General features: G+C 45.0%; 3 protein-coding genes across 4 annotated transcripts in view; all 3 read left to right on the plus strand.

The window, feature by feature from the left end:
- Positions 1–12,874: 12,874 nt before the first annotated feature.
- RPGR (retinitis pigmentosa GTPase regulator) lies at positions 12,875–163,423 on the plus strand. The gene is made up of 17 exons (XM_040338120.1): positions 12,875–13,032; positions 45,784–45,909; positions 47,023–47,115; positions 50,834–50,896; positions 60,000–60,158; positions 66,074–66,223; positions 69,344–69,499; positions 87,409–87,564; positions 95,588–95,712; positions 113,736–113,906; positions 120,352–120,526; positions 124,078–124,178; positions 128,754–128,813; positions 148,746–148,943; positions 152,646–152,694; positions 159,813–159,898; positions 162,645–163,423. Exons 1-17 carry the CDS (start codon positions 12,999–13,001, stop codon positions 162,897–162,899), a joined length of 2,157 nt encoding a protein of 718 aa, XP_040194054.1. The 5' UTR covers positions 12,875–12,998; the 3' UTR covers positions 162,900–163,423.
- Positions 128,839–132,696, plus strand: LOC120927443 (spore wall protein 2-like). Its single transcript, XM_040338121.1, has one exon. The coding sequence runs from the start codon at positions 129,672–129,674 to the stop codon at positions 131,535–131,537; it is 1,866 nt and encodes a 621-aa protein (XP_040194055.1). The 5' UTR covers positions 128,839–129,671; the 3' UTR covers positions 131,538–132,696.
- A 41,876-nt stretch (positions 163,424–205,299) lies between the features above and the next one.
- SRPX (sushi repeat containing protein X-linked) overlaps positions 205,300–288,358 on the plus strand; it is a 138,807-nt gene continuing 55,748 nt past the window's right edge. Inside the window, exons 1-3 of one of the 2 annotated variants that reach the window (XM_040338122.1) lie at positions 205,300–205,480; positions 273,822–273,890; positions 284,038–284,229. In XM_040338122.1, coding sequence (XP_040194056.1) covers positions 205,408–205,480; positions 273,822–273,890; positions 284,038–284,229 — 334 coding nt within the window. In that variant the 5' untranslated portion in view covers positions 205,300–205,407. The remainder of the gene's footprint in view (positions 205,481–273,821; positions 273,891–284,037; positions 284,230–288,358) is intronic. The other variant, XM_040338123.1, reaches the window with a different exon arrangement.

A 288,358-nucleotide genomic window follows, 5' to 3' on the forward strand; every position in this document is an offset into this window, starting at 1 on the left:
TTTTTAAAATGAAGTTTGAAAAACATTGTTTTTTTTCATGCTCAAAAACAAGTTTTTTTTTCATCACAAAAAAACGTGTGTACAGGGCATCAGATCCGACAGGCAACACTGTCAGGCCTCTCGGTGTAAGGTGCATCCTTTGAAGGCCTTTGATGAAGTTTCCAGGCCTTCTCCCAAGGTACCAGCCTCTTGCATGGTCCTTACCATAATAGGTCCTCCCCTGGTCTCCTTCATCAAGTGTCTTCCTCCCGCGGGATGGACAGCAAAGGATCACCTCTTCAGTACAGGCCCCAGACAGACAACTGGGCCCAGCAAACGAAGCCGCAGCCCCAGGCCAATTAAAGTAGTAGGATCCCAAATTTTCTGGTGGCGTTATCGGAACATGTTTTCCATTGATGGCACCTCCACAATTTTGGGAATTCCACACATCCTGGAATTCATTGGCACTGTCTTGCCATTCCTCAGAATTGATGGGAAACTGGGGTAAAATATAGAAAATATTATTGATATTCAGTGATAACTCAGTTTTTTTCCCTAGGAAACTCAAAACCCTGAGACACAGCAGCCAGGTGTACCAGGTGTGACTAAACGTAGAAGGAAAAAAAGAAATCGAATGATTACAATACAGCTAGTTTTTTGAGAAATGCTTCAGCTGTCATAAGACAACAAGAAGGTGAATGTGATGCTGCTGGTACCCTTATTGCACACAATCTGCGCAGGCTGTCTATTCAACGTGACATATTTTAATCTTTATTCCATAAACTGCATGCCATTGGACTAAGGCTAGGTTCACAATTATGCAAATGGGATGTGGGTTTCTCCGCATCCGATTCGCATGGCAGGAGAGTGTGACCGGCTCTCAATGGAGCCAGTTTACACACCTCTGGGGCAGCCACGCTCTGCACTTAAAAAGGGTCCTGTGCATATTTGGCTCTGAATCAGGTGCAAATTCAGACCTGATTCGCACCTGAATCGGTGTACAGGGATGCATCGCATAAACCTGTTGTTAACCCCAGCCGCAGCAAGTGTGAACCCAGCCTAAGAGAACAACTAACACTAAGCATGGATATTGTAAGGTACTATGGATGTATATCTTATCCTTCAGTACCACCTGCTCATAACTGGAAGATGAACATGCCCCCACCCCAAAAAAAAGCACCTACAAACTGGCCAATAAATATATTCAACAATGAGCCCTATAAAAGTTACAAGATTCACAATACACAAAGGGGTAGATCCACATAGCGCGGCGCATATTCCCATCGGGCATAGCGTATCTAAGATACACTACGCCGCCGTAACTTTTTTTTTTTTTTTAAATCCTCAAAGAATGCGCACTGTAAGTTACGGTGGCGTAGTGTATCTTTGGCGGCGTAAGGGCGCGCGTAATGGGGGCGTGTTTTATGCAAATACGTTGTGACCCGACATAAACAACGTTTTTTTTTAACGGCGCATGCGCCGTCCGTGGGGGTATCCCAGTGCGCATGCTCGAAATAAACCGGAACAAGCCAATGCTTACGACAGTGACGTCATTCTACGCAAATCCCTAACGACTTACGCAAACGACGTAAATAATTCAAATTTCGACGCGGGAACGACGGCCATACTTAACATTGAGTACGCCACCATGTAGCAGCTTTAACTATATGCCGGAAAAAGCCGAACGCAAACAATGTAAAAAAATGCGCCATCCGGACGTATGTTCCTGGATCGCCGTAACTAGCTAATTTGCATACTCGACGCGGAATTCGACGGAAACGCCGGCGGAAAAATGCACCTAAGATCCGACGGCGTACTAAGACGTACGCCTGTTGGATCGATCCCTGATGCAGTCGTATCTTGTTTTGTAGATACAAAACAAAGATACGACGCGGGAACTTTAAAATTACGCGGTGTATCAATAGTTCGCCGGCGTAATTCGTTTGTGGATCTGCCCCAAAGTCTGTAGTGCACTATATTTTTGAATGGTTTGAAACATTTTTGTTAATTTGCACCATGTTTTCAAGTAAAACAGTTTTTTGTTTAATAAAGAAAGTGTTAATTTTTTTACGTATTTCTGTTATTGTTTTTCTTTTCTGTTATGCATTATGCATTTCCTCTATGCTTTAGGTCCCTTTCACACATGCGGACGGTACGTCCGCTTTTTCATCCATCCGTTTACGGATGAAAAAAGGACATACATTGATCCCTATGAGATAGTGGGTGTCAGTGGATAAACATCCGCTGACACCCGATCTCAACAGTCTCCGCAATCCTCCGATTCTGCAGACGGAGGAAAATCCTATTTTTCCATTTGTCTGCAGAGCTTATCGGGTGAACACGGACCGTGTTCCGATCCCCCCATCCAATCCCCCCCATAGGGGAGAGCGTAGATCTGACAGGTCGGTCCCTACACAGTGTGCAGGGACTGTCCTGTCATCAACCGGCTCAGCGGAGATCAGCGGAGCGATCCCCGCTGAGCAAGCTGAGGTTAACCGGGCGGATCATCGCGGATCCGTCCCGTGTGAAAGGGTCCTTACGTTGTAAATATAAGGAAATACACTCTATCGATAAAAATTAATAACACTTCCTTACAAGGAATATGAAACAATTTGATAAATAGTAACATGCAGCCTATTTTCTTACCTTTTTACACTCCCTTTTACTATGCACACTGTGAAGGACTTTTTGCCTATATGCTTCAGTTTAATTCTCCCTGCTAGTTTAATGCTGTGTGTGTTAGAGGTAAAAGGTGATTTCATGTGTGACTCATTCCTCTGCCTAACAGACTGTTGAAATGTTAATGTCCCATCCCCAGCCAGCTCTCTATTTTAAAGGGTAATTGATCTATTGTGTGTGTGTGAAGAAGACCTGTGTTTACCCTTAAGAAATGTGTCTACAGGGTCGGCTCCAAAGTGTCTGCCTATAATCTGTATGGGAGCCCCCAGTGTGTGAGGGGGGGCGGAGATTGTCATTGTAACAGTTTGTAACTACATATAAGCTAGGTGTTGTACCATTAAAGTGTCTCTTGTTCCAGCAGTAAGCTTTGGCTCATGTGTGGCTTATTGGGCGATCCCAGGAATTGTCATGAATTACCTCGGCCACCAGAGGGCGCTAGCGGCGCATCGGTACGCGCAATGCGCGCGCAATCGCGGCATCGCGCTCGTGCACGCGCGCACCGGCGGTAACGGCGCACGGGAGCGCGCATCGGCGGTAACGGCGCGCGGGCACGTGCAGGCGTCCATTTGGCGCCAAAACAAACCTACTTAAAGTGTCCTGGGAGCCTGGCCCCTTGCTGTCCGGTCTGCAGCGTTTCCTGAGACCACCTGTACCTGTACCTGTACCAACTACTCCTGCTTGATCCAGATCCTGATACCCGGCTTGTCTTCGTTGTTCCTGTCTTCCGCCTGCCCTGACCTTGGCTTGCTCTGACCATCCTTCTGCCTGATCCCTGGTACTCCGCTGACCGCCTGTTGCCGACCCGGCTAGTCGACCTCTCTGTTACCTGGGCCTCTCCTGTTACCAGTCCGGCTGCTCCTGCTTCTCCGGTCTTCTGGGACCCTGTTCAGTCTTCTGGGACCTGCTGCGGCCAGACTCTCTGAATACCTTCGTTTCCGGCTTACCTGCTGTTCCAGTGTTCCTGCATCCAGGCTGCTACTTACCGGCCTGCACCTGCCTTTCAGAGACTTCCTCGGACTCCGCAGAAGCTCCATCCGGCCCCTGCACCAGAGTCATCCCTGGCGCTTGTGCGACTCTGCATTCCCGCTCCCCCTGTCTACTCTACCAGGGGTCCGGGATCAGAGGAGCAACAGCAGCCACTTCCTGCACGTCGGGCTCACCCTTAAGGTACGTGACAGTACCGGACAGCCATGTCCGAGCCCGCGCAGGGAGTGGATCCGATGCAGGAACTCTGCCGCCATTTGGAAGGACTAACCCAGGCCGTCCGAACCCTGCAAGAAGGTTATACACGTCTGGAAAATCGGGTCCAAGCCTTGTCCACTCCTGCCACAGCCTCTGCGACTTCAGGGGCATCCGCTTCGCCATCAGTAATAATGCTGCCACCTGAACCTAAAGTTCCCATGCCCGAGAGGTTTGCAGGAGAACGTAACAAATTCCGAGCCTTCCGCAACGCTTGCGAATTATACTTCGCTCTCCAACCCCGGACTTTCTCTCTGGAAGCTACTAAGGTGGGCTTCGTCGTTTCGCTACTGTCTGGCGAACCGCAAACCTGGGCTCATCGCCTCATGGAGATCAAGGATGAATCACTTGACAACTTAACCGCCTTTTTCCAGGCTATGTCTCTGCTTTATGAGGACCCGCATCAGACCGCCACTGCAGAAGCTGCATTACATGCTCTACAACAGGGTCGCAGACCCGCAGAAGACTATGTGTCCGAATTCCGCAAATGGTGTTCTGACACAACCTGGAATGACTCGGCTCTCTGCTACCAGTTTCGCCTTGGCCTGTCCGAACCGCTAAAGGATGAGCTGGCCCGGGTAGGAGTTCCTGGGACCCTGGATGCTTTAATCAACTTGACCATCCAGATCGATCGGCGCCTGAGGGAGCGCAGGACTGAAAGGACCACTGCCCCATCCCGTCCGGTCTGGATGATGCCACGGGTACCTTCCACGTTCAATCCACCTCCACCTGCGCCCACAGCCTCTTCTATCCCTGATAATTCAGAGCCTATGCAGCTAGGCCTCCTTCGCCCTTCACTTACGCCGGAGGAACGACAACGCCGTAGGGCCAACAACCTGTGCCTGTATTGCGGGGAGTCCGGACACTACGTGAGGACCTGTCCTGCCAAGCTGCGTAAGTGTCAATCCTTGTCGTCTGTATCCCTACCTGTCCGTCCAAGCAATTCCACTCATCTGGCTATCCTTGTTTTATTCCAGCTTCCAGGAAGAACTATACAAACCAGCGCCATTATTGATTCAGGAGCCTGTAGCTGCTTTTTGGATCAATCATTTGCCTTCAGATATCAGATTCCCCTCCGCCCCAGGTCTACTGGACTCTCTGTGTACTTAGCAGACGGCTCGGTGTTAAAATCTGGTCCCGTCACCCAGGAGACCCAGCCTCTTGCCACCACCATTGCCGATAACCACCACGAACTCTTATGCTTGGATGTGATCAACTCCCCCCTGTTCCCTGTCATACTGGGAGTACCATTGCTCCAAGTCCACAACCCCCAGATTGACTGGGCCACTGGTAAAATTGACTTCAACTCTCCATTCTGCCGACAGCATTGTCTGCAACTACCGTCTCCACCCCTGCCATTACTCTGTTCGGACTCTGACATTGAGACTCGTCAATCCGTCCCAGAAATTTATCATGACTATCTGGATGTTTTCAGCAAAAAGGGGGCCGAGACCCTCCCACCTCACAGGGCCTATGACTGCCCCATCGAACTCCTTCCTGGTGCCGAAGTCCCCTTCGGAAGGATCTTCCCCTTAACCGGACTTGAACTTGAGACCCTGAAAACCTATATCGATGACAGCTTGAGGAGGGGGTTCATCCGTGCCTCCACGTCACCCGCGGGTGCAGGCATCTTTTTTGTTGAAAAGAAAGACCATTCCCTTCGCCCCTGTGTGGACTACCGGGAACTCAACAAAATAACTATTAAAAACAGATACCCTCTTCCCTTGGTACCCGAACTATTTCAGCGTCTGGGGTCCGCGGTCATTTTTACTAAATTGGACCTCCGAGGGGCCTACAACCTTGTCCGCATACGCAAAGGGGATGAGTGGAAGACCGCCTTCCGTACCCGTTTCGGGCACTTTGAATATCTAGTCATGCCCTTTGGGCTCTGTAATGCTCCGGCAACATTCCAACACTTTGTCAATGACATTTTTAGAGATTATCTGGACCTCTTTGTGATCGTCTATCTGGATGATATCCTAATCTTCTCCCCTTCCCTAGAGAAACACCGGGTACATGTGAGGAAGGTGCTTGAACGTCTCCGTATCCACGGACTGTACGCAAAACCCAGCAAATGCGAGTTCGAGCGCCCCAGTATACAGTTTCTGGGACTTATCATCTCTGTAAGGGGCGTTGAGATGGATCCTCAGAAAGTTTCCGCAATACTTGACTGGCCAGCTCCGACTGACAGAAAGAGTGTTCAGCGATTCGTCGGGTTTTGCGAATTTTTATAGGAAGTTCATCAAAGCCTTTTCCAACATCATTTCTCCTATAACGGACTTGACTAAACTGTCTGCTCGGTTTCGCTGGACACCAGAGGCCCAAACAGCCTTCGAAACCCTGAAAGGCTTGTTCACCTCGGCATCCATTCTGAGACATCCCGACACAAGCCTACCCTACATTCTTGAAGTGGATGCATCTGAAACCGCGGTTGGAGCAGTCCTCTCTCAGAGGCAGGGTCCCAAGGCACTGCTATATCCCGTCGCATACTTTTCCCGTAAACTATCTGAAGCAGAAAAAAATTACGATGTTGGAGACCGAGAGCTGTTGGCGATAAAAGCCGCCTTGGAGGAGTGGCGGTATCTCCTGGAAGGCGCAGCGCACCCGATTTTGATTTTTACAGATCACAAAAACCTGGAGTACCTAAAGGTAGCCAAGAGACTTAGACCACGCCAGGCCAGGTGGGCACTTTTTTTTACGAGATTTTCATTCCACATCACGTACAGGCCAGGGTCGAAAAATGTCAAGCCGGATGCTCTTTCCCGCATGTACGCCAGTTCGGAGCCTCCCAATCCTCCGGATACTATTCTGTCATCAGGGAACTTTTTGCTACTACAAAGAGACTTGGTACCCCAGATAAGGCAGGCATCCGCTGGCATTTCTTCTCCACCTGATCCGGAGCTACAATCCAGGGATGGTCTGCTATGGTACCGGGATAAGATCTTCGTACCCGAGGGGCTGCGAGTTAATGTTCTGGGCTCCTGCCATGACCACAAGCTGGCTGGGCACTTTGGGATACAAAAGACCGCTGAACTTCTGCAACGCACCTTTTGGTGGCCCCAACTCCTGAAGGACTGCAAAGATTATGTGGAATCGTGCACTACGTGCATTCGAAACAAAGGTAGTAAACTCAGAGCCTGGGGGCTCCTTAAACCATTACCCGTACCGGAAAGACCTTGGAGAAGGATCTCCATGGACTTCATCGTGGAACTTCCCCCATCAGAGGGCTTCACCACTATCTTTGTGGTAGTGGACAGGCTGTCTAAGATGGCACACTTTGTCCCCTTAAAGGGCACACCCTCGGCTCCAGAGACGGCTAAAGTCTTCATCAGAGAAATTGTCAGACTCCACGGCGTTCCTGCGGATATTGTGTCCGATCGTGGAGTACAGTTCACCTCTAGGTTTTGGAGGGCACTTTGCAGTAGTCTCGAGATCGGCCTATCGTTTTCCTCAGCATACCACCCACAGTCAAATGGGCAGACGGAGAGAACGAATCAGACCCTTGAACAGTATCTCCGCTGCTTCTCGTCCTTTTCGCAAGAAGACTGGGTTTCTCTGCTGCCCTTGGCGGAGTTCGCCTATAATAATTCTATCCATTCGGCCACCAAACAGTCTCCTTTTTTTGCCAACTATGGGTTCCACCCACTGTTCCTCTCCAATTCTGTTCCAGAAAGTACGGTACCCGCCGTTCAAGACACCTTGGATTTCTTTAACTCAAATAACAGGATCCTGCAGGAAACAATGACCCAAACACAGGAACGTAATAAGGAAATCTTTGACAGGAGAAGAAGGGGGGAACTCAACCTAGTACCCGGAACTAAAGTTTACTTGTCCACTTTGAACTTAAGGCTCGCATGCCCTATGAAGAAACTGGGTCCTAAATTTGTGGGTCCCTTTGCTGTCAAGAGAAGGATAAACGAGGTGGCCTACGAACTTGACTTACCAGAGTCCTTTCGAATCCACCCTGTGTTTCATGTGGCCCTGCTCAAACCGGACGTCCCCAGCTCCTTCCCTGGACGGGATACCGATCCCCCAGAACCAGTATTAGTCGACGGTGAGGAGGAATTTGAGGTGGAATCTATCCTGGATTGCAGGAAAAGACGCAACCAAATTCAGTTCCTCGTTAAATGGAAGGGGTATGGGCCAGAGGAAAATTCATGGGAACCGGAGGACAACATACACGCCGAAAGACTAATTCAGTTGTTTAAAGACTCTCACCCGCTGAAGATGACTCAGTTGGGCATCCGGAGGCTGCCCCTTGGGGGGGGGGCAATGTCATGAATTACCTCGGCCACCAGAGGGCGCTAGCGGCGCATCGGTACGCGCAATGCGCGCGCAATCGCGGCATCGCGCTCGTGCACGCGCTCACCGGCGGTAACGGCGCACGGGAGCGCGCATCGGCGGTAACGGCGCGCGGGCACGTGCAGGCGTCCATTTGGCGCCAAAACAAACCTACTTAAAGTGTCCTGGGAGCCTGGCCCCTTGCTGTCCGGTCTGCAGCGTTTCCTGAGACCACCTGTACCTGTACCTGTACCAACTACTCCTGCTTGATCCAGATCCTGATACCCGGCTTGTCTTCGTTGTTCCTGTCTTCCGCCTGCCCTGACCTTGGCTTGCTCTGACCATCCTTCTGCCTGATCCCTGGTACTCCGCTGACCGCCTGTTGCCGACCCGGCTAGTCGACCTCTCTGTTACCTGGGCCTCTCCTGTTACCAGTCCGGCTGCTCCTGCTTCTCCGGTCTTCTGGGACCCTGTTCAGTCTTCTGGGACCTGCTGCGGCCAGACTCTCCGAATACCTTCCTTTCCGGCTTACCTGCTGTTCCAGTGTTCCTGCATCCAGGCTGCTACTTACCGGCCTGCACCTGCCTTTCAGAGACTTCCTCGGACTCCGCAGAAGCTCCATCCGGCCCCTGCACCAGCGTCATCCCTGACGCTTGTGCGACTCTGCATTCCCGCTCCCCCTGTCTACTCTACCAGGGGTCCGGGATCAGAGGAGCAACAGCAGCCACTTCCTGCACGTCGGGCTCACCCTTAAGGTACGTGACAGGAATATTCCTCCTCGTGGAATATTGGGTGATTTTCTTTATGGGAAGAAGGGAATGTTTGACGGGGATATCTTCCACTACCGTCACACACACGTTTCAGAAATATTTGGTTCAACTGACTGTGCGGAAATTCCTGTTGAGAACTTCAGGTCTTCAAAAGATCAGCTTGCTGCTAAAAGCCATAGTGGTGCAATACGCCTCTCCCCTGCTCTGATTGCTTTGCGCATGCAAGAATCTTGCTTGGTTATATATGGCTCCACAAGACTTATTAGCATCTCAAATGACTGCTGTGTCATCCACAAATAATTTTGGAAATTTTCTGGATTATTCTCCTTGAAGTTAGACAGCAGACTGACATGTGAGAATTCTGCAGTCTTTTGCCTAAACTCTGCTATTCCTTCTTTTTCTCCTCTTCTTCTGCTCACATACTACAAATCCCAGCATGTTTTATGCTTATATAGTATATATAGTTATGCCCTACCTTTCCTTAAACTTTTTATAGGCAGATTTGTAGTTCCACCCCTAAAAGAAAGGGACTAATTTCTGACATTTATAGCTTAATAGTTGGCACTATAACTCAAGTCCCTTTCTTATAAACACAAATGGGAAGAGGATTAAACTTTACAATGTACTCCACAAGATTGGGATACAATGATAGACAATCTTTGAGCCTGTACACAATCCCCCACTGTTAGGGAGATGGCAATCAAGCTTTTAACCAGATGGTATTATACCTCGGTTCATATCCATGCGACTGTATCTTCCCTAACTCCTCACTGTTATGCTTTTAAGCTGCCCAGCCCGAGGGACATTGTTTCAAATGTTTTGGTCCTGTCAAGTGTGGCATAGGATAGCTACCAAGATTTTGGATAGCCTGCTCCAATTACCTTCTTTCTATGTGTTTGCTTTTTAACTCTATGCCACACACCAAGAGGAACGCCTTATTCACTGTTTGTGTTGCAACGATTTGGGCAATTGCCCTTTAATAGAAATCCATGGTGTGACTGGAGTAAATTTTGGCCGCAGGGTGACCAAGAAAATAATGAACACTGATATATGATTGGATAACTTCAAATGGGACAGTAATATTCATTAACAATATCTCTCAAGAAATATGAAGATTTTATCCCCATGTACACTGTGAGGTCTATAACCAGGAAGTATAAAGCCTCGTACACACGATCGGTCCATCCGATGAGAACGGTCTGAAGGACCGTTTTCATAGGTTAACTGATGAAGCTGACTGATGGTCAGTCGTGCCTACACACCATCGGTTAAAAAAACGTTTGTGTCAGAACGCCGTGACGTAAAACACAACGACGTGCTGAAAAAAATGAAGTTCAATGCTTCCAAGCATGCGTCCACTTGATTCTGAGCATGCGTGGATTTTTAACCGATGGTTGTGCCTACTAACGATTGTTTTTTAACTATCGGTTAGGAATCCATAGGTTAAATTTAAAACAAGTTGGCTTTTTTTTAACCAATGGATAAATAAACGATTGCGCCCACACACGATCGGTTTGGACCGATGAAAACAGTCCATCAGACCGTTCTCATCGGTTTAACCGATCGTGTGTACGCGGCCTAACTCCTAATATGGGCATTCCAGGAAGTTGTGTTTATCTTGTCTGAGGCAGTTTTCCATTCACCTATTATTAAAGGGGTTGTAAAGGTAAAAAAAAAAAAAAATCCCCTAAATAGTTTCTTTATAGTCCTCCTTCACTTACCTCATCCTTCCATTTTGCTTTTAAATGTCCTTATTTCTTCTGAGAAATCCTCACTTCCTGTTCTTCTGTCTGTAACTCCACACAGTAATGCAAGGCTTTCTCCCTGGTGTGGAGTGTCGTGCTCGACCCCTCCCCACTAACACACAGCTCCTTTCTCTATCTGCAACGTAGGGACCGTCCTGACTCTCCTGCTTGCCCCCTCAAGGGAGGGGGCGAGCACGACACTCCACACCAGGGAGAAAGCCTTACATTACTGTGTGGAGTTACAGACAGAAGAACAGGAAGTGAGGATTTCTCAGAAGAAATAAGGACATTTAAACGCAAAATTAGGAGTCGATGGCTCTTCCTCACTCGTGTCTGACAGACGCGAGTACAGGAGAGCCGATCGCCAGCTCTCCTGACAGGGGGGGTTTGCGCTGATTGTTTATCAGCGCAGCCCCCCCTTGGATGCCCACACTGGACCACCAGGAAAGCCCACACTGGACCACCAGGGAAGGGCAAAAAAAAATAAGGGGCAATAGAAAAAAAAAAGTCAGTAAAAAAAGGGCAGTAAAAAAAAAGAGATGCCAATCAGTGCCCACAAATGGGCACTGACTGGCAACATGGTTCCAACAATGCCACCCCTTAGTGTCCATCAGTGCCACCCCACAGTGTCCATCAGTGCCACCCCTCAGTGCCCATCCATGCCCAGTGCCCACCTATCAGTGCCCATCTGTGCCACCCATCAGTGCCACCAATCTGTGCCGCCCATGAGTGCCCATCTGTGCCGCCTATAAGTGCCCATCAGTGCCGCCCATGAGTGCCCATCAGTGCCGCCTATGAGTGCCCATCAGTGCCGCCTATGAGTACTCATCAGTTCCGCCTATGAGTGCCCATCAGTGCCGCATACCAGCGCTGCCTATCAGTGCCACCTCATCGGTGCCCATCAGTACTACCTTATCGGTGTCCATCAGTGCCACCTCATCAGTGCCCATCAGTGCCGCCATATCAGTGCCCGTAATTAAAAGAGATACCTTACTTATTTACAAAAAAATTAACAGAAAAAATAAAAAACCTAATTTTTTTCAAAATTTTCAGTCTTTTTTTAGTTGTTGCGCAAAAAAAAATCGCAGAGGTGATCAAATACCACCAAAAGAAAGCTCTATTTGTGGGAAAAAAAGGACGCCAATTTTGTTTGGGTACAGTGTAGCATGACCGCGCAATTGTCATTCAAAGTGCGACAGCGCTGAAAGTTGAAAATTGGCTTGGGCGGGAAGGTGCGTAAGTGCCCGGTATGGAAGTGGTTAATTACCACCTTAGTCAGCCATAGAACCTGTGTCATTCATATGTGTTCGGTTTTAAAGGGATGAGGTGGCAACCCTAGCTTAAAGGGGTTGTAAAGGTACAATTTTTTTCCAATTAATGTGAGGCTTTCTCCCTGGTGTGGAGTGTCGTGCTCGCCCCCTCCCTTGGACTACAGGAGAGTCAGGACGCCGACTAACACACAGCTCCTTCCTCTATCTGCAACGTAGAGAGCGTCCTGACTCCAAGGGAGGGGGCGAGCAGGACACTTCACACCAGGGAGAAAGCCTCACATTACTGTGTGGAGTTACAGACATAACAGGAAGTGAGGATTTCTCAGAAGAAATAAGGACATTTAAAAGCAAAATCGAAGGATGAGGTAAGTGAAGGAGGACTGCACGAATGTAATGGAAGCTAGGAAAAATAAATTGTACCTTTACAACCACTTTAAAGCGGAAGTTCCACTTTTGGGTGGGACTCCGCTTTAATATGTGTTCAGTTTTAAAAGGATGAGGTGGCAACTCTAGTCAGCGGATACGTGTCAGCTGACACCCGCAGCTCCATAGAGGACAATGCAGTGTCCTGAAAAACTAACCGGTGGACTTGATTGGACAGCCCGTGTGAAAGGGCCCTATTGGGAACACAGACATCAATAAAAAGCCGACAGGCGTTGAAAGTTCAAACCCCTCTACACTCTTTCCAAAACTGTAACAAAAATGCTGCCTTTATATAAATATAAAACGACCCATGACTTTCTGCTGCAAATAAGAGGTTCCCCCCCCTTGAGCAATGTCCCTGCCAATGAGGCCAATCATTCCTAGCAATGTCAATGTTTGGTCTGTTGAACGAAGTTCTGTCCTCCAACCACACAGTGGCAGTGTCGGACCGCAGGACAGGATGACGGCTCCCGCCCCCGTTGCTATAGACTTACAGTTTGTTTACTTCCGCTCTCGGATTCCTGGCGGAGAAAACGGTTGTGGACGGGTAATGGCTGAATGAGAGGACTGGAGGGGGGAGCAGCTGAGCTCCAGGCACCGGGATCCCGGGCATGGCCGCCGAGGAAGAGGAGAATCTAGTGCCTGGTAAGTTCAGGCAGCAGCATCATCATCATCTCACCATGCATTCATCTCATGGGACACTCGCTGGCTGTATCTGCATCGTACTGTATGCCAGTCATCAGTCTGATGTGATATGATATACATCTTCCTGATAGTGGATTATGACAAGCACTGATGCGATCCATGGCCTCTCTGTATGGGAGGCAGTGACATGGTCTATGGAGGCTTTGTATTTTGTTATTGTCACTGACATGTTCTATCACCCAGGAGAATGGGATAGTCACAGATAACTCAACACTCACCGCCATTGTCTGCAGTACTTATGTATTACAGTAAGTGATATGATTTACCAGCCAGGGATGAGCGCAGACACGTCCAGACTAGGATCTGAATCCACGCGTGTGTGCCCACCAGGAGGCTGTCATCTGTATGGGTAGGGCAGCAAAAAATATAAACACCGGACAACTAAGGATGAGCTCTGGCGTGTTCGCATGCTACACGTGCAGAGCCCGCCAGGAAGTGTGCACGGCGCTGCGCTAATCACAGCCAGGGAGACATTTCCCGATCTCTGCAGCCGAGCATCGGGACAATGTCTCCCTGGCTGTGATTAGCGCAGCGCCGTGCACACTTCCTGGCGGAATCTGCATGTGTAGCATGCGAACACGCCAGAGCTCATCCTTACGGACAACAAACGGTTACAAAAGTTTTGCTTCCTGAGAAAATGCTGAACTCAAATATCATTTCGGAATAACTGTCACGTAGGAATCTTGAGAATTATAAAATGTAATCTTCAACAAATATACAAATTTTAATTGGATAATGTTTCCGACATGCAGCACATGATTGGTCCTTGCAGGTGGGCTCACACACATGGATTTGAATCCTTCATCCGAACATGGCTGAGCTCATCACGAGTGCCGACCTGTATTCCCCTTTGCTTCCAGGCCATGTTTTATTTTTTAGTGCTGTAATAGTTAGAGTGACAATTACTCAGTCATCCAGCACTGTACCCAAATTAATTGTGAGTGTATACAAAAAAAAATTATACACACACAGGGAGTGCAGAATTATTAGGCAAGTTGTATTTTTGAGGATTAATTTTATTATTGAACAACAACCATGTTCTCAATGAACCCAAAAAACTCATTAATATCAAAGCTGAATATTTTTGGAAGTAGTTTTTAGTTTGTTTTTAGTTTTAGCTATTTTAGAGGGATATCTGTGTGTGCAGGTGACTATTACTGTGCATAATTATTAGGCAACTTAACAAAAAAAATATATATACCCATTTCAATTATTTATTTTTACCAGTGAAACCAATATAACATCTCAACATTCACAAATATACATTTCTGACATTCAAAAACAAAACAAAAACAAATCAGTGACCAATATAGCCACCTTTCTTTGCAAGGACACTCAAAAGCCTGCCATCCATGGATTCTGTCAGTGTTTTGATCTGTTCACCATCAATATTGCGTGCAGCAGCAACCACAGCCTCACAGACACTGTTCAGAGAGGTGTACTGTTTTCCCTCCTTGTAAATCTCACATTTGATGATGGACCACAGGTTCTCAATGGGGTTCAGATCAGGTGAACAAGGAGGCCATGTCATTAGTTTTTCTTCTTTTATACCCTTTCTTGCCAGCCACGCTGTGGAGTACTTGGACGCGTGTGATGGAGCATTGTCCTGCATGAAAATCATGTTTTTCTTGAAGGATGCAGACTTCTTCCTGTACCACTGCTTGAAGAAGGTGTCTTCCAGAAACTGGCAGTAGGACTGGGAGTTGAGCTTGACTCCATCCTCAACCCGAAAAGGCCCCACAAGCTCATCTTTGATGATACCAGCCCAAACCAGTACTCCACCTCCACCTTGCTGGCGTCTGAGTCGGACTGGAGCTCTCTGCCCTTTACCAATCCAGCCACATGGCCCATCCATCTGGCCCATCAAGACTCACTCTCATTTCATCAGTCCATAAAACCTTAGAAAAATCAGTCTTGAGATATTTCTTGGCCCAGTCTTGACGTTTCAGCTTGTGATTGATTGTTCGATGATCACGCTTCAGAAGCTTTGCAATTTTAAGATTGCTGCATCCCTCTGCAAGATATCTCACTATTTGTGACTTTTCTGAGCCTGTCAAGTCCTTCTTTTGACCCATTTTGCCAAAGGAAAGGAAGTTGACTAATAATTATGCACACCTGATATAGGGTGTTGATGTCATTAGACCACACACCTTCTCATTACAGAGATGTACATTACCTAATATGCTTAATTGGTAGTAGGCTTTCGAGCCTATACAGCTTGGAGTAAGACAACATGCATAAAGAGGATGATGTGGTCAAAATACTCATTTGCCTAATAATTCTGCACTCCATATATATATATATATATATATATATATATATATTATATATATATATATATATATATATATGTGTGTGTGTGTGTGTGTGTGTGTGTGTGTATATATATATATATATATGTATATATATGTATTTATTTATTTTTAGACAGAACTTTCTTTTAATGGTATTTAACCGCTTGCCCCACCCAGCCGTATATGTACATTGGTCAAGTGTCATTCTGGAAGGACATACAGGTACGTCCTCCTAGAAGCGTGTCTCGTGCACAATAGCGCGTTGGAGCTGTGTTGGACCCAGCGGATAACCAATCGGTGTACTGGACCGCTGTGCTGTGCCGTGCCTTGGTACACTTTGATCACATATCCAGTAGTAAACTGGCTCTCATTTATGATGCCATTGCTTACTTCTGTGATTGGTCACAGTGATCACATTGTACAGGGTAATCACAGCTATCACAGTATTAAACAATGACATTATGCATGGATGTAATTACACAATGATTGCTTATACAGTGATCATTACTGTAATAAGCATTCAGAGTGTAAAAAATAAATAAAAAAAATCCAATCAATTTGGGGTGTAATTGTAAGTATGTCCATGCTGTGTTTGAGAAATAACTTGTTAAAATTAAAACTTTGTGAAAAAAAAAAAATTATTTTTAATTTTCCAAAATAACTTGCAGGGGTGACTTATCAGAATCTTGAAGCCCCCCGCCTGGTAAGTGGGTATAGGGTACATGGTACTGTAATGGCACTGCCTACTGGGCACACGGAAAGCTGTCTGTGGTGGCCATGTTGTTCAGATCCCTGGGTCCCCCATGCCATTTTTGTAGAATAGGGACACGTAGCAGTGAATTTCTTTCTATAATTCCAGGAGTGCACATCCATAGCCTAGTGTTACTAAACCCATAACCGTAAAATCTGTCTGTATACGCAGAATAGCATGCTTGTTATACTCACTGTGGAACCTAAGGGGTTAGTCCTCTGCATTGTGTAAAAAAGCTGTTTGATCTTGGATCCTCACTTTTTTTTTCAGTGTCCCCAATTAATCTCCTGATAGAACAGAGGGTAGGGGAAAGGCTGCACATGCTCAGTTTGGTGTGTATTGCTAGAGAGTGTTTTTTTTTTCTTGGGAGAGTGCATGTGATCAACACAGGGCCAATCGGCACTGTCCAGACAGAGTGTCAGGAGTCCTGCATCCTCATAGGATAGCCAGAGCAGTATGAAAACTCCTCCTACAAGCTTTAACCAGACACTGATAGAAGTCACAGGACTGATCTAACTGCTGATGAGAAAAGGTATTTAGCAGTTAATATTTACTAAAACCAGGGTTTGACAAATTTTCTTGGAATCTAGGAGCCAGCTAAAAAAGTTAGGAGCCAGAAAACACACCCCGTCCTGCCAAGCTCGCGTGTAGAAGCGAACACATACCTGAGTAGCGCCCGCATATGTAAACGGTATTCAAACCACACATGTGAGGTATCGCCGTGTTCCTTAGAGCGAGAGCAATAATTCTAGCCCTAGACCTCCTCTGTAACTCAAAACATGCAAACTGTAGAATTTTGTAAACGTCGCCTATGGAGACTTTAAAGGGAAACATTTATTTAGCCATTCCACGAGCGGACGCAATTTTGAAGCGTGACATGTTGGGTATCAATTTACTCGGCGTAACATTATCTTTCACAATAGAAAAAAAAATTGGGCTAACTTTACTGTTGTCTTATTTTCTCTAGTCGTCTTCCAGGACAGCCTCTTGAGACCTTGGGCTCCTCCCTCCGGGACAGGAAACACGTACACCCTTTTCTTTAAAGGGCAGTCCTCCAGGTCTCCTCCTCAGTTATTTGTGTTTCCTGCCAGAAGGGAAGGAGCACGTCAAGGGACTAAGAAAATGCTGAACTTCCCTCTCTGCCTTGGTACCCCTCTGTTCCTGGTCGGAAGAGGAGGTCACCAAGTTCCTGCTGCTGTCCTTACGCTCGGGGAGAGCGGGGACCCTTGGGGCTTAAAATCCTCCCCCCTATCCCCAGTACCTGGCCTCAGTAGCGTGGATTTCCACAGCAGGGGACTCAGCATGGCGGCGGTGAGTGACGCTGGCTTAGCCATGCCGCCCGGCACTTACTTCCTCTTCCGGAGCGGCGCTGAGGGGCGGGGCGGATTCGTTCCTCGGGCGGAAGTGCGTCAGAGGAACGAGTCATCAAGGGGCGCCGACGGATGTGGTCCCGTCCGTCAACAGGCGCAGCAGAGGAACGAAGGCTCCGGAGCGGCGTGTTTCACGGCAGCAGCGCTGTTTACAACACAGGGACTGATGGATGAAGCAAGGGCTACAGACTCCGGGTCCACCGTCTCCGGCATCTCCCAGGTAAGGGGGCGAGGCCGTTCTGCCTTACTCTGGGGGATTAGGTCTGGAAACAGACCACTATCACTTCTCCCTCCCTGGGTGGGGAACTTGGTGGAGGGACTCCCCCGCACTTATTTTCTGACCTATCTCACAGTGGTGTGTGGTCATAGGGGCTGTTTTCTGACGATTATGCTTGGCTATGTGTTTGCTTGCAGGTCAAAGCTCAGGACAAGACAGCAGTCCAGGCCCCAAAAAGAAAGTGCGCTGTGTGTGGGGAGAAGTTAGGCTCTAGCTGGAAAAAGCCTCTATGTGCTGAGTGCATCGCCAGTTTAGTTAAAGACGACTCCACTGCGGAATGTCATAAAGTTTTGACATCTGTCAGGGACGAATTGGCATCCACCTTCAGCTCCTTTAGGGGGATGATGGATAGGGTGCAAATGCCATCCCCAATTTATAAAGCCTCTAGTGCACCATCCTTGGTGGCCACTCCCGGAGTGTTTGAGCAGGAGGAAGAGGAGGCTGGTGGGTCCACACAGTCCCAAGCCTCTTCCCAGATGGACTCAGCATCGGGCTCAGAGGTAGAGGAAGATTCCTCCAGGGGGACAAGATACAAGTTATCTCTAGAGGACGTAGGAGAATTGCTTAATGCTATCTACGAAACCTTAGAGATTCGAGAGGAACCGGTCCAGCTATCAAAGCACGACCAGTTATACCAAGGGTGCAGTGCTCAAAAGACCAAGGTCTTCCCTGTCCACAAGTCGCTAATAGAAGCTATCTTGCAGGAGTGGGAGCAGCCTGAAAAAAGGCCCTTTTTTGCGGGGAATTTAAAAAGGAGATTCCCTTTTGAGGATAATGCATCACAGCCCTGGAACAAAAACCCCAAGCTTGATGCACCCCTAGCCAAGGTCTCTAAAAGAACCGACCTGGCCTTTGACGACCTTGGATGTCTTAAGGATCCCATGGACAAAAGGGGTGAAATACTACTCAAAAGAGCATGGGATGCCTCCACCATTGCACTAAAACCTGCTCTGGCAGCTACGTGCGTGGCTAGAAATCTAGAATGTTGGCTCAATCAGCTTCAAGCCCACATTACAGCGGGTACTTCTAGGCAACAGATTCTGAAATCTTTCCCGTTGCTTATGAAAGCTGTAGGCTTTCTAGCTGATGCTTCTTCTGAATCAGTGAAGCTGGCAGCTAGATCAGCTGCCCTGGTTAATGCGGCCAGAAGGTCAGTCTGGTTAAAGACGTGGACCGGAGATGCAGCGTCAAAACTAAAACTCTGCGGCTTGCCTTTTTCGGGGGACCATTTGTTTGGTCCAGGCCTCCAAGAGGCTCTGGAAAGGACGCAGGATAAAAAGAAAGCTTTTCCCGAGAGAAAGAAAAAAGATGGGAATAGAAAGTTTTTTCGAGGGTTCAAGCAGAACCAAAAAGACGATAACCGTCCTAAAAAACACTGGGCTAACCAGAAAGGACGAGGTCGAGGGGGTATCTTGTTCAACCCTCCTCAGGCTACCCCCAAAACCCAGTGACATTCAGGTCCCCGTGGGAGGAAGACTGGGGGAGTTCCTCCTGCAATGGACAAAGTCTACAGTCAGTCCGTTTGTTTTGGATATAATAAAAAACGGTTACAGACTAGAATTCCTGTCCCCTCCCCCTCCATTACTTCTAATCACCCAACTACCAAAAGATCGGGAGAAAGCGGAAGCCTTGAGCCTCCTCATAGGAGACTTATTAGACCAGAGAGTCTTGGTGGAGGTTCCCCTAGCGGAAAAGGGTCTAGGAGTGTATTCACACGTGTTTGTGGTGAAAAAACCCTCAGGAAAATACAGACTGATATTGAATTTGCGCCCCCTGAACAAGTTTGTCAGGTACAAGCGCTTCAGAATGGAGTCAATTTTTTCAGTGACCAATCTTATCTTTCCAAATTGCTTTATGGCCACGGTGGATCTGAGGGATGCATACCTGCATATCCCAATTCGCCCGGAAAGTCAGAAATTTCTGAGGTTGGCAGTGAAGATGGGGACGACAATCAAACACTTCCAGTTCAGGGCTCTCCCCTTTGGACTGTCGTCCTCCCCAAGAATCTTCACCAAAGTGCTGGCAGAAGCCTTGGCGCACCTGAGAACACGGAATATCACAGTAATTCCATACTTGGACGACCTCTTATTCTTAGCCCCATCAGGTCCCCAACTAGAGAGCGACCTAAGGGTGGCCCTGTCCTTCCTGAACTCCTTAGGGTGGTTGGTCAACAAGGACAAATCACAACTGGTACCTTCCCAAGAAGTCATGTATTTGGGATACAGAATTTCCTCGGTGGAAAGAAAGACCTTTCTCCCACTGGAAAAATTCCACAAATTGGAACAAGCAATTGCACAGCTTCAAACAAATTTAGAAGCCAGTATCAGGGAGGTGATGAGGGTCTTGGGACTCATGTCAGCATGTTTCCCAGCGGTGCCCTGGGCCCGGTTCCACCTACGCCCCCTACAGGGGCTTATGCTCAAACATTGGAATGGCAGGAAGGAAGGGTTGGACCTTCCAATGCCTATCCCAGACAGAATCAAAAGAGATCTGTGGTGGTGGCGGTCCAAAAAGAACCTAGTGGGAGGGCTCTCATGGCAACCCCCAACTGCCCTGGTGCTGACCACCGACGCCAGCGGAAAGGGTTGGGGAGCCCACTTAGAGGAGACTTGGACCCAGGGGCAATGGTCCTCTTCAGAAGTCCTAAAGTCATCAAACCAAAGGGAGCTGTTGGCCGTCCTAAGAGCCATACAGACTTTCGGGAGTCGCCTAGTAGGACAACACCTACAAGTAAGAACAGACAATGCGTCTACGGTAGCCTACCTAAACAAACAAGGGGGCACAAGAAGTCCAGCCCTTCAGGCCACGGCGACACAAATTCTAAGCTGGGCAGAGAAGAATTTGATATACCTTTCGGCAGTCCACTTGAAGGGATCTCTATACCTTTCGGCAGTCCACTTGAAGGGATCTCTAAACACCCTGGCCGACTTTCTCAGCAGACAGTCGATAAATCAGGACGAGTGGTGTCTGAACCAGGTTGTGTTCGAGCAAATAGTATCTCTCTGGGGATTACCAGAAGTGGACCTATTCGCTGCAGAAGGGAACAAGAAAGTTCCAGTGTTCTTCTCTATCCACCATCAGGACAGGTCGAAGGGTATAGATGCCTTCGCCCATCCCTGGCATTTCAACCTAGCATATGCCTTTCCCCCAGTGAGATTAATTCCCAGGGTAATTCAGAAGTTTATCAGGGAATGCACGGACCTAATTCTGGTCACGCCGTTTTGGCCGAAGCGGCCTTGGTTCACCAGCCTAAAGAAACTGGCTCTATATCCACCTTGGTCACTTCCGGAGAGAGAGGACCTACTGTCCATAGGTCCGGTTCTTCACCCTCGGATAAAGAGCATGAAATTAACTGTTTGGTTTCTGAGGAACAACTCTTAAAAGCCCGTGGTTTTTCAGATAGGGTAGTGAAAACCCTGCTGGAATGTCGCAAGCCAGTGACAAGGGCTATCTACTCCAAGATCTGGAAAAAGTTCAATTCCTGGAGGTTGGAGCAAGGGTCTTTCCAAACTAATATTCCAGCAGTGCTGGATTTTCTGCAAGCTGGGGTAGAACTGGGCTTATCCATAAGCACCCTCAAGGTACAGGCTGCGGCCTTAAGCATTTTTCTGGAGACTCCCCTTCAGCAAGATCGCTTTGTTAGGAACTTTTTCAAAAGCCTGGCAAGATCCAAGCCCGTTAGGGTTAAAGCATGTCCTACATGGGATCTCTCGCTGGTACTAAAAGCTCTTACCAACAAACCTTTTGAGCTGCTGGAGGAATCTTCTCTGAAGCATGTGACGTTGAAGACAGCATTCCTAGTCGCCATAACCTCGGCTAGGAGGGTTAGTGACCTTCAGGCCCTCTCTATTAGAGAGCCCTTCCTGAAGGTTTTAGATGATAGGGTCATTCTTAGGACGGACCCAAATTATTTGCCAAAAGTGGCATCGACATTCCACAGAACTCAGGATATTATCCTACCAACTCTGCATTCCTCGTCAGAGAGTGATGAGGGGGAATTGTCGTCCCTACTGGACGTTAAAAGAAATATTTTATTTTATTTAGAGGCCACTAAGCAGTTTAGACTTAGTGATTCCCTTTTTGTTAATTTTTCTGGTACCCGTAAAGGTTACGGGACGTCTAAATCATCTATAGCAAGATGGCTAAGGATGTTAATTACTGAGGCTTATCAGATAGGGGGTAAAGAACCACCAATTGTCAAAGCACACTCTACCCGGGCAGTTGCAGTTTCTTGGGCAGAGAGAGCCGGAGCTTCCCCGGAAGAGATCTGTAAGGCGGCAGCCTGGACATCCTATTCAACCTTTGCAAGGCATTATCGGTTGGACCTTATGTCAGATAAAGATCAGGCCTTCGGACGAAGGGTCCTACAGACAGTGGTCCCACCCTAAAAAAGAGTAAGTTTCTTGCTTATCATCTCAAGAGGCTGTCCTGGAAGACGACTAGAGAAAAACCGGAGTTAGGCTTACCGGTAACTCTGTTTCTAGGAGTCTTCCAGGACAGCCGGAGTTTTTCCCACCCGGTGTCAATCTAGGAACTGGTAGTGTGGTAATGATCTAACGATGTGTAGATTGTGTCTTTCAGAGTCTTCTGTTATTTCTCGGGCAAACTGAGGAGGAGACCTGGAGGACTGCCCTTTAAAGAAAAGGGTGTACGTGTTTCCTGTCCCGGAGGGAGGAGCCCAAGGTCTCAAGAGGCTGTCCTGGAAGACTCCTAGAAACAGAGTTACCGGTAAGCCTAACTCCGGTTTTTTTTGTCCCCAAAAAAGTGTGCTTGTAAGACCACTGCGCAAATACGGTGTGACAGAAAGTATTGCAACCACCGCCATTTTATTCTCTAGGTTGTTGGAATAAAAAAATCTATATAATGTTTGAGGGCTCTAATTAGAGGGAAGGAGATGGCCGTGAAAAACACATTAGAATTGCTGTTTTACTTGTAATGCCAACGGCCACCACAAGATAGCGCCAGATCACAGAAGGAAGCTTAGGCCTGCAAAAGGCCCCAAAGCCGCGGCCTCAATTACCGGCCGGTGCCACTTAGCGGCTGTCCTTCATTATGATTGACGTTGACCTAAATTTTTTGGATGTGATACAAGATGGATGTACACTCAGAATTTTTTTTTTTTATATATATATATAAAAGACTTGTCAAAAACTTTGTTGTGGGTTTATTTTACTTGATTTTCCTTGGTGAATGAGTAGGAGTAGTATGTACCCCCTACTAATTCACATGGGGGATCTGGGGGGCTTGCAGATTCGCGTAAGTACCCCCTGCACCCCCACAACCACAGAGCTAGGGTGGTGAGAAGAGGCTCTTGTCCTCATTAACATGGAGATAAGGGTCTTTGCTGGGAAGGGGGAGTTTCCCCACATGTTGAGGGCATGTGGCCTGGTATGGGCCAGATGAGGAGTGGGGCACACTAGTTCCCTCCTTTCCTGATCTGCCAGGCTGTTTCCCCATCTAAGGATCTGATATGGATTTTGGGGGGAGACCGCACACCAATTTTTTTATTTTTTATGGCCTGCGGGTCTCCCCCCAGCCACACCAGACCTCAAGTGGGGGTCAGCAACTTAACCAACCAATGACTAATTCCTGCAGCTGACAGCAGGGATGCGTCCCTAGTTTTTAGGACGCTAGCCGGTGCTGGCTCCTATCAACCAATGCAAAAACGTCCGTTGTTTACATCCATTTTGGTCCATTTCAACAGACCTGGACTTAGCCTTGTTCCATTTAAAAAAACTGACCCGAACAGATGCGTACACAGATGATCATCTGTAATATGCCCTGTGCTTGTAGAGTGACGTAATTAAAATTTGTGTCCTGTGTATGTCCCCTGTGCTTGTGCAGTGACCTTTAATGAAACTATGTGTCCTCTTTGCTAATGGGATGACCTGCAATGAAAAAGTGTGCTTTCTCAGGTCGTCTTCCAGGACGGCACCCTGAGAGATGACTGGCTCCACCTGACAGGAAACGCAATCAATCAAGAGGTTAAAAACCCCGCCCCTCCCTGTGCTCCTCAGGTTTTGATTGTGTTTTCCCACAGCAAAACGTTTGTTATTTTTCTTATAGACCGAAGGCCTGTGGCTGGATGTCCCCCCCTGGGAGCTGGGCCGCAGGCATTGGGTAGCCTCTGGGCCCAGTAGGATGATCTTGTCCCTCCTGGGGGGTATCCCCTTTTTTTTTCTCCCTCTTGAGTACTGAAGGACCCTGGATACAGTGGTGTACCCAGAACTTCAGGGGCCGTTGTTCCTTCTTTTCCCGCCTTCCTGTCTGGGTGTCCATTCCGGAGGCGGGCTGGCTTGTTCATCTGCTGGGAGGATCGCTCCTCTGATAGTTGCTTCACAGGCGCGGCTCGCTGGTGAACTCCGCTCGCGCGTCTATCTGACTGCACTACAGATTGTCTTGTGTTCCATATTATTTTACTGTGTGGCACAGCAGAAGATGCACAACAGGGGAGTTGGTGTATTTCTGTGTTCATATTGGTCTTATAACCGTATTTGGTGGTTCGTCAGAAATATGCAACAAAGAGGTTGAGTTTTTCTGTGTTATATTTTTAGGCCTACGGCCTCATCACCCAGAAAACGCCCAATCTCGTCTGATCTCGGAGGCTCAGGCCTGGTTAGTACCTGGATGGGAGACCGCCTGGGAATACCAGGTGCTGTAGGCTACCGTGTTCTGCTGTACATCCGTAAAACACCACAGTAAAGAGTCCCGTCCTTTCTGTTTTTTTTTTTATCAGTTATGACCTAGCTAGCTGCACTCCAGAAACACACAGCAGTTATGCTCTGCATGTGCCTTAATGTTTTTACATATTGGCTGCACATCTGTAGGCCAGACTGTGAATACTCTCTGTCTACATTGAAGTTCAGATTTGTTTTTTTTCCCATATTTGATAGGTTGGTTTATTTAGTTAGCCACACTCGGATACACATCATTATTGTCTATGCGTGTGTCCTTTCTGTCCAAATCTATTGTGCTGTGCCCACTATATATGACCTTTATTATTGGTGATATTAATAATGCATTTATCACCATCTTTGTATTTTGGCCCTTTTTTTTCCATGGAAGGACCAGGCGTTCTGGGCGCAGATGTCGCATGTCAGAAATCCTCAGCCCCTTACATTCAGGAATGACAGAGCCATTTCCTAGGATTAAAGCCCAGTAGGGTTAAAGCACTCTGGAGGAAGGCGATAAAGAATCACCTTGTTTAGTAGGAACTTGGGAAGTTCTAATTAAAGGAGTACTATGGCCTAAAGATGAAGTATAAAGAGGTTTTCCCAACCAAATAGGTTACGGCTTGGTGCATGGACTTAATTTCGCCCTTCTAGCAGAACTAGATGTACCAGTATGAGTGTTCTACTCCTGCTATGGACTTTAATTTCCTGAGTAGGCACTCAGGCCTAAGTAGAGCCACAGAGTGGGCATATCTTAAAAACTCAGGGTTCAAGCTTCTGTTGATCTATTGGGCTTCCCTTTAGTCTTGCTGATGCAACAAAATGAACAAAAAAGGGTTGTCTGTCAGGGGCCCTCTTTTTTTGCAGTTTTAATTCCATGAACAGTGTAGTAAGACAGACCCTCCTACTGTTCGATCTAGTCTCTTGTATTACAACACAGGTCTCCGATTAATCTTTTTAGTGGCTCTAAGTAACATCTACAGGCTCAACAGCCCGCGGTTGTTAGATGTGGGAGGCAGGCAACATTGCTAGCCTACACATGTTTCATGTTTTTATGATTTCATCTGGAATGGCCCACTAGTCCCGGCATCTGAAGCGAAGAAGGCAGGGACATTGGTGTAGTAGACCTGCAGATCAGCTGCATGATCCAGCTGAGATACCTTCATCAAACATATGGAGGTTAAAAGTTCACTGCTGAGCCGAGGTTCGCCAAGAGGTTCTTGAAGTGGTCCCGCCCTATGGTAGGCCTGAAGCTACTTGCTTCTCTCTCAGGGTGCCGTCCTGGAAGACGACTTGAGAAAGTACCAGTTACACTTACCGGTAGCTGGATTTCTGGGAAGTCTTACAGGACGGCAGGCCTACTTCCCACTGCTCTTGTTTTAAATATATTGGTTGTATTGGGTTGTTGTGGTATGTTTTCACTCCCGTGCACTGGTGTGGCTCTATACTTTGACACAAACTGAGGAGCACAGGGAGGGGCAGGGTTTTTAACCTCTTGATTGACTGTGTTTCCTGTCAGGTGGAGCCAGTCATCTCTCAGGGTGCCGTCCTGTAAGGCCTCGTACAGACGGATGGACTGTCCGCTAAAAAAGGTCCGCCGGACCGTTTTCAGCGGACATGTCCGCCCGGAGATTTCTGTCTGATGGTTGTACACACCATCGGACAGAAATCCGCGCATACACGATACGCAGTGATGTGGCCGCGGCGTCGGCGCGACGATTACGCGGCGACGTGCGCGGCCCTGGAAGGTCAATGCTTCCACGCATGCGTCAAATCACTTCGACGCATGCGAGGGATGGCGGCCGAGCGGACATGTACGGTGAGTCTGTACAGACGACCGAACATGTCCGACGGACAGGCTTCCAGCGGACATGTTTCTTAGCATGCTAAGAAATTTTTGTCCGCTGGAAAGCGGTCGGCTGGACAAATGTCCGCTGGAAACCTGTCCGGTCGGCCGTACACACGACCGAACATGTCTGCTGAAACTGGTCCGCGGACCAGTTTCAGCAGACATGTTCGGTCGTGTGTACGGGGCCTAAGACTTCCCAGAAATCCAGCTACCGGTAAGTGTAACTGGTACTTTATGCTTGCAGTGCTTATTGGGGTTACCTGTTACAAGAACATGTATTCTCTATGCTTGTAGGGTGACCTGCAACAAGAACGTGTCCTCTATGCCTTTCCCCTGTGCTTGTAGGGCAACCTGCAACAAGAACATGTATACTCTATGCCCATCCCCTGTACTTATGGGGTCACCTGTAGCAAGAATGTGTGTCCTCTGTGCTTATGGGATAACCTGGGCTCGACAAATCCCGGTCGCCATGGCGACCGGAAATAGGGTCCTGGCGACTTGGCTTGGAAGGGGGGGCAAAAAAAAAAAAAATTATTTATATATATATATATATATATATATATATATATATATATATATATATATATATATATATATATATGTATATATAAATATAAAAAATTTTTTGTGTGAGCTGGCGCTATCTGGTGGTGAGCCGTTGGTATTACAAGTTATTACCACCAGATGTGTAAGCTGGCACTATCTGGTGGTGGTCGTTGGTATTACAAGTTAAAGGGTCACTAAAGGAAAAAAAATTTTTTGCTGAAATTACTGTTTACAGGGTAGAGAGACATAAAAGTTAACTGATTCCGATTAAAAATAGATTAAATTCAATCATATAATGTGCCTCTAGTTTCACTTTCGGGTTTAAACTGGTTTCATGTTTTTGTGAAGTAAAGAGACACACAGAACAAAAACAAACAAATCCAGGGCAGTGTTTTGTTTTTAAAATGAATATGATTGGTTCTGAGGAGTTTTAGACACACAGTAATGACAGCTTAGAACACCGTGAAAAGCTACCAGTACCATGGTTATAAGGAGCCAGACAAGCAGGAAGTGTGGAGATCACAGCAGAATTACAGCAACTTCAAAGCAAAAACGAACAATAAGGACATGAAACCAGTACTGCAGTAAGGTAAAGGAAGCTATTTAGTTAAAAAAAAAAAATTGTTTAGTGATCCTTTAAGCGTTACAAGTTAAACAGCAATTCTAATGTAATTTTTCACTATTTTCACTGCCATTTTCTTCCCTCTAATTAGAACCCCCAAACATTATATATATTTTTTATCCTAACACCCTAGAGAATAAAATGGCGATCGCTGCAATACTTTCTGTCACGCCGTATTTGCGCAGCGGTTTTACAAGCGCACTTTTTTGGAAAAAAATTACACTTTTTTAAATAAAAAAATAAGACAACAGTAAAGTTATCCCCATTTTTTCTAATATTACGAAAGATAATGTTATGCCGAGTAAATTGATACCCAACATGTCACGCTTCAAAATTGCATCCGCTCGTGGAATGGCGACAAACTTTTACCCTTTAAAATCTCCATAGGCGTTGTTTAAAAAAATCTACAGGTTGCATGTTTTGAGTTACAGGGGAGGTCTAGGGCTAGAATTATTGCTTTCGCTCTACCAATCGCGGCGATACCTCACGTGTGGTTTTAACACCGTTTACATATGCGGGCGCTGCTCACGTATGTGTTCGCTTCTGCGCGCAAGCTCGTCGGGACGGGGCGCGTTTTCTGGCTCCTAACTTTTTTAGCTGGCTCCTAGATTCCAAGCAAATTTGTCAACCCCTGCTGTAATAAGAATGTGTCATATATGCATGTCTCCAGTGCTTATAGGGTTATCTGTAATGAGAACATGTGTCCTCCATACTTGCCCATTGTGCTTGAAGAGGGGGCCTGTAAAGGACACCTCAAAATAAGCAAAGAACGGGGTGCTGTGCTGAGTTTTTTTTGCCTGCATTTTTTAAAACCTTGGAGTCTGTTATTAATTTTGCAGATATAATCCCCTGACTAAATGTGACTGACGATGTTTCAGAACTCTTCAGGCATGATGAAAGCTATTTTTGTAGGGCGTCTTTCATGGGACAATCTTTCAATCCTGAAGCACGCATTACAATTTATTTATTGCATCTTAGAGAAACCTATAAATTTTGAACTGCTTCAGTGTGTCTGGAGTATTCATAATTCACTCCGCTAACATTTGCATGAATACATATATATGCTTAACTGAGTACAGAGGGTTATGCAAAGATGCAGGTGCAAGAATTTTTTTTTCTGGTGTACTCTCACCATGCTGTTCCTGATGCTGTCTGGTAAAAAAACAGAAGAAAAAATAGAGATGTGGAATACTTTCTCATAGGGGCTTTTCACACAGGCGGATCCATTTTTAGACATCCGCTTGCTCAGCGGGGATCACTAGTGCAGAAATGGACCTGTCGGATCTCCGCTTTCCTCTATGGGGGGAATCGGATAAAAACGGACCGCCTGTCCGTTTTTATCCGATCCGCCAGACGGATGGAAAGTAGGGCTTCCATCTGTCTGGATTTAGGGGGGAAGTTCGGATGTCAGCGGACATGTCACCGCTGACATTCGTTGCTCCATAGAGTAGGGATGTCCCGATACCACTTTTTTAAGACCGAGTACAAGTACCGATACTTTTTTTTTTCAAGTACTCGCCGAATACCGATACTTTTTTTTAATGTCATGTGACAATTTGAATAATGGGCACTGACGGATGGATGGCACTGACAGGGACCGCTGACAGATGGATGGCACTGACAGATGGATGGCACTGACAGGGACCGCTGACGGATGGATGGCACTGACAGGGACCGCTGACGGATGGATGGCACTGACAGGGACCGCTGACGGATGGATGGCACTGACAGGGACCGCTGACAGACGGATGGATGGCACTGACAGGAAGCACTGACGGATGGATGGCACTGACAGGGGGAACCTTCACTTTATTCTGCTGTAGCCAATGACAGATTGACTTGGCCTTATGTTTTGATTTATTGTCATGTTGGATTGTCCATGTATGTCCCATGTCCCGCTTCCTGGCTGATGAATGCAAATGTTCCTCCAGTATTTTTGATATCATACTGCATTCATCTTGCCATCAATTTTGACCTAATTTCCTGTGCCTTTGTAGCTCACACATCCTCAAAACATCAGCGATCCACCTCCGTGTTTCACAGTAGAAATGGTGTACCCTTCATCATAGGCCTTCTTGACTCCTCCTCTCCAAGTGTAGCGTTTATTGTTGTGGCCAAAAAGCTTAATTTTGGTCTCATCACTTTATTTGAGGCTAGGATACTTAAGTGGGATGCTTTGTGGCATTTGTGTAGTAATGGCTTTTTTCTGGGGACTCGACCATGCAGCCCATCTTTCTTCAAGTGCCTCCTTATTGTGCATTTTAAAACAGCCACACCACATGCAATTTAGAGAGTCCTGTATTTCACCTGAAGTTATTTGTGGGTTTTTCTTTGCACCCTGAACAATTTTCCTGGCAGTTGTGATTGAAATTTTAGTTGGTCTACCTGACCATGATTTGGTTTTAACAGAACCCTTCGATTTCCACTTCTTGATTAGAGTTTGAACACTGCTGATTGGCATTCTCAATTCCCCCAAAAATAATAAAAAAGGCAATGAGAATACCGAGCCGGCCGGCTCTCGTTTGCTGCCCATGAAACACGTAGGGAGGAGCGACGTGCTGACGTCACTGTGTTCACGCAGGTCCCGGAGTGACGGCCTGCAAACGAGAGCAATAAAGAGTTCCAGTTTGCATCTAAGCTAGTGTCGTTTAGTTCTTGGGTGCAATTCTCGGCTATAGTTCCTGGTTCCAAAGTGGAAGAAGCTGTATCTTGGTAGAGGCACCCGAATGGTGTACCAGGTGGTCCCTCACACCCTAATCATCAGCAGTGCTGCCATGTACAACAGGAGGGGATCTTGCTAAGCCCAGTACAGATTTTGATATTCATAAATTGGAAATTTACCTAGAAATTTCAGAGATCTCTGGCATCTGCTGAGTAGATGCGTTAAACCTGACTGTAGTTCTTCTAAGGCAACGAGGTGGAGATCTACCTGAACAATGAGAGAAGTCAAAGATCACTGGGCGCGGTGTCGCCTCCTCACATCTGATTCAAACCTCTAATTGCCACACTATCGTGTCTCAATAGCATGCATTGCAGGGCAGACATGGGTTTAAATCGGATGGGGAGGAGGCAACATAGTGCCTCCTCCCCACCTGCCAAGTACACGTGGACCACTTTTCAGAAGAGCAGCAGTGCCTGCTTCATAAATCCTTAGTTGCATTCCGCAGCGGCACCCTTAGGGCTCATTCACATCTAAAGTTGGGGGTTGGTAAAATCCTGTGGTTAAGTTTACCATCCCCAATCCCCTACCCCCTTTTAACTTCTGAGGAAGGAGCCAAAGGTGTACACATGCTGCAACAGGAACAAACCCCCTTGTTGCTTTTGGTGGGTACTACCACTTGCCATTTGAGACTTATTCAAGTAAATGGGACCACTCTGCAAGCGGCCATTGATGCTTCTGCGGGGTCCAAGGGGTTAAAGCAGGTGGTGAGAAAGCAACACAATGCTACCTGCTTTAACCCCTTTATTTGCTATACTGCACAAGGTTGTAGAGTGGCCTCATTCACTTGAATGAGTCCTGCTTTGCAGGTGCTACATCCACCAACCATGACAGGGCATATAACACTTTCTGCAACATGTGTACACCCCTGGCTACTGCAGCTAAAAGGGGGTGTGGTGGGAACGGAGCTGGTAAAAACATGTCTTAACTTAACTATGGGGTTTTACCCCCAAACTGCAAATGAACCCTATGCTGAGCCTAAGGCTGCTTTCACACTGAGGTGCTTTGGTTTACCTGCACCGCGGGTGCAGCGCAGTGCATCTGCGACTTTGCTGGGTTAGCTGCGCTTAGACATGGCTTGCTATTCTGCATTCAGGAGATTTGGCGCTCTTTCAGAAAGTGCACCAAACCTATACGATATAATAGAAGTCTATGGCTAATCTCAGCAAACCTGCAGGAAAGCTGCTGGTACCCTGAACTGCAATTCGTGGTGTGGGTAAACTGCAGCACATCGGTAAGAAAGGCAGCCCTATACTAGTGCCCAGTGTATTGCTTTACACTGACCTGAAGATCTCCTCTTTTCTCCTGCTGGCACCACTCTGGAGACTGGATAAGAGGCGGAGTACAGTTATGCCTTGTACACACGGTCAGACTTTTGACCGTGCAGAATTCCGACGGAAAGAAAGAGAACAGGTTCTCTATCTAAGGTCCGTTGGACTTTTTTTCTCGGAAAGTCCGGACGTGTGTACGAGCCATTAGTATCACTCTGCATGGGACAGGAAACAGCTCATGAGGCTCTTGCTACCTACTACAGCTCCAACTTTACAAGTAGTCCCTCTGCCTTGCAGTGTGATGTCCTGGAATAGCGGGTCAGCAAGCTCAGACCTTAATCTACTAGTCACCTGGCCGGAATCTACTAGTTGATCGCGATCTACAGGTTGCTGACCCCGGTTCTAAAACCAACCTGTTACTTTGCTCAATGTAAGAATTCAAGATATGTACAGCATACAGTGCATCTGAAAAGTATTCACAGCGCTTGAGTTTTTCCACATTTTATGTTAAAGCCTTATTCCAAAATGTATTTAATTATTTTCCTCAAAATTCAAACAATAGCCCATAATGACAACGTGAAAGAAGTTTGTTGGAAATCTTCGCAAATTTATTACAAATAAACGGAAAAAATCACATGTACATAAGTATTCACAGCCTTTGCCATGACACTCAAAACTGAGCTCGGGTGCATCCTGTTTCCACTGATCATCCTTGAGATCTTTCTACAACTTGATTGGAGTCCACTTGTGGTAAATTCAGTTGATTGGACATGATTTGGAAAGGTGCCTATACAAGGTCCCACAGTTAGCAGTGCATGTCAGAGAACAAACCAAGCATTGAAGGTCCCAATGTCCTCCATCCCCTGTATATGGAAGACATTTGGAACCACTAGGACTCTTCCTAGAGCTGTCTGCCCGGCCAAACTGAGCAATCGGGGGAGAAAAGTCTTAGTGAGGAAGGTGACCAAGAATCGGATGGCAGAGCTCCAGCATTTCTCTGTGGAGAGAGGAGAGCCTTCCAGAAGAACAACCATCTCTGCAGCACTCCACCAATCAGGCCTTTATGGTGAAGTGACCAGACGCAAGCCACTCCTCAGTAAAAGGTACAAGACAGCCCGCCTGGAGTTTGCCAAAAGGCACCTGAAGGACTTTCGAATCATGGAAAACAAATTTCTCTAGTCTGATGAAACAAAGATTGAACGCTTTAGCCTGAATGGCAAACATTATGTCTGGAGGAAACCCGGCACCACTCATCACCTTGCCAATACTATCCCTACAGAGAAGCATGGTAGGGGTCGACTGATTATTGGTGCTGCCGATATTCACTTTTTTTTTTTTTTTTTTTAACTTATCGATTATTGCTTCGAGGGGTTGTACCAGGATGATACCTGCAGCCGCAGGCATCACCCTGGTACTATTCTTTAAAGCAGACGGTCTGCTTTCTTGTAGTAACAACCGATGTGGCTCGGCTAGCCGCTAGGCTGTTATTACAAACAGCGAGAAAGAGACACACCGTTCTTTAAAGCGGACAGTCGGCTTTTTTGTAGTAACAACAGATGCTGTTTTTACAAGCAATGGGAAGGGACGTCCCATTTCCCCCCCCCCCCCCCCCCCCCGTGCCGCTCTGCCGGGAGCCCAGAGCGACCAGCTGGTACGTCTGCCGGCTGGCTGTAGAATCAACATTGTTCAGGTCTCGGATCTAGTAACCCAGAAGCGATGTTATGACATTACTTCCAGATTGCTTGCATCCTAAAGGCACCAGTTTTAAAAAATAGAAAGTATTTCAAAATGCTGATCTTCTTATAGACCCTAGATCCCTCCATAAAGAGTACCTGTCACTGTCTATTACTGTCAAGAGATGTTTACATTCCTTGTGACAGCAATAAATGCAAGTAAAATTTTTTTAAAAGGACAGTATAAATTTTAAAACTTAAATTCTAAAGAATATTGGCACCTGCTATCGGCCTGAAAAGCAGCAGAAAAATCGGTACCAGCCCTAAAAATAACTATATCGGTTGTCCTCTAAAGCATGGTGGGGGCAGCATTGTGCTGTTGGGAGGTTTTTCAGCAGCAGGAACTGGAAGACTAGTCAGGATCGAGGGGAAAAATAAATGCAGCAATGTTCAGAGACATCCTTGATGAAAACCTGCTCCAGATCGCTCTGGACCTCAGACTGTGGTGAAGGGTCATCTTCCAACAGGACAACGACCCTAAGCACACAGCCAAGATAACAAAGAAGTGGCCCAGCCAGAGCCCTGACTTGAACCCAATTGAACATCTCTGGAGAGATCTGAAAATGGCTGTGCACAATGCTACCCATCCAGCCTGATGGCGCTTGAGAGATTCTGCAAAGAATAATCAGAGAAACTGGCCAAAAATAGATGTGCCAAGCTTGTAGCATCATACTCCAAAAGACCTGAGGCTGTAATTGGTGCCAAAGGTGCGTCAACAAAGGATTGCGCGGGGGGGGCGTGACCGGAAGCCAGCCTGGAAGGAAGCATCCCCTGAGAGCTCCTCTCCAGCCCGCAGCAATTAGGCAACAAAACGGGGGTAATTCCTGCCATCCATGGGCGGATCGCGGACCACCAGGTCCACTAAGGCTCGGGGAACATCCCAACCCCCGCCAGGCTCATCCTCGACCCTGAAGCACTATTTTCGGCCATCCGACATGCCGCCGGGCGGAGGAGACAAGATGGCGCCGGACGCTGCCGCCTTCAGCACAGGGACGTCTCCCCCTCACTCACCTCACCATCCGGAGCCATCCCCGACCCGATCGAGGACATCCGATTCGCCGTCGAGCCCGGATGGCTCCCAGCAGCCGGTGAGTGGATCCCCGCATCCGCATCTCCCTGCCGCAGACCACGCGGCACAGGCCGCGGCTTTCTATGGCCCCCAGGACACTCAATGTACGGGGGCCTTCCCCCGCCTGCTCCGCTCTGCCCCAGACCCTGAGCTGCAAAGCGGGGACCAGCTCTCCTCACCCACATTTAATCGGGAGGATTTCCCGGCCCTGCAAGCCACCAGCACCTCCCAGGCCTCCATAGGCTCTCCACAGCAAGGCAGCTCCCCGGCCAGTGCTAGGCCGCAATCCACCTCTCCCGCAGCACAGGGGCTTATTCACCCGGCCATCCATCTCGGGGCCGGGGATAGGAGAGGGATCTCTCCCCCCTCATATGCCTCAATGGCAAGCACTTGTGCCCCATGGCACGGAGGGGCCCCCACTTCTATGGAGGTACAGGCTCGGGCCTGGTCCGCATCATGGGACGCATCTCAGCAACCCCCCCCGAGGCCAGAAAACATGGGGACTTAGGTCCCAGCCACCAGCCATCCCCCATCAACCCACTCCATCCCACGCATGACACCGGGGGACCCTCTCATTATCCCCCTCCGCCATGGCAGTCCTATATGCAGGCCTTTCCCACGAAAGACGACTTTAAACAGTTAATTGAAGACGTCAAGGCGACCTGCCGCGCTGAAATTCAAGTTCTCCATACGGGTCTCAAACACTTAGCTGACAGAGTGGAGATGGCAGAGGAGGAGATCCAAGAGACTAAAATGGCAGTGCACCGCACACAAATCCAGGCATCAGATCATCATCTTATGCTCAGAGACATGCAGCGGCACATCGAAGACCTGGACAACAGGGGGCGCCGCAACAATGTCCGCATACGCGGCCTCCCCGAAGCGGAGGGGGCCGAGGACCTGCAGCTCACCCTCCAGAAACTATTCAATGGCATTCTGGGCGAACCAGCAGACAAGACCATCGAGATGGATAGGGCTCATCGAGCCCTCAAGCCAAAGGGCCCTGCCTCCAAACCGCGGGACGTCATATGCCGTGTAAACTCCTACCCGCTGAAGGAAGCCATAATGCGCAAAGCCCGCCCCATTCGTAACCTAGTCTTCAACAATAATCCACTACAGCTCTACCCGGACCTTTCCTGGATTACCCTCCAGAAACGGCGTCTTCTTCAACCCCTGCTCCGCACCTTACAGGACAAAGACATAGTGTACCGATGGGGCTTTCCCTTTAGCCTCTCCGCCAGCCACCAGGGAACTTCTGCCACCTTACGCTACCCAGAGGACCTGGACACCTTCTGCAACACACTGGACATCCCTGTCCCCCAGCTGCCAGATTGGGACCTTGTGGCTACACCACCCCCACCACCGGTGGTCTGGCAGAAAGTCCCGCCGCTTAGGCGCCCCAGAGGCCGCGACCCTGGCCGCAACTCCCCCAGGCACAGGCCTACATGAGATGGTCATCCTGGCCACAAGAGCCGCCCTGAGCACTACATGAAGCTTTCAAGTTTTGTTTTTACCCATTGTTTACATTTTTTTGGTTTTACCCCCGGTTGCCCTAGCCTTACCCCTGAGCTACATATCGGGCCAGCCTCGGACGAGACCCCGTAGAGGCTACCCTTCTGATTACGGACCCCCCCATGGCTAATAGCCTGAAAGTTCCTTCTTCCCCAACCCCCACGGTGGAATTTATCCACACCACCCCCCTGCCCCCCCGACCCACATTTTTGGACTCTTTGGTCGGGAGGTCCTCAAGGAACTGTTGGGTCCCGGGGGCCCTCGGGCCACCTGGACCCCTATTGTTGAATAATGTTGTGTTCTTCCTCTGTTTATTTGCTTACACCTCTCCTTTTCTTTCCAGATCTCTCTCTCTCCTCTTTCGAGCAGGCAAGACCCGAAGGCACGCCTCGGTGGCTGCCGGCCCGGCGGCCCCTCCACCCACCCTCCCAGAACCAGACGTAGCGCACCTGACTCCAGCTAAGTATGACTCACGACCACACCACCCACAACATGGCTAAGTTGCTATCCCTGAACGTACACGGGCTCAACTCTAATAAGAAACGACATTTAGCACTAAGGGAATTCAGGCAGTCGGGGGCGGAGATCATAATGGTACAGGAGTCGCACTTCTCCAAGGGCGACTCCTTTACGTTCGCAGCTAGATATTTCCCCTTAATATACCAGGCCTTTAGTTCGCGCAAACGGGCAGGAGTTGCAATCCTGGTCAAACGGGGCACCCCCTTTACCTGCACCGACACCTACATTGATCCCCTGGGCCACTTTATCATCCTGAGGGGAACGTGGCATTCGAGAGACATAACCCTGTGTACCTTATACGCCCCCAACGCCCATCAGCACAGATTTTTGGGCCGGGTTCTCGCCCGCCTAGCCCGCTCCCCCCACGGTTTATTGGTGGTGGGAGGGGACTTCAACCTACCCCACTCAGCAACCTGGGATCGCCTGGTAGTGAACCCCCGGGCCTCTCAGACTAGGGCCCTGCGGGACTCCAAGCTCTTCCGCCAGCTTACGAGGAAACATGCTCTATTTGACGCATGGCGGGCGCTTCACCCAGGGGATCGCCAGTTTACCTTTTACTCATCCCCCCATCACACACACTCACGCATAGATTACTTTCTAGTTAATAATACCACGCTACGCGCTACTAGCTCCGCACAGATACTACCCATCTCCTGGTCTGACCACGCTCCCATTACGTTGACCCTCGACCTGACCGCTCCCAACCGCAGGCCTTGTAACTGGCGACTGAATGATTTCCTCCTGAAGCACATCCCCTCCAAAATGGAGATAGAAACTGCCCTACAATTGTATTTTAGCGAAAACGATACGCAGGACATATCCACCACCACACTGTGGGCCGCTCATAAAGCGGTAATCAGGGGACGCTGTATGGCCATCTCATCGGCCCTTAAGAGGAACGCTGAGTCAGCTAAAAAACAGGCGGAAGCGCAGCTTCAAGCCCTAGAATCCCGTCTCCAGACCTCACCCTCCCTGACGCTTCTTAAACGCATTACCCTACTGCGGTCGACACTCCGGGACCTCGCGCTGGGTCGAGTCGAGAAGGCCCTTGTCCGCCTCCGTCAGGTATACTATGATAAGGGCAATAAGGCGCAAGCTCTATTAGCAAGGAAGCTAGCCGATCGCTCCCTCGCTTCCACCCCGCACCAGGTCCAGGACAGATCGGGCAACACCATATCCCACCCGCAAAGTATTGCGGACGCATTCGCAGCATTTTACGCGGACCTGTACAACAGGCCTGAAATTCCCCATAACCCACCCACCCCCGACCTACTTGATAGGATGACACAATACCTGACACAGGCGGGCATCCCTCGGCTACAACCGGAGGACCTGATCCCCCTTAATGCTCCCATCACGGATGAGGAGCTAACCCGGGCCATTAAGGCCCTGCCCGCCCACAAGTCCCCAGGTCCAGACGGGTTTCCATACGAATATTATAAGACCTTTCTCCCCACACTTCTCCCACACATGACTAAACTCTTCAACGCCTTTCTACAACAGACCCCCATCCCGCAGGATATGCAGCGATCATTTATCACCCTCATTCCTAAACCTGACAAGGACCCTTCATTATGCGCAAGCTACAGGCCAATAGCCCTATTAAACTCAGACCTCAAAATATTTACGAAGGTCCTCTCCCTCCGTTTAAATGTAGTCTTGCCCTCCCTGGTCCATAAAGACCAGGTGGGCTTTGTCCCCCTCCGCCAAGCGGGGGACAATACGAGAAAGGTGATTGACCTAATTGACGTGGCGGGCAGGGAGGGCTCGGAATCTTTGCTCCTAAGCCTAGACGCAGAAAAGGCGTTCGACCGCCTTGGCTGGCCCTTCATGCTCGCCACGTTGAAACACATGGGGTTTAGGGGACCTTTTCTTCAGGCGGTCCGACACCTCTATACCAACCCGTTATCACAGGTAAAAACTCCCTTTGCCACTTCGTCCACCTTCCCTGTCACCAATGGAACCCGCCAAGGGTGCCCACTCTCCCCCCTGCTCTTCGCTCTGTGCGTCGAGCCCCTAGCAGCGACGATCCGCGGTAACCCGGACATTCGGGGTATTCCAGTAAGGGGGAGGGAATTTAAGATCTCCCTCTTTGCTGACGATATTATTCTAACATTGACGCGCCCCCGCATCTCCCTGCCCAATCTTCACGTTGAACTTGAACGATACGGGGCCCTCTCGGGATACAAAACCAACACCTCCAAGTCGATGGCCATGCCGATAAACATGCCCGAACCAGAGACCCTACACATGCAGTCAGTCTTCCCATATCACTGGGAGCGAACCTCCCTGAAATACCTGGGGGTCCATCTGACCCCGGACTTTGCATCCCTGTACCAGGCCAATTTCCCCCCCCTTTATAGCTCGATCAGGGCGCTGATCCATAAATGGAAGCCCCATCTGATATCCCTTCTGGGCCGGATAGCGGCCATAAAAATGGTGATCCTTCCAAAACTGCTGTATCTGTTCCAGACCCTTCCCATCCCAGTCCCATGCGCCCATTTGCGAGCCCTACAAGCAGACCTCCTCCGATATGTGTGGAACTACAAGCGCCACAGGATCCCACGTTCGGTCATGACGGCGGCGCGAACCGAGGGAGGCCTGGCCTTCCCAGACCTGGTGAAATACTACCAGGCCTCACAGCTACGAGCGGTGGCATCATGGTTTCCCCAGAAGTCCTACAATAGGTGGACGGAGGTGGAAAAGATTTGGCTGGCACCAATTCACCCCAATAACCTCCTCTGGAACGCGAACGCGTCAGTGGAGCCAGGACGTTTGCTAGGCTCCATGCGGCAGCTTCAAAGCATATGGAGGAGGCTAGCCCAAGGCTGCCGACTGAAATCTGATAGCTCCCTGCTGACTTCCTTTCTCTATAACCCTAAAGTACCGACAAGCCTCACCCACCCGATGTCATGGCCCTGGGCCTCGCGAAACCTATTTCATTTTGGCCATTTAGTAGATCCCAGGTCCCGCACCCTACACTCCTTCGCTGATCTTCAAGCCAAACATGACATTCCACGACAAGCTTTCTTCAGCTACCTACAGATCCGCCACTACGCCCACACAGTAGCCCCTCGGCTCCTCTTCTCGAAGCCAACCCCATTTGAGCGCATTATACTAGAGGGCACAGCTCGAAGGGGCCTTATATCAGACATATACCAAATCTTAAACGAACACTCCTTCCAACAAAACGGTAAACACGCCTATATGCTTCGATGGGAGAGGGAGCTTGGGGAGGTGCTCTCGGAGGAGGAGTGGGGAGCGGTTTGGAGACAGGCGGCCAAAAGCTCTATCTGTACCCTTTATAAGGAGAATGCATACAAAGTGCTGTTTTTTTGGTACCTGACCCCGGACGTTCTCCACAAGATCTACCCTTCCACCTCTGACCGGTGCTGGCGATGTAACCAAGCGAGGGGCACATTGTTTCACATATATTGGGCCTGCCCCTTGATTGTCCCGTTCTGGACTCAGACACGAGAGCTCCTGACCCGCCTCCTGGAGGTGCCCATACCCCTCTCCCCGAAGCTATTCCTTTTGGGCCTGTCCCAACCTCGCATAGCCAAACCTTATAAAAAGCTGTTAAGACACATTATCACGGCGGCAAAGTGCTTGATAGCACTAAACTGGAAGAAACCGATACCCCCAACCCAAGAGGCCCTCTACGTTAGGGTCAAGGATGTAGAACTCATGGAAAAAATGACGGCTAGGATCCGGGACAGACTAGAGGATCATGACCTTGTCTGGGAGAGGTGGCATGTGAGGGAGGACCCGCCGTGAGCCGACGACAGACCACCGAGGTATGCTACAACACCCACCCCTCTTGCCTGCTTCCCCCTCTCCTCTCTCCCTTTTTCTATCCTCTCCTTTTTCTTTTTCTCTCTTCCTTTTCTCTCCCTCTCCACTTGCCTCTCCCACTCACCCATCCCCCCCTTCCCGCCCCACCTCCTCTTTCCTTTCTCTCTTTTGTTTGAATCCTGTTATTTTATAAGCTACTGATAGTACAAATAACTATGAAACCACTGTGTAAGCACATTAAGCTGGAATTGTGTACCTCTTCTCTTCTCTTACACCAGATATGTTGCCATATTTTGTACTGCCCTTTTTTCAAAAATAAAAAACTGTTATTGAAAAAAAAACAAAGGATTGCGCATAGGCTGTGAATTCTTATTATGTACATGTGATTTATTAAATTTTATTTATTTTTAATAAATTTGCAGATTACAAACAAACCTCTTTCACGTTGTCATTATGGGGGTAAATAACTGTGTTGAAATGTAGAGCACTATGTAGTCTGCCTTTCTGATTACATGTGGTTCTCTGAGCAAAGAGATGTGTTAACAGAGCTGGATCCCAGGAGGGGAGGAAGGAGACCACAGCAAGGTATATCACAGGAGTGATTGTATACAGTGCCTATTGAACTCTTCTTTGAGGTGAGCAGGTCTTTCAGCCGGTGGGGGTGTACACTTATTGGTGGCATTAGTTAATTGGGGATTAAAGAGCACAACGGCGGATCGGATACATTTTATAAACTTTGTTTTGTGTTTGTTTTTTTTTTTTTTTTTTTGTAGATTTAGATTTTTATACAAAGGGCCAGATTCACATAGATCTGCGGCGGCGTAACGTATCACATTTACGTTACGCCGCCGCAAGTTTTATTGGTAAGTGCTTGATTCACAAAGCACTTGCCTGTAAAGTTGCGGCGGCGTAGCGTAAATCCCCCGGCGCAAGCCCGCATAATTCAAATCAGCCGGGTAGGGGGCGTAGAGCATTTAAATTAGGCGCGTTCCCGCGCCGAACCTAATGCGCATGCGCCGTCCCTAAAATTTCCCGACGTGCATTGCGCTAAATGACGTCGCAAGGACGTCATTGGTTTTGACCTGAACGGAATTGACGTCCAGCCCTATTCACAGACGAGTTACGCAAACTACGTTTAAATTTCAAAATTTCGACGCGGGTACGACGGCCATACTTAACATAGGATACGCCACCTAGGGGGCATGTTTATCTTTACGCGCGTATCTCTTACGGAAATGAGGTATCTTTACTGCGACGGGCAAGTGTACGTTTGTGAATCGGCGTAACTACTCATTAGCATATTCTACGCCGACCTCAATGGAAGCGCCACCTAGCGGCCAGTGTAAATATTGCACCCTAAGATACGACGGCGCAGGCCGTCGTATCTTAGGCATGTTTAAGTGTATCTCAGTTTGAGAATACATTTAGACATACGACTGGCTTAGATTCGGAGTTACGTCGTCGTATCTACTGATACGCCGGCGTAACTCTTTGTGAATCTGGCCCACAGGGTTTATACAAAGCACATAATTTCTAAGAACTCAGTGGTGCTGTACTATATGGGTTATTTTATGTATCAAGTCTACATCAGCAACTGAATATATTTGCACATTATCAACTCTAACACTGGATTTATTTTTATATACCGTATTATTTAGAAAGTTTATAGGTAGCACTGATTTGTATTGTATACACTCATTATGGGGCATTGTCTGTAGAATTTTGAGGAAAATAATAAATTTAATCCATTTTGGAATAAGGCTGTACCATAACAAAATGTGGAAAAGTGCTGTTAATACTTTCCGGATGCAGTGTACCGTATTTATCGGCGTATAACACGCACCCTAATTTTAAGAGGGAAGTTTCAGGAAAAAAACTTTCAATAGCCCCTTTTATATTCCAAAGCCCCCCTGCACATTACACAGACCAAAGCCCCCCCCCCTGCAGATTGCACAGATCCCGGCACGTTACACAGATCCCGGCACGTTACACAGATCCCGGCGCGTTACACAGATCCCGGCGCGTTACACAGATCCCGGCACGTTACACAGATCCCGGCGCGTTACACAGATCCCGGCGCGTTACACAGATCCCGGCGCGTTACACAGATCCCGGCACGTTACACACAGATCTCGGCACGTTACACACAGATCTCGGCACATTACACACAGATCTCGGCACATTACACACAGATCTCGGCACATTACACACAGATCTCGGCACATTACGTAGCCCCCCCCCATACACTACACAGCATTGTCTCCCTGCACAGTTCACAGCTCCTTTACATTACACATCCCCCTTGCACCCCCAGGAGACTGCCAGCGTACTGTAAAGTTTTAAGAAAAATGCACTGCCAGTCTCTTTTAATACATACAGTACTGTGTTAAAACACTGACAGTCCCTTCTCATTCATACTGTGTTTCCTCGGCTGGTCACATGATCGCTCTCCTCTCATGTGACCGTTCTCCTCCTCCAATCTGAAGCTACACTCGGAGGGGGAGGAGGAGCAAGAAGAGGAAGAAGGGACGATTCGATTCTTTCAATCTCTTTAGTTTGCCGGCGGGCTGTCCTAGGACCAGGAGAGGTAGGACGGCTGGCACGACACCCCAGCCCAATCCCCGCTCCCCCCCCCATTGGTAAAAAAAAATGACAATGGCGTATAACGCGCACCCCCGATTTCCCCCTGATTTTAGGGGGAAAAAAGTGCGCGTTATACCCCGATAAATACGGTATTTGCAATTTTGACACGCTTACCTGTCAGTGTTCCACTTCTTCAGCGACAGCTTACAATTCCAGTCTCTGCATCTTCTGATTCTGCCACCATCTCCATTGCCGCTCTTTCAGGTACTGCTGCCCTCCTCGTCGGTCATTCGATTGTCACTGACCGTGTAACAGCAGCACAAGTTACATCTTACCTGACACCCAACTCTGTTCCCAGCATGGCATAACTGAGTAATGCTCCATGCACACAGAAGCTGATAAACTGTAGTTTATTGGCGTTTTGGCTTTAAAAAAAAAAAAGCCCATAAACTGCACTCTGTTAGCCTATGTGTCCATGCACACATGGACGTGCTTTAGTGTTAATGAGCAGTGGAGTTCATGGGCTTTTTTCTGAACGCCAGAAATTTGCGTTCAAAGTGCAGTTTTTCGGCGGGAAAAAACGCTTAAAACACAAACCCCGAAAAACGCTGCTCACCAGCGCATTTTAGCTACACTGAAAAACGCTAATAAAAGCTGTTGCAAAAACGCTAAAAAACATTGAAAGGCTCCCTGCAAAGCTACTGGCGTTTTTTTATAGCTTTTTTTTTTTTAGCTTCCAGTGTGCATGGAGCCTAAGGGTGTACAGTGCATGCTCTTTGAAATGGATGTTGTAAAGTAAAAAATGGCAAGAAGCATGTGGAAATGTTTGTTTTATTTGAACAACAGAGGATTGATTTAAATCTCAGTGTCTAAAATCACTATTGAAAAAAAAACAAATAAAAGCAAATTTTTTCCTGCAAAAATATGTATGCATTTTTTTCCAGAGGAGCCTGCAGTGCAATGTCGGGGTCTTGCAGACACATCCTTTGTCTTTGTACCTCCATATGGGCTTTCAGTTACAAATCTGGAAGAAGCATGAACAAACTACAAGGGTGCTCATCAGCGCATATGCAGTTCATTGAAAACTGCAAGCTGTCTCCTGAGGTGGCAGATGGGATTGTAGTTTCTTCATTCACAGTTTTTGACAGCTCATGACATGGATATGTAGGTAAAACCAATTTTGAAATGTGACAGCGGGTGCAGGGAGGAGATCCTACGCTTGCTATCAGGGGTTGGTGTGGGGACAAGAGCTGAAGCATGTTGCATACTAAATGTGAGTTTAACCACTTCAATATCGGGCTTTAAAACCCACCTCGGTCCTTCCCGGGCCTATTCTGGCACTTCTTTCCTACATGTACAAATCATCATTCTTTTGCTAGAAAATTACTCAGAACCCCCAAACATTATATATGTTTTTTTAGCAGACACCCTAGGGAATAAAATGGCGGTCATTGCAACTTTTTATCTTGCACCGTATTTGCGCAATAATTTTTCAAACGTTTTTTTTTTGTAAAAAAATGGTTTAATAAATTAAAAAATAACAAAACAGTAACGTTAGCCCAATTTTTTGGTAAAATATGAAAGATGAGGTTACGCCGAGTAAATAGATACCTAACATGTCATGCTTTAAAATTGCGTACACTCATGGAATGGCGTCAAACTTTGTTACTTAAAAATCTCCATAGGCGACACGTTAACATTTTTACAGGTTACCAGTTTAGAGTTACAGAAAAGGTCTAGTGCTAGAATTGTTGCACACGCTCTAACGCACGCGGCGACACCTCACATGTGTGGTTTGAATGACGTTTACATACGTGGGCGGGACTTACTTGTGCGTACGCTTCTGAGCGTGAGCTACCGGGGACAGGAGCATTTTAATTTTTTTATTATTATTTATTTTTTATTTTACTTATTTATTTATTTTTTACTTTTTTTTTACAATGTAAACATCCCTTGTAATAGGAAATGTGTGTGATAGGTCTTCTTTAAGGAGAGATGCGGGGTCAATAAGACCCCACATCTCTCCTCCAGGCTGGAAAGAATGAGATCGTGAAAAAAAATTCACAGATCTCATTCAAACTAGCCGCAATTGCGGTTTGTTTACTTACGGGGACCCGGGCGTGACGTCATCACATCGCGCCCGGGCCTCCGACGGTCATAGAGCTGACTGGTGACCATCTGGTCACCAGTCATCTCTATGGCAAACATCCGGCGGACGGCGATCATCTCTCCGGGCCCCCGATGGCACGGGAGAGCCCCCGAAAAAAGCACCGGATGGCGGTGGGAGGGGGGGGGATGTCCCCTCCCGCCGCCTGTAAGAACGATCTAGCGGCGGAACCGCCGCTATGATCGTTCTTACGGTGCGCAGGATCTCCGCCGCGAAAAAATGATATCTCAATGATCCCTGCCCAGGACGTCATATGACATCCACCCAGAATAACAGGTCCCCGTTTTGAACGTCATATGACGGCGTGCTGGTATTAAGTGGTTAATGTGTAGCATGCTTCCAAAGTTTTACTTTTAGCCACAATAATTGCCCTGCGGCGGGGTGACACACGGAGGCATAATCGGGTAAATTTACGTTATTGTGCCTGCTCCAGGTTAAGAGCACGTAGTGCACCCCTCTGGTGGACACAGTGGATTACAGTTACTAGTAATTGGTAACCGGGTTTGATTGGGAAAAGCGATCACATGGTAACCATGAAAACAACCTGTCATGAATGGGTTTTCCATTCAGCTTGCTTACTGTTGTGATCTGTGATTGGCCCACAGTAATCACATGGTACCTGGCTACCTGTAGCATGTGACTAGCTGTAGCGAATCACAGATCACAACCAAGAGAAAGCTTTTCATGAATGAATGGTTAACCCATTCATGATAGCTAAAACTATTGCTTATGCAGTGATCTTCACTGTATAAGCAATAACAGTGTAAAGAAAAAAGTCCACATCTAATGTTTGGTAACTTGCAATATATGACATATATTTTGGGTTTAATACCGCATCTTTCAAAAACGAATATACAATTTTTGGGTAGACTGATCCTTACAAGTATACTTATGTAAATAAGAATCAAACCTATCTTTATAACCCTCTCTTTACGTTTGATAGATTCTGGTGCGATATTTACATTTGGAAAAAGTAAATTTGCGGAGAACTGTCCCAGCAAGTTTTGGTTAAAAAACAACAAGCCTGCAAACATATCATGTGGAGATGAACACTCCGTTTTGGTTACAGGTAAGCCTTAAAAGGAAGGAATTTTTTTTTTTTAGGAGATTAATTTTATGTGACCTCACTGGTAATCATTCTACAGTGTATATAAAAAGTATAAATAAAAGAGAACTCCGCGCTGGGACTCTGTAAACCAATAAGCTGCTCCCCCTCAAAGTGCAATGTGCTAACTTTGTGACATGTGGGTTGTATATGGGGGCGCTAGATAAATCTAAAAAAAATAATGCACCTATAGGATACAATAGGTGATTCAAATTCAGTAGTAAACAATAATAAAGTGCATACGACAACAGTGACTTGAATAGGATGCAAATTGTTCCAATATCCGCACCCTGACTTTAATAAGCAAGTGAAATTGTGTTGGCACTTTATTTCATTTGCTTATTGAAGTCGGGGTGCGGATATTGGAACCATTTGCATCCTATTCAAGTCACTGTTGTCGTATGCACTTTAATATTGTTTACTACTGAATTTGAATTGCCTATTGTATCCTATAGGTGCATTATTATTTTTAGATTTATCTAGCGCCCCCATATTTATATACAACCCACATATATAAAAAGTATACACGCCTGAGACAAAGCTACCGTATACACTCGAGTATAGACCAAGTTTTTCAGCCCCCCTTTTTTTTTTTTGGACTAAAAATAACCCACTTGGCTTATCCCTGAGTCTGTGACATGCATATTCAGATGGCGGCCGTGCAGTGTTAATAAGTCACGCTCCTCCTTGTCCTGTTCTGTGAGAGGCGGAACACTCAGTTTCCCAGCAGACACTGTGTTCAGTGTTTCGCCTATCACGGACGCCCTCTCGTCCATGATAGACGAGAGGATTAGAGGGCGTCCATGATAGGCGTCCATAAGTGAATGGGACGGTCGGTGAGTCAATAGCGGGTCAGAGGAGAAGCCGCTGTGATACAGATATGACTGTTGCTCTTTAAAAATTAAGATTTACATCAATATATTTTACTAGTTATTTAAATAAAATCCAGCCTGATGTTTAATTTGCAGTTGCAAAAATAATGGCAGGTAACTTTACAGTTTCTAAATACTTTTCAGCTTTCCTTTTGTGCATTAATGGGTTTTGTACATTATTTAACCTGACCTTATTTTTCATCAGAAAATGGCAAGCTGTATGTGTTTGGCAGTAACATGTATGGACAGCTGGGTATCGGCTCTGAAAATGTCATCAGCACACCAAGATGTGTCAAAGGTTTGTTCCAATCTTTGCCATATGTATTAGAAATTACAGGTGTTATTTTTTTCATTATTTTGTTTCTCACAAAATATATCAAACCTCCTTCTTCTTTTTTTTTTTTCTCTCCCTAATTTTGTCATTTTGGGATGCCCACTATTTTCTCTGTTCAGTTCTTCCAGCCTTAATGAAACTTCAGCAATACTTTTTCTGCCAAGAAGAACAGTCAGAAATTATTCTATTATTCATATAATACCATGTTGGCCAGTGATAAATGCTTAGCTAAAAAAGCAAATGTTTTGTTATAATGATAGCTTTTAATGGATAACTAAAAACATCTTTAAAAGCAAACTTTTAGATTTTATAAAGTCTTTGTGTGTAAATATGCCTGGCAAAGGCACTTTGGTACTGTAAAAGCTGGCTTTATATAGCATTTATTGTTTTTTGTTTTATTGGCCATGCCTTCATGTCCATGACTGCACATTCCATTTTTTGGATGGATGTCATAGGGGAAAATCTCACCTGTGGGGTCACAGACAAAAATCAATACCTATAGAAATTTTTAACTCTCATTTCAAACTACCGTATTTTCCGGCGTATAAGACGACACCCTAATTTTCCAGCCAAAATGTTGGTTTTGGGATATACTCACCATATAAGACTACCCCCTTTCATGCCTCGCCTCACGGTGCCACCATTACATGCCAGACTGTGCCCCATTACATGCCAGACTGTGCCCCATTACATGCCAGACTGTGCCCCATTACATGCCAGACTGTGCCCCATTACATGCCAGACTGTGCCCCATTACATGGCCAGACTGTGCCCCATTACATGGCCAGACTGTGCCCCATTACATGGCCAGACTGTGCCCCATTACATGGCCAGACTGTGCCCCATTACATGGCCAGACTGTGCCCCATTACATGACCAGACTGTGCCCCATTACATGACCAGACTGTGCCCTTACCTTATCCCATGCGAATCGCGGCCGTGTAACCTAACATCTTACCTTACCAGAATCGCGGCCGTACGATTTTTCAAAAGCCGCGCCTCCGACGTCTTCTGTTCCGTGATAGGCGGAACGTTCAGCTTCCCAGGAGGCACTGTGTTCAGTGTTCGCCTATCACGGAGGCCCTCTCGTCCGAGGATGAGAGGGCCTCCGTGATAGGCGGACACTGAACACAGTGCCTCCTGGGAAGCTGATTGTTTCCGCCTATCACGGAACAGAAGACGTCGGAGGCGCGGCTTTTGAAAAATCGTACGGCCGCGATTCTGGTAAGGTAAGATGTTAGGTTAGCGGCGTATAAGACGACCCCCGAATTTTAAGAAGATTTTAAGGGGTTAGAAAGTCGTCTTATACGGTATTTAAAACAAAAATAGCTGACGTTGGCAATTAGTTTATAGTAGATAATGGTAACAAACAGTTTGCACAGGGAAAAGTGATGATAATATCAGATGACTGCAAAAAAATGTCAGCATTTGTAGGAGGTAAAATACAGCATGCGATAACAATTGTGCAAGTGTTTAATTCAGTTTAATAATTTTGCTTTAAATACTGAATGTGGTATTTGTTTGATTTGGCAGTAATTATTGCGTTATTTGATGCAGTATTTACCGCATTAAGCTGTTTGGTAGGAAGCTGGCCGTCGTGTTCTAAACGGATGACTCCTCAGCCGAATGTAAAAAAAAAAAAATGTGGACAATAAAAGATAATGGGGTGGGGGAAAAAAAAGCAAGTAGCGCAGATCTATAATCCCATAATCTTGTAATTTGAACCCACTACAGCAGAAATACCTTCCATATGACCCCTTTTTTTGGAAAATGGACAGTCCAAGGTAGACCTGGGATTAGCACTTCATACTTAGGAATTTATTATCTGGGAGAGAATTGGGAATTCTCCATTGGAGGGGTGAACCAGTTGCCCAAAAAAATCAGATAAAGGCTTATCCAAGGTCTACATTAAAGCACTAAATGACCCCCTTAACTAAGGGGCCACATTAATTGTGGTGAGTGAATTGGTGCATCACACGTGATGGACCACAGGAGTGGATAATTAACAACTTGCCGACTGCCCCACATTTACTTTACTAAAGCGGAGGTTTACCCAAAAGTGAACCTCCACTTTTCGGAACCCACCCCCCCTTCGGTGTCACATTTGACACCTTTCAGGGGGGAGGGGGGGGCAGATACCTGTATAAAACAGGTATTTGCACCACTTCCGGGTATAGATTCTCGCGGGAGTCCGGACCCTCCGCGTCACACCCCCCCCCCCCCGTTGTGTTCTGGGAAACACTCAGCTCCCAGAACACAACAGGGACCAGTGGGAACTGCACAGCGCGACTCGCGCATTCGCAGTAGGGAACGGGCAGTGAAGCCGCAGCGCTTCACTTCCCGAGGATGGCGGATGTTTTTTTCCCCCCCTTAATGCATTCTCTGCATTAAGGTAAAAAACCTCCAGTGTGCTGCTCCCTCCAACCCACCCTTGTATTTGCCTTAGCCTGATCTCAATCCGGCAATATGCACAAGAGCAGAGGCTCTCTCGGCTCTCTTCCTCATTTGCTCAGATACAGCAATGGAAGCCATTGGCTCTTGCATCTGCCAGTCACAGCCAGTGAGGAGGGGGTGGAACCAAGCTGCATTCTGTGGCACTGCCGGCTTGGGAGTGAGCATGCACACATGCCCCCATAGCAAGCCACTCGGGGGGGGGGGGGGGGGAATCCCTGAGGAGAATCTGAGCTGCTCTGTGAAAAAGCATTACGCAGAGCAGGTAACGATAACATGTTTGTTATTTAAAAAAATAAATCTTAATGTGTACAATCACTAACTTTTTGATTCTCCCAGGCAGCAGAGTTTTTCCTGTCACCTCTCCTGTTCTTCTTTTCTCCTTCCCTAATCTGTAAGAAATCAACAGGAATGTCACAGACTGCTGAGGAAGGACTTCCTCAGCACAGTCTGACATTCCTGTTGCTTTCGCAACAGTAAAGCCTGGTACACACGCACCTGCTCTCTAATTTCCTCGTCGTGATTCTCGGCAGTGTTTTCCTGTCGGGAAACCAGAGCGTCTGTATACTTGCCTGTCGTCGTGAAAACCTGCGTATGCTCGAAATGACTTTAATGCATGCACGGTAGCTTCCAAGGGAAGTGTAGGATACAGCAAGATGGCGGCGACAGCATCGAATGTGACGAGCGCATGCTCGTCGTACGCGATGAAGTCACTGCGTTCTTGCCTTTCAAAAGAACGGCGGTTCTTTTGAATGGAGTGTCTGTACACTCGGGCGGTAAGTGATTCTTGCCAAGAATCTCGTCAGGAAAAACAACGTTTTTTTTTCCTGACGAGATTCTGGCCCGTGACCAGGGCTTAACTCTTAAAGCTGTCAGTTGATCGGCCTCCAGTGGCTCTGATTTTAGGCACAGTGCAGAGAATGGAGAATTGAGCATGTGCAGAGCAGGGTCAGACTCTGTATTACTGGATCTTAAACATTAAAGGCACTTATTTTTTATAATTTACATAGGCTGCTCCTTTTGCAGGTATAGCTATCAGAACTTAATTTTCTGACTAAAGTTCCACTTTAAGTATTTTTATGGGCAAAAATGCAGATTTTTGCATGTGTGCAAAAATTTAAAAAAAATTGCTAGTGTGGAAGTGGTTAAAATATTTTACAATTGCAGCTCAGTATATTTTTATATTTTTTATTTTGCTAATAAGGGCTAATGAATTATTTTCTGTTTGCAGCTTTAAGATCGGAAAAAGTAAAACTTACTGCTTGTGGGAGAAATCACACCTTGATCTGTACAGGTAATATTTGTGTTCTAATGCTTTTTTCTATGTGAATTTTTTTTTGTAATGTAAAGCACTTTAACCACTTGACACCCGCACGCCGTCATATGACGTCCAAAACGGGGACCTGTTATCCTGGGTGGACGTCATATGACGTGATGGGCTTTGCGGGGGGGATATCTCAATGATGCCTGCACCCGGAGGCATCATTGAGATATCATTTTTTAGCGGCGGCGATCCTGCGCACCGTAAGAACGATCATAGCGGCGGTTCCGCCGCTAGATCGTTCTTACAGGCGGCGGGAGGGGACATCCCCCCCCTCCCGCCGCCATCCGGTGCTTCTCCGGGCTCTCCCGTCCCACCGGGGGCCCGGAGAGATGATCGCCGTCCGCCGGATGTTTGCCATAGAGAAGACTGGTGACCATCTGGTCACCAGTCATCTCTATGACCGTCGGAGGCCCGGGCGCGATGTGATGACGTCACGCCCGGGTCCCCGTAAGTAAACAAACCGCAATTGCGGCTAGTTTGAATGAGATCTGTGAATTTTTTTTCACGATCTCATTCTTTCCAGCCTGCAGGAGAGATGTGGGGTCTTATTGACCCCGCATCTCTCCTTAAAAAGGACCTGTCACACACATTCCTATTACAAGGGATGTTTACATTCCTTGTAATAGGAATAAAAGCGATTGAAAAAAAAAAAAAGTGTAAAAAAAAAGTGTAAAAAATAAAGAAATAAGTAAAATAAAAAAAAAAAAATAATAATAAAAAAATTAAAATGCCCCTGTCCCCGGTAGCTCGCGCTCAGAAGCGTACGCACACGTAAGTCCCGCCCACGTATGTAAACGTCGTTCAAACCACACATGTGAGGTGTCGCCGCGTGCGTTAGAGCGTGTGCAACAATTCTAGCACTAGACCTCCTCTGTAACTCTAAACTGGCAACCTGTAAAAATTTTAAAGTGTCGCCTATGGAGATTTTAAAGTAACGAAGTTTGGCGCCATTCCATGAGTGTACGCAATTTTAAAGCGTGACATGTTAGGTATCTAGTTACTCGGCGTAACATCATCTTTCATATTTTACCAAAAAATTGGGCTAACGTTACTGTTTTGTTATTTTTTAATTTATGAAACCATTTTTTTTACAAAAAAAAGCAGTTTAAAAAATTATTGCGCAAATACGGTGCAAGATAAAAAGTTGCAATGACCGCCATTTTATTCCCTAGGGTGTCTGCTAAAAAAACATATATAATGTTTGGGGGTTCTGAGTAATTTTCTAGCAAAAGAATGATGATTTGTACATGTAGGAAAGAAGTGCCAGAATAGGCCCGGGAAGGAGGTGGGTTTTAAAGCCCGGTATTGAAGTGGTTAAACTCCCAATATCCGCACAATCCAATGGTGCATAATCATTTGAAAATGTATAAGGGTTTGTTAACCTGAGCAACAGTGAGACAGTAAAAGCAGTCATTCAAGTAGCTGTTTTAATATATGGCAGTTAAGCTGCCATATAGTAAATGTTTGGTCTTGGGCTTTAGATATAAAACGTGAAGTACGGTATATCTAAACTCTCGCCTTGTAAAATAAAAAATACTCTTTCGTACAAGTACATGGTACAGCATGAAAGGTGGTATGAATCCGTGCTACGGAACTGTGTTTAAAAAATATGTATGCTGCAAGAAGTAGATGCTGGAAGTATGAAATGGTGATCTGCAGTGGCTGCCCCTACATATGTACCCTACCTGGGTGGAGTATGAAATGGATAGAAGGATATTAGTAGGTGGTGGCGCCTTCTGGTGAAATGTGGTAAAAATAAAAATAAAAAATGTATATACTTGAAAAAAAATTAAGAATAGAGAATAAAAATGTGATTTAACTGCACTGCTGTGTGCGCACAACCAATGTTAATCATCAGAATATGCAGTGCAATAATGTGCAAATAAATTAACTGAAATAGATGTCCAATGATCTAAAAACGGTGATGTGATCAGTCATAAAAATAAATTCATTTACATACAGTGCTAATCCTCAAATACAGTGCATAAATAAATACATATAAGTTGGACCTGATATATAAACTCAAATGATCCAAAACGGTGTTATAATTAAATGTATAAATTCTTATTGCTAAAAACTGCTGGAGTAATAATTAATGATAACTAGAAAAGATACAATTTCTGGGGAAATTGTACAACGTGGTCTTGCCTCCACCAATACTCCTGACTGGAGACGGTGCCCCTGGAGATGTAAATGTGATCCAACAGTGTGTCGATCCAGTTCGGTCCATTGCCCCATCAAAAACTGCCCCATCAAAAACTACCCCATCAAAACTGCACCATCAAAACTGCACCATCATATTTGCCCCATCAAAAACTGGTTGCTATGGAGTGGTTGCTATGGAGTGGTTGCTATGTATGGTATGCAGAAGTTACGCAGAGCCAAAAAAACTGAGCCATATCACCTCACAGTGTATGGGAGGAGCTATAGAAAGCCCTCACAGATGTGTGTATGAAGGTTTTTACCTCAGCGTCTCCTAGGAAACCAATGTAAACATATGCAAACACACTCTAGCAGAGGAAAGTTCCCTCAGCCTTGTGTGGGAGGAGCCAACTCACCTCACAGGCGTCTCCTAGGAAACCAATTGTTTGGTTTGCAGGCTCTCTGTAAATTTTTTTTGAATACTTGTCCTTCAAATGAAGGTATTTACCTCACAGAAAACACCTCACAGAAAACACCTCACAACTGTGTGTATGAAGGTATTTACCTCACAGAAAACACCTCATAACTACCTCCACAACTGTGTGGGAGGAGCTATAGAATCCCCTTACAGCTGTGCGTGAGGAGTTTTAATTACCTCAGCGTCTCCTAGGAAACCAATGTAAACATAAGCACGCAGCCTCTAAGCAGAGACTCGGATCCTGGATTTTTTTCAAATACTTGTCCTATTCAAATGGTTGTATTTTAACAACTATAAATCGTACAGCGAATATCTTTATATTTTACGAATCACAAGACCCAGACCTACATTTTGATGTATAGTATGTCTCTGAAATAATAAAATTTAAGGCACAGTCGCAGTTTACAAATTCCCCAGCAGATTTTAGTTTTCTAAACTTTGCCCTCCATTGACTTCCATTGAAATAATGGATGGCGTAGGTTGCAAACAAATTATCATATTGTGAAAACTGTTTGATCAATCACTTAGCCGTGAACACGTGTGGTGGCAGCAGGGATAGCTGAACGTTTTGATATAAGATTTGTGTAGGTCGGCATGAAAATTAGGGAGTGGTCGCAGTTTACAAATCATGTGCTGATTTTTCAGTTTTTGACATTTCACACTCTAGCTCTCCCCATTCATTCCTATGGGAAAATTTCACCGCAAAAATATTTTGCGAAACGATTCGGCGAAACGTTCCACAATGTAATAGCCCACCGATCGGGAACAATCTGCACGATTCGATATATTACTCGTCTATTTAGTGTAAAAACTGTTGGAGGAATTTGGCGGGGCAAATTTGGCTATAAGAATAATAATATATATGTGAGAGAACAATAAGTGATCTTGCTATGCAAGACCACTTAATAATAGTCCATGCAAGAAAGTGCTGCGTGCTTCGTGCCAATTATAATAAGTTACTCTGGTGTTTCACTCAGTGCTCCCTTCCTCCGTGCTTTGGTGTGTCCCGCACTCACCAGATCCACACCCCCTCCTGGGGTAACAGGCATCCACAGTATATGCTCTGTGCAGCGCTTTGGCGATTCCTATTGTTCCCCTATGGTCCTTTCCAATGTCCACTCAGAAAGAAAAAAGGTCCCAATAGTGTGATACCGTATGAAACTCAAAATGTATTGATTAAAACAATAGGTACTCACATTCAGGTAAAATCAAACAGGCGTTGTATGAATGTTTGGAAGTGTTGTGAACGCCTGTTTGATTTTACCTGAATGTGAGTACCTAGTGTTTTTATCAATAAAAAGACCTCTGGAAAATGTACCCTTCTTCATGACCAAGCAATTTTTTGCAATACGGCACTGCGTTACTTTAAATGACAATTGCGCAGTCCTGCAGCGCTGTACATAAATTAAACTTATGTCATTTTTTTCCCCTACAAATAGTTTTCTTTTGGTGGTATTTGATCACCACTGGTTTTTTTTTTTGCTATAAACCAAAAGTTTTGACAATTAAAAAAAAAATGTATTTTTACTTTTCTGCTATAAAACATATTCAATAAAAATGTAATTTCTTTATAAATTTAGGCCAACATGCATTCTGCTACATATTTTTGGTAAAAAAAAATCCCAGTAAGCATATATTGATTGGTTTGCGCAAAAGTTATAGTGTCTACAAACTATGGGATATATACTGGAATTTTAATTTTATTTTATACTAGTAATGGCGGCGATCAGTGACTTAGTGGCACTGTGATATTGGGGCAGACAATCTGACATTTTTGACACTTTGTGGGAACCATTTAGGGCCCTTTCACACGGGGGGGATCAGTAATGATCCGATCTGTGTGTCCGCATTTGCTCAGCGGGGATCCTCCGTAAAATCCCCGCTGAGCTGGCAGCTGACAGGGCGGTCCCCGCACACTGTGCAGGGACCGCCCTGTCTTTCCTTCGCTCTCCCCTATGGGGGATCGGATAAACACGGACCGTATGTCCGTGTTCATCCGATCCGGCAGACAGAAGAAAAATAGGATTTTCTTCCGTCCGCAAATGCGGATCTTCGCGGAGGCGGACAATTACGGGTGTCAGCGGATGGTCATCCGCTGACACCCGTAATCGCATAGGGATCCATGTATGTCCCGTCTTCATCCGCAACGAACGGATGAAAATGCGGACATACGGTCCGTACGTGTGAAAGGGCCCTTACAGTGATCGGTGCTAAAAATATGCACTTTCACTGTACTAATGGCACCGTCTGGGAAGAGGTTAAAAATCTAGAGCAATCAAAAGGTTTCATGCCTAACCAGTGTTTCTTGTGTACTACAATACCTGTCCCGGAGAATGTGTTTCCAGCACGACGGCATCGCACTGATTCTCGGCGACATGGTGCCGACATCTCGCACTCGCTGGAATAGAAAAAGCACATTCCAGCAAGCGCGTCATAGAAGCAACGGGGATCCAACTTGGATTCCTGCCAATTCTAGCCGCGGCGTTTGGTATGAATCATGAGGGGGAACTACACGCCAAATTTTAAATAAAAAAACGGCATGGGTTCCCCTCAGGGGCATTCCAAGCCCTTAGGTCTGGTATGGATTGCAAGGAGAACCCCCTACGCCAAAAAAACGGCGTGCGGGTCCCCCCACAATCCATACCAGACCCATATCCAAGCACACCGCCCAGCCGGTAAGGAAAGGAAAGGAGGGGGGACGAGAGAGTGCCTCCCCTCCTGAGCCGTACCAGGCTGCATGCCCTCAACTTGGGGGGGGGGGTTGGGTGCTCTGGGGCAGGGGGCGCCCTGCAGCCCCCCCCACCCCAAAGTACCCTGTCCCCATGTTGAATAGGACAGGGCCTCTTCCCAACAACCCTGGCCGTTGGTTGTCGGGGTCTGCGGGCAGGGGGCTTATCGGAATCTGGGAGTCCCCGTGGGTCCCGGAGCATGATGGGACTGTGACGCCATAAGAGGCCTATATAAATCGGTGTGAGCCGCACACCCGGCATTACAGCGGGAAGAAACGTTGCGTCAACATCGGAAGAAAGGAAAAAGGCAGAAGACGGCAAAGAAGAGCGGGCTGCGCCGCCGCTAGTAATAGAGCTAAAAAGAAGATATCGGCAGCCAGCCCCTAACAAGGCACCGAAGAGCGAGCAGGAGAAGAACCGGGGAGCGCCGAGATGACAGCTGAGAGCAAAGAAGATGGAAGAAGACCCCCTCCCCCGGAGAGTGGAGAAGACCCCCCCCCCCCCCCTGGAGCTGACTAATAAATTAATAAATTATTTTAAAACCATGTGTTGTGTGTTTATTTTCTTTTACACTTTTCCTCCAGGTGAATGGGTAGGGGTACGATGTACCCCATATTCATTCACCTAGGGTGGGGGGCCAGTATCTGGGGGCCCCCTTATCAAAGGGGGCTCCCAGATTCCGATAAGCCCCCCGCCCGCAGACCCCGACAACCAACGGCCAGGGTCAGGTCACAGGAGCTGAAGAACGGGGAGAGGTGTGTGTGTGTAAACACACCTTCCCCGTTTTTCCCTGTGGCAGTGTCACTGATCGTCTGTTCCCTGTTATAGGGAACAACGATCAGTGACATCACACCTACAGTCACGCCCCCCCTACAGTAAGAATTACTCTTAGGGCACACTTAACCCCTTAGCGCCCCCTAGTGGTTAACCCCTTACTGCATTTTTATAGCACTTTTCACTGTGAAAATGACAATGGTCCCAAAAATGTGTCAAAAGTATCCGATTGGGGATATTTATTATAGCAATAAGTAAAAAATATTGCATTTTTTTTCAAAATTGTCGCTCTATTTTTGTTTGTATTGTTTGTATAGCGCAAAAAATAATCAAATGCCACCAAAAGAAAGCTCTATTTGTGGGGGACAAAAAGGACGCCAATTTTGTTTGGGAGCCACGTCGCACCACCGCGCAATTGCATTAAATCGACGCAGTGCGAAATCGCAAAAAGGGGCAAGGTCCTTAACCACTAGTCCACCGGGCCTATTTTAGCACTTCTCTCCTTCATGTAAAAATCACAATTTTTTTGCTAGAAAATTAATCAGAACCCCCAAACATATTATATATATATTTGCAGACACCCTAGGGAATAAAATGGCAGTCATTGCAACTTTTTTTTCTCGCACGGTATTTGAGCAATAATTTTTCAAACGCCTTTTTTTGGGGGAAAAAAAACAGTTTCATGAATTAAAAAATAACAAAACAGTAAAGTTAGCCTAATTATTTTTGTATAATATGAAAGATGATGTTCACGCTTTAAAATTGCGCACACTCATGGAATGTCGCCAAACTTCGGTATTTTTATTTTTATTTTTTGGTCACTTTTATTCTTATTACAAGGAATGTAAACATCCCTTGTAATAGGAATCCGTGTGACAGGTCCTCTTTATAGAGAGATGTGGGGTCAGTATGACCCCACATCTCTCCTCCAGGCTTACAAGCATGAAATCGGTGAAAAAATTATCACCGATCACATGCCGACAGTCGCGATTGTGGCTTTGTTTACTTCCGGGTAACGGGCGTGACGTCATAACCAGGGCTGTGGAGTTGGAGTCGAGGAGTCGGAGTCGGGGGAAATTTTGGGTACCTGGAGTCGGAGTCGGCAAACAATGCACCGACTCCGATTTCGACTCCTACTAAATTTAGATTGGAATAAAAAAAGAAAAAAAGCAAGTTTAAATGTCCCAATTCACAAAAAGTTATAATTAATGACTTCTCTACTGTAAGAATAAAGACCAATGCATGCAGTGCCTCACGTAACCGCAAAACGAACACGTTAAGTGACCGTGAAGAAGCATGCTTTTCATGTGCTTCACTATATGGCACGCAACGCACAATTAGGAGCTGCAATACTTATACTTTCCATAGTGTTGTGTTCTGCTTTTACAGGGAACGCATGTTAGAGAACCAGTAAGTGTCCAAATAAAAAAATTCCAACAGGAGTTTTATAAAGCACTAAAAGAAGTTGAAAAGTATGATCGCTCATCAAAACTTACTGTTGAAGAAGCCATCCTTGTTTATCCAGAGATCGTTGGTGATGTGGTCAGAATAGTTACTGCAATGCCACCCACCCAAGTCAGTGTCGAAAGATTATTTTCAGCCCTAAAAATAATAAAGTCTGACTTAAGAGCTTCTATGAAAGAGGATCTGGCAGAGGCAATTCTCTTCCTTAGAACTCTACATTGAATTGATTTGCATTTGCTAAGCCTATAACTACATTTCAAGATTAATATAAACCATTTCTAGGTTTTACAGATTTTGTTTTTGGTTCATTATAGATAAGCTTTGTTTTTGTTCTAAAACAACCAAATAATGTGGTTTGTATTTTTGAACTGGTAAAGATCCTGTTCCTGATGTTTATGCCTGCTGCTACTATCCAGCCACTTGATTGTTTTCATTGTGTTTGTCTTTTGCTTAAACTGTGCAATACAGTAGACTGTTGGCTTCCCAGCCAGTAGTCCTGTGGTAGGCTGCGTTTCTTTCCCTCAAGGAATGTATAAAATACATTTGCATATTAATACAGAGTCGGAGTCGGAAGTACATAAAACTGAGGAGTCGGAGTCGGATCATTTATCTACCGACTCCACAGCCCTGGTCATAACGTCGCGCCCGGGCCTCCGACGGTCATAGAGATGACTGGTGACCATCTGGTCACCAGTCATCTCTATGCTTTCCAGGCAGCGCCGACCGATTCGCTCTCCGGGCCCCCGATGGCACGGGAGAACCCGGGGGAAGCGATCTATAAGAACGATCAAGCAGCGGAACCGCCGATTTGATCGTTCTTATCATGCACTGAATCGGTGGCTGAAGACGGCGATATCTGAATGATGCCTGTAGCTGCAGGCATCATTCAGATATCACCGCACAAATTGGAGGACGCCAAATGACGTCCTCCCATGGACAAGTGGTTAACCTGCATAATGGTCCGGGTCTTAAGTGGTTAAGATTTCACTTTGATTGCAATATAATTGTAAATAGTTTTCTTTTTGTTTTAAAAACAAATGAAAACAACAATTTTAGTCAATGTTCACTTATTTTTAGTTGCTCAATGTCTCGTATTGCTTCTAAAGTTAAATGTTAAGTGTACGATTTTTTTCTTGTTGAGAAATAATTGGAAGTCCCGCTGCTTTGCCAAGTAATTGTGGGTTATGGTTCCGTCTTTGTTGTGTGACTTTTTGTTCATGGAGTTGTTAAAGCAGGAGACTATATATCGATATTGGCCAACAACTAATATCTAACAATTTGGCCTTTCTTGTGTTGTAAATATCCTGAAGCAGCTAGCTCATGTTCTTGTTAGCCAAACAAATACATCACAACAGGTGAGAAATTTGTCAGCGAAGTCTCGAGGTTGTCATGCTATGTGATGAGATGCAGAAGCCTGTGTGGTTCACTGACGGAGAGCTGTCTGCAGAAAATGAAAATGTGCGCCTGTGTGTTTTATCTTTTGTAGTACAAGGAAAGGTCTACTCCTCTGGATGGAACAGCGAAGGACAGCTGGGACTTGGTGACACGACGGAAAGGGCGAGCTTTCATGAAATCTCCTTCTTCAACTCTCAGTATAAAATCAAACAGCTGTCGGCTGGATCCAATACATCAGCTGCCTTAACTGGTAGGTGCCCCCTATTAACGCTTATTGCCTACTGCCACATCCAGTGATCTGAAAGGTTCAGAAATGTTTTTCTTGTCATCGTTTTACAGAGTAATATGTATGTGTGAATGGAAAAGACCGATGTTATGACAAGCTAGAAATTAGAAATGATATCCTCGGGATGTCTACTTTTCCGTTGTAGCCAAGTAGCAGAAAGGAAAGATCCTTTCTTAACCACTTCAATACCGGGCTTTTATACCTACCTCAATACCAGGCCTATTCTGGCACTTCTGTCCTACATTGTACAAATCATCATTCTTTTGCTAGAAAATTACTCAGAACCCCCAAACATTATATATGTTTTTTTTAGCAGACACCCTAGGGAATAAAATGACCGTCATTGCAACTTTTTATCTTGCACGGTATTTGCGCAATAATTTTTCAAACTCCTTTTTTTTTTTTTTGGGAAAAAAATGGGTTCATGAATTTAAAACAAAACAGTAAAGTTAGCCCAATTTTTTTTATAAAATATGAAAGATGATGTAACGCCAAGTAAATAGATACCTAACATGTCACTCTTTAAAATTGCGCACACTCATGGAATGGCGACAAACTTCGGTACTTAAAAATCTCCATAGGCGACGCTTTAATTTTTTTTACAGGTTGCCAGTTTAGAGTTACAGAGGAGGTCTAGTGCTAGAATTATTGCTGGCACTCTAACGCATGCGGCGATACCTCACATATGTGGTTTGAACGGCGTTTACATATGTGGACAGGACTTTTTTTTTATCACTTTTATTCCTATTACAAGGAATGTAAACATCCCTTTTAATAGGAATGGTGTGTGACAGGTCCTCTTTATGGAGAGATGCGGGGTCAATAAGACCCTGCATCTCTCCTCCAGGCTGGAAAGCATGAGATTGTGAAAAAATTTCACTGATCTCATGCTTACTAACCGCAATTGCGGCTTTGTTTACTTCCGGGTACCCGGGCGTGACATCATCACATCGCGCCCGGGCCTCCAATGGTCATCTCTATGCTTCCCAGCCAGCGACGATTCTTTCTCTGGCCCTCGATGGCACGGGAGAGCATGGAGAAGCACCGGATGGCGTGTTCTCTCCCGCCACCTATAAGAACAATCAAGCGGCAGAACTGAACAGAATGATATCTGAATGATGCCTCTAGCTGCAGGAATCATTCAGATATCCCCCCCACAAAGCCCAGGACGTCATATGACGTCCACCCAGGATGGGAGATCCCATCTGTGGACGTCATATTACAATGGGCGGGTATTGAAGTGGTTAAAGTGTAACTTTACTGTAGAGGGGAGCCGAGAACTGGTTTTGTGTCAATCCATTTTAATTGTCATGAAAGAGATTTAGAAACTACCATTGCTGACCTCTCTAAAAATGCTTTTCTGACTTCTCACTTGTGTAAGTTGGAGCTATTTTCTTGTCTAACCACCTGAAATCCAGTGCAATCTTTAAATTTTTCACACATGCATTATCTGCATTTTTGCTAGAAAATTACTTGGAGCCCCCAAACAATTATATATTTTCTGAAGAAAAGACCCTGTAGCATAAAATGGTGGCAGCTGCCATTTTTTATGTTGCACCATATTTTCAGAACGGTTTACAACCTGCATAATTTAAATTTAATAACTTACACATACACATACACACATACACATGTGGTTATGTGTATATATATATATATATATATATATATATATATATATATATATATATATATATATATATATATATAAATAAAATGTATTTACACACAGTGCCTTGAAGTATTCATACCCCTTGAAATTTTCCACATTTTGTCATGTTGCAACCAAAAATGTAAATTCACTTTATGTGGGTTTTTTTTAATTCAGCAGCTGCACTTTTTGTAGCTGCTGACTTTTAATAAAGTAAAAAAAGAAGTGTAACTCCGCTTTAAATACAATTGAAAATCTGTGGCCAGACTTGAAAATTGCTGTTCACATATGCTCTCCATTCAATCAGACAGAGCATGAGCTATTTTGCAAAGAATAATTGGCAAAAATGTCACTCTCTAAATGTGCAAAGCCGGTAGACACATCCCCAAAAAGACTTGCAGCTGTAATTTGAAGCGAAAGTTGGTTCTACAAAGTATTGACTCAGGGGGCCTGAATACAAATGCACACAACATTTTTCTGATATTCATTTGTAAAAAAAAAGTTAAAACCATTTATCATTTTCCTTGCACTTCACAATTATGTGCCACTTTGTGTTGGTCTAGCACAGGGGTGTCAAACTCAATTTCATCGTGGGCCGCATCAGCATTATGATTGTCCTCAAAAGGGCCGGTTGTATCTGTAAGATTAGATGTCCAACGCATCTCCTCCCCTTACATTAGATATGAAGAGCCACCCCACCATCAGAAGTTGAGCCCCCCACTCCCCTACATCACAGTGCACCCCCCTTTCTTTATGCTGCTGCTGGGATGAAGCTGGATGCATTGCTTGAAAGCAGAAAGTAAGGGTCTGAAGGAGGACCAGAGGAGGGCTGGAGCTCTCCTGCAGCTGCAGGAGAGGTGCGAGGGCCGCATAAAATGGCCTGGAGGGCCTGAATCGGCCCGCGGGCCTTGTGTTTGACACCTGTGGTCTAACACGTAAAATCCTAATAAAATAAATTTTAGTTTTTGGTCGTAACATGACAAAATTTTGAAAATTTCAAGGGGTATGAACACTTTTTTTTCAATGCACTGTATATCATTCTGGGGCAGGACAGGCCAGATGTTTTGATCTGATTGCTTTTATAGCGTGATAAGTAGTTGCCCTAGTATCAAAAATCATGTAGTAAAAGCTGCACAGTCAACCCACATCCAATATTTCAGTTTTTGGACACAGGTTCTTGTATTTCCATGGGACTTCATTGGTGAGATCTCTGTTTGAGTTCCTGGATCTCCACATTAGAACAGGGGATGCTGCATAGGTGAACAGGAACACTAAAACCTCCCAGGACAGAGACGCAGTGAAGAACTATGGTAGAAAGGTCTCGGTGTTGGAATATCCAGGGCTTAAACCATGGTCCTGATTTAGGAGTTTACCTGCAACTAAAAACAAACTTTTGGATGTGCTTTTCCTTTTTTAAATGTCACTACATACAGCAAACACTGCTAGTGGCTTAGGTTCTTTAGGAATTCTTTTTTTTTTTGTTTTTCAATTGTCAACTGACAAAACCCACAGGGACTTTTTTGGTACACGGAAGTATTTGATTATGGGTTGTACGCAATGCTATAGATGTTGTAGGTAGTAATTTATATGTATTTCCAACACCAAAATTGTTACTTTTTTAAGTCTATGCTTTTAAGATTTAGTCAGTCTTCTACATAAGAAAAACTGCTTATGGGGCTTTACCAAGTTGTATTAATGCTTATTATGTTATATGATTATTTTAAAGCGTAGCTCAGAGGAAGCCCCAGATATTAACATATTTATTTATAAATATTTATAGATATTTATTAACACAATGAATAAATTAATGGTATTGCAGTATTCACAAAATGTGTTCATTATTCAGAGACTTGTTTCCCTAGTTTTTCTTTCCCATGCATACGGTTTAGCTAGTAAGCTCTCATGAGCATGGGCCCTCCTAATCATCTTTTATTGGATATACCAGTACAGCAGAGATGAGTGTTGGCTTTAAAAGGAAGTGTATAATCGATCTGTTTGTATTTTCCTTCTTTTTTTTATTTTTTCCCGTTTTTAGGGCAAAAAAATATTTTTTGCCAAAAAAAAATCTGTTCCTTTTTATTATAATTATATAGACTCCCTTCACATTGTAAATAGTGGCTTGTTGGTCATTTCCTTTTTAAAAAGTTTGCTGTGTAAAGCACTTCTGGTAATTCCATAGTTCAGTAGTCGTAGATCTAACGGTTTTAGATATAGAGTAGGACAGAGTTCCTGATCTAGTTTTGGGGGTGTATTTATATATAATAAAAATAAATGCACAACTATTTGTCCTACAAAACTGCATGTACCTTGGTTGGGTATGATTGAGGACAAAAACAAATGTTATCGGGCTATTTTCTCACCAGGACGAATGTTATTTTTTATACGTAATAAAGTGAATCAGGAAAATACAGCATTATGGCTACTGTATGAAGCTGATGATCGTAGTAAAGAAGTATTTATCTCTTTTGATCGGCTCTATCTAGTTGCAGTAAGGAAGCACTTGTATGAAAATACAGACACGTTTGCAATGGACCTCAGATGCAAATTCTGGCAGAAAGCAGTCTATTTCGACGAAACCCCCCCCCCCCCCCCCCCCCCGATGCCCAGAATATGCAGAGTCTGGGGCATTTGCTGTGTTCAAGGCTGATATTTACATGTCATGAAAAGACCTGTACCTGTACCTGTAGTACATGTAGTACTCGTACATGTAGCTCACAGTTTTACTTTAAGCCCTGGTTCTCACCAATGCGGCTTTCGCACTACTTCAGCATGATTTTAAAGCCGCAGATCAGTGTGAGTTAGACCTGCTCTGTTGGAGCCCTCGCTCCTTTGCTGTAATGGAGAAATGTTTCGATGTATGGGGGTGCATGTTACCTCTCCATATAACAGTGAACATATGAGAGACCAGTCACCAGACCTGTGAACTGTCACGTGGGGAGGGGAGTGGTAACATTGGAGCTTACCCAGTAGATAAGCAGAGGTATAGTTTAGATGGGGTTGTCGCTCATTCTAAAAAGAAAGAAAAAAAGTATTAACAGAAGTTTGTCCTGTAGTGCCGGTTCACACCAGCGCAATGTCAGGCATAGCATGTGTTTTGCACCGCACTGCTGTGCAGATCACATGCGATGTCTGTGCGATGTGAATTTGCATCGCATTCGGACCAAAATTGCGCAGGACCGTTTTTCTGGTCCGCACCAGAATCGGATAGCATGGGCTTCTTCCCGCTCACTGAGCAGAGACGGAGCTGTCAGAATCTCGCTCTCCTCTATGGGGTGATGCAAGAAAACGGACAGCCTGTCCGTTGTCATCCGATCTGATCCGCTGGACAGATAGTGGGCGCATCACCATTCGTCTGCTTTCAGGTCATTTTTTCGCAATGGCCCAAGTTGGACGCACCTCCCTGCGTGTTTCGTCACTACAGACTTCTTCTGGGGCCCTGGTAGTGATACTGATCTGGAGTCTTATGAGTATCTGTAGGATCATATGTAAACCCATTTGACCTTTCTCTATCCAGAAGGTCATTCATTTGGGGTAAGCATACATTTGACCCTTTTTTTTTTTTTGCGGCAACGTCTTAATTCACTACACACTCATCCGCTTGAAGGAAGGATTTGGAAATTTTTACTTGGAAGACTGTTTTCTCACATGGATGTTTTCACATAAGGACTTCATTTATGATTTTACAATTCATGTTAAGTGGAAGGAGCCGTTTTGTGTGCTGGACAGGTTGTAGAGATCAGTAGGATCCAGGAATATGATTTTTTTTTTTTTTTTATCAGACATCATGTGCCACAGTGATGCCATTGGTTCCTAGTAAATTAATGCTATCCTCTGAATTTAGATTCAGCCAGCCAGTATTGCATCCACTGTGTTTTGTTGACAGATACTCATTTAAAGTGAATAGCATAATAGAAATTGACTAATACAATTTGCATCAGTATATAACATGTCTGGATGGGACTGCATTTGAAATTCAGACAGAGCCAAGGCTTATAAATGGAAAAGAGATCAAGTACTGTGTTATAAACAGGCAGTTGTAGGTTATTGCAAGCATTCATTATACATAGCCGCTGCTGTGTAAGACAGATCCAGTTCTTATTCCAGTCTCATGTGAAATGAACCTGCCTTTAGACCTTGCAGTAACATAAGACTATTCTTTACCAGTGTAGAGAATGATAAACTATAAATATGAAATTGAATATCAAAATTTGTTTTGCTTTTATTTCAGTGGATGGGAAGCTTTTTATGTGGGGTGAAAACTCAGAAGGTCAACTTGGCCTCGCTGATGAAAAAACAGTCTGCAGTCCTCACCAAGTGGATATTGGAAAGCCGATTTCTTATGTGTCCTGCGGCTATTACCACTCAGCATTCGTTACACGTAAGCAAAGCTCTAAGCGTTGTGGACCTGGATGAGAAACTGATATTTTGCACGTAATGACAATAGGGCAATTTTTGGTGTGGGCTCTTCTGTGCAGCATGGGTCACTTTTCATATCAAACATGCGATTTTTTTTTTTTTTTTATGCCGAGCAAAGTAAGTGGGTCGCTTTAAAGCAGTATTAAATATCAAACCCAAATTTATTAAATTTCAGCTTACCGATCATTCTATGCGGTGGCTGCATTAGTTTGCTTTTCTTTGGCTTTTTTTCCTGCTGTTTTTACCTGGTGATCTGGCCAGTAACACACCTGTATTAGTGTGAATTAGGGTTGGGGGTCAGGCGTGTTCCGATTGTACCCGCCAGGAAGCCGTCACTGCACACCACCAATTGTAGGCAGTGAGGCATTTCCTGGGGGTCAGGCATGTTCCGATTGTACCCGCCAGGAAGCCGTCACTGCACACCACCAATTGTAGGCAGTGAGGCATTTCCTGGCCCGCAGCTGCACATACACACGCTGCCTATGATTGGCAGTGTGTGCAGTAACTGCTTCCTGGTGGTGTACACATCTGAGCCCATCATTAGTGTGGATTAAAATGGACCTAAACGCAAAAAAAAATTTGTTTGGTGTTTTTTTTTTTTTTTTCTTTGCGATCTGTGTCCCATTGAGGAGATTTCCCTTCACTGCCTGTCCCAAAGCCAAAACAGGAAGTGAAAGGAAATCTTCAAAAAGTAACGAATTGAAGGTTGTCACCGGGGTCGCCAGAACTAGTATCTCCATGAGAAGATTTTGCCTTTTTATTTGTGTTTTGGGAATAACGCAAAATGTGGAATTTTCGTTCACTTTTTTATGATAATGGTTAACATGACAAACCGAGGGGGTAAATCTCCCCAATTGGGACACAAGACGGTAATGAAAACCTATCCAAAAATGTAAAAAAAAAAATGTTTCTCCTTCGTGATTCTTTAAATGTCACATATAAAGAAGCTTTAAAAAAGCAGGAATAATTTCTAGTTTTTGGTAGTTGAGCACTTTAATATTAGCAGGTTTTTATGATTTATTGATAGATGGATAGATAAGACTAGATTAGATTGGATATATGTACATGCATACAGGCAGTTTATGTAGGGATGAAGGCTGTGATGTGTAAAATACACACATGGTATGTTTTACATTTGATGTAATATGTTCATCCAAAGGTATCCTCTTCCAGTAAGAATGCATAGAAAATCACACTCCGGGACATACCGTATTTATCGCTGTATAACGCGCTCCCGCGTATACCGCGCACCCCTAAAAGTGCCCCCAATCCTGTGGAAAAAAAGTTTTTTTTTGTACTTGCAGTTTTGGTGTCTTGCGCGGTGTCCATCGGCGGCCTCGTCGGGTCCGGCGTCCTTCTGCGGCTTCGGGTGTCCTCTTCGTCGGGTCCGGCGTCCTCCACGCTCGTTTCCCGCGCCGAGTTTGAATACTGCGCCGACATATACAGAGCGCAGTACACTCGTGTATTGTCGGCAATGCTCGGCTACCCGCGCTGACGTCCAGGACGTCCAGGACGTGAGCGCGGAAGGAGCCGAGACTGCCCGAGTGTACTGCGCTCGGTATATGTCGGCGCAGTATTCAAACTCGGTGCGGGAAACAAGCGTGGAGGACGCCGCAGAAGGACGCCGGACCCGACGAAGAGGACACCCGAAGCCGCAGAAGGACGCCGGACCCGACGAGGCCGCCGATGGACGCCGCGCAAGACACCAAAACTGCAAGTACAAAAAAAAAATGTGGGAAAGCGGGTATCGGCGTATACCGCGCACCCACGATTTTGCCCTGATTTTCAGGGCAAAAAAGTGTGCGGTATACGCCGATAAATACGGTAAAATGTAATGCCTTATTTGCTTAAATGCACATTTTCAAATGGAACCCTCTACTGACAATGTCCTCAAACGTACATACATTTTCTTATCTTTTTTTTCATTGGGAATATGTTCTTTCACTTCCTGTGTGCAGCCAGAGTGGAAGATGGAGGTGGGTGTGTGTACACACGCACACCACACACATATGTATATACACACACACACACACACACGGGTATACACACACAAACCTATGTACACACACATTTTTTATATATAATATAATATATATATATATATATATATATAATATATATATATATATATATATATATACACGCGCACACGCACGCGCATTGCGGTTGGCAAGTGATTAAATTATGCATGCGTTATACAGTTCTGAAAATATGGTGCAACATAGAAAATTGCAGCTGCCACCATTTTATGCTACATGGTCTCTTCTTTCAGAAAAAAAAATATATTTGTTTGGGGGCTCTAAGAAATGTTTGACAATGCAGATAATACGTGTGTGAAAAATGTATGTTTATGTTCTCAACTGAGCAAACAGAGAGGACCATCATTCCTCTAAACCAGTGGATGTCAACTTATGAGCTAAAGGGGCCTCAAATGCGGTCCCTGACATCACCATAGGGCCACAAATAAAGTTTGATGTATGTAATGCTTGAGGGGTCCATTCCTCATAGAGGAAATGAAGGTCGGAGAGTGTGAACAGGATGCCTTTTTGGCTGGGGATAGGCTGCAGAAGACCATACGAAACTGGAAACCTGATACATGAGACTAGTAGAGATCAATGCTATTACTCTAATTAATGTTTCCACAGAGGGCAGAGGGCTGCACATCATATACCAAAGGGCTACATGCGACCCTCGGGCTGAAGGTTGGGCACCAGGACTCCAAATAGAATGGGTAGGCAGGGGGGATGAAAGGGGGTGGTCAATTATTCCCCTGAACACCGCAAGCAAAGAGGGGGATGAAAGGGTGGTAAAGGGGAGGGTGATGTCAGTCATTCTACTGCATAAAACAGGCATTGACCGGAGGGAGGGATTAGAGGTCAATAATATGTATGTATGTTTTGGCTTAAGTAAGCACTCTTTAAACAAAATATTTTCAAACATTACATTTCTTTAATAATGGGTAAATAAATAAAATATATTCAAAACCATTATAAAGTTCCTTGTACGCATTTAAGTACAGTTAAAATAGATGTAAGTGGTTATTACATTGTTTTTTTTTGTTTGTTTTTTGCACTTTCCATAGAGGATGGAGAATTGTACACTTTTGGGGAACCTGAAAATGGGAAGCTTGGTCTGCTGCTGAGAAGCTCAACAAACATCGACAACCACAACATGTCCCTGAATATTTGGGAAGGTGAAGTTGGTTTCTTGTGGTGGAGGCACACCATTGCAGTCACAGGTTTGTAACTCAATTCATTATTTGATTTGATATCTACAGTGCCTTGAAAAAGTATTAATATCCATTGAAATTTTCCACATTTTGTCATGTTACAACCAAACAAGTAAAATGTATATTATTGGGATTGTATGTGATAGACCAAAACGAAAGTGGCGCATAATTGTGAAGTGGAAGGAAAATGATAAATGTTTTTCACATTTTTTTAAGAATAAATATGTGAAAAGTGAGGGGTGCATTTGTATTCGGGTCCCATTTCCTATGTTACCCCTAACTAAAATCTATTGCCTTCAGATGTCCCACCCCAGTTAGTAATAGAGTCCACCTAGTGTTGTAATTGATTTCAGTATAAAATAACAGCTGTTCTCGTGAAGCTCCCTCAGAGGTTTGTTAGTGAACCTTGGTGAAAAAACGGCATCATGAAGGCCAAGGAACACACCAGACAGGCCAGGGGTGAAGTTATGGAGAAGTTTAATGCAGGGTTAGGCTAGAAAAAATATCCCGAGCTTTAAACATCTCACGGAGCACTGTTCAATCCATCATCTGAAAATGGAAAGAGTGAGGCCCCGTACACACGACAGAGGAACTCGACGTGCTTGGCACGTCGAGTTCCTCGTCTCGTTTTGGGATGAAGCCGCCGAGGAGCTCGGCGGGCCGCCTTCTCCTATAGAACAACGCGGCCAACGAGAAAATAGAGAACATGTTCTCTATTTTCTCGTCGAGCTCCTCGGCGGCTCCATCGAGCCAAAACTGTACAGACGACAGAGATTCTCGGCAGAATCCGGGTTTTGACCGAGTTTCTCGGCGAATTCTGCCGAGAATCTCTGTCGTGTGTACGAGGCCTAAGGCACAACTTCAAACCTACCAAGACATGGCCATCCACCTAAACTGACTGGACGGGCAAGGAGAGCATTAATCAGAGAAGGGGCCCATGGTAACTCTGGAGGAGTTGCAGAGATCCACAGCTCAGGTGGGGAGAATCTGTCCACAGGATAAACTATTAGTTGTGCACTCCACAAATCTGGCCTTTATAGAAGAGTGGCAAAGAAGAAAGCTATTGTTGAAAGAAAGCCATAAGAAGTTCTGTTTTGCAGTTTAAGAGAAGCCATGTCGGGGACACGGTAAACATGTAGAAGAAGTGTGCTCTGGGCAGCTGAGACAAAAAATTTTACTTTTTTTGCCTAAAGGAAAATGCTATGTGTGGTGAAAAACTAACACTGCAAATCACCTTGAACACACCATCCCCCACCGTGAAACATGATTGTGCAGTATCATGTTGTAGGATGCTTTTATTTAGCAGGGACAGGGAAGCTGTCAGAGTTGATGGGAAAGATGATGGAACCAAATACAGTGCAATCTTAGAAGAAAACCTGTTAGTCTGCAAAAGACCTGAGACGGAGGTTCACCTTGCAGCAGGACAAAGACCCTAAACACACAGGCCCGGATTCAGGTAGAACCGCGTATCTTTGTGCGGGTGTAACGTATCCTATTTACGTTACGCCTCCGCAACTTTGAAAGGCAAGTGCCGTATTCTCAAGCCAAAGTTGCGGCGGTGTAGCGTAAATAGGCCGGTGTAAGCCCGCCTAATTCAAATGTGGTAGATGTGGGCCCACGTAAATGACGCTTTTTATGAACGGCGCATGCGCCGTCCGTGAAAGTATCCCAGTGCGCATGCTCCAAATTAACCCGCAAGAAGCCAATGCTTTAGACGTGAACGTAAATGACGCCCAGCCCTATTCGCGAACGACTTACGCAAACGGCGTAAAATGTTAAAAATTTTACGCGGGAATGACGTCCATACTTAACATTGGTACACCTCATGTACGCCTCATATGGCAGGGGTAACTTTACGCCGGGAAAAGCCTAACGTAAACGGCGTATCTGTACTGCGTCGGCCGGGCGTATGTTCGTGAATTCGCGTATCTAGCTGATTTACATATTTCTAGGAGCAAATCAGCGTACACGCCCCTAGCGGCCAGCGTAAATATATAGTTAAGATACGACGGCGTAAGAGACTTACGCCGGTCGGATCTAATACAAATCTATGCGTAACTGATTCTAAGAATCAGGCGCATAGATACGACGGCTCGGACTCAGAGTTACGACGGCGTATCTGGAGATACGCCGGCGTAACTCGTACGAGAATCCGGGCCACAATGTAAAGGTTTAGATCAAGGCATAGTAAGGTGTTAGAATGGCCCAATCAAAGTTTTTAGCTCTAAATCCAATTGACAATCTGTGGCAAGACTTGAAAATTGCTGTTCACAGACACTCTCCATCCGACAGAGTTTGAGCTATTTTGCAAAGAAAAATGGGCAAAAATGTCACTCTCTCTAGATGTGCAAAGCTGGTGGAGACTAATCCTTTGCCCTATGCCTATGTTATCCCTGCAGCTGAACTTACCTGTCAAGGGGCCACAGGGTTGACATTCTCTGGGGTCATGAAGTGAAGTCACTGCGGTCACAGTGGTCATAAGCTGACACAATTCTGAGGGTGCTCTGGGGCCACAAGGTCACACAGGATGTTCAGGAGTCATGGGGTGACACAAAATGCTCAAGGTGTTTACCGATGTTACAAGAGTGCACAGAGATGCTTCAGTTTTGGCCTAGCCGTAGCGATGAATTGCTTGATCCCCAGGCCGTGCATGACTTTATGATTTAAAGCTGGTGCCAGTCAGGAGAGCTCTCTCCTGACTGGCTGCAGCACTTGTGCTCCAGGTTAAACCCAGAAGTACTAATGGCTGCTTGCTGGGGAGATCACATGCTGACACAGAGGAAAGATGAGATAAAAATGAATGGGGTAGTGGCTCTACCTTAAATAAACTCAACAGTAAATAAGTGTGTGTATAAACAGAGACTAGGTACCAAACACCAAGACTCACACCTGTGAGAGGTGTATGTGTATATAAAGGGAAGCTGGCCTCCCAATTGTGAGGGTCAGCTGTAACCAGTGTGTGAATACTAATGGGTGTCAAAAACACCTAATAATATATGCAAATCTACAGTAGGTGCAATTTGGGCCAGTAATATAAAGTATAGGGACACTACTAAGTGTCTAAATTGGCCCATATAAAGAATGCAAAATAGAATGTGCAAAAATAAATATAAATGCCGTAAACGATAAACCACCTATTAAAATAGGTCAATATAAAAAAACCTTAGCATAGGTACCATGAGTGAGAAAAACTGATTTAACCAAAAATTATAAAAATGAGACCGGCACCCCAAAGTACAGAGAAAGTGCAGCCGTGGTAAGATAAACCTGATCTTAGCCTCCCGCTAATTAGTTCATATACCATAAAGGGCAAATTGATTGATATAATGTCCAGGATCAGGTACAAAAAGTCCACCAGAACCAGGTCACATGCATTCCACGATACCAAAGTTGTTTACACTTGTGCAGGAGATATTCAATAACACCTCAAGTGATCGTAGTGCCACACAGAGAAAGACAGATGCCTAGGGAGAATTCCCTCATGATGTCCCCACTCACCAGATTGCGGAGCCCCCTACAGTGGGCAGACGGCGTGTCAGATAGGATCCACAGCAGGACTGCTTGGTATCCTGAGCTCTCTCCCCATCTGCCTACAAATTATCTTATCTGCATCTCTGCAGCTGGGACTGATGTAGGAAGATCCTCAAAAAAATTAAATCACAAAAGGGCTCCCATGGTGTAGTAAAAAATAGTTTGAAGTGGTCTTTATTAAAACAAAACAAAAATGCCCAACAATGCCGCAACAAAAGCGGCATTGGCAGTTTAAAAATAGTGGGATAATTGGCAGCAGTAATTCCACACATGTAGTATCCCGGGCAACAGTGGTAGCGGCGTGTGCACGTCTGCAAAAAATGCAAAAAAAATGTGCGGCGTGCCACAGCCTGCAAAAAAATATGAACTTATCCTTTTAATAGCTATGTTACTAAAATAATTTCCAATGATGCCAGTGGGAAGTTTACAGACAAAAAAAATCATAGAACAGAGCTGGAATCTTAAAGGAGAAGTATGGGAATTGAGTTTTCACATATTTATCCCTTACCTCGGTGGATGGAGCATCAGACGTCTGTGCACTGAGAACCCGAGCCACGAACATCGCCGATGGCTCGGTTCTCGCAGATCCCAGAGTGGAAAGAGGCTGACTGTCAGTCAGCCTCTTTCCTCTCTGCTTCTCCAAGCTCATTGGGGCGCTGAGCCGTGGAGGGGCGGGGAGAGGCTGTCTCAGCGGCTCGCTGAGACTTCCATCAATCAGAGCAGCTGGCAGATCCTGACTTGGGAAGTCGTGATGGCGCGCTGCCCCGACTGATGGCAGTGACGTCAGCAGAGAGCGGACTTCAGACCGCTCTCCGCTGAAAAACGAATTGCACTCCTGTGACAAGAGGAGAAGCCAGCCGAAAAAGCCCAGGCTGGACTTCTCCTTTAAGTGGAATTATTATCTGTAATGTAAAGCTATATAGCAAGAGTGTATGTCACCAGATGTCCACATGGGGGAGCTTTCAATCTTTTTCAAGTTTGATTTTTTTATTTCCACTTCTGTAGCAAAGGATGGAATGGAACTGGGGGGGGGGGGGCTTTGAAATGGAGAGAAATGCTACTTCATTCGTCTGTTATAATGAACTTCAGTGTAGGAAAGAAGTAGTGTAACATATTAGAAAACTATAAATATACATATATTTTTAACAAATCGCAAACTTCAAATGCTATAGAACAAAAAAGTTCTAACCTCTTTGATGCCATGAATAAAAAAGGGATACCGCATAAAGCACATGTTCTCTTGCTACAGAGACTTTTGTAGATGTGTTCTGTTATTGCAGATAGCCACGATCTGTTTTTAATCCGACCCGGTAAATTTAGTGTGAGAGATTTGAAATACAGCACTACGTGGCAGAAAGCGAGTCCACATATATATTCTCAGCCAACGTGGCTGCTCCCATAGACATATTCACAAACTTTACACAGAAACGAGATTTAATATACTAACAAGTTACTTATATTTATATTATGCTGATCTCTCATATTCACATTTATACTAGTATACCAAGAAGAATGCAGTTCCCCTTTTTAATCATTTGAAAACTGTTTACATGTACTATTTTTTTTTTTCCAGCTGGTTATTTTTACATCTGCTCCTTGACTTTCAATGTATTCATCCTTGGTAATACTTGTTTAACCCTTTCGCAGCCAGAGCCGTTTTTTGCGTTTTTTGCACACATGTTTACAAAATCATTTTAGACCTGAAGATTTCACATATACCCACAAATATATATTTTCTGAAAGCAGACACCCTAGAGAATAAAATAGTGGTAGTTGCAATTTTTTATGTCACACGATATTACCACAAATTTCAGTAAAAAGCACACTAACGTGAATTTTAGGGTGAACAAACAGAATGAATTACCCAAATCTTTGGTAAAATATAAAATACGAGGTTGCACCAAGTAAATGGATACACAACATGCCAAACCTTAAAGCGGATGTGCCACGGGAATATAATATTAAAAGCCAGCAGCTACAAATACTGCAGCTGCTGACTTTTAATATTAGGACACTTACCTGTCCTGGAGTCCCAGCGCCGGATCGTAGCAGAGCACGAGCGATCGCTCGTCTCTCTGCTGCTCCCCCCTCCATCCACGCTCAGGGAACCAGGAAGTGAAGCGCTGCGGCTTCACTGCCCGGTTCCCTACGGCTCATGCGCGAGTTGCGCCGCGCCAGCCGATGGCTCCCGCTGTGTGCTGGGAGCCGAGTGTTCCAGCACACAACGGGCGACAGACGGGATGTGACGGAATGCCTGTCTTTTGCCCGTAGCGTCTGGCCGGAAGTGGGTGCAAATACCTGTCTTTAGACAGGTATCTGCACCCCCCTCCCCCTGAAAGGTGTCAAATGTGACACCGGAGGGGGGGAGGGTTCGATCAGGGGACTCCACTTTAGGGAGGAGAACCGCTTTAAATGAATGTGCGCTTGTGAAATGGCAACAAACATTAATACCCTAAATGTTCTATAAGCGATGCTTCAAAGACTCCCCTATAGGTTCCCAGTTTAGTATATTACGGAGGCAGTCTGGTGTTAGAATTATTGCTCTCCGGCGTGTGCGACCATATGTAACGTGTTTACCTTTGTGCACGTGTGTGTATATATGGGGGTGGGGCCTCAAAAAATGTTGGGGTGAGATTTCATGTGCTTGCTGTAACTTTTATTTTTTCGCAAAAAATAAATAACATTTTTCCTTTTTACTTTTTTTTTTTTTCATCACATAGGGACAAACATGTTGTGATGTGATGATTTGATTGACAAGCTCTCTTTATTGAGCGATACATGGTCTAAAACAGCATGTCTCCCCTGTACTCCACTGTGAATGTTTTGCAAAGCAGATCGCATTGCAATGCATGCTTTCCCGGCAAAGCGAGTCGGGGACACCGAGAGCTTGACTTCAGAGATAAAGAAGGGGAGGAATGAGGCAATGTGTCTGCTCTTCTCCTTCCCCTCTACCTGCCGGCACCTGCCATGGAGATCCTGGCCCGCCGATGGGCAAGTGGAGCCTGGTAAGCATGGCGGGGCGCGACGGACCGGAGGGGGTGAGGCAGCGGTACTGGTGGTGTGTGAGAGCAATTCGTGCGGAGAGCAATCAGGGTGTGAGGAGACATGAGCGTCGACTGAGAGCCAAACGAGGAGGATCAGGGCTGATGTATTCAAAACTATTGCACAGAGCAGTTATGTATAACATGTTTGTTATTTTAATGGGGGAAAAAAATGTATAGTGTCCACCTTAAACAAGCAGTGTAGTAGGTACTGTGCATGTGCTTGAGAGCTTTTTATTTATTTAATTTTTTAAATCTTTGCATTAGAGGAAAGGGGTATCCGTGTATTAAAGCCAAAGAGATGGCCTATACCTAATAATAAATGCCAATATTACATGACAATGTAATTTTAAATGCCAATTGTACCTTTGTTTTAGAAATCAATATTGCAATGATCCTAGCACATGTATTAAATCGGCATTATAAATGCTATACCTTTTTTCTCTTATCGTCCAAGGACGGACACAGCTCCTTACATCTTGACAAATGGGTTATGTTCCCTGTTTACAGGAGAGGACTAGCAGAAAACATGTTAGATAATTAAATACATGTTACATTAACAGAGTTGAACAGCCCCACCCAGGGGGCGGTCCCTCCAGACATAACCCTCCTCACTGCAGCATGCAGCCTCAGTTTCTTCTGCCTAGCAAAGGAGTAGGACGTATGGCGCCCTTTGGGCCCAGCGCCCTGAGGAAAAGATTTTATTTTATTTTGTCTTTTTGACCTCTATCAACTGTCGGCTGAGAGACAGGCTGGATTTTATAGATTAATATAAATGAAAAAGCTGTGCTAAGCAATAATAGGTTAAAATCAATAAAGGCAGAGGCAGCAATGAAATGGGATAAACACAAGTAACATAATATAAATAAATTGCGCCAAATGAAAAAAGGACAGCAGGCAAATGCCAGTACTGAATACAACAGAAAGTATTTGATAGTCCCTAAATGGTCAGAGATTGGAGACACACAAAAAAGTTCCAAATGGGTAGGTGGATTACATCAAACCCACAAGCAGATCGTAACAGCACCACCGTGACAGAGACTTCTTGTGAAAAAAAAAACACCACCAAACGGAAAGCCGCTTACCAGAGCAACCAGATTGAAAAGCATGTAGGTATATAAACTCCATCCGCGGATTAGGACACCAGATTGTCAGGCTCCAATAGGCAGATTTCCACAAATAAGTTCACTTGCTCAAAAATATAGGTCCTGCAGTTCTGAGGCTGGTCAGGCGGTAGACAGTGGCTGGTAGCAGGATCCTTGGACAGTCCGATGTCAGGGCAGGAAGCAAGTGCAGTCTAGTTACCAATCCGAGGTCCAATCCAATCAGCAATTCAGTAATCCAAGTGCGGGCAAAGATCAGCAACAAGGGACTCCAAGATACTAGCAGGGAGCCAGGGGGGGGGGCTAACAGTATCACAGGCATAGATACACAAGCAGAGGTATAAATTGTATATTTATACCTTTTTAATTTCTGTGTATTGCCGCCAGTTTTTTAGTGGAGTTTCAGTTTCTATTGAAAATCCAGTGGCGGCCATTTTGTTGTAGCCACGCCATGATACAACATATTATGGCGGTCGGCCATTTTCCTGTGGCCGCGTCAGGCTCCATATGCTGTGCTTGTCGGCCATCTTGCCTGGGTCCTCGGCCTCTAGTGTTGATTCTAGGGGTGCAACGGATAAAAAAAATCACGGGTCGGATCGATTCTCGCATCAGGAGTCACGGATCGGATCATTTTCGATCAGCAAAAAAAAAAAAATAAGCCAAATCTTGTTACACCCACCTGATCACTATCATACCCTGGCGTCGCCCCCCTCCACTCTGGTGTACAGACATGCTCCCCAGGTGATGGTGTAGCTCCTACCTGCAGGTGCAGAGCTCACCGATGCTGTCTCCACATGTCTGCAGGGCAGTTCCGGGTCTGTAGTGAGCGCGCTGAGGCGGGGAGGCGTGTCACGCTGTGCTCTGACAAGCACATGGGGTGGAGCAAGATGGCCGGAGCTAGGCCTAAGCCGGGGACGTTCCTACGGCCGAGGCTTCGGAGTGCTCCGCGGAACGCGTGGTGTGCCGATACGAACGGGGTGACCCGTTCGGATCACGGATCGGTGACGATCCCTTGCATCCCTAGCTGATTCCTATGGCGCGCAGCGCAGTTATCCTCACACAGCACCCCGCGGCTACCAGCTTACCCCACGATTTTCTCCTCATGCACAAAGCGGTGTGTGGGACACCGGCAGCGGCGCTGAGCAGTCTCCTCTGGTGTGGTGAGTCCCCTGGGTAACACCCCCCCCCCCCGGTCAGCACAGCAGAAGTGGTGTTTTTTTTCTGTTCAGTCTGAACTGGGCCCTGGGAGTTTTTTTACATGTAATACACATTATGTAAATGTTCTTAAGCTATGGAGTCAGTATCTGGGTCCTTCCCCAACCTGCTGGTGATGGCAGCAGCACCTGGGATTCCCACAGAGGCTTTATTATTGGTCCTGGACACTTTTGTGCCAGGGTGGGGGCGGACTGTGAACGGGCGGGGGTTAAGAGTGCCCCGTTATCCCCTGGGAAACGCTCTGTTATGGAGCCGCGGACCGAGTGGGTGCAGGGTAAGGCATTATGGTTGCGCTTCTCACTGCTGTACAGGACTCTATTCAGCTGGATAGTGCAGCTGGATTTCCGCCGAGGGCTTGGTCTTTTTTGGTTCACAATTCAGACCGTTCTGTGTAGGTTTTTTCTTCTGTGCCCTTCTTTGATAAATTCTTAGATGCAGAATGAGAAAAGCCACCGAGGGCTTTTATAGTCCCTCACCGCCTGGCAGTTCAATGCCCCTTTGAGGAGAGCCCTTTCAAGAGGTGGGCTTCTTCTCCGGTGGTGGACCCTCCGGGTGTCATGTATAGGTGACCATTCTCCCTATTGCGGGAGGCCCTGCTTGTATGGTTCTGACTGATGGCAGAACCAAAGTATTGACCCTTTCCATGTTTACCATGCTGGGGTCTGACTTGCGCCCTATTGTGGCTGCTACTCTGGGGTCTCGGTCACTCACGGAGGGAGCATTTTGCACCAGACAGTGGAGGAGCGCCGACTTTCCTCCAAGGTTATTATGCTAGCGGACCAGCTAGTCCAGGGCCTCATATAGGTCTGTTTCAGAATGGTTTTATGCACACGGTGGTGTAGTGGTTAACTCCATTACTTGGCAGCAAGTAAGTCATTGGTTCAAATCGGACACTGACACCAATCTGCCTGGAGCTTTGTGGGTTTCCTCCAAGGGCATGTGTGCATACACCTACATAACATTCATACACACTACGTGTGGGTATTATTTATGGGCAACCCTCCCAGGCCGTCAAAGGCCCAGCTGGGGGTCTAATCCGTCCCTGGGTGCGTAAGCCGATCACGCCGGAACCCAAATCCTGCCACTGTATGTATGTATCCTTCTCTCCCTGTCTCTAGGTGGGGGGGCAGCTTGCAGGTTCACAATTCGGTGAAACCTCCCTGTCAGCCTGTGGCCCTCCCTGGTGATCTGGCTTCAGCACCATGGGTTTCCTTTTAGGAGCTTGCACTTATCCTAACCTTGTTGGGACAGCGAGGCTTTGCCTCGTTGGCTACTTGGACGACTTTTTTCTGAGAGTGGCTTCTGTCTCAGACCTAGTGGATGTGTTATTCCCATTCAGACCCTCCGAAGATTCGGGTGGGTGTAAAACATATGGGCCAGAAGGTGTAGCTCAGTGGCAGCAAGCCCGCCTTCCATGTGGTGACCCAGGGTTCAAACCTGGGCATGCTAGGTTTCCGACTCAGCGTTGGGGTATCTAGGGTTGATCCGGACTCCTCGGTGGTGAAGGTCCTTCTTCCCCTGGAGAAATTACAGACGCTTCAGTCTGCGGGGAAGGTATTGGCATCACACAATCGGTCTTCTCTCCGGGCTGGTCCGGGGCCTGTGGGTAGCCTCCTTCGAGGCGGTACTGTATGCCCAGGTCCACACTCGGGTTTTCCGGGGGAAATAATGTCCAGGTGGTAAAAATCGCTTGTCTCTGAAATCATTCGATTTTGGTGCACCACCTAGTCAGAGTCTCTCTGAGTTGGTGACGGAGATCCCTGACTCTTCGGTCTGGGAAGTTGTTCCTTTCTTCCAGTGGTCGTTGTTTACGACGGATGCCATCCTCAAGGGTTCTGGGGGGTCCAGTCGGCTCTGAGTCGCTGGACTTGCGTGGATCTGCAGCCACACCTCCCTGTATGTGCCCGCTCTTATCTGGTCTCGGTAGCTACCCAGGGTCGGGCCTGGCTAGTGCCTGGGTGGGAGTCCGCCTGGAACTACCAGGTGCTGTGGAACTTGTCTACCGTTCATTGTCCTACTATTTTAGGAGATCAGGCTATGCTTCTCCTCGTGGACGAGGAGGTTGCAAGGTCGTCCAATCTGGTTTCAGCCGGACAACGCCATACCAGCAGGCGGACTACTGGAGTCGCCAAATGCTGGACCAGGGCCAATGGTCTTTGTGCTTGGTGTTGCGGCTCCCTTGCAGGTAGGTGAGCCACACAAGGCATGGATCTCCTGGCCACTCGTCTCCACCGCAAGGGTGTCAAGATTAGTGGCCAGGTCTAGTGATCTGGTACAGACGCGTCAGTCACGCTGCTGGCCCTGTGGGGTCTGTATCGGCAATTTTTTTTGCCATTCCGCCATTGTAGTTGCTTCCTCTGCTGCTCCACAGAGTGGAGGCTTAGGAGATCCTGATGATTCTAATTGCTGCAGCTTGGCTTCAGGGTCCTTGGTACGCCAATCTCGGGGCGCCTGGTAGCGGAGGTACTCTGGCGGTTGCCAGGGCGGGAGGTCCCTCTGTCTCGAGGTCCCATACTTCCTCCTGTTGTACAGTCACTGACTTGCTCAACATGCTATTGGAAGCCAGACTTTAAGAGGACCGGGGTCTGTCCGACACGGTTATCTCAACAATGCTGAGGGCATGGTAGTCTTCTTCCGGAGAATCTACCGTTGCGCCTGGCAGGCTTACATCTCTTGGTGCGAAGACATGGAGTTACGTCCACAGACGTACTCGGTGTCCAGGGTCCTACTGTTTTTACAGCTTGGAGTGGATATAAAAATTGCTTAAAGCACCGTTTTGGGGGGCAGATTTCAGCCTTGGCTGTGTTCTTTCAGTGGCCTTTTTGCGGCCCGTTCCCTGGTGGGTCCCTTTTTTTGTGCAGGGGGTTTGCCATATACTTTCCCCTCTTGGCCCATCTCTCCCCCCATGAGTATTGACTCTGGTGCTCTCGGTTCTTCTGGAACCTTCCTTTTGGAAACGTCAGGGAGATTTTCTCTTGACACTATCTCAGAAGGTGGCCCCTTTAGTGGCCTTCACCTCTGTTAGAGGGGTTTCTGAGTTGGCGGTCTTGTCTTGCCTTGATCCTCCATAAGGATTAAATGATGGTGCACCCGCAAACTTTGCTTCTTTAGAAGGTGGTTTCGGCCTTTCGCCGGAAAAAAAAGGACATTGTTGTTCCATCCTTCTGTCCTCGGCCGGCGCATCCTACTGAGGTTGCCTTTCATACTTTCCGTGTGGTACGTGCTTCGCGGGTGTACCACCCTGCTACGGGTCCGTTTCGGAGATCTGACTCTTTTGTGTCGGTGTCTGGTCCACAAAAGGGCCTGGCGGTCTCGTCGACCACCATTTCTCGGATCAGGTAAGCTGTCATACAGGCCTATGCTCTTAAGGGACGGGCCCCTCTTTCCGGTCACGCCACTTTTGACCAGGGCAATTGGTGCTTCCTGTTTTTTTTTGTTTTTTTTCAACATCATGCGTCGGTCTCAAAGGTGTGCGAGGCGGCGACTTGGTCGCCCGTTCATGCCTTTTCCAGAATTTACATGGTTGCTGTGAGTGCATCTTCTGATGCTTCTTTTGGCCGCTAGTTTTTGCAGGCGGCTGTTTACAGTTGCACCTCCTCCGTTGAGGAGCTCTGCTTGTTTTGGGGTGAAGTTAAAATTGGTTTTACTGATGTATTTCCCACCCTTCGTTTTGACACTGCTTGGGGATGTCCCACTTGTCAAGATTTAAGGAGCTGTGTCTGTCCATGGACGATAAGAGAAAATAGGATTTTTTGTACTCACAGTAAAATCCTTTTTTCTGAGTCCATGGAAGGACACAGCACCCACCCCTCCTTTTTAGGTTTGTACTGCTTGTTACGAACTGAGGCTGCATGCTGCAATGAGGAGGGTTATGTCTGGAGGGACCGCCCCCTGGGCGGGGCTGTTCAACTCTGTTAATGTAACATGTATTTAATTATCTAACATGTTACTGCCTAGTCCTCTCCTGTAAACAGAGAACATAACCCACTTGTCAAGATTTAAGGAGCTATGTTTTCGTCCATGAACTCAGAGAAAAGGATTTTACGGTGAGTACAAAAAAATCCTATTTTTCCACACAAACTGACTCTTTGACTCAGTGTACCTACAAAATGGTGACCACTTATATCATTACTAACTGACCATCCAGGCTTCTGTGGAGGAACAAGTATACTGATGTGGAGATTTAGCAGCATTTGCATGCTCATCATGGAGCTCCGTGGGAGCCTGGATGGTCAGTTAGTGGTGATGTAAACGTCCACTATTTTGGTTTATGTTTAGCAACAGATTAAAATTGGGCAATGTCAAAATCTTAAAAAGATAACTCCACCTTTTAGATCATGTTGTATGTCGCATTTATATTTAGGGTGTAACATGGTGCCAAACGGACCCTCCTCTGTCCATAAACACCCCTCTGAAGTGTGTGGGTTTCTTCTCCTCCACTGCAGCTGTCACATCTGTGAATGAATACACCTACAAGTCCTGTCTTCCACGCATTAAAATAACTTGTAGCTCTAGTGCAGGGGTCTCTAAACTATGGCCCTCCAGTTGTTCAGGAACTACAATTCCCATCATGCCTAGTCGGGTCTGTGAATGTCAGTTTTACAATGGCTCATGGGACGTGTAGTTCCGCAACAGCTGGAGGGCTGTAGTTGGAGATCCCTGCATAGAAAAAATGCAATAATTACCACAGTCATAGTCCATTGACACTTTCTCCAGATCTCTATCTGAAAGTCTTGTAACTCAGTACAGATATGGATCAGAAGGAAGAGTCTTTAGGAGCCTGGCATTGCAATGCACCAGCAGTTGCAACCCTGTGTGGGCTCATTTGCGAAAAGAAAAATTAATGTAATTTTTTTTTTCCTGCAAATTATTATTCTTTGCAAAAGGTGCATTTGTCCTTTACGTTTATATGGAAATTAGTTATTGCATTTATATTGCCGATTTAATCTGTGTGCTAGGCTCAATACAAAGTTGATTTTTAAAACAAATCCGTAGCTGTCTTTTAAATCAAGTCGCTGCTAATCGTTAATTATCCATTAAGCTGAAATACCTTTTAGTTTGTCTGTACTGTTCGATGGAATGTATTTTGTATAATGTGTTTGTATTGTTGTAAACGGTTCAAATTGTAACCTTTCTTATTAGTATAGTGTATCTTGGCCCCATCTCATCCTTCCAAGCAATAAAGTGTACACCGCCTTGCACTTGGACTCCCCAAATTTGTTTGTTTTTGTGCGTTAACTAGGAGGTGTGACAAACCATTTGGCTTTATTATAGCCACATCATGTATGTGAAATTTGGAATCGTGGAGAATGTATGGCAAAATAAAGTCACATGAATGTAATAATAAAAATAAACAATAAAAAATATATCAAAAATGAATAGAAAGCTAGCATGTAATATCTGAATTATCGGCAGTGTTTAAAAATGTAACCACTGGTGTATGCGCGTGTGTGTGTGTGTGTGTGTGTGTATGTATACACAATTTTATATATTATATATATATATATATATATATATATATATATATATATATATATATATATATATATATATATATATATACATATATACACTAGAGGTCGACCGATATGGGTTTTTCTCTGGCCGATACCGATGCCGATATTTCAAAATCGGGGCGGCCGATATTTTAGGCCGATTTTTGCGGCCGATATTTTAGGCCGATTTTTTTTTTTTTCTTTCCCATTATTTTAGAAAATCTAGGTTGGGAGGAGGTTATTGTTTAGGGTGGAAAGGTGGAGTGCAGCCTATCAGTGCCCACCAATGCAGCTCACCAGTGTAGCCTATCAGTGTCCATCAGTGCCACCTCATTAGTGTCCACCAGTTCAGCTGTCAGTGCAACCTCATCAGTGCCTACAGTTCAGCCCATTAGTGTCCATCAGTACCACCTCATTAGTGCCCACCAGTGCAGCCATCAGTTGCCACCTCATAATTATTAACCTTTTGCCGACCGCGCCATAGCAGAAATACTGCTACAGCGCGGTCGAGTTATTGTGACAGGACGTCCCTGGGACGTCCTCGTGCACTTCCGCGTTTGCGCGTCCCCTGGGCGCGCGCGAGGAAGTGTCCCGTGCTCGCCGGTCTAGAAGAACCCGGCGCATCACGGATCACAGTAAATTGCCGCGAATCGCGGCTGTTTACCACGTGATCGCTCCGTCAAATGACGGAGCGATCACTTGTAAACAAACCGGCGTCATTTGATGACGCCGGTTCCTCCCTCCTCCTCTCTGTAACCGTTCGGTACAGTGCGAGAGGAGGAGGGGGGGGAGCGCGGGGTGTCAGCAGTGCTGTGGCCTGGATCTGTGACAACTGCAGTCACAGATCCAGCCATCCCTCCCCAGCTCGCAATACTCTGCAATACCCCCCCATACTCTGCCATACCCCCCCATACTCTGCCATACCCCCCCATACTCTGCCATACCCCCCCCATACTCTGCCATACCCCCCCATACTCTGCCATACCCCCCCCATACTCTGCCATCCCCCGCCATACCCCCCCATACTCTGCCATACCCCCGCCATACCCCGCCATACTCTGCATACCCCCGCCATACCCGCCATACCCCCCCATACTCTGCATACCCCCGCCATACCCCCCCATACTCTGCATACCCCCCGCCATACCCCCCCATACTCTGCATACCCCCGCCATACCCCCCCCCATACTCTGCATACCCCCGCCATACCCCCCCATACTCTGCATACCCCCCCCATACTCTGCATACCCCCCCCTCCCCCCCCATAACCCCGCCATACCCCCATACCCCGCCATACCCCGCCATACCCCCCATACCCCCCATACCCCGCCATACCCCCATACTCCGCCATACCCCCCCCATACTCTGCATACCCCCCATACTCTGCAAAACCCCCATACTCTGCAAAACCCCCATACTCTGCAATACCCTGCGCGATACTCTGCAATACCCAAATACTCTGCAATACTCCGCAATACCCCCAATACTCATCAATACTCCCCAATACCCCCCAATACTCTGCAATACCCAAATACTCCGCAATACCCCAATTACTCCGCATATATAATGTTTTGGGGTTCTATGTAGTTTTATAGCAAATAAATTGTGATATTTCCATGTAGGAGAGAAATGTCAGAATTGGCCTGGGTGCTTCCAGAACGCTGATGGCGCTCCCTGCATGTGGGCCTCTCTATGTGGCCACCGCCCCCGTGTAAAAGTTGCACACATGGGGTATCGCCATACTCGGGAGGAATAGCAGGAATGTGTTTTGGGGTGTCATTCGTGGTATGCATATGCTGTGTGTGAGAAATAACCTGCGAATATGACAGAAACAAGTTTGTTTGTTTTTTTTTTACAGAATTTTCGGGTCGTTTTTCTTTATAGCGCAAAAAATAAAAAACCCAGAGGGGGTGATCTAATACCACCAAAAGAAAGCTCTATTTGTGTGAAAAAAAGGACAAAAATTTCAAATGGGTACAATGTTTTGTATGACGGAGTAATTGTCATTCAAATTGTGAGAGCACCGAAAGCTGAAAATTGGTCTGGTCAGGAAGGGGTTTAAGTGCCCAGTGGTCAAGAGGTTAAAAAAGAAAAAAAATACAATCTTAGTCATTTTAAGGAGGGGGGTACAGAGAGGGGGTTGTGGAGGAGGGAGGTACAGAGAGGTGGTTGTGGAGGAGGGAGGTACAGAGAGGTGGTTGTGGCAGAGGGAGGTACAGAGGTGGCTGTAAAGCTACCTCTCTGTACCCCCTCCCTCTACAGCCACCTCTCTGTACCCGCCTCCTCCACAGCCATGTGTTGTGGAGAGGGATGGGTGGGGATGCATTGTGCCCCTTAACTTAAAATAAGGTCACGCCTGATGGGCACATTTTATGTTAAGGGGCACTCTGATGGCACACAAAACGGCTCCTTTACATAAAATTTGCCCATCAGAGTGCCCCTTAACATGCAATATGCCCATCAGCGAACACATTAAAAATTACCCATCAGCGTGCCCCTTAACATAAAAGTTTTGTTGTGCCCATCAGAGTGCCCCCTTGACATAAATTTGCCATCACAGTGTCCCTTAATAACATAAAATGTGCCCATGAGACATTTTATTGTTATTAAGGGACACTCTGATGGGCAAATTTTATGTTAAGGGGCACTCTGATGGGTATATTTTTAATGTGTATGCTGATGGGCATATTTTATGTTAAGGGGCAATCTGATGGGCACAACAAAATGTGTCCATCAGTGTGCCTCTTAAAACAATATGCTCATCAGTGCGCACATTAAAAATATACCCATCAGCGTGCCCCTTAAAATAAAATGCGCCCATCAGAGTGCCCCTTAACATAAAAAAGTGCCCATCAGCGTGACCTCGCCCAGCAGTGTTAGTGTTGACAAAAAATAAATGCCCATAGTGATCTACATCAATGAACGAATATGCCACATACTAGCTCGAATGCAGGGGATGGCTGCAAAATAAGAAGCCGGGAAGGAGTAGCAGGGGGCGGGCGCGCACTGGGCGTCACGCCTTACTCGCAACGGAGAGCCAGTAGAAGACCCGGGAACCAGGAGCAGCAAGGGGGTGGGGCACGCAAGGGTGACGTGAGAGACAGGCGTGGCCCCCTACTCGCAATGTGGGCACGGAGTGGACCGCGAGCTGCGGGGGAAGGACCGTGACGTCACGCCCCTACTCGCCGCCGTACGTAGACTTCCAGGACCTGCGGTGAGTAGCAGAGGCCAATGCGGATGGAGGATTCATGGCGGGGGCACTGGTGACTGGTCAGTACATGACTGGAAGGCAAGGGACCTCAAGGCCTGGATATATGTAGCGGTGAAGTACGGACGATTTTTTTCACGATAATCGGCCGATGCCGATTTCACAAAAACGGCCCAAATATCGGCCGACCGATATATCGGTCGACCTCTAATATATACATACACACCCACACACACACACACACACTCTGCATGTGTATAATATTAATATTTTTTTTTTCTTTTGTGACTAGCTCTATTGATGGTTTTCTTTTCCCTTTTTTTAGACACAGAAGTCTATACATTTGGTCTTGGTCAGTTTGGACAACTAGGGCATGGCACTTTTATTTTTGAAACGCCTACACCCAAAGTAGTGGAGGCTTTGAAGCCACATAGAGTTCGATTTGTTGCTTGCGGGGAAAACCACACTGCAGTAATTACAGGTGGGTAAGCCATAATATGGGTTTCACAATACAAAACTGCTTTGTGATGCAGATACTGTTCTTGTGCTGTATTATATAACTCTAGCTATCACTTGGTGTTACATTTTGTGTTTCTGTGCCCAAATAAGGTAGTAATTTGTTAAAAAGGTAATTGCTATGCAGTCAAGCAATATTCTATAAACCCCCACTCTATTTGACTCTGGTGCCTCAGCACAATTTGTACAATACAGGGACATTAACCTTGTACTGTATGCTGAGGAGGCAGATGTGCGACTGGAGCCAGTTGCAGCTTACAGAGCAGCCTATTGGGGAACAGTCACAGCGCCTTAGGGAACCTGTTGGAGTGAGGAATAAGGTAAGGACCCCCAAACATTACAAGCACTTGTTTGGGGGGGCTGCAAGGGTGTATTTTTTTAATACTTGGACTGTAAAATACAGACGGGATTTTTCTTCATACTATAAGTTTATCCCTTCTTTAAGTGGTTCTAAGGGCTTGAGTTTTTTTATTTTATCTTAATGCATTCTCTGCATCTAAAAAAAACTTTGTATGACATGTGCTTCCGAGATGCTTCAGTGATGCTTTTTTGAAGCTTTAATGAAACTTGGCAAATGCCTGGTGTGCATCGATTTTATATTTTGTTTTAAAGGATCCCAGTAACCTGGCTCATTAGTACCCCCTCTAAGCAGATCTCCAGCTCATTAGTACCCTCGTTCAGCAGATCCCCCCCGCTCATCCTCTGGTTTGTTGATCCTTCTCGCTCTCCTGTCACTGCTCACTTCTTGCTATATTGCTCCCACTCTATTTACTATGTGTGACATCTGCTAGTTTATCCTGCTCTGGATAACGCCGGCTTCTGTTCCCTGATGCAGACCTTTACATGTCTGCTGCGAAGTTACACCTCCTTTATGGGGCTTAACTTTACGCCGAACGTACAACTTACGCGCACCTCTCGTAGCCTGCACTGAATAAGCACTGAAGCCAGTGCGAAACGTCGGTATTCTCCTGTTCCTATTGCTGTGATCTGTTGTGTTCTTGCTGTTGATTTGAATAAAGACAACCCGTTTGGTTTGGAGTGCGGCTGTCCATCCCTCATCTTTATACCAATATTTGCCTTAGTGCATTGCCTGCACCCTTGGAGTCCTATATTTGTGAAACGACCCTACAATAGACCTACCTTGAGCGGTGATCTTCTCTCTCTCTCTCGTAGCCTGCATCGGGCGGGCGCAGGTTCCTGAATCACCGTATTTCTTTCTCGTACATCACGGGACACAGAGCGGCATATTCATTACTATGTGGGTTATATGGAGTACCTTCAGGTGATGGACACTGGCAATCTCAAACAGGAAGTGCCCCTCCCTATATAACCCCCTCCCATAGGAGGAGTACCTCAGTTTTTTCGCCAGTGTCTTAGGTGTTGGTCATGGTTTAGCTTACCTCCACATCCTTGGGATTAGGTGGGCTAACCGGTTCTGTCCAAAGGCCTCAGTGCTAAAGTGGTCAGCAACCGGACCCCAAACCATTGGGGTGTAGCCCATAATGCTTTCTGTTCAGAGAGCTGGACCCTGGGCCCAGAACTTAGAAACCTTTGGGGGCCTAATGTTTCTGTTGCCAGGGTGCTATATGGGCCCAGGACAGTGGCTCCTTCATAGGAACCCAGGGCCTGAAGGTCTAGACGCCACCCACGGAGATGGGGGAAGATTGGACCTCTTGCTGTGCAAAAGTCCTGCGGCATGGAGCAGGTAAGTATTGGGGGAGCTTGCGGAACTTGGTTCTTAGCAGGTTCCCTACAGGGGGTGCACAGGGGGACAGGCCTGGGTATGCTCTGCATTGGCAAGGAATCACTATGTCTATGATAGAGACAGGATGATTCAATCTTTTTTCCCCAGTAATATGTGACCTCCCTGGTAAGTGTTGTTTAGCTGGGCTGCTGGCGCTAGGTGTGGGATCTCTGTAAGAGGGGAGTCTTTTCCCATGCTAAAAGGAGGTCTGTGACCTACCTAAAGGGCTTACCTGCCTGGGTGCCTGCGCTGCTCCGTCCTCCTCCATGTGTGATGGCCCCCGCCGACGGGCGCGCGCGCGCGCAAGATATAAACGATTTTCGCGCCGTTTCCGTGGTGGGGGCGCGTCCCGGTGGGCGGCGAATCACAAATAAAGGAAGGGGAGGTCCTTCCATTAGCTGCCAAGAGCTCAGTGTCATCCTGAGCTAGAGGAGAGGAGGACACAGAGCGGAGCACGCCGAGGACACCCGGTGGCGAAAGGAAGAATTGCAGTTTTTTCTAAAGACTGTCAAACCTACAGATAGGTTTTCTTTTCCTTTTTTTCAGCAGATGGCTATTGGCAATACTTAGTGGGAGACAGAGTGGTTTCTTTTCCTCTTCAAAAAAAAAAAAAAAGAAAAAGAAGGGAAAGAACTGCTGATCTCCCTTCTCAGTTTGGGCGTTAGTCTCTATCGCTCCCAAACCGACAGATCCCCTTAGCTACGTCTGTGGCTGGGTGATAGCAGGTGTACCTCGGTATTATACCATGCCTTCTGGGTCAGAGGGTACAAGGGGTGGGGATTCCCCCGCAAAATCCGAGGGCTCAGACACGGCTATGCCGCTGCTCTCCCCACAGGACATATCAGGGCACGCCTTGATGGGACCTGGGGGATCTGGTGCTGGGGCTGATCCAGGTCAGTCCAACCCCGGCTTTGTCACTGAGAGAGTTCTTGCTGTTTCTTTAGGTGAACTAGAGAAAAGAATGGCAAAAAGGATAGCTAAAGCTATATCGGGTAGAAAGCGGACTAGGTCTCCGTCACCCGAGCAAGAACCCTCAGACACAGAAATCCTTTCCCTAGGGGAATTGGATAGACTTGACGCTTTGGACCAGGGTGGTTCAGAGATCGAGGATCTGGATACTGAGGGGTCTGGTTCAGCCTCCCAAGGGGAAAGTTTGTGGGTTCAGGCCTTAACGGACATGGTCCATGAGGCATTTAAGTTACCCATACCAGAACCTCAAGTATCGGCGATTTCAGCTTTAGGCTCTTTAAGAACGCCTCAAAGCAACACAGTTTTCCCGATCCATCCTCTACTCGAGGAGGTCATGTTTCAGGATTGGATTAAGCCAGATAGAGTCTTTTTACCACCTAAAAAATTCTCTGTTTTATATCCTATGGAGGAGAAATTCTCCAAAAGATGGGCGCCCCCGGCGGTGGACGCAGCCATCTCCTATGTGAACAAATCTTTAACTTGTCCGGTGGAAAACGTACAGGTGTTTAAGGATCCGGTTGATAAACGCTTGGAAACATTACTGAAAGCCTCCTTTACTTCAGCAGGGGCGATAGTTCAGCCCGCTGTGCTGCTATTGGAATTACCCAAGCATTATCAGATAAGACTAAGCAAATGCTTAAACTTATCCCTGCCCAGCAGGCAGAGGAATTTTCGGATATACCGAGGGCTATACGCTTTACGGTGGATGCTATCAAAGACTCCATCCAGCAGGCATCACGTTTATCCTTATTTCTAATCCATATGAGAAGGCTCTTATGGTTGAAGAGTTGGGAGGCTGAGCCCCCATGCAAAAAGCTCCTGGTAGGGTTTCCCTTCCATGGAGGACGACTCTTCGGAGAAGATCTGGATAGATATATTCAGACTATATCAAGCGGCAAAAGCACTCTCTAGCCAGTCAAGAAGAAAGCCAGAGGGCCCGCGTTTAAGCGCCAGCCCTCCCCGGGACAGGGGCCCTCTAATACCAGACAGTATCGACGGCCTCCTGCAAGATCAGGCTTTAACAATAAGCCACAAGGCCAAGCCACTGGGGGCAAGAAGCAGTGGTACCGCAAGCCTGCGAAGCCAGCCCCCAAGTCGGCCTTATGAAGGGGCGCCCCCACCCACGATGGTGGGGGGAAGGCTACGTCTCTTTGCAGAAGTTTGGGAGGCCAGCATTCCCGACTGCTGGGTACGGTCTTCCGTGGCCACGGGCTACAAACTAGAATTTTCAGAATTCCCTCCTCCTCATTACCAGGAGTCAAGAGTACCAGGCGACCCGGTGAAGGGAGCCGCGTTGATGGCGGCCTTGAATCATCTGCTGTGCCAGAAGGTGATAGTAGAAGTACCAGTCCAGGAACAGGGCTTGGGGTTCTACTCCAACCTGTTTATCATCCCAAAGCCCAACGGCGATGTCAGGCCAATTTTGGACTTAAAGGGAGTAAATGCGTACCTAAAGGTCCGCTCATTCCGGATGGAAACTATTCGGTCAGCTGTCGCCGTGCTCCAGAAGGACGACTTCATGGCGTCCATAGACATAAAGGATGCTTACCTTCATGTGCCAATTTTTCAGCCACATCAGGTATTTCTACGCTTCTCGGTGGCTCAGCGTCATTTCCAATTTGTGGCGCTCCCCTTCGGGTTGGCTACGGCCCCCCGGGTATTCACAAAGGTCCTAGCCCCAATCCTAGCCAATCTAAGGACCCAAGGGGTCATGGTCCTAGCTTACCTGGACGACCTCTTGGTCGTAGACCACTCGTTTCCTGGCCTGGAACGAGCAGTCGCCCTCACGGTTCAGTACCTCGAGAGGTTCGGCTGGGTCCTAAATCGAGACAAATCAGCATTTCGGCCCACAAGGCAGCTGGAATATCTCGGCATGAGATTGGATACAGAACAGAAGGTGTTCCTACCTCTATTAAAGGTCAAGGCCATCAAAGAGCTAATACAAATAGTTCTGAGCAAGAGAAAGCCAACTGTTCGCCTATGTATGCGGCTACTAGGCAAGATGGTGGCCACCTTCGAGGCGGTACCGTATGCTCAGAGCCACACTCGCATCCTGCAGGCAACCATCCTGTCAGCATGGAGCAAGAGGCCTCAGGCCTTGGAGATTCCTTTGCCACTCTCACCAAGAGTCCGGCAAAGTCTATCTTGGTGGTTAAACCCTCAGAATCTCCTGAAGGGAAAGACGTTCAGTCCTGTGACCTGGAAGATAGTAACCACAGACGCCAGCCTGATCGGCTGGGGAGCAATTTTGGAGGGTTGCACTCGCCAGGGCACTTAGGCAGCGGCAGAGAAGCAGTTGCCCATCAATATCTTGGAGCTCAGAGCTGCCCGACTAGCCCTCAGGGCTTGGACGTCCAAACTGCAGGGGTTCCCGGTGAGAATACAATCGGACAATGCCACGGCGGTGGCATACATAAATCACCAAGGGGGAACCAAGAGTCAAGCCGCTCAGAAGGAAGTGAGCTTGATTTTCTTGTGGGCAGAAGCCCATGTGCCCTGCATATCGGCTATATTCATTCCCGGAGTGGACAACCTACAGGCGGACTTCTTAAGTCGCCAGACTCTATTGCCGGGGGAGTGGTCTCTGCATCCACAGGTCTTTCAGACACTCTGCCAGAGGTGGGGAGTGCCGGACGTGGATATCATGGCATCGAGACTAAACAAGAAGCTAGACAGGTTCATGTCCCGCACAAGGGATCCCAGAGCCTGCGGAACCGATGCGTTAGTTTGCCCTTGGCATCAGTTCAAACTTCTTTATGCATTTCCCCCGCTCCAGTTACTACCCCGCCTGCTGCGCAGGATCAGGGTGGAGCACATACCAGTCATCCTGGTAGCTCCAGCATGGCCCAGAAGGGCATGGTATTCACTAATCCTGAAGATGGTAGTGGGAGACCCTTGGACTCTTCCTCTACGGCCAGACCTGCTATCGCAAGGTCCGATCCTCCACCCTGCCTTACGGCATCTAAATTTGACGGCCTGGAAGCTGAATCCCTGATTCTCAGGGGTAGAGGTCTGTCTCAGAAAGTAATCTCTACCCTAATCAGAGCCAGGAAACCGGTCTCTAGGGTGATTTATTACAGGGTCTGGAAGGCCTATGTAGGCTGGTGTGAGTCCAAGCGATGGCTTTCTCGCAAATTTACCATCGATAGAGTATTAAGTTTTCTCCAGCTAGGAGTGGATAAAGGACTGGCATTAAGCACAATCAAAGGACAGATTTCAGCTTTGTCAGTGTGGTTTCAGCGGCCGCTGGCCACCCACTCGCTAGTTAAGACCTTCCTTCAAGGGGTCTTACGTATTAATCCTCCAGTTAAATCCCCGCTTTGTCCGTGGGATTTAAATCTTGTTCTGTCAAGTTTACAGAAACAACCTTTGAGCCGTTGGCTGAAATTCCTTTGGTTTTACTAACAAGGAAGTTAGTATTTTTGGTCGCCATAGTTTCCGCCAGAAGAGTATCGGAACTGGCAGCCTTATCCTGTAAGGAACCATATCTTATTTTACATAAGGACAAGGTCGTTCTCCGCCCTCATCCTTCCTTCCTACCGAAGGTTATATCCAGTTTCATCTAAACCAGGATTTGGTATTACCATCCTTCTTCCCTAAACCTACTTCCAGAAAGGAAGGGTTGCTGCATACCTTGGATATTGTCAGGGCCATGAAGGCCTATCTTAAGCTACAGAGAAGATCCGGAAAACAGATGTGTTGTTCATTTTACCGGATGGGCCCAAGAAGGGGCAGGCAGCTGCAAAATCCACCATCTCGAGATGGATTAAACAGTTAATCTCTCAGGCCTACGGCTTGAAGGGGTTGCCTCCTCCGTTATCATTAAAGGCTCATTCTACTAGGGCCATGGCGCCTCCTGGGCAGCACACCACCAGATCTCTATGGCTCAAGTTTGCAAGGCGGCAACCTGGTCTTCTGTCCACACGTTTACAAAATTCTACCAGTTGGACGTAAGAAGGAATACTGATACAGCCTTTGGGCAGGCAGTGCTGCAGGCTGCAGTTTGAGACCCTCGGATTCCGGGGGCTCCCTTTTGAGTTAAATTTAAAATTATTTTTTCTCAACTAAGTTGGATTTATTATGATTTAAGTATATCTCTAAATTAAATCCTTTTGTCTTGGGAAGATGTTCTCCCTCCCCTCATTGTAAGCATTGCTTTGGGACATCCCACATAGTAATGAATATGCCGCTCTGTGTCCCGTGATGTACGAGAAAGAAAAAGGGATTTTTAATACAGCTTACCTGTAAAATCCTTTTCTTGGAGTACATCACGGGACACAGAGCTCCCACCCCTCTTATGGGGACCATTTTGGGAGGCATACTGCTTGCTACAAAACTGAGGTACTCCTCCTATGGGAGGGGGTTATATAGGGAGGGGCACTTCCTGTTTGAGATTGCCAGTGTCCATCACCTGAAGGTGCTCCATATAACCCACATAGTAATGAATATGCCGCTCTGTGTCCCGTGATGTACTCCAAGAAAAGGATTTTACAGGTAAGCTGTATTAAAAATCCCTTTTTTCCTCATTTGCATATTTGAATGGCTAATCAATGGCAGCGCCACCATGCGGCCAGCGTAAATGTGGGCCCACCCTACGCCGGCGTAGGCAAGTTACGTCGGTGGGATTAAGCCTGTTTTTAGGCGTATCTTAGTTTGTGGGCACGGCACACAGATACAACGGCGCATATTTGCCCTTACGCTGCGTATCTGGAGATACGTCGGCGCAAGTGCTTTGTGAATCCGGGCCAGAGTGTTTTGAAAAAGCGTGTCCAATGCCTCATTTTGAAACAAGTGTAAACAAGCCCTTAAAGCGGAGTTCCGCTGATTTTTTTTTTTTTTTTTTAGAGTCAGCAGCTACAAATAGTGCAGCTGCTGACTTTTAATATAAGGACACTTACCTGTCCAGGGCGCCCGGGATGTCTGCTCCCCAAAATCCATACCAGGCCTTTATCCGAGCAATGCAGTCTGGCAGGTCAGGAAAGGGGATGGGGACAAATAAACGCCCCTACTGAACCATACCAGGCCGCATACTCTCAACATGGCACCTTGTCCCCATGTTGATGAAGGCATCTTCCCAACCACCCTGGCCGTTGGTTATCGGAATCTGGAGCCCCCCTTTAACAAGTGGTGTATATACCCTGGCTATTAAAAATACAGTTAAAACTTGCAAAGGCTATGTTAACATAATGCGTGGAAAATGCTTGATCATCACAGTTACTTGGTCTGCTGATTTTCTCCTCATATTTCATATTTATATATCTTTTTTCTGTTTCAGATAAGGGCCTTCTTTATACTTTTGGTGATGGACGATATGGCAAGCTTGGATTAGGAGAAGAGAATTTCACTAATCAGTTTTCACCTACATTGTGTAGGAATTTTCTGAAGTTCACCGTCCAGTCGGTATAAACAAAACCTTTATGCTTCACTTCTTTTTTTTGTTTTGTGGGCTAAGTGTTCATTCGTGTTTAATTAGCATTAAGCTAAACCATAAAATATAGTGGATTGCATCTGAAGCAGATGGTTAACATGGTAATAAAATCATTCTAGCTAGTAGTGGTAAGAATGCACATTGCCTAATTCTATTTTCTATTATCATAAAATGCAGTCCTTTTTTTTTTTTTTTTTTTAGTAGCTGATGAGTGATCGCCTAGCTTTAGAATATTATGAAATGGAGCTCTGTGTTATTTTTCTTTGTCAAATTTATTTTAAATCTGTTTAAAATTCAATAGTCCAAATTTGCTAAGCAAAGGGCCAATGTAGTGTCCTTCAGGCTTTAGGGGGCTGGGACTGTGGCTAATGGGTGTGGAAAATTCCCTGGCATCAATGCCTCATCATTGGTTTTAATTGGAGAAATGGTGCCCTATTGATGGTGTCAGTTGGTGAAATTGAGCCCCCAGGCCGCAGTTTGGAAACCACTGGTTTAGATAGTGGTTAGATTTTGCATTTATCTTTTCACATACTGTATTCTGATTGGCAGTTTGTTCTAAGTTTTTACTAGTAATCATTAAATGTAAATTTATATATAAGCCAGTGGACTAAAATAAATATTTAGTAACCCAAATAAGTATCATGGGCCAGATCCACGTAGCGCGTCGTAATTTTAGGCAGGCGTAGTGTATCGTAGTTACGCTACGCCGCCGCTACTTTGAGAGGCAAGTGCTGTATTCACAAAGCACTTTCCTCTAAAGTTACGGCGGCGTAGCATAAATCTCCCGGCGTAAGGGCACGGAATTCAAATGATGAACAGGGGGCGTGTTTTATGTAAAATAAGCTTGACCCCACGTAAATGACACTTTTTTCGTACGGCGCATGCACAGTATCACGTCGAATTTTCAAATTAAGTTACGCCCGCTCAATGCCTAGACGACGTGAACGTAATTTATGCAAAGCCCTATTCGCGAACGTTTTACGCAAACGACATACACAACGGAAAATTCAACGCTGGCCCGACGTCCATACTTAACATTGCGTACGCCTCATGGAGCAGGGGTAACGTTACACCGAAAAAAGAAAAACTTGCGTAAACGACGTAAAAAAATGTGGCGGACGTACGTTTGTGGATTGGCGTATCTAGCTAATTCGCATACTCGATGCGGAAATCAACGGAAGCGCCACCTAGCGGCCAGCGTAAATATGCACCTTAGATCCGACGGCGTACTAAGACGTACGTCAGTCGGATCTAGCCCAGCTTCAGGCGTATCTTGTTTTGTGGATACAAAACAAAGATACGCCAGAGCATCCTAGAAGTTACGAGGCATATCAATAGATACACCAACGTAACTTCTTTGTGGATCCGGGCCCAGATGTTCACAATTTCGATCAGTTACAGAAACTATTTGGATGCACTCTAGGATTTACCGCCTATTCTTATTGTGTTCTCTAATTACAGTATTTGGGGTAGATTGTATGAAAAATAATATTTGTGGAGGCTAGTGGGACGGTCATGTCTGACTAGAGCTTGGTGGATATCAGCACAATTTTGAACTTGGTGGATATCAGCACAAACTGTCTATTTGCGGATGATATCCTCTTATTTCTTTCATCACCCCAAGTATCTGGCCCAGGGCCGATCCTAGGGTCACAGGCGCCTGGGTGCAGAAATATGGGGCCCAGATGATGCAAACTATTGCGAAACGCATCGGGACTCTGCTGCTGCCATGCGCCACCTTTTATTGATGCCCTTTGTTTTCAACAGAACTGTAAGTGTTTTTAACCGTTAATAAATTTCATCAGTATTACGGTATTACACTATGAGACTTAGTTTTCTTTTATGTACTTTGGATACGGTTTGACCTCTTGGGAGTCACTATCAAGACGCTGTCAACCCCCTCCGCTCTGGTTTAAAGTGATGTGTTCAAGCCATCGTTTTCTTTGTGTATCCGGATCCGATTGATGTGGTTCCATCAACTCATTTAACAGCTTATATTGACCCTTTAGGCGTACGCTTAATAGGGTTCAATATCTTTGGGCCCAGCCTGAGGAAGAGACTCGAAAGTTTCGAACGTGTGCACCTCCCGCACCCGGAAGTGACGTCATCTGCAGTCCGCAGTGGATACCTGACCTCAGCCTGTAGGTTCCGAGAGCGTCTCTGTTCCTGCCGCCGCTGCTGCACAGAGAGTGACATCCCCATGCTGCCTGCACCAGGACATCGAACGGTCCCCGGGATACATATGCGGATGATCTCTATATTTCTGCCTGTACCTACTGATGTTTGTAAGTAGGCCTTTTATACATTTTTGAACATTTTACTCCTATTAAACAAGCTTGCTACGCTTAGAAGGCGCTGCATTTTGTCTTTTCTTAATCCCAGTGTGAGAGCCCGGGTGCTTTCACACTGGAGTGGTGCGCTTGCGGGACGTCCAAAAATTTCCTGCAAGTAGCTTCTTTGAGGCACTTTCGTGTGTGTATACACATCGGCGCCCCCACCTCTGCAGGCGCCTGGGTGAAAGCACCCTGCGCACCCTGCCTAGGATCAGCCCTGATCTGGCCTAAATCTCGTCCCCATACTCAGTAAATTCGCAGAATTTACTGGTCCTATCCATAAATCCTAAAAAATAAAAACCGCAGAGGTGATCAATTACCACCAAAAGAAAGCTCTATTTGTGGGGAAAAAAGGACGCCACTTTTGTTTGGGAGCCACGTCGCACGACCGCGCAATTGTCAGTTAAAGCGACGCAGTGCCGAATCGCAAAAAGGGGCCTGGTCCTTTAGCTGCATTTTGGTCCAGGTCTTAAGTGGTTAATTATCCCCCAATTCTGAAACCGTTATCAAATCTGATGAAATCATGGTCCCATTTCCCGCTATCGTGGTTTGGAAGATTAAACGCTGTCAAAATGACATTATTACCAAAACTTATATATTTATTTAGAGTCTTGCCAATTTCCATTCCAGCTTATTATCTGCGAATAATACAAAGAAAATCACGGTCATTTATATAGGGATTCTTTAAACCACGAATACAAATGCATACACTCTATCTCCCCAAAATTAGCGGCGGTTTAGGATGCCCTAATTTTGCCTATTACTATAGAGCAGCACACATAGCTAGTCTTACTAAATACCAGGCATACCAAGAAACCCTGTTATGGGTGTCTATAGAAGCCATTGAGTGTGATCCTTTCCCAATATCTAACTTTTATTATGGATGTCACCAAAGACCGTAAAAAAAACTAAGAAACCCTATAACTAAACATTTCAAGATAGATTCAAGACAAATAATTGGGATAGATTCAAGACAAATAATTCACTTCCATCCCTACACAACCCTTTACTGTCATTTTATAAAAAACCCAGCTTTCTATCCTGCATGGATATCCCCTAAATGCTTTAAAGAATGGGCATCCAGGGGTGTCTTTATATATGTACAAATTTGTGCATGCCTCGTCACTTATCACCTTCCTATCCCTATGTGAAAAATATGGTCTTCCGCAATCAGAGTTGTTTAGATATTTACAAATTAAAAACTTTTTTACACCGCTATTGAAAACTACAACTTCACTGACACAACTGTCCAGTTTCGAAGACGTATGTCAACAAGACCCCCATGCCAGAGGTGCAATATCGACTATATATTTGCATATACTGATCCTTTCCTGTAGAGATAAATCATCTTATGTTGGGAAGTGGGAGGAGGACTTGGAACGTACACTACAGATTTCAGAATGGAACCAAATATGGTCAACAACTAAAACGGCTTCCCCCAACATAATAGCGAGTGCAGCCAACTACAAGGTACTGACTAGGTGGCACCTGTTACCAGCCAGGGTAGCCGAATATGTGCAGAACTATCCGCCACAAGATTTTCGAGGGTGTACAGATTTGGGCACATATCTTCATATTTGGTGGTTATGTCCTAAAGCACAAACATTTTGGAAAGGTATATTTAAAATTGTAACCAAATTACTAGAGAAAACAATCCTTCCCAATCCTGCAATGGCACTACTCAACTTAAAACCTAGACTCTATTTTACATACTCAATTCAAATAACTGGTGCAACTATTCACAGCAGCCAAACAGACACTAGCAAAATCTTGGAAATCACCTAAATTGGTCTAACATGAAGCTATAGCTAAGATGAATTATACCATGACCCAAGCCAAGATGGCTGCTATTGAATTGGATAAGTTTGAGAGGATGTGGCAGCCCTGGATTGCATATATTATGCCAACATTGGACAATAGAGTACTACTGCCATGGTAGCTGAATCAGTGTGTTATATATGCCATTGTTCAACATCTCTTGGATTGGAGCGGTGGCTCTTGGCTTGACCACATGGACCCCCCTTATGGTTCCAGTACTCTCCTTTTTTTTTTTTTTTTTTTTCTCCATTCCATTTGCTTATTGTTATCGTTATTGTGACGAGATCCTTTCTCGCCCGGTTCTGCTCTCCCGACACTCCTCTGCTACCAGTGAGTCAGCTTGCAGATTGCAGCGTCTGATGGTCCAGTCATCCAAGGTTCCGGGGTCCGAACTACAGCTATGTGCCATTCAGACCCATTAAGAACAAACACCAGGCAGGCTGTATGTAAGTTCCAACAGGACTCTTTATTTCAAGTACACAGCACACTTTTATACAGAATTTTGGAACATCCCACTCCCAACAACCGCTTTCCTATTGGTCAATTGTAAAGTATATCCAGTCTTCACTCAAGTCCTCCTTGACCATGCAAATGAGGACTTGAAATTGTCAACAGGGATTGGTCCAATAGCTTGGATAGAAAGACTTGTGTATTGAGACAGAAGCCCCAGGGGGTAATCAATGTACACAATAACCCGGTCTACTTAATTACTACCTCTGAGAGGTTACATTGCTTTAGACAATAGAATGCTAATTCAATACAGCTGACAGGAGGCTTCTGACCTTTAGAACAATAAACACATACATCTTCACACATACATTCTAGATTCAATTAACCTTCAATCCATAGTTTTTTAGCCAGACGGAGTGTCTCCGACACCCGCTCTTAGCCTGCAGAGCACAATAAAAGGTATTTCTCTAGCTGGTTCCACTTAGCATTTCAATAGCCGGTGTCCTTGCATTGAATGTCCCTCTCCTGTGTAACAGATGTCCAGTAGAAACACTTTAATATCTTAAGATCCATGACATTACTTCCCCTGGGAAACAGTCCAACAGCCGCAGTGGGACCCAAACGGGTCAACTCGAGGATGTTGGAAAAGTAGTCTTAAGGTTCCAGGACTGTCCGCTGGGATGACCCATCTGCCTTCCTGTTTTGAGGTCCTGGCCCATAATCGGATGGCAAGAGGCTCACATTCAGTCCTCTCCAAAAGCCCCTGTCCCGGCTAGGTCTGTCACACATCTCCCCCTTTGGCAGGAGACTAACACTGGGAGAGACCCCAATTCCGGTACCCACCCAGTACCCCAGATAACTTGTCCCAAACAGAGCATTACTCACCCAGCCAATCTCTGCCTCTCTCAGAGAACACGCCTGCCGCTGGGGAGAGGCCTGGACTGGCCCTGCTCCCTGGAGTCCTTTCAGCCGCTGGAGAGAAGACAGGGTGGCTGGGCTCAGTTCATCATGCCGTTGGGAATCTGGGCCAACTGGCCACCATTCCTGGGGTATACCAGTGGAGACTGCAGTCCCATCCACTGATGCTAGGTAAAAATCCCCCGGTGCTTGCAAAGCAAAGCCGACATCCTCCTGTCTCAGTGCCGCACCATGTTCTGGGGTTGTGTCCATGGAGATCGGAGTCCCATCCACTACCACAGGAACCCCCTCTCCTGTTAGTTGAGAGCAGAGGCCTGGGGCACCCTGCTCTGTTGCCAGCTCTTCCGCTGGGTTGCTGTGAGTGGAGACCACAGTCCCATCCACCGATATCCGCTCAAGCTGTAGTGGGGTGCAGCCGCCAGTAGCATCCTGTCCTTCTGCCAGTGATTCAGCTGGGAGTACGAGCTTTACCACCTCAGCTTGTTGCTGGGGAGGGGGGCCAACCGCCCCGACTCCCTGGAACTCCACAGTTGGTCCCAGTGCTGGGCAGCGATGGCTAGCATTCTGCCCTGTTGCCAGCACTTCTGCTGGGGGTGCATAATCCATAACATCCTCTGAACAGTCCATACACTCTGTAATCTGTGGCTGGGGAGTGATTGCCATCTTCTCACCCTGAGCCTCCGGAACTGCCACAGGGGTGGGGCAGAGGTCTTGATCCCTCTGTCCGGTGACCAGCGCTTCAGCTGGGGAAGTTCCTTGTAACTCCACAAATACTGTACTTGGTGCTGGGCAGAGCACAGTGAAGTTTGGCCCTGATACCAGCTCTTCTGTTGGAGGCTCCCCAGGTTGTTCTTCCTCAGCAGAAAAGTCTATCCAATCCCCTGTCTCTACAACTGGTGTCTGGGGATAGAGGTTCACCATCTCCTGTCCATGGAACCCAGAAGATGCTATGGGTACTGAGCAGAGGTTAGCAGAGCTCGGCCCTGCGGTCAGCACTTCAGCTTTGGGAATGGCAAGCTCCCGATTTTCCACTGCTGATTCATCAGCCAGGATTTCATCACTGTCAGCTGATATTTCCTCATAGTCCCAGGTAAAGGGAATCTCACCCTGCTGCTGAGCGGAGTCTAGCAGCTGTTTGTAGGCGATTTCCAGTTCCCATTCCTGAGCGGCCAGGAATTCCAAATCTTCCTGTAACCAGTGCACTTCCGGGACATTCAGTCTTCGCTCTCTGTGCTCCATTATTTCCTCCCAACGCCACTCCCGATCGCTCCCAAAGTTGGGATCCCTGGACATCCTCCAATACAACAATCCCAGGCCATCATAGTCAAAGCCTTCCGTGGGGCTGTCATCCGCTGACCAGGGGCACTCTTGGACTACATACCACCGGAGGGCTCTGTAGCTCTCGTCCAACCGCATCTCTTCCCGGATCAGCCTGCTTAACTCTGCTGTCCACTCCTGCTTTGGTTGTTCCCCCAATAACAGCATCCGTACTTCATACTGTGACCAGTACCTTACATGGATGGAGGGGAGAGCTTTTCCCTGGTGTCGCTGCTCGCGGGCTAGCGCTTCTTTCCAGAGTTCGCAGCGGATCGAATCAGACCATCCAAGCAGGACCTCCTCTGATACTGGTCCTCTGCGCTGTATCTGCTTCTCTCGCAACCTCCTTCTGAATTCCTCTTCCATGGTTACTGATATCTGTACCTCTCCTCTTCTTTCATTTGGTGCTGCTTCTTTAGGCGTTGTCACCGATCGCCGTATTTCTGCAATTCTCAGCTCCTGTTGCCGCTCTCGTTCTCTCTGTTGTCGCTCTCGTTCTCTCTCATCCTGCCGCTGGAGGTCTCTAATGGTATTCTGTATGGCGGTCTCTGATGGGTTTGCACCATATAATGCCAACCGCTGTTGAACTCGCTGCTGGAACAAGTCTTCAACTGACCAGGGTCCTGCATCACCATCCCTCTGATCCATCTCGGCTAGCGCAATGATCAGGGTGGCCTTGTTCTTCCCACCGGTCCCTCCACGGCTCTCAAGCAAGTCTTTTAGCATGGTTCTCCTCCAGGCTGCATAGCTGGTCATTCATGGTGGTGGTTTGGAGTTGTCCCAGTAACTGGAGAGCAAATCCCACCGCTGCCAACCAATGTGACGAGATCCTTTCTCGCCCGGTTCTGCTCTCCCGACACTCCTCTGCTACCAGTGAGTCAGCTTGCAGATTGCAGCGTCTGATGGTCCAGACATCCAAGGTTCCGGGGTCCGAACTACAGCTATGTGCCATTCAGACCCATTAAGAACAAACACCAGGCAGGCTGTATGTAAGTTCCAACAGGACTCTTTATTTCAAGTACACAGCACACTTTTATACAGAATTTTGGAACATCCCACTCCCAACAACCGCTTTCCTATTGGTCAATTGTAAAGTATATCCAGTCTTCACTCAAGTCCTCCTTGACCATGCAAATGAGGACTTGAAATTGTCAACAGGGATTGGTCCAATAGCTTGGATAGAAAGACTTGTGTATTGAGACAGAAGCCCCAGGGGGTAATCAATGTACACAATAACCCGGTCTACTTAATTACTACCTCTGAGAGGTTACATTGCTTTAGACAATAGAATGCTAATTCAATACAGCTGACAGGAGGCTTCTGACCTTTAGAACAATAAACACATACATCTTCACACATACATTCTAGATTCAATTAACCTTCAATCCATAGTTTTTTAGCCAGACGGAGTGTCTCCGACACCCGCTCTTAGCCTGCAGAGCACAATAAAAGGTATTTCTCTAGCTGGTTCCACTTAGCATTTCAATAGCCGGTGTCCTTGCATTGAATGTCCCTCTCCTGTGTAACAGATGTCCAGTAGAAACACTTTAATATCTTAAGATCCATGACAGTTATTTAATTATTTTTTCTCTGTTATTTGCTATTTTACTATTATGATTTTGAAGCTCCCTTTGTATTGTTAATAACTCTTTGCTTCGCAGAGGACAATATATATGTCAATGGTTACTAATAACTACATAAAACCTCTAAACTTAATAATCTTAATGTCATTAGTGACTAAATAGTATACCATACTTTGTCCACAAATATTTACTTTGTATATTTACATATTGGAATAAGAATATTTGAGCTTCTCTATTTTCGATGTATGTAATTTGTATTACACCTTTGTACTCAATAAAATATTTTTGACAAGGAAAAATATTTGTAAAGGAAGCTTATACTAAGCAAAATCTGTAGATGATCATTGCTAGCCTCTGCTTCTAAAAATGCTGCTAGCCTGGCTGTTATACTGTTTCAGTAGCATCAGTACTTTTGACTCACTGGGCTGGATTCAGATAGAATGGTCTATCTATCCGCCCGGCGTAACGTATCTCAGATACGTTACGCCGCCGTAATTTAGGGCGCAAGTTCTGTGTTCAGAAACAACTTGCGCCCTTAGTTACGGCGGCGTAACGTATCTGTGTCGGCGTAGGCCCGCCTAATTCAAATGTGAATGATGTGGGCGTGTTTTATGTATATTAACTGTGACCCCTCGTATTTGAAGTTTTTTAAGAACGGCGCATGCGCTGTTCGTGAAAAAATCCCAGTGCGCATGCTCGAAATTCTGCCGCAAATCTTCACTGCTTTCGACGTGAACGTAAATTACGTCCAGCCCTATACGCAAATGACGTAACATTTTCAAAACTCGACGCGGGAACGACAACCATACTTGACATAGGATACGCCTCATATAGCAGGGGTAACTATACGCCGAAAAAAGCCTAACGTAAACGACATAAAAAAATGCACCGGCCGGACGTACGTTTCTGAATCGGCGTATCTAGCTAATTTGCATATTCCTCGCGTAAATCTATGGAAGCGCCACCTAGCGGCCAGCGTAAATATGCAGCCTAAGATACGACGGTGTAAAACACTTACGCCGGTCGGATCTTAGGGATATCTATGCGTAACTGATTCTATGAATCAGGCGCATAGATACGACCGGCCGGACTCAGAGATACGACGGCGTATCTGGAGATACGCCGGCGTATCTTTTCTCTGAATCTACCCCTGTGACTTTTAAGAAGTATGAAGTATTTTTCTCTGTGTGAACTTACACTTCAAATGAGTGCACATATTTAAATTTGGAACCCTCCGTTGTCATGGGATTTGTCACAAATAATATTTCAGAAGCTAATGACATAGCCATACACCAGCGTGGAAATGTCCATCACTGTAACAATCTGCTCAAATTGTGTAGCAAGGAAATTCACTAAAGATTTGTGTCTGACATTTGTTTTTACCAAAATGTTTTATGATTTGTCATGTTGCCTTTTTGCTTTGAGCAGATAGAACAACATTAAATATAAAGCATTCCCTGGATTGTGCTTTTGGTACTAATCCAGAGATGAAGTCCATGCTGTAGATCCATCTGTGCACATAATTACCCAATCTGTCTCTCAGGGGTATGCAGTCTTGTACTGAGTCATAGTTCATATGTTAGGATACATTTTTAAGATCTCTGTAAACAGACTAGGGTTATGTAGGACGCATTGTCTCTATAACCCTTTCCTGTTTATTATCGGTGGACAGTCATTCTTCTTTTATACACCTGATAACTCTGGGTGTACGTATAAGACAAAATTGTGCCGTCTTGTATGCCTTCACATTCACTGGCAAGAGTTTACTGAATAGAGATCCTGCTTGGATTATGTATTATGTTTTGTTAATTCAATCTGCATCACATTCTTGCATTTCTGCTTATACTGTGTGTGTGTGTGTGTGTGCGCGTGCCCTTGTAGTATGTCTACATTCTTTTGAATAGTCGAGATCCAATTGATCTTAAAGGGGTTGTAAAGCTTTGTGTTTTTTCACCTTAATGCATCCTATGCATTTTTTTTGGTTAACTCCCAAACTGCAATTGTCATTTTAAATGCATTTTTTGCTGTGAAAATGACAATGGTCCCAAAAATGTGTCAAAATTGTCCGATGTGTCGGCCATAATGTCGCAGTCACGAAAAAATCACTGATCGCCGCCATTAGTAGTAAAAAATTAATAAAAATGCAATAAAACTATCCCCTATTTTTTAAACGCAATACATTTTGCGCAAACCAATCGATAAACGCTTATTGCGATTTTTTTTTTTTATACCAAAAATAGGTAGAAGAATACGCATCGGCCTAAACTGAGGGAAACAAATAAACATTTTTGGGGGATATTTATTATAGCAAAAAGTCAAAAATATTGAATTTTTTTCAAAATTGTCGCTCTATTTTTGTTTATAGCGCAAAAAATAAAAACCGCAGAGGTGATCAAATACCACCAAAAGAAAGCTCTATTTGTGGGGAAAAAGGGACGCCAATTTTGTTTGGGAGCCACTTCGCACGACCACGCAATTGTCAGTTAAAGCGACGCAGTGCCGAATCTCAAAAACTGTCCGGGTCCTTTACCTGCCTAAAGGTCCGGGTCTTAAGTGATTAAAGTGTATTTTAACCGTAACATCCACCATTGTATCCATTAGGGCCGTTGCTGATTTTTATTCATGCAACTGTAATTTTCAAGTCTCATTGTACTTGTAGCTGAAAAGAACCTAATCCTGATTAGAAATGAGCTTTGGGTCGATAGTGAGTACCCAATCCCAGCCTGTTTGTGGCTCAATAAACTCCTAAACTGGGAAGTTTGTCCACCTGAATCCACGGCTGCTAGAATGTTAACAATGTAGCTGGGTATTCTGGGCAGCCTTATGACCAAATGTAGTCATTAGCATATTTAGTCAATTATGTCACTCGGGATCCCCAACTGCTGAAAATCTTTGTTCAGATTATTCTGACAGGTTGCAAAAAATGCTACTCAAATGACTGAATATTTTAAGTAATAATTAATCTCTTCTCCTTCTGCACTTCGGAAGCTCACGCTGGTTTCCTAATACCAGACAATTTTGGCTTCTAGTCTTAGTAATAAAGTAAAGCTTTTGGAAGGTCTAAGCAGAAATGGCATTTGGAGTTACGAAGGCTTGCCAGATGGCTGTTGGTGATCTGTTTTCTAGGGAGCGGCGATGTTACCCTTCCTTGCATTGTATATTCATTTTTAATATAGTTACTTATTTATTTAGGCATAGTAATTTACATATTTCAGCAGATTTAGATTCTCTATACGCATTCAGTATGCCCATGTCCAGAAAGAATTGAATTAAAAGAATTAAAGCTGCATTTAACATTATTCTTTTTTTTTTTTTTTTTTTTTTTTTGTTTACAAACTTTATTTGGTACAAAATGGTGGTACAAAAAGCAAAATGGCATACAAAAAAAGAGTACACATAAGAAAATGTCCAGGAGTCAAAAAATAGACAATAGTAAACTATACAAATCTTATGTAACATTAATAAAACATTGTTCTAAAGAGTAGAGAATTAAGATGAGGGTCAAAAAGTAGATATAAAACCATAAGTGTTATTAGGATAAACAGATCAGCAAAAGGAATTATGCGATTTAGATGGGATTAAAGAAAGTAGCAGAATGTTCAAACCATGGGTCCCATTTGTTATTATATATATGGATCGAATTTTGAACAATGTGATAGATTTTTTCCATAAGGTTTATATTGTTAATTCTCGTTTTCAATTGATCTAATGGAACTGTGGGGGATTTCCAGTGAAAAGCAAACGGCCAGTGGATCGCAACACAGATTGTGTGGATTAGTCTCATGTGCTGTATGGGGAGGCCTATAATAGGGGAGAACAGAAGACAGTTCTGAACTGTCAGTTTGACATTGTAGTTTGAAATCTTAGAGGCAAATTTCTCAAGTTGTTTCCATATATATGTGATTCTATCACAGTCCCAGAAAGTGTGTGAGAATGAACCAATGGAGTTGCAGTTTCTGAAGCATAGTTGTGAAACGGTAGGAAATATTACATGTAGTTTAACTGGGGTATAGTACCATCTGGTGAATAGTTTCAGTGCAGTTTCCTTAATAGCAATTGATCTAGTGCATTTATGAAGGTTGTTGATATATTCTTCCCAGTCATCTGGGGAATAAGAGAAGGATTTCTCCTGTTCCCATTTAACATTATTCTAAACACCGACAGACATGGTGAAAAAAAAGATTCTTTGTCAACTGCGAGTCCAAATGATTTATTTTGGTAGAGGATAGACTTTTCTTTAACTATGCCTCCCATGTAGCTAAAATTTGAAGCTGGGTACACACGCATTGGAATTAAGGTGGTTCAGCAGGGTCTGGTCGGATTTCGTTCTGTGTGTAGCCCTCTCGGCAAAAGCCAATTGTTAGACCAGCTTCTATCGTACTGTCCTGCTGGAAGACAAGCATTAGATCAGTCGCTGCAGTGCTGACCAGTATATACTGACAAGAGGGAGACTACCCACTATCAGAAAGTAATAGCACAGTGGGGGAGATCCCTGCATCCAAATTATTTTTGTGTAGATGCAGGAATCTGTGAGTTTGTTTTTTTGTTCATCTAACTGGTTGAATGAAAAAAATTCAGTGTGTACAGAGCCTAAAGTGATTGGAGAGGACATGGCATGTGGATTAGTGCAAGGCCAGCTTATATATGTTAACCACATAGACTGGATGGGGTTAAGTGCTGTGTTTTTTTTTTTTTCTTTTCAAGGCTGTAAACCCTTACTTATACCCAGTGAAATAACTAGCCTCAGGTGATGCAGAGATGAAGCGAAACAAATCCTTCTACATAAGTTGTAACTGTCTATCTGCAGTCCTCTCTTCTCTGCACGCTTCTTCAGAGCTCAGTGAGGAGAGCTCTGTGAGCTGATTGGAGGAAAGAGACCGCACACAGGAACAGAGCTGAGGTTGTCAATCAGCTGGAGCTCTCTCCCCTGTCACCATTTTTCTCTTGGTGTCTGAAAAACGTTTTAGAAGTGGTTCATGCAAATAGCAGAGGAACGAAGCAGCAGACAAAAATGACAATTGGGGGGGGGGGGGTTTATTTACAAAAGGAAAATCCACTTTGCACTACAAGTGCAAACTACAAGTGTGTGCAGTAGCTGTAAATCTGAGGGGTAGATCTGAAATGAGGGGAAGCTCTGCTGATTTTATTATCCAACCATGTGCAAGCTAAAATGCTGTTTTTTATTTTCATTGCATGTCCCCCTCGGATCTACAGCGACTGCACTTCCAAGTGCACTTTGCACTTGTAGTGCAAAGTGGATTTGCCTTTAGTAAATAACCCCCATGGTGTTCTTAACCACTTACGACCCGGACCATTATGCAGGTTAAGGACTTTGCCCCTTTTTTGCGATTCGGCTCTGCGTCGCTTTAACTGACAATTGCGCTGTCATGCGACGTGGCTCCCAAACAAAATTGGCATCCTTTTTTTCCCACAAATAGAGCTTTCTTTTGGTGTTATTTAATAACCTCTGCGGTTTTTATTTTTTGCGCTATAAACAAAAATAGAGCGACGATTTTGAAAAAAATGCAATATTTTTTACTTTTTGCTATAATAATTATCCCCAAAAATATATAAAAAAATGTTTTCCCTCAGTTTAGGCCGATACGTATTCTTCTACATATTTTTGGTAAAAAAATCGCAATAAGCGTTTATCGATTGGTTTGCGCAAAATTTATAGCGTTTACAAAATAGAGGATAGTTTTATTGCATTTTTATTAATACATTTTTTTTTTTTTTTTTTTACTACTAATGGCGGTGATCAGTGTTTTTTTCAGTGACCTTTAGACATTATGACGGACACATCGGACAATTTTGACACATTATTGGGACCATTGTCAGTTTCACAGCAAAAAGTGCTATAAAAATGCATTGTTTACTTTGAAAATGACAATTGCAGTTTAGGAGTTAACCACTAGGGGGCACGGTAGGGGTTAAGTGTGACCTCCATATGTGTTTCTAAGGCTGGGTTCACACTACGATTTTCCCGTCCGTCAGCCGCATACGATTTATATGAAAAAACGTATGCGGCTGAAACGGACGTAAACGTATGGAACCGCGCATATGTGCGTTTTCCATTGACTTTAATGTTAAAAAAAAAAACGTATGCGTGGTTGAACACGGTTTTGCGTACTGTTAAAAAACGTTTTGCCAGCAAATCGTACGCACCCGGATGCATCTGAGTGCATACGATTTGCAATGCATTGTCTATGTATGCCTTTTCCCGTACGGGCCCATACGTTTTCAATACTGAAATCGTATGCGGCTGACGGACGGGAAAATCGTAGTGTGAACCCAGCCTTACAGTAGGGGGCGGGGCTGGACGTGTGACATCATTGATCGTCTTTCCCTGAAACAGGGAACAGATGATGAGTGTCACTGCCACATTGAAGAACAGGGAAGGTGTGTTTACACACACCTCTTCCCGTTCTTCAGCTCCGGTGACCGATCGCAGGACACCGGCGGCGATCGGGTCCTGCGAGAGCGGTCATGGAGCTTGGGACCGGGTCGCAAGCGCGCCGGCGCGCTCGCGACCCCACGGCTGGGCTTAAAGAGACACGTACTGGTACGTGATTGTGCCCAGCCGTGCCATTCTGCCGGCGTATATCGGCGTGAAGGGGTCCTTAAGTGGTTAAATGAGACAAGTGCACACTATAGCGGGATATGCTTTGTTCATATTTCATGTCTGTGGTTTACAACCACTTTAAGATTGGCAGTTGAGGAATGTGAATTGTTGCACATGACATCCAATTTTGGCACATCGCATGTCAAAGAAACTATTATGTTGCAGCTATAGTTATGCTTATTTTGCACATGTAGAAGGGTCATAAACTAATTTTCTGTACCATTGTGAAACTTGTGATCTTTCCCACACTGGTCACATTTTTCCTTGTCTTTCATCTGTACTATATGGACTATTTGAAAACAATTTTTTTTTAAATGGATTAAAAAGGTATACAAAACAGAAAAAAGGTAAAAATTCACAATATCTCCCAATCAAGTCCAGAATTTTACAAAGCTTCCCCGACCAGGATAAACTAAGCAGGTGGTTGATCCAACTCCGCTTTCAAAGAATACAGCAGGGAACATAACAATCAGAACATCACATGGCAATTGCAGTATTTCTCAGGAGAAATAAGTAATGAACTATTATTTGATGTGTTCAAAAAACAGGTTTATATGCTCCAAACATTTGGTTCACCAACCATAGTTTAATTGGCCCTTGTAACTATGCAGCACTCCGACAATAAGTCAAAAGGATCTCATGGATTTATGCCTTTCATATTTTGTGTCTACAGATCTATGATATCTTTTGGAAAACTGTAATTAAAAAAAGAAGGCCAAGTTGTAGATAAATGTACATTCACACAAAAGTAGTGGTTTAAAAGGTTAGTCCACAAAAAAAAAATTATATTAGTGGGATCTCAGAACTTGAGTTCCTAGGTCTGTACAAATTTCCTGGCTATTATGAAGGGTTCTCATTTTCATGCCTGGATTTTTTTTTTTTTTTATAGTATAGAGCAGTGGTTCTCAACTCCAATCCTCAAGGTGCCCCAACAGGTTATGTTTTCAGGCTTTCCATTATTTTGCACAGGTGATTTGATCACTTTTACTGCCTTGGTAATTACCACAGCTGTTTCATCTGAGGGAAATCCTTAAAACATGAACTGTTGGGGCGCATTCAGGACTGGAGTTGAGAAACACTGGTATAGAGAATGTAAGCAGAAGTGTTGAAACATGCAAATTCAGCAGAAATGGGCAAAGCTCACAGATGGACAGAAGTAGAGCAAAGAATTACCGTATTTATCGGCGTATACCGCGCACTATTTTGCCCTGAAAATCAGGGCAAAATCATGGGTGCGCGATATACGCCGATACCCGCTTTCCCGCGCCGAGTTTGAATACTGCGCCGACATATACCGAGCGCAGTACACTCGTGTATAGTCGGGCAGTCTCGGCTACACTCGCGCTCACGTCCTGTACGTCCAGGACGTCAGCACGAGCATTGCCGTCTATACGCGAGTGTACTGCGCTCGGTATATGCCAGCGCAGTATTCAAACTCGGCGCGGGAAACGAGCAAGGAGGACGCCGCAGAAGGACGTCGGACCCGACGAAGAGGACACCCGAAGCCGCAGACGGACGCCGGACCCGACGAGGCCGCCGATGGACGCCGTGCAAGACACCAAACTGTAAGTACAAAAATCTTTTTTTCACAGGAATTTCTGGGCAAATTTAGGGGTGCGTCGGGAATAAAAATATTGAGTCCGGCACGTCACGCCTGTAACTAAATATCCGTTTTTGGAAGACTAACCTTTTAAGGTTACGCTAAAGTGGTCAAGACGGTTGCATGATAAGGCTTTTGGTGCAGTATTGTACCTGCTTGGGAAGTAAATGCGTTCCCATTGGCCAGTGGCACAGTCTTGATTTTCTTTTTAACTTTGCTGATAAAGCGAAAATGAATAGAGTTAAAGTGGTTGTAAAGGCAGAAGGTTTTCTTTTATCTTAATGCATTCAAATTAAAAACCTGTGTGCAGAAGCCCCCCTAATATTTACACAGCAGTAGCGCCATTGGCTCCCGCTGTTGTCAATCAAAGTCAGTTAGCCAATGAGGAGAGAAGTGGGGTGGGACCGGACCATGGCTCTGTGTCTGAATGGACACACAGAGCTGTGGCTTGGCTCGGGTGCCCCCATAGTACGCTGCTTGCTGTGAGGGCAGTCAACAGGAGGGAGGGACCAGGAGCACCGAAGAGGGACCTGAGAAGAGGAGAATCCAGGCTGCTCTGTCCAAATCCATTACGCAGGGCAGGTAAGTAAAACATGTTTGTTTTATAGTTAAAGAAAAAAAATGAGGGCATGCATGTAGGTGGAAGGGGTTGTTGTCTGAAAACCTGTTTGTTCACTGCCAGACAGTAAGATGTATTTTTATTTGGCGGTCTATAAAGATATAAACACCAATGAAAAATTGTGCATACTTCTACAGCCTTATTGCAAAGATTTGATGAACTAAAGTTCTTTTTTTGCCCACCTATTGTTCAAAGGGACACATGGATAAAGGGAGTTTAACCAGAAGGCTACAGAAGTATACATTTATTTTATTAAAGTACCAAAATAAAATTAAGTTAATGGATGTGTTTAAAATGATTTGAACATGGTAGCCCATGGGAGAGGTAAAGAAAATAGACGTGTAATGTGTTTTAGTAATTTTTTGTAAACGTTAAATGAATTAATGAAGAAAAATTTGCTTTCTTGCTGGGCAATGCTGTTTTCATTCCCACATAGAACATTAGCTACATGGAGTTTGCACGTTCTTCATTTGTTTGTGCGGGCATCCTTCTAGTGTTTTGATTTCTTTCCAAGCAACCTACTAGTATTTTTTAATTGGGTATCACATAAATCGGTCCTAATGTTTTTATGATTGTTATAGAGACATTAGACTGTAAACTTCTTTAGGGCATAGTCTGATGTGAATGGTTTAGTGTTCTCCATAAAGCATTAAGGATCAGGTCTACACTCTATAAATGAGCAGAATGTATAAATTACCATTATTGTTTTAAACCCTATTGTGTTTTCCTTTGCAGGTGGCATGTGGTGGTTGTCATATGCTTGTCTTTGCTATACCCAGGCCTAAAGAATCTGAAATTGTCATTGTTGATGATCTAAAAGAAAATTATTTAATGGTAAATGGAGATACTAACAGATCTACAACATTGCAGAGATCTCCCTCTGCACGTGTTAGACGAAGAGAAAAGGTATGTTATCATTCAAGTGATTTTATATTTCTTACATACACTATATAGCCACCATTTTATGGATACCTGACCTTCACTTCTTCAGTATTAGGCCGCGTACATACGGTCGGACAAAACCGATGAGAATGGACCGAGGTTCAGTTTCATCGGTCCAAACCGACCGTGTGTATAGCCCATCAGTCTGTTGTCCTTCGGTCCAAAATTTTAAAACGTGCTTCAAAATCGAACCAATGGCCCGCTGCCCGATCGGTCCAAACCGATGGTTAGTACAGAAAAGCATTAGTTCAAAACCTGTGCATTCTCAGAATCAAGTCGACGCATGCTTGGAAGCATTGAACTTCGTTTTATTCAGCACGTCGTGTGTTTGACGTCACCGCGTTCTGACCCGATCGGTTTTTGGAACGATGGTGTGTACGCACTTCAGACCATCAGGCCACTTCAGCGGTGAACCGATGGAAATGGCCCGTCGGACCATTCTCATCGGTTTGGAACGACTGTGTGTACGCGGCCTTACACTATATGGTACTGTTTGTGGACACCTGTGATGGAGGTGTGGGTGGAACATGGCGCACACAGAGATCAGGAGGGGTTTAAGACCATTGGCTGAAGGGGTTCTATATTAGGATGTTCAGCAAGCAATTGCATTTCAAATGGATAAGTCTACAGGACAGCAATTACAGGCACAGCATGGGACAGGTAGCAAGGTGATAGGGGTGTAATATGGCACAGCTAAAAATAAGTCCAGAATCACAATGAATAGGGATCTGTAGTACAGCAAAGGTTAATCCACCTGGGTCAAAAGGCAAGGAAATAAGTCCAGGGGGCACATGACAGCAATCTGAGGTGCAGCAAGGGTTAATCCAGTGAGGTAGCAATATGGTATAACAAGGGGCGCATAACAACATTTAGGGCACAGTAGGGGGAAAGAGTAACCAGGTATAGCAAGGATTAAGTCCAGAGTCACAGGGTTGCAATCCCAGTTTAGCAATCCAGGGAACAGCAAAGGGGCAAACAGAAGAAACAGAGGCAGCTGAATGGAACATTAAACAGCAAGTCCAAGGTCAATGAGATGCAAGAAACACACTAAAGGCATCTGCCACAACCGCACTTGATGGAAATCCAGACAGAATGATCTGTATATTGTAGTCTTGCATGGTCCTTCTGGAGGTAGATTGCTGGGTCTTGGAAGAGGTGGAGGTTTAGGGGTACTTTGCCGCAGTGTCTGCTACACTAGGTATCAGGCAGCACACTATACGGGGGGGGGGGGGGGTATAGCTTTGCGTCCACAGAGGTACATACAGCAAAAGGTCCACAGAGAAGGAGAAAGGAGCGTTTTAAGCCTCGTACACACGATAGGTTAACCAGAGGACAACGGTCTGAATGACCGTTGTCATAGGTTAACCGATGAAGCTGACTGATGGTCCGTCACGCCTACACACCATAGGTTAAATTACCGATCGTGTCAGAACGCGGTGACGTAAAACGCGACGACGTGCTGAAAAAAAAGAAGTTCAATGCTTCCAAGCATGCGTCGACTTGATTCTGAGCATGCGTGGATTTTTAACCGATGGTTGTGCGTACTAACGATCGGTTTTGACCTATCGGTTAGCAATCCATCGGTTAAATTTTAAAGCAAGTTGGCTTTTTTTTAACCGGAGTTTAAATAACCTATGGGGCCCACACACGATCGGTTTTGACCGATGAAAACGGTCCATCAGACCATTGTCCTCTGGTTAACCTATCATGTGTACGAGGCCTTCGTGTTCAGATAGCAACTTGCAGCTATAAAGAACTAAAGGTTCCAGTCACAGCATACACAGGTGCTGAACTATATACCCCCGCAGTTCTAATCTCCTGCTCGCTAGTAACTTGTACCTTGAGTTTAGTAGAGACCTTATCCAAAATTGCCAGGGCTGGTACAGAATATTGATATAGGATACAAAATAATCCTGTTTGCTGCTGAGAGGAACCTCATCCGGGAACCTCATCTGTAGTCACCCCCCATGTGAGCACAGGAATTAATTGAATTACGCAGATCGGCTGACTAAATTACAGACTGCCCTTGAATTTGTTTTTATGTCACAAATGTTTTTACAAGTTGTCAATTTCACACAAATCTAGTATTTTAAATCTACATCACAGCACTCCTCTAAATTATTGGGTTTGGGTATTTCTAGTGAAGGATACTGCTAAGGCTACAGCATACAAGACTTTTCAGACAACTGAGGTCTTCCAACCGTACAAATTGGGGAATGACCATTTCTGTACCAGCACAACTGTGCCCAAATCAAGGTCCGTGTGGTGTGAAAGAATTTGAGCCTGCACAGAACTCTGACTTCCACCTTACTTGTATACCTTTGGGATGCATTGGAATGTCAATTATGAGGCAACCCTTGTCAACCCTGACTTCACAAATGCTGTTTGGGCTAAATGGGCTAAAATTTCCACAGACAGACCCCAAAACCTTGTAAAAATGACTCCCAGAGAAATGGATATTCTTGCAGGGTAGGGGATGGGGAGAACGCCACAGTAATGCCCCCTATTTGGAATGCGATGTCCAACAAGCTCATAACCTTTTCCGTGGATGCCAATGAAAGCACACCTCTTGGAACTTAACATTGCCCACTGGATTGTACAGTAGATTGCCTGACTTTAAAATTTCACATTGTGGAAAACATAAATTAATTTAGACGCATGCTTGGAGTGTTCAGTTAAATATATCTGTTTTGAATGGGTTTTGCAATAAACTAAAGCTACAGGGAATTTTCTCATATTTCAGCTTGTGAGTTGTGGTTTAATGACTTTTAGATTATACTAAAGCTTGTGAAATGCAATCTCTTCCTCTAGGTGAATTGACTTTTGAATATTTTTATAACCCATTAGAACACCTGCTAATTACTCTCACTTGCACAAGGTGAAAGAAGAAAAAGATCTAGAAGTAATTTTTTTGCCTGATATGTCAATGATTTGAACATCCCTTATGATAACCTGTAGGAGTGATAAATGGTCAGAGTTATTCCATTTGTCATTACTTTCAGAAAAGCAGTGGCAAGCAAAGCAAGGTTGTCTTCAGCATAATAATGTAGACAACTGTTGTTCATCACAATGTTGTCATGTTATAGCTAAACTCCAGATATAAAGGACACATGTAGCTCTGAATTCATGAATATATCATTAAAATAGGATTTTTATAACAGCTTATCTGTAAAAATCATTTTCTTGAAGGTACATCACGGGACACTGAGCACCAGTAATTACTACATGGGTTATGGACCACCTCCAGGTGATGGACACTAGCATAATCAAGACCGGAAGTCCCCCTCTATATAACCCCTTTTTTGGAGGGAATTCTGCACTAGCGATGACCTTATAACTTTTTAAAATATACAACACCAATTCCAAAAAAGGTGGGATGCTGTGTAACATCTACATGACAACAGTATGCAGTGATTTGCAGATCTCATAAATCTATTTGTTTTATTGACAATGGAGAATAGAAAACGCTAAAATATTTAAACTGAGAAAATATAAAATTTTAAGACATAATAAGGTAATTTTGAAATTGAAGGCAGCAACACATCTCAAAAAAGTTGAAACTAAAATCTGGCAAAGTAAGTGTACTAACAGGTAAGAGTTGAAAGAACATTTTGCAATGAATTTGATTTATTGACAATATGTCAGTAACATGATTGGGTATAAAAAGAGCATCTTAGAAAGTCAGTGTCTCGGAAGACATTGGCAGAGGTTCATCAAGCTGTGAAAAGCTGCATCTAAAAATGTTTGAACCATTTCAGAATAATGTTCCTCAATGTAAAAAGACTTTAAATATATTATCATCTACAATACATAATATCATCAAAAGATTTAGAGAATCTGGAGAAATCTCTAAGCACAAGGTCGAAACGCAGTATTGGGTTCCTGTGATCTTTGGGCCCTCAGACAGCACTGCATTAAAAACAGGCATGATTCTGTGATGGACATCACTGCATGGGCTCAGGAATACTTAAAGCGGATGTGCCACGGGAAAAATATATTAGAAGCCAGCAGCTACAAATACTGCAGCTGCTGACTTTTAATATAAGGACACTTACCTGTCCTGGAGTCCAGCGGTGATCGCAGCAGATGACGAGCCGATCGCTCGTCACCCTGCTGCTCCCCCCTCCATCCTCGGTGAGGGAACCAGGAAGTGAAGCGCTCCGGCTTCACTGCCCGGTTCCCTACGGCGCATGCGCGAGTCGCGCTGCGCCCGCCGATTGGCTCCCGCTGTGTGCTCGGAGCCGAGTGTTCCCAGCATACAACGGGGGGACGGACGGGAAGGAAGGAAAAAACCCGTCCTTTGCCCGTATCGTAGGGCCGGAAGTGGGTGCAGATACCTGTCTGTAGACAGGTATCTGCACCCCCCTCCCCCCTGAAAGGTGTCAAATGTGACACCGGAGGGGGGGAGGGTTCCGATCAGCGGGACTCCACTTTAGAGTGGAGATCCGCTTTAAAAAAATCACACAGTTCATCCTGTCATCCAAAAATGTAAGGTAAAGCTCTATCATGTTAAGAAGAAGCCCTGCCATCTTCTCTGGGCCAAAGCTCATTGAAAATGGTCTGTTGCAAAGTGTCACATTTTGATTTGTATGACTGCAGGACAGTTTTCCGTTTTGCAACAGACAATTTTAAATGAGCTTTGGATCAGAGAAGACTGTGACGTTTCTGGATCATATTTTACGTTTTTGCAATTTTGGAAACGCTGTGGAACATTATTTCTGAAATTTGTTCAACAATTTTTAGACGCAGCTTTTCACGGATTGGTGAAACTCCTTCATTCTGACACTCTTAAGCTCCTTTTTTTGTACCCAATCATGTTATTGACCTGTTGCTTGCCAATTAACCTAATTTGTTGCAAAATGATCTTCCAGCTCTTCCTTTGTACCACTTACTTTGTCTGCTTTTTGTTGTCCCGTCCCAATTTTTCTTTTTTTGAGCCCTGGTTCACACTGGGCTGCGGGAGTGAAGCCGTGCGAGTTCAGCTGAACTCACACGATTTCACTCCCGCTGGCAGTCCCGATTTCGGCCGCGATTTAAGAGACATCTGTGCAGGTTTTTGCACAGATGTCTATGTAAATCGCGGCCCTAAATCGCAAAAAGTAGTACAGGAACTACTTTTTGAAATCGGTGCAGCGCAAATGCCGCCGATTTGAGATGCGATTTCACAAGTGAAATCGCATCTCAAATCAAAGCAAATCGCACCCAGTGTGAACCTGGGCTGAAACCTATTGCTGCCATCAATTTCAGAATTATTATTTTTTTTTTCTTACAATTGTACATTTTCTTCATTTTTAAACATTTGATATTTTTTTATATTTTCTATTGTGTATAAAATATGGGTTTATAAAATTTGCAAATCATTGCATTCTGCTTTTATATAGACTTTACAAAGCATCCCAACGTTTGTGGAATTGAGGTTGTAAATCCAGTTAAGCCAGGAGTGTCCAAACTTTTTTCAAAGAGGGCCAGATTTGATTAAGTGAACATGCGTGAAGGGCCGACTATTTTGCCTGACATTCTTTGAACCATTAAAATTCTGCCTGAGTGTGTTCGTCTGAGCACTAATACACGGCCCAACAAGAATTCTCTTGCCTTTGTGGCTGTGTGTGGTGAAGAGATGAGCTTGGGCGTGTTATTTGGATCTACTGTATATATTTTATTTGTGGCCCCAACGAATCCCAGAGCGCTGCTTAGGACTAAGGATGAGCTTGGGCGTGTTATTTGGATATACCGTATTTATCGGTGTATAACACTCACAGCCTCACCATTGCCATGTATGCAGCCTCACCATTGACATGAATGCAGCCTTACAATTGCCATGAATGCAGCCTTACCATTGCAACCAATGCAGCCTCACATGTGCCATAAATGCAGCCTCACATGTGCCATAAATGCAGCCTTACCATTGCCATCAGTGCAGCCTGAACGATGCCCATCTGCAGCCTCGGAGGGCAGAGGGAGGGGGCGGGTCGAGTGCCAACAGATTACAAACAGGAGAATGCCTTGTTTATCCTGTGGCCTCTTTAATAGACAGAACAGTCGTCCAATGGCATCCCAGCAGACGGGACTTACAATACAGATGCTGCTGAGTAAACAGGAGATTCTCTTCATGTAATCAGACAGCGCTCGTCCTGCCCCCTCCCTGTCCCCTCCAAGGCTGCGCCAATAAATACAGTATATATCTTTTGTGGCCCTGGGGGCCATAAACAATATATACATCCAAATCCCCAGGGGGGCCATATTAAATCAACAGGGGGGCCGCATTTGGCCCCCGGGCCTGACTTTGGACATGCCTGAGTTAAGCAATAATCTGATAGAGCTACTTATTATGTTGCACATCTTTGTGCTCCTAAACCTTTATGTCTCTACCTATAACAATGTAAATGTATGCTTTTTCTTTTTATTTAAGAAACAAACACCCGATCAGATCCGTGATCTGACTCGTACATTACCACCGTTAAAAGGCAATTTACTGGAATCTTTCTTGCCTGTTTCGAGCAAAACTGTTCCACCAGGTCTTTTTAAAGTAAGACAAGCCAGTACTGAATCAAGTGCCAACAACTCATCAGCAGTGTCAAAGTCTGGTAAGCCTTTTGTATAATCTTCAGTTTAAATAGCTTCTATTGTTCCTTCCAAAACTCTTGTTTAGAACCCTTTAACACTGGGGCAGTTTTCAGGAGTTTTAGCGCTAGAAATAGCGCCTATAAAGCGCCTGAAATCTGCTTTCCCTGCCACCCCAGTGTGAAAGCCTGAGTGCTTTCACACTGGGGCGGTGCGCTTGCAGGACGTTAGAAAAAGTCCTGTAAGCAGCAACCTTGGGGCGGTTTAAGAGCAGTGTATACACTCAGGGGTTTGTTAGAGAACTTTAGTGAACAAGACATGGCCATCCACCTAAACTGACAAGGAGAGCATTAATCAGATAAGCAGCCAAGAGGACCCGCAGAGATCCCCACAGCTCAGGTGGGAGAATTTGTCCACAGGACATCTATTAGTCGTGCACTCCACAAATCTGGCCTTTATGTAAGAGTGGCAAGAAGAAAGCCATTGTTGTAAGAAAACCATAAAAAGTCCCATTTTCAGTTTGCGAGAAGCCATGTGGGGGACACAGCAAACGTGGAAGAAAGTGCTCTGGTCAGATGAGACCAAAATTTAACTTTTTGGCCTAAAAGCAAATTGCTATGTGTGGCAGAAAACTAACACATAATATCACCCTGAACACACCATCCACACCGTGAAACGTGGTGGCAGCATCATGTTGTGCAGAAGCTTTTCTTCAGCAGGCACCGGAAAGTTGGTCAGAGTTGATAGGAAGATGGATGGAGCCAAATACAGGAAAATTTTAGAAGAAAACCTGTTAGTCTGCAAAAGACTTGAGAATAAGGCAGAGGTTCAGCTTTCAGCAGAACAGCGACCCTAAACATACAGCCAGAGCTACAATGGAATGGTTTAGATCAGGGGTAGGCAACCGTTGAGAGATGGAGATTTACTTGAACAGTACTGATAAAGTCAAAGGAAAAAAAGACCGTAAGCCGACCTCCTTTTTTCTTTTTTTTTATAAAATATTTTTACTCGGAACTAAAATAAGTATTACAAGAGGGTGCAGGGTTTATGGAGTGCGCTATGCAGAGAATGCAGTGATCATGAGTGCGTTGCGCTCAGAATGCTGTGATCATGAGTGCGTTGCGCTCAGAATGCTGTGATCATGAGTGCGTTGCGCTTAAAATGCAGCTATCCATGAGTGCGTTGCGCTTAGAATGCCGCTATCCATGAGTGCGTTGCGCTTAGAATGCAGCTATCCATGAGTGCGTTGCGCTCAGAATGCAGTTACCCATGAGTGCGTTGCGCTCAGAATGCAGTTACCCATGAGTGCGTTGCGCTCAGAATGCAGTTACCCATGAGTGCGTTGCGCTCAGAATGCAGTTACCCATGAGTGCGTTGCGCTCAGAATGCAGTTACCCATGAGTGCGTTGCGCTCAGAATGCAGTTACCCATGAGTGCGTTGCGCTCAGAATGCAGTTACCCATGAGTGCGTTGCGCTCAGAATGCAGTTACCCATGAGTGCGTTGCGCTCAGAATGCAGTTACCCATGAGTGCGTTGCGCTCAGAATGCAGTTACCCATGAGTGCGTTGCGCTCAGAATGCAGTTACCCATGAGTGCGTTGCGCTCAGAATTCAGTTACCCATGAGTGCGTTGCGCTCAGAATGCAGTTACCCATGAGTGCGTTGCGCTCAGAATGCAGTTACCCATGAGTGCGTTGCGCTCAGAATGCAGTTACCCATGAGTGCGTTGCGCTCAGAATGCAGTTACCCATGAGTGCGTTGCGCTCAGAATGCAGTTACCCATGAGTGCGTTGCGCTCAGAATGCAGTTACCCATGAGTGCGTTGCGCTCAGAATGCAGTTACCCATGAGTGCGTTGCGCTCAGAATGCAGTTATCCATGAGTGCGTTGCGCTCAGAATGCAGTTATCCATGAGTGCGTTGCGCTCAGAATGCAGTTATCCATGAGTGCGTTGCGCTCAGAATGCAGGGATCATGAGTGCATTGCACTCATAATCCAGGGTTAAGGAGTGTATTACACTTAGAATGTAGGGTTAAGTAGTGCAATATGCTCAGAATGTAGGGTTAAGGAGTGCGTTATACGCTCAGAATGCAGGGATCAGGATGGCGTTATACACACAGAATGCAGGAGTGCGTTGCGCTCAGAATGGAGGGTTCAGGGAGCGTGGGGGGTAATGTGAAGGGTGGTAGAGGACGGGTGACCCTGCCCTTTCACACCCCCCCCCCCAACACACGCACACACATACTTGTCCTCTGCCCCCCTTCCCTCCTATAGCAGTGTCTTACCTTTTTCCACAGTGGAGACCGGGAAACAGCACAATTATGGAGTATGGGAGCTGGCAGAGTACATTTTCATATTAGCAAGCTGGTAATTGGTTTCTTAGGACCACCCTGTGTCCTAGCATCCAATCAGCAGCGGTTTAACTTAAAAATTAATTTGTCTGGCTCCTCCCTCTGTCCTGAGCTGTGCTTCCTCCCGGTCTCTGCTGTTCACTGATGACAGAGGAGGAGGAGGCTGGGGGCCGGAGGGAGAGAGAGGGACAGGTACATAGAAGCCACGACAGAGCGAAAGAGGTGGGAGGGAGAGAGAGACCTGGATGGGATGGCACGGCTGAGCCGGCTGGGAGGAAAGGCAAGGACCGGCACTTAGAAGGCGGGGTCGGCGGCACAGGAACCTGTTCGCCGTCCACCTGTCACCTGCAGACGGTCAACAGGTAGACCACGATCGACGGGTTGCCGACCCCGATTTAGATCAAAGCATCTTCATGCGTTAGAATGGCCCAGTCAAAGTCCAGACCTAAATCCAAATGAGAATCTGACAGAGCATTCTTCTTTGTAAAGGAGTTCAAAGGCAAAAATGTCACTCTAGATGTGCAATGCTGGTAGAGACACACCCAAAAATACTTGGAGCTGTAATTGCAGCGAAATATGGTTCTACAAAGTATTAACTCAGGGGGGCTGAATACAAATGCAAAAAAATTGAAAACCATTTATCATTTTCCTTCCACTTCACAATTATGTGCCATTTTGTGTTTTTGGTTGTAACCTAACAAAGTGTGGAAAATTTCAAGGGGTATGAATTATTTTTCATAGCACTGATATGTCTAGCATATTAATATGTATGTATTCTCTAGCATCTCCTGAAGAAGCGATTTATCGTGTTGGGGTTATTTTTCTACATCCCACAGACGCAGAACCTTCATTTACTGAGGATCAGTATACATTTCCCACATTCCCACTTTTTTATAGATAGAAATTATTTTAGTTTTTCTTAAATGGTATTAATAGACCTAATATAAATATTGGGTTCTGGTATGATAGAGGTAAAATACATAGGATGAGATCCAAGCCCTGTTTATGACATCTGTGGATTTAGATTTGTTTTAACGTTTTATTTTAGACTTGTGATTCTATTCCTAAGTGTGTAGTGCCAAAAAAAGTCAAATTTTTTATTATGATTTCTACATTATAATTGGGGATATTGTACAATTTATACCAAATGACACCTTTGTGAAGCTATTTCAGGTCCCTTTTAATCAAAAACAAATGTTTTCTCTTGTTTTTTCTTTTTTGCAGAGGGAAATAGTCATAAGGACTTGGTGAAAGGTTTTTCTGCAGATGACTCTGATAATGTGAGCCAGCAAAGTTTTGGGGGTACAACAGATATTTTGAACATGGTACGTAGGCTAAAAATGACTTTGCAATCGGGGTAAAACTAAACTAAATTGCATAGATAAAAGGCTTCTCCTTATGTATATCAATCATCATGTTTTTTGTTTTGTTTTTATTATATCAACTGTCGAGGGTGAGTCAATAATTATTTTCACTTTTTATATAATAATCTTTAGGTAAGCTGAACACATTTCTGTGTGCGCATGTCGAGAGATGGTTCCTTCTGTCAGTTTTCTTTGCTGCTGGTTCACAGGCCACTCCACTCTCTATTTGCACCAAAGATGAACAGCAAACTGTAATCCATTTATAAAAAAAAAATTGTGGTTTGAAGATGTACCAGGAAGGTATGGGGGCAGTGTTTTTACCATGGCAAAGTGTAAACAAATGGACTGAGAAGTTCAAAAACAGTCGGACAAGTGTAGGCACACAGAAGGAGTGGGATGCACATCCACTACTGATGACAACATTGAGCAAGTCTATGCCATGATTCTGACAAACCGACGAGAGACTATCGAAGTGGCAGATTATAAGCAAATTAATCATGGGTCTGCATATATTCATAACAGGGTGTAATTTCTTAAAGCCCGTGCAAGATGGGTCACAAAACTACTCGCCGAAGAGCACAAGTGCAGTTGTCTGGCCATCTGTCAATGCTTACCGAATTGCTATGCTAATGAAGATAACATTTTTTGGGGTTTGTTTTTTTTGTTTTTTTTAAACAATCACTGGAGAGGAAATGTGGATCCATCACTTTGATGTTTAAATTTATTTTATTGTTTTTCCCATAAAAACTTTTACATACTTTGCAGAATCATCAGCGATTCATATCTTCAAAAATACAGCACATTCTCAAATACACATAAATACATTCACAAACACGTACACTAATACATGTATCGGTACATAGAAGGATCAAACCTCCAAACATGCACCTAAAAATCGATCTATCTACACCACAGCACGTGCTTTTTATTCTATGAGGCTTCTAAGAAGCAAAGGGAGTGAAAAATAAGAGGTTCCAAGCAACCCCGCCTCCCCCCTGAGAAAAAAAGGAAATAAGAGAAGGAAAAACCATGTCCGAGCACGCGTACCCGCACGTGGTTACCCGTGGTTACCCCTCTTCATGTGTATACCTTTATCCCATCTCTATACCCGTGTTTATTTATCTCTACACGGATCCATCACTTTGTACCAGAATGCAAACACCAGTATGGAATCGAAGCACCCATAATCATCAGTCAAGAAGAAATTATAAATTCAGCTCTTCACAGGAAAAGTGAAGCTCACAGGTTTTTGGAACTCAAAGGGTCAATAAATGGAACGTTATTTGGAGAAGGGTTCAGCAGTAAACCATGCATATCGCAGTAAAATGCTGTGTGACAAGCTGAAGCCTGCAATTCGAACCAAACACCAAGGCCTATTGTCAAAGGTATTGGAGCAATCCTGTATATGGTCCAGATCAAGTAAACTGTCACAAGACTGAAGTCATGCTTATTAGCACCCCCCATCAATTAGGTAAAGCCAGTCCTTATAGCTTATCTATAGATGGCACTGTACTTGAGCTTCAGTCTAAATTGAAAAATCTAGGGGTGATATGTAATGGTAGTTTAACCACTTCAGCCCCAGACCATTTCACAAAGACAAGAGCACTTTTTGCGATTCGGCACTGTGTGGCTTTAACTGACAATTGAGCGGTCGTGCGATGTGGCTTCCAAACAAAATTTAATTTTTTTTTTCCACAAATAGAGCAATTTTTTTGGTGGTATTTGATCACCTCTGTGTTTTTTTTGGGTTTTTTTTGCGCTATAAACCAAAATAGAGCGTCCGTTTTGAAAAAAATATATATATATTTTGTACTTTTTGCTATAATAAATGTCCCCAATTTATTAAAAAAAAAAACTATTTTTTTCCCACAGTTTAGGCCGATACATATTCTTGTACATATTTTTGGTAAAAAAATTGCAATAAGCGTATATTGATTGCTTTGTGCAAATGTTATAGCGTCTACAAAATAGGGGGTCGTGTTATGTCATTTTTATTATTATTATTATTTTTTACTTGTTATGGCGGCGATCTGCGATTTAGTTTTTTTCGTGACTGTGACATTGTGGCAGGCACATCGGACACTTTTGACTCTATTTTGGGACTATTCACTTTTATACAGCAATTGGTGCTATAAAAATGCACTGATTACTGTATAAATGTGACTGGCAGTGAAGGGGTTAACCACTAGGGGGGGTGGGAAGGGGTTAAGTGTGTCCTAGGGAGTGATTCTAACTGTTAGGGGGCGTTGTTTACTGTGACACATTACTGATCGCTGCTACCGATGAGAGGCAGAACAGGGAGATGCCTTGTTTACAAAGGCATCCTCTTGCTCTGCCGTTCCGTGACCCGATAGCAGGACCCAGGCGGACATGAAGTCCGCGGGTCCCGTTGCTTTGCCTGCCCATGCCATTCTGCCGACTTATATCTACGTGAGGCAGTAGAAATATTTGAGGAATATTGCTTGGCTATCGTACACTGTAGCTTAAAAGCTGATCCATACACTTGTGTTCTCCTGACTTGACTATTGCAATGCTCTACTCGCTGGTGTACCTAAATCCACTTTAAATCGACTTCAATATGTTCAAAATTCTGCATCCAGAATCCTGACTAGGTCTGGTACAAGTGACCTATCCTGAATTCATTGCACTGGCTACCATCAGGTTTCGCATAGACTCCAACATCCTCTTGCTCACCTACAAGGCTCTTCATGGCTTGGCACCCTATTATCTCTCTCTCTCAATGGGAGGACAGAACCTTCGCCTGCTATTCTCCAAAACTCTGGAGTTCACTTCTTAAGAACATCAGAGAGTTGTGTTCTCTAAACTCATTCAAATTAAATCAATTTTTTTTTTCTTTGGACAAGCTTTTGGGTTTTACTACCTCTTTATTTCCCTGCAAAGGTAAAGCATAATGGGCTACTATGCATCGCTTGGTGTCACTTGCCCGAAACTGAAGCCTGTGATGTCACCACTGTCCCCACTAGCAGCGAGCATCCATCTTCACCCCTCTTCCTTCCGCGGCCGCGAACTCCGGCTCTGTGACTGGCCAGAGTCGTGTGATGTCACTCCTGCGCATGCACTCGGGAGCCGCCAGTCACGGCATGATCACTGTTTCTAAAGTGTGCCATGCGTCGTAGACATCGGCACGCATCTCTATTGTAAATATCTTCTAAACGGTGTAGGTTTAGGAGATATTTTCAGCATCTACAGGTAAGCCTTAATCTAGGCTTACCTGTAGGTAAAAGTGGTTGTACCTTTTTTCCCTTTGTTATGTTATCCTGTGCATTTCTTGTGTTTTCCTTGTAAAGCGCTTTGAGAAGCCACCTTTAAAGGTGCTATATAAAGTTTATTTTTTATCTAGCTCCCTCAGATTACCATCTGTTTGGTCCACTTAAAGGGTCACTAAAGGAAAAAAATTTTTTGCTGAAATGACTGTTTACAGGGTATAGAGACATAATAGTTAACTGATTCCTTTTAAAAATGATTAAAAATAGATAAAAAACAATCATATAATGTACCTACAGTTTAGTTTAGTTTTTGCTGTTGTTTCCTGCTTCTCTGATGTACAGAGCCAGAGAGCCAATAGAGAGCAGTGAAGGTTTTGCAAAATGAAACTGGATTGGTGCTGAGGAGTTTTAGACAAACCTCCTTGATTAGACACCACAGTGAGAAATCTCCCAGTACTGTGGTGATCAGGAAACAGACAACCAGGAAGTGTCCAGAACAGAGAGGAATTACAGCAACATTAAAGCAAAAACGAACAATGAGGACATGAAACCAGGACTGCAGTAAGGTAAAGGAAGCTAGTTAGCTAAAATTTCCTTTAGTGACCCTTTAAAGATGTTTTAAGAGGTTATCGATTTGCCACAGACAAACATGTGTAAGAAGAGGTGCAAACATGGCTAAGGAACAAACCGAAAACTTTTTTTCTGAGCGTGTATGCAAGTTTGTAAAACACCATAAAAAGCTAATTGAAAAGCAAGGGAACTATGTTGTAGCTGTAGTGTTCTTCTTAAAAAAATAAAAAATATAGTATAGAGAACTGGATAATTATTGACTCACCATCGTAGCTTGTGTAATTAAGAGTGGTGCATTACACATCAGAAAAAAAATGTCTGTAAATTCAGATTATTTAAAGTAGGGTTTTTTTTTTTTTTTATTATTATTTAATATTCTTTCTCATCTAAACCTTCACTCTTTTACATATTTGGGTTTATTTCCTTAATATATCAATATATTACACCTTTGGTATTACTGCTCCTCCTTGTGAGTAGTATTTAATAGGTTATGCAAAAAAAAAAAAGTAACTGAATAATTATATTATGTTGTATATGGAGCCACTAAATAAAGGACATGTATTTTTTGCTAATCCATTGAGGAATTGCATTTATATCTTTAAAATTAATTTGAAGACCAAAAACTGCTAGGTTGCCTCTTGATTATATTGTATATTATTCCATCACAAGTTTATATTTGTCGCTTAGCAGTGCTTTATCCAACAGCATGCTAATTAATTTTTTTATGTCTGTGTTGTAGACCCATGTCATAAGCACAACAACTGGTGTCAGTACTTTTTCTCCAGTTCAGAAAAGAAAGGTAGGTGATATTCTCCCAGATATTATATGCCTGTAGGGTTTTAAAATAAATATTGTAATAATAATGGCGTCTACCATTTTGTGTTTAGCATTTGCTAAAGTTAATGTAACAATTTTGTGCCTCTCCCTTAGAAATCTCATTGAATCCTTGGCATTACTTGCAGATTTTTGTTCCTAGAATTTGTTAGGTTTCTGTTTTTACTTTCCTATCTACACTGTACAGATAAACAGAAGGAATTTACACTGGTTCCTAGGTAGATTTCATAAATATTGTTTTTCTTCAAAGGTGATGTGCCTTATTGGTTAAATTAACTTTATATTTTTAAAAAAAGTTTTACATTTTAGGCTTATGTTTTTAAGCATTTACAAGAAACATGGCCATCGTCACAACAAACATGTGCAATCTGAGAATTGCAATAGAAATTCTTGCATCACACTCAAGTTGATACAGTTCCATGACAACTGTAAGCATATATTATGACATTGTTAAAAATGCCTGGACTTCTTCAATTTCCCCAGTTTTAAGATTATTTTGTTTCATTCTTTGTATATGTGAATGCTTTGTCAATTTTCTGCTTGCTTTTTTTTTGTTCTTCTTTTTCTTTGTCTTATTCTTTTCTTGTGTGTTGCTTGCTGTTGCATTTTGTTTCATCATTTTTTACTCTTTCCATTCTTTCTTCATTGTTTTGCCTCTCTGGTGGAGTAGAAGAACATTAAAAATGTGGAACTGAAAGCTGATGGTAAGGTCAAGACAAAAGAGAGTAGCAGATCTCTTTCATCGTTGCCTCTTCAGAGCAAGTCAATTAGTTCCAACAGCAAGAAATCTGAAATTACTGGCGCAGAGGCACATACACACACCATGAAAAGGGGTATTCAGGAAAAATTTAGAAAAGCCTCAGAAGCTGGCAAATCAAAGTATTTTGCCAGTCAAGAGCAATTCAGTTCATTGGAAAAAGATAGTACAGAGATGGAAACTAGTGTCAGCCATTCTAAAACCCAAAGTAGAACTAAGAAGCAAAAATCAAAGACTAGTACAGCAGATAGAACAAAGAGTAAGGCTGATGCCACATCATTTGTACCTGGTGAATCAGATAGCATAGCAAAATCCAAAAACAATAAGCATTATGATAAGACCCCCAGAATCATCCGTGTCCAAAGCCATGAGAGTATTAGTGGACAGCAAATGATCAGTGGTAGAAATGGGTACAAATTCACTAGTAAAGCTGGAAATATGTCATCCTCTTCTTCCAGCTCAGACAATTTGACAGATCAGACATTTAGACAGGGTGTTTCTTTAATAAAGGATATTTCAAGCCAACTTGGTAAGAATGAAGCACAACTAAATGGTAAAAAGTCTAGGGGTGACAGAGTAGAGTGTTTTAAGAAAGACGAACATAGTGGTGGTAGTACTGAGAATTCAAATGAACATGGAATACCTACATATAATCGCAAGAAAAAAGAAGGTAAAATACTTATTGTTAAACAAAAGGAAAGTCTAGAAGATTCAGTCTTGCAAAATGGCAATATGGCAGAATCAAGCAAGAAGGAAGAAGACGGTGAAAGTAAAGAAAGCTGTCTGACTGAAAATGATGATGTGGAAGGAGAAGAGGAACCAGAAGATGGGGAAAAAGAAACTATGAACAAAGGGGAAAAAAAAGTAGAAGCCACGGATGAAGTAGAGGAGGAAGAAGATGAAAAAGCAGAAGTGGAACAAGATGAAGACACAGAGGAGGGGGAAGATGATAAAGAAGAAGCAGAGGAGGGGGAAAATTCAGAAGTGGAAAAGGAGGAAGAAAAAGATGATGAAGCAGCAGAAGAGGAGGAGGAAGCAGAAGGAGAAAATGAGGAGGCGGAGAATGCAGAAGAAGCGGAAGAAGGAGAAAATGAGGAGGAGGAGGATGAGGAAGGAGAAAATGAGGAGGAGGATGAGAGGGAAAATGAGGAGGCGGAAGAAGGAGAAAATGAGGATGAGGAGGAGGCTGAAGAAGGAGAAGATGAGGAGGAGGCGGAAGAAGGAGAAGATGAGGAGGAAGCGGAAGAAGGAAAAGATGAGGAGGAAGCGGAAGGAGAAGATGAGGAGGAAGGAGAAGATGAGGAGGAAGCGGAAGAAGGAGAAGATGAGGAGGAAGCGGAAGAAGGAGAAGATGAGGAGGAAGCAGAAGAAGGAGAAGATGAGGAGGAAGCAGAAGAAGGAGAAGATGAGGAGGAAGCGGATGAAGGAGAAGATGAGGAGGAAGAAGCAGAAGAGGAGGAAGAAGCAGAAGAGGAGGAAGAAGATGAGGAGGAGGAGGAGGAAGAAGAAGATGACGAGGAAGAAGAGGAGGAAGAAGATGAGGAGGAGGAGGAAGAGGAGGAGGAAGAGGGTGAAGAAGATGACGAGGAGGAGGAGGAAGAAGATGAAGAAGACGAGGAGGACGAGGAGGAAGAAGACGAGGAGGAAGAAAATGGCGAAGAGGAGGAGGAGGACAATGTAAAGAAAGACAAAGACAAAAAAACAGAAAAGGGAAAAATGGAGATGGAAAAGAAGGCCAATGAGAAAAAGATTCAATCCAGTAAAACTACAAAACAACCCGATAAGCAAAAAAAGAATGTTAAAAATATTAAGAAACATGAGCTTGAGGAATATGAATCTACAAAATCTGAAAAGACCGCAAAATTGAAGAATCTGGACCCCTCAACCCAGTTTTGGGACAATATTTTACCACAATATTTGACATTAAAATAATGTTGACAGTTGTTTTAATATGTGGTAAGCTTCATTTTAAATTGCTTAAAATTAGTAAATATAAACCTACTGGCTATAGTTGTATGATAGGGTAGACATAAGTTTGAACTCCTGTACAGCATTGATTTTTGATACAGTTTGAATAGCATTATTATATATTTATAATATATATATGATTTTGATATCCTCTTAATATATTGTAATGTTAAAATCCACAATTTCCTGACCTGTTTGTTTCAGGCGGATACTGTTGGATGTAATATTTTTCTATTACTTGCCCAGCCGAGCACAGAAATCTACATGTTTGGGTTTTACAGCCCCATCCAGCTTCATCAATATGTTTTTCTTTAGGGCCAACAAGTGATCGTACTCGTACTGTACTGGTTTTTAAGCAGAATAACTAGAGAATGGAGTAGGGCGAAATGGATTGTTTACCATAAAGCAAAACCTTGAATGCAATCTGTGGTGGAGGCCAGCCAGGAAACCCAAATGGAGATGTTGAAGTGTTAATTATTCTAAGGTGATATCTTCACCAAACTGACTTGGTTTAGATGGACAATCTACTTTGTGTGAAGTATATGACACATAGGAGAAAATGTATATTATATACCTCAGTGCTAGACCTAGAAGTCTGCTATAAGCAGGTGACAGGCAGGACAGTAGTTCAAGAAGAGCACAAAAAATACCAGGCGATAGTAAAAGTGACCTGTTTCTACCAATGTTCTTTTGTAGTACGCGTTCTCTACTTTTTACTGGTAATCTTTCTGATTAAATTTTTTTTTAATTTTGTATTCTTTTTACTCCACCCCTCATGCACATAGAACTTAACTCGGCTTATACAGGCATTCAATGTTTGTTTTTTAATATGCCTGTAAAAGCACCTCTATGTTAGCCCATGTAGACATACGTGTTTACATGCGTATTTAAAGAGGAAAACACACAGGCAAAAAAAAAAGTACATCAAAGGCGCAAAAAACATGTGTGTATATGCACAAAATTATATTGCAATGCCCAGAATAAATTAATATTGTGGTCAGTAGAATGCATGTATGCTCAAATGCCATATGTACATTAACATGCATACATATTGTAACATTGGAGTATTTATTTCTGTAAAATTCAGGTAGAAAAAAAAATGCTACTTATTTTTGTAAGCTCATGTGCATGAGGCCTTAAACCAGTGGTTCTCAACCTGTCTATTCCCGTGACCCCTTGATAAAATTTCCAAAGTTGTGGGGACCCCTAACGGTAAAATTATTTTCCCATCGTGGGTTTTTGGCACCCAAGGCAAGACAAGTAATTTGCGCCCCCTAACCCACGGACATTTAGCGCTCCCTGAGTTCCTTCCACTCATACAATATTAAAACCCCTTATAGTACATTTTAGGATGTACCACTCTTTCTCTTTGTTCTCCTTTCTTTCACTTTTATGTCTCTCTATCCTAATTTCTTGTTTGTTATCCCCATCCCTCTCTAGACGTCTTTCTTGTTCTTTCTCTTATTCTTTCTCTCCCTTTTTCTTTGTTCCTCCCCCTCTTTTGCTCTCCCTTCCATATATTCCCTATTTTTATTCATTCTCTTACTCCCTGGTGGGGATTATGGGATCAGTGGCAATGCTGGCGGGGAGTTGGGATCAGTGGCAGTGCTGGTGGGGAGTTGGGATCAGTGGTAGTGCTGGTGGGGAGTTGGGATCAGTGGCAGTGCTGCTGGGGAGTTGGGAGCAGCCAACTTAGGTGCTCTTGATTAAGGTCATCTGTTGATCTGAGAACTGTAGTGGGGACTTTTAAAGGCAACTCTAATCACAGGTAGTGTTACTCACTGTGTCTCCGACTTTGTGGTTTCTCGTAGCAGTGACACCTATGCTGAAATAAGCAGATAGGGTCTCTTCCAGCCCTCCCACTTCACATTCCTCACCAGTCAGCTGACCTCTAGTCTCTGCCTCCTAGCTATGCCGTGAACTGAATGGGTGGCTGTGAAGAGGCTGAGTGGGAGGCCGCAGGCTTCAGAAACAGCCCAGGTTTTGGGGACCCCTGGCAAATCCTCATTTGACCCCCAAGGGGGTCCCGACCCCCAGGTTGAGAACCACTGCCTTAAACAGACCCATGTGTCAAAAACAAGTTTAATGCTGTTAGGCAATATCTTACATTTAAAAAAAGAAATGTAAAAAAATCTATGAGTTCTTGCTTATATGCAGTGTGTCAAGGAAGACTGCTGTGATGTTTGAGACATAGTAAATATCTGTAAGTACTTTATTTGCACATCACTTTAAAGTGGAATTCCAGCTTACACCTAACTAGCCTTTAACCCCTTGACTTGGTAGCACATATAAGCGGCATCCCAGAAGTTAGCTTTAATCCTGGGTGCCACATATATGTGTTCCTCTGTGCTGGAAGTGCGCTCTCAGAACTGAGCCCAAGCTCTTTGTGACAGCTCTTGGTCTCAAGTAACAATCGAGAACTGGCTCTTGATCACATGATCGCTGTGATAATCTGTGAATTAAAAGCTACCACAGTGATCATTTTGTAGTATGTAGAGAGGAGAAACAACAGACTTCTCTGAGGAGGAAAAGATGCAGTGTATCACTCTTATGTGGTATTGCCACGATCGTCAGGAGTAGGGAACTTATTTTGCAGGTATTTCTGGGTTTGGGTCATGGTAATGGCATGAAAATTTATGACTAAAATAAAAAAATTCTTGTTTTGGCAAGTTTTCCTTTTTATAATGAAACGAAATCCGGGGATATCCATTACCATTTACCACCAAATGAAAGTCCAATCTGTCCTGAAAAAACCCAAGTTATAATCGACCTAGGTACACTAAGTAGTTGCAATGATAGTGGCAGTAGTGGCAGTGATGCCGCGTACACACGACCATTTTTTATGATGAGAATTTTTTTTAATTGGTCATTAAAAATGACTGTGTGTAGGCTCCAGAGCATTTTTCTTGACGTGAAAAATGGGCATTAAAAATTTAGAACATGCTCTAAATTTTCTCGTCGTTTTTTCATGTCGTCGTTTTTTTCGTCGTGAAAAGCAGACGTGTGTAGGCTTGAACAACGGCAAAAAATGCGCATGCTCAGAAGCAAGTTATGAGACGGGAGCACTCGTTCTGGTAAAACTAGCGTTTGTAATCGGGATAGCACATTCGTCACGCTGTAACGAATCGTCTCTCACCAAACTTTTACTAATACGAACTTGGCAAAAGCAGCCCAAAGGGTGGCGCTATTCCGAATGGAACTTCCCCTTTATAGTGCCGTTGTACGTCACTGCGCTTTGCTCAAGCATTTTTTTTCACGATAATGTGTATGCAAGGCAGGCTTGAGAGGAATCACGTCGAGAAAAACGTTGTTTTTTCCATGACATTAAAAACGGTCGTGTTTCTATGCAGCATTATAGTAATGTGTAAAATAGGGTCTGGGTATTCAGGTATGACATGAAGGGGTTAAACTGTCCCCTCCCCCCTTCTAACACCTATGCTAACTAACCTGTGTAAGAAAGATAGATAGAGATAGATAGATACAGTTGTATTCAAAATTATTCAACCCCCACTGAAATTGATTGTTTTGGCCAGTTTGACATTGATTTTGATCATTCAGTCATCCTGCTTACAATTAAATCAAAGAGGCACGTGTAGGTCAGACAAATATAACATAACATTTATAATTAAATGACCAAAAATTTCTTTTCTGTGCTCACATCATTATCATTTTTATTCAACCCCCAAGTGACCTTCAATCTTAGTACTTAGTACAACATCCTTTTACAGTTATAACAGCTTTTAAACGTGAAGCATAGCTTGACACAAGTGTCTTGCAGCAATCTACGGGTATCTTCGCCCATTTGTCATGGGCAAAAGCCTCCAGTTCAGTCACATTCTTAGGCTTGCGCACTGCAACTGCTTTCTTTAAGCTCCACCAGAGGTTCTCAATCGGATTTAAGTCTGGTGACTGCGATGGCCACTCCAAAATGTTCCAGCCTTTAATCTGCAACCATGCTCTAGTGGACTTGGAGTTATGCTTGGGATCATTGTCCTGTTGAAAGGTCCAACGTCTTCCAAGCCTCAGGTTTGTGACGGACTGCATCACATTGTCATCCAATATCTCCTGGTACTGAAGAGAATTCATTGTACCTTGCACACGCTGAAGCTTCCCTGTACCTGCAGAAGCAAAACGGCCCCAAAGCACGATTGACCCCCCACCATGCTTCACAGTAGGCAAGGTGTTCTTTTCATCATAGGCCTTGTTCTTCCTCCTCCAAACATAGCGTTGATCCATGGGCCCAAACAGTTCTAATTTTGTTTCATCAGTCCACAGAACACAATCCCAAAACTTCTGTGGTTTGTCCACATGACTTTTGGCATACTGCAGTCGACTCTTCTTATTCTTTGGACACAGCAAGGGGGTTGCGCCTGGGAGTTCTGGCATGGAGGCCTTCATTACGCAGTGTGCGCCGTATTGTCTGAGCAGAAACTTCAGTACCCACATCTGACAAATCTTTTCTCAGTTCCTCAGCAGTCACACGGGGACTTTTCTCCACTCTACGCTTCAGGTAGCGCACAGCAGTCGAAGTCAGCATCTTCTTTCTGCCACGACCAGGTAGCGTTTCAACAGTGCCCATTGCCTTGAATTTGTGAATGATGCTTCCTATTGTGTCTCTTGGTATGTTTAACATCTTTGCAATCTTCTTATAGCCATTGCTCTTCCTGTGAAGAGTAACCATCTCTTCTCTTGTCTTCCTGGACCATTCTCTTGACTTCACCATGTTTGTAACCACACCAGTAAATGTCTAGAAGGAGCCGAGTATCACAGTCATTTTAAAGCTGCCTAATTGGTGCTTATTAGGCTTTATTGCTGCTCCCTGACATCCACAGGTGTTTTCAATACCTGATTGAAAACACTTCAATGAACCTCTGTTCTTCAGAGTGGAAGTCTTTAAGGGGTTGAATAATTGTGTAAATGAAGAATTCACAAAATAAACATTTACTACTGTATTACAAAACCAATTGATGTAATTTTAGTTGCATATGGTTATTTAAGAAGTCCTTGTAGGATTTCATTCTGAATACAATTACAAATGTACACTAAATTCCCTAAAACCCTTTACAGCATTGGGGGGTTGAATAATTTTGAACAAAACTGTAGATAGATAGATAGATAGATAGATAGATAGATAGATAGATAGATAGATAGATAGATAGATAGATAGATAGATAGATAGACATGTCAATTTTCAGTCCACCTGGACGCTGACAATGGATAGGTCACTTAAGCCTATGGGAGACCTCACTGCTCCAGACTTTACTATCCATCAGAACACTCTCTCCTCTCCCCTGCAGCCACCACTGATTGACACGGGGGGGAGATCACATGACCGGACCAGAGCAGGCTAAAAATATAGAAGTATAAATGCATCTTTCTTACACATGTTAGTTGGCATAGGCATTAGAAGGAGGGAGGGACAGTTTTTTTTAAAGTTGGTTGGGTGTAAGCTGGAATTTTTTAATCTGTTGTCAATTCTCTGAAACAATACAAGAAACCCTATTACTTGGGAGTATTTGTACACCTATTGCCAGAGACTGTATTAGAAACACTTCTACTGTTCAAGTTAAAAGATAAGCAAATTCTGACCGTATTATACTTAATATTAGTATCAGGGCTCAAAATTTCAAATCCTGAGCTACTCGCCAGACCTCAAGGGTTACTCGCCGCCAGTTGCCGCGCACAACCCCTGCCCTGCCCCGCCCCTAATCACGCCCTCATACATTATCTCATAAAATGGTTTATGCAGAAGTAAGTTATAAAAATAAATATTAACAACAACTTTATCCATGATCAAAACTGCAGCCTGTCGATGTCCACCAATACAGCCTGTGTCCGCTAGTGCAGACTTGTGTCCCCAAATGCAGCCTTGTGTCCCCAATGGCCTAACTGTGTTGGGAAAGAGAGAGCCACCGCTGCCACCATCTTGTTGATCAGTGCACGGGGAACATAACCGCTTTCATTTCAATAGCTGCCTGTGTGTCCCCCGCTGTGTGCCGACATATACAGCCCCTCCCCCTTGTCCGGGCACTTTGATAGACAGATCACCCATCCAATCCTGGGATGGGTGATCTGTCTGCCAAAGTGCCCAGGCAAGGGGGAGGGGCTATATATGACGCGCGGCGCTGATCAACCAGACTGCGGCGGCTCTCCTCTCCTCTCTCTTCCCCCCCATGATCCACCCCCCCCGCTCCCAGGCAGCCCACACTTGCCAGCCCTCAAAATCCGCTCGCAAAATGTGAGCAGCCGAGTGGAATTTTTGAGGGCTGTTAGTATAGTAAAATCTGAATACTGTAGTTCTTTTCTTCAAATATGGGTTATTTAGTAGACGGTGCCTCATGCAGAATATAGAGAGAGACCTCTATTTGACCCTGACATCTATGTATCTGTATGTGCTGTACTTTTTCTGGGCCTCTAATTTACTGTACTGGGTTAAGCCAGCCATAGATGGATCAAATCTCAGCCAGTTCCGCAGGGACCACCCAAGATTTGATCCATCCATAGGCAGGCTGATTGTACCCAAGTCCATCCATTGATCGACTTGGGTACAACCAACATGTCAGCTTTTTACCATGCGATTGTTAGCGTCTATAGCCACTAGCAGTAATCACTGGGTTCTCCCTGCAGGAACGGCTTCTCCCACACCCCCTCTTCCCCCAACTGCGTTGATGGGGGAATCTAGTGTTTTTTGTTTTTTCAGGTCAGGTTAATTTTTGCTTTATTGAGTGGTTTGGAAGTAAGACAAGAGAACACAAACACCTTTTTAGACACTTTTCCACTTTAATAAGGTAGTTAACCTTTGGTTAGCACCCACTGATTAATAAGAAAGCTTACAAGGCAGAGGAAGTGGCAGGCAAACTTGACAGTAAAAGAAATTGAGATTTACATGTAATTTGACCTGTTTGTATTTAGAAATTTACTGATTGTTTTGATTTTTGTTTTTCACTAAAGGAGAGATTTGCTTGTTCATATTTTAGTTTTGATTTATTCAGGTATGTGATGGGCTTACTTCAGGTTAAGTCATATTCTGTTAAAGATTTGCACTTTAGCAGAATTGGGTACTATGTATTAAAAACATTCAGTGAATCGGATTTAGTATGTCAAATTAAAGTAAAAAAAAAAAGAGGGAAAATTGAACAGAATTACTTTGCAGTGGGCCAAACCCCCCAAAATGTTAAATGCTGCAACGTACAACGTTTAACCATAATAATGGTGCCAGAAAACACTTTCTAAATTACTTCTCTGCAATATTGTAAAAGGAAGTGTAGGCTTAATAGGCCATTGAACAGTTAAGTCTAATGCCGCGTACACACGATCGGAAATTCCGACAGCAAAAGTTCTTGTTGGAAATTCCAATCGTCAGTATGCAATTCTGACGCACAAAAATCCTATGCATGCTCGGAATTTGTGTTGTACGTCACTGCGTTCTTGACGTTCGGAATTTCCGACAACATTTGTGTGACCGTGTGTATGCAAGACAAGTTTGAGCCAAAATTCTGTCGGAAAAAAAATCCACGGTTTTGTTGTCGGAATTTCCGATCGCGCGTACGCGGCATTACTCACAAAAATCCCTTAAACTGACCTAGGGCTTTAAAGGAATATGCAGCCCACGTAAAACGAGGCTGACATGCCTGAACGAAACTATGGAAACCATATTTTTTTCAGATGGTGCTATATATATTCTTGCCTTTTTTCTTTTCCATTATCTAACACTTCAATCTATGTGTTTTTGCCTTGCTATTTCTTCTTTATATGTATGTTTCATTTTTGTTTTGTTTGTATTGTTCATTGTAAGAGTTAAATGAACTGTCCGAATGTATTTATGCAAATAAATTAATATATTAATATTCTGAAAGAAATTATTTTGAGCTTTAAAATGACAAAGCATTGAATAAAAACCTAAAAGACTAGCTTATTTGTATAGTTTTTTTTTTTTTTTAATTCAATATTAAAGTGATTGTAAATGATCACCTTGTAAAAACAATCCATTCAGTCAAAAATTTAAATGAAACACAATACATTTGTGTGTAGATATAAAAAAAAAAAACATTATTAATACATGTAAAATTGGCTCCTACTTCTGTCAATCGGACACTGTGGTCTAGTGTCAACGTTAAAACTCTGCTATTTTTTACCGCCGACGCTATGGGTGGATTTGCGGCGCATTCCGGCCGCTAGCGGCCGAGAAAGGGTTAAAACCGCCCGCAGTGTGCTGCTGAAGCAGCACATTGCGGGCGGTATAGCCTTTCTGTCCTATTCATTTTAATGGGCAGCAGCGGTGGAGGAGCGGTATACACACCGCTCCAAAGATTCGGCTAGCAGGACTTGTTTTACTGTCCTGCTAGCGCAACACTCCAGTGTGAAAGCCCTCGGCTTTCACACTGGAATGAATTCGACAGCTGTTTTAGGGCGTATTGCAGCCGTTTTTCTAACGCTATAGCGCCTGCAATACGCTCCAGTGTGAAAGGGGTCTTAGAGTTCCTGCTATCATAGGTACCAGTAAACGATGTTTCCCTTTCACTGAAACTGGTTATTATTGTGAAAAGTCAAAGCAGAATGTCTTTGAGAAGATGATTTGCAGCAGTAGTGCCAAACTAGCACTAAACTATTCATTTACCAATCGGGAGCCTGCAGAGAAAAATGGAAATTGTTGCTTGGTACTCGAGCTACAAAATGTCTTTAACTACATTTAACAACCCCATCATTCATTTCTTTTAAATTTCTGCTAAATTGACTACAAGTTCTTGAGGGTTGTCTGATTAAATATTAAAATATAAATGAAAGGCTTAAACACAGGTTCTTTATGTTTTACCTTAGTGCTGTTAAAGGAAAGCTGTACCTTTTTAGCAAACAAGCCATAGCACTCCGATCATGCACTAAATAAATGATACTGTAGAACCAGGTCATGGCAGTGTGAAAAGAGAATCCCTGCATCCAAAGTCTGTTATGATATATATGAAGCCTAATGGAGCCCATCAAGAAAGAAATGTGCATGTTAACATTTCTAATTTATTTTTGAAAGCGCTAGTATTGGGGTTTATTATCTTTTCTTCACTACTTGGCAAAACACTGATCTACGACAGGAAGGTGTAGGGACATCAGATATGACCATGTCTATTAAAGGGAGAGAATTACGTGGTGGAACAAAAGAACAGCCCTGTAGAATATGGTTTCAAAAACAAGCCGACTATTGAGATGAGTAGCTGAGCTGAATTGGGAATAAGGGTTAGAGCTCCTTTACCAAAAAACTGCAGATAAGGCTCATCTGTAGATAAAAACAAACTATGCAACTCTTACTTAAGGGGAATAATACCCTTGCTATATGTAGATCATTCAGATCTGAAGCCTAACTGGAATGCTCCCAGGACATTGCTAAGTGAAGCCGAGAGGTATTAGTTGCACACATTTGCAAATATTGCAAATCTATGTGGAAGCTATAGTGCCTAGGCCAAGGCTCCTCTGTATACTGCGGTCCTAATGATATATTTTTAAGAGTCTCCAAGTTGGAGCATATATAGCAGTGGATAAATTGATAAGTTTACCTGGAGGATGCCCACTCCTCCTTAAAGGCACAAGGGACCCATTGGACACCTTGCAAGAGCACAATGGCAGCTGAAGGCATCCAATGTGTCCCCACGCCAAATCCAGCAAACAAGCTATACAAAAATATGGTAACCATCCCAATTTATAACTAGCCTTTGCCTTAAGGTGCACATAGAAGGGGGCAATGCACATCACAAGCAGTGCCTACACCAAGGCTGCTCTGTATACTGCAGTCCTAACTCTATATTTTGAGAGTCTCCAATTTAGAGCATATATAGTAGTGGATAAATTAAGGGCAGGTTTAGCTGGAGGGAGCCCACTCCTCAAAGGCACAGGGATACATGTAAATGGCCTATAGCAAGGGCATTATTCAACTTTAAAGCTGCAGTCTGTTTATTTTTATAAACACCCTTTACCTGCATAGACAGTTTTTGGTAAAAGTGAACTAACCCTTTAATCTGATTCTACTCCGTATCTTATACAGTTATCTGCCAAACAGAAGAACCCGTACCAATAGATTTAATCTTCTAAGATCATGCTGCAGTTTTGCTTCTTGTAGATATTTATGCATACAAGTTAATTGTAAATCTCGGCCACACTGATCAGAATTCAGATGTAGAGATGGATTATGCATTGCATAGTGTTTTTAATAGCCAGACCAGAGAACACAGGTGATTCTGATTCAAATATTGGTCTGCCTATAGTGAATTTATTACCTAAATGCTTTTATTTAATCGCCTTAATTTTGACTATTTTTGATGTTTAACACAAATTCACACACTTATTAGTATCTGTACCAAAAATCGGTGGATTTATATATCTAAATGCATTGTTGGACACTGGAATGGTATAATGTTTGATTTGTATACCTTTTGTCCTGCTGTGAGAAATAAGTATCTGATCTCTTAAAAATGTAAAGCTACAATAATATGTTTGTCTATTTTGGCATTGTATGTTCTTGATGACTATGTTTCTGCATTATTTTGGGTTATTTTCTTTATGCCTCAACACAAGCTCCTGTAAGTATCATCTTGGTTGGGTTTTATAGTTTTTGGGTAACGCTGAGATCTAACCAGTATTTTGTATGGAAATAGCTAGCTTTAAAAAAAATAAGATAATAAATATATACAGTACAAGTTGATGTTATAATAAAAATCCCTGTAGAGTACCCCCACCCCCTATCTATTGTGTCCCCACACAAACATGTTATGCGGCACAGCCCTGCTTTCTAGTACTAATCAGTGGTCAGATGCAACTACAAATGCCATAACCTGAATTGGAGAGGGGTCTTGGCTCTACAACTTATTTCTGTAGTACTTGTAATCCTGCCTGCATACTAATGAACAGGCACGGTGGACAGCCAGGCAAGACTGTGCTTCATCTGAGGTCTAGGTAGGAGCGTAAAAAAAAGGAGGTAAGGGACCTCAAATCACTCCCCTGGGATTTGGTTTTAAAACATGAACTTGTACTTTAAGCTTTTTCTCTAGTCGTCTTCCAGGACGGCACCCTGAGAGATGACTGGCTTCTCCTAACAGGAAACACAATCAAAAAGAGGTTAAAAACCCCGCCCCTTCCCGTGCTCCTCAGTTCTTGATTGTGTTTCCCCACAGCGAAACGTTTATTTTTTTCTGACCTAAGGCCTGGGGCTGGTGGTCCCCCCCCCTGGGAACTGAACCGCAGGCACTGGGTAGCCTTTGGGTTTAGCGAAGATTTCCATTCCTAGGGGGTCCCTTCTTGCTCAGGGGGGCCTCACTATGTGGGTTGAAGAACCCCCCTGAGTGCTGGAGTCTCCTGGGGATAGGTGGCTATTCTGGAGCTCCAGGGGCTGATCCACTCTCTCTCTCTCTCTCTGAGCTTTCCCCTTACCTTGGAGGTCTGTGGGTCAGGCTCTCTCCGGTGGTGGGGGCCTTCTGTGCGGTCTGGGGCTGCGACTGGGTCGTCCTGGATTCCCTGGAGGTGAATGCATTGGCGTTCATTGCCGTTTTCGAATTTGGCGCCTCTCAGAGCCGGCGGCGCAGGGCAATGACGTCACACGCGCGTGTCACTTCCGGGTCGGCTCAGCAAAGATGGCGCGCTGCAGCTCCAACACGCCAGTCTCGGCTTCCCACTGCACCGGAGACACACGAAAGGGCAGCAGCAGCCGAGAGAGAGCGGCGCCTTCATCCTCACGCGATGGAGCGAGAGGTCCGGTCGTCTACGGCCCCGGCTGCGGAGGAGACCACAGGGGGTGAGTCTTCCTGGATACAGGTATGGTGGGCTGGGACCCAGTAGTTGTTCCCTAGTATTTACATACATGCCTGTGTATCCTTTTCCTTTCTTGGAGAGGATTTTGTTGCCCAGGGGGGTGCTAGTCGTTCAGCTAAGGACACTAGTCGCTCCAAAAAAAAGAATGTGGCTATTGTAGTTGCAAGTTACCTTCAGATTATTCCAAACCTTTTTTTGCTAAATGTATTGTTAAATTAGCAGGGAAGGAGACCTCTGAAATTCTGAAAGGATTTCTTGAGGTCCAGTCAAAGATGCTCTCTACTCTCAAAGAATTTCATGTGTTTTTTAAAGAGCAGAGAGCCTGAAACCCCCATCGCAGGGCCCTCTTCTCAAGAAAGTTCCTCTTCACAGATTTTTAGAGTCCGCCAGGAATCCCTTGGTTCCTTAGTATCTGACTCTGAAGATTCAGAGATTCCCCCTCAGGAGGAAGGTTCTGTTGGTCAAGCGGAGGAAGAAAATGAGGATACTAGGGCAGGCAGATATGTCTTTGCTGCCGATGACATGGAAGGTCTCCTTGAGGCAGTGTACGCCTCCGAGGAGATTCCACAGCCTGCGGAAGAAATTTCCACACAGGATAGGTTATACCAAGGCCTGTCTAAACCTCAGGCCAAAGCTATTTCGGTACACCAGTCCCTTAAGGATATCATCCTCAGGGAGTGGGCAGAACCAGAGAAAAAGCTTTTAAGATACAAGACCTGGAAACGACGTTGCCCCTTTGAGGAGGAGGAATCTAAATTTTTTTAAATGCCTAGATTAGATGCTCCCCTCGCGCAAGTTTCCAAACAGTCGGACCTCTCCTTTGAGGACACAGGCAACTTGAAGGATCCTATGGATCGGCGGGCAGAGACCTCCTTGCGTAGGGCCTGGGAAGCTAATGCGGCTGCCTTGAGCCCCGCCTTAGCTTCGGCCTGTATTGCTAGGAATGCTAATTCTTGGATCTCCAAGTTGATGGAACATGTGTCCCAGGGTTCAGACTCTAAGGAGATTCTAGAATCCCTTCAGCTCATAGGGAGCGCAGTAGCTTATTTAGCAGACACCTCAGTAGAGACGGTACGTTCTACCGCAAAGACTGGAGCCCTCCTCAACTCTGCCAGAAGAGCAGTGTGGGTCAAGATGTGGAATGGGGACCTTGCGTCTAATAACCGCCTTTGTGGTCTTCCCTTCGAGGGCTCCCTTCTCTTCGGTACAGGCCTGGATCAGGCCCTGATTAGGTCCTCAGAAAAAGGGGTGCGTTTTCCTACTAAGCCTAGACAAAACAAGAAAACGTTTTTTCGAGGCCCCCAGGGGGGGTTTGGAGGTAAGAACCGTTCCTCGGAGAAAAAGCCCCCTTACAACAGACGTTGGGGTGCTGGGAAGGAAAAACAAAAAGGAGGTATCCTTTTTTCCAATCCCAAACCCAGCGATAAGGACTCCAAATGACGGGAAGGTCGGGGGAAGACTCTCCCAGTTCCTTCCCAGGTGGGAGAGTATTACTCAAAGTCCCCATATTCTCCAGATCGTAAGGGAGGGGTACAAACTAGAGTTCCGTCAGCTTCCCCCTCCAAACTTTATTTTGACTCGCTTACCCAAGGACCCTCTCAAGTCAGCAGGCCTTGTGCAAAATGTCGCAGAACTGGCACAACAGGGGGTCATAGTTCCAGTCCCTGTGTACCAGAGAGGGTTGGGAGTGTACTCCCACATCTTTGTGGTCCCCAAGCCTTCAGGCAAATTTCGATTGATTATCAATCTGAAACCCCTGAATACCTCCCTCCTCCACAAGAGGTTTCGAATTGAGAGTATTTACAGCCTCAGGAGGCTCCTACTAAAAGAGGTATTCATGGTCACCATCGATTTAAGAGACGCGTACCTCCATGTCCCAATCTTCTTGGGTCATCAGAGGTTCCTCAGGTTTGTGATCGCCTCCGCCCAGGGAGTACAGCATTGGCAATTTTCTGCCCTTCCTTTCGGACTGGCCTCCAGTCCAAGGGTCTTTACCAAGGTCCTGGCGGAGGCGATCGCTTTCCTGCACCTACAAGGGATAGCGATAGTTCCCTATCTCGACGACTTGATACTATACAATCAAAGTCGAGATCTCCTTCTTTCGGATCTGGCCACTGTGATGACTACCCTCGAGTCCTTGGGTTGGATCATCAACGAGGAGAAATCCTCACTCCTTCCAGAGCAGAAAAAACTCTATCTAGGGTTTCTGATAGATTCCTTGGAGAGGAAGCTCTTTTTACCCAACGACAAGATCCGGGGTCTCATGTCAGTGGTCAGATCAACGTTAGAAGGAGCAGAGTCCTCCTTCAGGGACATCATGAGAGTTCTAGGCCTAATGACTTCCTGTATTCCAGCAGTCCCGTGGGCTCAGCTCCACTCCAGACCCCTCCAATTTTTCCTTCTTTCCTCCTGGGACGGAAGAAGGGAATCCCTAGAGCTCAGCGTCAGTCTCCCAGAACCAGTGAAGCTCTCACTGGGCTGGTGGCTCATCCCACAGAACCTACAGCAAGGTCTGTCGTGGGGCCAGACCAATCCGGTCAGGATCACCACGGACGCCAGCTCATGGGGGTGGGGCGCACATCTGGACGATCTCCGTGCCCAGGGTACCTGGGGACAACGACAGAAGGGGGCCTCTTCAAATTACCGCAAGCTATTAGCGGTCGGAGAGGCTCTGAAGGCATTCGAGGACAGAGTTTTGGACCAAGAGGTCCAAATCGTTTCCAACAATGCGACCGCGGTGGCCTTCCTCAACCATCAGGGGGGCACCAGATCTCGCACCCTTCTAGACTTGTCCCTAGAGATCCTGGGCTGGGCCGAGCAGAGAGTGTTCTCGCTCTCGGCGGTACACCTGAAAGGGACCCTCAATCTGGAGGCAGACTATTTAAGTCGCCATCCCATTCTCCAGGGGGAATGGGAACTAAATGCAGAGATTTTCAGTCTAATATGCCAGCACTTTGGCAGCCCAGAGATAGATCTCTTCGCCCGCAGGGCAAACCGGAAGGTGAAGAGGTTCTTCTCTCTCTCCCGAGAAAGCGGCTCGGAGGGGGTGGATGCATTGGCACAGATATGGAGGTTTCAGCTAGCCTATGCCTTCCCTCCTTTGAGCCTGATTCCGAGAGTCCTGCAGAAGATAAATCTAGCAGTAGGGAAGTTCATTCTCGTCACACCCTGGTGGCCCAAAAGGGCCTGGTTTCCCGCTCTAGAGCGAGGGTCAGTGTCGCCTCCCCTGCTTCTCCCTGTCCGGGCGGACCTTCTTCGTCAGGGTCCGATTCATCACCCAGAGCCCAACTTCTTCAAGCTGACGGCCTGGTGCTTGAGAGGCGGAGCCTGAGGGAGAAGGGCTGCTCCGAGAGAGTTATCGACACACTTCTAGCCAGTAGGAAGATAGTCACCAGGCGTATATATGCTAAGACCTGGGGTATCTTCTCTCGCTGGTGCTCAGAGAGACAGGTTTCCCAGCAGGAGACCTCGGTCATCTTGGAGTTTCTCCAAGATGGAGTAGACAAGGGGTTAGCCACAAGAACACTAAGGGTTCAGGTAGCAGCCTTGTCATATTTTTTGGATAGACGTTTATCCCTGGACCCCCTGGTTAAGAGGTTTCTTATAGCCAGAGACAGGTTGTCCCCAGTTCAGATCTCTAGGGTTCCACCCTGGGATCTTTCGTTAGTGTTAAACCAACTTACCAAGGCTCCGTTTGAGCCAATTGACACTATCCCCATCAGGTTACTCACCTTTAAATTCGCCTTCCTCTTGGCAATCACGACGACCAAGAGGATAGGTGATATGCAGGCGCTCTCCATTAAGGAGCCATTTTTTCGCTTATTTGAGGACAGGGTCGTTCTAAGTCAGGACCCCCTTTACCTTCCTAAAGTAGTGACAAAGTTTCATAGGTCACAGGAGGTAATCCTCCCTTCTTTTTGTTCAAATCCCCAGAATGAAAGAGAAGCTTCCTTTCATTGTCTGGATGTTAGACGATGTCTATTAGCTTACTTAGAAAGAGTTACAGTCTTTAGACGTTCTACTCATCTATTAATTTGTTTTTCGGGTCAGAAAAGAGGCCTTCAAGCGTCCAGAGCCTCTATTTCAAGATGGATTAGGCAGACAATTTCCTTAGCTTATGTACAAGCCGGTAAGGTAGCTCCTAATGTTAAAGCACACTCCACACGATCACTAGCAACCTCCTGGGCAGAAAGGGCCGGAGCTTCGGTGGAGCAGATTTGCAGAGCAGCGACGTGGTCAAGTCAGAACACGTTCCTGAAACATTATAGAGTTGACCTACTGTCACCTCAGGACTTGGTTTTCGGGAGAAAGGTCCTGCAAGCAGTGGTCCCGCCCTAAGGTAGGCCTGAAGCTACTTGCTTCTCTCTCAGGGTGCCGTCCTGGAAGACGACTAGAGAAATGACCAGTTACACTTACCGGTAGCTGTATTTCTGGTAAGTCTTACAGGACGGCAGGCCTACTTCCCACCCTTGTGATACATTATTGGTTTGTATTATATTTTTTGTGGTGTTTTTTCCGTGCACTGGTGGGTTCATACTTTATCTCAAACTGAGGAGCACGGGAAGGGGCGGGGTTTTTAACCTCTTTTTGATTGTGTTTCCTGTCAGGAGAAGCCAGTCATCTCTCAGGGTGCCGTCCTGTAAGACTTACCAGAAATACAGCTACCGGTAAGTGTAACTGGTCATTTTTCATAAAACGTGCAATACCATATAAAAAACAATGTGACAAAACTCTAAACTATAACTGATTGAACTTTTCAGAACCCATTTGCTGGGCACTATAAGGGTTCCATCTTGCCAAATACACTGAAAAATGCTGTGTTAACCCACATTGTATTACCATGCATATTCAGTTGCATATTCAGATGTATTCTGATGCTTTTTTGAAGGCAAGACGCAGGGGAACAGGCCTTGCAGTGTAGTTGAAAAAAGTTCTATTGCAAACACTTTTTTTGGTCCTTTTCATTTTGCCTGCATTGGGAAAAATAAATAATTCTGTGCAATTCTAAAGCTCTCAATGCACTAGTACATTTTGTAATGAATGTTCGCACAGACATTTGTATATAAATTCTTAGCGGAGTCGATGACAAATGTCATTCCGAAGTATTTAAAAATTTGTCTTGCACTTAACATTAGAATTTGGAATGAATGCAACTTCCTAAACAACCGTCAATTTGGCCCCACTGATTAGAGAATTAAACAAACTTTCTTCTAAAATTAAATATTTCAAATACAATTTTACTAGTGTAATGCCAACTTAACCATTTTAAGACTGAATATTTAGAGTCCAGCATTAGCCCAGTTGTGACTTGACTTGTAAAATTTGTTTTTAAGTGAGCTCCAGTATATGGCTTAACATGGATTTGTGCATTACATTGTAAAATAGGAGTATAAACATGAGTCTGAGGAAGATGAAGATGAGGAGGAGGAAGAGGAAGAAGAGGCATTTGATGAGGAGGAAGCTGAAGAAGATGATGATGAGGAAGAGGTTGAAAAGAATGAGAAGGATAATACAATTAAAGAAAATAATGACTCTGTATCAAATAAGAGCAGAACAGAGTCACCAGTGAAGATGCCAGAGGAGGTAAATTATAAACCATTCTAATAATATAATACAAATTAAGACTAAATAGCACGGTTGTTCATTAAACACATTAACAGGTTAAAAACAGATAAATGCACAAATGAAATGTGCACAAGGGAGTTTTTTTTACGTTCATTGGAGAGGTCTTTTCATGCGGTTTAAAGAGCAACACTGAAAGTATACAAATTCTTAAAATTGGTTGTAAACCCTTTCATATACCAGTAAAGTGACTGGCCTCAGAGGATCCACAAAGATGAAACTAATCCACCCACATATGGTTTACGTGTTTATCTGCAGTCTTCTCTTGTCTAGATATGGTTCTGAAAATCCTTCTGCATCGGTCAGTAGCACGGAGGAGGGGGCAGGGAGCTGCGGTTAGAGCTCTTGTACAGTGCATGAGAGCTAATTGGAGGAAAGGGATACACCCACTTCACAAGCGATGAAGGAACAATGCAGAGCTGTGTTGTGAACAGACAAGCTGTGTGCTGAGCTCTCCTCCCCGTCACTATTTTATCTTATGTTTTGGGAAAACTTGTCAGAAGTGACCCATGCTCATAAGGGGAACGAACCACCATTGCGAAACAACAGTTAGAGCTTTGGAGAGAGACAAGTGAACACTACAGGTATGTGTGCTTTGTTCAGATTCCATAACTAAACTAACAACCACTTTACAAAACATGTTTGGGGATATCTAAAGCTGCACATAGTTATAAAACTGTGCAGTTTCCCTTGCAGTTCAAACTAAACCTGGCTGTCTTGACCCAGAAAGGTAGGACAGCCAGCATGCAGCTCCCCTTTCGGAAACCATACCAGGTCACATGCCTTTCAGCAGGGAGGGGGTATGACACCCTCAACATTGGCAACATTTTTAGGTTATGTGGAAAGTTCCTCTTTAAGGTAGCTTTCTCACAAAATTAAAGAGCCTGGGAACAGGGGAATATGTAGAAGCCTGTAGAGAACCAGTCACAATACAGTCTCAAATTATTCTAATTGTACATCTATAGCATATTAAAAAAAATGCATTTGCCAAATATTTTTTTTTTTTCTAAATAACATAACCTCTTATTTGCTTACAATCATCTTAACGTAGGGCACTTTTTGTGTATATTATGAAAAGCTCGGAGATGGTGTGAGAGGGCTACAGCTGTTTGATTTTAGGAGACCTCTGACACTAGGCTCTGAAGTCTAAGTCAGAAAAAGTAAGGCAGCCCATAGATGACCCATATACAAAAACTTACAGCACCACTCAAAGCACTAAGAAGCTTCCCCCTGTAGTCCAAAGCACAGATCAGATGCAAACAAGCTCACCCAAGCTAACTTAAACAGATCAGAAGACAGAAGGTAGAAACGCCTGAACTCCTCCTGGCTATGCTCCTCTGACATGTTTCAATCAACCTACAGGGCTTAATTATTGTCAGAGGCGCATAGCCAGAAGGAGTTCAGGCTGAATACAGCTACAATGTAGGGTCTGGGTTCCGGTGTGCAGCATTTCTACCTTTTGTCTTCCAATCTGTTTCAGCCTAGAGATGAGCCATTATTTTTAGTTCAACCAGTAGGTTAAACAAGAAAAAAAAATGACAGTTTCCCCAGCCACACACTCAGCTGTGCTATTGTGATCCGACAGCTTGAGAGACTTGTCCACCATCAGAATACAGCAGCCAGCGGCACTCAATCTGGTAAAATACGACAGGGTGGTTATACAGAAGTCGATTGGTACCGTACACACGGATGGATTTTCAGCTGGAAAAAAATCTGATGGTTTTTATGAAGGAACTCCGCGCTCCGCTCAAGCTTGGCTTGCATACACACCAAATTCCGACCGTCAAGAACGCAGTGACATACAACACTACGATGAGTCGAGAAAAATTAAGTTCAGTGCTTCCAAGCATGTGTCTAATTATTTCCGAGCATGCGTGGGTCTTTTTCCCGTCGGAATTCCATACAGATGAACGGATTTTCCAATAGAAATTTTTTCCGTCTGAAAAATTGAGAACCTGCTCTCTAACTTAGTCCGTTGGAAATTCCGATGGGGCATACACACGGTCGGAATATCCGATGAAAAGCTCCCATCAGACTTTTTCTATTGGAAATTCCGACCGTGTGTACGTGTCATAAGACTGAATAATCAGATTCTCGCACAAGCCAAATTCTGCCTGGTAGTTTTATCAACTCTTTGTTTTAGATCAGATGGATCAACCTAGGCATCTTGTATTTTACTACTATATTATGTCTCATGTTTCTCAAAGGGTAAAAATAATGGCATATAAAGGATTATCGGCCCTTGTGAGACTAGCAAACTATGTAGAGCAGGGGTGTCAAACTCCATTTCATTGTGGGCCACATCAGCATTATGATTGTTCTCAAAAGGGCCAGTTGTATCTGTAAGATTAGATGTCCAGCGCATCCCCTCCTGTTTACATTAGATGTCAAGAGCCACCCCACCATCAGAAGTTGAGTCCCCCGCTCTCCCTTACATCACAGTGCACCCCCCTTTCCTTATGCTGCTGCTGGGAAGAAGCTGGATGCATTGCTTGAAAGTAGGGGTCTGGAGGAGAGGTGTGAGGGCCACATGAAATAGCCTGGAGGACCAGTTTCAGCCCGCGAGCCTTGTGTTTGACAACTGTGTTGTAGAGTGTCTTTATGAAACTAAAATTGTAACAGCAGAAAAGTAAGTAATGTGGTTTCCACATTTTGATCACTGAGTTATACTGTACTGTACAATACCTTTTTTCACATGCAGATGACAGAAGGGGGTTTTTAATATGATTATTACCCTGACAGTGTTTAAAATATTGTTCATCATGTAATGATGGCCATTGTCCTTATGTAATTGTGTGTATACATAGAGTATCTATATAAAGGCATTCCTAAGTCAATCCAAAAGCTGACCAGAATTCCAGCCCCTTGCAGATGAGGTTCATTAGACTGAAGCAGTACTGTCCATGGGTAGGTAGTTCAATAGCTATATCATTGTTTCAAACATCTAATAAATGGAAGTGTTATATAGACGTCCAGAATTATTTTTTCTCCTTTTCAAAAGTTTTTTGCATATATTTCCAAGTGAGCATTCAGGAATCGCAGCATTTTAAAAAAATCTGCTGGCTTATGGAAAGTTAGGTGCAACCAAGGTGTATACCACCTCATGGACATATCGGTTTTAATTACCATTTACATTTGTACTGAGCTAGAGTAAAAATGTTAATGGTAAAAGCTTGCTGTAGCCAGCATACGGTATAATTAGGAGAACTACAGTTCCTGGCCACCCCCTTTAATGCCTGTGTTACTGTGTCCTATAGTAAAGTGATAGCTTTTGTGCTTCACATGCTGGCCAGAACTACCAACCTTGTACCGATGAAGACCATTCGAATTAAACAGTGCTACTCATAGGCAAGTGTGTTTTGGTTCAGCAAAGTCCATGTGGTCTCATGCTTGTTTTAAATACTTAAAGAGAAGGGCACTCTCTTACAGGCCTGCTTAACCCAAAAAGTATTTTTTTTAGGGGGGGGGGTGTAAACTTACAATGTAGTTTTGCTCTAAATCTTCCCATTGGTCTCCGAGACGATGCTATTTAAGAGTTTTAGACTTTTTTTAAAAGTACAATGTTTTTAACTGGTATATACTCATCTCTTTTTAAACAATAGCCAGTATATATTTAGTTGTCCAACTGCAAAATCATGGTTAATCTAAGCTTTTTGTTATCAGGTCACTAAAATTACTGAGCAGACTGTTTCCAGCAACAAAACAGCCAGTGGTACGTATAATTTTTCACACTCTGCATGATGCACTCAAAAATGATGTTTTCAATGGAGGAAATGGGTATCTTAACTATTAAATATACATAATTTAAACCAGTGTTTCTCAACCTTTTTTTCAGTCAAGGCGCCCTTTACAATTATGCCCAATCTCAAGGCACCCCATTCTAAAATTTAAAAAAACCCGCAACTAATAGATTTACAAAATGAAGCAACATCCAGAACATGTAGGAAATCCAGCATTAGTGGTGATTTATTCTTCCAAAGCAAATACATCGTTACACACTGGTATTGATTAGTATACCAGTGTTTCTCTTGTCCCTCAGCTTCTCTCCCTCACTCAACTAATGTGCCCCCAGTGCTGACAGAGAAGGGCAGGGGAGGGTAAATGGATGCTGTGCAGGTGCCCTGATGTTCTCCTTATCAGCTGACATCATTGGATGTTAGGATGCCGGTGGATGGAAGGTTGTAATGGTACACAATTAAAACCTATATATAAAACTTATATATATATATATATATATATATATATATATATATATATATATATATATATATATATATATATATATATATACACACACACAGTGGCAAGGCGGCTCTCTCTGCAAAGTCACGTACCTGTACATGATTTTGCACTCTAGTGTCTGGGGAGTGCAGGCGTGCTGCCAGGGACCCGCTCCCGCTGTGATTGGACATCGCGTCCGCCGGTACCTGCCAATCTCGAGAGAGAGAGAACCGCGGCCTTTCTTTGTAAACAAGGCAGATCCACCATTCTGTGTGAAGGGAAGGTTGTGATCCTGCGTTTCTGCTAAACGGGAACACGGATCTCTGCCTTTCCACAGTACAAGCGCGCACACACACACAGCAAGCACTCCCTAGAAACAAATGTAACCCTTTTGATCGCTCCAGTTGTTAATCCCTTCCCTGCCAGTGTCATTAGTACAGTGACCATGCATTTTTTTTAACACTGATTACTGTATTCGTGTCCGATTTGTCTGCTGCACTATCGCTATCGGTGAAAAAACTTAGAACCTGTTTTAAAATTATCTGATGGTTAAAAAAACGATCGTCTGTGGGGAAATCCATCGGTTAAATGTGTAAAAAATGTGTACAGAACGCCCCCCCCCCCCCCCCCAGAAACATCATTTACTGCTTGCGTGATTGGCTCACTGATTTTCCTAGAAGTCTGCCCTAAGATAAGTCAGATTTCAGGCATCCCTTGCAACAAAAGTGTAGTTTTTGGTGAGACACTCCCAATAGGAAATCACATCTAAAAGGATGCAGACCCAGGAGCTTTCCTTATGAGTGCTTTGCAGGTGGTGCTGCAGCTGATTGATAATTATGAAACCCCTCCCGTTAGACACATTTTTCCATAAGTGAACCACAAGCACGGTAACTTGTCAATGGGTGGACCTGTGAATTTTCACACATGTGGGCCCTTTTGTCCTTTTACCCACTCTTTACTGCAATATAACTGAAAAAAGCTATGATCGTTGTGTATTACTTCTACATGGTTTGTGTAATTGGGGTCGTGTCCAGAGGTGTCCTTTGCTTACATATTTTGTTATGAAAGTTATCTCTTTCTCCTGTGTGAAAGTTGGGAGGTATGTGGACACCAGCAATTTTACCTATTCCCAAGTGCAAAGCACAAACTGGACCACAAGTAAATGAAGCGTATATCATTCTTTTGTGATATATATAAGCATGCATCCTATTTATTCCAAGTTTGGCAGCATTTTCCCTCTTTCGTCTTTCAGGACAGCCACAATGAGAGACATAGGCTCCTCCCTTCCTCTGGAAACACTGCGCCAGCCCATAAATTCTTACTTCCCCTGCCGGACTTCAGTTGTTAGTGTTTCCTCCGAAGGGGAGACACTGTGCTTGGAACCAGGCCGGTCAGTCAGGGGACTGAGGCCACTTATAGACCTAGAAAGAAGCACGGGCTTCTAGGGATACTATAGACGCGGTACTTACCCACCATCTGGAGCCACCCCATCCTTGTCGAGTGCCGCAGCAGGCTAAGGGGGTCCCCTATCGAGTCCACAGGGAGGCATCCTAACTCTCCCTGCTTTCTACAGGCCACATTTTTTGGAACCAGCGGGCTGGACGGCGGGTGACATCATTTCCGGCGGAGGGCGGATGTTTCCCATTTGACCCGCGACTTCCGGTTCCGGGTTGCGGAGCTGATAGGGGACCAGGCAAACGCTGGAGAGAGTCGGGAACGCGCACAGGCAGCGTGAGACTTCGTAGCAGCAACCACCTGCGGTTATGTCGGAAGCGGGCGCTCAATCGACACCCAGTGACACTACCTCCAGCCTTCCTAAGGTAAGAGTACCCTGGGGTGGGTTCCTCTCTACCTAGGAATGCCCCTCTATACATGGTTTCTGTCTATGGGGGGGCAATCCCCCAGGGTGGTCAGGGGGGGAGGCTCTGATTCCTGCAGGATAGAGGGTCAGTGCACTCCCGGGGTTGTATCTGTCTGCCCATTTTTCAGATTTTTTTTCTGCCCTTTTTTGTGCATGTTTTTCAGAAAGCTACTCTAAAGTCAGTCGTCCCATACCTCCAGAAGGAAGTGTGCCTCCTGTAGGGATATTCTAGGGGAGTCATGGGCAAAAGTCCTTTGCAGGGACTGTATAGACACCCTAGTTAGAGAGAGGGATTCAGAGCAGGAGTCAGGACTAGCTGCTTCCGTAAAGGAACTCTCGTCCACCTTTTTATGCTTTTAAAACTATTTTTGAAAGATTTCAACTCCCTTCTAATCCCGTCTCTCAGGATACAACCCCTCCGCTGGCTCAGGGCTCTGCACCTGCCGAACCTGCCACTACTCAGAGGGCAGAGAAGGCTTCAGGTCCTTCCGGCGTTGAACAGGCACGTCCTGATAGTGATACCTCTGATTCTCAAGGCTCAGAGGAGGAGGGCCAGGATGGGGAATCCGGCAAGCCCTCCAGATATAAGTTGTCCCTGGATGAGGTAGAGGACCTCTTGAGGGCAATTTATACGACCCTCGGTATCCAGACCGACAAAAAGACCTTAACCCTCCATGACCAAATGTATCGGGGTCTGGGGGAACAAGAGAAAAGAGTCTTTCCAGTACATGAGGTATTGGTTAACCCAGATAAAAAGGAATGGGAGGATCCTGAGAGGAAACCCTTCTTTTACAGGTCCCTTAAAGGAAGGTTTCCTTTTTCAGAGGACCCGGCGTCTATTTGGAATAAGACCCCCAAATTAGACGCAGCCTTCTCCCAGGTCTCCAGAAACACGGACCTAGCGTTCGAGGACATGGGGGTCTTAGCTGATGTGATGGATAAGAGGATAGACTCCCTTCTTAAAAAGACATGGGACTCTACAATGGGTAATTTAAAGTCAGAGATGGCTGTTACAGTTGTGGACCACAACTTCGAGCACTGGCTCAACAAGATCCAGGAGCACATTGAGGCCGGTACGGCTAAGGGTACTATCTTGTCCTTCTTTCCCACAATCCTGCGAGGTATCACTTATATAGCTGACGCCTCAGCGACCCTGGCTATCTCTGCCAGAAGAGTCCTCTGGCTCAAAACTTGACCGGGTGGAAGTGCCTCTAAGGCCAAGTTATGCGGGATACCCCTGACTGGTGACCTACTCTTTGGTCCAGGTCTAGAAACCGTTCTAGACCGCACGGCGGATAGGAAGAAATCCTTTCCTCTCAAACGAAAGGCCCCGTTAGTCAAAGAAGGGGTTTTGTCCGCAAAGACAGAGGGGGCACCCAAGCCTGAGGGGCAGAAGAAGTCTTGGACCCTGAAAGTCAGGGGCAGAGGAGGGGCTTTTTTTCGCCCTCCTGAGCAGCCCAGCAAAAAACAATGACTCTCCAGTCAGGGTGGGAGGAAGACTGGGGACCTTCCCCCCCCACAATGGGAGGCAATTTTTCCAAACCAGTTCATCCTGGGGGTCATAAGAAGGGGGTATCAACCTAGAGTTTTCAAGTCCCCCCCCCCCCCCAAGAGATACCTGTTTACACAGTTACCCAAGTGCAGAAAAAAGTCTGACACCTTGCTTGGGGCCCTAAGGGATCTGGAAGACCAGAGCGTGGTCCGCAGAGTTCCAGACGCAGAAAAGATGAAGGGATTCTATTCACACATTTTTGTTGTGAAGAAGACTTGCGTGAAATTCCGACTAATTCAGAATTTGAAACCCCTGAACAGGTCAATTACCTACAAGCGGTTCCGCATGGAGTCGATATTCACAGTCAGGGCCCTTCCCCACAACTGCTTCATGGTTTCTCTGGACCTCAGGGATGCGTACCTACACGTCCTGATCGCAGAAAACTCTGAGTTTCCTGCGGGTAGCGGTAGACCTAGATGAAACAATTGTACACCTGCAGTTCCAGGCTCTGCTATTCGGGCTATCCTTATCTCCCCGCATCTTTACCAAGGTCTTGGCAGAACCTGTGGCGTTTCTGCTCCTCCAGGGAGTGTCCATCATAGCGTACCTGGGCGACCTGCTCCTGTTCGCAGCATCCCCAGAACAGCTTTCCAAAGATCTGGATCTAACGGCCCTAAGGTGGCTACTGAACTTGGAGAAATCCAGTCTCATCCCCTCACAGCGTATCACATACCTGGGATTCTGGTTGGACTCAACACTCTTAAAAGTGTTTCTCCCAACAGAGAAGGTCTTAGAGTTAGACAAAGCGGTGACCCTCCTACAATGCAACTAGCAGGTCCCGATAAGATCTCTGTCAACACTAGGTCTGCTGACATCCACCCTCCCAGCAGTCCAATTGGCAGGACTGCACTTTCGCCCCCTGCAGGCCTTCGTCCTAAGGGTGTGGGACCACAGTCTAGAGGCTCTAGACACCTTGGTTCAGGTACCAGATCAAGTAAAAAGATCCCTCTGGTGGTGGAGGAAGGTTACAAACCTGTCGCAGGGTCGGCTGGGGCTTATCCCAGTGTCTCAGGTAATAACCACAGACACAAGTGGCAAGGGCTGGGGGGCTTACCTGGGGTCCCTTCCAGTTCAGGGCTCGAAAAGATTGTCCAATTGGAAGGAACTAAGGGCAGTGGGGCTGGCCCTCAAATTTTTCCAAGAGGAACCCTGGGGACACCACACTCAGGTGAGGTCGGACAATTCCTCGACCGTAGCCTACCTAAACAAGCAAGGCGGCACGAGCAACAGACATCCTGGGCTGCGCCGAGATTAACACTCTCTCACTCTCAGCAGTCTTTCTGAGAGGCAAGAATAATGTGTTGGCAGACTTTCTCAGTTGGAAGCAACTGAGAGAGAGAGCGAGTGGGTCCTCAATCAGGAGGTCTTCAGTGTCTTGGTCAAGAGATGGAGACCTCCGGAGGTGGACCTCTTTGCGTCAAAAGAAAATGCAAAGGCACTCTCTCTCTTTTTTCTCTCTAAACAGAGGAGAGGGAGCACTGGGGGTGTTGCGCATTCCCACCACCGGTATTATTGCCCGCAGTGCTGAGGAAGTTTCAGTTGGAAAGCACTTCCCTGATCTTAGTGGCACCACATTGGCCCAAGAGGGCTTGGTTCTCAGTGCTCAAGCAGCTGGCTGTAGAACCTCCCCTTCTTCTACCGCCCCAAGAGGATCTCCTCTCGCAGGGCCCAGTTCTCTGCCCTCAGGTACACAAGTGGAGACTAGCGGTCTGGCTACTGAGGAGGGCATCCTAAGATCCAAGGGGTTTTCAGAGAGGTTAATTGCCACCCTCCTTAATAGCAGGAAGAAGGAGACTCGTCAGATCTACCAGAAGGTTTTGCTTTAATAAGTGGTGCATAGGACACTCCTGTTCGGTGCAGAGCCCCACAGCCATTCTAGAATTCCTGCAGTGTGGCGCAGATAGGGGTCTTTCCGTAAGTACCCTCAAAGGACAGATCTCAGCACTTAGTGCATACCTAGAAAAACCCTTGGCCTCTAACCCCTGAGTAGTCAGGTTTTTCAGGGCTCTCTCTAGGCAGAGACCAGCTCAGGGCCCACCATTCCCCAGCTGGGACCTGTCCTTAGTTTTGCAGACTCTCACGGGTCCCCCCTTTGAACCTTTAGACAAGTGTTTTCTAAAGGAACTGACCTTAAAGGCAGTATTTTTGGTTGCAGTGACTACTGCTAGGAGGGTCGGGGAGATGGAGGCCTTATCTGTTAGACCCCCCCTTGTGTGTTGTTTTTCCAGATCGGATAATTTTTAAGACCGATCCACCATTTTTACCCAAGGTTACTTCGAAATTCCACAGAAGTTAGGAAGTAGTTTTACCTTCCTTTTGTCCCAACCCCACAGGTGAGGGGGAGTTGAGGTTTCATACTTTGGATGTCAGGAGATGCATCCTGCACTCTAGAGCTGAAAAGGAATTTAGTAAGTCAGACTTGTTATTTGTTTTGTTTTCTGGGGCCAGAAAGGGTTCCAAAGAGTCTCGACGCACTATTGCCAGATGGCTCAGAGCAACCATTGGACAGGCATATACCCTAGCTGGTAAGGAGATCCCTAAAGGTATAAAGGCACACTCTACCAGAGCTTTGGCAGCTTCTCAGGCGGAAAAGGCTGGAGCTACGCCAGAACAGATATGTAGGGCAGCGACATGGTCAAACTACTCCACTTTTGTGAAACATTACAAAGTGGATATGGTGTCGGCAGGCGAGCAGGGCCTTTGGTCGAAAGGTTTTGCAAGCTGTAGTCCCACCCTAGTTGGTAAGTGCTCGCTTATCCTCTCATTGTGGCTATCCTGAAAGACGAAAGGGGAAAATTAGAGTTACTTACCGGTAACGTCTTTTCCAGTAGTCTTTCAGGACAGCCCTAGTTACCCTCCTGAGATTTGGGGTTCTTGCTTAAGACCAGAACGCAGCATGGTAATGAGTTTTGATGGTATGTTACTAATGTGTTCTTGTGTCTCCCCAGCTGGCCGGAGGTGATCTTGTAAAAACTGAAGTCTGGCAGGGGAAGTAAGAATTTATGGGCTGACGCAGTGTTTCCAGAGGAAGGGGAGGAGACCATGTGTCTCATTGTGGCTGTCCTGAAAGACTACTGGTAACTCAAATTTTTATGTGTTCTTAGAATTGCCAGTCCATATTCAGTCTATAAGCAAATTGTAATCTTATCTATGAGCAGAAATGTTATTTTTACCTATAAATATAATTCACCTGCAGAACTGGAAAATCCACAAGGTGTTAATGAAGTTCATTCTTCAGAAAAAGATGTAACCAAATCAACATTGTTTGAGAAGACAAGACGGGTAAGTCACATATACAGTACTGAGTTAATATTATGCACCTGCAGTGCACTTTAGTGCAAGAAGATAGGCAACGCCCTTGCAGTTTTTCTGAGATGGGCAGGGTTTAGATAGGAAGGTTTCAAAATAGAAAATAAAGGCAAAACATTTTGTGTATAGACATAAAAAAATATATAAACACTTTTTTGTTTTTAAATAAGTGATCACATAATGTCTGTTTTCAGCTGCCTAAGAGCTGGGGGGATGGAGAAACAGCAGCACACTGAGCTTCCCAGTGAATGGCTGTGCGGGGGTGGGGTGTCAGGACAAGTCTGATCATTGGAGAAGAGCACACCGAGTTCCCAACATGGCTAGAGAACTGACCACAGTGTGTTCCCCTACTTGGTGTGGTCATTTTTTAATAGGAAAGCAGAGAGACTGTTAGGAAAAACAGGGATTTCACACAAAGGAAGGCAATACATAGAAAACGGAAAACATTTTCATGTAAATGTTACAGCAGGCACATATTAGGAATATAAAATGTTACAATTACATTTTAAGGGTAAGGGTAAGGGTCTGTGTTAAAGGCCTTTGGGCTTCTGTTAATGGCTTCAATCTGACATCAATTTGAGACACTTCTGAGATTATTTAGAAATGACTGAGGGCTTGTTCTGACCAGAACAAAACACGCATTCAAATGCAATGGGTGTGTGATCTGCTGCAGGTGTCCATATAATACTAATAACACCCCACATTTAGATTGTGAACGGTGTGCGTTTCCCTGCCCCAGGACGCATGGTACTATGGTACCATGTGATCCGGCTCAGTGTGTCCTTGAAAGGTGGTGCATGCATGAAAACGCACTGCACTACACAGTCATAAATGAACACGGACCGCGTTCCTGTGTTATTAAGGTGTAATCCGGCCCTAAAAGGTGCATATGACCTGCGGGGTGACCTTTGTGACCTGCATTTGGCCTGCTTTATTAGGATTTTTGTTTACCTTAGACTTGTATAGGAATGAAAAACTTGTTTGAAGCAAGCAAAAGCCCATTGACATGTGCCCTCTGTGTTTTAAAATGGTGTTTTTAACCACTTCAGCCCCGGACCATTTAGCTGGTCAATGACCGAGCCACTTTTTGCGATACGGCACTGCGACGCTTTAACTGACAATTGCGCGGATGTGCGACGTTGCTCCACAAACAAAATTGGCATCCTTTTTTTCCCACAAATAGAGCTTTCTCTTAGTGGTATTTGATCACCTCTGCGGTTTTTATTTTTTGTGCGATAAACAAAAATAGAGTGACAATTTTGAAAAATATATATATTTTTTTACTTTTTGCTATAATAAATATCCCCCAAAAATATATATATATAAAAAAAGCATTTTTTTCCTCAGTTTAGGCCGATACGTATTCTTCTACATATTTTTCGTAAAAAAATAAATCACAATAAGCGTTTATTGATTGGTTTGCGCAAAGGTTATAACGTCTACAAAATAGGGGATAATTGTATGGCATTTTTATTAATATTATTTTTTTTTTACTAGTAATGGCGGCGATCTGTGATTTTTATCAGTACTGCGACCATATGGCGGACACATTGGACACTCGGCGATCTAGGCTCAACGGACACTCTTCTCTGCCTGAAAAAATGAGCGACACTTTTGAAATAAAATTCAATTGTTTGCACTCTGCACTCCCCAATTATTTTTTTTTTTTTTTAAAAAGCATTTTTTTTTTTCAGTTTAGGCCGAGATGTGTTCTTCTACATATTTTTGGTAATAAAAATTGCACTAGGCGTATATTGATTGGTTTACGTAAAAGTTATAGCGTCTACAAAATAGGGGATAGATTTATAGCATATTTATTTATTTTTACTAGTAATGGCGGCGATCTGCGATTTTTATTGGGACTGCGACATTATGGCGGACACATCGGACACTTTTGACACATTTTTGGGACCATTGCCATTTATACAATGATCAGTGCTATACAAATGCACTGATTATTGTAAAAATGTCACTGGCACGGAAGGGGTTAACACTAATGGGTGATCAAGGGGTTAATTGTGTTCCCTAATGTGTGTTCTAACTGAAGGGACTGACCTAGAGGAAATTACAGATCGTGGTTCTAGCAGTTGGGAACTCACGATCTGCATTTCCTCACTGAACAGAACAGGCATGTGCGTCCATGTTCTGCCTTTCGTGCCCGGAGATCGCAACCGCTGGACGCTAGCATCATCACCCCCGCGATGCAGCGGGCGTGCCTGCTAGCCCACTTAAAGCGACCAACGTACAGCTACGATGGTTCGTGGAGCCAGCCTGCCGCAGTATAACTGCATCGGCTGGTCCGTAAGCGGTTAAATGGAATCTACAACGTATATAACAATATACATGTGAATGTAACCAGCTAAATAATGTAATAATTCACGTCAACAATATGTTGGCACTTTAACTAATTTCTATTTTGAGTACTTTGCAATTTTATAAATATATACAGCATATGTATATGAAAGTGCAACTTTTGATATGCAATATAAGAGTGCCGTTATTCACATGAATTTACATTGATTACTAAATATGTTTTTTTATCCTTTCCTATTAGAATATTACATACCACAAAATCATTAGAATTCTTCACTTTATATGTGTTATAGTCATTGTTACTGAGAACTCTAGTTTTTAAATTATTTATTGTTGTATACAGTGGCTTTCATTTGTCATATAAGGTTTATGAAGTAATATGCTTACTTTTTTTACTCTTTTTCAGTTATCACTATTTAAAAGACGATCTACAACAAGTCAGAAGTCCCTGCAAGGAAATGGAGGCATAGCTAATTCTTCAAAAGAAAATGGTCCTGAGAAGACCAAGCAAGCAGAAAAAACAAATGGCAGCAAAGATGAAAATCAGAACACTAAGCAGGAAGAAGCTAAAGTTACTGAGCCGCCTCTTCAGGAAAACCCAGAAAATATCCAGAGCCTGCAAGACAAAAAATCAAAATCTGCCACCTGTGTACTCTTATGAAGGCTACATATCTGCTTGTGTGTTCTGGCAAGAAATTTTAATCTTCAGGCTCCTCCGTTCATGCTGTACAGTAGAATAACAGCTGACTTACAACCATATTTCCTAAACAGTACAAGTCAGTGTTGGCCCATCTTTCAGGAAGAGCACCTTTTCTATGTGGTTAGGACCTAATCATTAATTGCAGGCCAATAAAGTTCATGGTTCCTGTCAAACTGATGTCTTGGGGGAACATTCGTTTTTGTATCGCACAAAGTAATGGTAAATAGTGAGTGGTGTAAAGACCCCATTTATTGTCCCTTGTTTGAAGAGGGGAGTGAGTTTCTTGCTTTACTACAGGAAGAAATAGCCTCTTTATTAAAAACATTTAGTAACTCAGGAACTATAGGATGTAAGTGAAAATTTTGTAAAGCAGATTACAACAGATTGCTACAATCCAGCTTATTTTCCACAAGTAATAATAGTATTAATGACAATTTTGATATATATTTATTTTTTTTCATTAAAATGATCTTCGCAAATGTTAATCATCTTGACTGGATGCATTAATAAATAGAATTTCCTACCTTTCATGGGGAATATGATCTAATTAGTGCTAAACAGGGGAGCTAAAGCCTAGACATGTGGTCACGATTTCTGCTAAAGCGATTAGTAAATCTGATCTTTGATATTGCCCTTTAGAAATGATCACTAGGCATGGTCCACAGGTCTTCAAACTTGTGGCTAACACTGAAGGGAATCGGAATTAGCCTTTTCTCAAAGAAACTACATTTTGGCCTTCCTGATACTGTCGTGTGTCCGTCCCAGCAAGACTGTTGACATAGTTAATGTTGGCATGCAAGTAATGTTCCCTTTTAAGCCAAACTTTGATACTGAAGTTTTCAGCAGTACAGGTTTTTTTGGTACTCGCTCATTATAATTGATACTTTAGATGTTTTTCTCACATCACACTGTACAGGGTTTGTGCCCAAAATTAATGGGACTGACCTGCACACAGTGTGGAATAGGTACTACTGAGCTTCAGATTCTGAAGGTCTTGGATTCCCAGCTTCACCAAAAGAATCTCTATGCACATCACTTATGCAGACATGAAGTCTGCTTTCCTAACCAGACCCTGTATAAAAATAATAGCTTCAAGGGATCTGACTTTCTTTATTTATTTATTTTTTAAATGATTTCTGTAATTATTGTGTCTCCTTGAATTGCTCTTTTGGGGCAAAAACTTACTATTACCAAGTATACCTTGTATGGGTGCTTTCTGATCAGTGGTGGCTCGTCCATAAGGGGCGCCGCCCCCCTAATCCATGCACCTGGTCCCTTATTTACATGCAGGGCGCTGAGCGAATGGATTCCCACTGTTTTTTTTTTTTTTTCTTTTTGGAAGCATCTGATTAGTGCCAGAGGCTTCAAAAAAGGGTGTGCTCGGGGCTCAGAGCACTGTGCCCTGAGCTCACCCAGTTGTGTGACAATAGAAAATTAATATTTGCTATTGTCTTCCTGATTCTCCTCCCGGCCAATCAGGTAGTGGGTCCTGAGACCCCATTGGCAGAGAAGAGAAGCAATCGTATTGGTCGCCGAGGAGGAGGAGACGCATAATGAAGTGCTGCTCACGACCTAGATGGGGTAAATGTGGGGCTGACGAACGAGTGAAGGGGTGGGGTGTCTGAGGTGCAACTGACCCGGGGAGGCTGTGGCGGTTTGGTTTGCTTGCTGCTGCCCTGCCCCCCCCTCCCCAAGAAATGGAGCACCAGCCACCACTGTTTCTGATTCTGGAAAAATGTGCCCAATTCTACAGACCTGAAGGTTTACAATGGGAATACCACTACTATCTATCCTTTTCACAACTTGACTAGACCACAACATGTTCTGTTTGCAGTGGAAGGTTTTTTTTGCATGCACTTTACTGCAGTCAGCAATGCTGTTACATTATTTTATAGTTATCATGTTTTTCCTAAACTGAGCCTTTTACTGCATAACATGTTTTTAATCAATCTTTAAGAAAGAAAAATGTTTCTAGTGCTTATGTTTTTGTGGCTTTGTATCATTTCAAAATTTTCCTTGTATCCGTGTATCCTATACATATATTGTGCAACTTTCTTTGGGGACTCTCATTTTGCATATTGTAGAGCAGCTATATTTATCATTTTGTATATTGTATGCATGATGTGAGCACTGAATTCTTTTACAATGTTATTAGAATGTGTGAATGAAAATTATATTTAATTCCTGTGGCCTTTCATTGCTCAGTGTTGTAAAACAAATAAATATATATTTTTTTAAATATCTTGGTTTTAAAAAAAAATCCTATACCTGTACCTTTGTATACTGTCTACATTCCATTGTGATTTAAATAATATATTGTAATATTTAATAAAATGGCATGAATATTGTGTGGCATATTTTAAGGTAAAATTACAGTATTACAACACATGCAAAGATTATTTTTTTTTTAATTATGCTTCCAGTGTCATACTAACGCAACATTTTGGCCATTGTTTCAAAGAACAATGTTGGGTAAGGAAACCATTCCAATGCCCTCATGCATAGAGGGGATCCCTGCCTTTAAGGACCCTACTGATAGGAGGTCCGAAGCTGTGAAGCGTTCCATGTTCACCATGCTGGGGTCTGCGTTGCGGCCTATTTTGGCTGCAACTTTGGTGTCTCAGATGCTTACTGAATGGGCAAAGATTTTGCACCAGACAGTGGAGGAGCATCAGCTCCCCCCTGAGTGCGTAAGGCTGGCTGACCAATTGGTACAGGGCCTTGTGTATGTCTGTGATGCCACTCTGGATGCGGCCCCCTTAATGACCTGTTGGGGCGCCTTGAGGACTGGAGTTGAGAAACACTGCTTTAAGGGGAAGGAGCTACGCCGTAAGCCGAGGCCCTCCTATTCCGCGCAGAAGCGGTATTTTCGTCAGTCAGTGTCATCTGGCAGATCCTCCCAGACTGACAAAGCTCCAGCTGGGGGACAGAAGCATCTCTGGGTGCTACCGCATGAAGTTTTGCCCCTGCCCGACTCAAGGGTGGGGGGACAGGTTTGCAGCTCGGTGGACCTCCCTGCTCTCTGACAAGTGGGTCTGCGAGGTGGTCACTTTGGGGTACAAGATCGAGTTTCTTTCTTGTCCACCAAACAGATTCTTTGCCTCAAATCTTCCGGCTCGTCGGTCTGCTTTAATGGGAACAGTGCAGGACTTGCTCAAGTGCAGTGTAATTTTACCTGTGCCACTGGAGGAAAGGTTTCAGGGCTTCTATTCGAATCTGTTTGTAGTCCCAAAGAAGGACGGTTTAGTCCAATCTTGGACCTCAAAGCCATCAATGCCTTTATGAGGGTGCGAAAGTTCTGGATGGAATCAATTCGTTCGGTGGTTGCTGCGCTCCATCCAGGGGCCTTTCTGCCGTCCCTGGACATCAAGGATGCATACTTGCATGTCCCCATCTGCACCAGACATGAGCGGTTTTTGCGGTCGGCGAAGAACATTATCAATTTGTGGCTCTTCCCTTTGGCCTAGCCAAAAGAGTTTTCACCAAGGTGCTTGCCTCGATTCTGGCTTTGCTGAGACAGCGAGGCATTGCTGTTGTGGGCTACTTAGACAATCTTCTTCTGAGAGCTGCTTCTGGCTCAGAATTAGAGGGGGATGTGTCTATAGCCAGTCAGACCCTCCAGGAATTTGGGTGCTGAACATTCAGAAGTCGGTGTCTGGAGTACCTAGGTTTGATCCTGGACTCCTCGGAGGCGAAGGTCTTCCTTGCTTTGGAGAAGTTACAGACACTCCAGTCGGCGGTGAAATTGCTAGCATCCCGCAAATGGTCGTCTCTCCGTTTTTTGCATGCAAGTTCTGGGCCTCATGGTAGCCTCCTTCGAAGCAGTACTGTATGCCCAATTCCACACTCAAGTCTTGCAGAAGGAGATCCTGTCCAAATGAAACAGATCTCCATTGTCTCTGGATCGTCAGGTCCAGGTAAGTCACCTGGTCAGGGCTTCCCTGAGTTGGTGGCTGAGATCCCCGGCTCTTCAGTCTGGGAAGTCGTTCCTTCCTTTCCATTGGACTGTGATCACAACAGACGCCAGCCTCACAGGTTGGGGGGGGTGGAGTATGGGGGGTCCAGTTGGCCCAGGGTCGCTGGACTCAAGACGAATCCCGCCTTCTGATCAATGTACTAGATCTTCGAGCGATCAGGCTGTGCCTCTCCTCGTGGTCGCAGAGGCTACAAGGACGTCCGATCAGGATCCAGTCGGACGATGCCACAGTGGTGGCTTATGTCAACCATCAGGGGGGAACAAGGAGCTTGGCTGCGGCATTGGAGGTCGCTCACATCCTAAGGTGGGCCGAAAGAAGCGTGCCGGCTCTGTCAGCCATTTACATTCCGGGTGTAGAAAACTGGCAGGCAGACTATAGGAGTCGCCAGATGCTGGAATGGTCGTTACATCCAGAGGTGTTTCAGCTCCTTTGCCAGAGGTGGGGCACACCGAACGTGGATCTCCTGGCCTCTCGACTCAATCGCAAGGTGTCAAGGTTCGTGGCCAGGTCCAGAGATTTCTGGGCAGATGCGTTGATGGCCCCATGGGGTTGATATCGGGTTAATTTATGCCTTTTCCCCACTGAAGTTGCTTCCTCGTCTGCTCCGCAGAGGGGATCACAGTGATTACTCATCGCTCCAGATTGGCCCCAGTGTCCCTGGTATGTGGACCTTGTGCACCTGGTGGCGGATGCACCCTGGCTTTACAGTCGCTGGCTTTAACGGCATGGCTATTGAAAGCCAGGTGCTAAGAGACCGAGGTCTGTCGGATTCGGTCATTTTCACCATGCTGAGGGCACAGAAGTCATCTTCGCGGGAGATCAACCATCGCACTTGGAAGGCTTACATCTCTATGTGTGAAGAGATGGAGTGGTGTCCAAGAACGTATTCGGTTTCCAGGGTCCTGCTGTTTTTGCAGCGTAGAGTGGATCAGAGACTTGCCTTTAAGCACCATTAAGGTTCAGATTTCGGCCTTGGCTGTTTTCTTTCAACGCCCCTTGGCGACCCCTTCTCTAGTGGGTACGTTTGTGCAGGGGGTTCGACATGCGATTCCCCCAATTAGACCACCGCTTCCTTCATGGGATCTGAATCTGGTGCTCTCAGTTCTCCAGGAACATCCCTTTGAGAACATCAGAGAAATTCCTCTCTTGACTCTGTCTCAGAAGGTGGCCTTTCTAGTGGCCATTACATTTGTCAGATGTGTTTCTAAACTGGTGGCCTTGTCTTGCAAGTCACCATACTTGGTCCTTCATAAGGATAAGGCGGTGCTATGCCCGCAACCTTCTTTTCTTTCGAAGGTAGTTTCAGCTTTTCACTCGAATTAGGTCATTGTTCTTCCTTCCTTGTGTCCTCGACCGTCGCATCCCAAAGAGGTTTTGCTCCATACTTTGGACATGGTACGTGCTCTACGGGTGTACCTGTCTGCTACGGCTCCGTTCCGGTCAGACTTACTGTTTGTGGTGGTGTCTGGTCCGCAGAAGGGCCTGGTGGTCTCGTCGGCCACCATTTCTAGATGTATCAGGCAGACCGTCGTCCAGGCCTATGCCCTTAAGGGGCGGGCGCCTCCCTTTCCTGTCACAGCGCATTCGACCAGGGCTATTGGTGCCTCCTGGGCTTTCCGACATCAAGCGTCTGTCTCACAAGTGTGTAAGGCGGTGACTTGGTCGTCCGTTCACACCTTTTCCAAATTTTACAAGGTTGATGTCAGTGCATCTTCAGCTGCTTTCTTTGGCCGCAAGGTTTTGCAGGCGCCTGTTTAAAGTTGCAACTCCTCCGTTGAGGAGCTCTGCTTGTTTGGGGTGAAGTTAGGTCTTCTTTTCATTACTGTCCCCACCCCTCGTTTTTTCTGACACTGCTTGCGGCGATTGCGGCTAGTAAGCATAAGATCAGAGATTTATTTTTTTCCCTAACCTCATGCTTTCCAGCCAGGAGGAGAGATTTGGGGTCTTATTGACCTCGTATCTCTCCATAAAGAGTACCTGTCACACACCATTCCTATTACAAGGGATATTTACATTCCTTGTAATAGGAAAAAAATGATAAAAAAAATAAAAAAAAAAGTGTAAAAAAGATTATTTAAAACGCCCCCCTGTCCCTGGTAGCTCGTGCTCAGAAGCGAACGCACACGTAAGTCCTGCCCACATATGTAAACGCCGTTCAAACCACATATGTGAGGTATCGCCGCGTGCATAAGAGCGTGTGCAACAATTCTAGCACTAGACCTCCTCTCTAACTCTAAACTGGTAATCTGTAAAAAAAAATTCAAAGCGTCGCCTATGGAAATTTTTAAGTACCGAAGTTTTGGCGCCATTCCATGAGTGTGAAATTTTAAAGAGTGAAAGGTATCCATTTACTCGGTGTAACATCATCTTTCATATTTTACAAAAAAATTTAGCTAACTTTACTGTTTTGTTATCTTTTAATTCATTAAACCATTTATTCCCTAGGTGTCTGCTAAAAAAAAAAAAAAAAACATATATATAATGTTTGGGGGTTCTGAGTAATTTTCAAAAGAATGATGATTTGTACATGTAGGAGAGAAGTGCCAGCTATTGAGGTGGTATAAAAGCCCTGTATTGAAGTGGTTAAAGGTCAATATGCAAGTTATTGTCATAAAAAGTGTTTGGGGAGCCGGGTCCTGCCCCAGGTAACATGTATCAATGCAAAAAAAAGTTTTAAAAACGGCTTTAATTTTAATAATATTAATTTAAAAAATGCTTAAAGTGAAACAATAAAAATGAAATGTTCCTTTAAATGTTGTACCTGGGGGCTGTCTATAGTATGCCTGTAATGAATCGCATGATTCCCGTGTTTAGAAAAGTCTCTGCACAAAATGGAAAAAAAAAATTGCGTGGGGTTCCCCCCAAAAATCCATACCATACCCTTATCCGAGCATGCAACCTGGCAGGCTGAAAGAAAAGAGGTGGGGGACGAGAGAGCGCTAACCCCCCCCCCCCCCCCCCGAACCATATCAGGCCACATGCCCTTATCATGGGGACAAGGTCCTCATCCCCACAACCCTTGCACAATGGTTGTGGGGATCTGCGGGTGGGGGGCTTATCAGAATCTGGAAGCCCCTTTAACAAAGGGGGACTCCAGATCCTGCCCCCCCCTATGTGAATTGGTAAGGGGTACATTGTACCCCTACCATTTCACAAACAAAAAGTGAAAATTTTAAAAACGACAGGAGACTCAACAGCATTCTGGTAGTTAATTTAGAACTACAAGGTCCCCGATTGCTGGCAAAGCGGGGTGATCAGGAGGGTGCAGGGACCAGTTCATATGTTACATGTAGTGTAAGGGGTTAATACTGTGCTATAAAAGGAAAAGACCAAAAAAGAAAATTAAAACAGCAGCAACAAAAACCATCAAACATCTCTATGGTGTACAAAGTGGTAAAAAAATATAAGTTGCGCTTATAGTAAACTAGGAACATTAAGGTGATTACTAAAATTGATTTAGTGAAAAAAAACACATATAGTAAAATACATTGAGTCCATATAAACTTAGAAAGAGAGCACTAATGGGAGGAAAAAACAAAGCCCAATGAGTAGACACAGTCCAGGATTCACCAAGGAAGAAAAAGGAGGGGGAAAGAGAGATAGATGTATGAGAGTCCCAGATTGGAAATCGGGGACTCTCATAAGTGTTCCCTTACCAGATACTGGTGACCTCCTTAATAGCAAGGTCATATGCGCCAGCAGATACAGCCCTCTGCAGGGACAGATGGATCTCCTCAACCGCCGAAATCACCGCACTGGGCTCCAACCTCCATGGCAATCAGCAGGTGGAAATCCTATCTAGAAATGTCACTCCTAGGCCGACAGGCCAGAAGCGCTCAGTGCCGTCATAGCTCTAGAAGGAGATATGTTACATGTAACACCCTGAATATAGGTGTAACGTTTTTTAAAAGGTGCTTATCCTTGAATAGGGCTGAGAAATGTCTGCGTCGTCCTCTCAATTGCCTAATAAGGATTTTCTGGAATGCAGCTAAAAGTTTAACTGTATAAGATGAAGTCCAAATGTAGCCATGTTCTTAAAGGAGGGGTTACTGCTGCTAAAAAAAAAAAAGCAAAAAAAAAAACACAATGTCATGGCTTGCTATGAATTTCAAACAACATAGCTGCTCTGTCTCACACCAGTTTTTGGGGTGCCCAGTTCACATTTACATCACATTGCCTTCTATTGTAAATACACAGCACAGGTTTATTGACCACTTGCGGTCCTTAGGCTGTGTATGTGTGTGTATATATATATATATATATGGCCTCAGGATTAATTGGTTACAAGGATTATGGTATCAGATTTTTCAGTCGGCAGTCGGCTTTCGGTAAAAGTTATTCAAGAAGCTCCACAACCACCTAATCCCTTTTACAGGGCTCAGAATGGCCTCCCGCCACCTCCCACTGTCTTTTCAGGGCTCTCTTGTTCTGCCAGGGACTGCTGCAAGCAGTTGGGTCAGCTGCAGACAGATAAAGGAGGAACATGCCTTTCTCCCTCTCCTCTGTGACAAATGAAGCTAGAAGCGATGAGGAGTTCATCATCACTTCCAGTTTTGATGCTCTTTCCCTGGGAAAGCAGCCAATCAAATCAATCTGTGTTTAATTGACTGCTTTGGAGGGCAATTTCTCATTAAAAAGTACCCCTCATTGCCCAAGCGATCACAAGGGATGTTGTTTTTCATCCCTTGTGATAGCAATAAAGTTGAATAAATAAAAAAAAAAATTTAAAGTGTATGTTACCTGAAATATGTATTTTTGTGTGTGTTCACATATGTATATTTTATAAATGATAGTCTCCATAATTTTTATGTACTTTATCCAACTGAAGTACCTGGTTGATCCAGCCAGTCCCCTTTCTTCTTTGTTCCAAACTGATCACACAAACGCCCATCTGTATTATTGTGGTCCGTTTTCATCCTTTGGCTGGCCATTTAGAGATAAAGGACACTATGCAGACACACAGTATGCCTGTATTGGGTAGTTTGTTCCACCCCCTGATGGAGAAAATGTATTTCTCCTTTAATTGTGACTCACTAATATATAAGAAAAAAAGGGGGCCATATAAGGATATAATTATGGCTTTACCTTAACTGACTTCATACCAAAGGAATGTCATTGTTAACTGACCAGGATGGCGGAGCCCACCTTCTTCTTTAAACATTTAAGCCCCAGACCATTTTTTTTTTTAATCAAGAAAAGGTTTATTGAAGCAGAAAAATAAAATAATCAAACAGCACTGTAGGATGCATACAAAAAATAACGTACATATGTTCACAACTGGGTGAAAGCCCATCCAGATAAAACATTTTAGGATATGCAATAACATTAGTCAATACATTATTGAACTTACATGGAATTAGCACCCTTGAGGATACCAACCGTATGTAGTGAAGGCCAGCGCATCTATGCACTGGATTCCAAACTCTATCCCATCACCCCAACTATTCCGAGATACCTGAGTTCCTCCACATGTATCTCTTCGTGCCTCACGGCAAAGGCACACAGCGGTACTGTTTTATTTGCAATTAACCTGTCACCTCGTGAAAGACAACCTTTAGTGATCCCTACCATGCCACAACCTGTCACAAGAAACATATTCGGATAACTCAATGCCTGTCTTGGCGCCAGCCTATCCCCACCAAGCCTTCCATAGTCCCCTTACCCTTGCAGTAGTCTCTCCATGATCAATTGGGTGGGGCCCAATCCCGGTACATCTAGCCAGGGTTGCCACAGTGAGTAAAACTTCTTAAGGGACTTTCTATGTTGGTAAGTGATCTTTTCTCTTATTAATAGGCTATTTACCATCTTTACCCATTGTCCCTCTGATGGCACTCTGGGGGTGATCCAAAATCTAGCAATGGCCTTTCGTGCCACATAAAGCAGCCTCAGTATGGCTGTATGACCGTTAGGAGAAAGTGATGGTACCTCAAGGGCACCTAGTAGGCAGATCACTGGGTCATGAGACAACGAAAAGCGATATGCCTGAGATATAGTGGTAATGACATAATTCCAGTATCGGAATAATTTCGGACATTTCCATAACATGTGTAGTAAATCTCCCTCCTGCACATTACATTTGGGACAGATTGGGGAGTCTCGTACTCCCCATTTATAGAGTCGGGCGGGGGTTCTGTACACTCTATGGAGGAGGTACAAATGCGAGAGTCTATGTTGCGCTGACACCGAGACCAAAGGAGCGGAGGTTATGCACAGCTCCCATGTATCCCCGTCAATGGGGCCTAGATCAGTTACCCACCCTTTCTTACATGGCAATTCGGACGCGTCGTGGGTGACACTCAGCAGCCTAGAATAGACTTGTGAAATCATGCCCTTTTTATCCTTATTAAAAAGCACATCACTATGGAGGGGGTGCCTCACTATACTTATAGGGGAAAGTCTGGCTTCCTTCTGGGCTGCATGCCGTAGTTGGAGATACTTATAGAATTGTGCTCTGCCCAACCCAAACTCCTCCTGTAGATTTGTAAAGGACTTGAGGATCGGACCATCAAACAGTTGTGTAATGTATTGGATCCCTGCATTGGCCCAAAGCCTGAAGCCCTCAAGTTTAAGGAGCTCTCTGAAGTAGGAGTTTTTCCAAATGGGGGTGAAAGGGCATACCCCCCTGACAACAAGACTGGATCGGACATATTTCCAGAGCGTATTAAGCAGCACCACCGTGGGTAAAGTCTGGTCTAGATGCGTGAACCCTGCTTCCAGGTGGGACACCGCAGGGAGCATTGACCCCTGAGGGAGCAGTGGTGCACGCACCGGATCCCTGTGGTCTATCTCTCCCCAATTTCCCAAATGTTGAATTTGTGAAGCTATAAAGTAATAACGGGCATGAGGGACAGCCAGACCACCCTGGTCCTTGGCAAGTTGTAGTGTACTAAGTTTTATGCGCGCTATCTTACCACCCCATATCAGATCCCTAAACTGAGCGTCAATCTGAGAAAACCATCTATGTGGAATCCAGGTCGGGGCGTTATGAAAAATATATAGGAGTTGGGGGGCCCACACCATTTTAACAAGATTTGCTCTGCCTGTGACCGATAGAGGGAGTTTTTTTCCAGGACGCACACTTCTGTCTGAATTTATGTAACAGTGGCGTCAGATTCTTGGATAAGTATTGGGCAGGGTCGGGAGTGATTTGAATACCTAGATATTTAAATTCATTTACCACCACTACATCCCTGGCACAGTCCGGGAGACTGTTTGTCATGGGATCCAGTGGCATAAGTACCGATTTGTTCCAATTAATGCTGAAGCCTGACAGATCCCCGAAGTCTGCGATCAAAGACATCGCATTACTCAAAGACTCCCGTGTGTCACCTAAATATAATAACGTGTCGTCTGCAAATAAAGAGATAACATCCCGCCCTGTTCCCCTGACAAAGCCTGTAATGTCTGATGAAGCTCTCATGTGAATCGCCAGGGGCTCTAGTGCTAGGGCAAACAGCAGGGGTGACAGCGGGCACCCCTGCCGTGTGCCCCTAAAAAGTCGAAACGATTCAGATACCTCCCCGTTAACTCTCATCCTTGCTGTTGGAGCGCTATACAACAATTGTACCCATTTCAGAAAAGAGGGTCCAACCCCAAACCGCTGCAGTGTCTCCCAACAGGGCCGGCGCTACCAATAGGCGGGTCAGGCGGCTGCCTAGAGCGCCAGGGTAGCGGGAGCGGCAAAATCCGGATCCCCAGCCACTTGCTGGGGGATTCAGATTATTTAAATACCTCAAGGACCCGCATTTTTTTTAAATGCATGCCTTATGGCGCATTGGCGCCAGCCGCCAGGCTAGGGGGCGGTTGCGCCTGTGACATCCCGGACGGACCGCTCTATCCCCAGCCTGCAGTGTAGCGGCGACAGTGAGGAGATGTGGGGAGAGAGCCGGCCGGAAGTGCCGCGTGATCGGTGGAGGAGGACGAGATGGAAGCCCTGCATGCACTAACTACAGAGGGCTTGCCGCGATATCCGCTCCCCCCCCTTCTCCTGGGCACCCGGGATCTAGTGTGCAAGGACAGGCGCAGCACAACTCTCCTGGAGACCGGAGTAAAGTAGTCCCCCACCTCTGGCTCAGGTATAGTGGCAACACTACAGGCAGCACTCCGTCACAAAAAATAAAATATTGACTGCTTTTAAGTTAATAGCACATTGCACTGTGTACAGAGGGGGTACTGATATGTGTGTGGGGGGAACACAGACATGCAAGGGGGTACTGATATGTGCATGGGGGTACTGATATGTGTGTGGGGGGGGGGGACAGACTTGCAGGGGGTACTGATATGTGCAGGGGGGGACAGATATGTGTGTGTGGGGGGGGGGGGACAGACTTGCAGGGGGTACTGATATGTGCATGGGGGTACTGATATGTGTGTGGGGGGGGGCAGGGCAGACGTGCATGGGGGTACTGATATGTGTGTGGGGGGGGGGGGGACGGACGTGCAGGGGGGTAATGATGTGTGTGGGGGGACAGACAGACGTGCAGGGGGGTAATGGTATGTGTGTGGGGGGGGGGGACAGACGTGCAAGGGGGTACTGATATGTGCAGGGGGGGGACAGATATGTGTGGGGGGGCAGACTTGCAGGGGGTACTGATGTGTGTGTGTGGGGGACGTGCATGGGGGTAATGATGTGTGTGCGGGAACAGACAGACGTGCAGGGGGGTAATGGTATGTGTGTGGGGGGGGACAGATGTGTAGGGGGGTAATGATGTGTGTGGGGGGACAGAGAGACGTGCAGGGGGGTAATGGTATGTGTGTGGGGGGGGACAGACGTGCAAGGGGGTACTGATATGTGCAGGGGGGGACAGATATGTGTGTGGGGGGGGACAGACTTGCAGGGGGTACTGATGTGTGTGTGTGTGGGGGGGGGATGTGCAGGGGGGAAATGATGTGTGTGCGGGAACAGACAGACGTGCAGGGGGGTAATGGTATGTGCAGGGGGGGGGTAATGGTATGTGTGTGTGTGGACAGACGTGCAGGGGGGTACTGATATGTGTGTGTGGGGGTGGGGGAGACGTGCAGGGGGGTACTTATTTGTGTGAGTGTGGGGGGGGAGACGTGCAGGGGGGTACTGATATGTGTGGGGTGGGGGACAGACGTGCAGGGGGGTATTGATGTGTGTGGGGGGGGGGGAAAGACGTGCAGGGGGGTACTGATATGTGTGTGGGGAAAAGACGTGCAGGGGGGTACTGATGTGTGTGTGGGGAAAAGACGTGCAGGGGGGTACTGATATGTGTGTGGGGAAAAGACGTGCAGGGGGGTACTGATGTGTGTGTGGGGAAAAGACGTGCAGGGGGGTACTGATGTGTGTGTGGGGAAAAGACGTGCAGGGGGGTACTGATGTGTGTGTGGGGAAAAGACGTGCAGGGGGGGTACTGATATGTGTGTGGGGGAAAGAAGTACAGGGGGGGTACTGATATGTGTGTGGGGGAAAGACGTGCAGGGGGGTACTGATATGTGTGTGTGGAAAAGACGTGCAGGGGGGTACTGATGTGTGTGTGGGGAAAAGACGTGCAGGGGGGTACTGATGTGTGTGTGGGGAAAAGACGTGCAGGGGGGTACTGATATGTGTGTGGGGAAAAGACGTGCAGGGGGGTACTGATATGTGTGTGGGGAAAAGACGTGCAGGGGGGTACTGATGTGTGTGTGTGTGTGTGTGGGGGTGGGAGAGACGTGCAGGGGGGTACTTATTTGTGTGTGTGTGGGGGGGGGGGGGACGTGCAAGGGGGTACTGATATGTGTGGGGTGGGGGACAGACGTGCAGGGGGCACTGATATGTGCGTGTGGGACGGATGGACAGATATGTGTATGGGGGGGGGACAGGTGTGCAGGGGGGTACAGAGGGGAACAGATGTGTGTGGGGGGAACAGATGTGCAGGGGGTACAGAGGGGGAACAGATATGTGTGTGTGCAGGGGGGTACAGAGGGGGTGTTAGGGCCCTTTCACACTGGTGCATTTTCGCGGTAAAAATAGCGCTATTAAAACGCTCCCCATGCCCCTCTCCATTGAAATGAATTAAAAATGCGGTAAAAACGCTGTAAAATTGCTGTGTTTTACTGCAATTTTATGCTCCGTTTTTACAGCGGTTTTTAATTCATTTCAATGGAGAGGGGCATGGGGAGCGTTTTAATAGCGCTATTTTTACCGCGAAAACGCACCAGTGTGAAAGGGCTCTAACGGTTCAAGTCCACCTTTGTAAAAAAATAAAAATAAATCCAGATCTTTTTGAAGATACAAAAATGTGCATTTATTATTGTTTCTAGTAAGAACCTGTAAAGCATTGTCAGCGTATCTGTCTGCTTGTACAGACAGGCAGTTACACAGTGGACTGTGGACCACGACTGGCGTGAGGAAGTGAGCTAGTGCCATCCACTATTTGTTTTCGTGCCAGGTCCAGAGGCACATGTGCAAGCCTGTGGACCACGGCTGAAGAAATGGGTGCCGCAACATTTTTAGTGAGGGGCAGAGCGTGCGTGCTTGGGGGGGGCGCAAAATTAGGTTTCGCCTAGGGTGTCAAAACTCCTTGCACCAGCCCTGTCTCCCAAAGATATGGCCATTCGACGCTATCGAATGCTTTGGCTGCATCGAGAGAGAATATAGCCCTATTGCCTGGATTGTCTACTGGGGCCTGAATATTTAGGAACAGCCTACGTAGATTTTGTGCCGTGGATCTCGTGGGAATGAAGCCTGACTGATCCCTATGTACCACCTTGTGAATGCATTTGGACAGTCTAGTGGCTAGGACCCTAGCCAGAAGTTTAACATCAAATGTCAGGAGGGAAATGGGTCTGTATGAGTCTGGGGAGAGAGGATCCTTCCCAGGCTTCAACAGTACTATAATCAGGGCCTCGTTCATAGATGGGGGCAGCGCTCCAGTTTCGAAGGCCGTGTTGTATATTTTTAAAAGGATGGGGATGATCTGTTCTGAATACCTGCAATAAACCTCAGAGGGAAGGCCATCAGCTCCTGGCGCACGGCCATTGTGTGCCTGTGCCAGTGCCTCCAGGAGTTCCTCTTCGGTAAGGGGTGCATTAAGCATGGTAACCTCTGACATGGGAAATGTCGGTAGCCGATATTTATCCAAGAATGAGTGTATTTGTTCAGTAGTGGGATTAACCTTAGACGAGTAAACACTTTGGAAGAATTCCTTAAAGCATCCTAAAATGGATTGCGTGGAATGACACATCACTCCCCCCGCACCAGCAACCGCCGCAATGTGGGAGTGGGGTTGCTGCGACCTAGCTAGAATCGCCAGCATATGGCCTGTGTTTTCCCCCTCTTCAAAATGCTTCTGTTGCAGAAAGAACCTCTTGTTTTCAGCTTTTTGAAAAGAGAGATCCTTAAGCATGGTCTGTGAGGCTAACCATTTCCGCTTTGCGTTATCGTTAGAGGGATCTGCCACATAGTCTGCCTCAGAACGGCTCGCTTCGTCTAACACTCGTGTCTCCCACTCCTTAGTGTCGGTTTTGATATGGTTGATGATTCTAATAAATTGACCACGCATATATGCTTTAGCCGCATCCCACACAACCTGGATTTCAGCCGTTCCTAAATTATCCTTAAAAAAATCCGTTAAGAGCTGTGGCATTGGATCATGCTCCGGGATAAGGGACAACCAAAACGGATTGAGTTTCCATAGGCTCCTACCCCTCTGTTCACCCAGGCCTAGATCAACCGTGAATGGAGAGTGATCAGAGGTGTGTCTCGGGTGATATTCAGAGTCTTTCACCATAGGGAGCAAGAGGACATTGCCGAAACCCATATCTATCCTAGACAGTCCCCCCACTGAAGCTGACCTGCAGGAATATACTTTGGCATCAGAGTTACGGATCCTCCAGACATCAGTCAAACCCAACTCCCCCATTAACCGAGAAAAAGGTGTGGGGCCCCTCCTCTCAGGCCCCCCTGTTCCTATATTAAGCTTCAGTTTGTCTTTCTCATACTCCATCAGATTATTAAAGTCACCAAGGACCAGAACTGGGATACCAGGAAGACAAGACATGAAGTCAGCTAACAATTTCAATACAGTAGATGAGAACGGTGGAGGAATATACACTCCAGCCAACACACATTTAACCCCATACAAAGAACAATATATGAAGACATATCTACCCTCAGGGTCTATTTTAGTAGTCATATTTGAGTATTGGGTGCTTCGACGGATCAGGACACTCACTCCCCTCGAGTAGACCGTATGAGTGGAGTATTATTGGTGGCAAAACTGCCCGGCCGCTAGCCTTGGAGTGGAACCCGAGGGGAAGCGAGTCTCCTGTAGGCACACCACCTCAGCACCCAGTCTCTTAATAGTGCGCAGCACCTCCAGCCGTTTAACAGAGCCATTTAGACCTCTTACATTCCAGGAGAGACATCTAGTCATATTAGACATTGCATTAAGTTCATATTAGTGACAGGAGAATATCCTCGTATCAGACCTAAGAAGATATCACTGCTATCAAACGTAGCTATCAAACCAACAGTACGGAGCATAGTAAAGTCAGGCCTTAGATACAATGCGACAGAAAGCACATAGGTAGGGCAACAGTGCAGCAGCATGTGTGAGAAGAACGGATATAGGTAAAAGCCTTGATTAGGCCTATCCCCCAAAAATAGGACTGGGAGGCACGACGACAAAGGGGACTTGGAACAGAAAAAGTTTCGGAGCAGGCATGGTGGCACACGAGAGACATGGTTGTAAGCCAATAACAACACAGGTGTATATTGGGAATTTCTGGTAAAGTTCAGGTGACAGTTCATGGTGGGACTCCTTATCATTGAAAACAATTGTAGCATGGCCAACATGGCCTGAATAACCACAGGTTGTGATACTGAACAGGGCTCAACATAGCCCTTCTGGGGGCAACAGTGGAAGCGCACCATAGTGTCTTTAAAAAGCTTCTCAACAGCCAACTATTAGCCCGTAGCAACCAAAGCGAACAATAACCGCCTAGCGGTGGACAATGCGGAAGATACAGCCTGAAACCCCGGTTGCCGGGGCAATTCCTTCACTCAGTCTGCGGGACGTCTGCCCCTAGATTCCCGGATCGATTGTTCCTCTCGATCTAGCCATTGTGTGGCAGCAGAAGGGGAATCGAAAAACTGTACAGAGCCAAATACTTCCACTCGCAGCCTGGCGGGGTACAACATAGCATATTTAAGCTCCAGGTTTCTCAGACGGTGCTTAACATCCAGGAATTTGCCCCTTTTCTTTTGCAGTTCAGCTGAGAAGTCTGGGAATAGGGAGATTTTCGTGTTGTCCACTTTTAGGGCTGATGGATTAATTCTTGCATTATGCAGGATAGCGTCTCTGTCCCGGTAATGTAGGAGTTTAAACAAAAAAGGTCTCGGTGGTGCACCGGGCGGTAGGGGTCTGGATGGCACTCTGTGGGCACGTTCGACCGAGAACATGGGGGAGAAAACTTCTCTCCCAAATGCAGTAACCAGCCATTTCTCAATAAATTCGACGGGGTTCTTCCCCTCCATTTTTTCAGGGAGGCCTATGGCCCTAATATTATTTCTCCTCATCCTGTTCTCTAATTCTTCCAATCTAGAAGAATGCTGGTCAATCAGGTGGTTATTATAGGAGAGATCCCTCTGCATGGGCCCCAGGTCATCCTCAATGGTGCTCACCCTCTCTTCCAATGCTGAGGTTCTTTCCCTCATCTTTTGGGCGTCCAGTCTGAGAAAAGAGATCTCAGACTTCATTCCCTTAACTTCTGTGGTAAGGGCAGTTATGAACATGTTGTAATATTAATATTGATATATAGGTGTAGATTATATATATATATATGTATATATATATATATATATATATGTATGGGTTGGTGTCATATTATTGTGTTATAGATCTAACATATACAGGCCGGATTTCGAACCTGTAACCTGTAATTCAAGGAAGAGTCTCAAACCACTACTCAATCAGTTGAATTAGATTAAATGATAAGTCTAGTTTACACATCAGGCCTGTGATTACATGTTGCAAGTCAAAAGAGGTTTGTCTATTGTCAAAAAAAGACAGAGACAGGATGGAGCCGTTTTTACATATCGAAGCATTATTCAGATCACATGCAATCTAATTACTTATTAGAGGGGGGCTTATTAGTATGCAAGGATGCATACTAATTAGTGACTTCGGCTGAAGTCACATCCTGTCTTTTAAGAGTGGCAGGTAAATATGTCCTGCTGTCTTTTAATTAAGAGACAACCAATCAAATTGGTCAGCTATTCAAAAGAAACAATATATAATGTTGGGAATTTCTGGCTACCAGTTAGAGAATATACCCCCACGTATTCTCTGCATGAACATGTGAAGGCACAAGGCTAGTCTTGTCTTGTCACTCTATGATGAACATTACTCTGTTGGATTCTTGTATCGTCTGTGGACTTTGTATGTTATTGGAAGATCCATTAAATGCGTTCTCTGGAGAACCTTGTGTGAGTTGCTGCGGAACAACCTAATTTACTCTCTGACTTCAGTACATTGGATCTTATGGTTCTGTGTTGGACACTATACTAGATTACTACAGGACATATTGCATGAGGTCACTGCTGCAAATATGTCCCGCAGAGTAGGTTCCCCCTCTGTTGTAGGGCTCACCGGGGATTGGGGCCTAGTAGACTCAGGGTTAGGAGTACTCACTGTGGCCCACACGAGTCCCGCTTGCACCGGGTCTTCTAGCGGTACGGTGTCATCCGCTTCGGATCCACCACCCGGAGAGCCCTCCGGTGTACTGGAGGAGGCCACCGGATCCTTTGGCAGGGACTTGGAGAACAGTTTTTCCGCCGCCTCACGTTGCTTCTCCTTGGCTGTGCGGCCTGCATATGCGCCATTTTGAAACATGTGCTCCGCCGGTCTGTTCACAAGCTGCTTCTTGCTGAGCGTCATCGCGGGACCGGAACGCCGAGAAAGGTATGCCCGTGCTCACGGGATAACGAGGGACACGATGGTGTGCTTTTGACCGGTGTATGGTTTCTTCCTCAGGATGATAGCTAGGATGCACGGCGGAGCTCACTTCAGTCGCGTCCGGCTACATCCGCTGCCTGGCCAGGCCCCCCCAAGCCCCAGACCATTTGGCTGGCCACAGACCAGGCCACTTTTTGCGATTCGGCACTGTGTCGCTTTAACTGACACTTGCACGATCGTTTGACGTGGCTCCCAAACAAAATCAACGTCCTTTTTTTCCCCACAAATAGAGCTTTCTTTTGGTGGTATTTGATCACCTCTGCAGTGTTTATTTTTTGCGCTATAAGCAAAAATAGATTGCAATATTTTTTACTTTTTTCTATAGTAAATATCCCCAAAAAAATATTAAAAAATTATTTTTTTCCTTAGTTTAGGCCGATACGTATTCTTCTACATATTTTTGGTAAAAAAAATCACAATAAGCATTTATTGATTGGTTTGCACAAAAGTTATAGCGTCTACAAAATAGGGGATAGTTTTATGGCATTTTTATTAATATATATTTTTTTTACTAGTAATGGCGGCGATCATTGATATTTATCGTGACTGCGACATTATGGCAGACACATCAGACAGACACCATTGTAATTTTTACAGCGATCAGTGCTATAGAAATGCACGTGTGGCGGTCCTTATGCGGCTAAAAGGTGATATTACTGTCCAAACATTTACGATTGGTCATTTACTCACATACTAGGTCTGTATATAACACATCCAGCTTGGAAGGGTGAGCCTAACCCCCCCCCCCCCCCGAGCTGCATTATGTATGCGTCTGGTTTGATCATCGCGTCACACCAAAAAAACGGGGTACTCTGGCGAAAAAGGCATTCATAGTTAGGTATTCTTATTATATTGGTTTTCTGTCATTACTTAACCACTTCAGCCCCGGAAAGGTTTTACCCCTTTAACGACCAGAGCATTTTTTGCAATTTGGCACTAAGCTGCTTTAACTGGTAATTGTGTAGTCATGTAATGCTGTACCCAAACAACATTTTATGTCCCCCCTCCCCCACACACACAAATAGTTTTCTTTTGGTGGTATTTGATGACCACTGGGATTTTTACTTTTTGTGATATAAATGAAAAAAAGACAGAATAAAAAAAATATATATATTTTCTACTTTTTGTTATATTTTCTACTGGTGATCTCTATGGTCCGCTGGTGGAACCAGTGGCTGCATTCTCGGGTTCCACCTGTGGGACAGAAGAGCCCCAGAAAACCATAGAAGGTGGGGACGTCCCCTTCCTCTGCCTGAAAAAACAGTCTAGCAGCTAATTGGCCTCTAGGATTGCTTTTACAACAAAAGCTGGCTGCCGGTTGAAACAACGATACCAAGATGATGACTAAACCTGCAGGCAATGCATTGGTATAACCACTCAAAGTCCAGCAACATACCAGTACGTTGCTGGTCCTTGTTGGGCATATATTGTAATGTTCTTTTTTTTCATGCAGCTGAATGAAAAAAGAGAACCTAACAGATTCTTCCATTCACATCAGTCGATGTGGATGAAGAAATCTCTGCCAAGAAAAGTGAAAAAAATATATATATGCCAAAGCATAGGGGCGATCCACCCTCTGTCCACCCCAGCCCCTTTGCTTCAGCATATATGCTCTTTTTTTTTTTTTTTTTACTGCGGTGGTAAAATCACCTCCTACAGAGCTGCAGTCACTGATTTACGTCTTGTGAGAGCAAACTATGTTGCTTTTAAAATAAGAAAATCAGTGCTGCAGCTGAATTTAGTACCTGCAAAGCAAACAACGGTTAACAATAAAACATTAGCTCAATAAAACAACTATTTTTCTTATTGCAATCTGTGGCAAAAAGAATAAAATATATATGGGGAAGCATCGGGGCGATCCGTCCTTTTAACTGCGGTAGTGAAATCACCTCCTACAGCGCTGTAATCACTGATTTATGTATTGTGAGAGCAAACCCTGTTGCTGTCAAAATAAACAAATCAGTGCTGCAGCTGAATGGCATACCTGCAAAGCAAACAATGGTTAACCACTTCCATACCAGGCACTTACGCACCTTCCTGCCCAAGCCAATTTTCAGCTTTCAGCACTGTCGCAGTTTGAATGACAATTGCGCTGTCATGCTACACTGTACCCAAATGATATCATTTTGTTCCCACAAATAGAGCTTTCTTTTGGTGGTTTTTGATCACCTCTGCAATTTTTATTTCTTGCGCAACAACTAAAAAAAGACCGACATTTTTGAAAAAGTTTTTATTTTTTTCTGTTAATTTTTTTGTAAATAAGTAAGTTTTCTTCTTCAATTATGGGAACTGATATGGCAGCACTGATGGGCACCGATGAGGTGGCACTGATGGGCACAGATAAGCGTCACTGATAGGCAGCGCTGGTATGCCGCACTGATGGGCACTCATAGGCGGCACTGATGGGCACTCATAGGCAGCACTGGGCACTCTTTGGCGGCACTGATGGGCACTTATGGGTGGCACAGATGGGCACTGATAGGTGGGCACTGGGCATAGATGGGCACTAAGAGGTGGCACTGATGGACACTGGGTGGCACTGATGGACACTGAGGGGTGGCACTGATGGCATTGCTGGGCATCATTTTAGCCCAGAAAGAGAAAACAACAAAAGCAGGCGCCACTTAGTAAACTGTTAAACTTTAATGTAAAACTGACATAAAAGCACTCACATTGAAGTGTTGAAAGACAGGCATAAGGATGAAGTCCTGTGACTCGTCTGGCCCAGCCGAGGTGTGTGTCTGTCCCTTCTATCACTTTACAGCGCTGGTGCTGTGTGGAGATACAACGCTGCTGATCAAACAGTGGAGTGTTGTGTTTGATCAGCACCGTTGTATCTCCACACAGCACCAGCGCTGTAAAGTGATAGAAGGGACAGACACACACCTCGGCTGGGCCAGACGAGTCACAGGACTTCATCCTTATGCCTGTCTTTCAACACTTCTATGTGAGTGCTTTTATGTCAGTTTTACATTAAAGTTTAACAGTTTACTAAGTGGCTCCTGCTTTTGTTGTTTTCTCTTTCCATGTTTTTGGAGCATTGCTTCAGCTCCCACCGCAAGGCTGCCTGGACCTATAGACTGTTACTCACACTAAAGCTTCATAAGCTTATAGGACTTGTACTTTGGACATTTTATCTATTAAGTTTTCTGCATGCACTATCATTGTAACCATTTGTATCATTTTAGCCCAGCCCATGTTGCCAGTCAGTGCCCATTAGTGGGCACTGATTGGCATCGATTGTGGTGTTTTTTATTGTTATTTTTTTTGCACTGGGGGGCACTGGGGTTTTTTAGCACATGGGGGCACTCCCTGGTGGTCCAGTGTTGGCATCCGAGGGGGGGCTGCGCTGATAAACAATCAGCGCGAACCCCCCCTGTCAGGAGAGCTGCCGATCGGCTCTCCTCTACTCGCGTTTGTCAGACACGAGTGAGGAAGAGACGATCAACGGCTCTTCCTGTTTACATCGTGATCAGCCGTGGTTGGACACGGCTTATCACGTGGTAAAGAGCCTCCGCCGGAGGCTCTTTACCGAGATCGGAGATGCAGGGTGTCAGACTGACACCCCGCATCACCGATCGCCGCGCGCCCCCACGAAATCCTGCAGGACGTCAATAGACGTCCAGTCAGGATTTTACAACCACTTCCCAGACGTCAATATGCTATTGACCGGGCGGGAAGTGGTTAACAATAAAACACAATAACAGTACAGTAGAATGGCATACCTACAAAGCAAACAATGGTTAACAATAAAACACAATAACAATAAAAAAGTACAGTAGAATGGCATACCTGCAAGTAAACAATAGTTAATAGACATGTGCAATTTGTTTAATTCCAAATTAGTTTTTCGACTAAATTAGTTAATTCGTAAATATTTGAATTAACGAAAACCCATTTAAATAATTTTTCTGAACATCTAACATCTTTCGAGACACTGTGTGAATATGTGCCCTATACTGTGCTGTGCTGTACCCTACACGCAGGGCTCAAAATTTCAAGTCCTGAGCCACTAGCCAGGCCTTAAGAGTTACTCGCCACCAGTTGCCCCACCCAACCCCTACCCTGCCACGCCCCTAAACACATCCTCGGAAATTATCTCATGAAATTACACTGTTAAATGTTTTATGCAGAATTAAGTTCCAGAAATAAATATTAACAACAGCTTTAACAATTTTAACATAAAGCATATCAGTACCCATCAGTGCAGCTTATCAGTGCCCTTCAATAGAGCCTATCATTGCCCATCAATGCAGCATATCAATGGCCATCTGTTTAGTCTATTAGTAGCCATCAGTGCAGCCTCAACAGTGCCGCTTATCATTGCCCATCAGTGCAGAGTATCGGTGCCCATCTGTGCAGCATATCAGTACCCATCAATGCAGCCTATCCTTGCCCATAAGTGCAGTCTCATCAGTGCCCAGCAATGCATCAGGGAGGAATCAGGAGGATCTGCCGGCCGGATAACACAGAGCGGGGATACCCCGATGAGACGCGGCTTTTATATAAATATACGGGTGCTGTCAAACAAAGTCCCGTCTCCTAGACTGGCTACTCTAATAGACAGCACACTGGTTCAATGCCGATCCAGGAGGTGGGACTTTGTTTGACAGCCGCCAGCTACTCATATACAAGCCGCATCTCAATGGGAGATCCCGGCTCTGTGTCATCCGACTGCCCTATTTGTCGAACAGTTTCCTGGCCCCCCTCCGTGCCACTCTGATGGTCCCACCATTTCTTCCAGAAGCGATCAGCCAGGAAAATGTCACAGTCCGCCCCTGCTCCACACTTGCCCTCCACTAATTTCAACTTGCCAAATGCGAGCAGGTGAGTGGAAATTTTGAGGGCTGCTATACAAATAATCCACAAGTGTGTGGTAGTGACGGAAACAGTCCCTGATTTAGAGACCAGGTTGGACAGGAGGGACAAAAATAAAAAGTGTCACGCCTATGTCCGCGTTTTCCACAGACGACACTTCTTTGGAGTGTTCTTTGGGTAGGGGCACCAGGGAGGACATCCAGAAAATGCCTCTCATGCAGCCGGCTCACTGCATCTGGTTTGGGAAATTGGGCCACAGCACTTTCTGGATACAAAAGGGCTGTGATGATCTCTTCCTGGAATTTTTGGAAGGCTCCACTTCTTCCTGACACTTTGTATAGTACATAAGCATTGAACAGAGCCAATTGGAATATGTATACAGATACTGTACTTTTTTGTACCAGCGTCTGGCTTTACGAGCAATTAAGTACAGCCCCACCATCTGGTCGTTGAACTCCACTCCTCCCATTTTATTGTTGTATTCGTGGACACAGAGGGGTTTCTCAAGAACACCAGTCGCCATTGCAGTTTGGACAGTCGTATCTGCGTGAATGGAAGGCCGTGTACAGACGACCAAACATGTACGATGAAAGCGGTCCGCCGGACCGTTTTCACCGTACATGTCTGGCCGGGGATTTCTGTACGATGGCTGTACTAACCGCGGACCAGTTTCAGCAGACATGTTTGGTCGTGTGTATGGGGCCGATGACAGAATGAAAACATTCCATTTCCCTTCCACGTCACTGCATGCAATTCATTGAACCTCAAGCAACCTCACTCCCCCTGTCTAAGTCGGGTATTTGCAAGCCAGTGGGGGAGGCCCTGGTGGTTAGATCGCACAATGCCACATGCGCCAATTCCAAATTCAAAGAGGTGTCTAAAAAGTGTCATGCTTGTATAAAAATTGTCCACATATAAATGGTACTCCTTTCAAAATAAGGGTGACACCAAGTCCCAAACAATCTTGCCCCTGCTCCCTATGTAGTCTGGGCAGTCTGGTGGCTCCACACTGCTATCTTTTCCCTCGTAAACCAGGAAATGACATGTATAGCCTGTTGCCCTGTCCTAGAGCTTATACATTTTGACCCCATATCTGGCATGCTTGCTGGTGAGAAACAATTTGAAAAGAAGGCGGCCAGAAAATATAATCCGGGGCTCCTGATCAGTTCTGCAACCAATTTGATCACCATCAGGTGTGCACGCGCAAGCCCCCTACCCGCAGGCGATGTACAGATACATTGTTTTACACAGCCGGGCCGCCCTGCCACAGTAAATGTGCGGTGGGCGGTCCCAAACTGGTTAATTAAATGTTATATCTACAAGTGTTTGTGTGATCTCTCCCTGCACCTCTTACAAACCCCCCAAAAAACATAAATTATCACGTAACCATGATAAAACATTTGGTACCAGAAGTGGGATATTCGATTTGTGTGAACTAGAGATACAAATAATAGAACGTGTAATGGCAGGATTGTGCTAGATTGTTTGTGCTGTTTTTAAAGGATAAGTTCATCGTTTCACAAAAAATAATAAATGCAAATTTTTTTTCAGATATAAAAATATGCATTTATTTTTATGTTTTTGCAGGAGCCCAAAAAAGCATAGCACCAGTGATCAACAGATCGCTGGTGCCATGCAGGTCTCCAGCAAATCTGTCACTGTATTGGCTTTCTCATACCTCATACAAGGAAGCTGATACATGCTGACTTGAAGAATGAATGAACTAACACGATGCTTACAGCCCCGGGGTAATTCATGGAAAACTACAAGCCAACAGTCGCAAAGGCTGGTGGACCTTGTAGTTTTCCATTCACAGAGAGCTGTGAATGTATGATGCGCCCAGGTGGGTGGAACAACATTTATTGACAGTTTTTTTATGATGTCGGTTATTGACACTTTAAAAAATTACTTAAAGCCAACGTCCAGCTTTCTATCTATCCCAGCTGGTCCAAATTAACTATTACCTTCACTAACAGATGCACCTGTTGAGAGTGCTGTATACCTTGTATGATGCTACATGCAGTATACAGAACCATGTTCTAGCAAGCAGTTAGGCTTCTAGGTAGGTGCCTACTTGTTGTAAATACTTGACTATGTTCTACCTCATTTTTGTTATCACTGTTTTACTAATTAAATCTGTTCATTGTGTATTTTGCTGCCCGGGTGTTAGGAAGGGTTTAAGGTTGTCAGGTCCCAGGTATTCATATCCCTGCATCCTTGTGGTGGGCTATAAATTCAAGGGGAGGCAACCTTGCAGGTTCCTTAGATGGAGAATTGCAAGGAGGAGTGCTGTAGCATGTAGAAATGTTCTTGCTATTGGAATCCCCCTAGTGGGTATTCAGTTGGGGTAACAAACAGAATTAGATTAAAGCGGGAGTTCACCCTAAAAAAAACATTTAACATTAGATCGAGGCTCATTTTGTCAAGGGGAATCGGGTAGTTTTTTTAAAATCGAAGCAGTACTTACCATTTTAGAGATAGATCTTCTCCGCCGCTTCCGGGTATGTTCTTCGGGACTGGGCGTTCCTATTTGATTGACAGGCTTCCGGCGGTCGCATACATCGCGTCACGAGTAGCCGAAAGAAGCTGAACGTCGGTGCAGCTCTATACGGCGCCTGCGCACCGACGTTCGGCTACTTTCGGAAAATCGTGACGCGATGTATGCGACCGTCGGAAGCCTGTCGGAAGCCTGTCAATCAAATAGGAACGCCCAGTCCCGCAGCCCATACCCGGAAACGGCGGAGAAGATCGCTCTCTAAAACGGTAAGTACAGCTTCGATTTAAAAAAAACTACCCGATTCCCCTTGACAAAATGAGCCTCAATCTAATGTTAAAAATTAAGTTTTCGGGTGAACCTCCACTTTAATCTTAGTTGGATTTTATTCTATTGACTTTACACTTTTCTGAAAGGTATGATGCTGGGCAGCCTGAAGCCTCAAGAGCAAGGTATGGGAGGAGAATGTGGAAGACTGTTATGTACAAACATGTGTTTGAAAAGGTTCTAGTAAAAGTTATGAAGTTCCAAATATGGTACCTGGTCTGAAGTTACTTATAAAGAGGTTCATGTATGGCATATCTAATAACAGTACAAAAAACAACTGTCACTGCCCCTACCTATGACTGGTCTTTACAGCAAGGAGCATTGGAAGGGCAGACACATGTCAACAAACACACAGAATAACCAAGCTCAACTCACCAACCAGTCAGTAACCAACCAAATTCATCTGTCTAACAGTGCGTTAATAACAGGGGTTTAGTTGCATGCATTTGCAAATACATGCGTAAGCTGCAGGCCCCGTCAAGGCTCCCTGTGTACTGCAGTCCTAACTCTAAAATTTAAAGTCTCCTCAATGAAAGCACATGTATGCTGATGGATAGATGAAGGGCAGATGACTGGAGGGAGCCCAACCCTCCTTAAAGGAGCAGGGGGACACTAAACACCCAGCATATAGAAGCAAAGGTGCCAGTGCGTTGCCTGGAAGGGCAGACGCATGTCAACAAACACACAGAATAACCAAGCTCAACTCACCAACCAAACAGCAACCAACCGAATTCACCTGTCTAACAGTGCGTTAAAATATTTGCGAATATAAATGCGTATAACAGGCCTTAGAATGGGGATGAAGATGAGTCAGTGAAGATACATTACAGAGGTCTAACGTGCAGTGGAACTAAAGTAGAAGAGGCTATATTGTGGTTGCTAGTGACAATAAGAGTAATGTTGGGTGCTTAATCAACCAGCCAGCAGGGGAATCGTCAGTGAAAATGCATAGGTTGACACTTGACAGAAGGCCCTGGCAGTATGTAGGCTCTCCAGATACGCTGTCGTAACTCCGAATGCGGGCCATCGCATCTCGGCGCCTGATTCATAGAATCAGATACGCCTCAATGTTGCCTAGATACGAGCGGCGTAAGTCTCCTACACCGTCGTATCTTAGGGTGCATATTTACGCTGGCCGCTAGGTGGCGCTTCCATTGATTTCCGCGTAGAATATGCAAATGAGCTAGATACGCCAATTCAGAAAAGTATGTGCGCCGGCACATACTTTTCTGAATTTACGTCGTTTACGTAAGGCTTTTTCCGGCGTAAAGTTACCCCTGCTATATGAGGCGTAGCCAATGTTAAGTATGGACGTCGGGACAGCGTAGAATTTTGCGTCGTTTACGTCGTTTGCGTAAGTCGTATGCGAATAGGGCTGTGCGTAAGTTACGTTCACGTCGAAAGCATTGACAATTTGTGGCGTGATTTCGAGCATGCGCACTGGGATACTTTCACGGACGGCGCATGCGCCGTTCGTTAAAAGCGTCAATTACGTGGGGTCACGATTAATTAGCATACAACACGCCCCCTACCAGCCTATTTTGAATTAGGCGGGCTTACGCCGGCCCATATACGCTACGCCGCCGTAACTTCGGGCGCAAATTCTTTCAGAATACGGGACTCGCCTCTTTAAGATAGGCGATTTTTACTGAGTCTAGCCCAATGTTTTTTAATATGCAATAATTCAGATTTATACAGCAACTCGGGTTTATGCTAAGTGCAGAAATGTTTGTATTTTCTTTCTGAGCGACCTATTTGCCCTTTGTAAATCAACCCCAATGTGTCAATATACACTATAGCCTCGCTCCCTTATGATTTTTTTTTAAATGCTGCAGTCAACTAGTGCTTTAACCACTTAAGGACCCCTTCACGCCGATATACGTTGGCAGAAGGGCACGGCTGGGCACAAGCACGTACCTGTACGTCCTCTTTAAGAGCCCAGCCGCGGGGTCATGAGTGCGCCTCCGGCGCGCTTACGACCCGGTCCGAAGCTCCGTGACTGCGCCCGCGGGACCCGCGGACCCGATTGCCGCCGGTGTCCCACGATCGGTCACAGGAGCTGAAGAACGGGGAGAGGTGTGTGTAAACACACCTTCCCCGTTCTTTTCATTGTGGCAATGTCAGTGATCGTCTGTTCCCTGATATAGGGAAAGACGATCACTGACATCACACGTACAAAAAAAACATATGAGGTCACACTTTACCCCTTCAGCGCCCCCTAGTGGTTAACTCCTAAACTGCAATTGTCATTTTCACAGTAATCAGTGTATTTTTATAGTACTTTTTATTATAGCAAAAAATGAAATATATTGAATTTTTTTCAAAATTGTCGCTCTATATTTGTTTAAAGCGCAAAAAATAAAAACCACAGAGGTGATAAAATACCACCAAAAGAAAGCTCTATTTGTGGGAAAAAAAGGACGCCAATTTTGTTTGGGAGCCACGTTGCACGACCGCGCAATTGTCAGTTAAATCAACGCTGTGCCGAATCGCAAAAAGGGGCAAGGTCCTTAACCTGCATAATGGTCCGGGTCTTAAGTGGTTAACATTTACGGAGAAAGTTTAATGAATGCAATTCATGCAGTATGTCAAGACTTGATTTATCTATTTACAGGTATGTCTTCTGCGCTTAGACGCTTCCCTGACGGGTCAGTATTTGGCGCGTTACAAATCCAATAAATCAATCAATCAAGACAGCAAACTTCTGTCCTCATCAGAAGCAAAAAGTTCCTACAAGTTACCTGTATAACATATAAGATAACACATCCAGATAACTCACCGTAGAATACTGTATATCCTGCTTGAGCATTAGAAAACAAATATATGGTTTGCATTCTATGAATGAACAGCAATAATTTACTTTCCTCAATTTGCTTATACCAACATTGCACACAGATGAGCTCAGTGTATGACTGCCAGCAGTTCCAACATTAACTCAAATTGCTTGCCAACTCATACTTCTTGCCTTGAATGCTAAGTCGGGATTCCTAAGAGTTCGGTCACATTAGTGTGCTTATAAAGGCAAGGTCAAGTAGGCACTTTGTGCACTGCCTTTTCAGGTAGTATTCAGGGGCATAAGGATTAAGTTGATCTTGGGTCTCCTCCACCCATAGCCCAGTTGCATTTACAGTAATGCATATGCAATAAATACCATAGATCCTTGAATTGCATTTTTTTTTTTAACATCAAACATGCACAAGTTCAAATATAAGTTTTATTTTGTTTTTTAAATAGAAACATACAGATTAGGAATTGAGCATGGCCGACCCTTCATCAGAGAAGATAAAGATGTTCCAGAGCCTCCACGCTTGAGAGTGTTTCTCCTGTTTATTTTGGGCAGTGAGGACCAAATCCTCTAACCGTTTGATGTCCTCCACCCTGCGCATCCACATGCCCACGGACGGGGGCAAACTTTTATTCCATCTAAGGGGGATGCAGGATTTAGCTGCGTTCAGTAAATGTCATATGATCAAATTTTTGTAGCTCTGTGCCGGGATCGAGGTTTCATGAGGTATAAAAAAGGCAGGGTCGTTGCTGATTACGTGGTCGGTAAGTTTCTGGGTGACCATTCTAACTGTTGACCAAAATCAATCGAGGACAGGACCAGAAGATATGAAGAAACGTTCCCACCTCAGTCTGACATCTCCAACATAGGTTTGTGGAAGTAGGGAAGTATCTATGTAATACCTGAGGTGTGTAGTACCACCTGGTCAAGATCTTGTAATTAAGTTCCTGGATTTTTGTACATATCGATGTTTTCAAGGAAAATCTGATTGTTGTCTGTTTTTGAGTGTCAGTGAATGAGCGCTGCAGATCAGTTTCCCATTTCTGCAGAAAGGGCAAGTCAGGTTGTGTCGAGGGGGAGTTGAGCAGCGCATACATTTTAGATAGTACTTGAGGCAATGTCCCCTCATCCCTGCAGTACTCTTCAAAGGTTGTTAGTTCTCGCTGATAGTGTGCTGGGTTCGCTATTGAATGTAGAAAGTGATGTAGACGAATCGCCTTCCAAAACAGAAGTTGGAAGTGCCCAGTGTCGCAAGTCAGGGCTCGAACAGAAGGCCAATGATTGCCCTCTACGAAATGAGAAGCCTGGTCCCTCCCCGCCGATGCCAGTGTCCCGTATTCTGCCGCTTCCAGTCCCGGGGAGAACACTGGGTTCTCCAAAATTGGGTATAGTGGGGATTCACCTGAGGAGGGGTGGGTTGAGAGTAAGGTTGTCGCCCCTACCCAAAGGTTAGTGCCAATGACTGGGTGGGAAGTCAGGTCTGGGGGTAGTCGGTCAAAGCACCAGGTGGCTCCCCCCAACGACACCTATGTCTGGGCTTGTTCTAGATGGACCCAGAGTTTAGACTTACTATGTCGATTCCAGTCTACAATTCTGCCAAGGTGTACTGCCTTGTAATAATTACGTAGATCCGGGAGGGCCAGCCCTCTAAGATGTTTTGGCTACATCAGAAGACTTTTGCGTAGTCTGGGTTTGGAGTTAGCCCATATAAAGTTAATTAAAAGGGAATTCACCTGCTTAAAGTATAGGGGTGAAATCCTGATCGGCAGTGCCTGGATCAAGTGCAAGAATTTAGGGAGGATTGACATGTTGATAAGGTTACGCCTACCAAACCAGGAGTGCAGTCCCCTGGTCCATTCCTGCAACAGCATACGAACCTTGGTCAATAAGGGTGGAAAGTTGAGATCGAAAGTGCGCCTCAAATCGCCCGGGATCAAAGTTCCCAGGTACTTGAGGGAGCAGTCCGACCATTTAAATTTAAACTGGGATTTCAATGAGCTCAATCTAGTGGGAGGAATATTAACCCCCATTGCTGCCGATTTATCAAAGTTAATTTTCAGGTTGGAGAGATTCTCGTATCTATCAAACTCCCAAAGTAGGTTCGGCAGGGACACCACCGGGTTGGTCAAGGAGAACAATAGATCATCCGCATACGCCGAGATTTTAAATTGCGCATCTCTCACAGTGACCCCTGTAATGTCGGGGTGTGCGTGTACCGTGCACAGGAAGGGCTCTAAAGCCAAGGAAAAGAGTAGGGTGAGAGTGGGCACCCCTGTCTGGTTCCGTTCGTAATAGGGAAAGTCTCTGATAATATTCCATTGGCTTTGACCTGGGCCATGGGTATGGAATAGATGCTAGAAATCCAGTGGAGCATTTTAGGCCCCAAGCCTATTCGTTTAAGGACAGAGAACATAAAGGTCCAGTTGACCCGGTCAAATGCATTCTCAGCATCTGTGCTAAGGAAGACGCAGGGTATCTTTTATATGGCCGCTCTATGGATTAGGGTGAGAACCTTAGTGGTATTATCCCTAGCCTCTCGGATAGGGATGAAGCCCACCTGGTCTAAGTGAACAATATCCGGCATGAATTAGGTCAGCCTGTTGGCTAGGATTTTAGTAAATAGCTTAAGGTCAGTGTTCAATAGGGAGATGGGCCTGTAGCTGCCGCACGCTGTCAGGTCCTTACCTTCTTTATGGATAAGAGAGATATGCACTGGGGTCACCTAGGTCCGCTCTCAACGTCGTTGGTAATTGAAGCAGCTGTGAGGCGTCAATGTAGGCTTCTATCGTCATGTCATTGGGGGTCCTAGTTGGGAGGTTATACAGAAAGGAGTAGTAAGTCCTAAACTCCTGTGCTATGTGAGTTGGCATAGTTCTCTTTTGTCCCGAGGGTGCTGTTATGTGAAGTATGAACTGTGGTTCCAGACCGCTTTAGCGAGTAGTCTCCCACATTTGTTTACAGATTCATATGTAAGTTTCCGGCAGAATTGTAGCGCCGCGTTAGCTCTATAATGGAGTAAGTCTACTGTTTGTCTTCTAAGTGAAAGCAGCTCAGCTTCCAGGGAGGGCACAGGCATTCGTTTGTGTTTGGATTCCACAGTGCAAATCTTATCTAGAAGCCGCAACAGTTGCTGTTCCCGCTCTCTTTTAATACGTGCGCCATGTTTGATCAGTATCCCTCTGATTACTGATTTATGCCCTTCCCACAGAATACCCGGGTCGCAGTTGTCTGTGTCGTTAGTCCTAAAATAGTGGTGTAATTCATTTGTGACCTCTGTCATGACTTCCGGCATCTGTAGTAAACTTTCGTTCAGGCGCCAGAACCTTGTTCTGGACGTCGGGGTCGCTGAAAGATCGTAGCGCCTGGTAATAGGCGCATGGTCCGACCACGTGATGTTGCCTTTTGTCGAGTCGGGTACCGCCTCCAGCTGGCAAAAAAGTACAAAAAAGTAGTCAATCCTCGAGTACACTTTGTGTGGTGACAAGTTGAAGGTGTAATCCCTCTCTCCAGACTGACGGAGCCTCCGAAAGTCGCCTAGCTGGGTGTTTTGTAAGTCCCGGGAAATGCGTTTATATATTTCTAAACGTACAGAGGAATGACCCGACGAAGTGTCGACCGAGGGGGACAGAGGAATGTTAAAGTCGCCTCCCACAATCAACTGTCCCTCCTTAAATTCCATCAGGAGGTCTAGTGTGTCATGTAGGAAGGTGGCTTGTCGGTCGTTGGGCGCATAAATAGTGGCCAGTGTCACCTTTGTGTCCCTTATCATCCCCTTTATGAACATATAGTGACCCATGACATCTGTCATGGTATCGCCGCATGTCCATGGCACTTCTCCTGATATGAGTATGAATACTCCCTTGGTCTTAGCTAGTGTCTTGTTAGTGGCATGATACACATAGGGGAAAAAGCGGCCTCCCAGGCATAGAGGCCCCCCGGTTCTGAAGTGTGTCTCCTGGATGAATGCTACGTCGGCCCTAACTCTTTTGAGATCATTTAGGAGCATACGGCGCTTTTCGGGCACATTTAGTCCCTTCACGTTCAGCGAGAATATAAGAAGGTTGTCCATCCTCCCTGGGTCAAAAGAAGAGAGTCAGTAAAAAGAGGGAGAGAAGGGGAAGGAGAGAGAAACAAAAAGGGGGTGTACAGGGGAAGGAATGGAAAACAGAGAGAGGAGGAACAAATAGGGAAAGAGGGTAGAGGAAAAAAAAGGGGGGTATATCAAAGAGACAAAACAACAAAAAAACTCCTAAAGAGTGGACAGTATAAACCGTCCATCTTACTAAGAAATGCGAGCGATATTCGTTCGCAAAAAAGAAAGCACGCCCCGGTTCGCACCAGGGGTGGTGCTTCGGCCTAGTGGGGAGGAGGTTAGAGAGGACCAAGGGGAGCTACCCCAGTCCAGCACAGCCCCCCAGCCCGCCAACATAAAATAACCTTGTATTCCTGAGAGGGTAAACCCGGGGAAGAAAAACATTAGTATATAAAACAAAGAAAACATAAAACCGACCAACAGTGCATTTATAACATTAAGCCAATTTAGTCATGCTAATCACCCCTATCCCTCCTTCCTGGATTTTCTCAGTCCAAAGAGATCATTGCGTGAGACCGCCTTCTAGATTCGATCCACGGTCGGTCCAGTCAAAACAGAGGGGTCAGACAAAAGGGTGTCGGCGCTTCTTCTTCCTCACCGCGTTCCCTCCCCCGGGATCCGGGGGTTTTGGCAGTCCAATCCGGAACCACAAGGGTCTAGGTGCCAGGGTAAAGTCGTCCACCGCAGCCCCATAACGGAAGTGGGGGCGAGCGGGGATCCACCTTGGGAGCTAGTCCAGCCACCAGGGGGGTAGAAATAAACAATCCGGAGGGGGGGGCAAACGAACCGACAACGACCAAAAGAGGGGGGAACAAGGGAAGCCAGGGGAGGGGGAGAAGAAAAAAATGGCGAGAGCAGAACAAACAAACAAAAAAAAACACCTCATAGCCTGCCGAGGTCAGGTTTCCCTTGACTCCGCGGGAGTGTATCGCGATCTGCGGCCTGGGCGACCTGCCTCTCTGTCGTCCCGACGGTCCAGAACGGGGAGCCGAGTGTTGTAGTAACTGTAGCCAGTCAGGGACATCGAAGGGATCCAGAAAGGCAAAGAGGTCAGGGAGATCGGAGGAGGTTTGCAGGGTAAAGAACTGTTGTGATTTCTTGAAAGTCACATAGATGGGGAATCCCCACCTGTACTTAATTCCAGATTGCCGGGCCACTTCCAGCACAGGCTTCAGCATGGCTCGACGCTGCAAGGTTGCTTTGGAAAGGTCGGGGAGGATTTGAAGGGTGGCGCCATCAAAGTCCACATCACCCTTCTCCCATGTCTCCCGTAGTACCAACTCCTTCTGTGATTGATGGATGCAGCATAAACGTCCCTTGGCCTGTCTGGATCTGTTGAGCGGGGGCCCAGAGCTCTGTGAATCCTGTCGAAGGGCAGGTTGGCTGGAAAATCCTCCCCCAGCAGTTCCTGAAATATGCCTAGCACAGTTCCCGCCATGTCCTCCGTTTCAGTGGCCTCCGGCATACCTCTCAGTCGCAGGTTATTCCTCCTACTACGGTCCTCCATTTTCTCTAGCTGAAGTTGTTGTGTGAGGACCGCAGCTGCCTGGGTTGATTACTGAGCCTCCAACGCGGTTATACATCTCTCCAGGGCAGTCACTGAGGTTTCTCCTGCTCCCATTCGCTCTGTCAGCGTCTCCACCTCCTTTCTCACCACCGTGATCTCCTTGCGGTGGGCTGCCTCTAGCCTTCCGGCCAGCGGCTCGAAGTCGGCCCTCGTAGGCAGGGCCCGGAGTAACGCCCGCAGTTCAGCGTTGGCTCATAAGGTAAGCAGGGTAAGATGTGGATGTTGTGGTTCCTGGGACTCCGAAGAGAAGACCGCCGGGGGGTTGAACTCCATGTCAGGGGTGAGGGAAGATGTCGGGGGGAGAGGAATCCTGTGGCTGCAGTGTATTAAGAGAGCTGTGCCTCATGGCATCCGCCATCTTGGTGTCCGGTGAGGCTCTGCAGTTGTTCTGAAATAATCTGCGTATTTCGTCGCTTGGATGTGGTTTAGGAGGGGTTTTTCTCTTGTTCTTCCCTCTCCGCTTCTCAGCGGAGTACATACCGGGGAATACCGGTCGATATCACTTAAATATAGCTGAGAAAGGCCGGGCCGGACAGGGAGCTCTTCAAGTATGCGACTCTACTCAGTCATGTCCAGACCACGCCCCCAAACATGCACATATCTTACCTGGCCGGAAAAGAAGCTGTAAGTTAAAAGTAAGCAGGAAAAATTGTAGACGGCCTCAGTCATTCACCTTTCTTCCTATCTGACGAGCTGGCGGTGTGCGGTGTCTCTCTGGTTCCATTTTCTCTATCACTTTCTGGATAAAGCACTTGACAGCCACCACCCATTTAAGTACTGTGAGAGACCGGGCCTGTTCATTTTCATAACACCTTGAGCTGGACTATAAGCTTTTACAATATAACACTTCAGTTTCTAAAAAAATGCTGCTTAATTAAAGCACCTGTGTGACCTGTCAATGCATATTCCAATATATATTTATATACTATATTATTTTGTTTTTGCTTGGTCATTCCTGGAAAGTCATAGCAGAACTTAACTCCCAAAAGGTAGTTTAATTTAGACCCAACCCCCCCCCAAGCAGAATAAAAAATAATAATCTCTGCTTATCGGTTTCTTTAAAAAAATTTCCTTTGGCCTTGCTCGGTAGGCCAGTATGACATGTCCCTGGTCTTGCAGCCTCCTGGGATACTTGCATTCATAGGCGTTCGCACAGGGTGTGCCAGGTGTCCCAGGCACACCCTAATCACCCTTCACAGCACAGATTTCCCTTACTTCCCTGGCTCCCTCCTTCCCCCTGCAGTGCTAACAGCTTCCCTCCTCTCCCGCCGGCTGTTGCTGCAAGGATGTTTTAGGATGAGTGGATGAAGGGGCCGGTAAATATGTAATTAACCATCCCCTTCCTGAATGAACATCGTGAGTGATCAGTTCTGTGTGTTTGAGCTTTGGGGTGCACACCCTAATGCAATAGACTGCGCATACCTATGCTAGGCAGGTTCACATATCAGCAGTGCATTCACACTCCGCATTGCCCAAAAAAAACTTGTGTGATTTCTAGGCAGTGGGGTTCGTCTCAGGTGCGAATTCAGGCCCATTATCTTCTATGGGGCACGCATCTGATTCGCAGATGTGTTCCGTTGTGAACAGGATAAAATCCTGACCTCATCCTGATGTAAACCTGGCCTGATACTGATGCAATTCTGACCTGATCCTGATCAAAAACTGACGTGAAACACTGATTTTTCTCTTCGCAGGGAAAATGAAGATGGTATTCGCACCGGAAACCAAGCTTAAGCAGAATAGGCTGTTCATTTTGCAAGAGAATTTTCACTTTTCAAGAGAGTCTTCCCTTAGATTAGTGAATATAATGAAATTAATTTTGCAAAGAATATCTAATCACATGCAAAGAAAATAAAAAATAAAATGTGGATGATGTGGGCGTGTTTTATATAAATTTAGTGTGACCCCACGTATTTGAAGTTTTTTATGAACGGCGCATGCGCCGTTCATGAAAGAATCCCAGTGCGCATGCTCGAAATTACGCCGCAACTCGTCAATGCTTTAGACGTGAACGTAACTTACGTACAGCCCTATTCGCGAACGACTTACACAAACTACGTAAAATTTTCAAAATTCGAAGCGGGAACGACGTCCATACTTAACATAGGATACGTCTCATATAGCAGGGGTAACTTTACGCCGGAAAAAGCCTAATGTAAACGACGTAAAAAAATGTGCCGGGCGGACGTACGTTTCTGAATCGGCGTAACTACCTAATTTGCATATTCCTCACGGAAATATACGGAAGCGCCACCTTGCGGCCAGCGTAAATATGCAGCCTAAGATACGTAAGACACTTACGCCGGTTTGATCTTAGGGAAATCTATGCGTAACTGATTCTATGAATCAGTCGCATTGATACGACCCCGCAACTCAGAGTTACGACGGCGCATCCGGAGATACGCCGTCGTAACTCCGTTGTGAATCTGGCCCATGGTATTTTACTGTAGCTCTGGGGTCTTTAAAAAATAAAGCAGGGGGAAATGTGCATGTATAGCAGAGGTATACAGCATATATATTTTTTTTTGCCTTGACATGAGCATTAATAGGTATAGTCACTGGGGCAGATCCACAAAAATCTGCCCCGGCGCAGCGTATCTGAGATACGCTACGCCGCCATAACTTACTTTTTTTGGTTTGAATCCTGAAAGAATTTGCGCCGTAAGTTACGGCGGCGTAGTGTATCTCTCGTGGCGTAACGGCGCCTAATTCAAATGGGAGTGTTTCATTTAAATGAAGCGTGTCCCCGCGCCGAACAAACTGCGCATGCGATGTCCCTAAATTTCCCACCGTGCATTGCGCTAAATGACGTCGCAAGGACGTCATTGTTTTGACGAGGACGTAAATTACGTCCATCCCGATTCACCGACGACTTCCGCAAACGAAAAAAAAAAAAAAATTATACGCGGGAACGACGGCCATACTTAACATTGCGTACGCCACCAAATAGCAGGTTTAACTATACGCCGGAAAAAGCCGACTAGAGACAACGTAAAAGAATGCGACGGCCGCTCATACGTTCGTGGATCGTCGGAAATAGCTCATTTGCATACTCGAAGCGGATTACGACGGGAACGCCACCCAGCGGACGCCGAAGAATTGCATCTTAGATCCGAAGGCGTACAAAGACGTACGCCTGTCGGATCTAACCCAGATGCCGTCGTATCTTGTTTTGAGGATTCGAAACAAAGATACAACGCAGGAAATTTGAAAGTACGCCGGCGTATTAGTAGATACGCCGGCGTACTCTCTTTGTGGATCTGCCCCACTGTTTATAAAATAGGCTTATGGTGCTGTTTTTATCTGCTACCTTTTTTCTTCTTAGCTGTATCACCTTTCCTAATTCTTGCTCCATTATTTTGTATACTTCTCTATTTTACATTTAAAATCCCAATAGAATCTTCTTAAACTTAAATATTTTAGAAACGAAATATATAGAAACAACTATAGTAGTACCGTATGTGTTTTTTTCATTTAAGTTGTAGATGTGTTATTAGTATGTGTTACTTCCGTGGGAACAGTTCCTGTCCTATGTAATTACAGAGCTGTTAGAAGATCATACTTCCTTGCTTCATGTGCCACATCATGAGTTTTGTGTTTCTTCCTCTGTTAGTTTTTTTTTTTTTTTTTCAAGTTATATACTTGGTTTCACTTGTGTGTTGGAATTTTTTAGGTCTTCTATATCAATATCACTTTATGGAAGTTTGTTCTTGTGTTCTAAATCTTATGTGACAGAATGATGATTTTACATGGTTTATTTCATTTGGATTTCCACTTTTTATGGGTTCATTTATTTTACAGAGAGTAAAGGTCTAATTTATTCCACAATTGACAAAAAAAATAAAAAATAGTTTATTACTGTTCTACCACATTGATTATTTTTGATTGATAACTAGTTATTATTTTTTCTCACTGTTGAGAACTTGAAGCGGAGTTCCGGCGAAATTATTATTATTATATTTTTTTAAGTCAAATACTGAAGCTGCTGACTGCTGTGGAGTCAGGAGACAGGAAGTGTGTTACTGGCCGCATCACCAGGAAAAAAATCATGCTACGCTACAACATATTACATGTAGAACAGTAGAAACTGGGTAGAGGGTAGTGTCAGGCCCCGTACACACGGTCGGACCGAAACGATGAGAATGAACCGAAGTTCAGTTTCATCGGACCAAGCCGACCGTGTGTATAGGCTATCGGTCTGTTTTCCTTCGGTCCAAAATTTTAAAACATGCTTCAAAACCGAACCGATGGACCGCTGCCCGATCGGACCAAACCGATGGTTAGTACAGAAAAGCATCGGTTCAAACATGCGCATGCTCAGAATCAAGTCGACGCATGCTTGGAAGCATTGAACTTCGTTTTATTCAGCACGTCGTGTGTTTGACGTCACCGCGTTCTGACCTGATCGGATTTTGGACTGACGGTGTGTACGCACATCAGACCATCAGGCCACTTCAGCGGTGAACGGATGAAAGCGGTCCGACGGACCAGTCACATCGGTTTGGTCCGACCGTGTGTACAAGGCCTTAGATGCACTAGCAGATTTAAATAGACTAAATCTAATTAAAAAAACAGCAAACACTTTTTAAAGCGGAGTTCCGCTGAAAAAATTTAAATTAAAAGTCAGCAGCTACAAATACTGCAGCTTTTAATATTAGGACACTTACCTGTCCAGGGTACCTGCAATATCCTCACCCGAAGCCAACCCATCCCTCGGCTCCGGGTGCAGGCACCGGCATCTCTATAAGGCTGCATTCACACCTGAGCGTAGCTTGTTTGGTCGTTTTTTCGGGCGTTTTTTCTGCGTTTTTTTTGCGCGTATTCATGCGTATTTGCGCGTTTGCATACAGCGTCTTCCGACGTTTTTGTACTTCCACGTTTTTTATTTTAGCCAATTGGATAAATTATCATCTTTTCATCACTTGTTGCTATGTTGGTAGATTTTATTTATCTTCTGCCTGGGGGAAATGTTCTATTGATTAAAGCAACAAAATGCCCGTAGCAAACGCTCGTTGTCGCGCTAGTCGCTTGAATTGAGCGTTTCTATTACTTTCTATGGGAAATACAAACGCTCAAAAACGCCCAAACCGCCAGATTTGCGCGACAAAAAAGGATGCGGAACTTGTTTGAGCTTCAGGCGTTCGGCGTCAGGCGTTTTGGAGTGGAGATGTGAACCATCTCCATTGAGAATAATGTATTTTTTCCCCTCTAGCGTTTTGGAGCGTCGCGCTTCAGGCGACAAAACGCTCAGGTGTGAATGCAGCCTAAGGGAATCAGGAAGCGGCTTCACAGCCTGGTTACCTACTGCGCATGCGCAAGTCGGTTCCCTGGAGTCTTTATTTGGGACATAAGCACAAGCACAAGCGATCCACCACTGTAGGGTGAGTTGGGTCCACATTGGAGGGAAAGAGTATTTATTTCTCTCCCCAGCCCAAAGGTGAAGGCACTCCCGGGTGACGTTTCCAAACAGCATACCACTCCTGTTTATATAGACCATTTGAAGTTTTATCATCATATTGCATTGATCTGTGACGTTCAATCTGGACACTTATTGATGAATTCACAATGACGGGTGTCACAGAATTTTTTGGGACTTCATTTTATTTTATTTTAGCGATTATTTGATTCAATTCCTTTATCGCAGTGGGATTGTTATGTCATCTCACATTTAATTTATATATATTTTCTGGTCACTCACATTTTACACTTGTATATGTGTTTTTCATTACCTATATGACTCTTAGGGGGTTATCCTCAAAAGGGATACGCCGGCGTATCTACTGATACGCCGTCATATCCCTGTTTCTATCTATGGAACTGATCCACAGAATCAGTTTACCATAGATAGGCAGAAGATCCGACATGTGTAATTGAATTACACTGTCGGATCTTAAGGATGCAATTCTAGGCCGGCCGCTAGGTGGCGAGGCCATTGCGGCCAGCCTAGAATATGCAAATGAACACTTACGGCGATCCACGAACGTTCCGACGGGCCCGTCGCGCTGATACTACGTTGTTTACGTCGAGTTACGCCGTGTAAAAATAGAGCTAAGTCCTATTTGACTAAGCCCTATTAAGTATGGCCATCGTTCCCGCGTCAACATTTTTTAAACTCTACATCGTTTGCGTAAGACGTCCGTGAATGGCGCTGGACGCCATTTACGTTAACGTCTAAGCAAATGACGTCGGAGCGACGTCTGTTAGCGCAATGCACGTCGGGTAAGTTACCCGACGGAGCATGCGCAGTACGTCCAGCGCGGGAGCGCGCCTAATTTAAATGGGACTCGCCCCATTAGATTCGGCACGCCTTGCGCCGGACACATTTAAGTTACACCGCCGCAAATTTTAAGGTAAGTGCTTTGTGGATCGGGCACTTAGGTAGAAATTTTGCGGCGGTGTAACTTAAATCGGAAGATTTAAGTTACGCAGGATATTTGTGGATCTGGCCCTTTTTTTTTTACGTATTCCAGTTATATATACAGTGCACATACACCTTATGGTTGCATGATATTGTTTCCATTGATTTGCACATATCACATATAGGTTTCTACATCCTATATATATATATACAGTATATTAGCATTTTATATACTATAGAGCAGGGTTATCCCATCTCTTTTAACACTTAGCGCTACACTTTATTATTCCATCACACTATATATATATATATATATATATATATATATATATATATATATATATATATATATATATATATATATATATATATATAAATGTGTTTTGTTTGTTGTAAAAAAAAAAATTTTATTTTGCTAGAATTGCGAAAAACCTTTTAAATCACATTTTGCACGCAGTAGGTATTTGGTTTATGCAAGGTTGAGGTCTACGAACTACATATTAAAGGTGTAAATAAAATTAATGAAAACTGTTTCCCATTAAAAAAATAATAATCTAGCAATGTACAAATTAGGGATATACTGTAGAAAGCATTTAGTTTTTTCATCTGGCTTGTTTCCAATCTAAACATCCTTGGAAGACTATGTTAGTCCAGCAGCCTGGAGGAAATAACCCTTGTCAATGCAACCATTAATAAAATCAGACCATAGCAAACAGGCCAAATGGGTTAAAAAGCTTACATTCCAAAACCAGGTTCATCTACAGTTATTTCTAAACAGAAAGGGCGTCTTTTAATTAAAATGTCTGCTTTTCTACAAAGAGAAGAAAAAAAAGTGGAATTAAAAAACAACTTCTGCAAAGCAATCATATAGTAGAGTTGTGTAGGGAATCGGCTGCGTCCAATAAGGGATTGCAGCGCTCTCCCCCCCTTTTTCCTGGCAGAGATTCAGTTCTTCAAGGGAAAAAAAAAAAAAAAACTTGCGGTATCTTGCTTCTAGCCTGAAGCTTTAAGACTGTGTAGAATTCTTTCCTCTCTCGTTCTCTATGCTTCCTCTGCCACTTAATCTGTTTCTGAAGAAGGAGTTGTTTTTATGGTCATGGGGGCCTTACGTTGCATGCTGTGGTTGTTCACCTTGAATTTCTACCTGGTGTGTGCCTATGAAGGTAGGGTTACCTGGATATATTTCTTATTCAATCAAATGCATTGTGTTAGGGGAGGTTTACAAAAGAAGAATTTTATTGAAAAGTTGCTCCAACTGCCCAGGACACTTCACTTCTTCCGAAGGTTTAGTTGGTGAACTTTAAGACTTCTTCTGCTTTTTGAAACTTGATTTAATTTGAATTTACTTAAAGACTTTTGCTATAGTTGTGAGTATTTTGATGTGTGATTGCTCTAAGCTTTGCTTATGTGGTCAGCTCAATCCTTGAGCACACTGCTTTCTCATTTAAGTTTTACTAACAGTTTACTTTAGAGTAGGTTTACTTTGCAGTCTGTCAGTTTGATCTGTGAGGGAATGTCATGGTGAGGCATGTTTTAGGTAGCACTTACTTCACAGTCGTTTGTGGATATCTGGCAACGTAACACTGTGCTGTCAGTTACTGCTATGGAACTACATGTCTCAGCTGGTCCCGTCGGACATAGAGAGGTAAACGTACTGTACAGGGATATGCACTTTAATAACATTTAAATGGATAGAGGTATATTTATGTGAGAAAAAGTAAAAAATATTTAAATTATTACAAAATAAATATATTTGTCATAGGTTTCTGCTATCTCTTGGCCTCTTAAATAGCTTGCACTATTGGTAAAGCAGTACAGAGAGCCATGACAGTGTCCAAAGAGCGGAAACTCATGGGTTCCAATATAAAGATTATCTCTAATGTGCACTTATTGCCTAGACATGTGGTTGTTACTTTGTGCCTCCTTATCGATCTTTAAACTGTCTTACCGAAAAAGCTTAATTTTAACATAGGTGCTATTACATTTCCAGATCTGATAATGCCACTCATCTTTCATGGTCTAAAAGGTCTGATAATACCACCCAGCCTCTGATAAAGTTACTTAACTTAGTTCCATGGGCATTTCTTAATACAAATACCTTGTAGAACTATTTGTTCACCCATCCATCTATACATCCATGTAATTTCTAAAAGGTCCGAAAATACAACCCGGCTTCAGATAAAGTTACTTAACTTAGTTCCATGGGCATTTCTTGATACAAATACTCTGTAGAACTATCTGTCCATCCATTCATCTATACATCCACATCATTTCTAAAAGGTCAGATAATACCACCCAGCTTCTAATAAAGTTACTTAACTTACTTCCATGAGCATTTCTGAATACAAATACTCTCTGTAAAGCTGTCTGTCCATCCATTCATCCACATAATTTCTAAAAGGTCTGATAATACCACCCAGCGTCTGAATAAAGTTACTTAACTTACTTCCATGGGCATTTCTTAATACAAATACTTAGTAGAACTACCGTATCTATCCACCCATCCATCTAAACATCCACATCATTTCTAAAAGGTCTGATAATACCACCCAGCTTCTCATAAAGTTACTTAACTTAGTTCCATGGGCATTACTTAATACAAATACTCTGTGGATCTGTCAGTCCATCAATCCATCTACTGTATATAATATGCAAAAGATCTGATAATGCAACTCAGCTTTTGATAAAGTTACTCAACATCCATGGGCATTTTTTAAATACAAATACTCTATGGATCTATCTATCCATCCATCCATTCATTCACATCATTTCCAAAAGATCTGATAATGCCACTCAACTTTCATGGGCAATACAAATACTCTGTTGATCTCTCTGTCCATCCATTCATCCATTCATTAGTCCAACCATCCACACAATTTCAAAAACATCTGATAATGCCACTCAACTTCTCATTATGTTACTCAACTTTCATGGCTATTTCCTAATACAAATACTCTGTTGATCTCTCTGTCTATCCATCCATTCATCAGTCTATCCATCCACACAATGTCCAAAAGATCTGATAATGCCACTCAACTTTTCATAATGTTACTCAACTGCCATGGCTATTTCTTAATACAAATAGGGCCAGATCCACAAAGATCTGCCTATCTTTAGGCAGGCATAGCGTATCTAAGATACACTACGCCGCTGTAACTTACAGCGTAGTTTCCGTATCCTGAAAGAATTTGCGCCGTAAGTTATGGCGGTGTAGTGTAACTGTGTCGGCGTAAGGGCGCGCAATTCAAATGGATAAGATGTGGGCGTGTTTTATGTTAATTCTACTTGACCCCACGTAAATTACGTTTTTTTTTAACGGCGCATGCGCCATCCGTGGGGGTATCCCAGTGAGCATGCTCAAAATCACGTCGCAAATAGTCAATGCTTTCGACGTGAACGTAATTTACGCAAAGCCCTATTCGCAAACGTTTTACGCAAACAAAGTAAACGACGGAAAATTCGACGCTGGCCCGACGTCCATACTTAACATTGCGTACGCCTCATAGACCCAGGGGTAACGTTACGGCGAAAAAAGCCTTACGGAAACAACGTAAAAAAATGCGCTGGGCGGACGTACGTTTGAGGATTGGCGTATCTAGCTAATTTGCATACTCTACGCGGAAATCAACGGAAGCGCCACCTAGCGGCCAGCGTAAATATGCACCTTAGATCCGGCGGCGTACTAAGACGTACATAAGTCGGATCGAGCCCACATTCAGTCGTATCTTGTTTTGTGGATACAAAACAAAGATACGACGGGGCATCTTAGAACTTACGCAGTGTATCAATAGATACGCCAGCGTAAGTTCTTTGTGGATCTAGGCCATTCTGTGTGAATCTATCTGTTCATACATTTATATCATTTCCAAAAGATCTAATAATGCCACTCAACTTCTGCTGTTACTTTATTATTATTTTGGAAGTACAGCTGCCTTTTACAATGCAAGTACGTCATTCTTTCTAGCTTATCGATATTTAAAAAAAAAATAGAGACATTAACCCCCAGGCATGGTAACACAAACTCTACCTAGGACAGTTATGCTAAAATTGAACCTGTGGGGTAGGTCTGCCTGTCTGTGTACATGCATATAAACACCCAAATACTATATGTGTGTGCATACAGTAAATTGAACACATATGTTTTATGGCTGTGTACCAGAAAGATTTGACTTAAGTATACATTATATGTCGTTGTTTGCTTCCACGGATGTAAACATGGCAGTGTTTGTACTAAGAAAATTTGTACAATCCATGTAAAGACCATAAATATCAGCAATCAAATTATATGAGATAGCATTACTAAGGCTTATGTTTCCCAGGCCCCTGTCCTTCTGACTCCTAACCTTTTGATGATATATGTATCTGTTCAGACAAAGTGATGTCTTCTCCAGAACTGTGATTCACTGCTAGACTTTTCTGGCAAGGAATACATTGTGATGGTGTGATTCATTTCAGTCTACAGATGTTCATTAGACAAGTGCTGAGTGGGTAAGGTATTCCTCTAAAACTGTTCTGGAATCCTAATATATTAGAGGTACCAATTGTACTGCAGTACAGCTATACCTGCATATAAAAAACTGAACTAATCATCAGGCAGGCAAAGTATCATTTTCAGATTTGACTGGTGTATACCCTTAAATGGACCTTTGATGATCAAATTATAGATTCTGCTTTTGATGTTTCTTTTTTAAAAGGTGCAAGGTCCTAGTTGTCATCTGGATTCTGTTTTTAGTACATTGTGAGCAGGGCTGGATTTGTCAATAGAAGCGATTCAGTTCGCATGCGCCGCGCTTTATAAGTTTTTCATTCATTTTCATTCATTCAGAGGCATGATGGGAATTGTAGTTTTGCAACATCTGGAGGTCCGCTAATTGCATATACCTGGCCTAGAGCACTGTGGTAACTGTGGTGGCATATAGCCCACTGAAAGGTGTCCATTCATCTACTCCTCCATAGAATCACAGTTCCTCCATAATTCCTGCCATCTTCTGATGCTGTTTGTTACAATCTGTGGATATCAAGAGAAAGGAATTTAAAATCATATTCAAACTATGAACCAACATAGTTTAGCCTCAACATCACGACCACCTGAACCTCTCTACTTTCATTGAAATATTTGGCCTCAGTGACCAGTAGTTAGGTTTGGCTGGGGACAAGCTCAACTTTTACAGGAAACGTAAGGGTTTTCATTATAACGTCAGATGTCTAAATTTTTGGATCTGATTATCATTTGAAGGGCTCTTTCACACGGGAGGCCCGTTCAGGTCCGCCTGCCAGTTTTTTAGGCGGACCTGAACGGGCGCTCCGTGCTTCTCTATGGAGCCGTGGATGTCAGCGGTGACATGCCCGCTGACATCTGACCCGCTCCGATCCGCCAAAGTGTGACGGAGGAAAAACCTACTTTTCCATCTGTCTGGCGGATCGAATCGGGTGAACACGGACAGACGGTCCGTGTTCATCCGATCCCCAAACAGGGGAGAGCGGAGAAAAGACAGGGCGGTCCCTGCACAGTGTGTGGGGACCGCCCTGTCATCCGCCGGCTCAGCGGGGATCAACGGAGCGATCCCCGCTGAGCAAGCGGAGGTTCACGGGGTGGATCATTACTGATCCGCCCTGTGTGAAAGGGGCCTAACACATGGTTATACTGTTTACCTAATGCAATGCTTGTGGTAGATTTACTTTAAATAAACACTGGAGAGTGCAAAATCTCATTCATCAGTGCATGGTAGCCAATCAGCCTCTAACATCAGCTTGTTCAATTAATCTTTGACAAAAAAAAAAAATGGTTTCTATGCAGAGCTCCAGCAGATTGTATACTCTCCAGTTTTAGAAAATCAATTGCAGCATTTTACTATCAAGTTCAATATATTAATTTTACACCTGGGTCCACACAACAGATTTTTTTGTGGTATCAAGCTATAAATATTTTTGCTCAAAAATGTTGTAACGTGTGCTCAAATTTAAAAGTAAAAAAGTGGGGTTATGGCCTCAATTAAGAAAGTGTAATAAGGATAATAACGTACCATCATCCGGGTATTGATGAACAAGTAAAGGGGGAGGGTGGGAATGAGGGAATAGTTGCTGAGGCTAACCCAAAACAAACCCGCCCAAATAATGTGTGGACTATGTCGGTACTGATGAGGCAAAGTAAACAATAATAGATAAAAAAGGGATATATTTATTAAAATTTAAATATTGCATTAAAATAATGTACATCAAAAGATTGGTAAGATTCTCGACTAGTTTCGCGGGGTATCCGCTTCTTCAGGAGAACCAATCTAAGGGACAATAATGCAATGAGAAAGGTAAAATACATATAATACAGTTCAGCAATAAGTTAAATAATACATAACAATGAAAAATGTACCCAATGTGTAATGAAGCAGTCACGGAGCTGGGTCTACCCAGGTGATTGTCCCCCCGCGGCGGAAATGGGGGATGGTGCGTTGATCTCTAAATAGGTAGCATACACAAATGTTAAAGGGGCCCAGTATGTGCTTCGTTACACATTGGGTACATTTTTCATTGTTATGTATTATTTAACTTATTGCTGAACTGTATTATATGTATTTTACCTTTCTCATTGCATTATTGTCCCTTAGATTGGTTCTCCTGAAGAAGCGGATACCCCGCAAAACTAGTCGAGAATCGTACCAATCTTTTGATGTACATTATTTTAATGCAATATTTTAATTTTAATGAATATATCCCTTTTTGATCTATTATTGTTTACTTTGACTCATCAGTACCGACATAGTCCACACATCATTTGGGCGGGTTTGTTTTTGGGTTAGCCTGAGAAACTATTGCCTCATTCCCACCCTTCCCCTTTACTTACTCAAATTTAAAGCTTTAAAGTAAAGTGCTGCCTATGAGTAGACTTTACAAGATCCTGATGCCTTTACTGCCTAGAAAAGTTACATCTTTTCCCCTCTTTGTTTTGGTTTCACGTTATTAATGTGGCTTGACTTTCTCTGAGGCTAATCCTGTCTTAATGGTTGGTAAAGGCAATGTCAAAGAACAGGGGGTGGCAGTGGGTGAAGCTTTGCCACCAAATCCAAGAAAGTCAGACCCCAGTAACAAAGTGAAACTTGATCAGGAAAGGCTTTTCTGGCTAATTAATGTAATCACATGTAGGCAGGTGCTGTCTGAATTCTCCGCTGCAGATGACACTCAACCACAGTGGCAGTTCAGAGGAAGAGGAAATCAGGAGGAACAAGGTTCTTCTATGGTTTCTTGGGTGACTGGGGCAGCCCATATGAATCTGGTGGCCATCTTGGGTCATGCAGAGTCTATTTAGACCCTGGCTCTGCTGTTTGGCGTGCTTTTAGTATGTAGATAGAGTAGGGACAGGTCACCTGTCTGTCAGGGACAGTATTAGCTGCAGGGCGGGGTTCCAGACAGATTGGCCAGGTTGCATTCCACCCTCGGCTAAAACCTGCTTTCCACCAGGCTTGTTGTAAACAGTTTTGCCTCTACTTCAATACAAGTTCTCTCGATTGTACCTGGACTGAGTGTGTATTATTGCCACTGCATCACACTGCAGCCACCCACAATCAGATACCTTGTGGTGTCAGCTCCTAAGCAAGATTTTAAATATGAATTCCAGGTATGGCTATTTTCTATGTAATTACATTGATTCAGCTTTGACCAGGGCCGCATTTCAACCCTCCAGACAGATGCTGTCAGCTCGGCTGAGACCTGCTTAACTACACGCTGTTGTCATTCATAAGTGTTCCTGGTTGGGCTTACTTCCGCTGGGCCTGTTGTGAACTGTCTTGCCTCTACTTCAGTGGCGCTGTTGATCACATTTTCTTTGGGGGGGGGGGCAAACAAACTGAAAAAAAAACTTTAATTGCAGCCACTGTACCCATTAAACGCAGCCACTGTGCCCATTAAACGCAGCCAATGTGCCCATCAAGCGCAGCCAGTTTGCCCCCAAATGCAGCCAGTTTGCCCCCCCAATTGCGGCCAGTTTGTGCCCCCAAATGCAGCCAGTTTGTGCCCCCAAATGCAGCCAGTTTGTCCCCCAGCCCGACACTTACCTTCCTCAGGTCAGCTCCGTCCTCTCCATGCTCCCTCCGCTCCCTAAATGTCTTCTTCCACCCTCGATGTCGCTTCAGCCAATCAGGTGACCGGTAGCCAGACCCGGTGCACCTGATTGGCTGAGAGGTGGGTCAGTGTTAGGGAATCGATTCCTCAACACAGCACTGTTGAACCAGGGAACGTACAGCTTGTGCGCCCTCTGGTTAACCATTTGGAAGCCGATTAGTGCCCAAGGCTCTAATTGGGAAGCCTATTACTGTAGAGCCTCTCACTCTAATCAGGCACTTCCAAAACCCACCCACCGCTGTTATTCAGATGGCTGGTGCTCAACAGGGGGCCAGACACCTGAACAGTGGGCGGCAGCAGCGACAATACATAGATTCATGCAATGCATGAATCTATGTATTGTTGATTGATGGGTGCAGGAGAGAGGGGGCGGCACTCCTGCTCCCACTATGGACACACCGCCACTGCTCTACTTTAATACAAGTTCTCTCGATTGCACCTGGACTTAGTGTGTATTATTGCCGCTGCTTCACATTGCACAGGTATGGACATTTTTTATGTAGTTATGTATGGTCCAGCTTCGACCATTGTAACTATTCCTATACCATACCTGGCCAATGCCCATGGAAGCTGCAAATCACAGAAGTAGACACCACTACTCCAGTGATCTCCACTTCCTGGTCCCACTCTGAGCAGCCGCCCTGCTGCATTGTGAACACAGGAAGTCAGCCACTAGGCATGGACGCCATTTAAGAATGCTTTGCAGTTTCTGAATAAATGCAAAGCGGTCTCTGGTTGCACGAGGTGGAGCAGTAATGTCAAGGCCAAATGTGGCCCAAGCTGGACCAATGTAAGTAAGTCTAAAATATCCATACCTAGAATTCTTCTTTGAATCGTAAAAGTGGAAAGTTAAGTCAGTATTACTTTAAGTTGGATTATACATTATAACATTACAGTATACAAATGTTGCCTGATGTGCTTTTTATGCCACAGCTTTTTTCTTAATCAGGCCATGGTTGCCTACTACATACCAGCAGAATTCCTGGACCTACAATGTTGGACGCAGTACCTGTTGTAAAAAATTTGCAGTTTCCATGTGATATTAATAAACGTGAAAAGGCTTGTGATGACCAGTACTGTAGGAGAGAGAGAGAGAATTGTTTGAAGCCCCATAAATGGTGTGCTATTCACATAAAGAAAGTAACTTTACAGGTGTAGTGTATTATAAATTAAAAACTGCCATTTCTGATTATTCTATGTTCATAGAGTACAGTGTACAATATACTGTACATTTTGTACAATTTATAGTTGATGCTTTGGTGGGTCCTTCTTAATTCAGTCTGATACTAAATACAATAAATTTTGATTGTGATGTAAGAATTATGAAATAAATATCCCCCGTCGAAATGTCGAGAGGCAGCGAATGTACTTGTGTGGTTATCACTACTGACCATTTTGCATAAACAATGAGCGCTTTAAGTCAACTGAGCTCTTGTCTTTTATGCACAGCGATTGTGCCAAGAATGGTTTCAATTTTATTTTGGAGCATGTTGCATATTAACACAGCTTTACTATTGTATTTTAGTCTAAACTTCAATTTGGCAGTCCATTTTACCTTGGAAGACTTCTTTTGGCAAGGTTATTATTTATTAAAGAGTTTCCAGAATTGTAAAAGTACAAAAAAAGAAGAATCATTAAATATATTTGTATTGATTTTATCGTAAAGGTTCTTCCTTCTTTGGGAAATGTCTGCTTTGAATCTGATGTGATATCTCTGTAATGATGGTTTCTGTGGTGGTGAGATCTTTGCACAAGTGCAGTGCAATTATGAGGAGGATGCCACTCTCCCTGTTAAATTTTCTTTATATTATGCAGCAGGCAGAGGTTGAATTTACTAAGGTGGGTGGTAACATTTGGTCATTGGGGTATCCAAGATTTAACATATGGAAACCCAGCTATTTAAAGCGGGGGTTCACCCTTAGAGGGCACTTTTCCCCCTTAGATTCCTGCTCGTTTTTACTAGGGGAATCGGCTATTTATTTTAAAATATGTGCAGTACTTACCCGCTTACGAGATGCATCCTCTCCGTCGCTTCCGGGTATGGGCTTCGGGAATGGGCGTTCCTTCTTGAGTGACAGTCTTCCGAGAGGCTTCCGACGGTCGCATCCATCGCGTCACGATTTTCCGAAAGAAGCCGAACGTCGGTGCGCAGGCGCAGTATAGAGCCGCACCGACGTTCGGCTTCTTTCGGCTACGAGTGACGCAACGGATGCGACCGTCGGAAGCCTCTCGGAAGGCTGTCACTCAAGAAGGAACGCCCGCTCCCGAAGACCCATACCCGGAAGCGACGGAAGAAGATGCAGCTCGAAAACGGGTAAGTACAGCTCATATTTTAATACAAATAGCCGATTCCCCTAGACCGAACGAGCAGGAAGCTAAGGGGATAAAAAAATTTTTTTTACAAATGGGTGAACTCCCGCTTTAATCAGTAAACCAATCTTTACTTTTTTTTTGTACTTTATATGTTTATTTGTTTTTTTCTTTTCTTTACATAAAACAGCATATGGAAAGGCACAGGGCAAATACTCTGCCAAAAACAAACATGAATACAATCCTCTTGACAAAAAAAAATACATACATATTCGCTCTGGACCCTCCCATAAACTCCCTCACTAAATCTTCCCACTCTAACCCTTTTCTTAGTCATCACTCTCTCTCACAGAGAGACAAGTGATGCATCTGCCCTTTCCCAGCTCCCCCCCCCCCCCCCAAAAAACGAGAGAAAAAAAAAAAGAAGAGAAAAAAAATAAAAAAAAATAAAAGAGGGGGAGAGAGGAGGGGAACCCCATCCTCTCCCTCCCTTAAACCACAATTCATAACAGGAAAGTCGGTTTATCCTTCATATTATATTTTACATTATAATTCCCTGCGCGTATCCGATTCTTCATTTATCAGGTTCAGTCATTAATCTTTTCCCCTCATCTGAATTTTTAAACAAATTCCAGCTCTTCCACGTTTCTTTGTATAGTTTATTTTTACCCTTAGCTGAGAGAACTAGGTCTTCCATAGCTTCTATATCTCTAACTCTATTTATCCACTCTAAAACTGTTGGTGACGTAGTATCCCTCCACCGTAAGGGTATACCTGCTTTAGCTGCATTCACCAAATGACACAGTACTGAGTTCCGATAAGTCTGAACTGGGATCTCAGATAGGTGAAGTAGTAAAAAAGCTGGATCATTGGGTATTTTTAACTCAGAATTTTTTTGCAAGATTCTCATAATTGACAACCAATAAACTCTTATTTTTTTACAAAACCAAAATATATGAATCAATGTCCCGCTTTCTTCTCCACATCTCCAACATCTGTCAGAATTTTCATTGCAGAATTTTTTGAGTCGTACTGGAGTATGGTACCACTGCATCAAGATTTTATAGTTTAATTCTTGAATTCGTGTACAGATTGAAGAGTTTAGAGTCAAAAAGATAATCTGTTTACGTTGTAATGCAGAGAAGGTCCTATCTAGGTCCTTCTCCCATTTGTTAAGGCCTGGTATCTCCTGATCCTCCCTAAATTTATTTAATAGTCCATACATTTTAGAGATCCCTCGGGCTAGTGGTTCTAAATCATTACAGTACGACTCAAAGATTGTTAACTGACAATGAAAATGACTTCCCGGGCCTAATGATCTAAAAAAATGACTTAATTGCAACGCCTGCCAGATATTGACTTCAAAAGGACCTCCTATTTGTATTAATGTTTTAATCGATGGCCAGTTTTCTGATATAATAAAATGTGAGGCCTGATATACTCCTTTCTCTATTAATAACCGGAAAGATCCTCTTTCATTACCCGGACTAAAACTTGGGTTCCCCAATATGGGAAACAAAGGTGATCGCACTGTGGAAAAGTTCCCGTTTTGACATATACGTGCAATCTTTACTTAAAGCAAACCTCCAGCCAAAAATAACAAGATCAAAGTGAATAGCCCATTTAATAATAATAATAAATAAAAAAAAGCTTTTTTTGATATATTCACCTTCAATACAAAGATGTCCCCCGCAGTATCTTTTTCTGCCATTAGATGCGGTGTCAATATTGGCAGCAAATTTTGATTTAGTTTTAGCCCTATTTTAGTCATCTGCAATTGTTTTCATTTTAGTCATTAAATGTACCTCCAATAAATTTTAGTCCTAAAGACTAAAATCATTTCCCTGCTCCCAATATTGCTTTTATCTAATTGTGATCACTTTAACCACTTGCCGCCCGCCAATGACAGATTGACGGCGGCAAAGTGGTTGTAGAATCCTGACCGGACGTCATATGACGTCCTCAGGATTCTGAGCCGCTGCGCGCCCCCGGGGGCGCGCATCACGGCGATCGTTGTTGCGGGGTGTCAGTCTGACACCCCGCAACACCGATCTCGGTAAAGAGTCTCTCACGGAGACTCTTTACCACGTGATCAGCTGTGTCGAATCACGGCTGATCACGATGTAAACAGGAAGAGCCGTTGACGGCTCTTCCTCACTCGCGTCTGACAGACGCGAGTAGAGGTGAGCCGAACGGCTGCTCTCCTGACAGGGGGGGTTCGCGCTGATTGTTTATCAGCGTAGCCCCCCCTCGGATCGCCACATGGACCACCAGGGAAGCCCACCCTGGACCACCAGGGAAGGGCAGATAAAAAAAAAAAGGCTAAAAAAAAAAAAAAAAAAAAGGCAAAAAAAAAGGGGCAGATCAAAGGCAAAAAAAAAAAAAAAAAGGTTGTAAAAAAAAAAGCATTAAAAAAAAAATGATGCCAATCAGTGCCCACAAATGGGCACTGACTGGCAACATAGGTTAATCAGTGCCGCCCCAGTGTCCATCAGTGCCACCCTACAGTGTCCATCAGTGCCACCCCACAGTGCCCATCCATGCCCAGTGCCCACCTATCAGTGCCCATCTGTGCCACCCATAAGTAGCCATCAGTGCCACCCATAAGTGCCGCCCATGAGTGCCCATCTGTGCCGCCTATGAGTGCCCAGTGCCGCCTGTGTGCCCATCAGTGCCGCCTATGTGTGCCCATCATTGCCGCCTATGTGTGCCCATCAGTGCCGCATACAAGCGCCGCCAATCAGTGCCACCTCATCTGTGCCCATCAGTACTACCTCATTGATGTCCATCAGTGCCATCTCATCGGTGCCCATCAGTGCCGCCATATCAGTGCCCGTAATTGAAAGAGAAAACTTACTTATTTACAAAAAAATTTACAGAAAAAAATAAAAACGTATTTTTTTTCAAAATTTTCAGTCTTTTTTTAGTTGTTGCGCAAAAAAAAATAATCGCAGAGGTGATCAAATACCACCAAAAGAAAGCTCTATTTGTGGGAAAAAAAGCACGCCAATTTTGTTTGGGTACAGTGTAGCATGACCGCGCAATTGCCATTCAAAGTGCGACAGTGCTGAAAGCTGATTGGCTTGGGCGGGAAGGTGTATACGTGCCCTGTATGGAAGTGGTTAAATTTTGTATGTTGGTTTTTTATCAAATGGTGACCTGCACCATTGGGAGCACTCCCTCTCTTTCATGTTCTTGGACATGAGTTTTTTTGGTTCCATTTGGTCATCGTCACCCCAGTTGGGGTTACCACTTTCCAAGCTTACTGAATATCTTTGGATTACCTCTGGATTTCGTGGGTCGTTTGGTCCGTCCACAGGATCAGGTGATCTATGTTTGATTGATGAACAGCTGTGTTTGTTGGTTCCATTTGCAGCCACTTCCGTCCAGATTCCATCTAGAAGCTACCCAAGCCTTCCTGGATCCTTTGGCATTTCTGGCCTTCCAGACGGTTGGGAGTATCCATGCCTGATTGATCCGTTGTCGCTGACAGTCGGGTCCAACAGTTCCACTTAGTCTGGTGGTCTACATAATACAAGCCACTTCCTCTAAGCCTATGCTGTCCTGGACTCATCCCAGTCTGTGACTGTCAAATGAGCTTATCTCTCTGTCACTTAGGGCCAGATTCACAGTGAGAGTACGCCGGTGTATCTCCTGATACGCCGGCGTACTTTCAAATTTGCCGCGTCGTATCTTTAGTTTGAATCCTCAAACCAAGACACGACGGCTTCTGGCTTCGATCCGACAGGCGTACGGCTTCGTACGCCTTCGGATCGTAGGTGCAATACTTTGGCGCCCGCTGGGTGGAGTTCGCGTTGTTTTCCGCGTCGGGTATGCAAATTAGCGTTTTCCGGCGATCCACGAAGGTACACGCGGCCGTTGCATTCTCTTACGTCGTCGCTAGTCGGCTTTTCCCGGCGTATAGTTAAAGCTGCTATTTTGCGGCATATAGATAGACTTGCCATGTTAAGTATGGCCGTCGTTCCCACGTCGAAATTTCAATTTTTTTTTTCTTTTGCGTAAGTCGTCCGTGAATAGGAAAGGGTGTAGCTCATGTCTAAGTTCAATAAATTACGTTGTTGCGACGTCATTTAGTGCAAAGCACGGCGGGAATTTTTGAACCGGAGCATCAGTTCAATCGGCGCGGGGCCCCCCTTTATTTAAATGAATCACGCCCCCTACCCGCCGATTTGAATTCTTGGTGTTAAATCATCACATGGTACCAGAAGTCGGGTCAGAAGAGTCATGGTAGCAAACAACAACACAGAACATTCCATCCCTGGATTTAGAATCGGGGGATATATCTGAAAACTGGTCACAACTGTGAGAGGGAATAGTCCCGAAGTTCAGCGGCCCCTTCGGGGATGCGCTACAGACATTATTTCATTTATTCAATATTTTAGCTGAAGGCGTCAAAAATGTCACACATAAAGAACATGGTAAACTGGACACTATGGGCCAGACTGTCAGCACATAGGTCAAGTAATTTATGGAGAGCAGCTTTTTTGGAAAATAGTCATATTCCGCAAAGACGTAAAGTAGAATATTTCAGAACTTGTATCACATTAATTGACACATAAGATAATTTAAATGGAAAATAACTTTTTAAGGCTCTGAAATCCATGGCACAGCATATTTAAAGTTTTCGGAATTTAGCATGATATCATCAGAGGGATTGCATAGTTCCATTAGTGGTTCCCAAAAGAAAAATTCTCAATAAAACAACTTGGGATATACTTTTTAAGTTATTTACAGTATTTTTATAAGCTGTTAAAGAGAAGCAAAGGACAGTTCCTTCCATATCAGCCAAAATGTAAGCGCCGAGACAAAATTCAAGCCGCAAGTCTGTATGCTCAAGCCCAGCATCACAACCACTTTACCACATTTTATTTGGATCTGTACCCTGTTTTCAACACTGAATAATAAATTCCATTACTTCCAAGTGAGAACATCATTGCTAAAATCACACATGAATAGCACAGAGGATATTGCTCACCTACCTTTCATTCATGTGTATGAGTTTGATCCTGAATTCTGTCCTGTGTGCTGCTATCATCACTACTTATTGTCTGCTATTAGTTGGCCCATCCAAAAAAGCCTCCTGCGCTTGCATGTACATGCTATAGGCACTGTGGCCCAGATTCACATAGAATCGCGGCGGCGTAACGTATCGTAGATCTGTTACACCGCCGCAAGTTTTCATCGCAAGTGCCTGATTCACAAAGCACTTGCGAGAAAACTTCCGCCGGCGGCCTCCGGCGTAAGCCCGCGTAATTCAAAGGGGCGTGTGCCATTTAAATTAGGCGTGCTCCCGCGCCGGACCTACTGCGCATGCTCCCTTTTGAATTTCCCGCCGTGCTTTGCGCGAAGTGACGTCATTTTTTCGAACGGCGACGTGCGTAGCGTACTTCCGTATTCCCGGACATCTTACGCAAGAAGGAAAAATTTTCAAATTTCGACGCGGGAACGACGGCCATACTTTATACAGCACATACGTGTGCTGTGTAAAGTTAGGGCACCAAAAACGACGACTAACTTTGCGACGGGAAACTAGACTAGCAGCGACGTAGCGAACACGAAAAACCGTCGTGGATCGCCGTAACTCCTAATTTGCATACCCGACGCTGGTTTACGCAAACTCCCCCCAGCGGCTGCCGCGGTATTGCATCCTAAGATCCGACAGTGTAAAATAATTACACCTGTCGGATCTTAGGGCTAACTATGCGTAACTGATTCTATGAATCAGTCGCATAGTTAAAAAGACCCTAAAACAGAGATACGACGGCGTATCAGGAGATACGCCGTCGTATCTCTTTAGTGAATCTGGGCCTGTATTCCTTATTCCAATCTTGACTCAAATGGAAATGCCCCTCTTTGCTGTCCTCTTAAGCTTTGGGTAGTCTGAACAAGCTGCAACCAGGCCCGGACTGGCCATAGGGCAAATGCCCGGTGGGCTGCGGCCACCCGCTCCGTGACATGCTGCTGATCAAGCCGCACAGCGGGAGTTAAGCGACGACCGCGGCCTGGACAGGGTTAACACAGGCCGCGGCTGCCGCTCGCCTACCGCTATGCGGCCATACCTGTCATCTCTGGCGGAACTAGCGGCTGCATGGGCTGGGCTGTGTGTCTCTCTCACACACAGCTCAGCCTCAGAGCCGCTCTGATAGTTCCGCTCTCCACTCCTCCTCGTCCAGCCATGAGCGTCCGCACAGGTGGGGAGAGCTGCAGGCTGCAGTCCGGAATGTTTCCCCCGCTGGCCCCCCTTCTCATGTTGGCAGCATGGTAAGAGAAGTCTTTACAGCCCGTTCTTCTCCCCTCCCCATTGGCCACAGCGGAGACCAATCACAGAAAAATAGAGGGCATCATGGGAAATAGTCCCAGAGATAGGTGGCCCAGTTGTTATCAGTGGGGAGCAGACTACATTCCCCAGCATGCACTCTGTTGGGGGAAAGAGAAAACCAGGAAATAGGCTGAGCAGGCTGCAGCTACTACAGGAGACATAGAAAAAGAAAGAGGACTGTGCTGGGGGAACTAATAGCCCCAGCATCACCAGAGAGTGCCACACTTTACCCTCACCACCAGAGAGCGCCAAGCTGTACCTGCACCACCAGATAGCGACATGCTGTACCCGCACCACCAGATAGCAACACACTGTACCCGCACAACACCAGAGAGCGCAACGCTGTGCCCGCACAACACCAGAGAGCGCCACGCTGTACCCGCACAACACCAGAGAGCGCCACGATGTGCCCGCGCCACCAGAGAGCCACGCTGTGCCCGCGCCACCAGAGAGCCACGCTGTGCCCGCGCCACCAGAGAGAGCCACGCTGTGCCCGCGCCACCAGAGAGAGCCACACTGTATTGACGCAACCAGAGAGAGCCACGCTGTACCTGCGCCACCAGAAAGAGCCACGCTGTACCCGCGCCACCAGAGAGCCACACTGTACCCTTTACCCTCACCACCAGAAAGCGTCAAGCTGTACCTGCACCACCAGAGAGCACCACGCTGTACCCGCACCACCATATAGCGACAAGCTGTACCTGCACCACCAGATAGCGACATGCTGTACCCGCACAACACCAGAGAGCGCCACGCTGTGCCCGCGCCACCAGAGAGAGCCACGCTGTGCCCGCGCCACCAGAGAGAGCCACGCTGTGCCCACGCCACCAGAGAGAGCCACACTGTATTGACGCAACCAGAGAGAGCCACGCTGTACCTGCGCCACCAGAAAGAGCCACGCTGTACCCGCGCCACCAGAGAGCCACGCTGTACCCTTTACCCTCACCACCAGAGAGCGTCAAGCTGTACCTGCACCACCAAAGAGCACCACGCTGTACCCGCACCACCAGATAGCGACACGCTGTACCCACACAACACTAGAGAGCGCCACGCTGTACCCGCACAACACCAGAGAGCGCCACGCTGTGCCCGCGCCACCAGAGAGCCACGCTGTGCCCGCGCCACCAGAGAAATCCACACTGCCCGCGCCAACAGAGAGAGCCACGCTGTACCCGCGCCAACAGAGAGAGCCACGCTGTACATGCGCCACCAGAAAGAGCCACGCTGTACCTGCGCCACCAGAAAGAGCCACGCTGTACCCGTGCCACCAGAGAGCCATGCTTTACCCGCACCACCAGAGAGAGCCACGCTGTACCCGCACCACCAAAGAGAGAGCAACAATGTACCCTCACCACCAGAGAGAGCCATGCTGTACCCGCACAACACCAGAGAGCGCCACGCTGTGCCCGCGCCACCAGAGAGCCACGCTGTGCCCGCGCCACCAGAGAGAGCCACGCTGTGCCTGCGCCACCAGAGAGAGCCACGCTGTGCCCGCGCCACCAGAGAGAGCCACGCTGTGCCCGCGCCACCAGAGAGAGAGCAACAATGTACCCTCACCACCAGAGAGAGCCATGCTGTACACGCACCACCAGAGAGAGAGAGCCATGCTGTACCCGCACCACCAGAGAGAGAGCCACGCTGTACCCGCACCACCAGAGAGAGAGCCACGCTGTACCCGCACCACCAGAGAGAGCGCCATGCTGTCCAGCACCACCAGAGAGAGAGTAGGTCAGTGTCAAGGGGCAGTGTGGGGACAATAGGAGACAAAGAGTACTAGCATTGTATGGCCAAAATAGGACTGGGACACTGTGATAAAAATGGGACTGCACTGTAAAGGAGCAATGTAATCATAGCAGGGCCCCTTTGCAGTGCAGTCCCCTTTATATCACTGTGTCCCTGCCCATTACAGTGTGGAGAACCGTCACCAGCCACCCCCATGAATGTCGACAAACCCCCCCCAGTGACCGGGCTGCTCAGTCTAAAAATGCCCGGGCCTATTTTTTGTCCCAGTCCGGGCCTGGCTGCAACCATAAATAAACAGATGGCACACCAGCCAAGTGCATTATCCCTAACCACTTCAGCTCCGGAATATTTTACCCCCTTTATGACCAGGCCGTTTTTTGCTATTTAGGGCTTTCACACTGGAGAAATAGCAGCCGCTGTTTAGGGTTGGTTTGCAGGCGATATATTTAGCACAATAGCGCCTGCAAACCGCCCCAGTGTGAAAGGGGCCTAAGGGTCTATTAACCACTAGCCGACCAGCCGCCGCAGTTATACGGCAGCAGGTCGGCTCGGCTGCGCAAAATCACGTAGGTATACGTCATTTCGCATTCCAGCCATTAGGGGCGCACCCCCTGCTCACCCTTGGTGCCGATGCGCGTGCCCGGCGGGCGCGATCACCGCCGGGCACCCGCGATCGCTCGTTAAAGAGCAAGAACCGGGAGCTGTATGTGTAAACACACAGCTCCCGGTCCTGTCAGGGGGAGAAATTACTGTTCGTCTGTTCATACAATGTATGAACAGAGATCTGTCATTTCCCCTAGTCAGTTCCACCCCTCTTCAGTTAGAACACACCTAGGGAACATAATTAACCCCTTTCTCGCCCCCTAGTGTTAACCCCTTCCCTGCCAGTGGCATTTTTACAGTAATAAATGCATTTTTATAGCACTGATCGCTATAAAATGCCAATGGTCCCAAAAATGTGTCAAAAGTGTCCGAAGTATCCGCCATAAGGTGTGCATGGGCACATAGGCTAACATAGAGGTGTGTTTAATGGGTGAAGAAAAAAACCCCCCACCAAAATCGTGTAAAGTAGGCATTTTTGAAGCCCTGTGTGTATGAGGCCATAAAAAAAGATTGCTACTTTTCACTAATAAACAAAACCTTTAAACAGTGTTCATTTTCTACAAATGTGTCTATTATACAAGGTTTTACTCTGCTTATTAGGTATTCATTAGCTACCAAACGATCCATGTGGCTTCCTTTACATCACCGAGAATGTTACAATTAAAATCTGAAACAAACAGCTAAGCATAGCAGTAGCAGTCTGCCAAAAAGCTTTATTTATTTTGGCTACAGAACGAAAACCTCTGGCTGTAGCTTTTGGCTGGAGGTTATGTGTACTTTATGCTTAAAGGGAAACTTAAAATTACTCTTTTATGATTAACACTAGGAAGATAACACATTATAAGCATATAAACATACAATATACTAGTACTTTGCAGACTTTAAAACGGCATGATATAAGTTTCAGTAAAGAAGAATGTTCAGGGATAACAACAGAGGGTTTTACTTGATTTTGTAGCAAAATGCATTTTTCTATATACGGTAATGAATTTTGTCTTATTTGCATCGGGAGGGCAGCAATAGCTACATAAAATCTGTATATGTTTGTTTATTCCACGTGTTTAGGTTCCTCAAACAGTAACAAAGCCATACTGTAGAGGTAATTGGCCTTCAGGGACCGATTGCAGTTAGTGTGTGTAACTGTTGTAGGAATACTAAACTGCAGGTTCCGCATGGGTGGGGACTGAAGTCAATGGCTCACTGATCTGTAGAATACATTAGCACCATATAATGAAATAAAGATAAGCAAAGCAAACATTGTTGTATAATGTACTGGTGCTTTGCAAATGCTGTGTTAGCATTAGCAGGGGTAAGCAACCTGGGGCCCTCCACCATAGTGCTCTATTAATAAAGGAGGTGGACCTTTCATTTATCTGCCCATCCTCTGGTGTTTCTGGAAGGAACCAGAAGATTTTGGGGAAGGTTAGAGTTCTGAAAGTTTCATCTAAGACAGCTGTCACGGGGGCAAGGGACACATGTCATTGAATGTAAATACTATCCTTAATGCTTTCATTTTTTTTATCAACGTCAGCTTTAAAAGAGACGTTTGGGATTATATAAAAACAAACAATTATACTCACCTACGTGGATACAGAATTGATCCAATGCTGCATCTGATCCCCACAGCGCTGATAGTGAGAACTGAGCAAGCAAGCCAAACACAGCTGATTGCTCAGCTCTCCCCCTTTGTTCTGAGCAAAGAGCTGTGACTATCAGTCACCGACTCTCTGCTCTCCCCTCCAGCGCTCACTGGGCTGTGGGAAAGGGCAAGAATGGTTGGCTCAGGCTCTCAGCACTTCACTGAGAGGCTGTGCCAGCTGCCGATCAAGGATTCTGGGAAGATCCTGATCTTTCCCCAGCCAGGACAGGGTTCTGCGACATCAGCTTTAGCCAGCTGTTGACTGAAAATGGTCACAGAAGTGCAGAACGAGCTGCACTCCTGTAAACCATAGGAGAAGTATGTTACTTCTGCTTTAGATAATTTGGTTATGCACAGGATAAGATTCTGGCATACATTTACATATGTCAAAGGGTACTTGAGGAAAACTAATACACAACAGGGGTTACTTAGTAAATAGTTAAGTGTACACGGCTCAGTAAATCTGACTGATCTGGACAGTTTGAAGACCCTGTAGGTGGACACAAAACCATACTGTGTATATCCAACTGACACAGCATTACATATTTGAACAATTTCTTTTATCCTTTCTTGGCAGCACTCTCATTTTGTAGAACATGTGCAGCGCTCTGATTATTTCATTTGGCTCTGTTCCCCTTACATAGCAATCATATTCCTTTCATGAAGGGACCTGTGAGTACTGAATAATCTATTAGGCAAATTATCCAGCATGAACCTTTGTAGACATGCATTATATATATAAATCTTTCTAATTAAAATGACTGGAGGGATTTTTTTTTTGGTCCATTTTACTGAGCTGCTGTATAATTAAACGTCAACATATTCCATTCAGTTTACACACTGTGTGGCAGTTTTTGATAAAGATTTTAGGCACCTATAATTATGTTATTAAACATTTTGGTTGTATGTTATAATGTGGTAATTAAAATAAAGAGATACCATATCTAATAATTAAATGCTTCACCAGAAATGTATGTAGTGGGCTTGTGGGAAAACATTAAGGTAAGTCAACCAAAAATAAAATTAACATATCATTGCTAGATGGGGACCATTTGGTTCTCATGGGGTAGATTCAGACAACAATTACGCCGGCGTATCCATAGATACGCCGCGTAATTGCTAAGCTGCGCCGGCGTATCTACTTTCTGTATTCAGAAAGCTAGATACGCCGAAATTAGCCTAAGATACGACTGGCATAAGTCTCTTACGCCGTCGTATCTTAGGGTGCATTCTCACAATGGCCGCTAGGTGGCGCTCTCGTAGTTTTCAGCGTAGAGTATGCAAATTACCTACTTACGCCGATTCACAAACGTACGTGCGCCCGGCGTTCGTTTTTTACGTCGTTTGCGTTAAGGCTTTTTCGGCGTAACGTTGCTCCTGCTATTAGGAGGCGCAGCCAATGTTAAGTATGGACGTCGTTCCTGCTTCGAAAATTGAATTTTTTACGTCGTTTGCGTAAGTCGTTCGCGAATAGGGCTGGACGTAATTTACGTTCACGTCGAAACCAATACGTCGTTACGCCGTACTTGGAAGCAATGCACACTGGGATATGTACACGGACGGCGCATACGTCAGGTCATCCTAAATTTACATAAAACACGCCCCCCTTCCACATTTGAATTACGCGCGCTTACGCCGGCCCCATTTACGCTACGCCGCCGCGACTTATGGAGCAAGTGCTTTGTGAATACTGCACTTGCTCCTGTAAGTTGCGGAGGCGTAGCGTAAATACACTACGCTGCACCACCGTAACTTATAGCGCAGCTACCTGAATCTACCCCCTTGTCTTTTAGACCAATGTTTCTCAACTCCAGTCCTCAAGTCCCCTCAACAGGTCATGTTTTTAGGCTTCCCATTATTTTGCACAGGTGATTTGATCAGTTTCACTGCCATAGTAATTACCACAGCCGGAAATCCTAAAAACATGACGTGTTGGGGCTACTTGAGAACTGGAGGTGAGAAACATTGTTTTAGACAACCGGGAAACTAGATCTTTACAACGCTGTATCCTGGCCTAGGGCAGCACTTTGCAGGGGGGGCAGCACAGAAAGAGTCCCCGCCGGCTTCTGCCACACCGTTAGTGTTACGCAAGCTGCTTCCAATTTTGACTGTCCTATCAGTCTGGACCACAAACCTTCCTCACTGTGCTATATGTTTTCTACTGCACCATTGGCATGGTTATATCGTCTCAGTCCTCTCCATAAAATGATCAGAAATTTGTGCTTGAAGTAGAACTATAGGCAACACTTTTTTATAGTCAAACAGGAAGTGAGATTTAAGTGAAATTAAGGGAATCCATTTCCCCCCCCCCAGGCCCTAAGAAATAATCTCCCTACTCGAACAATTTAGGGCTCGTCTTAAACAGAAAGGAGCGTGGCCTTGACAGGAAGGGGTGGGTCATATTTAAATTAGGGGGTGCACGAGTTTAGTCAGGCCTAGGGCAGCGCAAAACCTAAATACACCACTGGATCTTTACACTCATTCCACCAGGTCCATAATGTTCTTCACTTGTCCAGTTCACATGGTTGCACTGATTCTTTCTGGGAGTTCTAACAACGAACAGCAGAAGCTGTAAGTAGAAACTGTCGGATTTGTATACAAATCAATGGTCAGCGCCTCTGCTGTTCGCATATACCGTCTCATCTGAGCAGTTACATATAAATAGAACCTCTAACCAACAATGGCCATGGTCAGTGTTTCTGCTGAGTTTTAGACGTACACAAACTATTAGTATTAGTACAAAGTATTTGTATACTGCAATAGCAAAAATAATTTCTTACAAATACGCACCCTGTGGATAAAATTCTCCCACCCCTTCATGTGTGTAGCATGTTGTAGGCATCATGGAAATAGAGCTCTGGAAATTCAATTTTATCTTGGGATTCTAAAACCAAATTTTAGATCCACTGGGCATGAAATATGTGGCTGTTTCCCAAATATCCTCCAGGTCGAGTGCTACATGTTTTGCATCTCTGTGCTGCTGATCTGCAGCCGTTTTTAGCTTATATACATGCACATGCTCCAGGGTCTGCAGTGCATCATTACTGAGCACTGGCTCCCTGATAGTGATAACAATTACGTAGGCCTGCTCAATTAATTTTTGCACAGTTACAACTTGGAGACAATTGTCATCCTATATCAGAAAGGTCCATGGTCAGGCACTGACCATGGACCTTCAAGACAGGATCACCAGGTATAATTTTAACGAAAGATTTAAAGAGACAAATAACTACAACTGAATGACATTTTGGAAGAACTCTACTTGGAAATGGCAAAATAATAATTAGCCCAGGAACTTTAATAATAAAAGAATCCAGTTCAATCTTGAGCTGTCTCCCTCAATGCTTCCTTTCTGCCATGAGATGCTAACACATGGAATGACGGCTAAGGTCATACCACTAATTTCTTTGATCCCAGACTGCCAATGGCCTGTGCTTGGGGTGGAATCACTATGGCAGGCTAGTCAAAACTGCTACACTAAATGGTGCTTCCATATCCTTATGTGGGGGTGGAGTTTTTAGAGAGTTTTACAATGTTAAAGCACATATGAGATTCTAGAGATTATGTTTAGATATACTTAAAAAACATTTTTTGGGGGAGTAGCACCATACATATTAATTGCAGACGGCTGCTTCTGCTTAAAGTCCTCTCTACTATACCTCCTCACAGCTGCCGATACTGCCCTGCGCAGCTTTCTTCCATGCTGTGAAAGTTAACTGAAACTGCTGCTACTAAAAAAGTTGCACTAATTGCCCAGCCCTTCTGCCTTCTCTGCCATTCACATAATTCACATTACAATACTCCTACAATGCAAGGCAATCTGTGAATGAACAGTGAAGTCCTGTCAGGCACGGACTGGCCATTGGGACTACCGGGAGTTTCCTGGTGGGCCGATGGCTCAGTGGGCCGGTCAGGTGCAGTCTTCTAGCCGCTCCTCTCTGACAGTGAGTAATCGCAATTTCACTCCTGTCAAGAGAAGCAGCAGCCGTCACTTGCTGGAGTGAGTATTAGCCTTTCTGCTCCCTCCCGCCCTATAGGGGGAGATAGACAGCCGGCAGACTTTCCTTCCTCTCTCCCCTTATCACTTGTCACTTATCACATGACTGGAGAGAGGAACAATACTGCCTTTCTGGAGAGCTGTGAATGAGTACATTTGGGAGGGGGAGGAGAGGGGGGCACTCTGATTCAAGGGGGGGGCACACTAATGGGGGACACCCTGGTGCAATGGGGGACACTCTGATGCAAGGGGTAAACTCTGATGAGGGACACTCTAATGCAATGGGTGACACTCTGATGCAAGGGGGGACACTCTGATGCAAGGGGGCACACTGATGCAAGGGGGGCAGTCTGATGTAAGGGGGAACACTCTGATGTAAGGGGGGACACTCTAATGCAAAGGGGGCTCTCTGGGGCAAGGGGGGCACACTTTGATGCAAGAGGGGGACACTCTGATGCAAGGGGGGCACTCTGATGTAAGGGGGACTCTCTGATGCAAGGGGGGACACTGAAGGGGAACACTAATGCAAGGGGGATCTCTGATGCAAGGGGGGGACACTCTGATGCAAGGGGGACTCTAATGGGGGACACTCTGATGCAAGAAAAACTCTGATGTGGGACACTCTGATGCAAGGGAGACTCTGATGGGGGATACTCTGATACAAGGGGGGCTCTGATGGGGGGACACTGATGTAAGGGGGACTCTGATGCAAGGGGGACACTTAAATTTAAAGTGGGCCGGTCTGGATGAAGTCCAGGGCCAAATTTCTGTCCCAGTCCAGCCCTGGACCTATACACATTTAGCCAGATTCAGAGAGAGTTACGCCGGCGTATCAGTAGATACGCCGACGTAACACGGAATCTGCGCCGTCGTAAGTTTAAGTGTATGCTGAAACTGAGATACACTTAAACCTATCTATCTAAGATACGACAGCCTGCGCCGTCGTATCTTAGGGTGCAATTTTTCCGCTGGCCGCTAGGTGGCGCTTCCGTTGAGTTTGGCGTAGAAAATGTAAATGCCTAGATACGCCGATTCACGAACGTATGTGCGCCCTTCGCAGTAAAGATACGCCGTTTGGGCGGAGCCAACGGCCGACATGTGAGCAGCGCTGGTCCGGAGCTCCGTGCAGGGCAGACGAATCCTGACCTAATCCTGGGCGACAGAGCAGCCAAACACCGCAGGCAGAGACATCCCCCGACTCCGGATCCTGTGCTGCCCATGCTGGGATGGTCAAATACGGCCGTGCACCGATGGCAACTCCGGAACAACGCCCGGTCCACTTTGCCTGGAAGTCCCAAGATGGCGGCCGCCATGAGGCAGTAGTACAGGGCCCCAGCGCGGAACGGCCTCCGGAGGACGAATGGCCCTCACTATCCGACAACCAGGTGAGCCAGCTACCTCCCAGAACTAAGGGGCCGAAGCGGGGCACAAAGCAGGCCGGATTACAGCCACGGGAGGGGGGGGATGAGGCTTCTGAAGCAGGAGGAGGGGAGCCCTCCCTGAAGCAGATTATGGAGGCCATATACACGTGCCAGACTACCCTCACTGACCACATTGATGGTATCAGGACTGAACTGTCGTTCCTTAAACATGACGTGCAAACCATCAGGGAGAGAGCTGGGGAAGCTGAGCAGAGAATTAGTGACCTGGAAGATGTGGTGCGCCCTTTGGAGAATAAACTGCAGAACGTTCACTGTGAGGTGGGGGCTCATACAGATAAGCTATGGGACATGGAAGACCGCCAAAGGAGGAATAACATACGTTTGGTAGGCTTCCCTGAGAAGGCAGAGGGCAAACAGCCTGAGGACTTCCTTGAGCTCTGGCTAAAAGATACCCTGGCTGACACTACTTTTTCCCGTCTGTTTGCTATAGAGAGGGCACACCGCATTCCGTCTAAACCCCCTCCACCAGGTGCCCACCCGCGTCCTATGATTGCACGTATCCTACACTTTAGAGATCGTGAAAATATTCTGAGGGCAGCTCGCACTGTAGGAGATCTCCAATTCAATGGGAACAGGATCTCTATTTATCCTGATTTCTCTGCTGCTACGCAGAAACAGAGAGCCAGTTTCCTGCATGTTAAAAAGAGACTGAGAGATATGCATATGGCCTACAGTATGATGTACCCTGCGAAGCTCAGAGTGGTCGACGAGGGCAAAGTGTTCTTCTTCAATTCCCCTACAGAGGCTTCAAGATGGTTGGACACCAGGGGGAGGCCCAGTCCAAGAAATGACCACTAACTATATTACATAGGCTGGGCTCTTAATTTGGGCCGTTTTGTTTCTGCCTGCGCTCTGTTTGATGCTGAGACGGGTGTGGTCAATCCCACTGTGACTGTATGGCTCTGACACCCCGATTTTCCTGAACCGAGCCCTGCCCGGATTCACCAGCACACTTTATATATTGGTTTTTGAGTGGTTTGGGGGTAATTTTTCCTCCCCCCTTTTTTCCAAAAATTTTTTTTTGCTTTGCTGGTTTTTTTTGCTATGGAACTTTGACTTACTGAGTCCGTGTCAACGGCTATGTTAACATAGACTCCCTGGAGGGAGTAGGTGGTTGGGGGGTGAAACTGATATAATCCCCTGACAATTTGTTTGCTAAAGTTATGGGATACAGGCACTCGGCAGGTTGGGGCTGTGTGCAGGGTGGGGGGAGGGGTTCTATTTCTCTCTGTGAACTTGGGTCGTGTGTCGTTGTCTCTCTCTTGTTAAATCTCCACAGGTTACTATGGTGGACCGCACCGGAGGGGCCCGGAGAAGCCCTGGGTATGCACCTGCGATCCGTTACTTTACGAGATGACGGGTAAGATAACTGTGTTGTCCTGGAATGTCCGGGGTATGAACTCAAGGATTAAGCGTTCCCTGGTCTTTGACTTCATAAAGAGGTATAAACCCCATATTATCATGCTACAGGAGACACATCTCCAAGGTTCTAAGGTATTGGCGTTGAAAAAAGCTAATGTGATGAGGGTAATACATGCTGAGTATTCTACTTACTCTAGGGGAGTGGCCATTCTAGTCACTAAGAAGGCGGCTGCACATATTTTACAGGTTAAGAGCGACCCAAAGGGAAGGTATGCTGTTCTTGTCTGTCAAATGTTCGGGATCTGCATGACGCTAGTGTGTGTATATGTCCCTCCCCCCTTTTCCTTCCAGGTACTTGAAGAAATCCTTACAGCTGCAATACAGGTGGCCCAGGGTCCACTATTACTGTTAGGAGATTTTAATGTGGTGTCAGATGGGTTACTCGATAGACATGGGAGTGTGACTGGTCCACGCCATACTCTTTCCACCTGGTTGGACAACTACGCCCTCACTGATGTGTGGCGGTGTCGCAACCCTGGGGTCGGGGAATACTCATGTCACTCGGGGACGCATAGGACACTATCCAGAATTGATATGGTACTGTCCTCTGTGGATGCGTTACCTCTGGTCTCAGGAGTTAGATACCTCCCCAGGGCTCTCTCAGATCACTCTCCCATGGAGGTCACGCTGACTTTAGGTGTACCTGCTGGGAGACGTTTGTGGCGTATGAAAACGCAGTGGTTGGAGGAGGAATATGTGAAGATCAAATGTAAGACAGCTATTGATCTGTATTGGAGGGAGAATAGCTCCGGCACCTCGGTACCGATTCAATGGGACGCTTTTAAAGCAACTTTGAGGGGGGTGTTTGCCAAGGAAACTAGGGACTTTGCAAGGGCCTTAAACTTAGATGTGAAGCAGGCTGAACAGGCTACTGTAACTGCAGAACGACAGTATATTCAGACCCCATCCCCGGATACCTATAGCTCATGGCAGGACTTAACAAGACAATATAAAATACTACTGACGGATCAGACTATGAAACTGCAACTGAAACAGGCTAGGTCCATTTTTGAGTTTGGGGATAAGGGCGGCCGTCTGCTGGCATTTTTGGCAAAACCCCTATATGCCCCTACATCGATATTGCAGATTAAGCGCCCGACTGGGGAATTAGTGAGCGACTCTCAAGATATCCTGTCCACGTTCCGAGACTTTTATAATACACTATACCAGTCCCAATCTAGCTCTACAGTTCAGGACGTCTCTTCCTATCTAGACGATATGACTCTCCCATCTCTGACGCAAGGTGAGAGTGCTGCTCTTGACCAACCCATAACATCAGAAGAGGTGGCGGGGGCCATTGCTTCTTTTAAACCGGGAAAGTCGCCAGGCTTGGATGGCCTCCCGGCCGAATGGTATCAGTTGTATAAGGAGAGCTTAATCCCTCGCCTCCAAGCGGTGTTTAGCGACGCAGAAAGGGAGGGCATATTACCAGAGTCGATGCGTGAAGCACTGATTGTGGTAATACCGAAGCCGGGTAAGGACCCACTGGAGTGCGAGTCCTATCGGCCGATTTCTCTGATCAACACCGACGTTAAGGTGTTGGCAAAGATCTTGGCGGGTAGGCTACAGTCGGTAATACTGAAACTAATCCACTCAGACCAAACCGGCTTTATACCGGGGAGGTGCACTCAGATGAATCTGAGGAGGTTATATGTCAATTTGCAAGTGTCCCATGCTAACTCTGGTCGGAGGGTGGTGGCATCACTGGACACAAAAAAGGCATTCGACTCTGTGGAGTGGACCTACCTTTTTCCCCTACTTCTAAAACTGGGCCTGGGACCGAGATTTGTGAACTGGGTCAGGTTGCTCTATGTGGAGCCAAAGGCTAGTGTCAGGGTCAATGGCCTCGTTTCGGACTCGTTTCCGATCAGGCGGGGAACTAGACAGGGTTGCCCCGTCACCACTTTTATTCGCACTCGCCATAGAACCCCTGGCGACTAGGCTCAGGGATCGGGCAGACATTGCAGGGCTGCTGGTCGGGGACCTGGAGGAACGCGTGTCACTATACGCGGACGATATGCTCCTATACTTGGGCGATCCCGAGGACTCCCTGACAACCGCGTTTTCCTTGATCCGAGAGTTCGGTGATTTCTCTGGATTCCGGATCAATTGGTCTAAGTCGGCGCTCTTTCCTCTGGATCCACAGCCAGATTTAGCTCTACCTGCTCAGTTCCCCCTACAGGTGACAGACCGATTTAAGTACTTAGGAATAACCGTAGAATTACCTATAAATAAATTTTCGAAGACAAACTTATGGCCAATCATACGAGACTTCGAGGACAGGGTGAAAAAATGGAGGGACCTCCCGCTTACAATGCTGGGGAGAGCCAACCTGTTTAAAATGATCTTCCTCCCAAAATTTCTGTACATTCTTTCTAACGCCCCGGTGGGCATCCCCAGGAAGACCTTTAGATACATCGACTCCCTGCTGACCTCCTTTTTGTGGGGTGGTGGGGCAGTCCGGGTGGCACTGGCTGTGCTGCAGTTGCCGGTGGGGAGAGGAGGTCTGGCGATTCCTAATCTCCGTCTGTACTACCTGGCATCGCAGCTGGTTCATGCCCACTGGCGTATGTTCCCCCAGCTGAACAATGCCGCTGTAGCGGTGGAGGCAGCTGTGGCAACCTCATATGAGACATTGCTGAACTTTTTTCATAGAGGGGAGGTCCCGACAACAGATGGTAATCCTTAGATCAGCCAAAGCGGTGCTTGAGATATGTAGGAGACACACTTTGGACACCCCCCTGCACATGTCCCCTAATGCTCCGCTGTGGTTTAATCCCAGATTAACCGACATCTCTCTGCTGGAAGATGGACATAGGTGGGCCAAATTTGGCCTGGTTTACTTACATCAACTATTTGACAAAGGGGAGTTGAAACAGTTTACGCACCTGAAAAGGGAATTGGGGGTACCCGAAACTTGGAGATTTCAGTACACAAGATTGAGACATGCAACTCAGGCGCAGCTTGGCACCGGGGTAGTGGTGTTAGAAAACACTAAGTTAGAAGCATTACTGTTGAATCCTGAACATACCAAGTTAGTCTCTACCTACTATACTATGCTCATGAGTAAGACAAGACCGAGAGAGGAAAAGACGAGACTTAAGTGGACTATGATAATACCAGAACTGACAGAACCCCAGTGGGAGGAAGTCCTAGTGTCATATCTCCCTACTGTGATCTCGGCAAGGGACAAACTGATACAGCTGCGATACCTGCATCAAATGTATTACACACCACACAGATTATATAGAATGGGCAGAAGAGAGAACCCTGTTTGTCATAAGTGCTTGGTGGCAGAGGGCACCTTTATACATATGGTGTGGGACTGTAATAGGATTCGACCGTTCTGGTCGCAGGTTACGCAATTTATCGCAGACACTTTTGATCTCCCGAACATATGCAGCCCACTCTTGTGTCTCTTAGGTATTATAGAGGATGATATCATGAGTAACAATATGCGAATCTTCCTGAGACTGCTCTTCTACTATGCCAGGAAGCTCATTGTCTTGAACTGGATAAAGAGGGATTTCCTCACTATATCTGCCTGGAAGGGGTTAATCAATGCTAATATTACAATGTACAAAATGACCTATGAAGCGAGGGGAAGCAAGAAAAAATTTCATAAAGTGTGGGGTAGTTGGGTAGACTCCAGGGACACTAACTCTGGAGAGGTGTAAGGGAATATGTTTTCTTGTCCTCTATATACAATGTATGAGACGTACTGTGCAGCTCTGGTGCGGGCGGATCTGGGGAGATGGGGAGGCAACGACACACGACACTTGGGAGAGAGGGTTTTCTTTTTTTATGTTTGTTTATATGCCCTAAGTTTGGTGGTTTTTATTACTTTACTTTCTGATGGGCATGGTGATCTGAACTTAAGATGTATGATATAATCTAGCTACAATGTTCTTTTTGTTCAGGAGCCCGAAGTTTGAATAACTAGTTCTTTGTTTACAATAAAAAAGGCTATATGCACTTTAGAAGAATCCATGTTAGGATTACTCCCTACTACTGTTATGGACATTGAAATGCATGACGGGGGAAACCTTGTTCCTTTAACCTTTTTCCGCCAAATTTTCTACTTTTGACTGTCCTACATAAGTATTTGTCATTTATATGCAATGCTATTTCCTGTAACTGTGTATATGGCTAATAATAAAAACCTTTTAAAAAAAAAAAAAGATACGCCGTTTACGTAAGTCGTCCGTGAATGGGGCTGGACGTTATTTACGTTCACGTCTAAACCAATACGTCCTTGCGGCGTACTTTGGGGCAATGCTCACTGGGATATGTACACGGACGGCGTATGCGCCGTTCGTAAAAAACGTCAATCACGTCGGGTCACCAAACATTTACATAAAACACGCCCCCCCATCCTCATTTGAATTAGGCGCGCTTACGCCGGCCCCATTTACGCTACGCCGCCGTAAGTTAGGAGGCAAGTGCTTTGTGAATACAGTACTTGCCTCTCTGACTTAAGGCGGCGTAGCGTAAATACGATACTCTACGCCGCCTTAAAGATGCAGCGCCCTACCTGAATCTAGCTAATTGTTTCCTTTTCCAACTCTATATACTCTAAATAAACCAAGAGCCCTTTGGTAAAATCAATTGGCCAGAAGTGAAGATCTAGTGATCCTCTCGCCCGTTTGCTGGCACACTGTTGACCAAGAGATTCCAAGCCTGCCCACCACGGCAAGGTAGACTCTTCTAGGGCAGGACCTACACTAACTACACTAAGCTACCCTACTGGATGCTAGTCATCCTTTTTCTAATGTTGGATGTATGTTTGTAGTAGGCCTCATCCTATAATCTGTGTGTGCGATCTACTCTCTCCTAATTTGGTTGTCTGTCTGTGTGCATCTATCTAAAGCATGGAGCGGTCAGTTTATGTACATCTGGACGTCGTCTGTTAGTGTAGGTCAGTGCATGCCAGTCATTGTATGTTGACCAGTGTCAACATCCTGTTTTTACCTGGGCATGTAGCCCAACTTATCTGCAAGGCACCCCATTTTCTCTGGACCCTCTTGGTGGTAGACAAGTGCATATAGGTGGGGCCAGGGGGTAGTACCATTACGCTGGGCGTGGGGGAGTGTGGACAAATGAAACTTGGGGAGAAGTTCCACTGGCCACACTCACCCTATACTTAGGGTGGTAGCGTCCCCTCTTGGTGGTAGATGAGTGCATATAGGTGGGGCCAGGGGGTAGTACCATTACGCTGGGCGTGGGGGAGTGTGGACAGATGAAACTTGGGGGGAAGTTCCACTGACCACACTCACCCTATACTCAGGGTGGTAGCATCCCCTCTTGGTGGTAGATGAGTGCATATAGGTGGGGCCAGGGGGTAGTACCATTACGCTGGGTGTGGGGGAGTGTGAACAGATAAAACTTGGGGGGAAGTTCCACTGGCCACACTCACCCTATACTCAGGGTGGTAGCGTCCCCTCTTGGTGGTAGATGAGTGCATATAGGTGAGGGCAGGTGGTATTACCAGTATACTGGACGTGGGGGAGTGAGGGCAGAGGAAACTTGGGGGGAAGTTCCACTGGCCACACTCACCCCATACCCAGGGTGGTAGCGTCCCCTCTTGGTGGTAGATGAGTGGGTGTATTGGGTTGTGAGGCAGTTGATCCAGAGGAAGGCGAAAAACCCCAGCAAAGCATGATCAATGTGCTCCAGCTGGGGAAAAAATTCCTTCCTGATCCCCCGAGAGGCAATCGAATATTTCCTGGATCAGCCCTGTGTGTGGGGGAGGGCGGGCAATTGGAGCCCAACCCTCAGTGGTAAGTGAGTGGAGATGTGGGTGTCGGTGTGTGGAGAGTGGGGGAGGAGGGATTATCCCCCACCCAGAGCCCTAGAGGGAGGAGACATTGTCCAGACTACAGGTGGGTCACGACTTGTCTGTGTAATCTGCTGCCTCTGCTCAGGCTCTAAGGGAACTACAACTCCCAGCAATCTCTGTCCGCATGGGGAACAGCATGCACTGTGTAAGTAGTGGGGGTTCAGCTCTCAGCCTGGAATAAGATGCTGTGGGACTACATATCCCAGCATGATTTTTTTCTATGGAGATATTACAGGTCCCAGTGATCTCTACATATCCCTGAACGGCCCACCCTTCTGGAGCCTGAGCGGCCCACCCTTCTGGAACCTGAACGGCCCACCCTTCTGGAGCCTGAACGGCCCACCCTTCTGGAGCCTGAACGACCCACCCTTCTGGAGCCTGAACGACCCACCCTTCTGGAGCCTGAACGACCCACCCTTCTGGAGCCTGAAAGACCCACCCTTCTGGAGCCTGAAAGACCCACCCTTCTGGAGCCTGAAAGACCCACCCTTCTGGAGCCTGAAAGGCCCACCCTTCTGGAGCCTGAACGGCCCACCCTTCTGGAGCCTGAAAGACCCACCCTTCTGGAGCCTGAAAGATCCACCCTTCTGGAGCCGGAATGGCCCACTCTTCTGGAGCCGGAAAGGCCCACCCTTCTGGAGCCAGAACGGCCCACTCTTCTGGAGCCGGAACAGCCCACTCTTCTGGAGCCTGAACGGCCCGCTCTTCTGGAGCCTGAACGGCCAGCTCTCCTGGAGCCTGAATGGCCCACTCTCTTGGAGCCTGAATGGTCCACCCTGCTGGAGCCTGAATGGCCCACTCTTCTGCAGCCTGAACGTCCCACTCTGCAGGAGCCTGAAAGACCCACCCTTCTGGAGCCTGAAGGGCCCACCCTTCTGGAGCCTGAACGGCCCACTCTGCTGGAGCCTGAACAGGCCACTCTGCTGGAGCCTGAATGGCCCACCCTGCTGGAGCCTGAACGGCTCACCCTGCTGGAGCCTGAACGGCTCACCCTTCTGGAGCCTGAGCGGCCCACCCTTCTGGAGTCTGAGCGGCCCACCCTTCTGGAGCCTGATCGGCCCACCCTTCTGGAGCCTGAACGTGGGCGACACCCTCTTCTGGAGTCTGAACGTGGGCGACACCCTCTTCTGGTGTCTGAACATGGGTGACACCCTCTTCTGGGGTCCGAACGTGGGCGACGCCCTCTCCCAAAGTCTGAACGTGGACGGTGCCCCCTTCCGGAGTCTGAGCGTGGGCGACGCCCTCTTCCGGAGTCTGAGCGTGGGCGACGCCCTCTTCCGGAGTCCGAGCGTGGGCGACGCCCTCTTCCGGAGTCTGAACGTGGGCGACATCCTCTTCCGGAGTCTGAACGTGGGCGACACCCTCTTCTGGAGTCTGAACGTGGACGACACACTCTTCTGGAGTCTGAACGTGGGCGACACACTCTTCTGGAACCTGAGTGTTGGCGACACACTCTTCTGGAACCTGAGTGTTGGCGACACACTCTTCTGGAACCTGAGTGTTGGCGACACACTCTTCTGGAACCTGAGTGTTGGCGGCACACTCTTCTGGAACCTGAGTGTTGGCGACACACTCTTCTGCAACCTGAGTGTTGGCGACACACTCTTCTGGAGTCTGAACGTGGGAGACACCCTCTTCTGGAGTCTGAACGTGGGCGTCACCCTCTTCTGGAGTCTGAACGTGGGCGACACCCTCTTCTGGAGTCTGAACGTGGGCGACACCCTCTTCTGGAGTCTGAACGTGGGAGACACCCTCTTCTGGAGTCTGAACGTGGGAGACACCCTCTTCTGGAGTCTGAACGTGGGAGACACCCTCTTCTGGAGTCTGAACGTGGGAGACACCCTCTTCTGGAGTCTGAACGTGGGCGACACCCTCTTCTGGAGTCTGAACGTGGGCGACACCCTCTTCTGGAGTCTGAACATGGGAGACACCCTCTTCTGGAGTCTGAACGTGGGAGACACCCTCTTCTGGAGTCTGAACGTGGGAGACACCCTCTTCTGGAGTCTGAACGTGGGAGACACCCTCTTCTGGAGTCTGAACGTGGGAGACGCACTCCTCTGGAGTCTGAACAATTTCTTCCAACTTGTTGGCAATCTTCACTCCCAAAAAAGCTGCACCCCTCCCATTTAAGTGCAGTCCATCCCTGCTATAGAGCCGGTAATTGACCACAAAGTCAGCCCAGTTCTCCATGAAGCCAAACTCCTCTTCTCTGCACCAGTTCTTCAGCCACTTGTTAAGCTCTCTAAGCTCCTGCTGCCTTTCTGGTGTGGCTTGAGGTACAGGCAGTATTTCTGAAAATACTGCCTTGGAGGTCCTTTTTTTCAACAAAGTCCCTATGTCCCTGAAATCATTTTGTAGGATGCTCCATCTTCCTCTAACTTTGTCATGGGTACCAATATGTACCATAACAGCTGGGTCCTCCCCAGCCCCACGCAACAATCTTTCCATCCGATCTGCAATGTCCCGAACCCGAGCGCCTGGTAAACAACATACTGTTCGGAGGTGACGGTCTTTGTGACAGATTGCCCTCTCTGTCCCTCTAATCATTGAATCCCCTACCACCAGTATCTGCTTATCCCTTCTTGTAACCTTGCCCCCATCTTTACCGGAGGAGATGTTCCCATGGTTCACCTGGCATTTTGGTGGAGTCTCAATGTCTGGTACAGTCCCAATGTGCACATTACACTCTACTTGAGCTGGCACATTAGCATCACACTCTGCTGGAGTCTCAAAGTTAGCGTCACACTCTTCTGGAGACTGGACGTGGGAGACACACTCTTCTGGAGACTGAATGTGGGCGACACACTCTTCTGGAGTCTGAATGTGGGCGACACACTGTTCTGGAGTCTGAACGTGAATGACACCCTCTTCTGAAGTCTGAACGTGGGCGACACACTCTTCTGGAACCTGAGTGTTGGCGACACACTCTTCTGGAACCTGAGTGTTGGCGACACACTCTTCTGGAACCTGAGTGTTGGCGACACACTCTTCTGGAACCTGAGTGTTGGCGGCACACTCTTCTGGAACCTGAGTGTTGGCGACACACTCTTCTGGAACCTGAGTGTTGGCGACACACTCTTCTGGAACCTGAGTGTTGGCGACACACTCTTCTGGAACCTGAATGTGGGCGACACACTCTTCTGGAGTCTGAATGTGGGCGACACACTCTTCTGGAGTCTGAATGTGGGCGACACACTCTTCTGGAGTCTGAATGTGGGCGACACACTCTTCTGGAGTCTGAATGTGGGCGACACACTCTTCTGGAGTCTGAATGTGGGCGACACACTCTTCTGGAGTCTGAATGTGGGCGACACACTCTTCTGGAGTCTGAATGTGGGCGACACACTCTTCTGGAGTCTGAATGTGGGCGACACACTCTTCTGGAGTCTGAACGTGGGCGACACACTCTTCTGGAGTCTGAACGTGGGCAACACACTCTTCTGAAATCTGAACGTGGACGACACACTCTTCTGGAGTCTGAACGTGGGCGACACACTCTTCTGGAACCTGAGTGTTGGCGACACACTCTTCTGGAACCTGAGTGTTGGCGACACACTCTTCTCTAACCTGAGTGTTGGCGACACACTCTTCTGGAACCTGAGTGTTGGCGACACACTCTTCTGGAACCTGAATGTGGGCGACGCACTCTTCTGGAACCTGAATGTGGGCGACACACTCTTCTGGAGTCTGAATGTGGGCGACACACTCTTCTGGAGTCTGAATGTGGGCGACACACTCTTCTGGAGTCTGAATGTGGGCGACACACTCTTCTGGAGTCTGAATGTGGGCGACACACTCTTCTGGACTCTGAACGTGGGCGACACACTCTTCTGGAGTCTGAACGTGGGCGACACACTCTTCCGGAGTCTGAGCGTGGGCGACACACTCTTCTGGAGTCTGAACGTGGGCGACACACTCTTCTGCAGTCTGAACGTCCCTTTCAATACTACTCACTGTGGCAGGGCTGCCGTGTGAGCGGGGTCTGCAGTAAATCTCGCCTTCATCTGCAATAAAGAAAGAGAAATTGGATTTAGCATCTATACCTACTATTTATATATTTTTCTTTATACAATATCAAATTATGAAGAAAAAAGTTCAAAACTCCACTGCCAGGGACAAATGGTAAACCCGACATGACAGTGACACAGGAAAAACTGTTGTTGGCCTTTGTATAAAAATGCTGGTTGCCTGGCAGTTATGCTGACCCACTAAAATTCCATGATTGGAAGCCAACAATAAGTATTTTTAGCAGTATAATAAAACAGCATCTACAAAACATAGGTAATTGCTGTGGGCACATTGTGTGGGCGGGTAAGCAATTACACAGTGCTGGGGTGGGGTGTCAGTTCATTCTATCAACTGAATATCTATCACACCAACTGTATACTACCCAGTATTAAAGCGGAGCTCCACCCTAAAGTGGAACTCCCGCTGATGGGAACCCTCCCCCCCTCCGGTGTCACATTTGACACCTTTCAGGGGGAGGGGGGTGCAGATACCTGTCCAGGTATTTGCACCCGTTTCCGGCCACACAGTCTCGGGAAGACTGCGGGCATGACGTCACCTCCCCCCCCCCATTGTGTTCTGGGAACACTCGGCTCCCAGTACACAGCGGGAGCCAATCGGCAGGCGTAGCGCGACTCGCACATGCGCCGTAGGGAACCGGGCAGTGAAGCCGGAGCGCTTCACTTCCTGGTTTCCTTACCGAGGATGGCGGGGGGGCAGCAGAGTGACGAGCGATCGCTCGTCCTCTGCTGCAGACGGTGCTGGACTCCAGGACAGGTAAGTGTCCTAATATTAAAAGTCAGCAGCTGCAGTATTTGTAGCTGCTGGCTTTTAATATTTGTTTTTCAGCGGACATCCGCTTTAATATCACAGCTTATGGACTCTCTCTGTTTTTGCATATTTATTGTTTGCACATTGCTACTCACTGGGTGTGTAATATATATGTGTATTGTTTGTTATTGCATTACAGTACCTAGCGCCACTATTTACTTTTAACCTATGTTTGGTAGATGCTGTTTCCAGGTAAGTGTCTTTATATTAAAAGTTAGCAGCTATAGCATTTGTAGCTGGGGGGGAGACTGGAGCGCCTCTTCAAAGTGCACCTTGCAAAACCTTGGGATCAGTGGACATGCTTCCTACAAGTGTGTTTTTTTGTTTTTCTTTAGCCATGACAACTTCAGCTCCCTTATACAGGTTCAATTAAAGTGCTTGTAAAGGCAGAGGGATTTTATCTTGCTGCGTTTCTAAAAAATAAAACTTCTATATGCAGCTCCCCCTCAGCCCCCCCCCTTTTGCTCCTCACTGGCTCAGTAAAAAAAAAAAAAAAAAATGCTTAAAAACACCAACCCTGTAAAAAAACGCTATTGCAAAAACGTTGAAAAACTCAACTGCAAAGCTACTGGCGTTTATATAACGTTATTATAACTTCAAGTGTGCATGAGGCAGCTTGTTTTTTTTCTTTCTCAGCATTGCACAGAGCAGGTAAAAAATAAAAGAACAAGCATTACCATCAATGTAATGTATGGCATTGGTTTAATGATCTGCGCAGGGCCGCTATCAGGAATTATGGGGCCCCTTACACAGCTTCATGCATGGGCCCCCTGGAGCTGCTGCTTCACATTGAGAAGCGGGGGGGCCGCGAATTGAAAAAATTGAGAAGCGGGGGGGCATGAATTGAAAAGCAGGGGGGGTGCCACGAATTGGGGAGGTTTCCCTGGGGACCTCTGGGCCCCTTACAAAAATAAATATATATACTGTGTATATATATAAAAAAAAAAGGGGGGTAGCCATCCGGGGCCCTGGGGACCTCTGGGCCCTTTAACCACTTCCAGACCTTAGGTGTTTTTCAGATTTGGTGTTTGCAAGACTTAGGGTCCTTTCACACGAGCGGACCATTCGTCCGTTCATTACAAGTCCGTTAACGGACTTGTTATGAATCCCTATGGGATCGCGTCCGTTAGCGGATGGAGCATCCGCTAGCATCCGCGTCCGTCGGGATCCGCTTTTGCGAACGGAAGAAACCCTATTTTCCTTCCGTTCGGCGGAATGGATCGGATGCAGACGGACAGACGGTCCGTCTGCATCCGATCCCCCATAGGGAAGAGCGGAGCAGAGACAGGGCGGTCTCTGCACTGTGTGCGGGGACCGCCCTATCCGCCGACAGCTCAGCGGGGATACCCGCTGAGCTTTGACCGACACACGGAGCGGACCCAGAAACGGTCCGCTCCGTGTGAAAGAGCCCTAAAACAGTTTTTTCTGCTAGAAATTTACTTAAAACCCCCAAACATTATATATATTTTTTTCTAACACCCTAGAGAATAAAATAGTGGTCATTGCAATACTTTTGTCACACCGTATTTGCGCAGCGGTCTTACAAGCGCACTTTTTTTGGAAAAAATTCACTTTTTTGAATTAAAAAATACGACAACAATAAATTTGGCCCAATTTTTTTATATATTGTGAAAGATAATGTTACGCCGAGTAAAATGATACCCAACATGTCACGCTTAAAAATTGCGCCCGCTCGTGGCATGGCATCAAACTATTACCCTTAAAAATCTCGATAGGCGACGTTTAAAAAATTCTATAGGTTGCATTTTTTGAGCTACAGAGTAGGTCTAGGGCTAGAATTATTGCTCTCGCTCTAACGATCGCGGCGATACCTCACTTGTGTGATTTGAACACCGTTTTCATATGCGGGCGCTACTCGCGTATGCGTTCGCTTCTGCGCGCGAGCTCGTCGGGACGGGGCGCTTTAAAAAACTTTTTTTTGTTTTCTTAGTTTTTTTTTTATTACTTTTTACACTGAAAAAAAAAATTTGATCACTTTTATTCCTATTATAAGGAATGTAAACATCCCTTGTAATAGAAAATAGCATGACAGGTCCTCTTAAATATGAGATCTGGGGTCAAAAAGACCTCAGATCTCATAATTAAACTAAAATGCAAGAAAAAAAGATTTTTTTTTTATCAAATGACAAAAAAAAAAATGTTTCTTTAAGAGGCTGGGCGGGACTGACGTTTTGACGTCACTTCCGCCCAGCAGAGCTATGGGGACGGGTGAAGGAGATTTTTCCTTCAGTCTCGTCCCCAGTCAGGCCCCTCTCCCGCCACCGATAACGGCGATCTCGCGGCGAATCCGCCGCGAAGACCGCCGTTATCGTGTACAGGACCGCGCACACTAAAGATGGATACCTCTGTTGTGGCAGCAGCTGCTGCCGTTACCGAGATATCCATCTTTAAAAAGAGGACGTACATTGTCGTGCGCAGGTCTGGAAGTGGTTAATAAAAAGAATTATATAAATTATATTAAAAAAAATGATAAAAAAAATAAGGGAGACCTTTGGGCCCTTTAATAAAAAATAAAAAAATATATAAATATATATATAAAAAAAGGGGGTTGCCATCCGGGCCCCTTACAGCCTGTACCCCCCGGATGACGGCCCTGGATCTGCGTCTTGTAGAATGACTCCTATTGTAAATGGAAATACATTCTCTGCTTACAATGGCTTGCTACATGTGCAGCTTAAAAACAGTTTCTGTGGAAATGTTTTTACAATTTTGGCAACTATGTCTTATGTGGGTAACAAGGGGTTAAACATATATGTGGGGTTCTTTTCTTTCCATATTGTAAATCCTCTGCCATCTTGCTGGGTGGCATTGAGGTCATCAGTCCAGCCTGTAAAAAGTGGCATGCATGATTTGTTTAAAAAAAAAAAAGTCAGTTAGAAGGCGACAGTTGGAAAAAGAAGGGGGGGGGGTGGGGGGACTTGGCTCAGGGTAAACAGATCTAAAAATAGCTACTTGCGTCTCTTGATTTAAAAAATCCTCATAATGGCGTTTACCAGTAATGTCTATGGCCATTCCTATATACAAATGTACATATGGGGGGGGGGGGTGATTGACATCAATGGGGGGAAAACAAATCCAATGAAAGTGTTTTGTATTTATCAATATCTATAAAACTTACCAGCGCCGCGTTCTTTGTGATGGCGTGTTCCATCGGCTTTACTGCCGACATCAAAACATCCGACAACGGATCTGAAGCAGCGACGTAGAAATCGCCGTGCCCTCCGCATTTTGGTGGGCTTCTTGCTTGTAGGATCTACAAGCTGTTGTTGGTTGATAGCTCCTTCCATAGCGGGGCTTCCTGTGGTTGGTTTCTCAATGTTATTATTTTGAGAAACAATCTGTTTACTTTTAAATAGTTTCATTATGAAGATATAATAAAACACGCTTTAAGTCTGAGAAATCGCAATAAAACTGAATCGAATAAATCCGAATCCAATCAAACAGCGAGAGAACACTGGACAGAGAGAAGAACACGTCTTCACTGTACAGCAAACAACTCAGCTACTGATTCCTCCGCTCCGCTCAGCCTTATATTGGGTCCACATGCTATGACATCACAAAGGGCTTTTTTTCACTCTTTCACTGGCAGTTATTTTTTTTTGCTGAGTCATCATGAGATTTAAAAACAACAACTCATGATGACTTAGCAAAAAAAATAACTGACGATTTTTCTTAAAGGAGCCTCGTCCTTTTTTTTGTGAGCTTTGTGAATTCAGCCTGTAGGCTCAGTATACAGATGTAATAGGGATATGCCTCCTGTAATAACATGTTTTTCTTGAAGTGACGGTTATTGTGAACGAGATTTAACCTTTTCACTACCAAACTATATTGTTCATTGGTTTTGACCCTTTAACCACTTCCCTCCCACCGGCCGTCATATGACATTGATTTGAGTGGGGGATATCTGAATGATGGGTGCAGCTACAGGCACCATTCAGATGTCATCTTTTTCAGCCGGCGATTCCCTTCACCATAAAAATGATCATATCGGCTTTTGAGCCGCTTGATCGTTCTTACGGGTGGTGAGAGGGGATGTCCCCCCTCCTCCCGCTGCCCTCTGATGCTTCTACCGACTCACCCCTGCCATCGATGAGTTGGAGAACGGATCCCCCGGCTCCAGATGTTTACCATAGTGATTTCTGGTGCACCAGATGGTCGCCGGAGTCTCTATGATTGCTCAGAGGCCGGGCGCAATGGTATGACGTCACGGCCGGCCTCTGCATTCAAACAAATGGCGCAGTTTTTTTAATTATTTTTATTTTAGGCTTCTCAGCCTAGAGGTGAGATGTGGGGTCTTATTGACCTCATATGTCACTGTAAAGAGGACCTGTCATGCCAAATTCCTATTACAAGGGATGTTTAATTTCCTTGTAATAGGAAAAAAAGTGATAAATGTTATTTTTTAAAGTGTCAAACTAAAATAATAAAAGTAAAATTAACAATAAAAATAAAAATAATTTTTTTTAGGCGCCACTGTCCCTGTGTGCTTGCAGAAGCAAACGCATACGTAAGTCCCGCCCACATATGAAAACGGTGTTTAAATCACACATGTGAGGTATTGCCGCGAACGTTGGAGCGAGAGCAATAATTCCAGCACTAGACCTCCTCTGTTATCTGTAACTCAAAACATGTAACCAGTAAAAAAAAATTGAAGCATTGGCATTTTTGTGACATGGTAAGTAATGTTTGGGGGTAAAAAAATTATGGGAAATGTCAGAATTGGCCTGGGTGGCAAGTGGTTAACTGTCAAACCAATGAACCCCCTCCCCCCTACACACACAAAGAATTTTTTCCCATTTCTCACCCATATGTTCAATTATACATAAAGGAAAACGTTCTTATTGTTAGTGTTGGATGGAGTGGAGAGAGATTGGAACCCCTGTCGGGTTTTTATTGCTGTCTACTCATCCTTTAGGGAGAGTAGCTTTCTGTTTTTCATGTTTACCATTTCCACCAAAAGTGAAAGAAAATTCCAGATTTTTGGTTGTCACCGGAAGAGGAAATAGAGGGAAAATCTTCCAATGGGGACACTAGTTCTGGTGACACCCAGGTATTATGGCACTTTAAGGGATTTTTCTCACTTCCTTTTTGGCTATGGGAAAAGAAGTGAAGGGTCCCCCCAATGGAGACACAGATGGCAAAGAAAACCTGACAGAGGTTATAGCCCTCCCTTACTCTATTGTAAATGAAAAAAGCTAGTGTGCGGAGGATGGTGGGGAATCAGTCTAAAAGAGGGTGCAGCATATTACACATGGGGCTATGGGGGAGGCATGCCGTTTCTGCAGACCCAAGCAACTGCCACTGCCAGAGGGGGGGGGGGGTAGGGGTGAGCGCTCAGATAGTAATTTTGAGGGTAATTTTAACCCTTTCACTGTTGGACTGTTCATTTTTGCACATTGCTGATTTCTGCTCTCCAAGCACGCCATAGTTGATGAAGGCCCCAGTCACACCTCTGACATTCACCTGGATGGCAAACACCCATTTTTTTTTGCCCAACAAGCATAGAGCAAATTTATGTCCTTTTTTCCCCCCACATATAGAGTTTTCTTTTTGTGGTATTTGATCACCTCTGCAGTTTTTATTTTTTGCGCTATAAACAAAAAAATTGTAAATTTAGGAAAAAACACAAATAGCCAGATTCAGGTAGGGGAGCGTATCTTTAAGGCGGCGTAGCGGATCAACGGCGCAGGCCGTCATATCCTAGATAGGTTTAAGTGTATCTCAGTTTGAGAATACACTTAAACTTACGACGGCGCAGATTCCGAGTTACGTCGGCGTATCTACTGATACGCCGGCGTAACTCTTTATGAATCTGGCCAAAAATGTTGAACTTTTTGCTATAAAACAATATCCCAAAAAAATTTCTTCATCAGCTTAGGCCGATAATGTATTTTTCTACATATTTTTGGTAAAAAAAAAAAAAAATTCAATAAGTGTATATTGATTTTTGCGCAAAAGTTATAGGGGGAGATTCAGATAGAGATACGACGGCGTATCTCCTGATACGCCGTCGTATCTCTGAGATACGACTGTTGGATCTATGCGACTGATTCATAAGAATCAGTTACGCATAGATCTCCCTTAGATCCGACAGGTGTAAGTGACTTACACCGTCGGATCTTAGGCTGCAATCTCCCGCCGGCCACTAGGTGGCGCTTCCATTTGCGCCCAGAGGCGATTCAGTTAGCATGTGCCGCGCTATATAAGTTTTTCATTCATTCATTCATTCATTTGTATACGCGACGAATATGCAAATGAGCAGATCCGCCGATTCAGAAACGAACGCCCGCCCGTCGTTTTTTTTTACGTCGTTTGCGTTCGCCTTTTTCCGGCGGATAGTTACCCCTGCTATATGCGGCGTATCAAATGTTAAGTATGGCCGTCGTTCCCGCGCCGAGTTTTGAATTTTTACGTCGTTTGCGAGTCGCGAATAGTCGGTCGCGAATACGGATGGACGTAATTTACGTTCACGCCGAAACCAATGACGTCCTAGCGACGTCATTGGGAGCAATGCACGCCGGGAAAATTCGCGGACGGCGCATGCGCAGTTGAAACGGCGTGGGGACACTCCCCCTAGCCGCGGAATTTGAATTCCACCGGGGGATTTACGATCCGCCGGCGCAAGTTTCGAGGTAAGTGCTTTCTGAATACTGCACTAGCATCTCAAATTTGCGCCGGCGGATCGTAAATCAGATAGATTACGCGGATCTAAAGATCCGCTAATCTATCTGAATCTAGCCCATAGTGTCTACAAAATAGGGGATAGTTTTATGGCATTTTTATTAATAATTTTTTTTTTTTTTTTTACTAGTAATGGCGGCGATCAGCGTTTATTTATTTTTTTATTGTGACTGCGACATTATGGCGGACACATCGGACACTTTTGACACTATTTTGGGACCATTGTCATTTATACAGCTATCAGTGCTCTAAAATGCAATGATTACTGTGTAAATGACACTGGCAAGGAAGGGCTTAAGTGTGTCCTGGGGAGTGATTCTAACTGTGTGGGGGATGGGCTACCAGTGACACAACACTGATCACTGCTCCCGATCACAGGGAGCAGTGGATCACTGTCCTGTTACTAGGCAGAACAGTCAAAGGGGGCTCTCTGGTACAAGTGGGGACACTGATGCAAGGGGGACACTCTAATGTAAGGGGGGCACTCTGATGCAAGGGGGAACACTCTGATGTAAGGGGGGACACTCTGATGCAAAGGGGGCTCTCTGGTACAAGGGGGGACACTGATGCAAGGGGGGGACACTCTGATGCAAGGGGGACACTCTGATGCAAGGGGAACACTCTGATGTAAGGGGGGACACTCTAATGCAAAGGGGACACTGTGATGCAAGGGGGGACACTGTGATGCAAGGGGGCACTCTGATGTAAGGGGGACTCCCTGATGCAAGGGGGGACACTGAAGGGGAACACTAATGCAAGGGGGGACACTCTGATGCAAGGGGGACTCTGATGGGGGACACTCTGATGCAAGAAAAACTCTGATGGGGGACACTCTGATGCAAGGGAGACTCTGATGGGGGATACTCTGATACAAGGGGGGCTCTGATGCAAGGGGGGCTCTGATGGGGGACGCTGATGTAAGGGGGACTCTGATGCAAGGGGGACACTTAAAATTAAAGTGGGCCGGTCTGGATGAAGTCCAGGGACAAATTTCTGTCCCAGTCCAGCCCTGAGTCCTGTCATTCTATTGCCCCACTGCTCATTCACGTAATACATTGTGGGAATGTTGTATTATGAGTTCTGTGAATGGCAGAGAGGGCAGAAGGGATGGGCAATTGGTGCAACTTTTTTGGTGGCAGCAGCTTCAGTTAACTTTCACAGCCTGGAAGTAGGGATGAGCCGAACATCGGTTCGCACCAGAACCTTTGAATGGACAGACCGTTCACGCAAACATTTAAAACCCCATTGACGGCTATGGGACTTGAACGTTCGAATTCAAAAGTGCTCATTTTAAAGCCTAATATGCAAGTTATTGTCATAAAACGTCTTTGAGAACCCGGGTCTTGCCCCAGAGAACATGTATCAATGGAAAAAAAGTTTTATAAACTGTCGTTTTTTCTGGAGCAGTGATTTTAATGATGCTTAAAGTGAAAAAAAAAATGAAAAATTCCTTTAAATATCGTACCTGCTGTTTGTCTATAGTATGCCTGTGAAGTGGCACGTCTTTAGAACTGCCCCTGCACAAAATGAGATTACTATAAGAAAAAAGTAATTTAAAACTGCTTGTGGCTTTAATGTAATGTCTGGTCCCTGCAATATGGATGAAAATCATTGAGAAAAATAGCACAGACACAGACAGTACACACACAACGTAGCTTTAGGTGCACACAGACAGTACACCACGTGAAAGTACTTGCAGCAATATCCTCTGCCTGTAGTATTAATATGAGCAAATCCCTGACTCTAGGAATAAACATGAGAAACACCAGCTTTACGTTAGGTGCACAATGTGCAGAGGACACGGACAGTACACACACCACGTAGCTTTAGGTGCACACTGCAGAGGACACAGGCAGTACACACACCACATAGCTTTAGGTGCACACTGCAGAGGACACAGGCAGTACACACACCACGTAGCTTTAGGTGCACACTACAGAGGACACAGGCAGTACACACCACTTAGCTATAGGTGCACACTGCAGAGGACACGGACAGTACACACACCACGTAGCTTTAGGTGCACACTGCAGAGTACACAGGCAGTACACCACGTGAGAATACTGCAGCTAGCACAATCACCTGCCTGCCTGTCAGTAAATTAGGAAGAGCAGATCTAGCTAAACTATACAGTGTATAAATATATATACAACACCTGGGATGCATATATATCCTCTACATACTGTAACTTTAACTGACTAGCCTGCTTGCCTGCCTGCTCTATCTACCTACTAAAAATGACACTCTCTGTCTCTCTCTGTCTTCTCTCTCCTAACCACTGCAACACACTTCACAAGGCCGACCTGCAGGCGGCCTTTTATAGTGTGGGGCATGTACTAAACCCCCTGAGCCATGATTGGCCAAAGCCTCTCTGGCTTTGGCCAATTATGGCTCTCCGTTTTTTGCAAGCTGTGATTGGCCAAGCATGCGGGTCATAGTGCATGCTTGGCCAATCATCAGCCAGCAATGCACTGCGATGCCGCAGTAATTTATAGGCCGTGAAACGCCACTCGAATTTGGCGCGAACGGCCCAAAACGTTCGTAATTCGACGAACGATCGAACATACGATGTTCGAGTCGAACGTGAGTTCGACTCGAATACGAAGCTCATTCCTACCTGGAAGGCAGGGCAGTATCTGGTGACTCTGAAGGGTCACAGCAGGGAAGATTATAGACATAAGCCTGCATGTAATGGGATGCATGCCATTACACATAACCAATATGTATTGTGCTGTATGGGTGGCCACAAAATATATGCTAAAATTCACCTTTAAAGTGAAACTGAACTCAAAAAGTGAATATTGCAATATTAAAAGGAACATCTAGAAATGTTAATTGTGCCTAAGCAGTTTGCTGAAAATGTACCTTTTTGTCTGGAATTCCTCCAATAGCCCTGCACTTCCTTATATATGAGAGTGTCTAGGCTCATGAGATTTGCAGTGTCACCACTGTGCTGCTTACTGCTCTCTTTCTGGAGTCTCTGCCATGAGGAAGCAAAGCCCTGCCTCTACCAAGATAGCGGCCTCACATGGTGACACAGAAAACAAGACATGGTGGGGAAAATACCAGCTGCATGGAGACCACAGGCAATACTGGCGAATACTCCTTTTTTTTTAAACCTACATTTTTGGCGCAGTTTCCAGAGTTTATTTTTTCTTTAGGTGACATAATATTTTCATTATATTTTTTTTTACAAATTTAAGAACCTTAGCGAACATTTACATGTCAGTAACATAAGCATATGTAATATATAACAGAAAGGTATAGGTATACATGCACATACCTCATGCAGGAATTAGAAAAGAGGAACAGTCAAACGTAGAATAGTTAACTACGATTTTTCACAAAAATTCATAAATATTTCACTTGAACAGTGCACCTGATTCTGTGGACATGTATGTGACTACTCCATAGTGCAGTAATCTTGTAGAACTATTGGAGATCTTTCATTCAAAATTAAACTTGAGAGATCTGTCATCCTAAATGTACTTAGTTTATTTGTGTGTTGGAAGTGCAATGGCCTGCCTGCAGCGTGATGATTGTAAATTGGCTTAGGAAAGAATTTGGAGGGAAACTTTATGACTGTTCCAATAATATAACTAAATCCTACTAGGCTGTATAATGTTGTTACATTTTAAGATGAGAAATGTTAGTGTAAGGCACTTGCCAACAAGTCCTCCAGCAATGCAAGATGTAATTAATCCTGAACTGTTCTTAGATGTTACTTAAGGTAACCATTTCTTTGTATGCACCCTATTAAGTAATCCTCTGGTTTCTGAACCTGAGGTATTATTTATGGAGTCAGTTTTGTATGCTACAGACTTAAAATGCCCAGCTCTATAGCAGAAGTATTTTAAATCAAATGTATAAACTTTTCAAGTATTTTTTAAATATACATGTTAATTATTTTTTAGATGGTCATATAAAAGATATCAGCCCACTGACCCTACAGGACAAAACTAGGGAATACCGTGCTGCTCTGACTGACCAGACCACAAAACTTAGACTTGCACAGAGGAGGCACATCTTTGAGTTTGGGGACAAGAATAGCAGACTTCTGGCATATTTAGCAAGACCGGATTACGTCCCTGTATATATAAAAAGTGTTTATGATAGGCACAGATCTGAGGTGTGTGACTCAGCTGACATCATGCAAATCTTTGCTCAATTTAATAGGGAGCTTTATGTGTCGTGTGTAGGGATGAGCCGAACACCCCCCCATTCGGTTCGCACCAGAAGCTTCGAACGGACCTAGCTGTATTTAGCTCAGACTGATTGTATAGTTTTTCCCAATGCTAAGGTTGGCTTGTGATTTCTCATTGTCGCCAGTAGATGTCACTTGTATAACTGGTCATAGTATGAAATTTCACAAACAAACTTAAGTTATACATATTTAGATTTTCTTTATCTGCTCCAGTAGGAGGTTACGGCAACTGGTGCATGCTGGGGGATGGTATAAATATTTGGGACAGACCATTTACTGACTCTCTTCCCCTGGGCTGAGGTCTAGGGAAGTGCTGTTGGATGGACTTCTGCTGTTAGGCCCAATAGCCTTTTTTAAGGCTGGATTCACACCTATGCATTTTTAGTGCGATTTGCATTTTGCAGATGTGCACTACAGTCCATTTAACAGAACTAGTTCTGTAGTGAAAATCAGCAAAATGCAAAAAAACACTCAAAATGCATAGGTGTGAATCCAACCTTAGGGCCTAATGTGTGCTGAAGTGGTCCTGAAGCTGTCCTGCCTGGTCTGGAGGAAGCTGTGCCAAGGAGGAAACCCAGGGGAGGCCCCTTGCTAGAGAGTGCCAGGAAGAAGGCTGTAATAGAAAGAGTCACCGCAAAATATGCCCATAGGTAGTTTACCACCCGATGTGGTTGTTCAAAGGATAGGCAGAGTTGTCTGCTTTAGTAAAACATCCAATTACTTAATTTCAACAAATAAACTGCTTTTGTGACTTTACGTTGCCACTTCCTCAGTTCAAAGTGATACAATTTGTGTCTAGTATCAGCTGTTAGTGAGATCCACTTGGGGATTTTTTTTTTTTGGCCACTTGGTGGAATGTAGAGCTTGTGTCATCTAGGCAGATCACATGGCTCATTAGGAAAAAGGCTGAAATTTGTGAATGTGCTTACAGTGTTGCTGGGTCGGATTAAAGGTTCTTTGAAGCTGGACATAAATCTGGATCTGGAGAGTCTGTAAGTCAGGGGTGCCCAACCAGTGGCCCGGGGGCCACATGTGGCCGGCAGAGCCCTCTGATGTGGCCCGCGACCTCCTTCTCTGGGATGGAGATGGAATAAAATAGAATAGAATACTGTTATTAAAGGTAAGTTTATTACTAAAATCACAGTGTATATATGGGCATATCAGTTCTGCAGTGGTTACTTGGCTGCTTTCAAACTGATACATGGGTGCAGAGAAGTACACCCGCGGGTTACCTGCACTGAGCCATAGACTTCTATTACCTGCAAGTTTGGTGTGCTGAGAGTAGAATGGGCTCTATAGAACCCATCCACCCGCTTCACTCATTGTGGCCCACGACCGGTTACCAAGTTGCTTAAGTGGCCCTTGCTCTTCAAAAGGTTGGGCACCCCTGATGTAAGTGATCTGTTATGGTATCTGGGACTTCTAACTCTCACCTCCTTAACTGTTCTCCAATATAACCTAAAAAAGACGAAAGTGACTTGCGCCCAGTATCCTTTCTCCGTCCCCACATTTTAGCCATTGACCTTGGGTGAAATGCTAGCCTGCTCCTGGTCTCTGGAGGTGCTATCCTGCCTTTGGGATGTCAGAGGAATGCTACATTTCATTATTTCAGAATGAGTATCTGGTCAAAATGTTCAAATGACAAAACATGCTTTATTATTAAAAACACAACATTAAAATTTAATTTAATACTCATAAAAAACAGAACTCACAGAGAATAACAGATTAATGTAAGATCTAACAAGCAGTTCCCTCTGATTCCTTCTGTATTGAATTGTATTGTAACTGTACTGTCTGTCCTCATGCTGTAAAGAGATGCACAAACTGTTGGCGCTATATAAATCCTGTATAATATTAATTACATACCTATTTTACAGGTTACATCAGTGGTTGAAGAGAACAGCCAGTCAGAAGCTGAATCTACAAAGAGGGAAAAAGATAGGGGAGGACGAATTAATCTTAAAGCGGGAGTTCACCATAAAAAAATGTTTTAACATTAGATTCATGCTCATTTTGTCAAGGGGAATCGGGTAGTTTTTTTTAAAAACGAAGCAGTACTTACCGTTTTAGAGAGCGATCTTCTCCGCCGCTTCCGGGTATGGTCTTCGGGACTGAGCGTTCCTTCTTTATTGACAGTCTTCCGACAGGCTTCCGACGGTCGCATCTATCGCGTCACGAGTAGCCGAAAGAAGCCGAACGTCGGTGCGGCTCTATACGGCGCCTGCACACGATGTTCGGCTACTTTAGGAAAATCGTGACGCGATAGATGTGACCGTCGGAAGCCTGTCGGAAGACTGTCAATCAAATAGGAACGCCCAGTCCCGCAGCCCATACCCGGAAGCGGCAGCGAATATGTATCTCTAAAACGGTAAGTACGGCTTCAATTTTAAAAATACTACCCGATTCCCCTTGACAAAATGAGCATGAATCTAATGTTAAAAATTTTCATTTCCGGGTGAACCTCCACTTTAATGCTTTTTATAGAAAGAATTTTCACAAGGATGATGGCCAAAAAACACAACAAGCACAGACCAGGAAAAAATGGGAATTGTAGGAGTACAGTGGTAATAAAAAGTTTACAAAGAAGAGTAAAGATGTCTCTGAAACCCCTTGATTGTACAAAGGAATCAGTATAGATCTGATAATTGCCCATTTTGCATAAGAGCACTTTGCGCTGCTAAAATACATTCTTTCATACACCAGCTGATGACTATTTTTGGCACATTAAAGGGAACCTTTCATAGAGGCCACCATCACTGACCTTTCCTTCTGGCAATGCTAACTGTCTGGCTGTTGACTTGATCCAGATGCTTCCGTGTTTTGAGTCACTGACCTGCAACAAAGCTGGCCATACATTGATAGAATTTCTGCCAATTCAAAGGAATCAGTCAAAAATCTAACAGCAGGTGTTCTGTCGAATAGTGCCCGGGACGAACGGCGCCATACGTCATAGCACAACAGTGCTTGACAGGAGATACCATTTCACAGGCACAATTGAAACCTATAAAAACAGCGGGGGGGCAGACCGTAGTTCTCAGATTGTGCCTCGCTGTTGCGGGGTGGCTTTACAGTATACTAATGGACCGGTTTTGTCTGTGTTGCAGGGCGGGTTTGCTGTGTTGAACGGACAGTTTTGCCTGTGTGAAAGGGCGGGTTGCAACATAGGCAAAACAAGCAGAGCCGGATTCCTGACAAGGCCACCGAGGCTAGGCCTTGGGGCAGCAGTGAGTGCAGGGGCGGCGCCGCAGCAACAGGGGGGGGTTAAAAAATCCTATCGTCTCAGCCGGTCTGTATTGAGATAAGCATCCACTCTTTGTCTTGTCACATATGGCTACCCATTACAGTTTGCTCCGGAATTGACGTTCCGCTGAAAAATTTTGCACTGCGTATGCGCGAAGCCGCCATATGCGTTCCAACACTTTTACGACAAAACAGCACACTAAAACTGTGATGGGTAACCTAATGTGACGAATCACAGCCATCTTGCTACAATCTGCACTCCTCCAACCTAAGGATACAGTGAGAAGGGGACAAGCGAACATCTTTGTACACCGAAATTTTACATTTTACACTTATTTATTACAGTAAACTGAGGTTCTATAGTGAAATTCAGTACTGAGAACTCCGTCTGACTGTTTACATGTTGAATTTTAAAAGCAGCGGCAAGCCTGCTGATCTCACAGGTTTGCTAATCTGACAGAAGTCCGCTGCTTTTAAAATTCAACATGTAAACAGTCAGACAGAGTTCTGTATTTCACTATAGAATTTGGCGGGGGGGGGGATTTTTAATGTAATTAATATATATTTTTGTTTACCTCATTTCTATCACATGGGGGGTGCTCAGAAGCTCCCTATGTGATGGTGTGTGTGTGTGGCCGCATTGAAGGACCCGGCCTTGGGGCGGCAAAGGGAGTAAATCCGGGCCTGAAAACAAGCCCTTCAACACAGCCACATGCCGCCCTCCAGCAGCAGCGATGCACAATCTGAGAACTATGGTCCCCCCCCTTGCTGTTTGTAAAGGTTTAAATTGTGCCTGTGAAATGGTATCTCCCATCAACAGATACCTCCTATTATGTGCGCATTCTCTATGCTTAACGTCAGCCCAGCTAATCGGCAAATCAGCTGTTGCGCTGTTCCGTACGGCACATGCGCAGTACATCCTGGGCACTTCTCGATAGCGGCCACTTCTCGACAGAACACTGGCTCAACAAAAGTCACTTACTAGATTGACTTTCGTCAATGGAACCAGGTTGAAAATTGGTGGTTGTAAAAAATTTGCAGCCAGTCAGCTGCAGACACTGTTCTGGCATTCTGACAGCTGGCATTAAGGCAGTCAAAGTACAATAGCTAAGCTGGGGAAATTGGTCCATTGGTAGAATAACCCTTTCACGACTACGCCTACTTCTGACATTTGTTTCTTACAAGTTATTTTTTGATAGAAAATTTCTTAGAACCCCCAAACATTACATATATTTTTTTAGCCGAGAATCTGAAAAATAAAATGGCGATTGTTGCAATATTTGATGCCAAACAGTATTAGTGCTGCGTCCTTTCAAACACATTTTTTGGGGGAAAAGACACTTTCATGAATAGAAAAAAAAAACTAAACAATACAATTAACCCAATTTTTTTGTATAATGTGAAAGATGATGTTACGCCGAGTAAATAGATACCAAACATGTCACACTTTAAAATTGCGCACACTTGTGGAATGGCGACAAACTACGGTACCTAAAAATCTCCATAGGCAACGCTTTAAAAAAAATTACCGGTTACCAGGTTAGAGTTACAGAGGAGGTCTAGTGCTAGAATTATTTCTCTCACTCTGACAATCGTGGCGCTACACCACATGTGTGATTTAAAACACTGGTTACATATGAGAGCGCGACTTGCGTATGCGTTTTCTTTGCTGCGGGACAGGGGTGCTTTAAATAATTTTTTCTTTTTTTTTTTACATAGTGTTAAAAAAAAATGTGATCTCTTTTATTGCTGTCACAAGGAATGTAAACATCCCTTGTGACAGTAATAGGTGGTGACAGGTACTCTTTATGGAGGGATCGGAGGTCTAAAAGACCTCCGATCCCTCCTTTGCACTTATTCAGTATTCAGATCGCCAAAAACTGCAATACAGTAGCTGGCTTCTAGATTGATACCTCTCCTTCCCCAGTGGATATCCCCAAACCAAATGGGTATCATTCCCAGTATAGTGGCAAGGGATAACTAATCAAGGAGACTGTCTCTTATAGTATATGAACATAAACAATCCCAATCCACCCTTCTCCTCTCCACAGACATGAAAGAAGCATTCAATAGGGTGGACTGGGATTATTTTATGACTACATCGCAATTTTTTTGGTTCTGGACCTAAGATGATGCACAGAATAGCAGCACTATACAAGGGCCTACAGCTCAAATTCAGATAAATGGCACCTTAAGTACATTTTTCTTTAGAACTACCGTATTTATCGCGGTATAACGCGCTCCCGCGTATACCGCGCACCCCTAAAGTTGCCCCGAATCCTGTGGAAAAAAAGTTTTTTTTGTACTTACAGTTTTGGTGTCTTGCGCGGCGTCCATCGGCGGCCTCGTCGGGTCCGGCGTCCGTCTGCGGCTTCGGGTGTCCTCTTCGTCGGGTCTGGCGTCCTTCTGCGGCTTCGGGTGTCCTCTTCGTCGGGTCCGGCATCCGTCTGCGGCTTCGGGTGTCCTCTTCGTCGGGTCCAGCGTCCTCGCGTCCTCCCCGCTCGTTTCCCGCGCCGCGTTTGAATACTGCGCCGACATATACCGAGCGCAGTACACTCGTGTATCGTCGGGCAGGCTCGGCAACTCTCGCGCTGACGTCCTGTACGCTCAGGACGTCAGCGCGAGAGGTGCCGAGACTGCCCGAAGATACACGAGTGTACTGCGCTCGGTATATGCCGGCGCAGTATTCAAACTCGTGGCGGGAAAGCGGGTATCGGCGTATACCGCGCACCCTAAATACGGTATTCACCTCCACTATTTAACACCACCCTATTTAGGGAGTTATCTAATTTCGAAATTATTCTCACCAAGTTTAGGATTTTGAGCATTTGAATACCCACTTCTGAAGTTGCATGCCTTAAAGGGTTTGTAAAGGAAATGTTTTTGTTATCTTAATAGCTTCCCTTACCTTAATGCAGTGCTGTTTTCATGTCCTCATTGTTAGTTTTTGCTCTCAAGTTGCTGTAATTCTTCTCTGATCTGCACACTTCCTGGTTGTCTGTTTCCTGATAACCACAGTACTGGGAGCTTTCTCTCTGTGGTCACTAATCAAGGAGGTGTGATTACTGTGTTTCTAAAACCCCTCAGCACCAATCAGTTTCGTTTTCTAAACCATCACTGCCCTGTATTGGCTCTGTGGCTCTGTGGCAGAAGCAGGAAACATGCAAAAACAAAACTAGAAACTACAGGTACATTATATGATTGATTTTTATCTATGTTTAATCGTTTTTAAAAGGAATCAGTTAACTATTATGTATCTATACCTTGTAAACAGTAATTTCAGCAAACATTTTTTTTTTTTATTTACAACTCCTTTAAACCACTTTTTCCTTTTTCATGGAAATCACATTGTCTGAAATACATGGGGGTCACTATAACTCCCCGACTGACAGGCCTTTTTTTTAACCACTTCAGCCCTGGAAGGATTTACCCCCTTAATGACCATTCCATTTTTTGCGATACTGCACTGCAGTGTCACGCGGTCGCGTGACACTGTACCCAAATAAAATTGATGTCCTTTTTTTTACCACAAATAGAGCTTTCTTTTGGTGGTATTGATCACCTGCAGCTTTTATTTTTTGTGCTATAAACAAAAAAAAGCAGTCAAATTTGAATAAAAAACAATATTTTTTACTTTCTACTATAAAAAATATCCAATAATTTTTTTAAAAAAATCTTCTTCATCAAGCCAATTCACCAAGGCCAATATGTATTCTGCCACATATTTTTGGTAAAAAAAATCCCAATTATCGTATATTAATTTGTTTCTATGGGATGGGTGCAACGTGTTCACTGCACACAGGCCCTGAGGGGTGGGGGGCACTGTGCTGACACACACTGCACCCATGAATGCCCCAGGGCGCCAAGATGGGAGAGCGGTAACATGGTGGTATGTCATATAATTTTGCATATAGACAAGGTGTTTTAATTATCATAAAATAATGAATGTGGAGGCTTTTGGAAAGACGTGATTTTATTTATTTTTTTCATTCTTGGACCCAGTCAGCACAATGTCTTCGGTCAGCCCTGATCCTTGGTAATATTAATTATGAGGGGATTGTAGATTAGGTGGTACAGGGTGGATACAGTGTCCCTATCATGATGTCCAGATATGTGATATGGTCCTTGGCAAGTGGGAAACCATGGATTTCTGTATGGGCTGACATTAATTTTATCCCATGCTAAGGTTAATTATATTAAGCTGATCTCATTTTTTATGTATGTAAAAAATAGAAGACTATACATTCCTCTAAAGTATGGTGGTTCTTGATCCCCTGGAAGAACTATTTATGTATCTTGGGATAAGAAGAGGTGCATAGGCTTGGTTCAGCTGTACTAAACACCAGATATGTCATGACCAAAGCCAGGTACTTGTGAAAACAAGGAACAAATTGAACACCAGCATGTGAATGGATTGTGTACTAATACTTTTTTCTTAATTTTGTCCAAAGGATTGAGTCAAAACATGAACCAACAAATTTTGAGGGGCTTTAAATCTTTTATGCATTCAAAAAGAAATCCAAATATGTAGCCTAAAACTGCTATTTTAAGGAAAGTCGCTATATGCAGCTATAAATATTGTGTAACCATAGGCACTGTCGCAAGTGTCTAAAAAAACAGTCCAGTAGCAGGAATTTGCTGTGTCAGCCAGTGGTCAGCAGCGTCAGCCAAATGGTCAGTTATTGTTCTCTGGTATACCACTCATGTCTCTACATCACTGGACATATCAGCCATGCCTTGAGATTAAAGCCCTGTACACACAATTGGAATTTCTGATGGAAAAAGTCTGACTGACTTTTTCCATCGGAAATTCCAACCGTGTGTATGCCCCATCGGAAATTCCGATGAATTCCATCGGAGTTTAGAACATGTTCTGTCGCAATTCCGATGTGATTTTGGTCGGACAAAGGTCTGATTGTGTGTACGGGGCTTAAGTCTAATTAATATGCATGTTTAGCCAAAATATATAGTGGGGCAGATATGTGAGATACGCTACGCCGATGTAACTTACTTTTTTAATCTTTGAATCCACAAAGAATTTGCGCCGTAAGTTACGGCGGCGTAGTGTATCTCTCGCGGCGTTCAAAACAAAGATACGACGTGGGAAATTTGAAAGTACGCCGGCGTATCACTAGATACGACGGCGTACTCTCTTTGTGGATCTGCCCCATAGTGTCTGCACATAGGGAACCCCTGTTAGGTGTTTATCGCTGTCTTTGTCCACTCTGGAGAATCACCCTCTCTAAGGCCTTGTACACACAATAGGTTAACCAGAGGACAACGGTCTGAAGGACCGTTTTCATCGGTCAAAACCGATCATGTGGGGGCCCCATAGGTTATTTAAACTTCGGTTAAAAAAAAGCCAACTTGCTTTAAAATGTAACCGATGGATTGCTAACCGATAGGTCAAAACCGATCGTTAGTACGCACAACCATCGGTTAAAAATCCACGCATGCTCAGAATCAAGTCGATGCATGCTTGGAAGCATTGAACTTAGTTTTTTTCAGCACGTCGTTGTGTTTTATGTCACAGCGTTCTGACACGATCGTTTTTGTAACTGATGGTGTGTAGGCACGACGGACCATCAGTCAGCTGCATAGGTTAACATAGGACAACGGTCCTTCAGACCGTTGTCCTCTGGTTAACCTATCGTGTGTATGAGGCTTAAGTGTCCTGATGACCATGGTCACCCAGACAGAAAGTGATGGAATATTATAGCTGTCACCAAAACAGGAAGTGAGGGTAAATCTTCAAGTTGAGACTGTTCTAGTAACAACTGTCTGAGGCCCCGTATACACGGTCGGACAAAACCGATGAGAATGGACCGAGGTTCAGTTTCATCGGTCCAAACCGACCGTGTGTATAGCCCATCGGTCTGTTTTCCTTTGGTCCAAAATTTTAAAACATGCTTCAAAACCGAACCGATGGACCGCTGCCCGATCGGTCCAAACTGATGGTTAGTATAGAAAAGCATCGGTTCAAAACCCGCGCATGCTCAGAATCAAGTCGACGCATGCTTGGAAGCATTGAACTTCGTTTTATTCAGCGCGTCGTGTGTTTGACGTCACCGCGTTCTGACCCGATCGGTTTTTGGAACGATGGTGTGTACGCACATCAGACCATCAGGCCACATGAGCGGTGAACCGATGAAAACGGTCCGTCGGATCATTCTCATCGGTTTGGAACGACCGTGTGTACAAGGCCTAAGAGGGGAAGTTCCCTTCACATTGTAGAAATGTACTCTCACTTCCTATTACGACTCCTGGACTGGAAGTGAAGGGACATATCTCAAGCAAGACAGACGATTCAACCCTATTCCTACTTTAACATGGTGAATGGAGTCAAAGTGTGTTTATTTCAGTTGTCCAGCCATGGGGAAAAAAAACATTTTTTTTTAATTCATCTTGCACAAGATTGGATATTCCAAGTGAACACAGCTTTATCTTAATTCCTAAGCGTAATTAATATTTACCTAGCTTCTACTGAACAGGGTCTTCGCTCTTGCAAAATAATCCTTTGTTTGGGACAAGTACAGCGTTATAACGCAACAGCCAACCAGAACTTGTCTATTATTTTCCAAAGTATGGGTCTTTGCCATGTAATTTGCATTCTTAAATTGGGACTTCAGTCATTTTTTCATCTTTTCATCTATTAAATCTTCTGCGCTTGTTGTTTTAAGTTTGGATAGTAAGAATTTTTTTTTCTGCCAGTAAATGCCTTATACAGCCCACTCCCTGTTTCTTTTCTGGTCATTTGTCTAGGCGTATGACATCATGCATATCTCTCTCTCTAACTCTCGTGAGAGCTTGTCAGGCAGGGAGGGAGGATGAGTCATACGATGGCCAATGAGAGCTGCAGAGCTGGAGGTGTGCCTCTGTGTAAATCCAGGAAGTGAACAGGCAGCAGCTTCAGCTGCCCACAGTTAAAATGGTTGCAGCCAGACTTAGTGGAGGGAGATTTCTACAGCATATTTGGCAAGTGCAAAATCACAGTATATATAAAATAATATGCAAAGGGGTTGGAGGGAAGTTTCAGAATGGCAAAGATATTTTTATTTACAAATGATGTGAGCAGACTGCAGAACCTATTTAAATACATAACTCCGCACAAGTAAAAAGTTTATTTGAATATAAAATGCTTTGAGTGTAATGTTTGTGGTTATTTCCTAGCTCCAGCAACTCAATAAAAGTTACCAAATTTAAAATTAAAGTTTCTAGTGCACATGTCTTGAATAATTATGTCTCTTCAAATTAGAGAACACATGGAAGTATTTAATTGATTCCAGTAAACATTATGATCTCTAAAAAAAATGCTTGCACTGGACTATGTAGATATATAATTACAGTTCAAATCACTGCACATCCTAATTAATTTGTTCCGCATTGCTAAAACAGAACAATTCTATGCTCATTCTTTAGTGGAGACAACAAAAAGTTACATGATTTCCCTTAAGATGGTAAAAGCAATAAAAGTTACACTACAAAATGGGATGTGAAAACTATTAGTATCCTCAATGAATAAACAGGTTTTATGGTTCATACAATAAAGAACATATTGCATGAATAAAGAGAATAAAGAGATTAATAAAGATAATAATTCAATACTAATAATAATAAGCAAATAAAAAATAATAATAAAGAGAATATTGCGTGTTTATGTGTGTGTACGTATGCGTGTATGTGTGTAAAACAGGATGGGTAACTGACCAAATGATTAGACATGGAGTAAATGTAACTTGCAGTTTACTAAACAGGTACTCTGTTACAAATAATAAAGCAACATAGATTCAGGATGGCAAAGAAAATATATGCAAAAGCAGTTACGTCCCCTTTGGGGGTAAAGCCCCCAAGGGGTGTACCTGAGCAGTTAATTAAAGGCAAAATTAGGCTTGCCATGAATGGCTAAAAGCATGTTTTTATTGTAACAAAAAGTATAAAAAAAGGAGCTGATATAGGATCCAAAATACTCCAATACGTAACACAGTATATAAAAAACAGTGTCCCATCACCCAGTACACAAATAAAAATGACAATGTCAGTGTACTAAGTCCGGACCTGTTTATCTACACCAAGTATACATATCGGTGTAGGAACCACCGCATAATAAACAATGATAGCAACAATTGATGGCAATTATGCTGAGGTGTATAAGTCACATAAGCCCAAGGACTTAACACTAAAATCCCAGTGAAGCCATTCACAGGACATTGTAAATAAGTGATGCGGCCAAGCGGGCGGAACCCAGCTCGGCCACGTTTTTTTAACATTGTGACGGCTAGCGGGGGGGGGGGCAAGACCCCCTCTAGCTGTCAGATCAGGGATCGGGAGGTGTGGACTGTGGAGGCAGGTCTGTTCTAAATGTGGGTGTAACATGTAACATGTTACGAAAGGTAAACTTATCCTTTAAACTACTTATTTGAGTATGGCTATGGTATCATACACTGAGATTTCTAACAATAATAATAAAGACTCCAACACACTAAATATATAATGGGATTATAACTTCCCTTTCAATCTTCCTCAAATAATATGGCATTTCATCTCAGGCAAATGCATTTGAATGGACAAGCTTCTTAATACTTACATTTCTTTTAGTCTTTTCTTATAATGTTCTAAAACTTTTAAGTTATATATGATGACTCTCTTCAAACGTGTATTTCTTTTTAGACAGTTTCTTATAGGTTGACTTTGTATTAACAAGATTCATACACAATGGGGGTTATATACTAAAGGCAAATCCAAGTGCACTTGGAATTGCACTAAAATTGCACTTGGAAGTGCAGTCGTTGTAACTCTGAGGGGGAGATCTGAAATGAGGGGAAGCTCTGCTTATTTTATCATCCAATCCTGTGTTAGCTAAAATGCTGTTTTTTATTTTCCTTGCATGTCCCCCTCGGATCTACAGCGACTACACTTCCAAGTGCACTTTGCAAAAGGCAAAGTGGATTTGCCTTTCCTAAATAACCCCCAATGTCCTTTAATATTTGGAACAATAGAGAGATACTGAAATGTACAAAGATGTTGATCTTAGTTCAGCTGTGAACACAGAAATTTAATAACTAGTATAGAAAGGTGTGCGCAGGGGGTGTGCGAAGTGTGCCTGGGCACACCCTAATCACTACGTGCTGTGCAGATTCCCCCTACTGCCCAAGCTTCCCTGCCCGGAAGTGCAGCTGGCTTCCATCCTCTGCCCCCAGCTGCTCCGGGGGATGTTTCAGGATGGAGAGTGGGGGAAGAGGGTAGTAAGTACCATATTTATCAGCGTATAATGCCCCGTACACACCATCACTTTATGTGATGAAAAAAAACGACATTTTTAAAAACGTCACTTTAATTGACCGTGTGTGGGGGAAAACGTTGTTTTATGTCTTGTAAAAAACGACCAAAAAAAATTGAAGCATGCTTCAATTTTATGTGTCGTTTTTCCAAACGTCGTTTTTTACTTCACAGAAATTGACCGTGTGTAGCAAAAAACGTTGTTTAAAAAGACGTTTTTACACCCGCGCATGCCCAGAAGCTAGTTATGAAGCGAGCTTCAATGGAAAAACGTGGTGAACGTAACCTCGCTTTGCTAGAACATTGTGAGAAAAACGATGGTGTGTAGGCAACTTCGTCTTTAAAAATTGAAGTTTCAAAAAGGTCATTTTTTACTTCACAGAAAATGTCGTTTTTTTTTATCACATAAAGTGATGGTGTGTATGCGGCATTACACACACAGGTGTATAACACGCACCCTAACTTTAAGAGGGAAGTTTCAGGAAAAAAACTTTGCACAGCCCCTGCGTATAACACACAGGCACAGTTTACCCTCTATTTTCAGAGTAAAAAAGTGAGTGTAATACGCCAATAAATACAGTATGTCATTTATCGGCGCCTCCCTTTTCTAAATGAACACACTTACTCGCTATGTTTATTCATAACTGAAGAATACAAAACTGTGCTTACTATGCTTTAGTTTGTGAATGAGCAGGAAGCCACTCAGCACAGAGCACTTCTCATTCATTTACTGCCCGTGCAGTTGAGGCTGCAGAGAAAGGCATGTTGTCTTTGAGCTTTGGGGTGCACACCCTAATGCAATAGGCTGCGCACACCTATGCTAGTATAATTTTCTCTCCAACTTATTACGTTTCCACATTGCTAAAACAATGAAATCTCAGCTAGACTAGAGGACTTGTGTACCACAGATTCATTTTGTTTTGTAGGCAACTTTCCCACTGTCCTTGCTTCCATTTGTACTGTACACACTTTGTTTGCAAAACCAACTACCTCAGTTGGGGAAAAGATCTCTAAGATCTCTAAGACCTAAAAGTAACCCTGAATCTTTGGGACTTATTTGGTTTTAAAACTCCCATGAGACAAACTGGGGAAACAATAAAAATTGGAAGAAGTATGTTTTTTACGAAACGGGCGTAGGGCGCGCTGTCGTCACCCAAGAAACTCCTAACGTTCCCCCAGTGGACGGGTGCCTGAGAGTTTTGTGTACCGGCCGGCACATTTGATTCAAGGCAAATTTTAAACTGCATAACTGTGAGTGCATTTTTAACTTTTTAAATACATTTTTACACATTTAATGCACTATGTGGAGCTGTCACTGTTTCTTACATGGTGGGCATTGATACTGCTGAAATTCCTTGGAGAATGAGATCCATCAGGATTGCATATCTGAAACTGCGAGATTGGGACCTATTATATGCTGTTTTTGATCCCCTGTCATAAGGGATCGTGGGAATTCGGTAAAAGGCCAATCTAAAAGTCTGGTGGAGGAGATGTCACTTTTTTCTTTTGGACACGTTTACAACTATCTGTAATGTGGCACACATGCACAGGTGTTTGACATACTACCTGCTATCTAATGGACTTTCTACTGTTAATATTTTGGACTGTCTATTAATTCATTCAGAGCCAAAACTCATATTCAGTTGATGTTTTTCTTGATCTAAGTGTTTTCTGGTTTTGTTTGGGACTTTTGTTTATTTGTCTTGTAAATCACTATCACTACGATTGTTGAGGGATTTTGAGGTGGCTGCCTGTTGCACCCTAGTGGCTATTACAGGTCACTTTTTGACATAGCAGCCAGCCATTCACTTATATTACTATAGATCACCCACTTGCATACGTTTGCGTTTGGCAAGAAGGGTGGTTGAGGTAGCGCGATTTAAATTTTTCTTATGTTTATCTCTTGTATTTATTGTTTATATGGTAATCGCAGCACCTGGAGGGATCACACTGTGACTACGTTGCAGGTTTTCTTTTCTCTTCTTTCCGAATTTTTTTTGCGCAGTTTCTTTCCATTTTTCCGGATGTCAAATTGAGCAGTGTTTTGTGTTGAATGTATAACCATACATGCACGCATTTGAGAAAAGCATCCACCCATTTGAGAAAAGCACTGCCCATCATAAAGCACTGGCCATCCCTTTGGGAAAAGCATCTGCCCCTAGCTGCAGAGAGCGGCGTGTATAACAAGCCCCGAGCATCAGGAGTGAGCGCCGTGTTCATTACTCATGCTCCGTCTACAGCTGATGAACAGTTGTTCAGGCTGTTCAGGCTCGGAGATTTCCGTGGCCTCCGACTGCGCAAGCACTGTGCCTGCACAGTCCAGGCCGGACCCTATCCAATACAGGAACCATATTGTTAGAACACCGGCACAGTGAAAGAGAAGTACAAAATCACTAATCTGTTATGGCAGAGCTGATCAGACTCTAGATCTTTCCCATCTTCCTCCTGGCAAACAAAGCAATAATGCTAATGCACATAGGATGATTAGGCACACATCCGGCACACCCAGTGCACACACCTATGAATCCTTTTATAATGCATTAGAGTGGCTGACCAGATAAGTGGCAGAGTGGAAAAGATGTAAGAGCGGTTATGTGTACATTCCATTTAAATACTATGCATTAAACAATGTGCCATTTATTCTACTTTAATTCCTCACTGGCACATCCAGTTGCATGCATTACTGGACTGGAGATACCCAGCTAGTGTAGCTATCTTTTCAGTAGAAAGTCATGATTCTGCTGAAGATGAAGGCAATCTCCAACAGATTTCTTCATACTGAACAACCAGAGTCTATTGTTGCATGTGTCTGAATTACTATTCTTTACAAATCTCGTCACTAATCACTATCCTCTTATTTCCTTCTGCATTTGATGTGATCCAGACACTGTAATTGTGTGGTTTGTGTAGTCTGAATATAAAAGGATGAACGTGACAGAGCAACAGTCTTATTTTGAATATACTCGGATATATCAAATTTTTATTTTTATGCAAATTGACACTGATTGTTGTTTCAGGTCTGTTTGTTTCCAGCTGAATCCAAATGATTTTCTTTCCTTCTGTCAGATATTGCAGAGTGAAGTTGCTGGAGTGTTGAATCTTGGTTTACATTGTTTTTTTCAGATTTAGGATTTATCATTTCCAATACTATGGGCTTATTTAGAAAGTTTAAAAAGCAAAGTGCAGTTACCTATGGCAATCAATCAAAATGTATCTTTTAGTTAATCCATAATCTGGTTGCCACGGGTAATTTTTGCTTGCTCTTTGCATAAGGCATATTGAATAAGATATACATTAGAATTAATTACAGTGATTCTCAAAATGCCTAATGTTATGTTTATTATTTAGATGTAATATATTTCATTAAATATTCACATTAACAAATTGGGATAAACAATCTGTAATTGTAAGAATTTCCCAGGAATAAAAAAAATATATAACTTTTATTGTATGTTTATTGTCAAGCTTTTACTCTAATTATTAATTAGCATTTAACTGATGAAATAATATGGTCTTGTATATGTTATTTATTTTAACTAAGTTCATGTAGAGTCTGATGCTGCTAAACTTAAATGTTTTGTCTGCCAAAAACAGAAAATATTTTTTTTGGCAGCTATTAAAAAGTTAAACCACCCAACTTGTTCTAAACATCTCAAGAACTCCAATGATGAGATATTTGTGATTAAGAGCCAGATCCACAGCCGCCGAGCGCAACTTAACTTTTCAGAGTTAAGTTACACTGCCGCAAATCTCCCAAGTTAGGTGCCGATCCACAAAGCACTTACCTGGAAATTTTCGGCTGTGTAACTTAACTCCGTCCGGCGCAAGGCGTTCCTAATACAAATGGGCGATTCCCATTTAAATTAGGCGCGCTCCCGCGCCGGACGTACTGCGCATGCTCTGTCGGGTAAATTACCCGACGTGCATTGTGCTAACAGATGTCGCTCCGACGTCATTTGCTTAGACGGTAATGTAAATGGCGTCCAGCGCCATTCATGGACGTCTTACGCAAACGACGTAGAGTTTGAATTTTCGACGCGGGAACAACGTCCATACCTAATAGGGCTTAGTCAAATAGGACTCAGCCCTATTTTTACATGGCGTAACTCGACGTAAACGACGTAGAATTAGCGCGACGGGCCCGTCGGAACGTTCATGTGTGGAGTGTTCATTTGCATATTCTAGGCTGGCCGCAATGGCCTCGCCACCTAGCGGGCAGCCTAGAATTGCATCCTTAAGATCCGACAGTGTAATTCAATTACACATGTCGGATCTTCTGTCTATCTCTTGGAAACTGATTCTGTGGATCAGTTCCAAAGATAGAAACAGGGATATGACGGCGTATCTCTTTTGTGGATTACCCCCTAAGTTCTTGGATCTACACATGTGTTGAAAGAAGTCCCATGGGCCCCAATCTCTCTACTGGGTTTTTATATGTTATTTTATATACTGGGGAATGTAGCAGAAAGAATCAGATACTTTGGTATGAATATCTCCTGCTGTTGCAAGCAATGTTGCAAGACGATAGATGGCCAGATCTGTTTTCAGATCTGTTTTTGAAGAAGGTTACAGGTACTGTATAATGGAAATATACCATGGTAGGCAAAAGCTCACAGTTCTTCAAGGTGGGTTGTAACATAGTCAGAACATGCGGTATGGAAAGTATTCATATGGAATTTCAAAGAGATAATCAAGCCAATTCTAAGTGATTTGAACTCTTATTTGTCTTGATCACAAACTAGCATGATCAAGGCTTGCCTTTGTAGTCCTAAGAGTTGAGTGAACCTGTACCCAGAACATTTACATTTGTCAGGAACCATAAACCAGACTGGGACAGAAAATGCAGTTAAAATCACACCCTTAATGAAATGGCAAAAATAACACAGTTCAGAAATGTAGTCAAAAACAAAAGCCAGGGTTTGGATGCCAGAGCTGGTAATCAGACGAGCCGAGGCCAGGAAGCCATAAGTCAGTGTAGTAAGAAGCAAAAACAGGAACAGGTATTGGAAGAGAAGTCAGTCAGGCCAAGTCACACACAGGAACACACTGGAGGTCATAGACCACGCAAGGGCATGGAGAAAATGAGCAAAGCTGTTTATATTGCCAAAAGGGGTTGTCTGTAGGCTGGACAATTGAGGCAGGTAATGGTAACCAGGTGAGTCACTGTGGAATCAAAGTGTGGCTGTTAATTAACTGATAGCTGAGCAGCCTCTGTGCACTGAAAGAAAAGAGCTGCTCGTAAATAGCAGGAGCCTAGCCCTGACAAGATTAAAACATTGACATTTGTTATAAGCAGTAAAAGGGTGTTAAAAAAAGTTATTACTCATCTCTCTAGCTTCTTTTAATGTAAAGTTATTTATTCTCAAAGTGCACAACAAAAGCTCTGAGTTTCGGTTGGTTTCTAAGGACCCTACTCTACATTCCCTCCTGGAGATTTAGTGCTCTAGTCTCAAGACAGGTACAGCATCCAGTCTCACTGCCTGAGGTCTGTCAACGTCTATATCAGGCGGCAGTTGGATGGGCTAAATGCTTTACTAAGTGACACTCACATTTAGTGCCCTTTTGTGTTCAGGGGCGAATGCCTGGAACACAGAAGACCTGCATAATGGTCATTTGTCCTTGAATGCATGGGTACTACGCCCAAGTACCTCTAGGTACAGCATTCAGCCTTTTCAGACGCAGCCTGCTGTAGGTTTTGAAAGACTTCAGGCAGTGTGGCCTGGGCACTGCCCATCGAATGCTCAAGGGGCCTAACAGATTAGAAACATGTGCTATTTGTTTACATTAGAGGACTATATGACTGGTAGGTTGCCAAGATGTGCTCTCCGCAGAAAAAGGCTAAGATTCCAGTTCCTGTGTTAACTTAAATGGATTTTTCCTCAATGTTTATTGATACAGGGATGAATGAGAACTTGTTTTAAATGCTTTCACTGCTCAGAATATTTAAATGATTTAGTGTGCATGGGGTGACCACAAGTTCACATTATGCTAGATAAAGCAATTTATCATAAATCGCCTCCAGTCTATCTCTTTGTTATCCACGAGTTGACTGCCCCATATTGTACAATTGTGGACTAATATTGAAAGGATTTACTTTAGTGGCAGGATGTTTCCCATTCATGAATACTATCATTAGCCCATAAACTACTACTGTTCTACATTTGTGTTTAGTCATGGGTCAGAAACAATGGCCTGTGTACTTGGGATCTATAAAGCTATTATGATTGTCACTAAACAGTGAAGAAGATATTGTTAACAATAAAGAGGTATTGCATAATTGCTGACGCTGTTATGTTTCTGTGCTTTTTAAGGGTTCATGTAAAATGCTAATGATTGTTGGTTACGGGTGAAGCTGCAAAACCCTAAAAGATTTGGCTCTAATGGAAATACTTTAATGAATTAAGAATTCACATTAACCGGTTTTATATTAGAGCACTTACTATAATGCTGAAATAATAAATAATAAATAATGCTAAACGCACTATACTAAACTATAACATGGTGCAATATCACACTGGCTGTGTGAGTACTGCAGTAGGTGCCAAAAGTCTGGAATTTACTTTTCAACCCCCATTTTTCTTGGTTGGATAATACTTACTAACCAAAGTTTACCCAGTTCAGCCCTTATTCTGCCCAGTATATGTTTGGTTGGGTTTAAATATGCAATCCACCAATGTAGCACCCAACCATATCTGTCGTGGTTAAAGGGTAAACTAAAAAAACAAAAATTAAGTATATCTTAGGTGATGTTTGAATCCCAAGCAATTTAAAGGCATAATCTCTATTGCGTAGAGCTACAGGCAAAATTTTTTTTTTTTTTCATTTTGGATAGTGTAAAAGGGGGGGTTTTACTCCTGTCAGTTTATTTTTTTTCTGGCCATCTCTGTCCCATTGTGGAGATTTCCCTTCACTTTTCTGTCCCAAAGCCACAGCAGAAAGTAAGAGGAAGTCCCTTCAAAGTGAATGAATCCCTGGTAATAGCTAAGTCAACAGAGAAAGTGATCCCATTGGGAAATTTCCGGAAGAAAATCCTATTTTTCCATCAGTCTGCAGATCGAATTGGGTGAACGCGGACAGACGGTCCGTGTTGATCGGATCCCCCCATGGGGGAGAGCGGAGATCTGACAGGGCAGTCCCTGAACAGTGTGCAGGGACCGCCTTGTCATCTGCCGGCTCAGCGGGGATCAACAGAGAGATCCCCGCTGAGCAAGCGGGTGTTAACGGTACGGATCCTCACGGGATCCGTACGTGGGAAAGGGCCCTTACTGTGCAGGTATATACAGGAATCACAAGATTACATTGACGTCTTTTTTACCTGCCTGGAGTTCAGCTATAAAGATGGTCTTAAGTCTGTTTAAAATAAATTAAAAGTCAGCAGCTACAAATACAGGTACCCAGTTTTGTCCTCTACTGGGCTGGTTCTTCACTGGTCTTCTGTTCCCCAGAACTGCCATGTTTACTGTGGGAAGCATCCCAGTAAGCTCCCCGCTGCGTATGTGTGAGTCGCATAAGGTTGCAGGCGGAGGAGGAGGGGTGGGGTGAACTTGCATTCAAATTGTCTATCAAATTTAGGTACCCACTCCCTGAAAAATACATTTAAAAAGTGGGAGAGGAGGAGATAAAGCGAAACATTCCTTTTCAGGTGAAGTTCCGCTTTAAAGAATAAACTAAAAATGTTGCTTGAAATAACCTTTAATGCACTGGCTTAATTTCTAAGAACACTGCTTATTTTAATAATTTCACCGCTGCTTCAACATTTTTTTTTTCTCTGCCATATTTTTTTATTTCCTTTCTTTTAGGATCGGGGGGGTATTCACCACTGGAAGATGATGAGGATGTATATGCATACTCTAGATACCGCTACAGAGGTGAATGCTTTGCTTAATCTGCATGCTTTGATTGGCTGTCATTAAACTACTAGCTTACTAAGACCTGCTGGAATTCTGCAGCATACTTAGAACCATCACTGTTTTATTTATGATGTTATCTTTTTTCAGGTTGTTCTTTCCTACTTCATTTCATATTTATGTCATATTTTAAATGTATATTTTTTAATTGTCTTTTGGGCACTTCCATACACAGGGTAATTTGGCTTACACCCCTGTACCTTACATATACCAGTAGTAAACTCTTACATTTTAAGTAATGCATTTACAGCCTCCAGTTTACATCTTGTTCTTCACATTTAGATGCTATATACAACATTTATGAACATTTTCCCTCTGTGTTGTGGCTCCACATTTTTCCCTCTAGCAGCAGGGCACCCACATAGGGTTCCCAGATTTCCAGACTTCTCTTTTCCAGGAAATAACAATTTTGCATTGAAATGTAGGCTTACTATGGTTCTTGAGTCCACAATTAAGGACACTTTCAGCCAGATTCAGAAAGAGTTAAGCCGGCGTATCAGTAGGCCTGCACCGTCGTATCTTAGCTGTCTATTTCGGCCGGCCGCTAGGGGCGTGAACGCTGATTTACACCTAGAATGCGTAAATCAGCGAGATACGCCTATTCATGAACGTACGCTTGCCCGTCGCAGTAAAGATACGCCGTTTACATAAGGCGTTTTCAGGCGTAAAGTTATTCCAACAAAAAGCTGGCCTAGCCAATGTTAAGTATGGACGTCGGTCCCGCGTCGAATTTTGAAAATGTTATGTTGTTTGCGTAAGTCGTCCGTGTATGGGGCTGGGCATAATTTACGTTCACGTCAAAACCAATAGGTCTTTGCGGCGTAATTTGGAGCATGCGCACTGGGATATGTCCACGGACGGCGCGGTGTGTACAGCCATCAGACCGAAATCTCCGAGCGGACATGTCCGATGAAAACGGTCCGCGGACCGTTTTCATCGGACATGTCCCCTCGTCTGTATGGGGCCTAAGGCCGGCCGGTCGTATCTATGCGACTGATTCATAGAATCAGTTACGCATAGATATCCCTAAGATCCGACAGGTGTAAGTGACTTACATCGTCGGATCTTAGGCTGCAATTCCAGGCCAGCCGCTAGGTGGCGCTTCCGTGTCTTTTATGCGACGAATATGCAAATGAGGATTTCCGCCGATTCAGAAACGAACGCCCGCCGCTTTTTTTTTACGTCGCTTGCGTTCGGTTTTTTCCCCTGCTATGTGAGGGGTATCCTATGTTAAGTATGGCTGTCGTTCCCGCGCCGAGTTTTGAATTTTTACGTCGTTTGCATAAGTCGATTCAGAATACGGCTGGATGCAAGTTACGCTCACGCCGAAACCAATGACGTCCTAGCGACGTCATTTGGAGCAATGCACGCTGGGAAAAATGGTGGACGGCGCATGCACTGTTGGATCGGCGTGGGGACGCGCCTGATTTATATTGTAGACGCCCCCTAGCCGCGGAATTTGAATTCCACCGGGAGATTTATGATACGCCGCCGCAAGTTTTGAGGTAAGTGCTTTCTGACATAAGCACTCGCCTCAAAAACTTGCGGTGGCGGATCGTAAATCAGATAGGTTACGCGGATCTAAAGATCCGCTAACCTATCTGAATCCGGCCCAGAGTGTTCAATGCCTTTTCAGCTGCTAATACATTTCAGACAAGATTGCTCTGTACTAGAACGGATAGCGTGCTGTACTTTTAACAATCATTTCTGTTATCATTATGCTGTGTTCTGCTATTTTCATATTTTTAAAAGAAGAGAATCACAAAAAAAATGTTCCACACATATAACAAATGTATTCCCAGTCGGCATTGAGTTGAAGAAATGCACATAATAACAAGTAATCCCACAAGATTAGACTCTATCAGAGTCTCTAGGAAGTACAGCTGCAAAGTAAACAAGATGAAATCTTTTTAGTGGCAGTTACAATAAAGAAGTTTAAAAAAAAAGACTAAAAAATACATTATTTTCTGTATTTTTTAAATGTAACTTATAATTACAGTAGATATTGAAAGGTGCGCTAATAAAACCAAACTCTCCTAAATAAAACCTAATTAAAAAGAGGAGTTTTTTTTATTTGTTGCCTTTTATCCTAACTGTTGTACATGTCCAGAGCATAAAATTAATGTCCAGGCACCATAACTTGAAGCCCTAGTGCAGGGGTCTCAAACTCAAATTACCTGAGGGCCACAAGACAAGTTTTCATATGCCATGGGGGGCCGCATGCAAACTATCAAACTTCAAAAACAACAGTACTGGTGTCAGCGAGCACAGTGGCGTTGCTAGGGGGGTGCGGGGGGTGCGGGCCGCACCGGGTGACACCCACTAGAGGGGTGACACCATCCCGATTTAAAAAAAAAAAAAAAAAAAAATTTTTTTTTTTTTTTTTTTTTTTTTTAGCTGACATGACCAGAGGTGCAGGTGGCTGTGTAATGTAAAAGGGGTGCAGTGATGCAGGGTGTTGTGTAATGTAAAAGGGTCCAGAGGTGCAGGGGGCTATGAGATGTAAAGGGGGCCAGTGATGCAGGGTGCTGTGTAATGTAAAGGGGTCCAGAGGTGCAGGGTGCTGTGTAATGTAAAGGGGTGCAGAGGGCTGTGTAGTGTAAAAGGGTCCAGAGGTGCAGGGGGCTATGTGATGTAAAGGGGTGCAGAGGTGCAGGCGGCTGTGTAATGTAAAAGGGGTGCAGTGATGCAGGGTGCTGTGTAATGTAAAATGGTCCAGAGGTGCAGGGTGCTGTGTAATGTAAAGGGGTGCAGAGGGCTGTGTAGTGTAAAAGGGTCCAAAGGTGCAGGGGGCTATGTGATGTAAAGGGGTGCAGAGGTGCAGGCGGCTGTGTAATGTAAAGGGGTCCAGTGGTGCAGGGGGCTGTGTAATGTAAAGTGGTCCAGAGGTGCAGTTGTGGAGAGGGGTACACAGTAGTAACAAAAAGATATTGAAGGATGCAGAGGTACGCCCCTGGCCTATAGGCTCCTGAGAATTCTGAATTCCGGTTCTGGAGAAAGAGAGGTGGGGGGAGGGGACAAAGAAAAATGGAGAGAAAGAAGAAGGGATAGAACGAACAAGAAAGATGGATAGGGAGAGAGAGAAAAGGGGAAGAAAGGAGAACAGAGAGAAAACAGTAGGGTAAAAAATATTTGAATTTTTTTATTGGGGGGGGGGGGGGGGGGGTGACACCATATTTTACCGCACCAGGTGACACCAACCCTAGTGACGCCACTGAGCGAGCACATTATTAACCCCCCAGCACTGGTGTCAGCGAGCGCATTATTACCACCAGCACTGGTGTAAGTCAGGGTTTGACAAATTTGCTTGGAATCTAGGAGCCAGCTAAAAAAGTTAGGAGCCAGAAAACGCACCCCGTCCCGACGAGCTTGCGCGCAGAAGCGAACACATACGTGAGCAGCGCCCGCATATGTAAACGGTGTTCAAACCACACATGTGAGGTATCGCCGCGATTGGTAGAGTGAGAGCAATAATTCTAGCTCCTCTGTAACTTAAAACATGCAACATGTAGATTTTTTTAAACGTCGCCTATGAAGATTTTAAAGGGTAAAAAAGTTTGTCGGCATTCCACAAGCGGACACAATTTTGAAGCGTGACATGTTGGGTATGAATTTACTCGGCGTAACATTATCTTTCATAATATTAAAAAAAATGGGGATAACTTTACTGTTGTCTTATTTTTTAATTAAAAAAAGTGTAATTTTGTCCCAAAAAAGTGCGCTTGTAAGACCGCTGCGCAAATACGGCGTAACAGAAAGTATTGCAATGATCGCTATTTTATTCTCTAGGGTGTTAGGATAAAAAATATATATAATGTTTGGGGGTTCTAATTAGAGGGAAGAATATGGCAGTGAAAATAGTGTAAAATGACATTAGAATTGCTGTTTAACTTGTAATGCTTAACTTGTAATACCAACGGCCACCACCAGATGGCGCCAGCTCACATCTGGTGGTAATAACTTGTAATACCAACGGCTCACCACCAGATGGCACCAGCTCAAAAAAAAAAAAAAAAAAAAAAAAATGTTTTTTATTTTATTTTTTTGCTCCCCTCACTTCCACCCTGCCTGAGGGCCATTTATAACTGGTCCGCGGGCCGCAAATGGCCCGCGGGCCGGTACTTTGAGACCACTGCCCTAGTGCAACCAAAACTTTTTATTTTGGTTCAACACAAAGTGGCACATAATTGTGAAGTGGAAGGAAAACGATAAATGGTTTTAAACATTTTTTACAAATAAATATCTGAAAAGTGTGGTGTGCATTTGTATTCGGCCCCCAAAACCCTAACTAAAATCTAATGGAACCAATTACCTTCGGAAGTCACCTAATTAGTAAATATTGTCCACCTGAGTGTAATTTAACCCCAGTATAAATACAGCTGTTCTGTGAAGCCCCCAGAGGTGTGTTAGGGAACCTTAGTGAACTAACAGCATCATGAAGGCCAAGGAACACACCAGACAGGTCAGGGATTAAGGTTGTGGAGAATTTTAGAGCAGGGTTAGGTTATAAAAAAATATCCCAAGCTTTGAACATCTCATGGAGCACTGTTCAATCCATCATCTGAAAATGGAAAGAGTATGGCACAACTGCAAACCTAACAAGGCATGGTCATCCACCTAAACTGACAAGGAGAGCATCAGAGAAGCAACCAAGAGGCCCATGGTAACTCTGGAGGAGCTGCAGAGATCCACAGCTCAGGTGGAAGAATCTGTCCACAGGACAACTATTAGTCGTGCACACCCCAAATCTGGCCTTTATGGAAGAGTGGCAAGAAGATAGCCATAAGAAAGCCAGTTTGCAGTTTGCGAGAAGCCATGTGGGGGACACAGCAAACATGGGGAAGAAGATGCTCTGGTCAGATGAGAACAAAATAGTTTTTTTTGGCCTAAGCAAAACGCTATGTGTGATGGAAAACTAACCTTGCACATCACCCTGAACACACCATTCCCACCGTGAAACATGGTGGTGGCAGCAGCATGTTGTGGGGATGCTTTTATTCAGCGGGGATGGCGAAGCTGGTCAGAGTTCATGGGAAGATGGATGAAGCCAAATACAGGGAAATCGTAGTAGAAAACCATGTTGTAGTCTGCAAAAGACTTGAGACTGGGGTGGAGGTTAAGCAAAATGCTATGTGTGATGGAAAACTAACCCTGCACATCACCCTGAACACACCATCCCCACCGTGAAACATGGTGGTGGAAGCAGCAGCATGTTGTGGGGGTGCTTTTCTTCAGCAGGGACGGCGAAGCTGTTCAGAGTTGATGGGAAGATGAATGAAGCCAAATACAGGGCAATCTTATTAGAAAACCTTTTAGAGTCTGCAAAAGACTTGAGACTGGGGTGGAGGTTCACCTTCCAGCAGGACAACGACCCTCAACATACAGCCAGAGCCACAATGGAATGGTCTAGATTGGGGGTCAGCAACCTACCAGTAGATCACGGAAAGGTGACTGGTAGATCGTGGCCTGGGCTTGCTGACCCACCATCCCAGAGCATCAGAGTGCAATGCAGAGGGACTGTAAAGTTGGAGCTGTAGCAGGGAGCAAGAGCCTCATAAGCCGATGTCTCCTCTGTAGTGCTGTTTCCTGTCTCATGCGTAGTAATACCAACTGTACTCCGCCTCTTATCCCAGCGAGCGGTCTCCAGAGTGGTGCCAGCAGCAGATAAGAAGAGATCCTCAGGTCAGTGTGAAGCAATACACTGGGCATAATAGTATAGGGCTGCTTTCACACTGATGTGCTGCGGTTTACCCACACAGCAGATGCAGTAAAGTGTACCTGAAGCTTTCCTAAAAAATAACTTGGTAAAACAGATTGAGAAACATATTTCATACCAATGCAACATTCATTTAGGAAATTAAAAAAATATGAAATATAATGTATTCCTAATATCTGAAAAAAACACTTTCTCTCTTTATATAGAGAATATATATATATATATATATATATATATATATATATATATATATATATATATATATATATATATATATATATATATATAATCAATCAATCAATCAAGGTATTCGCTGCTAAATTTAACAGTCCAGGAGCAAAGTGAAAAAAAGCATCAATCTTTAAAACACATGATAAAAAAGCTGGGGATTTCTATGAAAAAAAAAAAAAACATATTAATAAATACACGATAGTAGTAAGCTACTATATAAATCATAGATAGACCCACAGTTTCTTTAAAAACATAGCCTAATAGATTTATTACATTAATTTGTGTATGTAATGGCAACATCTATCAGATAGACTGTATGGCTTGTGTCTCCTGTGCAATCACAATTAAGAGCAAACATTTAAGAGATAAAAATACTGAATATTGTTAAAATAATATCTACTTCCTAATAAATGTACTGTGTTAAATGTTATCAGATCATGTCCTCCAATATCATTCCTCATTAAATTATAACGTCATGCAAACCAGATGTGCTGCAGCTGATTTCTTGTTTGTGTGCAAGGCTTGGATACATTTGTCAAACATAAAAGAGATCCTTTGATCAGCAGGCCATCCCTAATGATCACAGTTAGCCTAGCAGTCCTATGAATATAGGTTACAGGTGTTCAGAATTTTCCACTACAGTCAGCATTGTTTTATAGCAATACATATATGTGTTCAGACCTTTCAGGAAGGCTAAAAAAATCATACTGCAAAAACGTATGGCCTTTAGAACAGATCAAATTTATCTGGCAGTGTCGGGTTCAATTATGTTGGATGTTGACCTTAACTTAGTTTAGTAAACCAGTGGCGGTGCGTCCATAGAGGGCGCAGGAGCGCCACCCCCTCTCTCTCCTGCACCGCCACCGTATACAATACATAGATTCATGCATTGCACGAATCTATGTATTGTTGCTGCCGCCCACTATTAAGATGGCCGGCCCCCTGGTGAGCGCCGGCCATCTGAATAACGGCAGCTGGTTGGTTTTGGAAGTGCCTATCAAAGCCAGCGGCCTCCAAATAGTTAACCAGGGGATGCACGGGGGGTGCGTTCCCTGGCTAACACTGACAGACGTCTCAGACAATCAGGTTCACTGGTTCTGGCTACTGGTAACCTGATTGGCTGAAGCGTCATTGAGGGCGGGAGAAGACATCGAGGGACTGTGGAAGGAGGATGGCTGAAAGGAAAGGTAAGTGCCGGGCATGGGGGCAATCTGGCAGCATTTTACAGGGCACAGTGGTGACAGTTGATGAGTACAGTGGCGACAGTTGATGGGCACAGTGGCGACAATTGATGGGCACAGAGGTGACAATTGGTGGGCACAGTGGTGACAATTGATGGGCACAGTGGCGACAATTGATGGCACAGTGGTAACAATTGATGACACAGTGGCTGCGTTTGATGGCATGGCACAGTGGCTCTGTTTGGCATGTCACAGTGGTGACAATTGATGGGCACAGTGGCGACAATTGATGGCACAGTGGTAACAATTGATGGCACAGTGGCTGCATTTGATGACATGGCACAGTGGCTGCGTTTAATGGCACAGTGGCTGCATTTGGCATGGCACAGTGGTGACAATTGATGGGCACAGTGGCAATAATTGATGGCACAGTGGCGACAATTGACGGCATGGCACAGTGACGACAATTGATGGCACAGTGGCGACAATTGATGGCATGGCACAGTGGCTGCGTTTGATGGGCACAGTGACTGTGTTTGATGGGCACAATGGCTGCGTTTGATGGGCACAGTAGCTGCGTTTGATGGGCACAGTGGCTACAATTGTTTTTTTTTCCGTTTGTTTGCGCCCCCCCAAAAAACTTTGAGCACCAGCCACCACTGATGATTTCTATAACTAGTGGCAATTGGTAGATTACTACATTAGCTTATGCAGTGTTACCCCCGTAGTAGCCGCTGATTAGGATGGGGCCTCTGATCTTTGCCTCAACCCCTCTAAAACACTAGGGTGAGTGTACAAACATAAAATATCACAGGAAATCACTGAGAGTAATGCTTAGTATCCAGTAGGGATGAGCTTCGTATTCGAGTCAAACTCACGTTCGACTCAAACATCGTATGTTCGATCGTTCGTCGAAATACGAACAAAACGGGTTGTTCGCGCCAAATGCCAATTATGGCTCAGGGGGTTTAGTACACGCCCCACACTATAAAAGGCCGCTTGCAGGGCGGCCTTGTGTAGTGTGTTGCGGCAGTTAACAGGGACAGAGAGAGACAGAGAGAGTGTCATTTTTTGCAGGTAGATAGAGCAGGCAGGAAGGCAGGTAGGCTAGTCAGTTAATGTTACAGTGTGTAGAGGATATGTATACATCCCAGGTGTTGTACATATATTTATACACTGTATAGTTTAGCTAGATCAGTTCTTTCTAATTTACTGGCAGGCAGGTGATTGTGCTATTTAAAGACGTTATCACAGGCATACTATAGACACCCAGCAGGTACAATATTTAAAGGAACTGATGCAGGAGCAGTGATTTTAATGATGCTTAAATAAAAAAAAATATATATGAAAAATTCCTTTAAATATTGTACCTGCTGGGTGTCTATAGTATGCCTGTGAAAACGTCTTTGAGAACACGGGTCTTGCCCGAGGGAACATGTATCAATGGAAATTTTTTTTTAAAAACGGTCGTCTTTCCAGGGGCGTACCTAGGGCACAGAGGTGTCAATCACTTAGGTGTGAGCAGATCCCACAATTTTGGACAGATCGTGTCACGGTCAGGGAAGTGGAGAGCTGGACTGGAGCTGCTATGAGGGAGACATCAGAGTGAGATGGGGAGACACTGTCAATACAAGGCATGGCCCATACTTTGCATTGTCTGCCGTCCTCAGGGACAGATCCAGAGATCGCACTTTATAACGATCTCTGGATTGGATCTGTCCCTGGGGACAGCAGACAATGGCATCATTGGCATTGATGTTTTGATTCGGGTTTTGGAACTGACCTGCTGACAAGGCGTGTTGCCTGCTGGACCGCAGACGGGATCTGATGGCCACAGGGAAGGACTGCACTGCACTGTGGGGGTGTCTGCACTGTAGGGGGGTCTGTACTGTATAGGGGTCGGTTTAACATGCAGGGGGTCCAGAACTGTTAGGGGGGATGCCTGTGTAACATACCGGCGTCCAGAGCTGTGGGGGTGTGTGTAATGTAAAGGGGTGCAGGGTGCTGTGTAATGTAGTGTAATGTAATGGAGCATGATATTGTCCAAAATGTCTTGATATGCATACACCTTAAGAGTTCCCTTCACTGGAACCGAGGGGCCAAGCTTAACCCCTGAAAAACAACTCCACTCCATAATCTACCAAATGATTCGGACCAGTGCACAAAGCAAGCTCCCTAAAGGCATGGATGAGCAAGTTTGGGGTGCAGGAATTTGACTGGCCTGCACAGAGTCCTGACCTCAACCTGATAGAACACCTTTGGGATAAAGCGGAGACTGCTAGCCAGGCCTTCTTGTCCAACATCAAATCCGGACCTCACAAATGCGCTTTTGGAAGAATGGTCAAACATTCCTATAGACACACTCCTAAACCTTGTGGACAGCCTTCCCAGAACAGTTGAAGCTGCGATAGCTGCAAAGGGTGAGCCAACTTAACATTAAATCCTACCGACTAAGACTGGGGTGCAACTAAAGCTCATGTGCGTGTAAAGGCAGGAGTCCCAATACTTTTGACGATATAGTGTATGTTGCAGTGACTTGAGGCAATATCAAAGAGAGCCTGTCATCATGACATCATAATAGCAAAGGAGTAAATGAAACAGCCAGTAAATTGGACCAGCCTTTATGGCTTCATAAAGATTTGGCAATGACCTTATTTTGCAGCAAAGAGGACCTGTCAAAATGACATCATGCAGGTTTTGCAATGACTGAAGTCTTCAATAAAAAAGCATGGCCTCATATGTGTAGCAGTAATTCATGTTTAATCTGCAAGTAAAGATAGATTGAATAGTACATTCATATTGCTAATGAGCACACTTTTTATTCACACAAACATTTTTTGTTTTAATTTTCTGAAAACAGTCACATATTGCTGATTTATGTTGTTTAAATGCTTTCTAATTTGTATTCAACTATATTAATGTTTATTAGTGTTTACGTGTCTGTGTGACTTTACATAGCATTTGAATGATATTTTCTCAGATTCCCCATGGTGCTCTCCCATCAAGGTTAAAAACGGACATGCCACCTGTTCTAGCCCTTCCCGCTCCTATTATAAAACTGTGAAAGGGACTCGGTGCAACATCTACTGTCAGAAAGGCTATGAACTAAGTGGAGCATCTGAAGTTGTCTGCCAGGCAGATAAACGCTGGTCTGGCAAGTACGTATGTAAACGTAAGTATCCTGTTTCCACTTTTCGTTCTGTACTTTTGACCTCTTCTTTACACATCAAGTTTTATTTTTACTATTCATTTATTTCTATGGATTTAATTTTTAGCTTTTAGCTGAGAACAAAAAATAATTCAGTTCTTTAGTTTGTCCATTCTAAATGCACGCATAGACATTAGATGAACAAAGAACAATATATCTCATTTTGAGTACAGTGTTTTATATGTGAATTAGTCTAGCAGTGTTTTTAACTGTTCTCGGGAAAAACTGATCTATAACAAGGTTACAAAAGATGTTTTTGTGTTTAGCATTACTATGCAATAGCTTATTGTAAAAGAAAAAAAAAATCAATCTATAGTTGTTGCTGTATGTATTTTCATTAGTTATTTTTCACAGGACTAAAAATAACACACATTATAAAAATATTTTCCTTTTTTCAGTAACTATGACATTTTATATATGAATTTTATGTAGTATTTTATCCAGTCAGTAGGTGGAGCTCTAGGTTTCTGGTTAACATGTTTTACAGCAGGGGTAGGCAACCTTTGAGAGGCAGAGATCTATCTGAACAACATGAAAAAGATCAAAGATCACCAGGGTTCGGCTACCTTATTTCTTGAATGAAATTAACTAGCATGGCCTAACTAAATAGTAAGGAATGGTGTGTGAACAGTGTCTGTAGGGCAGAGGATGGTGTGTGGACAGTGCCTGTAGGGCAGAGGATGGTGTGTGAACAGTGTCTGTAGGGCAGAGGATGGTGTGTGGACAGTGTATGTAGGGCAGAGGATGGTGTGTGAACAGTGTCTGTAGGGCAGAGGATGGTGTGTGGACAGTGTATGTAGGGCAGAGGATGGTGTGTGGACAGTGTATGTAGGGCAGAGGATGGTGTGTGGACAGTGCCTGTAGGGCAGAGGATGGTGTGTGGACAGTGTATGTAGGGCAGAGGATGGTGTGTGGACAGTGTCTGTAGGGCAGAGGATGGTGTGTGGACAGTGTCTGTAGGGCAGAGGGTAGTGTGGGCAGTGTCTGTAGGGCAGAGGGTGGTGTAGTGTCTGTAGGGCAAATGATGGTGTGTGGACAGTGCCTGTAGGGCAGAGGATGGTGCGTGGACAGTGTCTGTAGGGCAGAGGATGGTGTGTGGACAGTGTCTGTAGGGCAGAGGGTGGTGTGTGGACAGTGTCTGTAGGGCAGAGGGTGGTGTGTGGACAGTGTCTGTAGGGCAGAGGGTGGTGTGTGGACAGTGTCTGTAGACCAGAAGTTGGTGTGTGTAGGGCAGAGGTTGGTGTCAGTAGGACAGTGGTTGGTGTCAGTATGTTGTAAGGGTAGGGGTTGTGGGGTAGTAGTCAGGTTGTAGGGGTAGAGAGTGATGAGAACAACTCTTCTTGCAAGAAGCTATCCCACCTGTCACATGTTCACGCTAGGATAGACTGCTAGAGAAACCTTCATTACCCATGGTATCCACTTTTGTCCTCACACTGTATTACTCTTGTACCGTTGTCTTAATACCAAGTAGAAGCCCTCCCTGCATACCAGGAATTTAGCCCGTATGCATCCAGTGAGGCCTTTTAGTGTGTTCGGGAGGCACAGGTGCAGAGTCCAGCCCCACTGCCTGCAGCCTGTCAAAGTCTATGGCAGGCTTGAAATACGATGTGGCTGTAACTTTACCATGTGGTGCATTTATGGCCCTATGCATTCAGGGATATGTACCGGGAATACAGAATATCTGAGTTCCAGCCATGTATCCCTGAATGCGTAGGACGCTAAATGTGAGTACCACTTGGTACAGCATCCAGCCACAGCATATGTCAGCCTGCCATAGACTTCTATAGACTGCAGGTAGCAGGCTGAACGTTGTACCTGTGACTCCTGAGCGCACTAAATGCTAGGATTGGACGCACACTGGCTAAATGCCTAATGTTCAAGGGGGGTGGCTAAGCAGGCACAGTTGATAGATGCAAGCAAAGGCATTAGTTAACCCTTTAAATGCAATACATTTAATTTAAGCCTAACTCCAGCCAACATATTTATCCTTTATATAGCAGCGGAGGGTTGGAGCTCTTGCTTAGTTTTATTGGTGTTTATGATACTATTGGGCAGCTTGAGTAGTGAGAAGGCTTCCTTACAGAGCATGATGTAATGGGAAATGCCTCCAACAGGGACAAAGGTAATGACATGAAAGGGTTAGAGCTTCTGACAACATGTTTTATTGCTGTCTGTGCTTTCCTGTCCTGGTGGCTTCTGCACTCCATATTGCTTGAACAGACGGCACAGGGACAGAAAGAGAGAGAAAATATAACAAACCTCAGAATTGTTTTATTCTTTTCTATGCTATCCACAACTAAAGAGAAACAGTGTCTAGAGTTATGCTCTATTTACAGTAAAATGTACTATTTGCATACTACAGTTTCCCAGGGTCTGGGGCTCGCTTGGTGCTCAGGATGCTGTTCTGGTTAAGACAATATTAATGGCCTCCCATTAAAAATAAAAATACCTGTTGAGCATGCCACTGAAGTCCACTTATTGCAGCTTCCTGTGATCATGGGTTAACAATGCTGCACTGCTTCTGAACGCAAAGCAGAGTTGCCACTCTTATGTAGGCTGTGCCTGCTTGCACTACAGTGGGATTTAAAAAAGGTTGCAGGAGATGTGGCTATCAGCAATTGTCACTGCTGATTCAAAAGCCTGTAGCTTGTCTAATAGCACCTGGCCACATCTAATGCTTTTGTTGCTGAGAACCTCTCACTGTGAGCTGCAGTGCGTGGGAGTGGGAATTGTTTAAGACACAAATGTTAATGTTAAAGTGGTTGTCAAAGCAGTCTGTTCTCTTTACACAATCTTCTCTGTTGGCTAATGATAGGTGTCCCTGTGTATGTGCTTTATAAATAAAATGCCATTCTATAACTTATTTCAGAGCGCCTCTCAGCGCTCACATGACCGGCCGCCTCTCCCCTCTCTCAATCTGACAGATACAGGGGGGAGGACAGAGGAGATACAGGAGAGCTGCAGATGATGGTGGCATGTAAACTGACCATGGTGTCAGGGCTCAGCAGCTGTGATAAACTGTGGTCGGCGCACCCCCTTGCTGTCTCCAAAGAATAAGAAGAGTCGACTGCAGTATGCAAAAATCATATGGACAAACCAAAGAAGTTTTGGGATTGTGTTCTGTGGACTGATGAAACAAAATTACAAGTGTTTGGGCCCATGGATCAACGCTATGTTTGGAGGAGGAAGAACAAGGCCTATGATGAAAAGAACACCTTGCCTACTGTGAAGCATAGCGGGGGGTCAATCATGCTTTCGGGCTGTTTTGCTTCTGCAGGTACAGGGAAGCTTCAGCGTGTGCAAGGTACCATGAATTCTCTTCAGTACCAGGAGATAGTGGATAACAATGTGATGCAGTCCGTCACAAACCTGAGGCTTGGGAGACGTTGGACCTTTCAACAGGACAATGATCCCAAGCATACCTCCAAGTCCACTAGAGCATGGTTGCAGATTAAAGGCTGGAACATTTTGGAGTGGCCATCGCAGTCACCAGACTTAAATCCGATTGAGAACCTCTGGTGGGACTTAAAGAAAGCAGTTGCAGTGCGCAAGCCTAAGAATGTGACTGAACTGGAGGCTTTTGCCCATGACGAATGGGCGAAGATACCCGTAGATCGCTGCAAGACACTTGTGTCAAGCTATGCTTCAAGTTTAAAAGCTGTTATAACTGTAAAAGGATGTTGTACTAAGTACTAAGATTGAATGTCAATTGGGGGTTGAATAAAACTGATAATGATGTGAGCACAGAAAAGACATTTGTGGTTATTTCATTATAATTGTTATGTTATATTTGTCTGACCTACACGTGCATCTTTGATTTAATTGTAAGCAGGATGACAGGATGATCAAAATCAATGTCAAACTGGGCAAAACAATCAATTTCAGTGGGGGTTGAATAATTTTGAATACAACTGTATGTTAAGACACAAATGAAGGACAACTTGGCTCACTAATGCCTCATTTCCACTGAGCGTAACGGTTCGGGTCGGTACAGTTTGGAACAGTTAAAATGGTCCGGTCTATTCTGGTGAGCATTTCCACTGCAAATCAGACCGTCAGGGGCAATACAGGGTTTAGAAAAAATGCCTAGCGT

Source organism: Rana temporaria, chromosome 2, assembly GCF_905171775.1.
Source record: "Rana temporaria chromosome 2, aRanTem1.1, whole genome shotgun sequence".
NCBI classification, from domain to species: Eukaryota; Metazoa; Chordata; class Amphibia; order Anura; family Ranidae; genus Rana; species Rana temporaria.

What these genes read in the sequence shown, in the direction of transcription:
- RPGR (XM_040338120.1), top strand. Translation starts at nt 12,999, where the DNA reads ATGGCCGCCGAGGAAGAGGAGAATCTAGTGCCTG. An exon ending in TGAAGTTCACCGTCCAGTCG is followed by an intron (nt 95,713 to 113,735) that starts GTATAAACAAAA and finishes TTTCCTTTGCAG; the next exon opens with GTGGCATGTGGTGGTTGTCA. An exon ending in CTCCAGTTCAGAAAAGAAAG is followed by an intron (nt 128,814 to 148,745) that starts GTAGGTGATATT and finishes ATTGTAAAATAG; the next exon opens with GAGTATAAACATGAGTCTGA.
- LOC120927443 (XM_040338121.1), top strand. Translation starts at nt 129,672, where the DNA reads ATGAAAAGGGGTATTCAGGAAAAATTTAGAAAAGCCTCAGAAGCTGGC.